The sequence below is a fragment of the Microcaecilia unicolor genome, chromosome 13 (assembly GCF_901765095.1).
Source record: "Microcaecilia unicolor chromosome 13, aMicUni1.1, whole genome shotgun sequence".
Classification (NCBI taxonomy): Eukaryota; Metazoa; Chordata; class Amphibia; order Gymnophiona; family Siphonopidae; genus Microcaecilia; species Microcaecilia unicolor.
The window spans coordinates 49,850,175-50,078,553 of record NC_044043.1 but is presented as its reverse complement, the minus strand read 5'-3'; the positions used below and the strand labels follow the sequence as shown (position 1 = coordinate 50,078,553).

The following is a 228,379-nucleotide window of genomic DNA, read 5'->3' as shown; positions in this document are numbered from 1 at the left end:
TCCAAATTATGCACTCCTGGGCGGATGCATTTCAGCTAAAACTCAACGCAGAAAAAACACGTCTTGTACTCACCTCACAACATAACACAAACAACTTCTCCATCGTATCCACACCATATTGCTCGCTTCCCGTCTCACAAAACTTGAAAATTCTTGGAGTTACCATTGATCGAAGCCTCACTCTTGATGCCCACGTGAAGAACACGACGAAAAAGATATTCCACTCCATGTGGAAACTCAAAAGAGTAAAATCTTTCTTCCCGATGGTAATAAGTCATCTGGATTACTGCAATGCACTGTACGCTGGCTGCAAAGAACAGACTATCAAAAAGCTCCAAACAGCCCAGAATACTGCTGCAAGACTCATATTTGGAAAAACTAAATATGAAAGTGCAAAACCCCTAAGAGAGAAACTTCACTGGCTCCCACTTAAGGAATGCATTGCGTTCACGATCTGCACGATTGTGCACAAATTCATTCACGCAGGCGCCCCAATCTACATGCTAAACCTCGTGGACCTACCTCCCAGAAATGCCATAAGATCATCCCGCAAATTTCTCAATCTGCACTTCCCCAGCTGTAAAAGACTAAAATACAAACTGATGCATGCCACTACCTTCTCTTACATGAGCACGCAGTTGTGGAATGCACTACCTACAGACCTGAAAACAATAGACGAAACAACTAACTTTCGCAAATCTCTGAAGACATATCTCTTCAACAAGGCCTACAAAGAGAACCCATAGCCTTACTACATTACCTCGCCAACCTACACAGTTATGAAAGTCCACCATCTATACTTACCCGCCTAACACTGTCCTTTTTTCCTCACATACCTAAACTCTGTTCATTACTAATTTTATCTGATATTCTGGAATGACAATGTCATAATAAAACTCTGTAAGCCACATTGAGCCTGCAAAGAGGTGGGAAAATGTGGGATACAAATGCAATAACTAAATAAATAAATAAACTTTAGAAACACTTGAGAGATGCTGAATTCAGATGCAAAGCACCAACAAAATATTATTTCAATGTTTCTCTAGCAGAAATCAAAGAACAAAAAAGGAAAACTAAGATATTTTACATAGAGGGGCATAATCAAACGGGGTGCCCAAGTTTTCATGACAGCCCTGCGAAGGGGCGGGGAAACCTATATTATAGAAACAAGATGAGCATCCATCTTTTGTTTCGATAATACGGTCAGGGACGCCCAAATCTCAACATTTAGGTTGACCTTAGAGATGATTGACCTAAATGTTGAGATGGTCATCCCCAGTTTTCGGCCATAATGGAAACCGAGGATGCCCATCTCAAAAACGACCAAATCCAAGCCCTTTGGTCGTGGGAGGAGCCAGAATTCATAGTGCACTGGTTCCCCTGACATGCCAGGACACCAACCGGGCACCCTAGGACTTCACAAATTGCTCCCAGGTGCATAGCTCTCTTACCTTGGGTGCTGAGCGCCCCCCCCCCCCCCACAACTGTACACCATTACCATAACCCTAAGGGGTGAAGGGGGGCACCTACATGTGGGTACAGTGGGTTTCGGAGGGCTCAAGTGTAACAGGTAGGGGGGGATGGGCCTGGGTCTGCCTGGCTGAAGTGCACTGCATCCACTAAAACTGCTTCAGGGACCTGCATACTGCTGTCATGGAGCTGGGTATGACATTTGAGGCTGGCAAAAAAAAAAAATTTAACATTTTTTTTTTTTTTTAGGGTGGGAGTGAGTTGGTGACCACTGGGGGAGTAAGGAGAGATCATCCCCTCCAGTGGTCATCTGGTCAGTTCGGGCACCTTTTTGAGTATTGGTCGCAAGAAAAAATGGACCAAGTAAAGTTGGCCAAGTGCTCATCAGGGACACCGTTCTTTTTACCATTATCAGCCGAGGACGCCCATCTCTTAATCAAGCCCCAGTCCCGCCTTTGCTACGGTGCCGACACGCCCGCAGGAGCTTTGGTCATCCCCGCGACAGGAAGCAGTTGAGGATGCCCAAAATCGGCTTTCGATTATGGCAGTTTGGGCGACTCTGAGAGGACGCCCATCTCCTGATTTGTGTCGGAAGATGGGCGCCCTTCTCTTTCAAAAATAAGCCTGAGACTAACAGTTCATTCAGTCTGCCCAACAAGATAAACTCATAGCATAAGGGGTATAATGTGATACTACATATGCATACTTGATTTTGATTTGTCCTTGCCATTTTCAGGGCACAGACCATAGAAGTCTGATGCTAGGGCTGAGAGAAAGGTCTGATGTTGGGGTTGGGAAAAGGAGGCTCAGAGGGACTGTGGATTGCGGTTGGAGAAGGGATCTAATACTCAGCCTGGGAGGAGGAGGCTAATGCAGGGATTGTGGTGGTAAAAGAAAAAGAAGGACAGATACCAGGAGCTGTGGGGTGGCAGAAGCATAGGCGCCCTGTATAAGAGGTTTGGGGAGGCTAAGCCTCCCCAACCTGAACCACAACCTTCTGTACCTGCCGGACCCACGTCCTCTCTCCTCCCATGCATCCCTGTTCTTCAAGTTTGCCTCCCGTCCCTCTCGTTGCACTGCTGCTACCGGACCTGCGCTCATAAACAATGATAGAATAGAGCAGGACCTGGCTCTCTGCAGCGCCGCTAGCACTTCTTATGCCGGTCCAGGAGTTTACATCGGAAGAGGCAGAACCATCACAGGAAGCGCTAGCGACGCTGTAGAGTCGGGTCCCGCACTCTTCTATCATTGCTTATTAGCGCGGGACAGGTGGCAGAGGTACAAGAAGAATGAAACTGTGCTGCAGGGTGGCAGTGAATAGGTGGGGAGGGAAAAAGAAAAGAAGCATGACTGGATGGGTGAGTGTGGAGGAGATAGAGAAAGTGTGGTGCAATACTGGATAAAAGTGGGGGAGAAATAGAGTCTATGGGCTAGAGAGTATCTGAGACAGTGGATAGAGAAAATTCTGCATAAGAGGGAGTGAGATAGAAATAGGGGCAATGCTGGATGATGGGAAGAGAGATAGGCTGGGACAATGATGAATAGTGTGGAGAGGAGAGAGAGAGAGACAGACAATGGGCATTGCTGCATGCTGGGGGAGAGAGACAGACAGGCACTGCTGGATGATAGGGGTATGGAGTATGTGGAGAAACATAGAGGAGATGTTGGTTGCAGGGAGAGAGAGAGAGGAGGTGAGAGAGGCAGAAGCAATACTGCATGGGGGGAGAGAAAGGGCAATGCTGGATGGTAGGGGTAAGAAAAAGAGACAGACGAGATACTTTATGGTGGTAGGGGCAGAGAGGCAAGAAGGGATGCTAGCTGGCGGGGGGAGGGAGTGAGAAAGAGAGAGACAAGAGAGGGGATGCAGGATGGCAGGTGGGAGAGAAAGATGAGAGGTAATGCTGGATGGTGGTGGGAGATAGAAGATACTGGATTGCAGGTGAGAGGAGATGCAATGCTTGGATGGTGGTGGGAGAGAGACAGAGAAGATGCTGGATGGCAGGTGATAGAAACAGAAAAGGAGGAGATGCTGGATGGCATAGGTAGAGAGAAAGGAGATGCTGAATGGCAGTGGGAGAGAGGAAAAAGCTAGTGAAAGACTGAGGAATAAGAGAAAGGAGAATGGGAGAGCCAGAGTGAGGAAAAGAGATGAAAAGCTTGTAGGTAGGTGCAGTAAAAAGAGGGAGATGGAAGACAGGATAATATGAATGAAATCTGAATGGCTAGGTAACAAAAAATGGAAGAAAGCTGAAAGGAACAGATTACTGTTGATGTTAGTTTTATGGAAGAGGTGAAGAAGACAAAAGATGAGAAAAAAATGACACTTGAACAGGAGACCCATGGAAAGAGAGTTAAAAGAAAACAGGGAAGCAGTAACCAGAGACCAGGACCAAAGCAATTAGAAAAATTAAATGGGCAGACAGCAAAGGTAGGAAAAATAATTTTATTTTTAATTTAGGATGAAATAATGTGGCAGCCATGTTAGTCCACTTTAAAAGTGAATAAATAGTTATAAAATAAATAAATGTGACACCTTTATATTGGATTAAATACATTGTTGTGGCTAGCTTTCGGAGACCAAAACCTAATTCTCCAGGTCAGGACAGTATGCTCGTTCTGACTTAAAGAAGGAGTTTTTGGCCTCTGAAAACTAGCCAAAAATGTCATGTTAGTTGAATAAGAAGATATCACCTTATTTTTTGGTTTTGTTTTATTTGCTAATTTTTCATGTAGCAATTGAAATATGTTAATTTTTTAAATTTACATCTGCGCTCTAGAGTTTCCACGGTACAAAGGGATGTGTCGCTGTTTATATTTCTTGGTTTTGCATTGTATGCAGAGTATGGCTTCTTGGGGTCCAGTCTAATTTTTGTCTACATATTTCTATTTTAGTTTGTGGTTACTTATTCTATACTTGATGCGGGTCTACTTGTGTTCATGTATGAAAAAGTCTGTGTATTCTGTTAGCATTGAGTGTCTGTTTAGGACTGATCTGTACTAATCCAGCTTGCTTAGTTTTCCAATAGGTATATTGATGATATTCTGCCCACTGCAATTTACAGTGACTCTTCAGGAGAATTGCTTTATAGGTCCTAAGTGATTTTTGTTGGGTTTTGTATTACTTCACAGTATGCCTGGTACTGGATTTTGGATTTGGATTTAGTTCATGCCTTTTTCAATTGTAGCTCAGTGAGAGTTATATTAAGATACAGTAGGTATTTTCCTATCTCTGGAGGACTTACAAATCAGTGCTAAATAATTGTATATATTTCCAGAATACTGCAAATATTGTCCTGTTTTAATATGTTGTATTATTTTGGTTCACAATATTCATTTTTTTGGCACATAATTCCTGGAATGTATTCAGTGTGCATATTACAGAGGTACTGGGGAGGCAGCTGATAGAGCTGCACCAGATCCACACAGTGAAGGATTCATTCTTAGCAGTGTTCAAAAGTTCTCCACTGTCCTTTTACTGCTGACATAGGTGTTTCCCCCCACTGCAAGAATTTTAACGTACTCTGTTCTGTTCCATCTGTCCCATACCCTGATCTTGGCCTCACCCTATAACTTCATCTAGCCCCAACCACTTTAGCCTCCCCAAACAGCTGAGTCACCGACCGCCTATGGGCAGAAGCAAGGGTATATAGAGGGACAGGTTAAGATGAAGGAGCAGAGGGGAGAGGTTGGTGACGGAGCTCCCCCTCCCCCTCCAGAAAATAAATACACAAAGGCATTCCATTGTCCCTGGAGGGAATATAAAAAATTGACAAGCCATCTGTGAGTGGTGGCGAGATGCAAAAATTCTAGATCATGAAAGCAACCTGAAGTTCCTGGCCTAGCACACAGAATCACATTCAGAATTCTTGTTAGTTGATAAGGTACATAACCCAGGACAACCACTCTATTTATTACATTTGTTAATCCCCTATGCCCTTTCTAGGATACTTCGGTTCTTGCAGCACAACTGCCTTACAGTTTCCTCGTTTTGTTATATATGTCTGGATTCCATTTGGACGCATATGTGGAGCAGAATTTTATTTCATAAATGTATTTATTTTGTAATTTTATATTCTGCCTAAACATTAGGTGGACTACAATAAAAACATCCATAAACATTTCCAAATGTCAATAACAACAACATAAAAAACACAAATAAAACAATGGGAAAGATGCCCAACTCAGAATACAACTGCTTGTATACACAAACCAGGACTCAAAAGCCACCTACTTCAAAAAAGTGCTTTGACAAACAGTTGTTTCACCAGTATTTCACCAATATTCCACCAATATAATATATAATTTTTGTGTGTAGAGTACCCTCAGATATAAACCACTGTAACTGCAGTCAATAATGCTGCTAAAACGTGGCATAGCACCTCTTTCATTAGGTAACTCTCACTCTGTTTTTTGGGAGAGAGCAACCTCTGCTCACATTTTTTTATGCTTCCCAATCACCACAGTGCTATAAAATCATTTGTTACTTTTTAAAATATATACTAGGTGAAAAAACTGTGCACTTATCTCGTGAGTTCTTGCCTCCCTGGCAGAACTATGTTGCCTTGCTGACACATTAAGCAATAGCCTTCCCCTGGAACCGGTTCCAGGGGAAGGCTATTGCTTAATGTGTCAGCAAGGCAACATAGTTCTGCCAGGGAGGCAAGAACTCACGAGATAAGTGCACAGTTTTTTCACCTAGTATATATTTTAAAAAGTAACAAATGATTTTATAGCACTGTGGTGATTGGGAAGCATAAAAAAATGTGAGCAGAGGTTGCTCTCTCCCAAAAAACAGAGTGAGAGTTACCTAATGAAAGAGGTGCTATGCCACGTTTTAGCAGCATTATTGACTGCAGTTACAGTGGTTTATATCTGAGGGTACTCTACACACAAAAATTATATATTATATTGGTGGAATATTGGTGAAATACTGGTGAAACAACTGTTTGTCAAAGCACTTTTTTGAAGTAGGTGGCTTTTGAGTCCTGGTTTGTGTATACAAGCAGTTGAATGTTACCAGAGACATTGATATTGTGAATTCGTTTTCTGTTGGACAACTCAGAATACAGACATCCATGTTTCATGCATTTTAAAACAGGATCTGCTGATTTACAATCTGAGCTGGACATCCATCTTTTGGGCTCTCCCCAGTCCTACTCAGAACCTGCTCAGACCACGCCTCCTTGCCGTACGGACATACAGCAGTTTTAGACATCCATATTCTGACTTTATATTGGTATCTGGATGTCCGTATGCCAGTTTTTGGACATCAACACAAATAGAGCTTATAAAATAAGCACTTTATTGTAATAGGTCCCTCTTTGTGGAATACTCTTCCCTTTCACTTGTGTTTGAAGTGTTCATTACAGAAGTTTAAATCAGATTTAAAACCTTTTTTGCTTAAGGATGCATTCACATAAGATTGACCAGTCTGTATAGATCCCTGCCACGCCGTGCATGGGAGTTCCAGTCGTGGAAGCAAAGCCACTAGATCTATGACTGACTTTCCTATCTGCTGCACTATTTGAAATTGTAATTTATTTTAATTTTCCCCTAATACACTGCTCGTAGAGTTTCTAATGGGTGGTATAAGCAACATTAAATGAACTTGAAACTGCAAAAAATTTGACATGGTGAGGATTATGGAAAAAGCTAACAGTGACTGACAAACAGAAATGTACAAAAAACATGAAGAGGAATGGTGTCCCTTGATACAGTGGAGGAAGAAAGAGAATTTAAGAGAGAATAACAACTGAATGCTGAATACAGCTTGACTCCACAAGAATTAGGGGTTGAAGAAAAGTGGGGGAGTTTTGAGAGCAAAAGGGCAAAATACAGGATATAGTTAAAGAGAAACAACAGTTGCATTTTATACATTTACCGCCAGATTCTATATATCGTGCCATGCGTTCCACACCGAAATCCATGCTTATTCTATAACAACATGCATAACTTAATAGGTTTAACAAGCCAATCAGCATTTTAACAGCACTTAAGCAATAATGAGCACTATTTGGCAATAATTAGAATTTAAGCGCACAGCTCGCTAAGCGTATTCTATAATGCACATCGCCTAAATTCTAATCTGCAGAGCCAAAAAGGTGTGTGGTTATGGGTGGGGAAATGGGCATTTCATGGGTGTTCCAAAATTTACGCACATTTATAGAATATGGCCTTCTGTGCCTAAATCTATGCGCCAGTATTTACGCCACATTTTTCTTGGTGTAAATTAATGCATGTAGTTCTAGGCGTTGGGATATCAACTAAGCTTCAAAAAGGCGGTAAATAAATCCTAATAAATAATAAGTGTATTCTATATACTGCGCTGAAATCTAGGTGCCGCTTATAGAATACGCTTAGGGGGGAAATTTATTTTGCATGGATTTTTCAGGCACCATATATAGAATCTCTAGCCCTTAGGGTAGAATTCTATAAATAGTGGCCAAAGTTAAGTGCCGGAACGATCCACGCTAAACTAGTATTTTTAATAAAGGGAAATACTAGCTTACCACTGATCTCATGCCTAACTTTGGGGACGGCACTTAAGCCTGCTGAAACCCGGTGTAAATGAAGCGCAACTAATGGCAGTTGGGAGTTGCTATAACATCGCATCTAATTTCTGGGAACATCCCTGACTCGTCCATGCCCCCTTTTGAATTGCACAGTATATCATTTATTCACACATAGTAGGGCAGATCTACATGTAAACCCAAATGAGTGCCAATTAACTCCAATTAACAGCTCATTAACAAAATAGTTTACGTGCAGATCTGAGCCCACATTTGGGTGAACTATATAGAATCCGATTATTGTTATAATGGAGAAAGCAAGAACAATATGAAAGAAGAATGTTAACATGTACAACTTTGTCTAAGCAAAAAAAAACAATTGTAATGAGGTTTTATGCTCTGTGCATTTATCTTTTCAGGTCATGTCTGAAAAAAATTGTACAAGTGAAAAACAGAAAATCAAACCAGTGGGATGTAGGAGGGGCCAGCATTTTTAGTAGACTGGTCCCCAGACATCCCAGGAGAGCAATGGGACACTGAAGGGGCCACTGCTGTGGACTTCATATAAATACTCCCAGGTACATATCTCACCGTTGCTCACTTATCCTGTTTGCTGAGCCCTCCAAAACCCACTACCCCAAACTGTACACCATTATAATAGCAGATATGGATGAAGGGGTCACCTATATGTGGGTACAGTGGATTTTGGGTGAGTTTTTGAGGGCTTGCAGTTTCCACCACAAGTGTAACAGGTAGGGGGAGGTACATTGCAATGCACCCACCACTACCCTACTTTGGGGTCCTGCATGCTGCTCTAATGGACCCGGCTGTAACATCCGAGGCTGGTGAGTGCATATTTGGGGGTGGGAGGGGCTCAGAGACCACTGGGGGAATAAGGGGGGGGGTCACCCCTGTTTCCCTCCAGTGGTCATCTTGTCATTTAGGGCACCTATTTGTGCCTTATTCATACTGAAAGCAGGTCTAGATCAGAACATTGAAGTTTCTGTTCTAGATGTTTTTGTTTTAGCACAACAACAAAAATTTTTTTCGTGTGCTACTGGGCAAAAACCATTTGGCCTATACTAAATTCAGTGTGCATATTCCAAATCCAAAGTCAGAATTGTTGTAACATGTCAGGAAATTTTGTTATGCATAAGTTTGCCCAAATGAATTAAGCACTTGGAAAGCATTGAATAATTTTTTACAGAACGAGTTTTACTCCAACAGTTACCTGATCTACATCAAAGTTTTCGTAGTAAACAGTATATGAAAATAATGGAATAACAAAATTGTAAAAAAAAGTCTCGTATTCCAGTTTAAAAGTCTTACGTCAGCAAGGCCCAGTACTGTTAAATGTGCTTCAGGCATCTGCTTTTGCGTTTGTGACTGGTCATATTTTCCCGCTGCAAAAACCAGCAGTGCTCCCCCATCATGTTGGGATTCCAGCGGCCTTGATATCTGTTCTCCATTGTAGAAATGTCTTTATGGAACCTCTCTCCATGTTCGCCACTTATGTGTCCCAAATTGGGTGGGAAAAAGTCAAGATGGGAATGTAAGAAATGCATTTTCAATGACATTCAGCAGCCAAGTTGTTCATATGCTTTAAGCATGTTGTCTACTAGTTCAGCATAGTTTTCAGCTCCTCTGTTCCCAAGGAAGTTCTGCACTACTTGCACAAATGCATCCCAAGCTGCAAGTTCCAGAAGGTTGAGTTTTGTTCTGAATGTGTCATCATGCATTAGTTTGTTGATTTCGGGGCCAATAAAAATTCCAGCCTTTATTTTAGCCTCAGTTTTTAGTGTGCTAAACATCTCCTTCAAATACTGGAAACCATTTCCATCACGATCAAGTGCAATTACAACATTTTTTATTAAACCAAGTTTAATGTGAAGTGGTGGAAGATAAACTTGGATCGATGATTTGTGTTGTACTGTGTGCTCGACTCTGAGAGGCCACTGTCTCATTTTGTAATGATTTTTGTCATCACGACTGTTCCATAGGCACAAGAAACACATATGCTTCGTGTACCCTAACTGTAGGCCAAGCGCAGTGCTACCACTTTCAGGTCAGCACAAATATTCCATTTATGTTCAGAGTATTTGATCATTTTCAAAATTAACTCCATAGAAGCATGGGTCTCTTTCATTCCAACCCCATGAGCCAATGAAACAGATGGTTTTTCGTTACCATTGTGCAACAAGACAACTTCCAAACTTGTTTTGCTAGAGTCTATGAATAGCCTCCATTCATCGGAAACATGTGTACCATCTAACTCCATCATAAGACCATTTACATCAGTACAGAAACAGACATCGCTTTCCATTGCATAGTATGCAGCTAACTTGGTGTGTCGATGATGAAAGTGTGAAGTGTGGTGCTTCGTTGTAGCAAATTCCATTCCCGAAGTCTAGAAGCTAGCAGTTCTGACTTTTCTTTAGATAATGACAGATCTTTTATCAGATCAAGTAAATCTGATTGGCTCAGCAAGTGCGGCTGACCCTCCAGTTTTGGATCAGGAAATACATCATGTCAATCAACATTTTCTTCTTCATCAGGATCAGAAGCATCAGTTTCAATTGCCATTCCTGCTGCAGGAGGGGCAGGCACTGGATTCTCTACATTGTGTGGTACTGGTTTAAGAGCAGACTCACAGTCAGGATACACAATTTGGGACTTGTTTCTCTTTGAATATCCGGCGATTTTAGTCATGCAAAAATAACAGTCTCAATGGTGATTTTTCTGCTCACGCCAAACCATCGGCACTGCAAAAGCCATTCCTTTCCTTTTACCATTCAACCACTGCGTTAGCCCAGAGTAACACACAGTGCAACAAACATGAGGTGCCCAGCTTTTATCTTGATCTCCAATTTGACAAAGTAATACTTGTAAGCAAGGCGCACTCACTTTGTCAGATTCTTGCTGTGATCAGTGTATTTGCCACATATGTAGCAGAAATTGTCCGGATCATTAACACATTTGCGTCTATCCATCTTGCCTTATATGCTTACTGCTGACATCAGCGAATAGACCTGTCTGAGCGCGTCTGGACAGGTCCGGGCATGTCCGTTGGAATATTTCCAATATATAATGCATTAATATTATAAGTGAATATGCTTTGCAGGTATAACTTAAAATGTAGACGTGTCAGGCAAATTCGGAGTTCATATTTGGGAATCGGCGGGTTCAATTTAGTATAAAATCACGTTTTTCTCTCAGTAGCAAAATCATTGTTGCGTTGTGTAAATGTCCAAGTGTTAGGCATGCCCTAAGCCCACCCTTCAAAACACCCCCGACATGCCCCCTTCTGATTTGGGCACACTGTAGACAAAGTGCATCTGCAAAACAGGTTTTGAAAATGCTGATTTGGGCATTTAGAAAAGAAATCCGTCCAAGTCGTGCTTTATGACACTTTTTGGATGTTTTTCTCTTTTGAAAATGAGCCCCTATGCAATTTTGTAAGTCTATGTCCTTTGAAAATGAGCTTCAATAAGTACTAGCCTTAAAAGAGAAGAAATGAGATAAATGTCACAAAATATTTAAAGAAAAGACATAATAAAATCAGTTTGTCATTAAAACTAATGTAAAACTATGCTAATTTGCAGATGTGTGCACGATATAAACATCTAAAAAAAAAAAAAGGGGGGGGGGGGGAATAAACAAGCCTGTCTTTTACCGAACTTTTGAATGAAACCACAGACTTCTAAACCTCCAGTATCTCCCTGATTGGCTAACACCTTCCATTTCCTAGCCGTGCTAGCACACGTTAGGTTGCGTTGCTAAAAAAAAAAAAAAAAATAGTCGTTCCTCCAATCCTTCATGGGGCTATTTATTTCAAGTTGATACCTTTAATGTAGATCCTTTGGTTATACTACTGCACTTTACTATATGTTTCACCATGGAGTTTAGGTATAGAAATAGTAATATATCTATGTATGCTGTTGTACCTTGCTTTCCATAAATTTTCGTATACTAAAACGTGAGCAATACATCCTAATAATGAGGTCTGTTAAACAGTCTGAAGCTGCTGATTTCCTTGAAGAAAATATTTCATATTAGACATGTAATTTAGAGTAGGTAGAATGAAGATATTTACCAGGAGCAAAAGCTTTAAAAGACCCCATATTGTATAAACAATTTTCAAAAATGTCATTAGTACTCCTAGGTAGTTGTTATAGAATAGTAGTGAAGACACGGAAGTAGTTAACAAATCAATCACGGCATTTAGGGATATTGAAAAATACAAAGGTTAGTAACATAAACAAACTGTTACTATGAAACTAGTAATTATTAAAATCCTCTAAGTCTCCAATGATATATACATGCTTGTTCTGTGTATGTGAGCGCGAGGGCGTGGGGGGCAGGGGGGTATCTTTCTCTACTTTTTATGTAGAATCTAAATTTTAGGAAGACAGAGGTTAGTGGTTTGGCTCATTATTAGTCCACCTTATTGATTTTCCCACGTATCCATTTGATTAAACTAACGTAAAAACAGCGGTCACTGTTTGACAGCATATGCAGAACAGTTGTGCCTATGTCTTCTATCTTTAAAAAAAAACAAAACGAATCACTACAGTACCGATATTAACTGATTATGTTAAATCTCCCCAATTTACAGATCTTTATTCTTACAGCGCCACAAAAAGACAATATACACGTCAATATTCAAGTACAGCGAGGCACACCTCGAACTCCACAAAAGTTCAATTAAAGTTAAACGACGAGGAGGACAAATCAACCTTCTCAGGGTAACCTCACTCTCCACGTGACACACCCAGGAAACTGGAGGAGGAAGGCGGAATCCAGCGAAAACGGAAGTGACGTTATTTACCTAGTCGCATGATGTGGCAAAAAAACCCCCCGTGAAAATCGACCTGAAAAATAATCCCCGTTGGTTCTTTTAACCTGTCTCTGCTTGCCTACCACTTCCGAGCCTACACAGCTTCGTTTGCTCTTCTGTGTTTCTCAAGTTCGGCCTTTCTTAAGGGCAAATAAAACCGAATAAATAGAAAGTTCCCTATAGGTAGTAGAACCGGGGCTGGGTGCCGCGATTGTGTGAGAGACGATATCCATCCGCTACCGTTTCCGGATTGCTGAGCTCACAGTTCCGCCATTGCGGCTTTTCCTGGAGTCCGTTTGCGCTCCTTTTTCCGTCTCTTCAGCGCGACAGGCGGAGACGAGGGAATAGTGGGAAGGACACCCGAGTCCTGCTGTCTTGTGAACTGTAGAAGTATTGAACCGCCAGTTGCTGCTGCCTTAGGGAGTTGGTGACGCTACCTGGCCTGGAGTGCGAGTGACAGGGAACTAGAGAGGAACTGCTGCCGCCATGGCTCAAATTCTTCCTATCCGCTTCCAGGAGCACTTACAGGTAGGGAACCGTTTGGGCAGTCATGTTTAACCTTGTGTCCTTTAGCTCTTCTTCACGGCTGCCCACAGCTCTCTCCTTCTCCTGAGGAGTTAGTCCCTGCTTGTGTCCTTAACTCCCAGTTCCAAAGCCCATTGACTTTAGAGGCGATTTCAACATAGGGGAACAGCCTAGGTCGTTATAGAACTGGAGAAGAGAGGATTTAACCACTGAAGTTCCTTCAAATCTAGGAGCTGCATGGGAAGAGAGGAGGGTGGTGGGGAGAATGAATGAACGAACTCTGCGCCGCCCTTCAGGACTAGAAACCACTCGAAGGCTTCTCTCTGCAGGACGTAGCAGAGATTTATAGCCTGTGTAAAAATAGAAAAGGAGAGAGGATGAAAAAAATGGGCTTCGTTGGGCACAGCAGTAGAATTTAAAGGAACATTATCTATTCAACACGGCTTCATAGTGAGATGCTTGAATGTAGAGGAAGTGAAAGCTGCTTTGCTTTTCTGTTGCTCCTTTATTGAAGGCATGTATTAGACCGTAGCAACAATTTCACAATCTTCTGAGGCTTTAGTCGTTATTTGTTGTCATCGCCTATAAACCGTAATTCTTTCTCTCGGGGGCAATTTCTCCAAATGGGTTCCAGTGCGTGGGCGATGCAGAAGCGTTCCTTGCCCGCACTAACACCTGATGGGAGGTGCAGAATTGGAGAATGGGTTGGAGCTGGGCGGTCTCTACCAACCTCTGACACTTTGTCATCACGAATGAATAAGCCCCCCTTGAATCAACTGTGCAAAACTATTACACTACTTTTTAAAAAATATTTTAATGAAGTTAGTGTGACCTAGTTCCATGCGGTTGTTTTAACAATATTTTATTTGCTAGGTCATATGGGTTTAGTGCAATAGACTGTACAGCATCTGCCTTGCAATATCGTTTTCTGCTAGATAGAGAGGAGGATAGTGCTGGTAAATTCTGTACCTTGTTATAATAGTATTTTAAAAACTTTTCCCATAATTTTGTTGTACTCAGCTTTGCTTTCCTTTCCAAGCTGATACCTTTTTTTTTATTGGACTAAATACATTTTTTGATTAGCTTTCAAAGGTAACCCTTCTTCAGATCAGAAATAAGCAAATGTCGATAAGTAATAGTATATAAATAAAACACCAAAGCATTCCAATGACAGTCTCACAGGAAGAGGGTGGGGTGGATGAGAAGACAGGGAGAGAGGCATGTTAGGTAAGAGGGTGACAAAGCAGTAGAATTTTATGGTTTATAATGGGCTAGAAAACCCAGATCTTTAAGTCTTGTCTTGTGGGTGTCAAAATATGTAATGTAATTTTTTTTTACTTTAAAAGTCTTACATTTCTGGCTATATACAAACATCTATATACAGGAAACCCATGGACAAATGCAGTTACCTCCACAACTCCAGCTTCCATCCTTCACCACATACAAAAAAAATCCATTACTCCAGGAAGATGAACTGCCGAAAGAGAGATTCCCATCCCCACCAGTGCTGGCCTTCTGACAGACACCCAACTTAAAACACAAACCAGTGAAAAGCAAACTCTCAATAGAAACTCAAAAAGAAGAGTGGTACACATACTTGCAATATATCCAGCTGCAAATTGTGCCCACACATTTCACAGGATCCCACAGTCTTTCACAAAGGAAAAATATTCAACATAAAGGAAGCCTTCACATGCTCATCTTCCAATGTGGTATATATCATTCAATCTAAAAAGTGTGAAGAAGGGTGCTATATTGGAGAAACAAGCCAGATGCTAAAGATTAGATTTAATTTACATAGACATCATATGAAAAATGCCAGTACCAACCAGGATGTCACCTCTGTGGGACAGCACTTTACAAAACCAGAACACTATCCAATGATTTTAATACTAAAATAAAACTTTAAGACAATCCAGGAATGTAAGACCTTTGAAGTCAAAATGGTCAAATATTTTGACACCCACCAGCAAGGACTTAACAAAGATTTGGATTTTCTAGCCCATTATAAACCATAAAATTCTACTGCTTTGTCACCCTTATCAAACATGCATCTTTCCCTGTCTCTCATCCACCCCCCTGTTTCTCACCTTACCCACCTCACCCTCTTCCTGTGAGACTGTCATTGGAATGCTTTGGTGTTTCAATTATATATATACTATTATTTATCAACATTGCTTATTTCTGATCTGAAGAAGGGTTACCTTTGAAAGCTAATCAAAAAATGTATTAAGTTAATCCAGGTATCATCTTATTTTCTTTTCTATGTTTTGTTTTATTGTTATTTATTAATTATTAAAGTGGACTAACATGGCTACCATATCACTCTACTTAAATCCAAATAAATAAAGAAGATAAGCAAACTGCAGTGCCACATGGGAGAGGCTGCAGATACCTGCATTACTCTTCATACTACTGCTGCAACAGATATGGCATATTGTTTTCTCTTCTGTTTGGTTTCTTTTTGTTCAAAAATATTTTTGAAAGGGTAAATCCCTTACATTAGCTATAAATCGCATGCATTATTCAAAATGGTTGGCAATGCACTAACTGGGTAGATACCTACAAACATTAATATTATCTTTCATTATTGCCTCTCGTAACCCAGATAAGTACATAAAGTTCACATTACAGTTATTTTTAGCTTTGTACTCAGCTTTTGGGTATAATAAAATATATAAAACAAGACTTTGAAATTTACACAGTATACAGTTAAATTTCTGAAAGTAACTAGATGATCATACTGGCTAGATGATGGTACTGGGAATATTTCTGAACATTCATTTAGTTTTGACTTGGTATCTATAAGAATTGATATTTATTGGGATTTATTAACAGCCTTTAGGAAGAGACGTCGCCCAAGGATTTGTAATTATTCTGGGTTTTTCCTAATTGAACCTTATGCAAGTACAACTCTTGCATATGTAACAATATAGGGAAAGGGGTGTGTGTGTGTTTTTTTTTTTTTTTAATTTATTTGTAGTCAACATATATTGGAACATTGACTTTTATTATTTTGCTATTCTCTGTTTTATACCTTTCCCCCCCAATCCATATACTCTACACTGTCAATTAAAATGTTCTGTTACGTATTATGTTGACATTGCAAGTAGTATACTACACCATACTTTGTATTGTTGTTTGCATATTTTTACTGCTGTAATTGTTTATTTCTCATGTTTTATTTTTATTGTACACTGCCTTGAGTGAATTCCTTCAAAAAGGCGGTAAATAAATCTAATGTTAAAAAATCTTAGTTCCAGTCAGTAGACATTGGCATCTTTTTAAGCTCTCCCTTGTTCAGAGGACCTGTGTTGTAAAACGGGCAACATAGGCACCTCAGCTATCAATGACACAGCTTGAGAAGCAATTATCAATACTTCCTGAAAACTGTAGTTTAGTCATTATATATAACTAGTAAAAAAGGCCTGTTTCTGGAACGAATGAAACGGGCGCTAGCAAGGTTTTCCTGGGAGTGTGTATGTTTGAGAGAGAGAGCCAGAGTGAATGTGTGGGTGTGTGACAGAGTGAGTCTGTCTGTGTGACGGTGTGTGTGTGAGAATGAGTGTGTGACAGGGCCCTCTCCCCTGTTCCTAATGCCCCTCACCCCGTTTCCTCCCCTCCTTTTCCTCCTCCTTCCCACACTTTGGGTTCCTTAAGGCTTTCAAAAGTCTATGTGGCCCTAATGCCCAGTATCCGGATACCCCACCGCTTTCCTCCTCACCCCTCCCCCAAGATGTAATACTTCCTTAATTTTTTAAAAAAAGTGTCCTATCTACCCTGTGTACAAATGCCCTGCATTCAGATTGTGTTCCTCTCGTAAATTTTAATTTCTTTCATTCATTCAGTAGAGGAGTGTGGTAACCGTGTTAGTCCACTCTTAAGGTTATCAATAGAAATCAAACAAAATAAAACATGGAAAAGAAAATAAGATGATACCTTTTTTTATTGGACATAACTTAATACATTTCTTGATTAGCTTTCATTTCATTCATTCAGAACTTGCCCCCCCCCCCCCCCCCCGAACACTTTTGGTTCCTTCAGTCTTTTAAAACTCTCCTATCAACCCTGTGTCCTAATGGCCAGCACTCAGATTGTTTTGCTTTGCCAAATTGTCACTGAGGTCAGTGAGTGCCTGCCTAGCAGACCACTTCCTGCAGGCACGGTCCCAGGCACATCCTGTTGGAGGTGAGAATTATTATATAGGATATATAAGTGAAAATACTGGAGATTTAGGAAAGTACAGAATCCTTAGTCTTGGTTATTGGAATAGTATAATTCTGCAAACCAATATTATCTTTTGTGATGGTTTTATCAGTCGGTTGCAGGGAGGGAACACTGGTAAGAAGTCTCACTGGTAGTGTGGAAGATCCAGTGTGCTATCTGCTCAAACTTGGCTATCAACAACCAAAGAAAAAATGCAAAGCTGGACAAAGTGGCCAATAGAATTCATTCAACCTGCACGAGACTCATCCAGGGCATTAAGGAAAGATTTTGCTGTCTTCATTCTGCCAGTCTTCATAGTAATTTTCCTGTTAGCCTAATCGAACTCTAGTATGTTCGGGATAATGTGGGTTATAAATGTCAAAAATAAATAGTCTGATGTGACATGACTTAACTTCAGAGTTTTCCTGCAGCCTTTCCTCAACATCCTCACCATCTCCGAGTATGGCCAGGTATGATGCAAGATTTATTTTTATTTTTTTTATTTTTGTTACATTTGTACCCTGCGCTTTCCCACTCATGGCAGGCTCAATGCGGCTTACATGGGGCAATGGAGGGTTAAGTGACTTGCCCAGGGTCACAAGGAGGTCTCTGAAGTGGGAATCGAACTCAGTTCCTCAGTTCCCCAAGACCAGAGTCCACCACCCTAACCACTAGGCCACTCCTCCACTCACTGAAGATATGTCCTGGGACTGTTGAGTGAAGGACCTCTCCTGGTGTACAAGAGATGGCATTTGCCTCAAGCCACAAAAACTCTGAGGAGGGCTGATGTGGGATCTGATCTTCGGAACTGAGTTGTATACACACTTAGAGGGATTTCCATGTCCACCATTTCCTGCACTTCTAGAGCCATCCTGGGTGATAACAGCAGCCCAAGAAATAACTGGCCCTACCATGGGGTTCTGTGACTCTCTCTAGGATAAAGTTTTCACTTTACAATTAGGTAAAATAAAATAAAAAAGAAAATAGAAAACTTTCAGGTAGTTCAACAGATCCACTAATTGGCTGCTACCTCTGCTCTTCCTTTGCTATATCTTGCTGAAAAGATAGTCTTATTTTTTCAAGGTAAAATGTGTGTTAAAAAAAAGTTACCATAATCCTTTGTGTTACAAAGAAATGTTTCTGGCAAAATGGATATGTTTACAAGTATATAAGTATTGCAATACTGGAAAAGACCAAAGGTCCATCAAGCCCAGCATCCTGTTTCCAACAGTGGCCAATCCAGGTCACAAATACCTGGCAAGATCCCAAAAAAATACACAACATTTTATACTGCTTATCCCAGAACTAGTGCATTTTTCCCAAGTCCATTTAATAATGGTCTATGGACTTTTCCTTTAGGAAGCTGTCCAAACCTTTTTTAAACTCCACTAAGCTAACCGCCTTTACCACATTCTCCGGCAACAAATTCCAGAGTTTAATTACATGTTGAGTGAAGAAACATTTTCTCCGATTTGTTTTAAATTTATTACATTGTAGCTTCATCACATGCCCCCTAGTCCTAGTATTTTTGGAAAGCGTAAACAGACGCTTCACATCTACCCATTCAACTCCACTCATTATTTTATAGACCTCTATCATATCTCCCCTCAGCTGTCTTTTCTCCAAGCTGAAGAGCCCTAGCCGCTACAGCCTTTCCTCATAGGGAAGTCGTCCCATCCCCTTTACCATTTTCATCTCCCTTCTCTGCACCTTTTCTAATGCCACTATATCTTTTTTGAGATGCGGCGACCAGAATTGAACACAATAGTCTAGGTGCGGTCGCACCATGGAGCGATACAAAGCCATTATAACATCCTCGTTTTTGTTTTCCATTTCTTTCCTAATAATACCTAACATTCTATTTGCTTTCTTAGCCGCAGCAGCACACTGAGTAGAAGGTTTCAACGTATCATCGAGACACCTAGATCCCTTACTTGGTCCGTGACAGAAAGGAAACAGGCACTTGCAAGGTTCTAGGGCCCCCTCCCTACCTCCCTCCATCCTCAGATATCCAGGTGCCTCTCCCCCCTCACCCTCCCTCCTCCTCCTCACCTCCCCCCCTCCCCCACCTCCCCTATTTTGCATAATAAGATACTTCCGTCCACAGCACACCCAAAATTTCTTACTAAGGTGGTGTCTGTATTTCTTTTAAATCAATCCATCATACTTCCAGTATTGTCCACCTGCTCATACTGATACTAACCAACATCAACTGCATACTTTAGATTGTGCGCGAGCACTTAACATTTATTTAACTCCCGCGGGCACAATATCCCCAGGCACTCAAGATAGCGGTTTGTATCTTTTTCTACTGAAAATACACAGAATCCTCATGACACTGCTCATCGCCATCGGATTACGACTAGTTAGTACAAAAGCTCACCTTCACAGAGCTCCCCCCCCCCCCCCCAAATAATTATCTGTAAAGCAGCTAACATGGACATGGGTATCCTTGCATACTTTTGCGGAGCACTACTGCATCAACATTGGACGTTACTTAGTTAACCGACTCCAGTTTTGATTTTGGACATGCTGCGCTCCCCTCTGACGCAATTTCCTGGTTCCGGCAAGGTGGATACAGAGGCCAGAGGGAGAGAAGTAGGGAAGTTGTGTATCATAGGGGAAGGGGCACCAGAGAAGGAAATCTGTCGGCTTGTTAGTAGGCGACTTCAGGTATGAGTTTGACGGAGGTGGGTGTGTGAGGACGAAGAGGGAGGGCCTTCTTCCCGGCGTGCCTTGTTGGGCCTCCTTCCCGGCATGCCTTGTTGTGCCTCCTTTTGCTGCTGCTCCCTCCTGCTCATTTGCAGCAGCGCACATGCATCTTTTTCATGTTTTCTTTTCAGTTCTTTTTAGGGTTCTAAATGGAATTACAAAACGCGTCGCGGTTAGGCAACACGGTGACGTCACTGGAAGGCTTCAGACATTACAAACAGGGCTTCAACTTCCTGGCAGTCAGCTTCAGAATGTTGGTGGTGCAAATGATTATATTAGATATGGTATAATAATTCTATTTTTTAAAAGTTGAATTTAGCCTGAAAATATTTTTAGTTGTAGTTTAGGGAAAGTAACTACACTATCGGATTGTAATTTGCAAGGCATATGCAGTAGGGAATGTTAAGTTTGTACCTGAGGCAAAGGAGGATGAAGTGACTTGCTTAAGATCACAAGAAACATTGGTGAGATTTGAACACTGGCTTCTCTGTCTTTAGCCTGTTGCTTTAATTACTAGGTGGTTACTCCTCTCCATCAGGAGATATTACCATACTAAAAGTATGAAATATAAAGGGTATTGTTCTTGACCATGTATTCTTCTTGCAAAAGTAGGCCCTCTGTATCGGAGGGGCCAACCTTAAACTTTATTTTATAGTACAAACTTTTGTGTATTTAATTCTAATTTAGGAGTGATTCCCATATTTCTCCATTTTTATTTCTCAGATTTAAGCATTTTTACCCTTCATGAAAGGTATTAACCATTCCAGAAGAATTGGACAAGGTGTTAGATTTGATCCTTCTTTTAGAAAGGCTTAAAATAGGATGGAATCAAATGTTCTCATGTTCTGCTGTAATTTGTGCTGTAGTTAATGGGGGTATAATAGACAGCTAAGACTTCTCTTGCTTGTTACTTGTAATTATTGAGCGAGATCTCAAGAGACAAGAATCAACCACTGTTGCTTCCAGTGAAGTTATTGTAGAAAGTGTGTGTTTGGTTGCCAGGATTTTGTATGAACTACTAGAAAGCTTACAAATAGTGAATGTAAAACAAGTTGTATGTCTGGCCATTCCCACACGTGCTGGTTTTAATCACAAATTGTGAAATATCAAAGGGAACAAAATTGACACTTGCTGGTATCCTAGACTTTCAAGTTTGATAAAGTATTGGGAAGGGCAGGATAGGAAAAAAGGAGAGACCATGGCTGCGTAACTCAGTTAACTGACAGCTGTGGTGGATGAGAGAACTATGTTCTCACAAGCAAGGGTAATATAGAAAGATTTTCAGAGGGAAAATTTAGTCACTAGTGCAGCTGGGGGTTCTCTGTTTCATTGTGATGAATGTAGGGTACACGTCTACTGGACAGACATGATTAGTGTCAATCGGTTTCTCAAGCAGCTCAATGGCTGGGAGTCCAAATGTCACTGAGAGGTGGGGTGTGTCTTTTTATTTTTTTGGTCAAAATCCTATATTCCATACTATTGGCATAGATTATATATTGATTTGTGGCCTCATTTATTTTCATTAGTCTTTTGTCAAATGAAATTTCTGTAGTTTGTCAAAAGGATTCAAATTGGTGTTAATCTAAGCTATAGCTGGAAGAGGAAGCACTAGAAAGCTAATCTATCACCTCTTTTGACTTGATTTTTATAACATGAAAAATCATGAACTTTAAGGATAACTACTGTAATTGCAGAATGAACTGATAGTTTACAACTTAACTAATCAAACAAAATAAAACATGGAAAAGAAAATAAGATGATACCTTTTTTTATTGGACATAACTTAATACATTTCTTGATTAGTTTTTGAAGGTTGCCCTTCTTCGTCAGATCGGAAATAAGCAAATGTGCTAGCTGACAGTGTATAAGTGAAAACATTCAAGCATTACTATGACAGTCTGACAGGGTGGGAGGATGGGGGTGGGTCGGAGGTATGCATGGGGACATCAAAGCATATCATTGATATTCTAACAGGATGGGTGTGGATAATTGAGGGGTGGGGTGATCAACAGAGAAATACAGCTTTATGGTTTATAATGGGCTAGGAACCCCAGATCCTTGTTAAGTCCTTTCTGTTGGGTGTTAAAATATTCAATCATTCTGACTTCAAAGGTCTTACGTTCTTGTATGGTTTTAAAGTTACCTTTCAGGATTCTCACTGTGAAATCACTGGTACAGTGTCCTGGTCCTGTAAAATGTTGACCAAGGCGTGGGAACCCTACTGGCACCAGTATTATTCATGTGATGTCTATGTAAATTGAATCTTGTCTTAAGCATCTGGCCTGTTTCTCCAATATAGCATCCTTAGTTACATTTTTTACACAATGATATATACCACATTGGAAGATGAGCAAGTGAAAGATCCCTTTATGTTGAATATCTTTCCTTTGTGGGTAACTGTGGGGTCCTGTGAAATATTTTGGCATAGTTTGCAACTGGATAAATTACAGAAGGGCACACTTCCCTGTAATTTATCCAGTTGCAAACTATGCCAAAATTTACCACATGGCGCGACCTCCTCTGAGACGGAGAGTCCTGAGCCCGGGAGGAGGCCTCGGAGTGAGGCTGATATAGGAGCTACTAGCCCTGGCAGAGATCCGGGTGCCCAGGTTGAGTTTTTCTCCCCTGATTTTCTTATTAATGCATAAAGCATACATGCTTAAAAGAGCTCTCCCACAAAGCCCGGCACGGGCCTCTTCTAATGCCCCCCCCGGTGGATTCTAGCCTGGGTATGCCCTCTGAGGCGTTATTCCGTGATAATTGGCAGAATATGAAGCGCAGAAGGGCTCATTCCCCTTCAGAGAGTGCTGCACCTCCTTTCTCCCCTTGTGGTCGGGCTGTGAGGATTCGGAGGACTCTGGCAGGCCTTCATGGTCTGAGGAGCCAGAGTCTGGTGCAGAAGTGACTCAGGATCTGGACGATCCCTCTGCGGTGAGGATTTTCCACTGTGATGAGCTGCCAGCGCTTATTTCTGATGCTGTGCAGGCTCTCTCTATTGAGGACCCTGCCAGTGGTACAGCCTCCTCTGTGAATCCTAGGATGGCTAGTACCAAAAAGCCTGCTCGAGCCTTTCCTTTGCATGACTCCATCCAAGAGCTTATTTCGGCTCAATGGGCTGACCCAGAGGGACCTTTGAAAGTTTCCAGGGCTATAAGGCAATTATACCCTCTGAGTGAGGAGCATAGGCTCGCTTTGCTATGCTAAAGTGGATGCCCTAGGCACAGCTGTGACGAAGAGAACTACCCTCCCTGTTGAAGGAGGTGTTGCCCTGAAGGATATTCAAGACTGTAGACTGGAATCAGCACTTAAACGGTCATTTGAAATTGCAGGTCTCACTATTCGGGCGTCTGCATGCAGTTGTTATGCTGCTAGAGCCTGCCTGGCTTGGTTGCAACAGGCAGTGGAACAGCCCGGTGATAGAGCGGAGCCCTTTTCAGATGTGGCTCCGCGGATGGAGTCGGCCTTGTCCTTTCTTGCTGACGCCCTTTATGATATTGTCAGAGCTTCGGCTAAACACATGGCAGTAGCAGTGGCGGCTCGCCGTCTCTTTGGCTACGGCATCGGGCGGCGGACATGGTCTCTAAGCAAAAGTTGGTGAAGTTGCCCTTTCAAGGCCTTCTCCTGTTTGATGAGGAATTGGAGAAAATTGTGAAGGGCCTGGGTGAGGCTAAACCCCAGCGCTTGCCTGAAGATAGGCCTCGGCCTTCCTCTAAGGGTGCGGCGGTCCACTCCTCCTCTTACAGACCTCGCTTCCGTGAAGCTCGAAGGTACCGCCCGGGGCGTTCTGCTGGGTTCACTTCTCGTGCCCGTTTTCAGCAGAGGAACTCCTTTCGCTTGGACAAACGTTCCACAGCCACTGGCTCAAGGCCTGGATTTCAGGGGCGACCCTCTCAATGATGGTGCGCCGGCCCTCTCCTCGAGTCCTGTCATCGGAGGACGTCTTTCCCTCTTTGCCGAGGAGTGGGCCAACATTTCCTCAGATCAGTGGGTCTTGGACCTGATCAGAGACGGTTACAGAATAGAATTAGACACCCCTGTAAGAGACGCGTTTGTGGAGTTCTGATGCGGTTCTGCCGCCAAACGGGCGGCGGTAGAGGAGACTTTACAAGGTCTGATTCAGATAGGGGCCGTGTCCCCGGTACCTCCGGCCAAACACAGCTGCGGCCGCTACTCCATCTACTTTGTGGTGCCGCGAAAAGGAGGGTCTTTTCGCCCTATTCTGGACTTAAAAGAATTAAACAAGTCCCTGAGAGTGTGGCATTTTCACATGGAAACCCTGCGCTCCGTCATTGCGGCGGTACAGCCAGGAGAGTTTCTCACATCTCTGGACCTGAAAGAATCTTACTTGCACATTCCAATTTGGCCCCCGCACCAGAAGTTTCTGAGGTTTGCGGTGATGGGAAAGCATTTCCAGTTCCGGGCCTTGCCTTTTGGCCTCGCCACAGCTCCCCGCACCTTTTCAAAGGTTATGGTGGTAGTAGCTGCCTTTCTAAGGCGAGAGGGTATTTGGGTTCACCTGTACCTGGACGACTGGCTCATTTGAGCAAACTCTGCTGCAGAGTCAGCATGTAACAGCCAGAGTGGTCTCAGTACTTCAGTCTCTGGGCTGGGTCGTCAATTTGGCCAAAAGTCACCTGACCCCCTCGCAGTCTCTAGAATATTTGGGGGCCAGGTTCGACACAGCCTTGGGGTATGTGTACCTACCCGAGCAAAGGCGGTGCAAACTTCAGAATCAGGTCTGTCTGCTCCTGAGGATGCCCCGCCTGCGAGCGTGGGACATTGTCCAGCTGCTTGGATCGATGACGGCCACCATGGAACTGGTGCCCTGGGCGAGAGCGCACCTGAGACCTCTACAGTATTCTCTACTCCAAAGATGGTCTCCAGTATCTCAGGATTACCAATGCAGACTCTCTTGGCTCCCTGCGGCCCGACTCAGCATGGAGTGGTGGCTCTCAGACAGCATGCTGCGGCGAGGAATGCCGCTGGCGCTCCCCGATTGGTGCCTAGTGGTGACAGATGCCAGTCTGAAAGGCTGGGGCGCACATTGCAAGGGGAAGCATGCCCAGGGTCTATGGACACCCGAGGAGTCGGAGTGGTCCATCAACCACCTAGAGTTGAAAGCGGTGTTTCAGGCGCTTCTGGCCTTTCGAGTGACCCTGGAAGGATTGGCTGTCAGAGTGATGTCGGACAACATGACAGCAGTGGCCTACATAAATCGACAAGGCGGCACTCGGTGCAGAGCTCTAGCCGCGCAGGCCGAACAAATTTGCCACTGGGCCGAGCTGCATCTACAGTTTCTGTCAGCAGCTGACATTGCAGGTCAGAGCAACGTGCAAGCCGATTATCTAAGCAGGCATCAGATCGATCCAGCGGAGTGGGAACTTGCAGACGAAATGTTCCTGCAGATATGTGCCAAGTGGGGCAAGCCTGTGATGGATCTAATGGCGACAAGCTCCAATGCCAAAGTCCCGTGCTTCTTCAGCAGACGGAGAGATCCTCGCGTGGCGGGGTTGGATGCCTTGGCTCAACCCTGGCCTCCGGGCCTACTGTATGTGTTCCCTCCGTGGCCCTTGATAGGGCGAGTGCTCCGGATTCGGCTGCATCCAGGAGAAGTGGTTCTCGTCGCCCCGGATTGGCCCAGGAGGCCTTGGTATGCGGACCTCCGACAGATGCTTGTGGAGGATCCCCTTCAGTTACCTCTGGTTCCCAACCTGTTGTCACAGGGTCCGGTGACCATGGAGGTCGCCGGCCGATTTGGTCTTATGGCCTGGCGATTGAGAGGGCACAATTGAGAGGCAGAGGCTATTCCAATAAAGTAATTACCACTCTCCTGCAAGCCCGCAAGCGCTCCACTTCTGTGGTTTATGCCAGGATTTGGCGCCAGTTTGAAGTCTGGTGTGCTTCCAGAGAGATCACACTCCTGCGGGCTCCTGTCTCGCCGATTCTGGACTTTTTGCAGGATGGTGTACACAAAGGCTTGGCCTATAATTCCCTGCGGGTGCAAGTGGCAGCATTGGCCTCCCTGCGTGGCAAGGTTGAAGGCGTGTCCTTAGCTGCTCATCCAGATGTGGCACGGTTTCTTAGAGGGGTGCTTCGGCTCCGTCCTCCCGTGCGTGCACCTTGTCCAGCTTGGAACCTGGGGCTACTGCTGAAGGCCCTTCAGGGTGCTCCCTTTGAATGCTTCGGCGTGCTTCAGAGAGAGATTTGACACTGAAGGCTGTCTTGTTAGTGGCCATTACTTCGGCGAGACGGGTTTCAGAGCTCCAGGCGTTGTCCTGTAGAGACCCTTTTCTGCAGTTTTCAGAGTCCGGGGTCACGGTTCGGACCGTGCCTTCCTTCGTGCCAAGGTGGTTTCAGTGTTTCACCTAAACCAACCTATTTTCTTGCCCTCCTTTGTCGAGGAGGAGTTTCCAGAATCTTTTGGGCAATTGCACCTGTTGGACGTGCGCAGGACTCTGCTGCAGTATCTGCGAGTTACTATCTCTTTCAGGACCTCTGATCTTCTGTTTGTTTTGCTATCAGGTCCTCGCAGAGGGTCTCCAGCGTCTAAAGCCACTATTGCCCGCTGGCTTAAAGAATATCTTTTCAGCTTATTTGCTTGCCGGCCGGCCTCCGCCTGATGCCTTTAAGGCGCATTCCACTAGAGGAATTTCCTCCTCTTGGGCTGAAACTGGAGCACTCTCTCTTGAAGAGATTTGTAGTGCAGCAACATGGGCTTCTAAGCTCTCTTTTGCCCGACATTACAGGCTGGATGTGGCTGCCAGGAGGGACGCACATTTTGGAGCGCAAGTGCTGACGCGTGGTGTGGCTTGTTCCCACCCTATCTAGGGATTGCTTTGATACATCCCATCTGTAATGGCTGCATCTGCTCGATGACAAGGAAGGGAAAATTAGGTTCTTACCGTGATAATTTTCTTTCCTTTAGTCATAGATACAGCCATGATCCCTCCCTGTTTGATGCTATCTGCTGTAAATCTATTTCAGGTTCTGTTCGTGTTTCCTGGAGATTCCGTCCTTGGGAGTAAGTCGGAAAACAGTCTTCAGGATTCTTGTTCAATTAAAGGAGGATGACTTAATTCCCTCCAGTTTCATAATTTGGAGGATGAGTTTATTCCCTCCAGTTATGTCTCAGTGGAGGATGAGTTTATGCCCTCCGGGAGGATGTTTCATTCCCTCCATTCTGAGTTAATGCCCTTTGTTGTAGGGCCATCGTTCGCTGTGAGGAAAGCTTATGTTCCCATTGCGGTTTGCCATACTGCTTTGGAATCTTGAAATACTGAAGAGAGGCAGTGGAGCAAGCTGGTATGAGGCACTGGAAAAAGTGTGCTATCTCCCTCTGCTGGTTGATGGACATAACCCATCTGTAATGGCTGCATCTGCTATGACTAAAGGAAAGAAAATTATCACGGTAAGAACCTAATTTTCCCATTTGTACCACATATCAACGTATGACACACACATGCAGAGGAGAAATGCAAAGGACAGGGACACTGAGGGGAGATGTTAGGATGGGTAAGGATGTAGGAGGAGGATGGTGGGCATGGAGTGAGAAGAAATGTCAGATGGACAGACAACAGCAAAGACAAGAAAACACAAGCAAAAAAGAAACATTAGGACCAAAAGGAACAGAAAAATAAAATGCTCAGATGACAAAGGTAGAACAAAGTGTTTTACTTTGAATTTATCAATTGGAATATGTCATCTTTTTGAGGTTTCCAGTTCAGTTTTTTTTTACCTTCATGTTGATTTGTAGTATTTGTTTTTTCAGGTGTGACCATAGTGTGGTATTCTGCTAGTATGTAGTATCTGTGTAGAGATCTTGGTTTTTGAAATTTTTTTTTTCTTCACTAGGTAGTGTATTGGTGTTTTAGGGCCATACCGTGTTTCCCCGAAAATAAGACACTGTCTTATATTAATTTTTGCCCCCCAAAATGTGCTAGGTCTTATTTTCAGGGGCTGTCTTATTTTTCGGGGAAACATCGGGGTTGGATCGGGATTGGCCCGCCCGCCCTCCGTCGTTCCCGGAACTAACCTTAAACGCCTCCTTTCACCTTTGCAGCAAGCAGCAGCAGGGCAGGCCACTCCTTCCTTCCTTGTCCCGTCCTCGCCTGATGTAATGTCCGCGAGGGCGGGGCACGGAAGGAAGGAGAGGTCTGCCCTGCTGCTGCTTGCTGCGAAGGTGAAAGGAGGCGTTTAAGGTTAGTTCCGGGAGCGACGGAGGGCGGGTGGAGGGGGGGCCCGGCGACCTCGGGTGGGGGGGCGGCCCGGGGGCGGCCTTGTCTGGCTCTCGGCGGCCCTGCTTTCAAACAAAAATTTACTAGGTCTTACTTTCGGGGGAGGCCTTATATCTAGCAATTCAGGAAAACCTCTACTAGGTCTTATTTTCGGGGGATGTCTTACTTTCGGGGAAACAGGGTAGTATTTACAGTGCAGTCTTTTCACACATGAGGTTGTAGCTCTTCGTGTCCTGGAAGTTAGTGCTATTATAGTATGGCAAGGTTCTGAGTGTTTGTGCTCAAGTTTATGTATACTATAAAGATGTCTTAAGGTGTGGTTTGGATTTTAAAACATGCAGGAGACAGTGCTTTGGTATAGTAATGTCTCAGGAATGGTGTGTAAGCTAAGTTCAGTAAATGGAGCCTCATATTATCTTTGAATGTAATCTAAGACTATTTCATTTTTGGTGATGGCAGGCGGAGGGAGAATATTGAGTTGTTTTCAGCACCCCAGTCATAAAGTTGGCTCCTAGCACCTGTGCTAGTAGCTTATGGCAGCTTGGTAAACATCATCCATAATGAATTGAACAATATAGGCATATAATAGTTCAGTTTTACAAGTGGAGGTTTTCAGTGTACTTCATGGCTTATCTGGAGGGAGAAATTGAAATGTTGGCTACTGCTAATGGGATTAATCCACTTTTAAATTTGTCTCATTTTCATCCATATAATAGTTTTCAGATTTTTCATTTGACCTTGCATTTTTAAATGTTTAGTATATGGATAGAAATACCTAAGCGACAAATAGCCTTGATTTGGCTTAAACATTAACATTCTTGCAGTGTTGACTCGACTCCTTTTGATAAGCAATTACCAATGGCAGTTTTTGGTTTTAAGGGTAGAGAACATAAATTCTGTATGGTAAAATGTGAATTGGTGCAAACCTCACATGCTTTAGAATTGTTTTTATAAATGAGAAATGTTTTAACAGCGAAGACCTTTGGACATATTGGTAGTATCCAGATTCTGAAGTAGTTCGTGTTCAGGTAGAAGGTTTTGAATATATATCACCTCCCATACCCAGTTTACTTTTACAGTTAACATAATTTAAGCATGCAGATAGGAGCCAAATTGGTATGCAATTTCACATTAGACTGAGACATGGATTGTGAGATGCTCTGTCATGCTACATGAGGTGGTCTTTTGAGGGGGGGGGGGGGGGAAGGAGGACAGGAATTTGTTTTGAACCACACAGAACATACACTCAATAACCAAACACTATTGTGCCCTTCCCAGAGATACATAAACTGGTAATTACCCCATTAGTTAATCTCCAAGTGACCAAGAAAACTATCCTCATGTCAGAACATCAACTGTGAGGCCTACTATGCTTATCCCCCATCCTTGATTTTGATGACTAGGTTGGTGTAATTTAAGACAAAATGAGTGGTTTGCGACCCACCAATGAGTAAAAAATCAAGTAGCGGTGAGAGAGGGTTGCTGACAGTGATTATTGCTATACAAAAAATTAAAAAATATTCAGAGACAAAACCTTTGCCCATTGCTTGTATATTTCTGCTTTCCTTCATGATACACACCTGGGGCCTTGTTTACTAAGGTATGCTAGCATTAGCATGCTCTAATTTTTAGTGTGTGCTAAAAATGCTAGCGCATGTATAGCACAGCTTGGTAAACAGGAGTGGGAAAGCGGGGGGTACAAATGTAAGAAAAAAAATAAATGCCTGATTTTAAAGTCCTAGCCTTCTACAGCTGAGCCTTTTTTAAACATCTTCCTCATTTTAGCATAGTTACCCTTTCAAAAATTAACTGCTACTACAGTAGATTTCCTTAGTGACCACTCCAGTTAAGTCAAATTTGATTATGATAGTACTGTTTTCCCAGTGGACCCAACACTGTTACCTCTTACACTAAGTCCTGCATTTCACTAAGGACTAGATCTAAAATAGCTCCCTCTCTTGTCAGTTCCTGGACCATTTGCGCCAAGAAGCATTAACTTTATTACATCCAGGAATTTTACCTCCCTAGCATACTCTTACCGTCGGTCAGTATTGGGGTATTTGAAATCGACCATTATTATACTGGTGCCAAATTTGCTAGCTTTTCTAATCTTTCAACATCTTTATCTGTCCATTTTGGCCTGGCTGATGGTAGCATAGCCCTATGCATATATTTGCCTTCACACATGGCATTTCTAACTATAAAGATACCTCATTGCTGGGAAGGGTGAAGGTGGGCACCTCTCTGGCCTTGCATATGGAGGTATCCTGTTTCCTGAGAGATGTGGTGTATGTGCGCCCCTTCCTGTAATACGTTCCTCTTTTCCCTCATGTGACCTTTTAATTTGATTCTCTGAGAGGTTGTTGAGACTGTTTGAGCCTCTGCATGTCACCTCTGTTAAAGACCCCTGTCACATGACAGTCTTGTTTGTCACAAGCTCCTTGGCCCGAAGAATTTCTGAGCTACTGCCTCTGTCTTGTTGGGACCCATATGTCTCCATTGTGGAGGATTGTTTTCTCTTGCCATGATCCCTTCCTTACTGTCTAAGGTGGTTTCTCTGTTCCATGTGAATCGGGAAGTTTGCATGCCCTCTTGTGGAAGACTATGTTCTTGTTGGCCACTGGCTCCACAAATTTGATGTCCAGACAATTCTGCTATGGTACTTGGAGACTTAACAAATTTTACCTCTCCAATGACTTTTGTTCTTTTTCATGGCCCTAGGGAGGGGTCAGGTGGCCTCAAGGCCTCTGTTTAGAGGTGGATCAAAGTGGTTATTGAGATCATCCAGGTCTGAGGTCCCATTCCACATGGACTCGGACCACATTCTGGGCAGAGGATCAGGCAGTAGCTCCTGAAGAGTTGTCTTTTTATAGAGCGGCAACTTGTTCGTTGCGCCATTCATTTGTCAGACACTACAGATTTGTATATGTCGGCCAGGGTCTGTTCCGAGTTTGGCAGACCTGTCTTGCCCCTCCCAGTAGATAAGTACATAAGTAATGCCACACTGGGAAAAGACCAAAGGTCCATCGAGCCCAGCATCCTGTCCACGACAGGATATCCCACTTGTGCAGAACAGTGTAGCTAGACACTAAGGAAGGAGAGAGACAGTCTTATCTGATTCTTTCCTTTTGTCAACTACTGTTCTGCAATCTTCTCTTGGAAGACTTAGGACTGGCACTCTGGGTGTTTAAAAATAATACCATATGAAGTGACATCACATCAGAATTTACAGCAATACACGTTTTCTTCAAATTGCTATTTCCAGGAGTATGCAGAACAACAAGTGCCACTCTGGAGTTATGTCCGTCTGCTATTTATTTTTAGCTGCAGTGGTGGTTGGGGCATGGGTACATTTACAGAAAAAGGACCTTCTGCTACTTTGGCATATGAATACTGGATCTTTCCAGGGAGTACCAAATAATACTGGTGAGTTCAGTAGTAGAACTGTTTTTTATTTTTCTCTACCTCAGTCTGCTGGTGGGAGGGGATAACTCATTTGTGTAGAACAGTGTAGCTGATTAAAGGAAAGAGAATTATCAGGTAAAACACAATTTCTCCTTTTCCCCACTATTCACTTGTCAGCTACTAATACCGTCAAGGATCCTAGTGGTTTTTGCCCTTGTCTTGATTCACATGGCTTCCCTTCAATATTTGGCACTGTAAATACAACCCTCCCCATCTTCTACAGGACTGCAGTTGACCTTTTTACCAAGGCTTTTCTTCCCCCTACTTTTTTCATCATTTTATTTGTTTTTCAGTGTAAATAGAAAAACGCGTACATGCATGGTTCAGGCTTTTTTTTTTAATTTTTACTTTGACTATAGAAATGATATCTTGTGTTTATTTAAGTAGACAATGCTTCGTGTGGGTCTGTGGAGTCTGGGTTGGAAGCAGTTTTGAGTGAAATTTGAGTGTGTACTGATCTGACTCTAGATTTAAAAAAAAAAAAAAACAGGACAAAAATTTTAAAGCCTAATATTGATGTTCACTGTTTTTTTTTTTTTTGGTTTTTTTTTTAGGGTTGTTAACTAATAGGAATTCATCCACTAGCTTGATGTGTCATGCTGTCTGCTTGATGGCTGGCATTTAAGACCATCACCTAAATCAGTTGATCATTAGCTTCTTTAGCTTGTAAATGAGTAGAAGGAAACACATTTGGAATATTGCCAAATTTATAATGTCAAAGAAGCTTCCTAGCTGTGTTTGATCCCGTCACCATAACTCAAGAAAAATATTTTGTCAAATGTATGATGCAGGACCTAGATGAAGACAAAATGCTGTGATGCCAAGATCAGTGCGTATTCAGGCAGTGAGAAAAATGCTATTACGAGAGCTTCCAGTCTAAAAAGATATTCAAAGCTGTGAATGAGAAAGATGACAGCAAAAGAAAGGAACCAATGCCCGGGTACGTTCAGCCAGACACAGGATCAGAGAACTTCAGGCATAAGTTATAGTAACTTTTATCACTGATGACAATCTTGTAACAGTGTCGGATACATTCAAAAACGGTATCCTACAACTTGTTGCAAAAGATAGTGTGCCTCTTTCATTTTTACTACCAACTTTTATAGGTCTGAAGGGAGACATGGCCTGCAAACTTGGAGTTTCTCTGACAGTATTAGAAAAATGGGTGTCTGAGGAAGTCTAAACAAAAAACAAACAAACCAAAACTTAGTCTCAAGGGAGACTTCTGTTGCCTATGCAGGCATCTATTGTAAGAAATACATAGTGAACTACCTTGCTGACAATTTACCAACAATGACGACTGACACAGTTTTACTGCATTTGTCTTGGTAAGACACAAGGTCGTCACACCAGTAAGTTTCTCCAGTTCTTGGTGGAAAAGGTTCTTCAGGATTTTGAACTTAAAAGAACAAGTTTTCTATTGTAACTGACAATGCTTCAAACATGCTAAGTACTATTATAAACTAATGAAGGTGACATCTAGAACATGCTCCTGCAACTAAGGAACATTTTTGTTCTGTAGGAATTTTAGCTTCATCTTTTAGATCTTGTAGCTGCCTCAAAACTCTCCCAAACTTGTCACATGTACTGTGTTGTGCACATACTGCAGTTGGCAATAAGTTGGTCTGATTTGTCAAGATGAGGAAAGTAGTTATTGCTGCCAGGCATTAATCAAATGACTCAAGGGCTGCCCTCCATACGAGACCCTTCCTTCAAATAAATGGAATGCCAGTATTTAACTGTTCTCCACTTAAAACCAACTCTCGCTGTATTTAGGCCCCTTTTAGAATCCACCACTCCAGACATTACCTGTATAGCAGCAAGTAAACTTGGAATAAAGAACCTATAAGATCATATTCCTTCCCTCCTCCTCACCCAGTACTTCCCTCACCCGTAACTGTCTTGTCTGTCTGTATTACTTAGATTGTAAGCTCTATTGAGCAGGGACTGTCTCTTTGTGTCAGGTGTTCAGCGCTGCGTGCGTCTGGTAGCGCTATACAAATGCTAATAATATTCCTTCATTGGGTCTCTCTAAAAGGCATGGGGGGAATTCTATATATCACGCTCAAAAATGGGCACCAGGCGTTTACCCTATAGTAGTTAATGCTGGTTCTCTCGCCCAACTTGGCATCAGACTCAGGTGCTAGAATTTCCACCAGGTTTCAGCAGGCATAAGTTGGGTGCGGAAGCCTAATTCTATAATGTTGTGTGGAACTTCTTGGAATTCGCATACCTCTCCCATGGCCATGCCCCCTTTTGGGTTGCACACTATGAAATTTAGGTGCCCAGCATTACTGCATGTAGCCAGATGTGCACGAATCCTAATTGATGCTAATTAACATTGTTTGGTTAGCATCCAGTTAACAGCTCTTTAGCCAATTGTTATGTGCGCATCTCAGGGGTAATATTCCTCCTTTGCCCATGCAGAGTTTCCTCAACTGATATGGGGCAAGTACAGTGCAAAAAAGTACAAACTTCCATGGCTAGGTTGCTCCTCCAGTAGGGTCACATAAGAGAGAGGCCCATTGGACACCTTGACATTTCAAGCCATGTTAACATTTAATGTTAACTTGGAGGTTTGCATGATTATTTCTGGGCATTTATTAAGGATTTTTCCTCCATTATATTAGAAATAACTTTCCTTAATTTGAAATGCACTAGGTTTGCTTTTCACGTTTCTCCTTATCCATGCCACAAAACCTGGGTGTTGCCACTTTGTATTAGAATTTGACAGTCTCTCTTCTAAAATGTCTTTTAATCTCTGATACCAGGTTTATCACAGTAAGCCACATCTCTCCTGTTAGCAGTGCTAGTGTTTTTTTATTGACCCTTTTGCAAATGCTGTCGGCATCAAGGTCATTCATCTGGACTTCCTCCTCTCATGGGAAACTGTCAGAATTACCAGCACATAATTAAGTGGCTACTCAGATAAGTAAAATTTGCTTATGCATGGTTTTTCATAGAATATTTATAACTGAAGTACCACAGAGCTACTTTCCTAAAAACAGTTTTGTTTTGTTTTTTAACAACTCTGCTGGACCTGAGGATTTCTATCTTGCTTTATACTACTTGACATAAGGATATCTTTCTCTTTAATGTTCTAGGAAAGTGAAGAAGAGATGACCAACAATTGGTGTGGGTCAATGGTGAAAGCATATGTAGGCAATATGGGGTACTATCAAGTGTGGGAGAGAAACATGTTTGGGAACCACCCATAATTAGGAACCAAGACAACAGAGTGTGTTCCTTAACTCCCTCCCGCCCCCCCCCCCCCCGCATCTTTTCCAAGGTTATGGTGGTGGTTGCTGCTTCTTGTGCCACCAGGGAATTGGGGTGGATCCATATCTGAATAACTGGCTAGTTTAAGTGGACAACAGCAGACAAGTCATCTCTTAGTTGAAGACCCTAAGCCAGTGTTTAGTGCAAGGGCATTTTTTTTCTCTAAACTGCTCTCTGCCTGTTTTCCCAAGCTCGATGAACAAAGCAGGAAATGGATGAGGGGAAGGGCTACATGCTTTAAGAACAAGGCATTTTTTAGTAGAAGTGCCTACCTCCTTGAGGATACCCCAGTGGGCTTGAAGCAGTGGATGATATTGGCGCTTGTTTGTAAGCAATGTCGCAGCCCCACGTGGGAAGATAATTTTTGCAGCTCTCCTTCAATTCCTTTGGATTCAAAATGACCTGAACTTAAAAGTTAGGGACAACCACTGCCTTAGGCTGTGGCATGAATCAGAGCAAGTCACCTGGTTCCCCCCCCCCCCCCCCCCCCCCCAGGCCCTGGAGTACCTTGGAGTCTGCTTCAACACTACCCAGGGGACAGTGTTCCTCCTGGAGAACCAGGCAGAGAAGCATCAAGTGCAGATGGGCAGATTGTGCAAGCTTATGATTCCCACAGTATGGGACGACTTGTAGCTCCTAGACTTTGTGACAGCAATGCTGGAGATGGTGCCCTGGGCGAGGGCTCACATGTGGACTGTGCAGTGGACCCTGTTGTCTGTGAGCTCCAGTCTTTCAGGGTGAAACACTTGTTGTCGGGATTCCCTTTTTCCCGGACTGCGGTGCTGATAGCACCATCGGATGAGGCAATGATTTTTACCTTGCTTCAGGCTCTGAAGGAGTCTACTTTGGCTGCCTATGCTATGGGTTGGAAGGCCTTTGAGTCCTGGTGTGTTTATAGAATACTTGTTAAATCCGAGTCTTCGGTGGTGGATCTTGCCTTCCTTCAGAAGGGTCTGAAGAAGGTTTTGGCCATGAATTCTCTGAAGGTGCTTTAACAGGTGGATTCGAGGGATCTCCCTGGCGGCGCACCCTGATGTGGTACGGTTCCTGCGTGGCGTCACTCATTAATGCCTGCCTCGGAGGTCCCTTTGTCCAGAGTGGCAGCTTAATGTGGTGTTGTAGGCTTTCCAGCGGGTGCCCTTTAAGCCTTTGGATTGGCTGTCCTTTGAAGGATTTGACCTTGAAAACGGTGCTTTTAGTAACAATGGCGTCTTCACTTAAAATCTTGGAGTTGCAGGCGCTTTCATGCAGGGACCTGTTTCTTTCCTTCACAGAGGCTGGGTGCATCATTGGAAGTCCCAGAATCCATTTTCTGAGCTGGGCATACACAGGAGCAGGTCTGCCCACCAATAAAAAGGTAGACCTGGGGGGGAAGGGGCTCGAGAGGAGAGCTGCTGTCAGGCTGAGAGTGATTACGTGGGGGAAGGAAGAGTTTGTTTTAGCCAAAACTGGCACTAGCAATTTTGGCCAGAACCTGAATTTCAGGCAGGTTTCAGTGTTGAAGCTGAAACCAAAATTTAGTTGGCCTCTAATGTCTAGGCACAGTAGCCAGTACCACCTCCTCTTATGGAGTGTCATGGTTTAATTTCACAAGTTTAAGTTCAGTTGATTTTCTAGTACTAAGCAGCCTACCAGACTGCCAACAAAAATTTTCTGTGGAAGCATGTTAAAATAAAACCCAACAAATTGATAGTGGTACATTACCTCTTTCCTTCATTGCTCTGGTTGTACATTCTTTCTTTTTTGCTGGTTCTAATCTCCAGATAGGTGTCCAAGACATCCAGTCTGAGAAGCCTATGAGTTATCAAGCTGTTCAGTTTTGGAATTCGTTACCTGCAGAATTGAGATCTTTGAACTTCTTATTTTATATTTTTTGTAAAGGTTTAAAAACATTTGTTCAGAAAATATTTAATGTATCACTAGTACCTTTTTGCTTTATTTTGTTCTTTTGTGATCTGTTTTGAACCATTGTTGGGAGCTGGTGGAATATAAGTACTTCAAAACATTTTCTGAGCAGGGCATGCGCAGGAGTGAGTGGGGATGCTTCTGTAGTATCCATTTTCGATTTTGTTTTCTGCCTAAACTGAGCAGTTGGTTTCGGTCACAGATCTGGTTTTGGCAAACACCAAATATCCTGGTTTCAGTCTGGTTCTGAGATGCCACATCTAGTTAGGTGCAATTGGTATGGTGGCCATGCACACCCTACTGTGAGTCTACAGAAGCAGGCAGCAGGGTGGGAAAGAGACAGAGTGTGAATCTAGGAAGGGTAGTAGGGTTCGACACTGAAAGTTGGGGCAAAGGGTATTGAACTTTAAGCCTAAGGGGGAGGGGTTGAATGAGGGGCACAACCGGAGGAAAAGAACTTGGAGGGATTGATACCTAGTTTGAGGTGGGAGAGAGCAAGCTAAGAATGGAGCCTGGTGGGGAAGGTAAAAAGTGAGATGAGTCTAGCAAGGAGGAAGAGTGAGGGGGAAGTGTGGAGTAGAAGAGTGGGCTGTCAAGAGTGTGAGGTGGGAATGTGAAGGACTGAGCTGCTGGGATCATGCTGAGGTATGTGAAATGTGAGAAGCCTTCAGAGAATTTCATTGGGTGTTAGGTATGTTTTTTTTTTTTTTTTTTTAATGTAGAGAACTTCTGTGTTTCAGAGAGATCAGTACAAGTTCAGTTGACGTTTTGTGAAGTGTATGAAGCATTGGAGCATTAGAAAAATTGTAAAGTGAAAAATAAAATATGAAACGGTTGTTATGAGACGATTTCAAGTAAAAGTAAACCATTGTGATTAAAATGTAAAGGACTGGTGGAAAGGAGGTTTTTCAGACCAGTGATTGATTTATCGCTAAAAGCAGTTATTTGTGTACCATGCTTTGGTTGCTGAAAACTCTGGTAGTAGATCTGAGGTCTTTTTCTACCACCATATTCATGTATACTTATTGCTGCCAATTTTTTTTTTTTTTAGTGAACTTTCTTCCACTGTTCGGAGTTACTGTTTTAGGCAATAGCCATGATAGTGTTGTGGCTGTTAATTATCAGTAGTTCTTAATTCCCATCCCAGAGGAACATCTTGGGCCGATTTTAGGCTATCTGCAATGAATGTACGTGAAATGAGTTTGTGTATAATTAGTCTACAAATGGATTCATATATACATATTATGGGTATCCTGTCAATGAGTGATTTAAATGCACCTTCAAGTCAGGGATGAACAATTTACATTACAAAGATTTGTGGTTAGACATGGGAGGTGTGTTCTGGGCAAGTAAAAATATGGGATCCTCTCTATTTGAGATGTTTCATTAAGTGTTCTTGCTGTATGGCTGTCACCTGCGAGATATTAAGCAGAATGTCTGGATCATTTTAAAGGAAAAAAAATTATTTCATTTTGCCTTAGAGAGAATCCTCTAGTCTTTACTATTTTTGTTAACCAGGTGGTTTACATCTCTCCAGTGAGATTGGGTGAGAACTAGCAACCTGCCATAGGAAAACATACATCAAACCCAAGGACTCACTATGATTGAACCAATTAACAACATATGGCCAAGTTAAAGTAGATTTAGTATGAAGGGTCCATTAACTTCCTAATGGTATCTGGGTATACAAACTGAGGAATGTAGCCTATTTGATTTTCCCTCACCTTTTTTCCTGTAGTGGCAGCAGTGGGCAGTGATTCAGACAGCCTGCTTGTACCAGCCAGAGCCCTCTGATGCTTCCTGCCTATGAGAAAGTGGGAAGTTACATTGGAGAGAAGATTTGGGGGTTGGCACTAGTAGGCTATCTGAATCGCTGCCTGATGCTGCTACGGAAGAAATCTGGAGACAGGAAAGGATTGACAAAACTCCAGCGGCACACCTGGGGCAGCAGCCCATGCCATACAAGTTGAAAAACACTGCATTAGATGGTGCAAGTGGATGGGCTTGGGTGTAATTGAAATAAAATAATTTAAGCAATATGAACATTTTTTAAGACAAATTAATCAGTCAGTTGGAAGAGAAACTGACTTTGAAAGTTGAAAAGTCTGATTTCCTAATTCCCATTTTTTTGGTATATCTGAACTAGAAAATAGTACTGAGAAAATATTTTATGTGCTCAATATATTTTGAGAAAAGTGGGAAAATAGCTATAAAACTCTAGGACTCACCTAACACTTATGTAAGCTAGATATTTTATTCTTTGGAATAGAATTTAATGTAGGTATAAGCCCTAGTTACCTAATTCTAAAAATCATAAACCTGTCAGAATATTCAGTTGAAAGCAGGGTTCTCAATTTGCTTTTAAAATTACAAATTTACAGTGAATGGCTTTTTAAGTGCAGAGGAAACTGTCAAGGCAATCCATATATTTAATATGAAGAAAAATGACTTGTATCCTGTTTTTGAATGCTATAGTTCGGGGAAAATTACATTCTCAGCACTTTAATGTCCCTCCGCTTGAAAAGAGCACAGTACCATGCTTGTGATAGCCTTGACTTATTCTAGGAAAGTGATAGTGCAGTGGTTGCTGTCAGCATATTTTTTACCAGTCATGTGTTTTTGGTTGGGGGGAGGTTAATGGTTTTCTTCAGTATGTTCTACCAACTTAACTATTGGAAAATATCAATATTAATCTGGCAAGAGAATTTTTTTTTTTTGTTTGTTTTTTTTGTTTGATGAGGGGTGGGGGTGTGGAATGGAGGTCAGACATTTTTTTCCTTCTATTGTGGGCTTCTGTTTCTAGTCAGATTCAGGGCTTGAATCTGGTGGTATGAATTTTCTAAGCTGCGTGGGAGTCTGCCTATATTACTGTTGAGGATGGTGCTGGTACAAATTCATGCTTTCAGTTGCACCAGTCAGGCAGGTGTTCTGCTGGACTCTCAGGAACCTGCCTGACCCACAAGATTGCACAACAGCAGCAGCACCCCTGATGGTAGGAACACATGTAGTGGAGTTCCACACAGCTTAAAATATTTGACAAAAGAGTAAGCGGGAGAAATGACAAGTTGTAGAGCAAACTGTTTAAAGGTAGTCTTAGCCCCCCTCTCCCCCCCCCCAATCTGTTATTTTGGGCCCCTTTAAGCTTTTGGGGGACACAGCGTTTTGATCCCATCAAGGAGCTTGACAACATTCTAAGATCCTTTCCTTATTTCAGCTGATGTGCAGAAAAATAGCTCACAATCAGTGGAAGCTCAGTGGCTATCTCATTGAATTTTTCTGCTTGATAGCCTCATATGACTTCAAACTGTTTTGGGCCATAGATTGTTCTCTTCTGAGTTGTCTCAAATGTTTTGTGAACAGAGTAGAACAAGCAAACTTTTTGTATTTGTATAATACGTTTGAAGGCCTTGTATGTGAGACATTATACTAATTCCCCCACCAGACCACTCTTGAACCTGTGGGTTATACCCTGCAGCCAGCAGTTGTTTCCAAGCTGTGAGCTCTGACCTACAAGAGGCATTGTGCAATATTGGCTCACAGGTATTTCTGTCTCTAGTGAATGGTGGTGTGCATACTGTATAGTAGCTGACTGGTCTGTTGGAAAGCTCCTGGGCCTAGCTGAGCTAGACTGGTGTTCTGCCAGGATGTACCACTCTTTGAGGAATACCTGGAAGAGTCCAGGTTTTCTCCCTCCCTGCTTACCTCCCCTTGCAGATGGTCCACACTGGATTTGTTAGGGGCTTCTCCCCTCTGCTGCCCACTTTGGCCTGTTAGTTAAAAAAAAAAAATCACCTTTTCTTCAGATCGGAGGGGGTTTGTTGGCCTATATTAGCAAACTACTGCAGTGGAAGGAGGGAGCTCCTGACCACCAACCTCTTATTGCAGTACAAGGCAGGCTGCTTGTGATTAGGGCTGGACAAATCAAGGGAGCATTGGGAGCAGTGTGCATGGGAAGGGGGTATTAACACACGGGTCTTCCACCACTTGTTGGGCTACCCCCCCCCCCCCCCCACACACACAGTTTTTATTTTATTTTTCTTAATGCTAGCAGCCTATTTCTTACTGCTCCTGGCATACAAACAGGACGGGAGGCCTAGCAGTGAACCCTTTTCACAGTGACCCTTTCATAGTGATCAGTGTTGTGTGGGCCCACAAGAGCAAGTGTGATGCATCTTAATGGAGATGCTTTCCAGGAGGCATTGCTCTTTTGAAAGGGGGGAGGTGGTGGTGTATGTTTGAACTGACCCTCCGTAGTAATATTGGTGGTGGCTATCTTGCCTCTTCAGGACCCTGAGACCTCTTCTACTGCTCAGTCCACAATGTGGCTTATAGAATCTGCCAGGTGTTCCTCAAGGAATTAAGCTCTCTAAATAAAGCAGTTATTTCACCATGAATTTATACTTGGGGTTGTAGGGGATCCCATTTTGGAGAGGATCTGTTAACCTACCAAAGCTGTTTTAGTCTGTGAGGCTATTCAGACTGCTGTTTCAGTGGAGTGGGATGCTCCAGAAGCTGGTTTTAGTCAGAATGGCAAAGGGTGAAGTCTACACATTTGGTCCCAGAGAGGAAGAGAAGAAGCTGAAATTAAGAAAACCACTGTTCCATTGAGGATGATGTGGCCCTCAAGGACAGGAAAGATCATAAGTTTGAGTCTTTGGCTGAAGTAAGGTTTTGAGGTGTTGGTGTTGGCTCTTTAGGCAGCTGTTTATAGTCCCTTTGTTGCTGAACATACTTTTTTTTTATATCCTGTATCTATGAAATCTAAGTGGGTTACAGAAAATGAGCGCCTATGTCTCATAACAGCCTAAGTTTGAAAAAATTAAACTGTTTTTAATGATTTGAGATTTGAAAGATTACGGAGTATCAAACATTATACCAAGGCTTTTAATGGTTGACAAAATTGGGGTAGTTACACCCTCAAAACAAAAATTTGATGGCTGAGTTGTAAACACCTAACAAAGCCGGAGAATGAATTTTGGAAACATTTTAAGGATAGACAGCTGTGATTCAGGTCTATATTTTTATATAAAGCTCCTTGAATTTTCTCAGGTACTTAAAAACAAAAAAAATATTTGATCTGCATTTCTATAGCTGACTCCTAAGTTTGCCAGTAGTTTGCATACTAGAAACTTCTCTATATATAATTGTCAATCTGTGTCCCTGGATGGCTGGCTGTCTGGATTCGTAACAGTATGCAAATGAGCTACTACGTAATCGACTCACCTCCAGCTTTCCCTTCCCTCTGTGTCCCGCCCTCGTGGAAAGAGGAAATTACATCAGAGGAGAGGGGGACACAGAGGGAAGGGAAGGCTAGATGCAAGCCGAGCCTGCCACCGCTGCAACGAGGTAAAATAAAAGTTTGGAAAGCAGGGCAGCAGGAAAGAAAGGAGGGCTGTTGTGGGAGTAGAGGGCGGGCAGGTGATGGCTGAGGTTGAACTGGAACTTGGGTGCTTACAAGGGGGGCAGGTGGGACCTAGGGCGAGTCAGTGGACATGGATGGAAGGGAAGGGCGGAGGAGAATCGCTGGACATGGATGCGATGGGAGGGGAGAATCATTGGGCAGGGGAGAGGAGAAATCTCTGAACATGGAGGGGAGGGGAGAAAGGAGAAATTGCTGGATATGGAGGGGAGGGCAAGGGAGAGATGAGAATTGCTGGATATGGATGGAGGAGAAGGCAGGGAAGAGAGAAGAGTTGCTGGACATGGTTGGAGGAGAGGGAAGAGCAGGGGAGCAAAGAGGAAACAATAGAACAAGAAATGCTGATTTGGAAAGGGAGAGAATTTAAAACATAATGGCGATTAGACGATAGCCTTCCTAGGGCCAGTTTCATTTTTCGTGAAACGAGCTTTTTTGCTTGTAAATTGAATAATGCGGACCTTTGTGGGACTCCTGAGGACATAGTCTTCCAATTAATTTTGTTTGTATCATGAATAACCTGGAAATTATCCTTTTAAGAAAAGATTCAAACTGTAGTTGGACAGTACCTAATATTCCAGGTGATTTCAAGCGACTAATCAATATGAAATGATTCATAGTATCAAAAGCTTCAGCCACAGGTGGGCTGGGTTCAGGGAATTCTGATCAGAGGATAGATAGAGGCCTTCAGGCCTAGCTTATGTAGCAGATGACCTCTCTGACCTTTATTAGGACTTGCCAGGTCTTTGGCTATGTGTGTCTCTCTGTAGGGGGCTTCTTTGGGTACAAAATTGGTTGGCAGATTCATCCTCAAATGTGGCTTGACTAAGGCTTCTCTTTAGAGAACTTGGAGAACATAGTAAAGGACCTGGGTAAAAAAAAAAAACAGAAGTTACCAGAGGACAAGCTAAGGACTTCTTATTTTTCATTTGGAAGATCCAGGTTTCTGGGAAGCCAGGCATTACCACCCAGGCAAAGGAGCCCCTTCTCGGCACTCTCTCCTAAAGTTGATTGTCCTTTTTTATTTTGACCGCAAAACAGGTTCCCAAAGTCATAATGTGGTGAGAGCCTCCAGAGCTGTGCAGTGAGATTTAGGAGGTCAGCTCTTCACACTTGTTCAAGGAGCATACTTGTATAATGTACGGCCAGTGGGTTCTGGAGGATATGAGGAGAGATCACATGCTAGTTCCAGTCCCTCAGATACATTTTGGCTGGCACACAAAAGACTCCCTGTCCATTCCCAAGAAAGAATAAGGCTAGGGAGGCAACTCCATTCAGTTTGTTGTCCCAAAGATAGAAGGCTTCTTTTGGCCCATTCTGGTTCTGAAAGCACTAAACGGGCATTGTGGGTAAAAAAAAATGTATTCTGCAGCACTGGATACAGAATGAGTCGGCCACTTTTTAGTATTTGCATAATAAGTCATATCTTAACGATCAAGCGCCCAAATATATTAAGCAATTTTTATTAATCTGGGAAGATTAAATACAAACTCTGGCTCTATGTTCACAGAGCTTGGTCTTAAACACACTGTAGCTGTAATGAGGTAGAGGTTTGAGACTTGTGTGAGATTGTTGGGATTGGGATTGTTAGATGAGGGGGTGGGGGGGGGGACTAGGCGGATTTATAAGGAAAGGGAGGGAGAGAGGATTTGGTTTTGTATAATTAAGGAGGGGGTTGGATGCGTTGTGGAGGTATTTAAAAACACACACACAAAAAAAAAAACCTGCTTGAATCCAATCTAAGGACTGGCTATGGGGTAGGGACATAGGATGAGGAGGGTATAACACTGGAAACTATATATAATAAGAATTTTAATATTGTTTGAATTAGGACAATGCTCAGACCATGAGAAATCTCTCTATATAAAAGGCACCACCAACGTTCTATGAAGCCTCCAGCCGGAAGTGTGAAGGGGGAGAGATATCCGGTTTCCCCATGAGTGTCTGCCCCGCCCTCTCTGTAACACAGTCAGTGAAGGAAAACACAGCAAAGCACGAAATCAAATCGCTCTCTCTGTAACAGTGAAGGACTCAGAGGGGGGAGGGGAGAGAGGGCAGAGGGCAGGGACACACACACTCCCACATGCACACAGAAGAAAACCTTGCTAGCCCCCGTTTCATTTGCATCAGAAACGGGGCTTTTTTACTAGTGTTCAATAAAATAGATTTCAACTAAAAAGAGTAAACTGGACTATCTGGATTCCTCATTTTGGGATGGAAACCCTGCATTGCATCATTTCCTGTGAGCACATAGACTAATTTCCTTACAGCTCTGGACCTCGATAAAAGACTTATTTGCACATGATGGTTTAGGGACCTCAGATTTCTGACATTCACCATCCTAGGCAGTTGCAACCAGTTCAGGCTCTTCCTTTTGGCTTGCTACAGATCTTCTCCAAAATTATGGTAGTGTTGGTGGCACTGTACAGAGGAGGAGTTCAGTTCCACTTGTGGCACTAGTTTTTTATCGCCTAAGCAGTTCACATATAAACACACAAAAACAGTCAAACTACAAGTACAACTCACAACAACTTGTTTCCAATCTTCATCCAGAATAACGTTGACATAGGCCTGTATAAATTGTTTTCAACATTTTTCTAAATTCAGGATTGATAACATCCGAATTGTGCCAGGCAATTTATAGGACCATCAAAGGACAAAGCAGTATCTGAAGTACCTGCATAATGCACCCTTGCTAAAGGTGGTTGAATCAACAGATGAGATTGATGACCTTGAGGAGCGAGCTGGTTCATAAAGTATCAAAATATGTTAGATAAGCAGGAGCAATATCAGATAATGTCTTAAAAATCAACATTAATATTTTATATTGCACTCGATATCTTACAGGAAGTCTGTGTAGTTCTTCATCAAAAGAGAAGCATATCAGTTCATTGTAACCCAGTTATCAACCACCACTGCTGCTCCTTGTGATCTTGGGCAAGTCACTTAACTCTCAATTGCCTCAGGTACAAACTTAGATTGTGAGCCCCCCTGGGACACAGAAATATCCAGAGTACCTGAATGTAACTCACCTTGAGCTACTACTGAAAAAGGTGTGAGCAAAATCTAAATAAATAAATGTTGTATTTCCTAAAAGGCTTTACAACCTGCATGTGACGGGCCTAAATACAGACTATTACTAATCTCACTAATATAAGATACTGCACAACAATCCTAAAATCCGTGTTTGGTATCATAGGCTTAATTTTACTCAAAACATGTAAATGATTGGCGGGGGGTGGGTGGGGGGGGAGGTCTGAACCACTTTTGCTACCTGCAACTTAAAATTCAACTGTGCATCTAAAATTATACTGACTGGTAATTGATTCTTTACAGACATAGTATGGCCCTGCAGTTACACAGGTTTTTTTTTTCTAGGTTTAATGTTAATCTATTTTCATCCATCTATGTTTAAATAACTTCTGTACAGTGTTGTAATTTCAACCTGCCAGAAACAAAATCATTAGGAAAGAAAAATTGTACATCCTCAGCATAAATTCTACATCACTCCCTCAGTACTTCTCATAATGGTTTCATATACAAATTAAACATGACTGATGAGGCCGACCATTGAGGAACTCCCATTTCTAAATAACAAACCTTAGATACAGTCTCATTGCATCTCACCATCACGTTCTGGTTTTGTAAATAATAAACAAATCAAACACTTTTGCCTTCACCCCAAACTTCCAAAGCTGATTTAAAAGAATATTATAATTTACTGTATCAAAGGTGGATGATGCATCAAGAACCATAAAACAAAACTTGGTATTTGTCTTTTTTTTTCATTTTTTTCTAAAGCACATCAATAGTTGAAAGTTTCAGTATTGTCCTTTTTGAAAACTAAATTGACCAACAATTCAGCACTATTAACTATAGGCATTAATCCCCTGTTTACTAAGCCGCATGCTAAAGCCTACATAGCCCCATTCACTTTGAATGGGCTGTGTCGGCATTTCCACGTGGTAGTTGCTAGCACAGCTTAGTAAACGGAGGGGAGGGGGGGGGAACAGATTTTAACACCTTCTTAATCTTTGCCAATGCAGGTAATGCTGAAATAGGCCGATAATTTAGAACACTCAAAAGAATCTAAGGATTCTTTTTTTCAAAAGAGGCTTAATAGTTTTTAATAGTCTTCCCCCCCCCCCCCCCCCCCCAAAATGAAAAGAGCCAATTGTGTGTCATTTGAGGTAAGTTATAGTAAGTCAAGCAAATTATGTTCTGGAAGGTAGTCTGGAGGGGTTTTGTAATTGTAGGAACAGATGTGGCTTTGCAGATGTCAGTCATTGGGAAAGACTGGATAGGCTTACTAGGCTTTTGTGAGCTCTAGAAGAGCTGATTTGTCCATTGTGCTATCTGTTGTGCGTAACTGACTCATCCTGCTTGTCCATGGAGAACCAATCTAACCCCCATACAAGTGGAAAAATAGTCTTCATTCTAAATTCTTTGGCTTCCTGTTTGCTGATTACTTCTGTAGTTAACTCCTTGAATAGTGCTGTAAATCATTGTTTAGGGATGAAAGGTGGAAAGAGTTCAACATATCACTTTTATCAGAATGTACATGCCTGCATTGGAAAACAGAATTGGTTAACTATAAAAAGAGCAGCAGATGGGAGGGGGAAAATTCAGGTTAAATGTGGCTTCCTCAGCGACCCTCCAGACCGGTCAAGACGCGTGGGTTATGTACTCCTACCAGCAGAGGGAGACTGAGAAAACACTGAGCTTTGAACACTGACTATATAACCTGTGCAGTCCCTACAGTAGCCAGTATTTTCTCAGTCTCAGCAGAGGTAGAAGGACAGCCTGTGCAGTCTTCAATAGTCTGGTGAGGTAGTTTTGATTTTAGGGATAAAGGATTTTGGGTTATCTTCAGGAGATTTCTATCCTTTAAGTACCCTGTACGTGGTTTGCCAAAAAAAAAAAAAAAAAAGTGCTTCGGGGCCCTGGGTCCCTTCCCCTGTGCTGCTCTCCAGTACTGTGTTACTGGCAGCTTTGTGCCTCGGCTGCTTTCTGTGTACTGCAGCCTTGAGAGCCTTTCAATTTTCAGCTGCCAGAATTGTCTTCTGTCTCTTTAAGGGAGATATATTTATTTATTTGGTACGGAACGAACGGGAGTTCTTTTCCGTCCTAGGAGCGAGAGAGCAGTGCTTTTGGGGCTTGCCTGACCTTGGGGCCGGTACGGGGAAGTGCTGCCTTTACTTTTACAGTTATGGCGGCCAAACTACTCCGTTGTCGCGCGTGCTCGCGCTGGGGCATCGAATCGCCGGGCGGTCAGTGTCGGCTGTGCGGTGAGCCCAAACGTTTGGAGGCAGTTCCCCCGCAGTTAACCGCGGAAGTCCCGGCGGTATCGGCGGCCCCTTTAGCAGCGGCAACTCAGGCGGGTCCGGCAGCGGCGCTTTCAGTTTCGGCGGGAACGGCCGCCATTTTGAATTTAGCGCGTTCTGCAGAGGCTTCTGTGGTTGAGCCAGTTGCCCCCGTGGACACACACAAAGTACCTAATGAGGGTCCAGGAGGGGTTAGCTTTCCTCCAGAGTTTGTATGGACTCTTTTCCAGGCTTGGAAATCGGGCCCCCCCCAGGGAGTGGAGGGGGTTAGTCCCATGCTGCCTAAAAGACCCCGGATAGAGTGGACAGAGGATGAGGAATATCTGTCTCAGGTGGGCACGGAAGGCCCATTTAGTGATGGGGGAGAGTCTGAGGGGTTTGAGGGTCCGGTAGATCCGGTGGACTCCCTTCCTGGGGAAGATCCCTCAGTAGTTAGGATTTTTCATAGGGATGAGCTTTCGGAGCTCATTGATCAGGTCACAGCTACCCTTAAATTTAATCCTGAGGTGGCTTCAGGTGAATCTGGGCAGGATCCCTTGGTGAAGGGAATTCAGCGTAGAGCACGGACCTTCCCTATGAACAAGGATCTCAGGGAGATGATTAACCAGGAATGGGATTCACCAGATTCACCGTGTAAGGTTTCTAAGGCAATGGCGAGGCTTTATCCCCTGCCGCAGGAGGATAGGGATTCCCTTAAGGCTCCTACGGTAGATGCAGTGGTTACAGCGGTTACTAAAGCGACGGCTATTCCAGTAGATGGTGGGGCCGCACTCCGTGAACCCCAGGATAGGAGATTGGAAGCATTTCTTAAGCGAAGCTTCGACTTGTCGGCGCTAGCTCTCCAGGCCTCGGTGTGTGGGGGCCTGGTGGCGCGGGCGTGTTTTCGCTGGGCCGAGAAGCTCCTGGATGATCCCGGGGAGGTTGGGACCTCGGGGTTACAGGATTTAGCCAAGTTGGAGATGGGTTCGTCTTTTTTGTCTGACGCGCTGTATGATTTGTTGCGTGCGTCGGCTAAAAATATGGCTATGATAGTGGGAGCGCGTAGGGCTCTCTGGTTAAGAGGTTGGGTTGCGGATGCGGCCTCTAAGGCTAAGTTGTGTTCTCTCCCCTTCAAGGGTTCTAGGCTTTTTGGCGAAGAGTTGGATAAGTTAGTGAAAGGCCTTAGTGAGGCCAAGGTGCCTCGACTCCCGGATTTTCGTCCCAAGCTGGGAGTTAGGGGTAATTCCTCTCGAGGTCGACTTAGTGAGGCTCGACGGTATAGGCCTGGTAGGTTTAGTGGGGCCTCTAGAGGTAGGTTCTTCCAGCGCACCCAGTCCTTTCGCGGGAGTCGTCGCGGAGGCCGGGGTTCGTTCGGGGGAGGTCAGACCTCGGGGCGGCTTGCCCAATGAAGGTGTGCGGACCCAGGTTCTGGTGCGTGTAGGGGCTCGGCTGAGTCAGTTTTACCAGAACTGGGTCCACGTCACATCAGATCAGTGGGTTCTCGAAGTGGTTCGAGATGGTTATGCCCTGGAGTTTGAGACCTCTCCGCCCGAACGGTTTCTGGAGTCCCCTTGTCACTCGAGGCTCAAGAGAGCAGCAGTACGAGACACGTTGCGTCGTCTTCTCAGTCTGGGAGCAGTAGTTTCTGTTCCGCCCGCTCAGCAACGCTTGGGGTGTTACTCAATTTACTTTGTGGTGCCAAAGAAGGAGGATGCCTTTCGTCCTATTTTAGATCTAAAGAGAGTCAATGCAGCGCTCAAAGTTCCCTCTTTTCACATGGAGACGTTGCGGTCGGTAATTGTTGCAGTCCGGCAGGGAGAGTTTCTAACTTCTCTGGACTTGACAGAGGCTTATCTTCACATTCCCATTCGAGCGGCGCACCAGCGTTTTCTTCGCTTTGCAGTTTTGGGGAAGCACTTTCAGTTTTGTGCCCTGCCCTTCGGTCTGGCAACAGCTCCCCGCACCTTTTCCAAGGTCATGGTGGTGGTGGCGGCAGCTTTGCGCCGGCAGGGCATTTTGGTGCACCCGTATCTAGACGATTGGTTGATTTGGGCCAAGTCCCGGGCGGAGAGCGAGGGGGGCGACGTCGCGTGTGGTACAGTTTCTCCAGTCGCTGGGCTGGGTGGTGAATTTCAGCAAGAGTCAGTTGGTACCGTCGCAGGCTCTGGAGTATCTGGGCGTTCTCTTCGATACCAGGTCGGGTCGAGTGTTTTTGCCTCCCCCGAGAATCAGCAAGTTGCAGGACCTGATTCGGCGGTTTCTTGCACTGTCGTCACCGACGGCCCGGGCTTACCTGCAAGTTCTGGGGATGATGGCGGCAACCATAGAGGTAGTTCCTTGGGCCCGGGCGCACATGCGTCAGCTTCAGTCCTCTCTCCTCAGTCGGTGGGCTCCCCTGTCGCAGGAGTTGGAGGTACGTCTGCCGATGTCGCCGGTTGTCCGCCGCAGCCTCCGCTGGTGGCTCAGCACTTGCAATCTGGAGAAGGGAATGCCGTTGGAGTCCCCTCAGTGGGTGGTTCTTGTCACAGACGCAAGCCTGCTAGGATGGGGAGCGCATTGTCTCGGTCAGGTAGCGCAGGGGCGGTGGTCCCAGGCGGAAGCAAGGTGGTCCATCAACCGGTTGGAGACTCGGGCCATTCGGCTGGCACTTCAGAGTTTTCAGTCAATGCTTCTCCACAAGGCAGTCAGAGTGCTCTGCGACAACGCCACAGCCGTGGCCTATGTCAATCGTCAAGGGGGCACAAAGAGTCAGGCGGTCGCGGAGGAGACGACACTGTTATGCCAATGGGCGGAAGGTCATCTTCAGGCGCTCTCGGCGGTTCATGTGGCCGGGGTGGACAACGTGGACGCAGATTTTTTGAGCCGGCATACTCTGGATCCCGGAGAGTGGTCTCTGCATCAGGCGGTGTTCGGCCGAATTGTGTCGGTCTGGGGGATGCCAGTTATAGATCTGATGGCCACAGCGCGCAATGCCCAAGTCCCAAGGTTTTTCAGTCGTTGGAGAGATCCGCGTGCGGAGGGTCTCGACGCTCTGCTGTTACCCTGGCCGCAGGGATTGCTGTATGTGTTTCCTCCGTGGCCGTTAGTAGGTCGAGTAATTCAGCGCATCGAGCGGCACGCAGGCCGGGTGATTTTGATAGCTCCAAACTGGCCGCGTCGACCGTGGTACGGAGATCTGGTGCGGTTGGCGGTCGCGAAGCCCCTTCAGTTGTCGGAAACTGTACTCTTGTGTCAAGGCCCGATAGTTATGCCAGACCCGGCTCGGTTCTCGCTTATGGCTTGGCTCTTGAGAGGCACAGGTTGAGGAAGAAAGGGTTTTCTGCCAGAGTCATTGATACAATGTTGAAGTCCCGCAGAACCTCCACTTCATTGGCGTATGTTCGAGTTTGGAGATTGTTTGAGCACTGGTGTGCAGAGCGGACGGTGATGCCTTTTCGTTCCTCGGTGGCAGAGGTGTTGGAATTTTTGCAGGATGGTTTGGACAAGGGTCTGGCCTTGGCTACCTTGAAGGTTCAGGTGGCAGCGTTGTCATGTTTTCGGGGGAAGGTTCAGGGGAAGTCCATTGCTTCTATTCCGGAGGTTGTTCGTTTTTTGAAGGGTGTGAAGTTGTTGAGGCCGCCTCGTCGGCAGTTGGTTCCCCCGTGGGATTTGAATCTCGTTTTAGATGCCTTAGTCAGACCTCCATTTGAACCTTTGTTTGCGGCTTCCTGCAAAGATCTTTCTTTGAAGGCGGTCTTTCTGGTAGCTATTACCTCAGCTCGGAGAGTCTCGGAATTGCAGGCTTTGTCGTGTAGAGAGCCCTTTCTGTCTTTTTCCAAGGAAAAGGTGTCTTTGAGGCCGGTGCCCTCCTTTTTGCCAAAGGTGGTGTCAGACTTTCATGTTAATCAGGTCATTTCGTTGCCTGTTTTAGGTAACTTGGCGGGAGATTCGGAACAGCGTCGGCTGGCGAAGTTAGATGTTCGACGCATCTTGCGGTGTTATCTGTCTAGAACTCAGGAATTCAGAGTGTCGGATCGTTTGTTCGTGCTTCATGGTGGCCCTAAAAAGGGCGCAACGGCATCCAAGGCGACTATAGCTAGATGGTTGAAGGAGGCGATTGCGTCGGCCTATTTGGTGAAGGGCCGTGAGGTTCCTAAGGTGTTTTCTGCTCATTCTACCAGAGCGGTTGCGGCCTCTTGGGCGGAGAATAGTATGATTCCTCCGTCAGATATTTGTCGGGCGGCGGTTTGGTCTTCGTTGCATTCGTTTTTGAAGCATTATAGGATTGATGTGCATGCGAAGGAAGAGGCAAGTTTTGGAGCAGCAGTGTTGACCTCTGGCCTTCGTAGATCCCGCCCATAAGGTATTTACTGCTTTGGTACGTCCCACGCGTCTTGACCGGTCTGGAGGGTCGCTGAGGAAGGTGAAATTAGATCTTACCTGCTAATTTTCTTTCCTCTAGACCCTCCAGACCGGTCAAGGACCCGCCCAGGTATACTGTAGGCCAGGAGGTAGTTTTTCGGTGGGCATCTCTTGGCAGCTGATGATTGTCATAATTTCAGACTCTTATTACCAGTTTTTGGTTGGTGTGGGTCTGGTGCAGGTGTGGCGTGGCAGACAGTCCACCTGTGGAAGCACGAATTAACAGTCTCTACAATGCAAATAAAAGAAACAGTGAATGTTCTTACAGTTGGCGGAAGCCATGTACAGGGTTGCTGGTTAAAGTTATAGTTGTGTTTTTGTTACTCTGCTTTGTGAGTGTTATACTGGCTACTGTAGGGACTGCACAGGTTATATAGTCAGTGTTCAAAGCTCAGTGTTTTCTCAGTCTCCCTCTGCTGGTAGGAGTACATAACCCACGCGTCTTGACCGGTCTGGAGGGTCTAGAGGAAAGAAAATTAGCAGGTAAGATCTAATTTCACCTTATCCTATATAATAATTTGCACCTCCAACGTTCTATGTCTGGATGCCTGGGTTCATAGCACACTTCCCATTGGTCTGCCCTGGCGATGATGTCAGAGGGCGGATCAGTGAAAGGGAAGGGAAGCCAGCACCAGCCAGCCACAGAACGTTGGAGGTGAGTAGAGAATCGCCCCCCTACCTCCCTCGCCCCTTCGAGTTGCAGGAAGCCTCCCTCCCTCTCTCTCCCCTCAGAGTTCAAGCATGACCTGTCCTCCGCCTGGTCCTCGCCTTCCTAAGTGCCGGCTGTAATTTAAAAATTCTAACCTCAGCATCTAGCGTCAGCAGTGAAGGCAAGCGGCACTTCAGACTGCCTTCCCTTCTGTCTCAGCTCTGCCTCTGGTTCCGTCCTTCTGGAAACAGGAAATGAGGACAGGACCAGAGGCAGAGCTGAGACAGAAGGGAAGGCAGTCTGAAGCGCCGCTTGCCTTCACTGCTGACGCCGGACCCCGAAGTAAGAATTTTAAAATTACAGCTGACACTTAGGAAGGCGAGGGCCAGGTGGAGGACAGGTCGTGCTTGCACTCGAAGGGGGGAGGGAGGGAGGGAGGTGGGGGGCATGGAACCCAGAGGGGAGGGAGGAGGGGGTGGTCCTGGAACTCAAAGGAGAGGGAGGGAGGTAGGGGGGCATGGAACTCGGAGGAGAGAGAGGTAGGGAGGGGGACGTGGAACCTTGCTAGCGCCGTTTCATTTCTGTCAGAAACGGGCCTCTTTTACTAGTGTTTAGGTTATTCTCGATGATATACTGCCTTTCTGTGGTACAGCCAAAGTGGTTTTAAATATTATATACAGGTAAAATAGGTCTCTTTCCTTTGTACCTGTCAACCTTAAACCATAGTCTATAAGGTTTGGAAAGCAGTTTTCCATGAAGAAAATTTGAAGTATGGCATTAGCATTAATAGATTAACACAAGTAGCATCCCAACATGGCTTGAATGGCAGTATCCTTGGAACAGGTAGTAGAATTGCTTTTTTTTTTTTTTTAATCACTTGTCATCAAGCAGATGAAGCCATTATGTATAGGTTGTGTCCATCAACCAGCAGGGGGAGATAGCACTCAACTTTTCACAGTGCCTCATGGCCAGCTAGCTCCACTGCCTCTTCAGTATTCTCTATCTCCCCAAGCAGGGTGGCTGCAGCTTCTTCGAGCTCCATCAAAAATCTGCCTGGGGGTGGCTCCTGGCTTGCCAGTTGTTAGCCGGGGTGTTAGAGGCTATAGCAGCTTCACTTTGAAGGCACATAGGTTAGCCCTTTCCCTGCCTTACCCATGCCCCCGTGGATGTGGACATATTAGCTTGCTTTTCCCTGTCCTTTCCCACTCAGTGGAATCAGGCACATTGGTTCGCCTTTCCCTGCCTTTCCCACTTATCTGAGCCTCCGGAGTGATTTTATTTACCTCTTTTGCCTCTGCTTTCCTCACAGCGTTAAAAAAATAAATAAATAATTTAAGTCTCGTTGCGCTTTAGTGCAGCGATCTTGGAAAAGAGGTTTTTCTTGAGATTCTTCTGCAGGACCGGAGCTGTGATACTCGGTCTAGTGAGGTAAGAGTGTTTTCTGACTCCTCCGGGGTGGGCCCGCGATCGGGATGTTTTTGGCACGGACCGCCATTTTTGAATTTTACCACCATTTTCGGCGATGACTGCGGAGACTGTAAAGCGCTGTTCTAAATGTGGCAAGTGCAAATCAGCAGCGGGGCTCTGTAAGTCGTGCTGTACAGACGGTAGAGCCGGCCCGAGCATGGCGAGCGGCGATCTTTCCCGCTCTGAGCTGGCAGCGGACGCCATTTTGGATTTTCCACATGGCGCGGCCTCCGTTGCAACGGAGAGCCCTGAATCTGGGGGGGGGGGGGGGGGGTCCTCTGAGTGAGGCTAATAATAGAACTGATAGCCCTGGGCAGGATCCGGGCGGTCAGGGAGCGGTTTTCTCCTCTGATTTTGTTTTAATGCTGCATAGGGCATACATGCTTAAAAGAGCTCTTCCTCAGGGATCTTCGGACCCTCTGCCTGCCCCCCCCCCCCCCCCGGTGGTTCCTGGCCTTTTGGAGTTGGCTTTGCCTGTTTTTTTTTTATCCTCCTGATAAACGCAGAAGGGCTAATTCCCCTTCTGAGTGTGCCCCCCCCCCCCCCCCCCCCCCCCCGTGATCAGGCTATGAGGATTCTGAGGGGTCTGGCAGAACTTCTTGGGTTGAGGAGCCAGAGTTGGGTGCAGAATTGCCACAGGAGCTTGATGATCCGTCTGCGGTGAGTATTTCAGATGCCTTACAATCCCTCTCAATTGAAGATCCTGGGAGTGGCACAGCCTCCTCTTTTAATCCAAGGATGGCTAGTACCAGAAAGCCTGCTCGAGCCTTTCCTTTTGCATGACTCCATCCAAGAGCTTATTTCGGCTCAATGGGCTGACCCCGAGGGACCTTTGAAGGTTGCCAGGGCTATGGGACAATTATACCCTCTGAGTGAGGCACATTTGGCTCGCTTTGCAATTCCTAAAGTGGATGCCCCGGTCACGGCTGTGACAAAGAGAACTACCCTCCCTGTTGAAGGAGGTGTTGCCCTGAAGGATATTCAAGACCGCAGGCTTGATTCAGCTCTGAAGCGGTCCTTTGATTTGGCAGGTCTCACTGTTCGGGCGTCAGCATGCAGTTGTTATGCTGCTAAAGCCTGCCTGGCTTGGTTACAGCAGGTAGTGGAATAGCCCGGTGATAGAGCGGAGACCTTATCTGAAGTAGCTCCGCGGATGGAGTCGGCCTTGTCCTTTTTGGCTGACGCCCTTTATGATATGGTCAGAGCTTCGGCTAAACAAATGGCTGTAGCAGTGGCGGCTCGCCGCACTCTTTGGCTACGACATTGGGCGGCGGACATGGCCTCTAAGCAAAGGTTGGTGAAGTTGCCCTTTCAAGGCCTTCTGTTTAGTGAGGAGCTGGAAAACATTGTTAAAGGCCTGGGGAATTCCAAACCTCAGTGCTTGCCCAAAGATAGGCCGAAGCCTTCCTCTAAGGGTCAGGAGGTCCGCTCCTCTTATAGACCTCGCTTCCGTGAAGCTAGAAGGTACCACCCGGGGTGTGCTGCTGGGTTCACTTCTCGTGCCCACTTCCAGCAGAGAAACTCCTTTCGCTCGGACAAACGTTCTGCAGCTGCCGGTTCAGGGGCGACCCTCTCAATGATGGTGCGCCGGTCCCCTCCTCGTTTCCTGTCATCGGAGGAAGACTTGTCCTCTTTTTCGAGGAGTGGGCCAAAATCTCCGCAGATCAGTGGGTCTTGGACCTGATCAGAGATGGATACCGAATAGAATTCGATGCCCCGGTGAGAGACGTGTTTGTGGAGTCCCGATGCGGTTCTGCTGTCAAACGGGCGGCGATAGAGGAGACTTTGCACAGTCTGTGCCAGATAGGGGCTGTGACCCCGGTGCCTCCCGCCGAACAAGGTCTAGGCCGCTACTCCATTTACTTTGTGGTGCCACGAAAAGGCGGGTCTTTTCACCCGATCCTGGACTTAAAAGAGCTAAACAAGTCCTTAAGAGTGCGGCATTTTCACATGGAAACCCTGCGCTCCGTCATTGCGGCGGTACAGCCAGGAGAGTTTCTCACGTCTCTGGACCTGACAGAAGCTTACTTGCACATACCAATTTGGCCCCCGCACCAGAGGTTTCTGCGGTTTGTGGTGTTGGGAAAACATTTCCAGTTTCGGGCCTTGCCTTTTGGCCTCGCCACAGCTCCCTGAACCTTCTCCAAGGTAATGGTGGTAGTAGCTGCCTTTCTTAGATGAGAGGGTATCCGGGTTCACCCGTACCTAGACGACTGGCTCATCAGAGCAGACTCAGAAAAAGAGAGTCATCTAACTACAGCCAGAGTGGTTTCAGTCCTTCAATCTCTGGGCTGGGTCGTCAATATGGCCAAAAGTTACCTGACCCTCTCGCAATCTCTAGAATATTTGGGGGCCAGGTTCGACACAGCCTCGGGCTATGTGTTTCTTTCCGAGCAAAGGCGGTGCAAGCTTCAGAATCAGGTCCGTCTGCTCCTGAGGATGCCCCGCCCACGAGCTTGGGACATTGTCCAGCTGTTGGGATCAATGACGGCCACCTTGGAAGTGGTGCCATGGGCGAGAGCGCACCTGAGACCTCTACAGTATTCTCTACTTCAACGATGGTCTCCAGTATCTCAGGATTATCAGTGCAGACTTTCCTGGCTCCCTGCGGCCCGCCTCAGTATGGAGTGGTGGCTCTCAGACAGCATGTTGTGGCGGGGAATGCCGCTGGCGCTCCCTGATTGGTGCCTAGTGGTGACAGATGCCAGCCTGAAGGGCTGGGACGCACATTGCCAGGGGAAGCATGCCCAGGGTCTGTGGCCGCCCGACGAGTCAGAGAGGTCTATCAACCGCCTGGAGTTGAAAGCGGTGTTTCTGGCTCTTCTGGCCTTTCAAGTGACCCTGGAAGGATTGGCTGTCCGAGTGATGTTGGACACCATGACAGCAGTGGCCTACATAAATTGACAAGGTGGCACTCAGTGCAGAGCTCTAGCCGCGCAGGCCGAACAAATTTGCCACTGGGCCGAGCTGCATCTACAGTCCCTGTCAGCTCACATTGCAGGTCAGAGCAACGTGCAAGCAGACTATCTAAGCAGGCATCAGATCGATCCAACGGAGTGGGAACTAGCAGACGATGTATTCCTGCAGATATGTGCCAAATGGGGCAAGCCAGTGATGGATCTTATGGCGACCAGTTCCAATGCCAAAGTCCCGTGCTTCTTCAGCAGACGGGAGGGATCCTCGCTCTGCCGGGTTGGATGCCTTGGCTCAACCCTGGCCCCTGGGCTTGCTGTATGTCTTCCCTCCGTGGCCCTTGATAGGGCGAGTGCTCCTGCGGATTCGGCTGCATCCAGGAGAAGTGGTGCTCAACGCCCCGGATTGGCCCAGGAGGCCTTGGTATGCGGACCCCTAACAGATGCTGTTGGAGGCTCCTTTTCCGTTACCTCTGGTTCCGCACCTGTTGTCACAGGGTCCGGTGGCCATGGAGGACGCCTGCCGCTTTGGTCTTATGGCATGGCGATTGAGAGGGCGCAATTGAGAGACAAAGGCTACTGAAATAAGGTAATTTCCACTCTCCTGCAGGCCCGTAAGTGCTCCACTTCAGTGGCTTATGCAAGGATTTGGCGCCAGTTTGAAGTCTGGTGTGTTTCAAGAGCGCTTTCTCCGTTGCGGGCTCCTGTCTCGCCGATTCTGGTCTTTTTGCAGGATGGTGTACACAAAGGCTTGGCCTATAATTCCCTGCGGGTGCAAGTGGCAGCATTGGCCTCCCTGCGTGGCAAGGTTGAAGGCGTGTCCTTAGCTGCTCATCCAGATGTGGCACGGTTTCTTAGAGGGGTGCTTCGGCTCCGTCCTCCCTTGCGGGCACCTTGTCCAGCTTGGAACCTGGGGTTAGTATTGAAGGCCCTTCAGGGGGCTCCCTTTGAACCGCTTCGGTGTGCTTCAGAGAAAGATTTGACACTGAAGGCCGTCTTTTTAGTGGCCATTACTTCGGCGAGACGGGTGTCAGAGGTCCAGGCGCTGTCCTGTAGAGACCCTTTTCTGCAATTCTCAGAGTCAGGGGTCACGGTTCGGACCGTGCCTTCCTTCTTGCCTAAGGTGGTTTCAGCGTTTCACCTAAACCAGCCTGTTTTTCTTCCCTCCTTTGTTGAGGAGGAGTTTCCAGATTCATTTGGGCAGTTGCACCTTTTGGATGTGCGCAGGACTCTGTTGCAGTATCTGCGAATTACAAATTCTTTCAGGATCTCTGATCATCTTTTTGTGCTGTTTGCAGGTCCTCGCAGAGGGTCTTCAGCGTCTAAAGCCACTATTGCCCGTTGGCTCAAAGAAGCTATCTTTTCAGCATATCTGCTGTCTAGCCGGGCTCTGCCTGAAGCCTTTAAGGCACATTCCACAAGAGCGATTTCCTCCTCCTGGATGGAAACTGGAGCACTATCTCTTCATGAGATTTGCAGTGCTGCAACATGGGCTTCTAAGCTCTCTTTCGCCCAACATTACAGGCTGGATGTGGCTGCCAGGAGGGATGCGCGTTTTGGAGCACAGGTGCTAGCGCGTGATGTGGCTTGTTCCCACCCTATTTAGGGATTGCTTTGTTGCATCCCATACGTAATGGCTTCATCTGTTTGATGGCAAGGAAGGGAAAATTAGTTTCTTACCATGATAATTTTCTTTCCTTTAGTCATAGCAGATGAAGCCATGAGCCCTCCCTGTATGATTGTCTGTATTGCAGTGATTCTGATTTTAGGTGCTGTTCTTGTTTCCTGAAGTTATATTCCTTCCTTGGGGAGTCGGAATAACAGTCTTCAGGATTCTTGTTACAGTTATAGGAGGATGAGTTCATTCCCTCCAGTTCATGTTTTGGGAGGATGAGTTTATTCCCTCCAGTAGGATGCAAGTATTCCCTCCGTTTATACAAAGTGGAGGACGAGTTTGTTCCCTCCTTTTTTGAGTTCATGCCCTTGTTAAGGGGCCATCGTTCGCTGTGAGGAAAGTTCATGTTATTCCCATTGCGGTTTGCCATACTGCTTTGGAAGCTTCAAATACTGAAGTGGTAGTGGAGCTGTAGCTGGCCATGAGGCACTGTGAAAAGTTGAGTGCTCTCTATCTCCCCCTGCTGGTTGATGGACACAACCCATATGTAATGGCTTCATCTGCTATTGCTAAAGGAAAGAAAATTATCATGGTAAGAACCTAATTTTCCCATCCCTGACAACCCCTCTCCCCCCCCCCCCCCCCCCCCCACACACACACACAATTGACAGGAGATCCAAAATTGCAGGGAAGAAAATTTGGAGATAAGCCGGGTGCCTCCAGCACAGCAGCAGGAAGGACCTATGTACAGATCAAATTGGCCTTACCCTCTTTATCTGCTGTCATTCTCTGTGTTTGAGAAAGATTACATTACATTGTTTAAAGGCAAATTCCAGTCTGCAAATGACTGGTCTGGTCTCAACAAGAAAAAGTGGTTTGATCAGTTTGAATTCTTGTTAAAAGTTGTGCATTCTGTGTTCCACCCTTGCTTGACTTGCTGTGACGTGTTTTTCTTTCCATTTCATTGTGCTTATATTTAATGTAAAGTTAATTACAATTTCAACCGACTTGTAATAGGCAAATACCTGTATTCAGAGTGCAGTCTAGTTTTGCCCAACATAACAGTAGTATCTGTCCTGTCTTATCTAGATTGTAAGCTCTTTGAGCAAGGACTGTCTTTTTGTGTATGGTGTACAGCGCTGCGTATGCCTTGTAGCGCTATAGAAATAAGTAGTAGTAGTATATGGAATGCCAATGATTATTCTAGCTACAGAAATTCATTTTAAATGAAGTGGCAATATATTTTACAAACTTTTTAGATAGTTATACTGGTACCATGTGTTGCATGAGAATTTTTCTTTTTAAAATATTGGCACAAAATCCTTGTAAGCCCAGTCTTCCAACATTCTCATAGCTACCAGAATAGAGTAGCATTTGTCCAGTGTTTTTTGTTCAGTGTTTTTCCATGAAATATTCACATTTTTGATTCATAAGTATTAATGTTAAATCTACAGTTATGTCAAGTTGACACATAGGTGAACAATAATATACTCTTATTAGAAGATTGAAGCCATATTGTAAAGCTGTGTGATATGTTGGTTGCCTTCTGATTATCAATAGTCATGTGAGATCTGCATAGGAATCTCTTAGATGGTTGCATTCAAAATGTTGTTTTACTGGACATGGCCATTAGTGTGATGTTCTAATCTAGACTAAAGAACCTTTATACTGGATTTTTTTAAAAAGCATTTATTAGAGTTCACTACTTTCCCAGAATAACAGTGCTCTTGGTTGAGATTTCACATAAATTCTTTAGATGGAATGTGGTTAGATTGTGTATGGGTTTTTTTTTAATTCGGGTACAAACAAAAACCTTTTTGGAAGGTTGGAGAACCTTTGCGATTAAGACCATCTGATTATGAAATGTAGGTTCCGTAAACAATGGTTTATTGTAGTCTGTTTTTTTTTCTCTCTCCAGATTTTTGAGCTACCTGCAAATTTTCCTCAGCTAAGTGCAGCAGAACATTTTAATGCAAATGGATATATTCTTTTTAGGATAAAATATTACCAGGCTGCTAATTTTTAACTGAAAAAATTGCAGAAGATGTACTTTCAAAATAGTTACATGGAGGTTCATTTTCAAAGCACTTACTTACAAAATTCTATAGGTTACTATGTAAGTCTGTGCTTTAAAAATGAGCCCTATAGTAACCTATGGAACTTTGTAAGTCTAAGTGTTTTGAAAATGAGCTCCATGATCTACCTAGTCATGACACAACTGTTATATGTTCAGGTTCCATATGATCTGTATTTGTTATAGTTTCCTTCAATTAATTTTGCCTTTCTGGTTTTTGTTTCAATAGCTCCAAAATCTGGGTATTAACCCAGCTAACATCGGCTTCAGCACTCTGACCATGGAGTCTGACAAGTTCATCTGTATAAGAGAGAAAGTTGGTGAACAGGCTCAAGTAGTAATCATTGACATGAATGATCCCACAAACCCCATTCGCCGTCCAATTTCAGCTGACAGTGCCATCATGAATCCTGCTAGCAAAGTCATTGCTCTGAAAGGTTTGAACTTTTTTTCTTTAAATTCTGCAAATATTGGGGTATAGTTATATTATTTTTTATTTGGAGAGGGAGGAGAGTAAAGAGTGGTGTACATGCATTGTTAAAGAAAAAATTTTTTCATGTTCTGAAATATTCAGAAAATGTCCTAATTAGGGAGGTACATTCAACGCATTAATAACGTGATTAACACATTAAATGTTTCTCATGTTAAAAATTGTAATTATTATTATTTGTTACATTTGTAATCCCACATTTTCCCACCTATTTGCAGGCTCAGTGGCTTACAAAGTTCGCTAAGTCCGGTAAGAACAAATACAAAGTCATGTTGTGGCAGAATAAGGTTCATGTGTTACAGACACATTTGGGAATTGTAGAGAGGGGGAGTTGTGTTATGTCCAATTACAAGCTTTAGTTTCCTTGTGTAGCAGGGTTCAGGCATTTAGGTTGGGTCCATAGGGTATACCTTATTGGTTGGTTTTTAGTGATTTCTGGAAGTTTAGGTGGTCTTATGGTGTTTTCACGGCTTTTGGTAGTGCGTTCTACAGTTGTGTGCTTATGTAACCCTAGTAGCGCTCTAGAAATGTTAAGTAGTAGTAGTATGTAGGAAAAGCTGGTTGCATAAGTTGATTTGTATTTGAGTCCTTTGCAGCTTGGGTAGTGGAGATTTAAGTATGATTTTGTTGATCCGATTGTGTTTCTGGTTGGTAAGTCTATGAGATCTGTCATGTGTCCCGGGGCTTCACCATAGATAATTTTATGAACCATGGTGCAGATTTTGAAGGTAATACGTTCTTTGATTGGGAGCCAGTGCAGTTTTTCTCCGAGGAGTTTGCCACTTTCGAAACGCGTTTTTCCAAATATAAGCCTGGCTGCTGTGTTTTGGGCGGTCTGTAGTTTCTTTATGATTTGTTCTTTACATCCTGCATAAATAACCATTGCAGTAGTCTACATGGCTTAGTACCATTGATTGTATCAGATTGCGAAATGTTTCTCTTGGGAAGAATGGTTTCACGCGTTTGAGTTTCCACATTGAGTGAAACATTTTCTTTGTTGTAGATTTCACTTGGCTCTCTAGTGTGAGTTTTCGGTCGATTGTAACGCAGAGGATTTTCAGGCTGTCTGAGATAGGGAGGATGTAATCTGGGGTGTTTATATTTGTGGGTTTGTTCGTATTGTGTTGGGATGAGAGGATGAGACAGTGTGTTTTTTATGTATTGAGTTTTAGTTGAAATGCATTTGCCCATGAGTTCATGATGTTCAAGCTTAGATTGATTTCGTTGGTGATTTCTATCGGATCGAGTTTGTAAGGAATGTATATTGTGACATCGTCTGCATAGATGAAGGAGTTAAGGCCTTGGTTGGATAAGGACTTGGCTAGTGGGGTCATCATTAAGTCATCATTTTCAAAACACTTAGACTTTATAACACGAGTTAAGTTAGCACTTTGCCAAGTTTCTCCCTTTTTATTTTTCCTGCCGTAACCTTACCTCTCCAAAGCTCTGGCAGCCCCCTCTTTTGCGCATTCCAAGCCTCTCTCTGTAACAGGAAGTTCTGTCAAAGGGGTGGAACTTCTGTTAGAGTCTTCGGGCAGGTGAGACGGAGAAGGAGCTGCTGGGCCAAGAAGCTGCAGCATGTGAAAAGCTTCTGAACCAAGAAGCTGCTATGCCACAAGAACCTGCCGTGATCAGAGGAGCTGCCTAGTTAGACCCACAGGTCTGTGGGGGAGTAGTAGAACTAGAAGAGGTGCCAGGAACTTCCTTGTCATCAAGCAGATGAATCCATTACAAATGGGTTGTGTCCACCTACCAGCAGGGGGAGATACAGCACTGAAAAACCATGGTGCCTCTTGGCCAGCTAGCTCCATCTGCCTCTCAGTATTCTTTATCTCCCCAGCAGGGTTGGACGCAGCTTATTCAGCTCCTTCAAAAATCTGCCTGGTGTGGCTCCTGGGCTTTTGCCAGTTGGAGCAGGGATGTTGTGGCTATTGCAGCTTCACTTTAAAGGCACATAGGTTAGCCCTTTCCCTGCCTTACCCTTCCCCCTATGGGGATGCAGGCACATAGGTTAGCCCTTTCCCTGCCTTACCCTTCCCCCTACGGGGATTCAGGCACATCGGTATGTCCTTTTCCCTGCCTTTCCCACACTCTTCTATGGGGATGCAGGCACATTGGTTCGTCCTTTCCCTGCCTTTCCCACTCTCCTGGACCTCCGGAGTGCCTCTGTAGCTGTTGCCTCTAACTTTCCTCACAGCGTTAAAAAAAATAAAAATAAAAGCGATGCGCTTGTTAGCGCTGCGATTCTGAGGCTTCCTTCTGTCTGTGCAGCGTGACCGGAGCTCTGTCTCGGTCTGGTGAGGTGAGAGAGTCTTGTAGCTCCTCCGGGGAGGGCCTGCGATCGGGACGTTTTGGTGCGAATCCGCCATTTTGAAATATTCCGCCGTTTTCGGCAATGGCTGCGGGTTATTAAGCGCTGTTCACGGTGTGGCAAGCGCAGACCCACAGCGGGGCTCTGTAAATCGTGCTCTTCAGACGTCAGGGCTGGCCCGAGCATGGCGAGCGAGGTTTCTTCCCGCTCAGTGGAGCTGGCAGCGGGCGCCATCTTGGATGCGCCGCATGGCTCGACCTCCGCAGGAGCGGAGGGGTCTGAGGCTGGAGGGGAGCCTCAGATGGAGGCTACCAGAGCTGCTTACCCCGGATTGGAACTGGGAGGCCAGAGTGAGCCTTTCTCCCCTGAGTTTGTGTTGCTTTTACATAAAGCGTTCATGTTAAAAAGAGCTCTGCCGCAGATGTCTGACTCTGCGTTGCTACCTGGTTCCTCTCCGGTGGAGACCGGCCCGGGATTGCCGTCAGGGTTTTTTCCCCAGACAGTTGGCCGCAAGACAAGCGCAGAAGGGTAAATTCCCCTTCAGAGAGTGGCGCCCCCCCCCTGTGGTCGGGCTGTGGGGATTCTGAGGGGTCTGGCAGGCCTTCGTGGTCCGTAGAGCCAGAGGAAGGTGTAGGATTGCCACTGGGTCCGGATGATCCCACTGTGGTTAGGATTTTCCACCACGAGGAGCTGCCAGTGCTTATTTCTGATGCCTTACAGGCTCTCTCTATTGAAGATCCTGTGATCGACGAAGCCTCCTCTGGTAATCCGAGGATGGCAAGTACTAAGAAGCCTGCTCGAGCCTTTCCTTAGCATGACTCCATCCAAGAGCTTATTTCGGCTCAATGGGCTGATCCTGAGGGGCCTTTGAAAGCTGCCAGGGCAATGGGGCACTTGTACCCTCTCAGTGAGGAGCACTTGGCACGCTTGGCCGTTCCTAAAGTGGATGCCCTAGTCACGGCTGTGACGAAAAAGACTACCCTCCCAGTAGAGGGAGGGGTCGTCCTGAAGGACATGCAGGACCGACGTCTGGAATCAGCAATCAAATGGTCCTTTGAGATTTCAGGCCTTGCCTTATGGGCATCTGTGTGCAGTTGTTATGCTGCTCGAGCCTGCCTCGATTTGGTTGATACAGGGGATGGAGCGGAGCCTCTTGCGGAGGTGGCATCGCAGATGGAGTCGGCCTTGTCATTGTTGTCTGACGCCCTCTATGATCTGGTCAGAGCTTCGGCTAAACAGATGGCTGTGGCGGTGGCCGCTCGCCGACTTCTATGGCTACGGCATTGGGCGGCTGACATGGCTTCTAAACAAAGGTTGGTGGAGTTGCCCTTCCAGGGCCTTCTCCTATTTGGTGAGGAGTTGGAGAAAATTGTTAAAGGCCTGGGGGAAACTAAACCCCAGCGCTTACCCGAGGATAGGCCGCGGTCTTCTGCCAAGGGTCAGGCAGTTCCCTCTTCCAGACCTCGCTTCCGTGAAGCTAGAAGGTACCGCCCGGGGCGTTCTGCTGGTTTTACTTCACGTGCCCGCTTTCAGCAGAGGAACTCCTTTCGCTCGAACAAACGTTCCGCAGCGGCCGGCTCAAGGCCTGGAGTTCATGGGCGACCCTCTCAATGATGGTGCGCCGGCCCACTCCTCGATTCCTGCAGTTGGAGGACGTCTTTCCCTCTTTCTCGAGGAATGGGTCAAGATTACATCCACCTCCCGTCCCACAAGGCGTACTAATCCCCAGCCCTGGCTGACCCCTTGCATCCGTTACCTTCGCTCCTGCGCCCGATCTGCTGAACGCCTCTGGAGGAAATCTCGCACCCATTCAGATTTCCTTCACTACAAATTCATGCTATCCTCCTTCCAGTCCTCACTATTCCTTGCCAAACAGGACTATTACACCCAATTGACTAATTCTCTCAGCTCTAACCCTCGTCATCTCTTCGCCACCCTTAACTGCCCTCCTCAAAGTGCCCTCCGCTCCCACCCCCCCCCCCCTCACTCTCTCCTCAATCACTGGCTGACTACTTCCGCGACAAGGTGCAAAAGATCAACCTTGAGTTCACTACCAAGCCACCTCCTCCTCTTCACCCTTCAACCCTCTCCCTCAACCAACCAACCCAGACCTCCTTCTCCTCCTTTCCTGATATCTCTGAGGAGGAAACCGCCCGCCTTCTTTCCTCCTCAAAATGCACCACTTGTTCCTCTGATCCCATCCCCACCAACTTACTTAACACCATCTCTCCTACTATCACCCCTTCCATCTGTCATATCCTCAACCTCTCTCTCTCCACTGCAACTGTCCCCGACACCTTCAAGCATGCCGTAGTCACGCCACTCCTCAAAAAACCATCACTAGACCCTACCTGTCCCTCCAACTACCGCCCCATCTCCCTCCTACCCTTCCTCTCCAAGATACTTGAGTGCGCAGTCCACAGCCGCTGCCTTGATTTTCTCTCCTCTCATGCCATTCTCGATCCGCTTCAATCCGGTTTTCGCCCTCTTCACTCGACAGAAACAGCACTCTCTAAAGTCTGTAATGACCTGTTCTTTGCCAAATCCAGAGGCCACTACTCCATCCTCATCCTCCTGGATCTATCCGCCACTTTTGACACTGTCAATCATGACTTACTTCTTGGCACACTGTCCTCATTTGGGTTCCAGGGCTCTGTCCTCTCCTGGTTCTCCTCCTATCTCTCCCACCGCACCTTCAAAGTTCACTCTCATGGATCTTCCTCCACCCCCATCCCCTTATCTGTTGGTGTTCCCCAGGGATCGGTCCTTGGATCCCTTCTCTTCTCAATCTACACCTCTTCCCTGGGCTCCCTGATCTCATCTCATGGTTTCCAGTATCATCTCTAGGCTGATGACACCCAACTGTATCTATCCACACCAGACATCACCGTGGAGACCCAGGCAAAGGTATCGGCCTGCTTATCCGACATTGCTGCCTGGATGTCCAACCACCACCTGAAACTGAACATGTCCAAGACCGAGCTTATCGTCTTTCCACCAAAACCCACTTCTCCTCCTCTTCCTCCACTTTCTATGTCAGTTGATAACACCCTCATCCTCCCCGTCTCATCTGCCCGCAACCTCGGAGTCATCTTTGACTCCTCTCTCTCCTTCTCTGCGCATATCCAGCAGATAGCCAAGACCTGTCGCTTCTTCCTCTTTAACATCAGCAAAATTCGCCCTTTCCTCTCTGAACACACCACCCGAACTCTCGTCCACGCTCTCATTACCTCTCGCCTGGACTACTGCAACTTACTCCTCACCGGCCTCCCACTTAGCCATCTATCCCCCCTTCAATCTGTTCAGAACTCTGCTGCACGTCTCATATTCCGCCAGAACCGATATACTCATATCACCCCTCTCCTCAGGTCACTTCACTGGCTTCCGATCAGATACCGCATTCAATTCAAGCTTCTCCTTCTTACCTACAAATGCACTCGGTCTGCTGCCCTCACTGTCTTTCTACCCTCATCTCCCCTTACGTTCCCGCCCGTAACCTCCGTTCACAGGATAAATACCTCCTCTCAGTACCCTTCTCCACCACCGCCAACTCCAGGCTCCGCTCATTCTGCCTCGCCTCACCCTATGCTTGGAACAACCTTCCTGAACCCTTACGCCAAGCCCCCTCCCTGCCCGTCTTCAAGTCTTTGCTTAAAACCCACCTCTTCAATGCTGCGTTCGGCACCTAACCCTTACCGTTCAGTGAATCCAGACTGCCCCAATTTGACTGCCCCTATCGGACCGACCGTTCACTTGTCTATTAGATTGTAAGCTCTTTGAGCAGGGACTGTCTCTCTTTGTTAAATTGTACAGCGCTGCGTAACCCTAGTAGCGCTCTAGAAATGTTTAGTAGTAGTAGTAGATTAGAATTCAATGCCCCGGTGAGAGACATGTTTGTGGAGTCCTGATGCGGCTCTGCCGTCAAACGGGCGGGGGCAGATGAGACCTTGCAAGGCTTGTTGCACCTCGGGGCAGTGGTCCCTGTGCCTCCTGCCAAGATTGGCTACGGTCGTTACTCCATTTACTTTGTGGTGCTGCAAAAAGGAGGGTCTTTTCGGCCCATACTCGACTTAAAGGAAGTCAACGAGTCACTAAGAGTGCAGCATTTTTGCATGGAAACCCTGCGTTCCGTCATAGCGGCGGTACAGCCAGGAGAGATTCTCACGTCTCTGGACCTGAAAGAAGCTTACTTGCACATTCCTATTTGGTCCCCGCACCACCAGTTTCTCCGGTTTGCGATGTTGGGGAAACATTTCCAGTTTCGGGCCTTGCCTTTTAGCCTCGCCACAGCTCCCCGAACCTTTTCCAAGGTAGCAGTGGTAGTAGCTGCCTTTCTTAGGCGAGAGGGTATCCGGGTTCACCCGTACCTCGACGACTGGCTCATCAGAGCGGACTTTGCAGAAGAGAGTCGTTATGTAACAGCCAGAGTGGTTGGGTCATCAATATACCCAAAAGTCACCTGACCCCCCCTCCCCTCAATTTCTAGAATGTTTGGGGGTCCAGTTCGACACAGCCTCGGGGTTTGTCTTTCTACCCGAGCAAAGGCGGTGCAAGCTTCAGAACCAGGTCCATCTGCTCCTGAGGATACCTCGCCCGCGAGCTTGGGACATAGTCCAGCTGTTGGGGTCGATGACAGCCACCTTGGAAGTGGTGCCATGGGTGAGAGCACACCTGAGACCTCTACAGTATTCTCTACTTCAACGATGGTCTCCAGTATCTCAGGATTATCAGTGCAGACTTTCTTGGCTCCCTGCGGCCTGGCTCAGTATGGAGTGATGGCTTTCAGACAGCATGCTGTGGCGAGGAATGCCGCTAGTGCTGGTGCCTGGTGGTAACAGATGCCAGCCTGCAGGGCTGGGGGCACATTGCCAGGGAAGGCATGCCCAGGGTCTGTGGATACCCGAGGAGTTGGAGTGGTCCATCAATCGCTTGGAGTTGAAAGCGATATTCCAGGCGCTTCTGGCCTTTCATACGACCCTGGAGGGACTGGCTGTCAGAGTTCTGTCGGACAATACGACAGCAGTGGCCTACATAAATCGACAAGGCGGCACTCATTGCAGGGCGCAGGCCGCGCAGATTTGCCACTGGGCCGAGCTACATCTGCAGTTTCTGTCAGCAGCTCACATTGCAGGTCAGAGCAACGTGCAAGCCGATTATCTAAGCAGGCATCAAATCGACCCAGCGGAGTGGGAACTGGTAGACGAAGTGTTCCTTCAGATCTGTGCCAAATGGGGGACACCCGTAGCGGATCTTTTGGCGTCAATAGCAAATGCCAAAGTCCCGTGCTTTACAGCAGATGGAGAGATCCTCGCTCGGCGGGGTTGAATGCCTTGGCTCAACCCTGGCCTCAGGTCCTCCTGTGTTTGTTCCCTTCTGGGCCCTTGATAGGGCGAGTACTCCTGCGGATTCGGCTACATCAAGGAGAGGTGGTTCTCATTGCCCCGGATTGGCCCAGGCGGCCGTGGTATGCGGACCTCCTGCAGATGCTGGTGGAGGCTCCCCTGCCTTTGCCTCTGGTACCGAATCTGTTGTCACAGGGACCGGTGACCATGGAGGACGCCTGCTGCTTTGGTTTACGGCATGACTCTTGAGAGGGCGCAATTGAGAGAAGGGCTATTCCAACAAGGTCATCTCCACTCTCCTTCAGGCCCGCAAGCGTTCCACTTCTGTTGCCTATGCTCGGATTTGGCGCTAGTTTGAGGCTTGGTGTGCTGCTAAAGCGATTACACCCATGCGGGTTTCTGTCTCGCCGATACTATACTTTTTGCAGGATGGTTTACAAAAAGGCTTGGCCTATAATTCCCTGCGTGTTCAAGTTGCAGCTTTAGCATGTTTCGGGGGAAGGTGGCTGGTCTCTCCCTGGCTGCTTATCCGGAGGTGGCACGGTTTCTTAGAGGGGTGCTTCGGCTCCGTCCTCCGGTGTGGGCTCCGTGTCTGGCCTGGAACCTGGGGTTAGTTTTAAAGGCCCTTCAGTGTTCGTCCTTCAAGCCGCTTAGGCGAGCTTCAGAGAAGGAGGTGACCCTAAAGACGGTCTTTTTGGTGGCCATTACTTCGGCGAGACAGGTGTCTGAGCTCCAGGCGCTGTCCTGTCGAGACCCATTTCTGCATTTGCACCTTCTAGATTTGCGAAGGGCTCTGTTGCAGTATCTGCGCATGTCAAATGCTTTCAGGACCTTTTTGTTTTGTTGTTAGGTCCTCGCAGAGGGTCTCCAGCATCTAAAGCTACTCTGGCTCGTTGGCTCAAAGAAGCTATTTTTTTCAGCATATCTGCTGTCTGGCTGGCCTCCGACTGAAGCCTTTAAGGCATATTCCACAAGAGCGATTTCCTCTTCTTGGGCTGAAACGGGAGCGCACTCTCTTCAAGAGATATGTAGTGCAGCGACATGGGCTTCTAAGCTCTCATTTGCCTGACACTACAGGCTGGATGTGGCTGCCAGGAGGGATGCGCATTTTGGAGCACAAGTGCATGGTGTGGCCTGTTCCCACCCTATCTAGGGATTGCTTTGATACATCCCATTCGTAATGGATTCATATGCTTGATGACAAGGAAGGGAAAATTAGGTTCTTACCTTGGTAATTTTCTTTCCTTTAGTCATAGCAGATGAATCCATGAGCCTGCCCTGATTGATTGATTTGATGGTGTTTTGGGTTCAGTTTTTCCTGTAGATATGTTCCCACATTGGGGTAAGTTGGAAAACAGTCTTCAGGATTTCTGTTCTGTTACAGGATTTTGAGTTCGTCCTTCCTTTGAATTACTGCTCCTGTTCTGGGGCGTTCGTTCACTGTGAGGAAAGTTCATGTTATTCTACTTTGTGGTGTAACACTGCTTTGGAAGCTTCAAAGAGGCAGATGGAGCTAGCTGGCCAAGAGGCACTATGGTTTTTCAGTGCTCTGTCTCCCCCTGCTGGTAGGTGGACACAACCCATTTGTAATGGGATTCATCTGCTATGACTAAAGGAAAGAAAATTACCAAGGTAAGAACCTAATTTTCCCTTCTTTGTCCGAGATGGGGGGGGGGGGGGGAGAAAGAGATGAACGTGGGGGGAGAGGGTCTGCTGTAGAAGAGGGGAAAAAGAGATGGGGAGGGGACCATGGCAGGAGAAGGAGGAAAAGATATTGGGGGAGGGGTTGTTAGAGGGCAGATACTGGAAATAGGGGATAGAAATAGAGGATAGAAGACTTAAAGAAGGGAGATGATGGCTATAGAAAAGAGGGGAGGAAAAGGGAAAAAATGGTGCCCATGGAGAGGAGAGAGATGGGAGGGATGGGGCCAGGAGATGGGAAGAGATGGTGCCCAATGGATCATGCAATCAAATGCTCGATTTTAATTGCACTTACCTTTGGGTGATGTGTGGTAGGGGAGCAGGATCTGGGCATTTCGCTGTGTGGTTGAGAGATTCTCTCTGTTGCATAGTGCTCCTCAGATGTTTGCTATTGCCACATTGCAGGAAAAACACTATATAATCTTGCATAGGGTCTAGTTATACCAATTACAACTGTTCCATGCATGTAGTGCCTTTGGCTCTTTGCATGACGTGTAAGGCTGGGGAGGGTTTCATTTTCCAATTTTCCATTCTCTAGGGAGCTGCTCCAAGATTCTACTGTTCTGGACGCTTTGGTGCAGTTCTTTACTCCTTATTATTATTATCATTATTTTTTTTGTGTGTGTGTCAATGCCTGTTCTGTAGTGGCCATCTGTGTGGGTTTTGGGAATGCTGGGGGCAAGAGGGCAGTTGCTCCTGTTCCGGAAAGTGAGGCTTGTTTGGCTTGAATGAATTATGGGGACCTAGGTTTCTGTGGACCCCCCCCCCCCCCCCCCCCCCCGCAATGTCCTTTCGGAGTTAGAGAAACCAATTATACCAGCTGGCTCTTTGGGAGGCTAGAGATGCTCTCCTGTCTTCCATAGTACTTCCCGCAATAGAAAATGTCTTCTCGTAAGACATGCTGGTAGCAGGAATGCACAGGATTCTCCCTCTTCGTCCTGTGCAAGTTAAGTTTTGCCAGTTTTGGCCAGCACTCTTGTTTTGTTTGGTTCTTTTTTTCTAAAAAATCAAAATGGTGTTATGCATCACTCGAACATTAACTGTCCAGTTCATTAACAGCAGCCTTCAAAGGAGGCATTGTTCCATAAGTAGCTCATTAAAGTAACATCCATTTTCATTCTTTTGGAGGAGTGGGGGGCTCTTCCACAGATGTGATGCTTTCTGGGAATGTGGATTATGGCAGATCCTGAGTTGTTGATTGGACTCGAGCCTTCCATTTTGATCTAGTTTTGGTACAACTTTCTCAGATTTGGTTGTTTGTTTTTATGTCATATCTGGGAAGATAATTGGATTGTCTTTCAGACATGGATGTAGAAGAGAACCAGAACTGTAATGGATGAAACAGGAAAATAACTGTTAATCAAAGTGTTGGAAATGCTCCTTGATGCTATCAACAATGGATGAATCTGTTGCAGTAACAGTAAAATGCTTGAGCAACTGGGCACGTGATGGAAGGATGTTGCAGATGGTAGGAATCTGGTCAGCAGTCAAGATTCTTGTTGCCACATCAAAGGCAGACAAGATACAATTATGTTATAGAGGATTTATAACTCGCCAACTCCCTCATATGAGAATCAAGGTGAGAAACAAACTAAAAAACTGATAGACATCAAGAATAACAAAAGTGTTAAAATTATAAAAAGACAAACACAAAACAATATCACCGAACACATCGAGGAAACAAATGAGTCTTCAAAGACTTTCGAAAGGTAAAATAATCCCTCAAAGGGCAAATCTCAACTGGAAGACTGTGCCAAAGGCAAACATCTAAAAAATAGAATGCGAAAAAAACGCCTTGAATCTAACATTCTTTATAGATGTAAGTCTGAGAAGTCTAATTGATGTTTAGAACCTTGATTAGTTTTAATAAATCCTCAGAACAAACACCATATAGTAATTTAAATAACCAAACACAGCAACCAGTTCAGATCGCCCTGCAAAGGAGAAACATGATCAAACCTTGACCTAAGAAAAATTAATCTAGCTGCAGAGTTCTGAATCAACTGGAGTTTAGAAATATATTTTGCTGCCACCCCAAGGTACAGAGAGTTACCATAGGCCAGTAAAGCTAAAATAGACAGTTGGACAAGGGCTCTAAAATGAACTCGCAAAAAATAAGAGCACAACTGCTGGTTTGTTAAAATAGGCCTTCTGAATTACATTATTAACCTGTGATTCCATTGACCAAGAAGAGTCAAACATGCCTAAAACTCTAGATTCCCTCTTTATCTTTAAATTCAAACGCATCTTCTGCAGTTATTGAATTCAGTTGCAAGTTGTCTAAGATGTTGGGTTTTTTTTTTGACATATTGATACTAGCATTTTATAGATGCTGTTCCATCTAGTTATCTAGTTTCAAGCTTTTAGAGAATGACGGGGACAAAGTTTGTGTCTGTCCCCGTGGTTATCCATGTGTCTCCATCCCCGTGTCATTCTCTGCTACATTCCCCCAGGGAGGGAGGCTTAGATATTGAGTCCCTCTTTTGAGGAGGAAAAATATCTTTAAGAATTCTGCTCACCTCCCGCATAGCGTCCTACCAGCTGTTAATGAGTAAGCACTTGTGGAACATCGTGTGCAGCGTGATGCAGTTTGTAGACATTCTCTCCATCAGGAAAGGCTGAGGAACTTGGTCTGCTAATAGAGAGAGTGTAGAAACGCATGATTCAGGTAGCCTATGGTATTTTCAAAATGGTGTCCAGGGCCTCTGCCATGGTTACTGGGATGTACTGACTCACCTGGCTGCATGCCTCACACTTGGAAGCTGGCAGGCAGTATGTGCTGGGAGGACAATCCATATTTTTGGTGACAGAGGAGGAAGTAGATGACTTCATTAAAAAAACACTCTGAGAGCCATCAAATCATTGTCCTGGCTCAGCAATGGAGGACCTACTACTCTAAGGCATAGGTTCCCTTCACCCCCTTCCAGAACAGCCAGGGTTCTTGCTCTAATCAGAGGTAGCGGAAGCCCCAGAAGACCCAACTGTCTCCTCAGTCAAAGCAAGGGATGAGTTTTTTGATTGGTTCCAGGAGAGCATAGCTGCAATAAGTGCCTCTTCAGATTTGTCTTCCAGTAGAAGGAAGGCTGAATTTGTTTTTCCAAGCAAGGTGGCCCCTTGTAACCTCAGACCAGTGGGTTCTCAAAATAGTCCAGATTACAAGTTGCAATTAGACCGTACCCCTCCAAATTGTAAAAGCAACTCTTGGTGCAGAGAGCTTACAAAGGAACTCTTCTGTTGTACAGGTCAAAGCAGTTGAGCCTGTGCCACTAAGGGAAAAAGGGATGAGATTTTATTTCAAGCATTTTCTATTAAAAAAAAAAAAAAAAGACAGGAGGATATTATCCCATTCTAGGCCAAAGGTCCCTGATTCCTTGTCATCAGCAGCAGATGAATCCATTACGAATGGGTTGTGTCCACCTACCAGCAGGGGGCGATAGAGAACACTGAAACCCATAGTGCCTCTAGGACGGCTAGCTCCATCTGCCTCTCAGTATTTCTCTATCTCCCAGCAGGGTTGGACGCAGCTTGTTCAGCTCCAAGTTTCTGCCTGGGGTGGGTCCTGTGCTTTTGCCAGTTGTAGCAGGGGTGTTGTGGCTAAGTGGAGCCCACTTTAAAGGCACATAGGTTCGCCCTTTCCCTGCCTTACCCTCCCCCCCGGGGTGGATGCAGGCATATAGGTTCGCCCTTTCCCTGCCTTTCCCACCCCCCCCCTGTGTTGATGCAGGCATATAGGTTCGCCTTTCCCACCCTCTTCTGCCTCTAGAGTGCCTCTGTAGCTGTTTGCCTCCAACTTTCCTCACAGCGTTAAAAAAAAAAAAAAAAAAAAACAACGCCCTTTTCAGCGCTGCTATTTCTGAGGCTTTTCCTGACTGTGCAGCGTGACCGGAGCTCGTGGACTTGGTCGTTTGAGGTAAGAGCAGTACTCAGCTCCTCCGGGGAGGGCCCACGGATGGCGTTCCAATTGGGGTGATTTTGGCGCGAAGCCGCCATTTTCAATTTTATTCTGCTGTTTTTCGGCGATGGCTGCTGAGGGAGTTAAGCGCTGTTCCTGTTGTGGCAAGCGCAGGTCAGCAGCGGGGCTCTGTAAAACATGCTGTTTAGACGGTAGAGCCAGTATGAGCATGGCGAGCAATGATTCTTCCCGCTCAATGGAGCTGGCAGCGGGCGCCATCTTGGAAGTGCTGCATGGCTCAACCCCCACGGTTGCAGAGGAGTCTGAGAGCAGAGGGGCGCCTCGGGCCGAGGCTACCAGAGGAGCTCCGTTTCCCGTGGCTCCTAATTCGGAGACTGGAGGTCAGGGCAAGTTTTTCTCCTCCGGGTTTGTGCTTATTTTACATAAAGCCTTCATGCTGAAAAGAGCTCTGCCGCAGGTGTCTGACACTGCGTTGCTACCTGGTCCCCCTCTGACTGATGATGGCCTGGGGCTGATAACAGACGTGGATGCCCCTGAGCGTTGAATGCACGCTAAGCATAGATGGGTAAATTCCCCGTTGGAGAGTGGCACCACGCATGGAGTCGGCCTTGTCATTTTTAGCTGACGCCCTCTATGATCTGGTCAGAGCTTCGGCTAAACAGATGTCTGTGGCGGTGTCTGCCCGCCGCATTCTATGACTACGGCATTGGGTGGCTGACATGGCCTCTAAGCAAAGGCTGGCGAAGTTGCCCTTTCGGGGCCTTCTGTTATGGAGAGGAGTTGGAGAAGATTGTTATAGACCTGGGGGATGCTAAACCCCAGCGGTTACCTGAGGATAGGCCGCGGCCTTCTTCCAAGGGTCAGTTGGTTCCCTCCTCCTCCAGACCTCGCTTCCGTGAAGCTAGAAGGTATCGTCCGGGGCACTCTGCTGGGTTTACGCAACGTGCCCACTTTCAGCAGAGGAACTCCTTTCGCTCAGACAAACGCTCCGCAGCGGCAGGCTCAAGGCGCCAGGAGATCAGGGCCGTCCTCCATAATGATGGGACACCGGTCCACTCCTCCTTTGCAGCTGTATGAGGACGCCTTTCCCTCTTTCTCGAGGAGTGGACCAGATTACCTCAGATCAGTGGGTCCTGGACCTGATCAGAGAAGGTTACTGATTGGATTTCGGTGCCCCGGTGAGAGATGTGTTTGTGGAGTCCCAATGCGTGCCGTCAAACGGGCAGCGGTAGAGGAGACCTTACAAGTCTTGTTGCACCTTGGAGCGGTGATCCCTGTGCCTCCCGCCGAACACGGCTGCGGTCATTACTCCATTTATTGTGTAGTGCCGCGAAAAGGCGGGTCTTTTGGCCCATTTGCAACTTAAAGAAAGTCAACGAGTCACTAAGAGTGTGGCATGTTCACATGGAAACCCTGCGCTCTGTCATTGTGGCGGTACAGCCAGGAGAGTTCCTCACGTCTCTGGACCTAAAAGAAGCTTACTTGCACATTCCTATATGGCCCCCGCACCAACGGTTCCTCCGTTTTGTGGTGTTGGGTAAACATTTCCAGTTTCGGGCCTTGCCTTTTGGTCTCGCCACAGCTCCCCGAACCTTTTCCAAGGTAATGGTGGTAGTAGCTACCTTTCTCAGGCGAGAGGGTATCCGGGTTCACCCGTACCTCGACGACTGGCTCATCAGAGTGGACTCTGCAGAAGAGAGTCGTTATGTAACAGCCAGATTGGTCTCAGTACTGCAATCTCTGGGCTGGGTCGTCAATATTCCCGACCTAAGGCGGTGCAAACTTCAGAATCAGGTCCGTCTGCTCCTGAGGATGCCTCGCCCTCGAGCTTGGGACTTTGTCCAGCTGTTGGGGTCGATGTCGGCCACCTTGGAAGTGGTGCCATGGGCGAGAGCGCACATGAGACCTCTGCAGATTGCCCTGCTTCAACGATGGTCTCCTATGTCCCAGGATTAGCAACGCAGACTCGCGTGGCTCCCTGCGACCCGACTCAGTATGGAGTGGTGGCTCTCAGACAGCATGCTGCGGCGAGGAATTCTGCTAGCGCTTCCCGATTGGTGCCTGGTGGTAACGGATGCCAGCCTGAAGGGCTGGGGAGCACCTAGCCAGAGAAGCTATGCCCATGGTCTGTGGACACCCAAGGAAACGGAGTGGTCCATCAGTCTCTTGGAACTGAGAGCGAGATTCCAGGCTCTTCTGGCCTTTCACAAGACTCTGGAGGGACTGGCTGTCAGAGTTCTGATGGACAACACGACAGCAGTGGCCTACATAAATCGACAAGATGGCACTCAGTGTCAAGCACTGGCCGCAGAGGCCGCTCAGATATGCCACTGGGCTGAGCTACATCTGCAGCTTCTGTCAGCAGCTCACATAGCAGGTCAGAGCAACGTGCAAGCCGATTTTCTAAGTAGGTATCAAATCGACCCTGCGGAGTGGGAACTGGCAGGCGAAGTGTTTCTTCAGATCTGTGCCAAATGGGGAACGCCCGTAGCGGATCTTATGGCCTCAAGTATAAATGCCAAAGTCCCATCATTTTTCAGCAGACGGAGAGATCCTCGCTTGGCGAGGTTAGATGCCTTGGCTCAACCCTGGCCCCCGGGCCTCCTGTATGTGTTCCCTTAATAGGGAGACGCCTGTGAATTCGGCTGCATCAAGGAGTGGTGATCCTCATTGCCCCGGATTGGCCCAGGCAGCTGTGGTATGCGGACCTCTGGCGGATGCTGGTGGAGGCTCCCCTTTCTTTGCCTCTGGTACCGAACCTGTTGACACAGGGCCCGGTGACCATGGAGGATCCATGCCACTTTGGCCTTACGGCATGGCTATTGAGAGGGAGCAATGGAGAGACAAGGGCTATTCTAACAAGGTCATCTCCACTCTTTTGCAGGTCTGCAAGCGTTCCACTTCCGTTGCCTATGCTCGGATCTGGCGCCAGTTTGAGGCTTGGTGTGTTTCTAAAGCGATCACACCCATGCGGGCTTCTGTCTCGCCGATTCTTGACTTTTTGGAGGATGGTATACAAAAAGGCTTGGCCTATAATTCCCTGCGTGTTCAAGTGGCAGCCTTGGCATATTTTCGGGGGAAGGTCGCTGGCCTCTCCCTGGCTGCGCACCTGGACATTGCACGGTTTCTTAGAGGGGTGCTTCGGTTTCGCCCTTCAAGCCGCTGAGGCGCGCTTCGGAGAAGGATGTGACTCTAAAGACAGTCTTTTTGGTGGCCATTACATCAGCGAGACGGGTGTCTGAGCTCCAGGCGCTGTCCTGTTGAGACCCATTTCTGCAATTCTCAGAGTCCGGAATAACGGTACGTACAGTGCCTTCCTTCCTGTCTAAGGTGGTTTCAGCGTTTCACCTAAACCAGCCTATTTATCTCCCCTCCTTTTCTAGGGAGGAGTTTCCGGAATCATTTGGGGCAGTTGCACCTTCTGGATGTGCGCAGGGCTCTGTTGCAGTATCTGCAGATGTCTAATGCTTTCAGGACCTCTGATCACCTTTTTGTATTGTCAGGTCCTCGCAGAGGGTCTCCAGCATCTAAAGCCACTATAGCCCGTTGGCTTAAGGAAGCCATTTTTTCTGCATATCTGCTATCTGGCCGGCCTCCGCCTGACGCCTTTAAGGCACATTCCACAAGAGCGATTTCTTCCTCTTGGGCTGAGACGGGAGCACTCTCTCTTCAAGAGATATGTAGTGCAGCTGCTTGGACTTCTAAGCTCTCTTTTGCCCGTCGTTACAGGCTGGATGTGGCTGCCAGGAGGGACGCGCATTTTGGAGCACAAGTGCTGGTGCATGGTGTGACTTGTTTCCGCCCTATCTAGGGATTGCTTTGATATATCCCATTTGTAATGGATTCATCTGCTGCTGATGACAAGGAAGGGAAAATTAGGTTCTTACCTTGGTAATTTTCTTTCCTTTAGTCACAGCAGATGAATCCATGATCCCTCCCTGATTGATTCTGTTTTGTGTTCAGTTTTTTCTGCAGACATGTTCCCTCATGGGGAGAAGTTGGAAAACAGTCTTCAGGAGTTCTGTTCTACTACAGGAGGTTGAGTTCGTTCCTCCTTTGTGTTATTGCTCCTGGTCTGGGGCATACTTCGCTGTGAGGAAAGTTCATGTTATGCTACTTTGCGGTTTAACACTGCTTTGGAAGCTTCAAAATACTGAGAGGCAGATGGAGCTAGCCGTCCTAGAGGCACTATGGTTTTCAGTGTTCTCTATCTCCCCCTGCTGGTAGGTGGACACAAGCCATTCGTAATGGATTCATCTGCTGTGACTAAAGGAAAGAAAATTACCAAGGTAAGAACCTAATTTTCCCTTAAGTATGACTAAACAAAAGTTTAGGATGGTTTCGCTGGGCACCCTGTTTCCCATGATTGAGGCACAAGATTGGCTATGCTCTCTTGATCCCAAAGATGACTGTACCCATATAGATACTTCCTATGGTTGGGATCTCAGATTTCTATTAAGGAAATGGTGCCGAGTTTACAATGTCTGATAGTCGCAGCATCACTGTGCAGACTAGGGGTACATGTGTTTCCCTACCTAGATTATTGGCTGATCAAGAACACATTACTGGATGGTGCTCAATCAATCACAGAACCATTTGGGTGTTGGGAGCTGCTAGGGTTCACCATCAATTATCCCAAGTCCCACCCATTCCTGTCCCAATAATTGGAATTCATAGGAGCCCTGCTAGACATGAATGAGGCCAGGACTTTCCTCCAAGTCTAAAAACTAGATGTTCTTTCCTCCATAATACGGGAGGTCCAAAAGTCAGTAGGTATCAGCTCAGCAGATGTTGAGCTTGGCAAGGCCAAATGGTCTGCACTGTGCATGTCACATCCAAGGCATGCCTCAATTTGAGGGGCACTCAGTGGACACTCTTCCCATTGGTCTCGGGCTATGGGGAACCTGCAGGAAGTCATTACTGTCACAACATGTCTCCATCTTGGTGGATGATCAATGACAATTTGACCAATGGACTTCCATGCCAAATAGAGGCCAAAACTGAAACCTCAAGTTTGGTTGTATGAATGTGAACCAGTGAGGGCTGCTGGGGATTGTCAGAACTTGCAGTCTGCATCCCTTTGTAAGCCCACGGTATCCAAGCCAGAAAATAATTTAAATAACAAAAGACAAAATGTTAACCTCCAAGCAAAATAGCCTCCACACATATGGACCACAGCTAATGAAAAGAAGCTAAAAGCCATGATGCTTTTACAGTGGCTGACTTTTTGTGCCACCCTCAGTGGCAGCTGATGACATAATTCCACAGAGGCCAATTCATAAGGATCTTATCCTAAAGTTAGACTTAATTCCTGCAAAATGTTTTGTAAAAGAAACATTTGTTTGGAGCACTTTTTACCATAGTGCAAGATCATAACTGCATTTACAATCACAGTACAAAAAAAAGCCCCCCCCCCCCCCCCATCCACCCACCTAGACTAATTTACAATCCCTGGTGGTCTAGTGGTATAGTAATAAGAACATAAGAATAGCCATACTGGGTCAGACCAGTGGTCCATCTAGCCCAGTATCCTGTTTCCAACAGTGGCTAATCCAGGTCATAAGTACCTGGCAGAAACCCAGTTAGTAGCAGCATTCCATGCTACCAGTCCTGGGGCAAGCAGTGGCTTTACCAATGTCCATTTTATATAGCAGATAGGCCCACGGCAGCCATTTTGATTACAGAGCTAGAAAAGGCAGGAGTAACTGGGGATCACTCTTGCCCCAGCTACACCACCAGGGATTGTAAGATAGGCCCAGGGGGCAGGAAGAAAGGATAAATGGGCCAAAGCATTTTTTGACTTCCTTCGAAAATACATGATCATTTTTGGCCGAAACATGGCTGAAGATGGAAAATAAGTCTTGTTGTATCTGAAACCAGACTGAAAACGTTTTGGCTAGTTTCAGTGCTGTAACTGAAACTAAATGTTGGTCAGGCTCTAATTCCAAATTTCCCCATATCGCATTGACAGATGCATCCAACCTTGGGTGGGGCGCTCATATAGGTGAACTTTACACCCATGGTGAGTAGTCTGCTCAGCATCAAATCAGTCTTCTTGAGCTAAGCCATTTGAAATGCTCTAAAGGCCCTCAGAGATTGACTAGCAAACCAAATCATTTTGATTCAGGTAGTTCATTGCCACTTGATTCTGTCGACAAGCAAGGAGGTACAGGTTCGTACTTCCTGTGTTGGTAAGTGGTCAGGATGTTGATAGGCCATCTCCCAGGGGATGTTTCTCAGTGCTGTGTACCTGCCAAGGAAGACCAACTGTTTGGCAGACAGGCTGAGCTGTCTCATGCATCTACACGAGCGGGGTCTCAACATGCCCTTGGTTGGAAGATCTGTTGAGAGCGGGGCACCCCATTGTTGGATTTTTTTCCCACTCTCCTCAATAACAAAGCCCCTCATTTCTGTTCTAGACTAGGATTACGTGGCAGCCTAGCCGCTGATGTCTTTCTCCTCAGTTTGGGGGAAGGGGACTTCTGTACATATCCTCAGTGCCTTTTATAGGAAGAACTCTCCTGAAACTCAAACAGGATTGAAGGACTATGGTTCTGATTGTGTGTGTTTTATTGGCCGAGACAGATCTGGTTCCATCTACTACTGGAGCTTGCCTATGAAAACCCATAGAAACTGGATTGTTTTTGTTTTCTGACCATCATCACTCAGATAAGGGGCTCCTAGACCCTCTTAGCTTGGATTCTTAGAGGCTAGAAGTTCACTCCTTGAATCTGCCTGAAGGTGTTTCCCAGTTCCTTCCTGCTTCCAGGAGAGATTCCACTAAGAGGCCATACAGTTTTAAGTAGAGGTTTACCATCTGGTGTGAGGGCAAGGCCCTAGATCCTTTTTTCTGTCCTACACAAAAACTGAGTACCTCTTTAACTTGTCTGAATTGGGTCTCAAGACCAGCTCTGTATGGGTTCACATTGGTGCAGTTGGAGCTTATCACCATGTAGAGGGTAATCCCATCTCTGCTCAGCATTTATTTTGCTTCATAAAGGATTTACTTTTGCTTGAACACCCCATCTAGCCCACCTCTGTGTCATGGGATCTCAATTGTCCTCCAGTTGATGAAAGCTCCTTTTGAGCCACTCAGTTCCTGCCCTTTGAAGTTTCTCACATGGAAAGTTCTGTTTTTGGTGTCAGGCAGTTTATCTCACAGGGTCTGTGGATCCATCTGTGCACACATGCCGAGTTCTATCTTAACCAGTCAGTTGCACTACCAGAATTTTTCCTGAGATTCCATGCCCATATTGGTGAAAGTGCATTTCACACTGGACTTCAAGAGAGCCTTGGCCTTCTGTATGGAGCAGACTGAAACCTGTAGAAAGTCTATCCAGCTTTTCTTTTGACTTCAACAGGTTGGGGCTACCATTGGTAAATGCACACTTTTTTGAACTGGATCTGAGTGCATCTTTACCTAGGCTGGGCTGATCCTAGAGTCGTGTCATGGCTGACAATGTCAGACCCATGGCTACCTGCATCAGTGGCTCACCTTGGATCAGCCTCCATAGAGGAGAATTACCACGTTGTTTTCTGTCCAAGACAGTAATGAGATGTGAATTTGGGAACAAAATTCTCAATGCGACTGCTGGTTTGATTAGACAGGCCTTCAGAATTTATTTGGGGTCTGGAATCCAACTCTATATCTCTAGGCTCATTATTTCAGTCCCAGGCTGTTGTGGTTTTTTCAAGACTAAAAATGGTATACAATTATAGTTTGTGTATTCTTCTGCCTGTTGCAGGCCATTTCTTCTCGTTCTTTTTCGGACAGCCTGGTAGGGATTTCCATCAGTCAGATTATTTATTCTGACTACTCCACCACCTCCCCTTGGAGTTGCTTTCTGTCAACTGTGATGTTAGACTTGATATGGTCCTGTGCAATGCTGACAAGTGGGAAGACACCCATTTGTGCAGCAGGCAGCTTCTCACACCTTCTTAAAAAAAAAAAAAAAAGTGACAGGGAGCATCTCTGCACCAGGGCTCCATTGGTAACGTTGCCTGTCTGTCAGAATAAGCATCTTACTGTCCTCTAAGAACACCACCTGCAGATGAGTAACTTTGCTTTCCATAGTATTGTGCTAGGTAAGAGCTGCACAATTGAACTGAAGCATAATAGAACTGCTCACTTTTGTATAAAAATATTCCTACAAAGCACAAAAATGTTGTGTAAAATAGACCCTTGTTTCCATCATATGATATTGCTAAAGTTCTTTGGTAGCCTGTTTTATATCAGTCTTAAAGCACGTGGAATAACTAACAAAATAACCTTTTAGGTGTTTTGGGAATATATAGTAACATAGTAAATGACAGCAGATAAAGACCTGTACGGTCCATTTAGTCGGCCCAACAAGATAAACTCATTTTACATGGTATGCGATACTTTATATGTATACCCAAGTTTGGTTTGTCCTTGCCATTCTACAGTGGTTTTTGTGCAGAGCCAGGGTCAGAGGAGTGCAAACAAAATTGATTTGCTTGGGGGGCCCCCATACTACAAAATGCCTCAAACCTGCTGGTATACTTTTGGGGCCAACTTTCTACATTTCTGCCCTAGGTACCAGTGTGTTTTTAATACAGCTCCATTTTTGTGTCAGAATTTTGAGTCTGCTCTGAGTAGAGATTGTGGGACAAGATTTTTATTTTTTTATTTATAAGTAGTTGTACAAAATAACCAATTCATGTTTCTTCTTCTAAATTATGAACATGTGGGTTAGATCTTAAATATGTTAATTTTTGTGTCCCAGGTGCTAGCGTTTTTAGCGCACGCTAAACGCTAAGTTGCCCATAGCATTTAGCGCGCACCAAAAATGCTAGTGTGGCTTAAAAACAGAGTACGGTTGAAATTCATATGTAATAGAATTTACCAAATGGTCATGTTCCACAGTAAGAAAAATTCAGCTATTTAAAATATAAACTGTTTCCTACATTAGTTCAATGGTTAATTTGTGGCAGTATCCAATTTTCCATCTTAATATCGCATGAGATAATAGATATAGAAACACTTTGATAATAAAGGGGTCCTTCTACTAAGTTGTAGTAAAAAGTAGCCTTAGTGCACCCTTAAGTGGGGTTTTCCCCGTGCGCCAAATACATTTTTTACAGTAGCTGTAAAATGGCCAATTTTTCTGTTTTTTATTTTTTTTTTTATTATTAATGGCCATGCACTAATGTTGCTAGTAGCACACAGCCATTAAAAAAAATTACTGCATAAGACTTCTCACTACCCATTTTAAAGGCAGTAAGAGCTCATATGGTAATCCTGTGCTAACCAGCACATTCTAATGTGGCTGTGCTGTTAGCACAGGAACATCTACTCTGTACCCCAACATATCCTCTCCCCAAAAAATAAATTTTTTTTAGCACTCAGATTAGCGCATGCTAATTTGGCAGTTAAGATTCCTGAGCACAAGTTGCAGTACATCATTTTAAGCTGTTAGGCATTTGTTAGTGCCTAATGCAGCTTAGTAAAGGCCTCAGAATCAGGAAACCACTTCTTGCTAGTCAAACTAGAATATACTTTCATAGCAGAGCAATCCATTTTTGTGTGCTGAAATGTCTTTTGCTTGTGCAACCATGTCTTGTGTGCTAACTAACTTGTGGCATTGAAAGGTTTTGATCCTTAGTTGAATTTTGATTTTCAGCTGGAAAAACACTACAGATCTTTAACATCGAGATGAAAAGCAAAATGAAGGCGCATACCATGACAGACGATGTCACCTTTTGGAAGTGGATTTCTCTGAACACTGTTGCCCTGGTTACAGATAATGCTGTATATCACTGGAGTATGGAGGGGGAGTCTCAGCCAGTAAAAATGTTTGACAGACATTCCAGCCTGGCGGGCTGTCAGATTATCAATTATCGTACAGATGCCAAGCAGAAATGGTTGCTTCTGACGGGTATTTCTGCACAGGTATTTGTTTTTCTTAATAGTTGTGAAATAAGTCTGACTTGAGGGCATTGGAGCTGAAATGAGAAGTATGGATTTTACTATTGACAACCTAGTCTGGTTCAGGTGAAAAGATCTGCAGTAAAGTCACCCCTCCCCCCCCCCCCACCCTTTTGCTATCATCATTGTTCAGTTTTGCCATTGTTTACTTATGATGGTGGATTGTGAAAGTATTAGAGGCAGTTATCTCTCTGAAAGAGAGAGGTGCGCTCTTAGAGGTCCAGTGATTAAAATTGCGCTGCCAAATGAGAATACTATTTTGGAATTTATTTCTAGACCTTTGGAACTTGTTAAAATTGTACGTATATAAAAACAGATGTTGGCAGGTAAGGACTACTTTTGAAAATGGACAGAGGTGGTATGGTTTTTCAAGGAAGAAATGTAGGAAGGTAGTAGCTAGATTCTTAGGTGGGCAGTCATTGTAATGCATGGAACAGCTTATAATATGTATATGTCTGTTGAAAGCTGGCTAATGCAAACTGTGCAAGATCTGCCTTCACTTGGAGGGTGCGATTGCTATTAAAATACTAAACTCAATGCTAGTTCAAAGTATACCTGAAACTGAGAGCATGAGCCTTTTTAAAAAGGGAAATGGCTTGAATCAGTGTTTGAAGTATTTCTGAATCTTGCCAAAATACTGCAACAGATTAGAATTTCTAGGGATCAGTTTGGTAGAAGCATGACAGTGAATCCTGAATGTGCTTCCAAATCTATACTTCTGACCAGACAAGTGCTACTATTCCTAAAATGACAGGGTCAAGACTGACGCATCATTAATGTGCTTCCAGTCCAAAATGTGTGCGATTATTTTTTTCTATTTGTTAGTGAATGCTTAAAACAACAAAACAAAGTGGGGGTGGGGGTAGGACTTGCTGTATTTATTTATTTTTTTAAATATACACCTCTCTTTCTGATGTCTCCTACCTGAATGTCAACACACATATGTGTCCCTGGCTTGGTTGAGAGTCAGGAAAGGATTAATGAATCCATAAAGAAAAAAAAAAAAAGTAGGAGAAGACAGTAATGTAGATTTATTGAACTAATGATGCTGAATGTCTCAGGATGAGAAGACATCTTTTGGGCTAAATTTTGGAGGTTTGGTAGTTTGAGTAGAAATTTGCTTATTCACTTATATATCTGAAATACAAGATTTTTGCTTATTTTGGCTGCTTAAACAACATCTCTGCCTCTTAACTTTTTTCCTCACACTTTTTCAGAAAACCTAGGTTGGTAGTGTGACCCTAAATAACAGCATAGGTCAAGATATAACTATATTCCCATAAAGCAACATAATTGTAAAATTAAGTGTGCTAAATTTTTTATAAATAATCCTTATCCTTTTACTCATTTTGATTTTAAATAATTTAAACAAAATTAAACTGAAAAATCATTAAAACTGCATAGCCTTTTATTTAAACTATATTTTTTGTTTAGCAAAATCGTGTGGTCGGTGCAATGCAGCTTTATTCTGTGGATAGAAAGGTGTCTCAGCCCATTGAGGGTCATGCAGCAAGCTTTGCTCAGTTCAAGATGGAGGGAAATGCTGAAGAATCAACATTGTTCTGCTTTGCTGTGAGAGGGCAGAGCGGGAGGCAAGGTAAGCGGGTGGGTAAGCACTGAGAACACAGTACTGAATATATCCGCATTTTTAAACCACTTCTCAAGCACCAGGCTCTCAAGCCAATATTCCTTTTCTGGAATCTGGATCATCTTGTGGCACTGGGAATCTGGCTTCGGCTTTTGTTTTGACAGTATAATAGAACTATACATCATCTAGCAAGATCTAAATCCTTTGAAGAACATGTTAATGCCAAAGTAGTAATCTTTAAACCCATATTTGGCTTCAAATTGAATGTTTTATGGAAAATTGTCACAAAATGATCCAGTTGGTTTAATATGAACAAAATAATTGACTAGAGAAGAAAATGTGCTGAAAGCCTTCTATGTTTAAAATGTATATATAGCTTCTCAAGCCATTTTGCCTGTTGCTTTTTGTGTGAGTGTGAAGCATATAAGAGAAGACAGGTAAGTTCTACTGACCTTCGCTTTTATTTATTTATTTTTCTTCCATGTGCATAAAGCTGTTGCACTCCTTTCATTTAATTTCTTGCAAGGGCAGTTATAACTGTTTGTTATAACAGGTATTCTTGGGTTGGTATGTTCTAAGTTCACCTAACTGAATAGAGCAAAGGAAAAATGACAGTACCAAAGGTTAGATTTAAAAAATATTTAAAGGTTGGGAAAATGGGTGTTTCATTACCAGCAGCAGATGAATCCATACTTCTGGGTTATGACTGTCTTCCAGCAGGTGGAGATAGAGAATACTGACTGGCCAAGGAACATACCATCCTTTATCAGAGTTCAGTTCAGTGCTCTTATCTCCAACAGGTAACATAGTAAATGATGGCAGATAAAGACCTGTATGGCCCATCCAGTCTGCCCAACAAGATACTTTATATGTATATCCGAGTTTGATTTGTCCTTGCCTTTCTCAGGGCACAGACCGTAGAAGTCTGCTCAGTTCCCGTTTTGTTTCCCAATTACCAGTGTCGCCACCCAATCTCCACTAAGATTCCGCGGAACCATTCCTTCTAAACAGGATTCCTTTGTGTTTATCCCACGCATGTTTGAATTCCATTACCGTTTTCATCTCCACCACCTCCCACAAGAGGGCATTCCACATATCCACCAACCTCTCTGTGAAAAAATACTTCCTGACATTAGTCCTGAGTCTGCTCCCCTTCAACCTCAATTCATGTCCTCTAGTTCTACCCGCCTTCTCGTCTTCGAAAAAGGTTTGTTTACGGATTAATACCTTTCAAATATTTGAACCTCTGTATCATGTCACCCCTGTTTCTCCTTTCCTCCAAGGTATACATGTTCAGATCAGCAAGTCTCTCCTCGTACGGTTTGCAATGCAAATCCCATACCATTTTGTAGCTTTTCTTTGCACCGCTTCCAGTCTTTTTACATCTTTAGCAAGATATGGCCTCCAAAACTGAACACAATACTCCAAGTGGGGCCAACGACTTGTAGAGGGGCATTAACATCTCCTTTCTTCTGCTGGTTATGCCCTTCTCTATGCAGCCTAGCATCCCTCTGGCCTTTCTTCACCTTCAGATCCTCAGACACCAACACCCCAAGGTCTCTGTCCTGAGTCCAGCTTACTAATCTCTCCCCTCCTATTTGGTATCTCTCTTTTGGGTTTCTGCACCCCAAGTGCATCACTCTACACTTCTTGGCATTAAATTTTAACTCACAATGTAACCAGGAAAACACTTACATAAATACCTGTGTGATATTGATTCCCTATAATCCACAGGTGCTATTATATATATCTTTTATATTTCACTATAACTGTTCTTTCATCATATCAACGTCTATAAGGTGGATAAATTGACCCCTATGAAGATTTCATGTTAAAAACCACATTCATTGGAAAATTAATTTTTTGTATATATAACAATGCTAAACGTAAATACAATTGTACTCACATTGCATGCAGATAACCCCAATATACATACCTGTAGCCCCAACGTGACTTTGCCCATATCTATTAGGGAGTCATTCACTCACACCTGTTACCCATCAACCCAACATTCTACTAATGATTAATCAAGTACTCTATATTTCAATGACATACTATCCACGAAGAACACAAACAAAACAAAATCACACTGGAATTGCTCTGATGTTTCTGAAAGCGGTGCCCTGAGCACTCAGTTATCATTTATCTATGGTTATTGAGATCAAACATCACCAGCTGATTAACCAGTCCACTGTGTTGTTCCTTCGCGTAATCAAGCACATTTAGTTCACTTACAGGCTTATTTTCAAAAGAGAAGTTCACCCATCTTTGTTCACTTTTAGATTCTCGAGCTGTTTATAAACTTCCTTCCGTAAACGGTGCAGTATCCACTCCATTCCCAGACGTTCCCTCGGCAGCCGACCGCGGTCCTCCTCCAGGATTTTCCTCCATGAACACCGAAGAGAAATAATTGTTTAGCATGTTCGCTTTATCTTCATCACTCTCCACGTAGCCATTCTCATTATCTTTCAGTCTCGCAATTCCATTCCTATCTCTTCTCCTTTCTCCAATATATCTGAAAAAGGTCTTGTCACCTCTCTTTACATCTTTAGCCATTTTTTCTTCCGCTTGCGCTTTCGCTAGCCGTATTTCCCTCTTCGCTTCTTTGAGTTTAATCCGATAATCTTTTCCGTAATCCTCTTGTTGCGTTCTTTTGTATTTCTTGAACAAAGCCTCTTTTGCTCTTATTTTTTCAGCTACTTGTTTGGAGAACCATATAGGCTTCCTGCTTCTCTTGTCTTTGTTTACTTCCTCACAAAAAGATCAGTTTACATATTTAGAGCAGCCTTTATCTTGGACCACTGTTTTTCCACATCTCCTGCACCTTCCCACGCCAACAGCTCCTTCAGGTATTCCCCCATTTTATCAAAATCAGTACGTCTGAAATCCAGTACTGTGAGTTTTGTGCGTCTGCACTCCGCCTTCGCTCTTATATCAAACCATATGGTGTGATGATCACTATTACATAGGTGGGCACTCACCCAGATATTGGAAGCGCTAAATCCAGCAACGACCCTTCCCTCGTGGGTTCGGTCACCATTTGTCTGAGCAAGGCACATTGACAGGCATTCACAATCTCCCTACTTCTTTCCGATTCTGCAGACGGGACGTTCCAATCCATGTCAGACAAATTGAAATCTCCCAACAGTAGCACCTCCCCTTTCACACCAATCTTTTGAATATCTTCTATCAGATCCTTGTCTAACTTCTCCGTTTGCGCAGGAGGTCTGTAGATAACTCCCGTGTGGACACAGGTTCCATCTTCTCTTTCCAGGACGATCCATAAAGCTTCTTCCTTTCCCTAGGTTCCCCTCATTTCAGCCGCTCTGATATTGTCTCTCACATACAGAGCCACTCCTCCACTTCTTTGGCCCTCTCTATCCATCCTAAAAAGATTATAGCCCGGTATGGTCACATCCCATTCATGGGAATAGTTGAACCACGTCTCCGTAATAGCAACAATATCCAAGTTTTCTTCAAATAGGGCTTGCAAGTCTCGAACCTTTTTACTTAGACTACGAGCATTTGTGCACATAGTTTTCCATGTGCTTAGTGAGTTTAGGTGGTTTACTATATTTACGTGACCTTTCCCTATGCCATCATGTTTATTCTGGGGGTGACTTTCTGAAATCCCTTGTTTCCTATTGTCTCCCTGACCCTCTAGTTTAAATGTCTAGAAACATATTGTCTGAATTTCTCCCCAAGGATCCTTTTTTTCCTATCGCAGAAAGATGTAGCCTATCATTACAGTACAGCCTGTTATTTTTCCATGAATTACCCCATGCTCCTATGTATCTAAAAACCTAGTGAGGTAATTAAACTATCTAAAACTAGTGAGGTAATTAAATTTACTGACGACACAAAGTTATTCAAAGTTGTTAAATCGCAAGAGGATTGTGGAAAAATTGCAAGAGGACCTTACTAAACTGGGAGACTGAGCGTCTAAATGGCAGATGGCGTTTAATGTGAGCAAGTGCAAAGTGATGCATATGGGAAAGAGGAACCTGAACTACAGCTATGTAATGCAAGGTTCCACGTTAGGAGTCACCGACCAAGAAAGGGATCTCGGCGTCATTAATATGTTGAAATCCTCTGCTCAGTGTGCTGCGGCAGCTGAGAAAGCAAATAGAATGTTAGGTATTATTAGGAAAGGAATGGAAAACAAAAGTGAGGACGTTATAATGCTTTTGTATTGGTCCATGGTGCGACCGCACCTCGAATATTGTGTTCAATTCTGGTCGCTATGCATCTCAAAAAAGGTATAGTGGACTTAGAGAAGGTACTGAGAAGGGCGACTAAATGATAAGGGGATGGGACGACTTCCCTATGAGGAAAGGCTGAAGAATCTAGGACACTTCAGCTTGGAGAAGAGACGGCTGAGGGGAGATATGATAGAGGTCTATAAAATAATGAGTGGACTGGAATGGGTAGACATGAATCGTTTGTTTTACTCTTTCCAAAAATACTAGGACTAGGGAGCATGGGATGAAGCTACAAAGTAGTAAATTTAATACGAATCAAAGAAAATATTTCTTCACTCAACGTGTAATTAAACTCTGGAATTCGTTGCCAGAGAATGTGATAAAGGCGGTTAGCTTAGCAGAGTTTAAAAAGGGTCTGGGCAGCTTCCTAAAGGAAAAGTCCATAAACCATTATTAAATTGACTTTGGGAAAATCCACTGCTTATTTCTGAGATCTTGCCAGGTATTTGTGACCTGGATTGGCCACTGTTGGAAACAGGATGCTGGGCTTGATGGACCTTTGGTCTGTCCCATTGTGGCAATACTTATGTACTAACCTGTGAAACATGCTCAGTAGGCAGCAATGATGCCAGCCTCAAAAATCTCCTTCAGGCTGGGGCCTCCCGAACAAGGAACTCCCAAAAATTCACTTAAAAAAAAAAAAGATGATTTTTGAATGATATCCCAATTGCCTTTTTAATATGGACCTTTGTGGATCATTTTATAACACCTTATGTTTTTACAGCTCCATCTTTCATAAAGGACACCACACACTTCTTACAAATCTTACAGGAGACGGCTTTAAATCCAGAAGTAACCATCACTATGGTGACAATGGACATTAAATCGTTGTACACTTCACTCCCTCAATCTCATGCACTGGAGGTTTTTTGGCTAACATTGGAAAAGCGTACAAGACCTCTTGAAATTCCCTCCTTATTTTTGTTTGAATTAACAAAATTAGCTTTGAACAAAAATTATTTTTTGTTTCAAGATGAATTTCATTTACATTGTTGGAGTGGCTGTGGGAGCTACATTTGCTCCAACCATTGCCAATCTTTACATGACAAATTTTGAGAATAAGTGGTTATCAGGTTTTCCATTCAGAGATATTTTTGTATGGAAACGATACATTGACGACGTTTTCTTACTCTGGTCAGGGGAAGCCTGTCGACTTGAAGATTTTGTTACATGGATTCAATTTGCCATACAATCATCTGGATCTACCGTTCATTTTTTTAGATGTCTCCGTGTCCCTACAAGACGGCAAATTCCATACAAATGTGTATCACAAACCTACAGACAAAAAGAGTTTTCTGCAATATGGTAGTTATCCCAGACGCTTAAAAAAGAGTCTACCATATTCACAATTCTTACGTGAACGTAGAATTTTGCAGTGAAATTGCTGATTGTAATTTTAGGTATACTTCACTAACTTATTTCAGGTATACTGCACTATTTCCCATCCCCCAAAACTCTTTTTTCCTATCAGCCACATGAAGGAATTTCTGGCTGGTCACATGCTCTGATGGGGTCTCATGTTGCTAAGGCAATTCAGATACCTGATATATCCTCTTTATCAAAAGTGAGTTAGCGGTGTGGCAAGGACACAAATTGCAAGCTTCCAGCACATATGAAAGCCCCAATTACAAGTCTCCAGCCCTATGATTGGTCCAGGGTAGAGGAGAGGTGGATGCTCACAACAACCTATAAAACCCTGCTGCAGACAAAGGAACTCTGAAAAACTAAGCATGGAGAGAGTGTTTCAGATCCGTCCAATGGCCTATGGTTTTTCCCAAGGGGGTTTTACGTTCCCCCCCCCCCCCCCCCTTGATAGAAGCTAATTCTCTATAGCTATGAATCTTTCATTCATTTTTTCTGTCTCTGCCTTTTCTCTGCTTTTTCTCTGTTCTGTGACCTTTGTATGAGGAACAAACTTTTTTTTCCTTTATCTAAATAGTCTAATTACTTATAATTACCAGAGGTACTGATGTTAGATTGTTGTAAGTTTGTTATAACTTGAAACTGATGTCTGATGCTGTGCTGGTGGGTGAGTAATTAAGAGACTTAATTCTCTCTAATTCCTGTATAATTTTTTCTGTGATATTTAATAGAATTCGTGTTTTAGCGAATTGCAAACCAAATGCAGCCTAGTTAAGTACATTATAAAAAACAAGCAAAACAACTTGCTAGCAACCTATTCAAGAGGGGTTATATTAAACGTGTGTTGAAGACTTCATATACCCGAGCAAAATACAATAACAGAGATTTATTACTTTCAAAGCATTCTTCTGACATTCAAGATCAGTCATTTGAAACATTTGTATTACGATATAAGCAGGGAGGGGAAGAGGTGGCTGCAATATTAAAAAGGAATTGGAATATCATTCAAAATCATCCTGTTTTTTCCAATAAATTTTTGAGAATTGCTCACTCAAGAGACCCCAACCCAAAGTAGACTCCGAGTCCAGCATCATCACCGCCCACTGATCATGTTTAACAAGTTCCAATTTTAGGGCATAAAAAAATGCCTTCGCTGCTCTTTTCACGCCATCACCGTGGAATGTACTCAGCTCACCAATCCCAATGATGGAAAAGTGTACCAACCACGCAGTACAACGAAATGCAACACAGTGCATGTGATCCATGCTCCACAATGTCCCTGCAACAAATTGCACACCGGCAAGACCACTGGATGGTCTCACAAACTCTTGGTGTGATCTGCTGCTTCAATCCTGTCTTACTACTACTACTACTTATCATTTCTATAGCGCTACTAGACGTACGCAGCGCTGTACACTTGAACATGAAGAGACAGTCCCTGCTCGACAGAGCTTACAATCTAATTAGGACAGACAAACAGGACAAATAAGAGATAAGGGAATATTAAAGTGAGGATGATAAAATAAGGGTTCTGAACAAGTGAATAAGGGTTAGGAGTTAAAAGCAGCATCGAAAAGGTGGGCTTTTAGCTTAGATTTGAAGACGTTCAGAGATGGAGCGTGGCGTACCGGCTCAGGAAGTCTATTCCAGGCATATGGTGCAGCAAGATAAAAGGAACGGAGTCTGGAGTTAGCAGTGGAGGAGAAGGGTGCAGATAAGAGAGATTTTGGGTTTCCTAATTCAGTTGAGCTTGGGGGGTATAGGCTGAGTTGGTGCCTATTTCTGGGTTACACCTGGTGGTGCCAGGTCTCTACCCTCCCCCGTCCCCTTCTGCTGCTGGCCCAATCCCACTCCTTTCTCACACACACAAAAAAAAGCTTGAACATAAGGTAGAGGGCAATTTGAGGGGTAAGAAGCAGTTTTTCTGCTGCTGCGACTAAAATTAGAGGGGGAGGCTTTCCTGCTCTGCTCCCAGCTGAGCTTACAGGGTAATGTCAGGCTTCACTTCTAAAATACCGATGTGTGGTGAGTATCGCTTTAAATTGATTTTTATTTTCTTGCTGGGCTGCACTCATGGCTTAAATCCCTGATGGTTGCAGAATTAGTGAAGTGCTGCTCCCGCTGTGGGAAGTGGAGACAGTGTGATTGCTGTGTGGTGGGCTCCGAATTGGCAGTTGATCAGGCAGAGGTAGCAGGGCCTTCATTTTCCCTCTCATGGGTGCGGTGACTTCTATGGCCATCTTGGGAAGCCATGATTATGCTCTCACATGGGCAGGCAGGGAATATCTCAATTGACAGCTACCTCACAGATTTCTCCCTTGGGGCAAGGTTCTGCCGATTTTTGGCTGGTTTTCCAAGGGTTCTGCTGTGCAGGAGCCTTTGTCTCCTGAATTTGTTTTACTTCTTCATCAGACATAATCTCCTTAAATGGGCTTATCAGTCACTGGGGTCCAAGGCAGTTTTTCTGGTGGGGCAGGGGGACTCTGTCTCCCTCAGACAAGACCTCCATTTTTCTCTTGAAGGAAATGGCTCCCCTCCTTTTCCTGGGCCATCAGAGAGTGGTGATTCAACTGTCTGTCTTCTCCATTCCTGGATTTTCTGGAAGGAGGAGGGTTAGTGGCGGATGAGGCCAATAACCCCACAGCGATTCAGATTTTTCAGAAGGAAGAATTGCCCTCCTTTATCACAAGGGCTCTGGTGATACTTAATATTGAGTCCTCAGATGTCCCAGCTCTGGCGCCGGCTAATCCAAAAATGGCTAGCATTAAGTGGCCAGTTAGGTCCTTTCTGGTTCATGAGGCCATTCAAGGCATTGATTACAGCTCAGTGGGCCATTCCGGATGCCAGAGTGAAGGTGGTGTGGGCTATGTCCTGTCTTTATTCCATTTCTCCTGATGAACTGAAGAAAATTACTCAAGGTAGACTCCTGGCGGCTTCCGTGACAAAAAATTACTCTTCCAGTTAAAGGTGGCATTGCACTAAAGGATGTACAAGAGCACAAGCTAGAATCATCTCTGAAGTTCTCCTTTAAGGTAACTGCTCTGTCCCTACAGGCAGCTGGGTTCAGTAGGCGGCAGATGCCTTGTTGGAACATTAGTCAAGGGGGCCTCCAAGCAGCATCTGCCAAAGCTACTATTTAGGGGTAAGCTTCTCTTTGGGATGACTTGGAAAAGTTGGTTAAGGACTTAGAGACTTCAAAACTTAATGCTTAACAGAGGATAAGCCTAAGAGTTCCTCCTGGATGGCTCAGGCTTGCACAGGCGGTTCTTTGGCTCAGACAAACACTCCGGTCAGCTTGCCCATCCTTCCCTTCCCCACATCCTTCCCAGTGATGGGTTGCTGATCCACTGTCCACCTTGTCTGGTAGGGGGATGGCTGTCCCTGTTTTATGGGGAGTGGACCAAGGTTCTTACAGATCAGTGGTCTATGACATTATTCAAGATGGCTACAAATTTAGTTTGCCTCCCCAATTGTAGATTCCTTCTTGGAGTCCCCCTGCAATGCCCCCCCACAAAAAGGGAAGTCATTCTGTTCCTCCTTTGCTCTTTGCAGGACTTGGGAGCGGTGGTGCTGGTGCCAGAGCAGGGCTGAGGACACTCTGATCAGTCGGCCATCTAGATTAAGGATGTACCTTGATCCTCTCTTTTCGCATGAAACAAACCCCAAATAATCCCGAACCTGAGTGGGAGCTAAATGACACTTCAGTAGATAGCTCTTTCTATAGTCCCAGGGACTATAGAAAGAGCTATCTACTCAAGTGTCATTTAGCTCCCACTCAGGTTCGGGATTATTTGGGGGTTTGTTTCAATACAGTTTAGGGAAGTCATCTTCCTGCCTCTCTAGAGAGACTAGCTTCCATCGCAGATCCATTGCTTGTTGCAGGATCAGCTGTGTGCCTGGGATTATGGCCAGGTACTCGGATCTGTGGCTGCGACTCTCGGGTGGTGCCATGGGCCAGAGCACATATTCAGCTTCTTCAGCAGTCTGTTTTGTCCAGTTTGTCTTTGGTGTCCCAGGGTTGCAGTTTGCATCTCCTTTGGACGCCTTCAGCCAGGAGCAGCATGTCTTGGTGGCTTCAATCTGCCAGCCCTTTCAGGGAATGCTGCTGGTTTTGCCACCTTGTATGGTGGTGGCCATCGATGCCAGCCTGACGGGCTGGGGGGCTCATTGTGTCTACCGCAAAGCCCTGGGCATATGGAACAGGTCAGTCTCATTGTGGCCAATAAATTGCTTAGAGCTCAGGCTGTTCGCAAGGCTCTCTTGATCTTTTGGCCTCTTCTCAAGGATAAGCCAGTCTGGGTATTGTCGGAAGGTATTACTGCAATGGCCTATATCAAGATAGGGCGGCACCTGCAGAGCCCAGATGGAAGAAGAGGCTTGCCACCTTTGGTGGGCAGAGTGGAATTTGCTGCTCATCTCTGCAGCTCACATCGCTGGCATGTTGAATGTCAGACGGCCTTTTGGGTGGTAACTTAGAAATGGGGCATCTCAATTCTGGATCTTGTGGTGTCAAGTCACTACACCAAAGCTCCCTGGTTCTTCTATAGGAAAAAAGGAACACTATTCAGGACTGGGTGCTCTGCTTCAGCTGTAGCCATCGACAGGAGTCTTCTACAGCTTCCCACCATGGCCAATAATAGGCAGGATGCACCACAAAATCATGCTTCATCTGGGTCTGGTGGTCTTGATCGCCCTGGATTGGCCAAGGAGACCGTGGTAAGTGGATCTCATACGATAGTGGCTGAGCCTCTGCACTTGCCTCCTTCTCTGGACCATCTTTGTCAGGTGCAGTTCAAATGGATGATCCGCAGGGGTCTGTGCTGGGTCCGTTGCTTTTTAATGTATTTATAAATGACCTAGAGATGGGAATAACTAGTGAGGTAATTAAATTCGCCGATGACACAAAATTATTCAGGGTCGTCAAGTCGCAGGAGGAATGTGAACGATTACAGGAGGACCTTGCGAGACTGGGAGAATGGGCGTGCAAGTGGCAGATGAAGTTCAATGTTGACAAGTGCAAAGTGATGCATGTGGGTAAGAGGAACCCGAATTATAGCTATGTCTTGCAAGGTTCCGCGTTAGGAGTTACGGATCAAGAAAGAGATCTGGGTGTCGTCGATGATACGCTGAAACCTTCTGCTCAGTGTGCTGCTGCGGCTAGGAAAGCGAATAGAATGTTGGGTGTTATTAGGAAGGGTATGGAGTCCAGGTGTGCGGGATGTTATAATGCCGTTGTATCGCTCCATGGTGCGACCGCACCTGGAGTATTGGGTTCAGTACTGGTCTCCGTATCTCAAAAAAGATATAGTAGAATTGGAAAAGGTACAGCGAAGGGCGACGAAAATGATAGTGGGGATGGGACGACTTTCCTACGAAGAGAGGCTGAGAAGGCTAGGGCTTTTCAGCTTGGAGAAGAGACGGCTGAGGGGAGATATGATAGAAGTGTATAAAATAATGAGTGGAATGGATCGGGTGGATGTGAAGCGACTGTTCACGCTATCCAAAAATACTAGGACTAGAGGGCATGAGTTGAAGCTACAGTGTGGTAAATTTAAAACGAATCGGAGAAAATTTTCTTCACCCAACGTGTAATTAGACTCTGGAATTCGTTGCCGGAGAACGTGGTACGGGCGGTTAGCTTGACGGAGTTTAAAAAGGGGTTAGATAGATTCCTAAAGGACAGTCCATAGACCGCTATTAATGGACTTGGAAAAATTCCGCATTTTTAGGTATAACTTGTCTGGAATGTTTTTACGTTTGGGGAGCGTGCCAGGTGCCCTTGACCTGGATTGGCCACTGTCGGTGACAGGATGCTGGGCTAGATGGACCTTTGGTCTTTCCCAGTATGGCACTACTTATGTACTTATGTACTTATGTTTTGGTCTTATGATCTTGCTGTTTTGAGGTTGAGGAAGAAAGCATAATCTGATTCGGTTAGTACTAACTTTTTGCAATCACAGAAGCATTCCACCTTGTCTGCCTATGTCAGGATTTGGAGGATGTTAGAGTTCTGGTGCTCGCAGTGGACGATTTCACCCCTTCAGTCTTCCTTGACACAGATCTTGGGCTTCTTGCAGTAGGGCCTTTCGAGAGGTCTGGTTTACAGTTTTCTGAGAGTTTGGGTAGTGGCCTTGGCTTATTTTTGGGTTGGCTGCAAAATTCTTCATCTGCACATCCAGACATGGTGCATTTTTTTGAAGGGGGTCATTCACTTAAAGCCTCCTCTGCAGTATCCCTGTCCAGAATGGAACCTTAATACAGTTCTTCAGGCCCTGCAACAGGCTCTCTTTGAGCCTCTTTAGAAAACTACTTGCAAGATCTCACACTGAAGTCTGTTTCTGGTGGCAATCTCTTTGACAGTGTGCATTTCTGAGCTCCAAGCTTTGTCCTGCAGGGACCCCTCCCTCCTGCTTTTCAGAATCCAGGGTCACAATCTGCATGGTGCCTTCCTCTCTGCCCAAGGTAGCGTCCTTCTTTCATTTGAATTGTCCAGTTTTTCTCCCATTGTTTCAAGAGGTGGATTATCCCCAGGAGTTCCCCTTTCTTTATCTTTATGTTCACTGAGCACTTGTTCAGTATCTTCAGGCCACAAATGAGTTTCGGTGCTCAGATCATCTTTTTGCTCTCTTGGAGGGGTCCCAGTTGGGGTGTGGTAGTCTATAAGGTAACCATTGCTTCAGCGTATGTGATGGCAGGGAGGTACACTCTACTAGAGTTCAGTCTACGTCTTGGGCAGAGTTGTGTGCTTTTTTTCTGGAAGAAATCTAGATTGGCTACCTGGTCTTCATTGCAAATGTTTGATTAAACCATTATCACTTGGATGTTTCGGTGTGAGCGAAGTCTTCCTTTGGGGCGTCTGTGCTTGCTGCATTCCACAAGTCTGGCTTTGCTGTTGCTATGGAAGGAAAACTTGTCTTACCTGATACTTTAGTCACAGCAGACAAATTCAGGACTGTCCCCCCCCCCCCCCCCCCCCAGTGGTGAGATTCTGTCTCTTTTATTGCTCTGTGTAGCTGTTCCTGTTCATTGTTTAGTATGTTATGATATGTATGTGGGGGAGTTGTTTTCTTTGAGGAGAGAGTCATGCTTACTTAATTATTCCTTCAGCTTTATGAGAAATATTGACTGACCAAGTAGTATACCATTCTATATTTGAGTTCAGTTCAATGCTCTCTATCTCCACCTGCTGGTAGATGATCATAAATCACAAGTCTGGATTCATCTGCTGTGACTAAAAGAAAGAAAATGATCAGGTAAGACACAATTTTCCTTTGCCATTTGGCTAGCTTGTAGTAGTAATCTCTGCTGTTCTTATGGTTTCATAGCATTTCACTCTTTGTGATGGAACTGCCTAGCTTCATATGAACAATTTTTATCTATTAAATAACAGATGTTAAAATGTCTGAAGCTTTTTTTTTTTTTTGTAATTTTATTTTTATTGCTATTGACTCTCTTAATAGCAACATTATGCATTTAGGGGACCTTGTACTAAATTGCAATAAAGTTTTTTTTTTTTTTTTTTTTTGCACTTGCTCTTAGTTGCCAAATTAGTGCACAGTAAGTACACTCTATAGTAAATGCAGGGGGCGTGCCCAGCATCTGCCCTGCGATTACTGCACAGGACAGCACTTAATCACAGGCAGGAGGATGTGTGCTATCGGCCACTGTATTTAACTTGATGTTGGCCAAATATTTTAAAGCAATAAAGAACTATAGTTGCCCCCCCCCCCCACCCACAAGATGGGATTGGAAGGCTGTTTGGTTGGGGGGGGGGGGGGGAGAAAGGATGCAGCCATAGTTCTCCCTTTAGTGACTGTGCTACCAGACTGCTGATAGTGCAGCTGTGGTGGTGGCTGTCAGGACAGCATATGGTAATGATCCATATACTAGCTGTCACAGCAGGTTACACCCACATATCTCCTGTTCCTGTATTAAGCAGCATGTTTGTTTTTTGTTTTTTTAAATCATACTGGTTGTTCTAACATGTTAGACAACCCATGTTAGCTGCTTGATGCAACTTATTAAAAGGGTCCCTTAGTCTCTAAATAAGCACAGCATACATTCTTACATAAACTCAGCCATAGAACGAAGGTAAGTTACATTCCCTATTCCTCCTCCAACCTATGCTATTGATAAAGATCCTTCCAGACTTGTAGAGAAGTGATAAGGCTGTGCTATCCCATAATTTAGAAAGGGGGAGGCCTAAGACCTTGCCACACTCAAGTAGCTATTAGGTTACTACCCACAAGGAATTCACATTTAAGATAATTAATCTTCGCTTATAAATCAATTCATGGGGGTTTACCACAATATCTACCAATGTTAACCATTCTTTATTCTCCCTGCCCCCCTCTTTTGCACTTAAATGTCTGTTTGTCCTCCCAGGCACATCTGTAATTGACTAGAGCGCTTTTTTTTTCTTGCACCCGTACTGCAGTATAGAGAAGATAGTCCAAAATACACAAGAGAAATTGCCTGATGTAGGAAAGACTCTACACAGTTACGTCGCAGAATGTGTGCCTGCATCAGGAGTCGTAATACCTTACAATTTTAAGATAAGAATGGACCCTACATGTATATAAAAACAAAACAATTGTAAATATGCAAACATTTTTAAAACTATAAAAGCATGCATAATTGAAAAATGTAGAACCATGCATAATTGAAAAATTAAAGCTTTAAAAAAAGGTGCTAAATTAATCACATACAGATAAGAAAACCATATGTAAAAAGAGCCCCAAACAGAAGCATAAATAGTAACTGTCTAACTCATACAGTTTTCATACCTTCATGTTTGGCGATTCAGTTATGATTAGTACATATACAGGAGGAATGGGGTAAGATCTATAAATATAAATAATTACAATGAGACTTAAAAGATAAAAATTATATAAGCAATAATGAATGATAACTAAAAGCCATAGTCTATAAGTACCCATGGTTATCTGCATAAAGGGATGTGTATAAAAAAATGTTAAATGTGTATTAAAAAAAATATAAAACCAATGAAATGATTTGACTATACACCATATTGGCCTTGAAGAAGCCAAGCAGATGATCAATGTGGAATAATGAATTAGACGAGTAATATCTGGGGATAATCAGGTTAATACCACTTTTTTTTTCTGTTTACTGTTTAATTGATCTTGTCTTTATTTATTTATTTTATTACATTTGTACCCCGCGCTTTCCCACTCATGGCAGGCTCAATGCGGCTTACATGGGGCAATGGAGGGTTAAGTGACTTGACCAGAGTCACAAGGAGCTGCCTGTGCCGGGAATCGAACTCAGTTCCTCAGTTCCCCAGGACCAAAGTCCACCACCCTAGCCACTCCTCCACTCCACTCTTGTTTCACTCTCCCTATTTAGTGATCTAAGGAAGAGAATAGAATTACCTGACTGAAATAATTCCTATTTATTACTTTCTCTGTATTTCCGGCAAGTTGTTTTATCGCTTGTAAAAATGTAAATGGTTATAAATAAAAAAAATTAAAACAAAAATATAAAACTATGTATGTGATCAATTTGGCACCGTTTAAAAAAAAAAAATCTTTATGCATGTTTCTACATTTTTCAATCCATGCTTTTATGGTTTTAATAATTTTGCTTGTTTTTTGTTTCTACATTTTTCAGTTATGCATGCTTTTTGTTTTTAATAGTTTTGCATATTGATTTATTTTGATTTGTATACATGTGGAATCCATTCTTATTTTATGTAAGGTGGTATGACAAAGGCACACGTGCCAAAACAAGTCCGGAGCCTTTCATGCATTAGGCAATTAGATCTGACAGAATAAAAGTTTTTGTACTACATACTGGGAATACTCGTCCTTCATTGCCTCACTTTCTCATTTTGCTGTGGCACTCGCACTGTGGAACAGTCTTCCCTTGACTTTCTGAGCAGAGTTGTTTTAACGAAAGTTCTGATCTGGGTGTTAGAATTTTTTTTTTTTTTTTTAATTTTTTCCCCACTGGCATATGGGATATGCTGAATCCAGTTGAGGCAAAATTCCATATCCAGTGACAGTTTTTGCTTTTTATTTTTTACTGTCCTTTTATTATTTGATGGCTTGTATGATTGGACTTGCTTTTCTATTCAAATTCAAACATGCGTGGGATAAACATAAAGGAATCCTCCTCAGAAGGAAGGGATCCCCAGAAGCTTAGCCGGTGGTGGGAGGCAGGGCTGGTGGTTGGGAGGTGGGGATAGTGCTGGGCAGACTTATACGGTCTGTGCCCTGAAAAAGACAGGTACAAATCAAGGTAAGGTATACACAAAAAAATGGCACATGTGAGTTTTATCTTGTTGGGCAGACTGGGTGGACTGTGCAGGTCTTTTTCTGCTGTCATCTACTTTGTTACTATGATTTATGGAGTTTTTCTTCTCATAATTTTAGATTAATAGCTTTGAGCTGTGTGCTAGACAAAAGAGTACAGGACGTACAAATAAGTGAAAGGAAATAAAAAAAAAACCATGACTTAAATCGCTCACTGTTTCAAAACATTTTGAACTGTGCAAAATGAGTATTTTGATGTAAGAGTAGCAGCAGATAGTATGATTATACTTTCTAAGACTTTTAAATGTGCAGGCACTCCTGATTAGTTTATGTAAGATTACAGAAATGACTAAAACTTGGCTTGCATAAGAAACCACCCAGAGTTGCTAAGACTTCTACCTAACTGCAAAAGTTATAATACTCCAACTGGAAACCTATATTGGATGATAGCTGAATTAATAAAACCAGTTTTAAAACTGAACTTTTTTTTTTTTTTTTTTCATGAGGGACTGCTTGCTTTTGGTTTGCTTCCTGGATACCAGCAAGGGGGCTCCAAATACAGACCATGCTAAACTGTTTTACCAGGCACCTCCTGTTACTGCAGGAAAAGATAAGACTCATTGGGGGGTTTAGGAGGGGTGAGGTTAAGAGGAAATTCTTTTAGCCTCCCTTCAGTACCAAGCAGAAAATCTGGATTGTACAGATAAGGTGGTCTTTCATGGGAACAATTGGGACTGTCTGCTTTAAATAAAACATGTGAGAGGGTAGATGCCTTACTATTAATGATATACATACAGAATATAGGCTCCACCCAGGGAACTTTTAAAGCTGGACTTGGAGCACTCATTTAAAGAACAATTACCCTCTCACTTTAACCAAGCTTTAAGCATATATTTGGGTAGAGAGGGGTTAGTTCAATTTTTAAATATAGGTAGGAATAGGAGAAGCTTGTATGAGAGAAGAAATTTTGTGGAGTGATGAATTTTAATTGATATTTTGGGTTTTTTTTTAAATAGTTTTGGATAACAAACTCATAATGTGTGTGATTTATAAGCAGAAGATAGAGGGGGATGCATAAGGAATTATTAAAGGTCGCAGATGTGCTTGAGGTGATACATAGCAATTTATTACACTAGCAAGGAAGGAGTGGATAAAAGGCTACTGCTTTGCCTATCGCCCACCACCTACATCCTGTCAGGTGATGGAGAGAGGCTGTAAGCTGTGGTTTTTGTGACAGGGGGGGAGAAGCTAAAGCTGCATCTGCTAAAGGGGGATGCAAAGCCATCTACCCCCCCCCCCCCAAAAAAAAAAAAAAAAAGCTGAAGCCTTAGCCTTCTGTGCATTACCCACCTGTCCCCAGTAGCTACAGCTGTTCACCCACTCCCAGCAACCAGTCTAAAGTCATCACTTATTTGACCACCCCAGCGCATCCTGGACCCAACAGTAATCTCTCTAAATCCCTCTTCTCACCATTCCCCCCTCACTCAAGGTATTACAAAGTGTCTCAGCCCACCTTCATTAAAAAGGTCTCTTTGTTTATCCTTACCTAGACAACTGACTATTGTCAGCACTGACTTACACTGACTTCATTGATGGTAACCACCTCCTTCCAAGAAACCATGTAAAATACTATGAAATTTAGGGTTTCTCCTATACATGGAAAAAATCTATTGTGCAGACCTAGACACTAACAGCCAGAGCATTTTTTTTCTCAAGACTATCATTTCGGGACCAGCAGCAAAGATTCTGTCATCCCTTTGTAGCAAGATACGCAAATTCAGATCAACCATGGCTCACAACGTCCTCAAATTATTGGATCACATGGCAGTCTGTCTTTGTGGTTCCCATCACAGGATGGTACATTAGTCCACTACAGTAACATCTCAGAGTCACTTGAATAGAAGTCTGTGACCTTTGTCAAGATTAAGTCCTCTCTGCCTGTCCAGTGCATCCTTTGCTGGTTGCAGTGTGAACACAAATCTGCAACAGGGTCCTTAAAAGGAGGGGGGGGGGGGGGTCTCTGAGATAGATGAGAGCACTGCACTTGGATCTGTTTAGAGGCCTCCAGAACTGAGTTGGTGTCAGATTACTCAAAATAGAGCGGAAAGTGTGGCTGCATTCCTATAAGAACCCAGTCACTGGTAAGCAACTAAACTTTTGTTGACTCCCAGTTAAGGAACAGCCTCCAACATATTTTCCCTGCAATCACTGTATGCAGAGTTGCATGGGTGCATGTCCAAACACTTTAACATCACCAGTATCCAATTCCATCAACTTCCAGCAAGTTCCTATTCATCAGTAGGAGGTCAGTTCTTGAATGTCTTGTAGTGGAAGAAGAGGGTATAATCTCCTGCTTTGGGTTTTGGACCCTCGTCAAAGTTGAAACAAGTGGAATTTAATTCTGTGCCTTCTATAAGTATCCTGACCACCACTTAACATCTCTACCACTGGGTCGGTGACCACATTGAAATATCCCTCCCATGAGCAACTTGTCCTGGGTGAAGCTGGTCTGTTCTATCATTAGTTCTGTTTAAAATACATTTTGCTCCACAATGTGCATATAAACCAACTATCATTCTACCAAATCATTTCTCCTTCAGAAAAATGTATCTTCCTTTTAGATCTTCTTTATATCTCCTCCACCTGGAAAGGGATATCCCTTAATCAAGCTAGCCACCCCAATTATCTTACTCCCTCTCCCACAATGAGTGCAATAAACCTGATTATATATTTTTTATTTTGTTTATCTTGATCTCTCAGATATTTCTTATACTATAACAATGATCAATCACATCTCTCAAATTCTTGCCCATGAAAAGTTAACTTTGGTGTTCCATGGTCCAACTAATTATAGTGTATCTAGATTTTCAGAAAGCTTTTGATAACGTTCTTCATGAGAGACTCCTGAGTAAATTTTAAAAAGCAATGGGATAGGAGGCAATGCTGTGTTGTAGCTTTGGAACTTTTTAAGATGGAAAAAAAAAAGAGTAGGGTTAAATAGACAATTTGTCAGTGGAGGAAGGTGAATAGTGGAGTGTACCACAGGGATTCAGTGCTTTTTAACATTATCTGGAAATAGGAGTCAAAATTATTCAAAGCTGTTCAATCATACATAGATTGTGAGAAATTGCTGTTAGTTTTCCTTTCAAACAATTTTTATTGAACAAAAAATGCAGAATAATACAAACACCACATTGCAAATAGTTCAACAATTATCAAATAAACTTTAATAACCCACTTCCCTTCATCTCCCAGCAGATTACACGTGTGATGTTGGAAACCTGGAGAAAAATGTTTCTCTCCCATTTTTTAATTTTTTTTTTTTTTTTTAATTATACAGCTACATATCATTGAAGTTGGCACGCCTCCCACTGGAAACCAACCATTTCCAAAGAAAGCAGTTGATGTCTTTTTTCCACCAGAGGCACAGAATGATTTCCCAGTTGCAATGCAGGTATGGTGTAACAATAAGCTGGAAGGCCTTAGGTGACAATACTAATGGCAAAAGGAATCATGCTCCCAGGCTCTGAAGACTGTTTTAGTGTCTTGGCAAATTTGGGGAATAAATAAATATTTTTACTGAGCAGATCTTCATGTGTTTCAGCATTTGAGTTTTTATATCCAGTTTGTCTTCCCTCGATGCCTGCTTCGAATGGGGGAGAAGATGCAAATTGGGCAGCTAGGTTGGTGTAAGAGCACATGAAAGATTCATGAGATGAAATGAGATCACCTGGGAGTAGCACACAAAGTATGCAGAATTTTATCTCTGTTCTCATGCCATGTGCTATTTGGAAGGGATGAATCTTGTTCTTTGCCTGTTCACCCAGTAATGTGAAGCTTTGTTAGAGGGATGTAGTGTAGCAAAGATACTGTTTCATTAACAAGAATTGTCCTCTGAATCACTATGCTTTCTGAAGGCTACTTTTTTTTTTTTTTTTTATTTCCTTATCATGCAGATTAGTGAAAAGCATGATGTGGTGTTCCTAATAACCAAATATGGTTACATACATCTATATGACCTAGAAACTGGAACCTGCATTTACATGAACAGAATTAGTGGAGAAACTATCTTTGTCACCGCACCCCATGAAGCTACTGCTGGAATTATTGGTGTAAACCGAAAGGGACAAGTAAGGAAATTCTCCTCACTTCAACAAACCTAATGTAATTAGTTGTAGAAGTAATGAATTTGTGTATTGAGCATAGTATTAAAATTCACCACCTTCATTTTTGCATAAAAAAATAACCAAAAGATGTTAATCTGAGTTTCCTCCTCTTCCTTTTGGATTCCCAGCTCATTTGGAACTGTTACTAGTGGGGACCCAGCCACTAGATATCTCCCCATAGCATGATGACTAACTCTTCTCTCCCCCGCCCCCCCCCCCCCCCCAAGCCAAAGGGGGCTGCGAGTACCGCCTCTGGAGTGTGTAATGGCTTGGGCTGGGATTGAAATTCTATGGTCGCAGATTTCCTCTCTTTCCCCCAAATCCTTTTCCTTATTCATAATCTCTTCTCTTCTGTGAATTAAAAGAAAAATGCTGACATGTTTACCATCTAATTAAGAAAAAAAAAATCAAATATATGAAAATGCTATATTTATTGCAGAAATAACAAAGGTCTGTGCTTATAAGCCAATAGTATTCAATTCTAGTCCTTAGAGCTTTAAAAATTGGTCCTGCTGTGTTAACAAATTAACTTGAATTGTTTAAATTTGGTCTGTTGGAAAGTATGTCTTATTCATGTACCGAGTTCAACTTATACCCATTCATGGCCTTTTGAAAGCTTGAATGTTTTCATATTCTAGGGTCAGATGCCTCAGATTTTACTGTTTAATTTTCTCTCCTTTAGTCTCACCAGACCAGTCCAGAAACTGTTACATCTGTCAACCAGTGAATGGAGACGGAAATAAAATAGTTGTGTGATTTTTCTCCATAAGGGCACCATACAAGCTCAGATATCCAGTAGTTTGACAAAGCAATGGGCCATTGTTACTATTTTGCTTTTAAATGATTTTGCACAGTAAACTGGAGAAGCAATAAGAAACCAGAAAGGTAATTTGAAAAATACACCTAATCAAATTACAATATGATGGGATGTGCTTCTGGACTGGTCTGGTGGGACTGAAAGAGAAGATTAGTAGGTAAGATCTGATTTCTCCTTTAGCATCCTCTCCAGACCAGTTCAGAGCCTGTGGGATATAGCAAAGTAGCCCTTAAATTGGGAGGGCCTTGGAATTACTGTTAGTAAATGAATTGCCGCTAATGGAAGAATTTGAATGGTTAAAGAAACAACTCTCATCCCATTTAGAACTAGTGAAGCCCTTGCTCGCAACTTCCTGTATTGAGAACTTGTCAGCAAACTGTTTCAATTCATAATTGAGCAGCAAAATAGGCCTAAAGGATTCTGGGTTTTTTTTTTTTCCCAGGTTGAGTCCTGCCTTTGGTAAAACCAACTATCTGAGCTAGCTGCAGTGACTCTGGTAGTTGTCCCTCTCCTACTATGGAGTTAAACCTAGAAGTCAGTGGGGGAACAACCTCCTCCCTCAAAATCTTATAAAATTCCCCTCTATAATCGGCGGGCCCCTCTGTATAGTCTAAGATACCTCCTCCTTTCCAAAAGGGGCATTTAGCATAGTTAAGCTTTCCAGGTTCAGTCACGAAAGATCCAAACCAGATAGGTACATAGAACTTTCCAATGGTGGAAGATCAAGAGGTGAGTACAATTGAGCATAATAATCTCACATAATATGGTTAATTTGGATATCTGTATTCTCCAGAGCCCCGCTGCAGGGGAGTATAAAGCATCTATCTTAAAAGGGACCCTGACAAGGATAGGCCAAGTGGACCAACAATCTACTAGCTGATATTTAAAAAAATGTGATTTTTGGGTATTCTGCTGGATCAATTCATATAAGGTTTGTTGCAATTGTAAAAAATACGTTTTGACTCGAACGTTGTGGTTTAACCCATAGAGGTGCCACAGTCGTGCAACTTCCTTTTTCCAAGTGGAGTAGCTCCCTCTCCCCATCTTTCTTTTGGTGACTAGCATAAACTATGTTTTTCCTTGCAGCACTGCTTTAGCAATATCCTAATATAAGATAGGAGTGGCCACATGAGCAGCATTTGCCTCTTTAAACGTCTACCGTTTTCTTTGAGAGAAAGTCTAGAAATCTCCCATCCCCATAAAAACGGACCGGAAACTTCCACTGATAATATAAGAACATAAGTGTTGCCATACTGGGACAGACCAAAAGGTCCATCAAGCTCAGCATCCTGTTTCCAACAGTGGCCAATCCAGGTTACAAGTACCTGGCAAAATCCCAAAACAGTACAATACATTTTATGCTGCTTGTCCTAGAAATAAGCAGTGAATTTAGGAAGTTATCCAAACCTTTTTTAAATCCCGCTAAGCTAACTGCTTTTACCACATCTGCAGCGAATTCCAGAGTTTAATTATATGGGGACACCCTGGGGAACTCCAGATGAGTGGACACCATAGCATGGTTGATATTTTGATGGGTCTAATCTCCACCCCTTGTATTGCTGTAAACAAGCAGCGAGAGATGAAAATGTAATTGATCCTGGACATGGTGGAGTGTGCTCAGGACAAGTAAGTATAATCTCGATCTACTGGATGGAAAGTGCGCCATATATCCACCAAATCAAGAAAGTCACTCATCAGTGGAATAACCTGGGATGTATGGTAGGATCTCCCCATTTTCCCATTTGCCTAACCGCGGATCCCCCACCTCATTAAAGTCCCCCTCCCTCCAGAACGGGACCCCCATCAAAGCTCTGAAGGTGTTATAGTATCTGCCTATGAAAGGCTTTACTATAAATATTCAGGTATGTTTCCTGGAGGAGGGAAACAGACACGTTCTGCTGATTCAATGCTTGCAATATTTATTTTGTCATTTAACTGGTGATGAAATACCTCCCACTTTCCAGGTCACTACTTTAAAGGGCATTATGTGACAGCACTGAGCAGGTGAAGCATGAAGCTTAAAACCATTCTTCCCCCCACCCCAGACAAATGCAACCCCTCCCCTCATGGGCCCCACTAGGTGCTTGACTTCCGTGCCCCCTCCTACAAAGCCCCTCCTCCCCTTACAGAAATAGAAAAGAAAGATATATAGGCACCCAATCCCACCCCTTTCAGCCAAATCCCGAAACCATCCAACTAATGCCTCTCTGAAACTTAGACCAGTAACAACCTACTATGGCACAAATAAGTGGGCAAGCTTGTACATTCAAAGATCTGCAAACCTGAAAATTACTAACAACAAAATGGGGCACACTATTCCCCCTCTGCAACAGCATCACAGGTTCCCCTATCCCAGGCCCATGTGCTCAGGAATGTCATTTAGATCTCATTCAAGATGTTCCACCCAGTCTTGTGCATCCGCTATGGTATCATAATATTACAGAGCTCCATTGAAAGAGACTCGCAGTTCAGCTGGGTAAAGCATATTTGTAGTTTGTGTAAGTGGCCACACAGTGGAGCAAACTGCGTTGAAGTGAGACTTTAGTGGAGTAGTCCTGGAAACACAAGATCCTATTTCCGTCATAGTCTAGCGTCTTACCATTTCTGAGAGCAGACAGAGTCTGCACCTTATGATAATGGAGTAGTCTGAGAATGACCACCCTGGGACACTCTGTGGTCAGTCTTTTTGGACCCAAGCGATGTGCACATTCTATTCGTAGAGGTCCAGAAGTACTTGGGAAACCATGCCTCCAGAAATCCACTGAGTTTTCCTTCTTGTTCTGACTCGAGCAGCCCTACCAGTTTCAAGTTGCTCCTCCAAGAGCGATTTTCTATATCTACGTTCTCCAGGGAGGCAACCTTGTCTTGTAGATGATTTCCAGTGAAGCTTCCCAAGTCAGTCTCAACCTCACCCACTCTCTGTTGAACCGCCTGAAGATCTTGTGTTAAAGTAGTAAAATGATGCTCCATGCCATCCAGTTTATCAATAATTTGCTGAAATTGTGCGCCCATTGCCAAGCAGACCTCTGTAATGATTTCAGGAGCCCACTGTGGGTGAAGGGAGGGCACTTCTTTCTGCCATTTTTAGGCCTCCACATGATTCTTCTCTGCGTCCCCCTCATAAGTACATAAGAATTGCCATACTGGGACAGACCAAAGGTCCTTCAAGCCCAGCATTATAACGGCCTCATTTTTGTTTTCCATTCCTTTCCTAATAATACCTAACATTCTATTTGCTTTCTTAGCTGCCGCAGCACACTGAACAAAAGGCTTCAACGTATCATCAACACCTAGATCCCTTTCTTGGTCGGTGACTTCCTAACATGGAACCTTGCATTACGTATATATAATTCGGGTTCCTCTTTCCTACATGCATCACATTGCCCTTGAGATGCCATGTGGAATTATACAGCCCTCTTGCAGCAGCAGCAACAAGCCCAGGCTGCAAGAGTCACCAAAGGGGTCTCAAAAGCTCCGTAGAAAATAAAAAGGAGTAGGGAATGATAAAGTACTATCTGAGAAGCTGAGCCCTGGCCACGGAGATGAGTTCTGGGTCTGCCAAAGAAAATGTCCAGTATGTGATCAGCTGTTGGGGATTACCTCTAGCACTGGGCAATGAAGATAGAGGCCAAGCAAAAAATTGTTCCGTTTTGCCCAGACCTCCAATCATTAAACTGCCATAGATGCGTCTAGATAAAATCCATGTTGTCCACGCAATGAGCAAGAGGCCCCAGAGGGTAACATCCCACACAGCTCACACCACCGTCGTTTGACGAGAAGTACACTCCCACATCTGCTAGTAGTTCAGTCTAAGATGGAGAACCAGCAAGGAAAAGGCCTGCTATCTTAAGGGATCCTCCTGTTTCGCACCCCTTCAGCTGCAGCTCCACATGGGACCCAGTGGTGGTGTGCTCCAGCCGCCGCTGCTGCCGCTTACCCTGGAGCCTTAGCACTGTCGCTCTCTGCGCCATCGGAAGTCTCAATTGCACTTTGCTCTTCCCCTGCCGCCCTCTGGGTTGGTCATCTCACTGCGGGTCACCGCACCAGAGTGCCACTCCAACCACGAGGGGAGGGATGCGAACACTTGTCAGCTCCAGAGAATTGTGCTGCTCACCAAACCAAGAGAACCGCACAGCAGAACTACAAGGGGAGCCCCAAAAGGATTAGGCTGTGTGCCGAGTTAAAGGCTGCTGCCGTTTTATTTAAATGGAGCTCCTGGGTAACTGGAATCGAGAGTCTGCAGTACAGGAGGAGGGGGCTACAGGAGCTTAACATTGGCCATCTTGGCTGGCAGCTCCACTGGAAGTCCTTTCGCTGTTGATGCTGTTTTAAGTCGTGTCTCTTCACCTATCTTGTTGGACCCAAGAGGAGGATGGTCTGTGCTCTCCAGGGGCTTCCCACTAATGTTAATCTGGCCCTAGATCTCTCAGGAGCATCAATTGACTTCCCCCTTCCACTTCTGCCATCATTCTTATGGCTTTCCCTTTTGAGCATTATTCAATCAGATTACATTGTAAGCTGTGTGGATAAGGATCTCTTTGCCTGCAGTCCTGTGTATGCCTGTTAGCACTTTAGAAATTTGTAGATGACAGGCAAAGGCAGGCAGCCTATCCTTCTTGGATTATTTTTTTTCTCTGTGACTTAAGTATGAGCTAATTGGGCAGTCTGGACCCACGGAGCGTAAGAAGTTTTAATTTTGGCTCTCTCTGATGCTGACAGAGCACTAGCTTGCCTGTTTCTCTTTTGCTCTGCTTTCTGTGTGTTTTTGTTCTGCCCTTACCGTGCAGTATATTACTAGCTACTCAGTATGCATCTGTAGAATAGCTGCTTCCTATCTTGAGCCGCCTTCTGTATTATTACTAGGCTTTCTCTCCCCCCCCCTCAATATTTGGACTTTACTAAAATCATCATTTTATTTGTAACCTGTCATTTTCTGTCTGAATGCAGAACAGAAAATGGTGTGCTAGAACTCTGATTTTTAGTCAAGTGCTGACATCCATGGGATTTGAGGGAAAGGTGGCAGCAATAGACTAGTTTGCTTGTCAGAAATGTATTGGAGGCTTCAGCACTATGCCCTCTGTCACTAATGAGGAACATTCTGGAGTCCCTGTTCCTTGTTTAGTGTGATGCATAGGAGATTACCCTCCTCTGTCAGTCATAGGACAGGAGTCATTCACATTTTGGAAGGACTATAAAGGGCCTTGGAAAGCCATTGTCCAGAGGTCTTCCTTCACAGGAGTACAGTGTCAAGAAGAGGTTCCTTAAGCCCCATAGCCTGGATGCTACTTCCTAAAGTGGCCCAGTGTACAGCACTTTTCTTTGGGGGAGGGGGGTGAGGGGGTTGGCCACCTTGCCTTAAGTCTTTTTATTTTTCTGTTTAGGCCCCAAGCTTAGGATCCCTCTATCCACAAAGACCCTTTATTTGTTTCAGGTGCCGTTTTGGGGGATTTGGCTCAAACCAGTCCCTTGGTCATTTGATTAATTTAAAGGTAAATGAACTGAAAATCTCTTTCTAGCATGTGTCCAAAAACAAATGCATATTGTAACTGGTGAAATTTCAACATAACATAGGCTGAAAAATCATTTGAAGACTACAGGTATGAGATGGAAGTATTAGTTGGAATCGTCTCAAAATCTAATTTGGTGCAGGGAAGAAGCAACACTAGTGTGGCTGAACTCGTGGAAAGAAATATAAGCTCTTATTGGTTGGATTGTGCCATTGGTTTAACTATTTAGATTTTTTTCTTTTCTTTCTCATCCTCTCTGAGCAGGTAAGAGAAGGGGTGGTGAGTAGGTTGGGGGAAATCCAGGTCCCACAAGTTGAAAGCCACAGCTTCATTTAAGTTGCTTGACATTTTGTTGCCATACAACAATCCTAGAATGAGACACAGGATTTGAGACTGCCATGTCTCCTAAAGGAGTAGATCTTTTAATGAAGGCTTTCATTTGTGTGGTGATGCAGAGGTATTACAGTCTCTATTGAAGCTCCTGTTTGCCTGTTTAAAAGGCTGTACAAGTCTATTCCATAACAGTTTGCCTAGTAATCTTTCTGGGCAAGCTGCCACCGATAAGCATGTGAGGCACTGCTGAACAAAAGCATGCAGTAATCTTAGGAAAACTCTTCTAATCACACATACACCCTCTTGCTGGCAGCATCACAGTCTGACTTATTGGATAATGCCACAAAGCTGTCTGAAACTGCAGTGGCAATTTCATTTGTTCCCCCTCTGCTTGTTGTGATTGTTAATGGTTACCTGTGTACCTTTCTTGAGCATAGTCATCTTGGGGATGTGATGCCCCTTCTTTTCCAGTATTCCTATTTGAAACATTCGCAATTTCTACAAATACATTTCCCTTTTATTCTTTCCAACTAAACACTTAACAGAAAGGAACTAGATTGGAGGGGAGGGGGAAGGAGCTGGTGAAGGCACATAGTTTAAAAAATAAAAAATGACATAGTGGATGTTCGAGAAATTGTTCTCCCCCCCCCCCCCCCCCCCCAAAAAAAAAAAATGGCCCCATGTATTTCTATGGGAAAAGTTCTAGCTGCTACAGCATACCAACATTGATCTATAACAGGGAATTACTTCTTTGCACTTCTCCTCTCCTCATCAAACAAGCACATATGGAATTTACAACCTGCCTAGGTGCATGAAACATGCATGGTTTCCCATCCAGGATTCCCAGTCCCATATCCCATTTTTCCTGGGTGGCTGTTAGTGATTTTAGGTATGTCGTCTTTATTTTTTTTGTTCTTGTATGTCTACTGTGAAACCTAGTCACATAACTGTATAGTTCTCATAATGGTTGCTGTGAAAAATGACACTTAGTAACTGAACAGTAGAGTTTGCTACTGGTTGCTATGTATTCAACCTCTTTATTATGAAGCCAAAACTTTTGTGGAACTATTCCATTCAAACCACCTCTGCCTTCCAGGTTAAATGTGTAGAGGGGTTGAAAAGAATTCCACGAGCCATGCTTTGCATACTTTTCCCCTTGTTTAAATGAGTCTTGGTTCAGGCACTATACTCTATAATGTACTGCCACCAAACTGAAATATTTCAGTTAAGACTGTAAGAAGCAATCATGATATAGTACTAGTGTGTTTTATGCAATGAGAGCTGCATATTTTCCTCATCAGACTCTGGTTTGAAATATGTAAAACAGGTCTGTTTATATTTAACACTTTAAATGCTGATTAAAATTTTTTGTGTGTAATTTTGTTCATCTTCTAATTCTTATCTCAACTAATGCCTAATGGTTGCTGGTAAAATCTCTTGATTACTAGCAAACTATAGCTGTACTTGGAAACTTTTTCTTGACACTGTTGTCTTTACATCGTGGTGCAGCTGTTTCTGTGGTTCCCCTCTCATCAGTAGGCATCACTTGACTGATGACCAGGCTTCAAGTCCTGAGCCCAAGGGGGTCTTTAAACTTTTACTAGAAGCTATTATGACAATTTTTGTCCTTTCCATCCACCTGCTTCCCATTAACTAAAATCTTTGCCAGCATATTAGTTTGTGAGGAAACTGAAGAACAAATCTTCCTCTGGGCAGATTTTAGTCTTGGTGCAGGATACAGGTTTGAGAGAGACCTTAAGTTCCCAAATAGCAACAATGGTATGCAGCTTCTGGGTTATTGAGCCAGCATCCTATGATGCATTTGCATTTTTTCCATGTCTCTGGAACACAATATTAAGTAATGTAACGCAGTGAACTAAACATTCTTATTTAATTTGATCACTACCTGCAGCTTTTATTCAAAGGTAAAGTGTACTAAAAAGAACATTTCCTTTGCATTTTCATGAATTTTAGGTGTTATCTGTGTGCGTGGAGGAGGAGAACATCATTCCATATATCACCAATGTTCTGCAGAATCCTGACCTGGCTTTGCGGATGGCTGTACGGAACAATCTAGCTGGAGCTGAGGAGCTTTTTGCCCGAAAATTCAATGCCCTCTTTGCTCAGGGAAATTATTCGGAGGCAGCAAAAGTGGCAGCAAATGCACCAAAGGTTGGAAGTAAACTTTGTAGTAAGCTTTTGGTAAAATCTTATAGTAGTTTGAAGAGCATAACCAGGATTTCTATTCATGTGTATTATATTTACTAAACTTGATATACCTGTAATTGAAACCTATAGTGAGCAAAGCAGTTTACAATAAATCATTCAGAAAACATAACAGTATTGTTAATATATTTGTATTGTAAAGTATTTTTGTCACTAGTTTGAATAAACTGATTGCTGTAAGGAAGCCTGGCATAAGTCGTCATGAGTTAGGAATCCAGTCGTTTATCAGCATATGTAGCAAGGACCTGAAACATTGGTGTGACTATGAACCAGCCCCCATGGGGTTAAAATTCACGATAATTCATTTTGCTGATGGAGTTAAATATTCTGCTTATTCCATCTCGTTCCTTGATTTTGTGGTTGACTTGTGACTGCAACTGGATTTTATTTTAGCCCTCTCTATGCCTCAGATGGGCCATGACCTTCTCTCATAGAAGTCTTGTGTTTCAGGCTAGTATTGTGTTAAGGTATAGTAATGGTCAAACAGCTTATTGGAGATATAAAGATAAACCAAACATTCCCACAGCAATATAGGCTGCAAGGTAATTTTGTTTCACTCTTGCTTTCTCCCCAACATATAATATTATGTAACAGGCCTCGATGACTCTTCTTGCTCTGATTATACAATTATTTTGCCTTTTTTTTTTTTTTTTAAGGGGATCCTACGTACTCCAGACACTATTCGTCGGTTCCAGAGTGTTCCTGCACAACCTGGTCAGACTTCCCCATTGCTCCAGTACTTTGGAATCTTGCTAGATCAGGGCCAACTGAATAAATATGAATCATTGGAGCTCTGTAGGCCTGTCCTTCAACAGGGACGCAAACAACTTCTAGAGAAGTGGCTGAAAGAAGACAAGGTAAAACAGAGATCAGAATACTGGTTTTTGTGAATTTTTAGAATACTGCTGTTTTCTATGTGTTACTGATTAAAATCTTCTTTTTTTCCAAAGCTTTCTGAATTTATAAAGAATTTAAGATGCAGATCTGTTTTGGATAATTGTTCTTGTCATTTTAATAGCTGGAATGCTCAGAGGAGTTGGGTGATTTAGTGAAGTCTGTGGATCCCACCTTGGCGTTGAGTGTTTACCTGAGGGCCAATGTTCCTAATAAAGTTATTCAGTGCTTTGCAGAAACAGGACAGGTCCAGAAGATTGTGCTGTATGCTAAGAAAGTGAGTTCATTGATTTCAAGCTCTTTCTATTTTTGGTTTTGTTTCCAAAAGACATCCAGAGTATTTGAAACTAGACTCTATATATTGGTTAACTTTCCTACACATTTTAAAATCTTTTCTCCCCCCCCCCCCCCCCCCCAACTCTTCTGTTTTCTTAAAACACCACACACAAATCTAGCATTCATTGCCTTAACCACCCCTTCCTTGGCCACCTTCGTGAAATTGTCTGTGTTGGATGTGTTTCCATGTCTTTTCAAATCTTCACTTAATATAAGCTTTCCAGCTTAGTTTTTCTGTTGCTGATATCCTATAGGTTGGATATACTCCTGACTGGATCTTCCTTCTGAGGAATGTCATGAGAATCAGTCCTGACCAAGGCCAGCAGTTTGCTCAGATGTTGGTTCAGGATGAAGAACCCCTTGCAGATATTACACAGGTAAAACTGAAATATTTATATGATACTGGGATCAATGTTTAATTTTACAAGGCACAAAACGTTTGCTTTGCTTTTCAGGGAGGAGGAAGTAGGCCAAATACTTAAGAGTAATGGTTTAACAGCCAGGCAGCCAGGATTGAAATCCAAGTTCTACCACTGATGTCCCTTGTGCTGTTGGGAAAATCTCCTTATCTCCCATTGCTTTGGGTACCCATCTAAACTGTAAACTATTTGAAGAATCAATATAGTATGTAAATGTTTATCTCTACTGTACATAGTTGCATATGTCCAGTAGCACTATAAAAATAAAATGGAGTCAGATAACTAATGCTTTCCTGATTTAACATCAGTCTGACAGTCACATAACCAACAGGTGGTCAGTCTGAGTTAATCTAAATGTGCAGCACAGGACGTACCCTTCTACATGGAGGTTTACTTCCAGGGCTCTTTTGCGCAGAATATTGTGCAGACAGAAGCAGCAACTTGCTTGGATTACCCCTGCAACAATCTTGTGGTAAGGAGAGATGACTAATTGCACATTGAGCCGTGCCATTGTCCTCTGCCATGCTGGCCCCAACTGATTTGAACCACTCAACTCTGTGTAGTCCTGCATGGTTCAGACAAACAGTCTGGGAGGACAGCAGAGGATGAAGGCCCAGTGTATAGCCATTTGCTGGCGCAAGATGGGGAACACAGCGATCTGAATGTTGCCTGGGAGCAGGGCAAGAAAGAGGTGGGGGTATATGTTGGGTGGGAAATCTTTGGAGCACACAGAACAGGAGGTCTTTCTGGGAGTTGAGGAGAAAACGGAGAGCTAAGGAGAGTAGAGCATACTGGAAGGTAGGGAGAGAGAACCCATGGGGGAGGGGAAGAGGCAGAAAGCTAGGAGATGTCCATCCCAAAGAAAGTGCAGAGAAAGCTGGGGGTAAAACACAGAGGAGGTGGGAGGGGTTCAGATAAAGGTTGGAGTGAGAACTGACAGAATTGGAACTTTGGATTTTAGTATTGCTGGGAGAGATGTCGGGCCTTGATGGGGTAATTGTGTACCAAGGAATTAAAAATAGATGTATGTAAACTGTTAATGTGTTTAGAATTTTTGCTTACAATTCCTTGGGAATAGAGATTGTATTGAGATTTCTTGAGATTGATTTTGAACTGCTGATGTCCTTCCCCAGAGTGCAGAAGCAACCCTTCTACCTCTATCATGACATCTACAGACTAACATGGTAATTTGATATCTACAGAACAAGGGTATTGAATATTCTCTGTCCATACATTCTGGAGAGCATATCAGGCTTGAATACCATCCCTTTCTGAACTTGAAGTCGTAATTGATTCTGAACCCATTTTTCTTGCATAGGCCAGTTTTGATATAGTATTTTCCTCTAACCTTAAGCAAAGTTGGTGTGTTTTTTTTTGTTTTTTTTAAATATTAGCACCATCCCAACCTGTAGAATATCTGGTTCTCTTGCATCTGATTTGAGGTGGGGTGGGGTGGGGGGAGAAATAATGAAACCACCTGTCCCTTACTATTTAACTGAGATGTCCTTTTCATGTTTTCTAGATTGTTGATGTCTTTATGGAATATAACCTGATTCAGCAGTGTACTGCTTTTCTGTTGGATGCATTGAAGAACAATCGGCCATCAGAGGGTCCCCTGCAAACACGTCTACTTGAGATGAACCTCATGCATGCTCCTCAGGTATGTCCCAGCTGTGAAACTAAGCAACCCGTGCCCATCTACACACGAGTGAATATTTTACTGAGGTAACTCGGTCGCACAGAATTTCATTTTATTTAGCTTATTCTAAGAATTGTATGAAATGGCACTTTATTTTTAGTGCATTTGATAATAACATTAATGGTATGGCAGCAGAGGGAGTATGACATATCTCCTGCTCTGTCTTTTTTCTATGTGAAGAGATCCTTATATCATCTGTATTTCTTCTGTTTGACTTTCATTTGCCCCCCCTTTCTTCTAATTACTTTAAACTATAGTGTATATTGAGTGTTGGCAGTTCCATTTGGCGGTGTATCAAATATTGAATAGAAGATAAGGGTACTCTTAAGATAGCTAATATTTGGACTAAAATCAGTTACATTCAACTTCAATCCTCAGTCCGCAGACTGGTCTGATTTTCAGGATATCCCTAATGGATATGCATGAGAGATTACATGCACATTGGTTCAGTTGTAAGTAAGTCTGTCTAGTGCATATTTGTCAAGGGTATCTTGAAAACTTGACCAGTTTGTAGCCATGAAGAACCAGAGTTAGGGATCCTATAACATTTTATATGGAGTCTGTAGTGCAAATTCTTTTTTGCATACATTTCTTGGACTAATAGTGGTGTGGGATTTTGTCCCTAGCAAATTATTTTTATGTTAATTTCAGATGCCAAACAATGTGGTTACTCTGACCTTGCTGACCACAGACACAGAATGGAACCTGCTAATGGAACCTGCTAGATAGTTATTTTAGAATTTGTTGGTTTTTATAACAAGGTATGCAGTTAACTTGTCAAATTTCAACCTGTTGCTAACAATTATTTCAGAGGGATTCAATTATATAACAAGACAACTTTCATCTGAACATTTCAATCACATATTCTGATAACTGTTACATCCTGGGAGTAAGACTTTTTACCAAAAATTGCAAGCTGGCTGGGGAAAGATACCTGCTACAGGCAAATGTTGAATCTGTGAGCTCACATCTGGTTTTGATTTTCTACTGTATGGAAATGTTGGGTGTGTTTGTTTTTTGTTTGTTTTTTGCCTCTGTATCTTCTTGTAAGATTCCATGTGTTAGGACTGAGATTTGCTGGTGGTCTTGTATATTGCAGTCCTGGAGAATGTTATATTTCTCAATATTGTCATTGATCCTGTGGAGCAGAGTTGGTGTTCAGGGTAAATGATTTTGAAGGGGGTCTTTGGCATGTTGATTAGTGAGGAGGCAGGTCACTGGGTGAAAGATTGCCACCTAAGCATGAGGACAGCAAGAGTTGACTAATTCAGGTGGCTTTACTATTCTTGGATACAGCTACTGGCATACATACAACCTGGATATTCTTCCTTGGTAGTGGGACGTGCCAAGCAGAAACTTTGATTCCTAGCACTAGAGAGTCTCATTGATGAATATTTGGACGGTTATAAACCTGACCTGAAAACTTATTACTTGACTCTGTTTTCTTCAGTTATGTGTATTTTCTAAGGATATGGTTGCTAAGATGAAAGATAAAGATAAGGAGCTTTGTGAGATGGAAATTCAAATGTTGACCTTGCAGTGTTTTGAAGTGACCTCCTAAGGGCAGACTGATTCTTTACAATAAATTGGAGTAATTGGAAAATTTGGCTAGATTGAGATTATATATATCTATCTATCTATCTATCTATCTATCTATCTATCTATCTATATATATATATATATATATATATATATATATATATTTTTTTTTTTTAAACAAGTTATGAAATGTGAAAGACAGGGACCTTTGGACTCTTCACAGATCAGCCCTATCAGTATTTTTAGAAGGCATTCATATCCTGTGTAGAATCACATTACTAGTCTTAGTTTCAGATGAATAAGGACTTGTAGTCACTTTGACCACAAAAACGTTTGTGTTTGAAAGGGAGAGTATTTAAGGAAAGATCAGCATAATGCATGCTGCACAGTTAACTTTCTTCAGATGACTCTGGGTTATTGACATTTGTGGTGCCTTTTTAAAACTTTTCACATAAATGCTTTCTAACTTATTAGGGGACAGATTCATTTTTATGTATCTATTTGTAATCCTTTTGCTTTCATACAAGTGTGGTATAGTTTTGTTTCCTGTGCACAGGATGAGTTGCCTGGGGTGTATGGGAGTGGGTTTTGAGTTAATTTCAAATATAGCTGTGGCTTTTGTTCCCCTCTCATCTGGACTGGTAACTTTCTTTGTTTGATTGCTATATAATTTGCATTTACTGAATTCTTTTTCTGTAAAGGCAAAACTTCAATTAAAACAAATGCAGGTTGGAGTCATGTGATGCCAAGCTAGAGAGCAGGTGTCAGAATATCTCTTAGGCTCCAAGGGAAACATCAACCTCCATCGGCACTTTTTCACCTGGGGTGTGTACAACTCTTTAGGAGGGTGTCTAGTCATCTATGGCATCTGAATTTGACACCTACCTGCAAGGATGACATTAAAGATTCCGTAGAAAGAGAGACCACGCGAAGACCAACAATGCCGAGACGGCTGGGCCTACGTATATCAGCTATTTCATGGGTTGCCAAAATTGCGACAGAGGTTAAGGCAGTCCTGGTCTCTTCTATTGAATCACAACTTTGACAGAGATCCACCAAATTGGGCTCTGTAGATTTAAGGATGGAGCAACTGCAAAATGAATTTGTACATTACCAGCAGCACCTATCAGATGTTGAAGATAAGCTCCAACAGCAAGAGACCCAACAAATAAGCTTACAGTCTAAATTGGACAAGTTAGAAGAAAAAGTGGATGATGTAGAAAACCACTCTCAGTGGTGTAACCTCCTATTAATTGTCATTCCCAAATCTATTAAAGACTCTGAGCTAAGAGGGTTATTTGAAAAATGGTTGTTGCAGGAACTAAAGCTGCCCACTATGACGGGTACATAGTTTGAACTCTGCTACACCATTGGATAGATGTCCACTCACAGTTATCTTGAAATCACTTATTCCTTAGCATCCCTCCGGACTGGCCCAGGATTGGACTGATGGGTTGTGCACGCCTACCAGCAGATTGGAGACTGAGAAAAAAACTCTGACTGTAGCGAGCCAATAGGAGCCCTAGCCTCAGTATTTTCTCAGTCTCCTAGTAGGTAGGAGTGAGCCCATTAGTCTCTCTTTGTTGTCTTTCAGCTTTTTCTTTATTGTTGGCTTTATTCTGCTTCTATTCTGTGCCACAGGAATTCTTTGAGGCTTGTTAGGATTTGTTTTCAGCTTGGTTGGCTTTCAGCCTCAGGGGTGCAAACTCGGGTGCCCTGGGTCCCTCCCCCCTTTTTCCTCCCCACCTCCCTTATTATTTAATTCAATTTCTAAGGGAAGGGTTGCCCTTTGAGTAGCAAAGGGATTTTACCTTTGGGAGAGGCAGCCAGATGTGAAAAGAATTTAAATTTGCTTTAATGCCACAGACCTGTTGAGTCCCCGTTGATTAAACGAGCAGGCAGCTCTGTGACTGTCAAGTGTGTGTGGTGTGGCTGGTTAGCGTTTCCATCAGCAGGGGAACATAAAGAGTTCAGTTCTTATTACCTGGTCTGGCTCCCATTGCTATTTGTCTTCGGGGGTGATTTCTGTTTTATTTTAGCGCTATTTAAAAAAAAGGGGGGGAAAAAAGTTTTGGCGCGAATTGGGTACGCGCGCGTCGGAAAACCTTAAGCGCTGCTCCGTTTGTCAGCGTCGGGGTGTTTCATCTTCAGGCGCTTGTAAGTACTGTACAGTGCTAGCGGGAGCTTCGGGTCCGGTTTGCCTGCAGCGGTTCAGTCAGCTGGTTCGGTCTCTTCACCGGTGCTCTCCGATCCCGTGGTTGCTGAGGGGTCAGGCGCGCCCCTGGACTCCGGAACGGCGGTTTTGGTGCGAATGGTGGCCATTTTGAATCCGTCCTCCCAATCTCCGTCGCAGCCTGCAGGCCTTTCTGTACCTACTTCAGAGGTTTTTTCTTCAGGAGCACTGATGCAGGCTGGGCCTACTCAGGCAGGGGGTTTTCCTCCTGAGTTTGTGCTCCAGATGTATCGGGCTTTTTTGCTGCAGAAGGGTGATTCTTCAGCTGAGCCAGGTTCTTTGAGTATGTCTGCTCCCCCTCCCCCTAAGAGATCTAGGGAGGGAGATTGGCGGGAGCATTTGGAGTCAGTTCATGATCAGGAAATGCCCTTCTTAGAAGAAGAGGAAGATCTGGCGGAACATATCTGGGAGGATTCTTCTTCTCCAGATCCTGAGGCTAGTTCTTTTGCTCAAGGAGAGGATCCTTCTGTAGCCAGAGTTTTCCATAAGGATGATTTGCAGGAGCTGATTTCTATGGTGTCTTCTACTTTGAACTTTGAAGATTTACAGCCAGCTTCGGAAGTCCGTAAGGTTGATTTCTTGATTAAAGGCTCTAGGTCTGCTTCCAAGACTTTTCCAATGCACCAGGATATTTGGGATGTTATTAAAGCGCAACGGGAGTCCCCAGATGCGGCTTTTCGGCAGTCCAGATCTATGTCTCGTCTCTATCCGGCTCCTGAAGTGGATAAATCTTTGCTTAAGGTGCCGGTCGTGGATGCCGTGGTGTCGGCGGTGACTAAGCGTAATACGGTCCCCGTAGATGGCGGAACAGCTTTTCGTGATGTTCAGGACAGACGTCTGGATTCTCTGCTCAAGAATAGTTTTGATGTTTCTTCCTTGGCAGTGCAGGCTGCCATTTGTGGTTCCTTAGTGGCTAGGGCCTGTTTTAGGTGGGCAGAGAGAGTTCTGGACAGGACTTCGGATGATCTTCAAGCTATTGATCTAGAGGTGGCTAGGATTGAAACGGGGGCGGCGTTTCTGGCTGATGCCTTGTATGATTTGTTGCGAGCATCTTCTAAGTCTTTGGCTTTGGGAGTCGCTGCTCGCCGATCGCTGTGGTTGAAAGGTTGGTCGGCGGATGCGGCCTCCAAATCCAAGTTGAGCAAGTTTCCATTTAAAGGTTCCTTCCTGTTTGGGGAAGAGTTGGATAAGTTGGTTAATTCCTTAGGAGATGCTAAAGTTCCTCGTTTGCCGCAAGGTAGACCTCGCCTGTCCGGTCGAGGTTCCTTCTCTGGTAGAGGTTCAGGTAGAGGTTTCCGTAGGTTTCAGGCTGGTCGGGGTTTTCAATCTCACAAATCTCGGTTCTACAATAGGACTCTGTCCTTTTGGGGTGCTCGCAGAGGAGCGAGTTTCTCCACTCCAGGTTTTAGATCCCAGACCCATCCTTCCCAATGGAAGGGGCAGGGGCCTCTCCTCTGGTGCCTGTCGGAGCTCGTCTTTCTCAGTTCTATCAGAGGTGGGCCCACATAACTTCAGATCAGTGGGTCTTGGAAGTTATTCGAGACGGTTATGCCTTAGAGTTCGCAAGGCCTATTGCAGACGCCTTTCTGTAGTCTCCCTGTCGCTCTCCTCTCAAGGCGAAGGCGGTTCGGGATACTCTACAGAGGCTGGTAGATCTTCAAGCTATCTGTCCAGTCCCTCCTTCCGAGTACAGGCAAGGCTGGTATTCCATTTATTTTGTAGTTCCCAAGAAGGAAGACTCTTTTCGTCCTATTTTGGACCTCAAGCCTGTCAATCGCGCTCTGTCACAAGTTTTCGTATGGAGACCCTGCAATCAGTCATAGTCGCAGTGCGCCAGGGAGAGTATTTGACAGCCTTGGATCTCACAGAGGCTTATTTGCATAATCCCATTCGTCCGGCTCACCACAAGTTCTTGCGCTTTGCAATTCTAGGTCGGCATTACCAGTTTCACGCGCTGCCCTTCGGTCTTGCGACGGCTCTCCGCACTTTCACCAAAGTTATGGTCATGGTGGCTGTGGCCCTCAGGAAAGAAGGGATCCTTGTTCATCCATATCTGGACGACTGGTTAATCAGAGCAAAGTCTTATCAAGAGAGTTGTCGAGTCACAGAACGAGTGATGCAGTTCTTGCAGTCTCTAGGTTGGGTAGTAAATGTGACCAAGAGTCGGTTGGTTCCTTCTCAATCTCTGGAGTATTTAGGCGTCACGTTCGACACGACACGCAGCCGGGTCTTTCTACCACAGGCCAGGATTCTAAAACTCCAGTCTCAGATTCGGGCCTTTCTTCAACAGCAGCGTCCGTGTGCTCGAGATTATCTTCAGATTCTCGGATCCATGGCAGCCACCATAGAAGTAGTACGCTGGGCCAGACTCCATATGAGGCCTCTTCAGTGGTCTCTTCTATCTCGTTGGTCCGCTCAGAGGGATTCACTATGGAGGCGTCTGCCTCTCCGCAACAGAGAGCGCAGCTCGCTGTTTTGGTGACTGCGGATGAAGAATCTCACAGTAGGCATGCCTTTGGAATCTCCTCGCTGGATACTGTTAACGATAGATGCCAGTCTCCGAGGCTGGGGAGCACATTGCCTGGGGCAGTGGGCCCAGGGTCTTTGGTCTCAAATGGAAGCAGTTCAATCAATCAATTTATTGGAGACCAGAGCGATCCGGTTAGCTCTGCAGCACTTCAGTGCTCTACTAATAGGCAAAGCGGTCAGAGTTCTTTCGGACAATGCCTCGGCAGTGGCCTATGTCAACCGTCAGGGGGGAACGAAATGTCGTCTATTGTGTCGGGAGGCAGAGAGTCTCCTCGCCTGGGCGGAGATTCACCTGTCGGCCATTTCAGCATCGCATGTGGCCGGAGTGGAAAATGTTCAAGTCGACTTTCTCAGTCGCCACACTCTCGATCCCGGAGAATGGTCTCTCAGCGATCAAGCGTTTCAGTTGATAGTGGAGCGCTGGGGCACTCCAGTTCTAGATCTGTTTGCCTCCAGTCTCAACTCGAAAGTCCCTTGATTCTTCAGTCGTCGAAAGGATGTAAGAGCGGTAGGGGTAGACGCTCTCTTGCAACAGTGGCCCTCCGATCTTCTTTACGCGTTCCCTCCGTGGCCGATAATAGGCCGTCTCCTACAGATGATCGAGGATCACGGAAGACCGGTAATTTTGGTGGCACCGGATTGGCCGCGGCGTCCTTGGTACGCGGATCTACAGTGTCTATTGGTGGCACCTCCTCTTCGGCTACCAGTTCATAGGACTTTGCTGGTTCAAGGGCCAGTTCCACATCCAGATCCGGGTCGATTTTGTCTTACGGCTTGGCTCTTGAACGAGACCGTTTAGCTAAACGGGGTTTTTCAGGACCAGTGATTTCCACCATGCTTAAGTCTCGTCGGCGTTCCACTTCGCTAAACTATATTTACACTTGGAGAATTTTTGAGGCCTGGTGTGCAGAGGCTGACATTCTTCCGTTTCGGGCATCTGTGCCTCAGATGTTGGATTTTCTACAGCGAGGGTTGGATAAAGGGCTGTCTCTTTCTTCTCTTAAGGTGCAAGCGGCAGCTCTTTCCTGCTTTAGAGGTCGGATTTGGGGTAAATCTTTCACCTGTCTTCCTGAGGTGGCCCGTTTTTTGAAGGGAGTCAGCCTCCTTCGTCCTCCGGTAAGATCAGTCTTTCCATCTTGGGATCTTAATCTGGTTCTTTCGACTCTCACGAAACCACCTTTTAAGCCTTTGCAAGCATGTTCTTTGAAGGATCTGACGCTTAAGACAGTGTTTTTGGTGGCTATTGCGTCTGCTCGGAGAGTTTGAGTTGCAAGCTTTTTCATGTAGATCTCCATTTCTGCAGTTTTCCAAGGAGCGAGTGGTTATTTGTCCGGTTCCCTCTTTTTTGCCTAAGGTGGTGTCTCGTTTTCATCTGTCCCAGTCAGTTTTTCTTCCTGTTCTGGGATCGGCCTCAGGGACGCAGGAGCAGCGACAGCTACATACTCTGGATGTTAAGAGTGCTTAAACGGTATCTCGCAGTTACTGAGGATTTTCGGTGCACGGACCATCTTTTTCTACTGTTGGCCGGTCACCGTAAGGGATTGGCGGCTTCTAAGCCCACACTGTCTAGGTGGATCAAAGAGATGATAGGGTCAGCCTACCTTTTGGCAGGTAAAGCTGTCCTGGACTCTGTTAAAGCTCATTCAACTAGAGGGCAAGCTGCGTCCTGGGCCGAGTGTTCATTGGTTCCACCAGCGGAGATTTGTAAGGCAGCGACTTGGTCCTCTCTCCATTCGTTTTCTAAACATTACAGGCTTGATGTGCAGTGTCGGCAGGAGGCGATTTTTGCGGCGCGAGTAATTTCAGCGGGGCTGTTGGGGTCTCTCCCGTAGGACTACTGCTTTGTTACGTCCCATCAGTCCAATCCTGGGCCGGTCCGGAGGGATGCTAAAGAAGGAGAAATTAGACCTTACCTGCTAATTTGCTTTCCTTTAATCCCTCCGGACTGGCCCAGGTCCCTCCCTTGTTCTATCTTTGTCTCATTTTCTATGTTCAATTGTTCGTTGCAGAGCTGTTTTGTTTGCAAGTTTAAAAAAAAAAAAAAAGGATTTTCTAATCAGGCCATACCGCTGCTCTGGTTAGAGTACGTGGTGCGCCTCAATAGTTGGGCCATACCGATGCTCTGGTTATGGTATTCGGTGAGCCACTGTGATAAGGCCATACCGATTCTCTGGTTAGGGTTTTCGGTGAGCCATTGTGATAAGGCCATACCGCTGCTCTGGTTAGAGTACGTGGTGAGCCAGGATAATCTGGCCATACCGGTGCTCTGGTTAGGGTACTCGGTGAGCCATTATAATAAGGCCATACCGTTTCTCTGGGAAGAGTTGTCGGTGAGCCTTTGTTAGAGCACGTCCTTTCTAGTGCTCTCTGGCTGCTTGAATTCCTTGGGGCACAGACTGTTTTTTCTTTCTGCTTTGTTATTCAAATACTGAGGCTAGGGTCACATGACCAGGGCTCCTATTGGCTCGCTAGAGTCAGAGTTTTTTTTTCTCAGTCTCCAACCTGCTGGTAGGCGTGCATAACCCATCAGTCCAATCCTGGGCCGGTCCGGAGGGATTAAAGGAAAGCAAATTAGCAGGTAAGGTCTAATTTCTCCGTTATGTCCGTAAACAGGAGATTCTCAGTGCCATGAGAACGAGCCTGCTGACCATGAAAACAATAGTGTTGTGCTTTCAAGATTTCTCTGTGGCAGTAGCAGCCCGCTAAAAGGAGTTGGTTACCTGCATGTTCCCTGCTGCATTGAAAGGGTGCCTTCTACCTTAATGTACCCGGCCAAATTTTTTTCCCCCAGGCTACTGAGGCTCTACAGTTTGCTGAACAGCTTCTGGAGTCAAGCGAGAAACCCTGACGCCTCTAACTACATCAATTTCTCTACATACTGAGTAATACCTCTTTCGTGCTGCTTCTCGGAGGAAAGCCAAGGTTCTTATATTGTTTAAAATGTCTTTAAATGTTCAAATCCATTAGTTGTTCATGGTCCGGAAGGTCGCTTTGTTTTAGCAAAAGTGACTATTAATGAACATCCTATGGTTTTATGCAGTGTATATGCACCTAATACCTATGATAAAGAATCTTTCACTAGACTACTCAATGTTTTGTTACTTTATGTTAATGATTGGTGGTGATTTTAACATGGCTTATGACCCCCAACCTTGGATAGATCTCACCCAAAGGGGAACTTGCGAGTCCTTTCGTCTAGAGGCCTATCCTTGCTCTGCAATACTAGGGATCTAGAATATTCTTGGTAATTTGTTTCAAATGGGGGAATAGATTATACCCACCTTTCTCTGGCTCACTCTACTTAGTCAATAATCGATTACATCTTGATTTCAGGGTTTTGTTTTTATTTTTATTTTTTAACATTTGTTGAGTCGGAGATTGGTCCATATGGTATTTCTGATCATGCATTGATTTGGATATCATTGAACCTTTCTCCTCTGGACCGCCCTACATTTCAGTGGAAGTTCCCTATTGAATTATACTGGGACCAACCATTCTGGTCTTTTCTCTTTAAGAAATGGACTAGTTATAAAAGTTGTTATGCAGAATATATAAATTAGCCAATTCTTTTTTGGGACACTGCTAAGGCTGTGGTTAGAGGTGAGAGAATAGCATATGCTGCTCATAAGAAAATGAAAGAGAAATTTTACCATTTGAAAAACAAGTGATACAGGGTAGGATCGCTTATTCAGAAATCAGAGCATGCCAAGGCAACCCTGTTGGCATACCAAGCAGCATTAAACTCGTTACACCAATGAGCTATGAAATTTTTAACCTTTTTGAATATGGCAGTAAATGTGGCAAATTGCTATCTTATTTGATTAGAACTAAACATAGCCCTAAAAGGAGTCTACAGTTGGCGGATGGCACAGTATGGAAAACAATTCAGATTTAGAGATTAGCAATATTTTAAAGCATTGTTACGAAACTTTTTGTATGCATTGCCGGTTAAGGACACCTAGGGTGGCTCTTTATATCTGGATAATGTTCGTTTGCTGCAAATTTCTCCCATGCAGGAAACTCTTTTGAATGCTCATATCACAGAGGGTGAACTGACTCTGGCTATTTGGGATAGGGCACCTGGCCCAAACAGGTTCAGGGCTGGATTTTACAAGAGCAGATTGGTCTCCCATTGAATTTATTTACTCATTTGGTTACTCATAACACCTTAACCGGAATCTTTGAAAACAGCAGAGGTAGTGTTATTGAATCCAGATAGAGATCCTTGCTCACTAAACTCTTATAGGCCCATATCTTTTTATTGAATTTTGAAAGTTATTCGCCAAAGTATTGGCCAATTGGACATTGCAGAGATAATGTTTAAAACAGAATTTAAAATTTCAGCATTTGAAGATGATTTAGTACATCTTACTAATCCTCAACAGCCACTTGGAGCATTAATGGAATAGGGTGACTTTTCCATTTTTTTTTTTGGTTAAATTTGCAGAAATCCTTGGTGGTGGCCTCTTCAGATATGGTTCAGTTGGGGTGGGGGTTTGTTCCCATTACGTTGGGCTCAAAATTCTTTTTGATATTTGGGAATTCAAATAGCCATGGAAACCAGATCTATAGCAATCTCAATGTTTCCCGTTTGCTAGATTCTACCGTGGAACCCCTGTCAGGATGGCAACATTTGTCCCTTGGGTTACATGTTAGGATACATCTTTTTAATATGGTGGAATTCCGTAGATGTTATATACTTTGCAGATGCTTCCCATTAATCTTTTGAGAAAGGATATCTGACATCTCTCTCGTTTTGTTTGGGTTGGTACAAAACAAGTCCCCTATACAAATGTTGGGTAATCGGCAGAGAGGTGGTCTAGGTCTACCAAATCTATATAAATCGAGCTTGCTTTACTCGACATCAGGGGGATTGGTTTTTGGAAAGGAAGATCTATACCCCAGTACGGATTGAGTGGAGCTGTTTACGTCTTGAGCATTGGGAAGGCACTTCCCTCCAGATTGTGGGGAAACATTTTGCTAAGTCCATTAAGGAAATTATGGCATGATCTTACAAGATATTGGGGCTTATCTCCTCATATTTCAGCTCTTTTACCTGTTCAGAGGAATGCAGAGTTTTTGCCTGGAGTAAGAGAATGGAACCTTTTGGAGGTGGGAAGGCTTGTATGTTGCATGTTTGGAGCATGTGCTACATCTGAATTGCACATTGGTGCAATTAGACCTTGGGGGAGAGGTTCTCCCTTGGGGGGGGGGGGGTTCTCTAGTTCAGTTGGTAGATGTATTTGCTTATCACCAATTATGCCATTGTGTTTCTGCTCTAGATCGTTATCAATAGAAATCAAACAAAATAAAACATGGAAAAGAAAATAAGGTGATACCTTTTTTATTGGACATAACTTAATACATTTTTTGATTAGCTTTCAAAGGTTGCCCTTCTTCGTCAGATCGGAAATAAGCAAATGTGCTAGCTGACAGTGTATATAAGTGAAAACATTCAAGCATTACTATGACAGTCTGACAGGGTGGGAGGATGGGGGTGGGGTAGGAGGTATGCATGGGGACATCAAAGCATATCATTGATATTCTAACAGGATGGGTGTGGATAGGTGAGGGGTGGGGTGATCAACAGAGAAATACAGCTTTATGGTTTATAATGGGCTAGGAATCCCAGATCCTTGTTAAGTCCTTTCTGTTGGGTGTTAAAATATTCAATCATTCTGACTTCAAAGGTCTTACGTTCTTGTATGGTTTTAAAGTTACCTTTCAGGATTCTCACTGTGAAATCACTGGTACAGTGTCCTGGTTCTGTGAAGGGGTGGGGGCCCTACTGGCTGTATTGTTCATGTGATGTCTATGTAAATTGAATCTTGTCTGTTTCTCCAACATAGCATCCTTCGTTACATTTTTTACACTGAATGATATATACCACATTGGAAGATGAGCAAGTGAAAGATCCCTTTATGTTGAATATCTGTTCCTTTTCAGTCTGTGATGGAAGTTTACTTCTGATTAGCTTGTGTTTTAAGTTGGGTGGCTGTTGGAAGGCCAGTACTGGTGGGGATGGGAATATCTCTTTCAGGGGGATTCTGTCTGTGGATTTTTTCTCCTTGTACTGTAGCAGATTCTCCCTGGGTGTTTTGAGGGAGGAGGCAATATTCTTGGAGATTCCCCCTTGTAGTGACATACAATCCAGAGCTGGAAAAACTGAGGAAAATCATAAGAGATCTACAACCTATACTCCAGGAGGATGAATTACTGAAAGAGATATTCCCATCCCCACCAGTACTGGCCTTCCGACAGCCACCCAACTTAAAACACAAGCTAATCAGAAGTAAACTTCCATCACAGACTGAAAAGGAACAGAAGGGCACACGTCCCTGTAATTTATCCAGTTGCAAACTATGCCAAAATATTTCACAGGACCCCACAGTTATCCACAAAGGAAAGATATTCAACATAAAGGGATCTTTCACTTGCTCATCTTCCAATGTGGTATATATCATTCAGTGTAAAAAATGTAACGAAGGATGCTATGTTGGAGAAACAGACAAGATTCAATTTACATAGACATCACATGAACAATACAGCCAGTAGGGCCCCCACCCCTTCACAGAACCAGGACACTGTACCAGTGATTTCACAGTGAGAATCCTGAAAGGTAACTTTAAAACCATACAAGAACGTAAGACCTTTGAAGTCAGAATGATTGAATATTTTAACACCCAACAGAAAGGACTTAACAAGGATCTGGGGTTCCTAGCCCATTATAAACCATAAAGCTGTATTTCTCTGTTGATCACCCCACCCCTCACCTATCCACACCCATCCTGTTAGAATATCAATGATATGCTTTGATGTCCCCATGCATACCTCCTACCCACCCCCATCCTCCTACCCTGTCAGACTGTCATAGTAATGCTTGAATGTTTTCACTTATATACACTGTCAGCTAGCACATTTGCTTATTTCCGATCTGACGAAGAAGGGCAACCTTCGAAAGCTAATCAAGAAATGTATTAAGTTATGTCCAATAAAAAAGGTATCATCTTATTTTCTTTTCCATGTTTTATTTTGTTTGATTTCTATTGATAACCTTAAGAATGGACTAACACGGCTACCACACTCCTCTGCTCTAGATCGGAATGCATAGAGCTAAACTGAACTTTCTCTTGGCTTTACCTGATAGATCGCTTGTCTCTGTCATTGCTCCATAAGGTAATTCTGGAATTCTTCCCTCTCAGGGATGCCTCCATATTGTCAGATAAATGGGCAGATTTGTATAGATCACCTGGTTCTCTAAATTTTAGTAGATTGCTTAAATTCCACATTTGATAATGGTGTCGGAGTTAAGAGAATGTCAATTTAGGGTGCTACATCGTGCATATATTATTCAAACAGAGCTATTTAATATGGGGGGAGTTGACTCTTTTCTTTGTTAGAAATGCACTCAACAGCCTAATTTATTTTTTCATGCCTTCTGGGAAGTCTTTTTTTTTTTTTTTTTTTTGGACACAGGTTGTTTGCTATTTAGAACACCTTTTAGGGTCGGCTGCACCACTCAGCTGTCTGCCTTTTGTTAGACAAACATGAGTACTGTGTTTGTTGCAGAGCGGGAGTGGCCATATGCTTATACGCAAAGTGGCCCTAATGAGTAAAAAGTCTATCTTTGGTCTGGACTGTTTCTGATTCACCTTATTTTTGGGGATGGCATAGTATGCTCCACCATATTATGTTGCTGGATAACCAAAGGTGGGATTTGTCTCTTAAACATAAAACAACTTTTGTCCATTTGGGATCTTTATATACATTCACATTTACCTAAAGCCCAGAGCCTGATACTGAATACTTTTTTTGATCTTTTGGGCAAGGTATGGATGGCGACATCCACTCACTCTGTGTTTTGTTTGGGGAGGGTTGGCTGGGTGGAGGGTTGGGGTGGATACTGAGTGGTGCTCCTTGTTTTCGGAGGGGGGGGCTATAAGAAACAAAGCCTTTCTGTTTTTTGCTTAGGTGCTGATTGTTGTGCCTCGATCTGAGTTATGAGTGGAGGAGTAGCCTAGTGGTTAGTGCAGTGGACTTTGATCCTGGGGAACTGAGTTCAATTCCCACTGTAGCTCCTTGTGACTCTGGGCAAGTCACTTAACCTTCCATTGCCCCTGGTACAAAATAAGTACCTGAATATATGTAAACCGCTTTGAATGTAGTTGCAAAAACCTCAGAAAGGTAGTATATCAAGTCCCATTTTTCTTTCCATTTCCCCTTTAATGTTGTTTTAACTTGTAAAATTAATAAACAAATTTAAACATAGAACAAATGCAGGTTAGCCAGAGATGATATGTATTTACATGCTAACAGGATTATATAATTTTCAGGTGGCGGATGCTATTTTGGGAAACCAGATGTTCACTCATTATGACCGTGCACACATTGCTCAGTTGTGTGAGAAGGCAGGACTGCTGCAGCGTGCTCTGGAACATTTTACCGATCTCTATGATATTAAGCGGGCTGTGGTTCACACACACCTCCTAAACCCTGAGGTATATAAGGAGAATGCTGTACAGCAACTATGTTCATGCATCATTTCTGACATTTTTTTTTTAGTAGTTAATTTAAGTGTGAAGCAGTTGAGTTGCTTAATATCTTACCATGACACCTGATTTCTTAAATACTTCAGTAGTAATTTTGAACTCAAACAGTATTTACTGTAAAATACTTCTCATAATAGCATTTATTTCCAGAATGTTGGGTAAATTAGGTATATGGATGTATTGCTCTTTGACTTTGGATATATGACTTAACTGAGATGTGTTAAATATAGATGTTTTTCCAAATCCTGGTCCAAAGTAGCTTCTATATCACTTGGAGCCAAAGCCACCTTCACATGTCTGCCATACAAAACTTGCTTTATTATGAAAGCTGATGATCTGGTCTTCCAAATGATGTCGAGCACTAATAGAAATTATACATTATTATTCAAACTAACATACTAATTTTGTTTCCTGGTTCTGGCAGTTTGGAACAAGGCTGGAATGTGGTATCACAAGTCATTTGCAGTTATCTGGGGATTATCCCCTTTTCTAACTTCAACCTAGTTATGGTATCAGTCCTTACCATGTTCCAGGACTCCTCCTGGAATCAGTTATAAGTTCTACATTCAACTACTAAGTGTCAGTGCATGACTGGCACTCTCTTCAGACTCTTCCCATCCCTCTGTTTAGGTAGTGAACACTGCTTTCACAGCATCCCCATCCCTAGTTAACTTGGGCAGACTTGATCTGAGAGCTGAACCAAGCTCTCAGTATGCAATGAAAACTATAATTTTTTTAAATATGTAAAACAAGGGCATTATTAAAATTGTAATGCATTTTAGTGGGTCTCTTTAGAATTAAGTGTAAAATTTATTTCTTCCTTTCCCAGTGGCTAGTGAATTACTTTGGCTCGCTGTCAGTCGAAGATTCTCTGGAGTGTTTGCGTGCTATGCTTTCAGCAAACATCCGCCAGAATCTGCAAATTTGTGTTCAAGTGGCTTCAAAATACCATGAGCAGCTGTCGACAGTATCGCTTATTGAGCTCTTTGAATCTTTCAAGAGTTTTGAAGGTAAGATTGCCCATTTATATTTATAGAAAGTGGTAGACTGACTTATCTAGACTTTGGTGCCAACTTGGGCACATTAGGCAGCAAGCGTTCTCCAGTTTATGCAGTCGGCCCCAACAGTCATGCCATTCAAACTGGTGCCAAGGTGCTGAGGATCCTTTTGAATGTGCTATGCCATCTCTTCTTTGGCTCCTTCTTTCTTGTACCACCTGTTGACCATTGCTTTGCAATTTTGGAGTTTAATAATTATGCAGCCTTAAATATGACCGTGGCAGATTTTATAGTTTTTTTTAATGTTGATATTTAGTAATTGAAAGCTAATAAAGTAATTCATCATAACAGAAGCAGATTGTATTAAGAATTTCGTTCAGCTTTAGATGTCTATTAAAAAAAAAGTGAATAAAAATTAATCTTGCCACTGGCTGGACATATTCCAAAACTGCATAATTGACTCCAAATTCACAAAGCAGTGGACACCAACAAGTGGGAAGAGAGACGGACATGGCATAGCACATTTGAGAATATTCAGCACCTTGATACTAATTGGGAAGAAGTGCTGCTCAGTCAGCCACAACAGTTTTCAAGTGTGCACAGGTTGACCCTATTTTATACAAATTATTTCATTTGTACTAGCAAGGGATAATTTAGGTACTCTGCTGAAGCTCTGATGCTTTAAGAAAAATAGCACAAAAGGGCCTCCAGAACTGGAACAATGGTACCGTTCGAGTTCTGGAGGCCCATTTGTGCTTTTTTGTGCTGCTTTATTCTGTGTACTTTTGGACTCTCTCTCGTTCACTGTCTGGCTTTAAGAAAAATAACATAAAATTATATTTTGGATGATAAATACTGCAAAATTGTAAAATTTGAAGGGTTCCAGGGAATTTTCTTTTTTTTTTTTATTGTCCCTTCCAGACCAGTCCAGAACCAATGGCTTAATTCTTCCAACCAGCAGATGAGACTGCAAATCAGATTTGAGCTGCACCCTACAAAGGGCACCATGCAGTTTCAGCCCATCCGTAATATGTTCCCCGGTAGATGGTTGAACATACCATGCAGGACTTTTGGACTGCTCTGGAAAGTTCTGCTCCTAGCTAGTTGCCTGTTGAATAACACAGCTTGGGGGGAAATTTTTTTCAGCTGAAAGTTTGGGTGTTTTTCTCCCTTCCCTTTGAACCTCAAGGGTTTGTCTTCCTGTCTTCTCCCCCCACCACCCCCACCCCTTTCATCCTGGAATCTTGTTTAATAAAAAAAAAAAAATGTAAAATAAAGGCAGCAGAGGTGGTAGAGCACTGAGGACATTTGGTCTAGGAGCAGTATTTCTCTGTGGAGGGTGATGCGATTGTATTCCATTATCAATCGTGACTAGGAGTAGTTCCTCAGGCTGCTGGTGATTTTTGCTGATGAAAGCTGCTGACGTATACACCACTGACTTAACACAGTCCTCTGGAGCGCATTGGAGCAATCCACCTCTTTCTGTACTGTTGGTATCTCAGCCTGAGAGAGAGAAGATACATCGGTAGGGAGTTGACAGCTTCAGACTCTTGGTTTTCAGCAGTGGCCACTGCGACACCATTTTCTCTCTTAGTTGCATTTCTTTGCCCAAAGACATGGGAACAGCCACTTCTGATGCAGTTGCTTCTCTGTCAGGTTGAGTTTTAGGCAGAAATGGGAGGGGAACCTTTACTCAGCCCGTATAAGGCACTGGGAGGTGCTCTGGAAGTCTGGGAAATCAGATTCCTGGAGGGGGATCCATTTTCTACTGAATTTGTTCTGATCCACTTTTTTTTTTTTTTTTTTTTTTTGCTCAAAAGTCAGCAACTGCTGCAGCAGCATTCAAAGGGTAGTGGTTTAGAGGAGCTTAGTGACCCCAGAAGACTGTGACTTGAAATGCTAGTCATCTGGGATTCTGTTGATTTTTGTATCGGAAGGGCCCTAATATCCCTGGTGTGGTGTCTAGAGAATCTTCAGGAATTGATCATCTGGAGGATGTAGAGGTCCCTGTGGCAGGAGGAGGAGATCTTTTGTTGTAAATCTCTTTCAGAAGGAGGAACTCACTAATATATTTCTGTCCTTTATAAACTCTTGTGTATCTCAGACACCACAGATCAGCAGTTTGGGTCTCCTGTGGAACCCTCTCTTGGAGAGGATTTGTAAGTCTCAAGTTTTTTTTATCAAATGGTTCAAGCCATAACTTATGTGAAGTCGGAGGCTCTAGAAGCTGGTATTAATATTGAAAGTGCTTGGTGTTTTGAAGACCACCATCCAGTCAAAGAAGGGATAGGAAACTGGAATCTGTGTTGAAACAGGCCTTTGAAGTAGTGGCTTTTGGTCTTTGGGCAGCATTCTGCAGTTCCTGTTCCCAGAGCTTGCCTTTGGGTTCAGAAGGGTTTAAGTGATCCTCTAGATGCAGCTCATCTGAAAGCAGGGCTTTGTTTGAAACTTAAGAAAAAATGTATTGGTAAGCCAACAAACATATATAATACACTATACAGGTCAAATAACTACACATGGAAAACACGAGACACAAGCAAGATGAATGGCAACCTACAATTGAAACAGACTTCACAAGATTTTAGCATGCCTTCTCCCCATCCCCATTGCAAAGCAAAAATTCAATCACTGAGAGCCTTGGTTCTTATGGCCGTTGGTAACTCAGAGTGACAGAGCTAACATAGCTGTAAAACTATATACCAGTGCTTCTCATATGATTAAACTCTAGGGTATTCAAAAGAAGATTTCTGACCCTTGGTATCATACCAATAACGACTCATTGTAAGCCACATTGAGCCTGCAAATAGGTGGGAAAATGTGGGATACAAATGCAATAAATAAATATGTTAGATATAGCTATCCCAAGCCAGCCAAAAAATGTTGCTTACGCTTGAAGGAGCCGTTTGCTTCCCACACCTCCTACACAGCTAGTTGTTGAACCTGATTCCGCCGCTTCCAAAACTGGCAGCTGACCTGGTCTTATCAGAGTTTGTAAACAAGACATAGAAGCTAAAGAAATATTAAATCAAGTATCAAATGTCTAATATTTAATCAGGAGGAAAAACACCAACAGTCCTGATGTGGTAGTAATGAGCAATCTATCTGCACACTGTTTGTCGGACTTCGTTTTTATCATGGGTCGTAAACCACCTTGATTTAAGACTGGAAAAATTTGTCTGAAAGATATGTCGACAGTTATTGAAGATTGGCACTTAGTTCCCTGATGAAGCTTTATTATAAGTGAAACAGAGCTCTTCTGCTGGGGTTTGTTTTTTTAAGTTCTTGTTATTTTCAAAGATTATATTCTGAAAAATTCGAGATGGTTTTTGATGTTTGAAGTGCACATACATGATTAAAAAATCAGAGGTTTTTATGACCTATGATGAGCCTGACAAACGTGCAGATTGTTCATTACTTCCACGGTCAGAACTGAGGACTCTTTCCTCCTGATTAAATACTATGAGACATTTGATACTTAGTATTTCTTTAGCTTCTATGTTTATGTTTTTGACAATTTTTTTTAGCAAAGTTTCCTTATCAGAGATTAACCAGGTTCATGGTGGTCTATGTTTCTGTAAGGAGGTTACTGTAGCTTCGCAGATGGTCTGATTTGGCTTGAGTCTCATCTCAGCTTTTGGGAAAGCTTCTCTTTGGAGAGGACCTGTAAAAGCTTGTAAAGTATCTAGGTGATCCTAGGCCTCGGTGCTTGCTGTAGGACAAACGTAGGTCTTCATGCTCAGTTCCCAGACAGATGAAATTTCAGAACTGTAGAACAGTACAGGCTGGGTAGATCGAGCTCCATTCACCATTCCAGATTTCAGTCAAGGTGGTATTCCTTTTGTATCGACAAAAGTTCAGGTTTACTTCTAAGGGGTTCAGCTACCTTTAGGACTGCACAATGATGCAAGGTGGGCCTGCTCCTCACCGGAAAGCCTGGGTGTCACCTGTCCAAACCTTTCAGAGAGTTTAGTTCAAATTACGTCCGACCAGTTGGTCCTGGATTTTATATCTGGTTTGGTTACAAGCTAGCATTCTCCTAACTTTTTTTTTTTTTTTGCTGCTGCATATTAGGCTTTTGCCAAGATTCTGGTGATTCAAAATACCCTTTTCTCCTTATTAGAGCTCGAAGCAGTGGTGCCTGTTCTCAGATATCAATGGGGCACAGGCTGATATTTGATTTACTTAATGGCGCCAAGGAAGGATCCTTGTTTTTCCCCAACATTACTACTACTACTACTTAACATTTCTAGAGCGCTACTAGGGTTACGCAGCGCTGTACATTTATTTATTTATTTATTTTTTTTTTTTATTTGAATTTAACATTTTATTACAAGTTAAACACTTGTGAAAGAAAACACAGCTTAAGGTAAAGAAAGACAAAATGATATTTGACATATACAAGGAAAAAAGATCAGCTTCCTTAGACAACTAATGTTGAGGGGACGCAGCAGGATTAAAAGGAGTCATTTAGGTATAGTCTAAACAATTCAACAAAAGGCTTACATGTGATTACCCTCCCCAATATTATCAATCTTTAACCCAACAAAATTACAACTTTTTCAAATCCAAAAATGCCCTTAACTGTTCAGGTGAATAAAATATGTACTTTACATCCAAATATCTTATCAAACATTTACACGGATAGGCTAAGAAGAAAGTGCCCCCCAAGTCCAGAACCTCCTTTTTCATAATCAAAAAATTTTTCCTCCTCTCTTGAGTGGACTGTGTGACATCTGGATATATCCAGATCCTATTTCCTCCAAAAGGAATTTTTGATTGTTTAAAGTATAGTCTTAAAATTGTATTGAGGTCCTGTTCAAAAACAAATATCACCAAAAGAGTAGCGCCCTCTAAACAATTTTCTAGTGATTGTTCTAAAATGTCTGAGATATTATTCACATCAATATTCAAGTCTGGACCTCCTCCATTACCTCCCGCAGTCACTGGGCTTTTAGGCAAATAGTAAATCTTGGATATAGGGGGAAATGCTTCTTGGGGAATTTTCAAGTTTTCCAGAAGATACCTTTTAAACATATCAATCGGTGAGATCCCAGGATGAGGATTTGGCGAGGAACAGGTCATTGCAGACCTTAGTGCCGTTTCTGTCGAGTGTAGGGGGCGAAAGCCGGATTGGAGCGGATCGAGGATGGCATGAGTGGAGAGAAAATCAATGCAGCGGCTGTGAATGGCGCGTTCAAGTATCTTGGAGAGGAAGGGTAGGAGGGAAATGGGACGGTAGTTGGAGGGACAGGTAGGGTCAAGTGATGGTTTTTTGAGGAGTGGTGTGACCACAGCATGCTTGAAGGTGTCCGGGACAGTTGCAGTGGAGAGAGAGAGAGGTTGAGGATATGACAGATTTGAATAGTGTAAAATAGGGCTCTAAAAGTGCCCCACTTTTGAATGGAATCACTGCAGTTAATCATAGCTGCAGTTTGCTATGGTAGTTATTCTCAAATTTCAGAGAAGCTTACCTTGATTCCAATATGACAACCTCATCAAAGGTTTCTATACTTCACAGATTTGGGCCACCATTATCAATTTCAAGTTCTTCCTTTCAGTTTGGCTACAGACCCAAGAACATTTTCCAAAGTCATGGCAATGGTAGCTTTGAAACTTCAAGAAGTGGAATTATGAGTCCAGATAGTGGTGGATTAAGTCAGATCAGTAGTTTACTGCCTGGGTGGCACAGCTATTGTGTCAGTTGAGTGCTAAATTTCCAGAAAAGCTATCTTTCTCCCTTGCAAAATCTGATGTATTTAGTAGCCTGGTTTGACTCAGTTTGGGTAATATTTTCATTCCCCTTTAAAGGATTCAGAAGATTCAACAGCAGTTCAAGGCCTGCAGATTAACTCTTAAACTTTCTTCAGGCCCACTTCTGATCCAGCTTCTTCTAAGGTTTTACAGCAAAACGCAAGTAAGATCCTACTACTTCAAAGGCATAGGCATCCTCCACCCTCCTGTTCCTCCCAGTCAAGATAGCAGTCTAATTCAGAGTTGAGAGACCTCTGGGGACCCAATAATTCCAGCCAGCATCAGTCAAAACCAGGCATGAGATTTTGATTGTCTCCAGCTGAGCATAATTCAAACCTTTGCAACCGCCCCAGATGACCTTACAGTATGAGGGAGGCTGAAGCCTTTGCAGGAAGCTGGCCTCTTATTACCTCATACCAGTGGGTTCTCAGAATAGTCTGGGAGACCATTCTTCCAAATTGCACACTGAGCATCCAAATATTAAACTTTGCATCAGGAATTCCTTGCAAAGGAACTCTTCTCTCTTGCAAGCCAGTGTAGTGTGGTACAGTCCACTCCACCATGGGAAAGAGAGCTACAGATTATGATCACTGGACTAAAAAGATGCTTATAGCCACATAGACACGTCCTGTGAGTTGGATGTGTAAGATTCATCATAGGCTTTATATATACAGAGTAGGAGTATATATGTTTTCCTACTTGGATGATTTGCTGGTTAAGAGCACATCAGAGGAAGGAGCACAGAAATCTGTGTGACTATTCAGATGCCCGAGCCACTAGGGTTTGTTGAACTATCCCAACTCAGAAGCTCACAAAGATTCCAATTCATAGGAGCCCTGCTAGACGCTATTCTGGTGTCCATACTTCTCCCACAGAAACATGTTTTTATTACAGATGAGTCTGAGGTGTACAAATCAGGTGTCAGCTAGTCAAATGATATTAGGCCACATGAACTGCGGAGTCCTTTCACATACCTCAGTTTGAGGCAAGCTCGGTGGACCCTGTTGACCCAGTGGACTCAGGCCATGAGTTGTGTTCAAGGAGTCGTTTGTCACACCTCTTTGACTTTGAAGGTGTTCAGAGACTTGTGGATGGTTCAGTTAAATCTGGTGAATTTTTCCAAATTCCTCAGATTTAAAAGGTTCTCAAAATAGATGTATCTAATTGAAGCTGGGGAATTTGTGTACTGTAAATGGGCTCCATTCTCATGGTCTCTGGTCTGCTCAGAAAAAGCTTCAGATATACCTCCTAGAGCTAAGAACAACCTGGAATGTTCTAAAGCGTTTGGAGATTGGTTATCCAGCCAGATCAGAATAATTCAGACAGGCAACTAGGTGGCAATGTATTACAAAATCGAGCAGAAAGGGGGCAGGGTCTCCTACCTCATGTCTCAGGAATTGGGTCAGAATGTAGAAATAAACATTTCTCAGGAAGTGTCCCTAAGAGCCACATATCTGGTAGGAAAAAACTGGTGGACAGACATTCTCAACCTCACAAGTGATCTTTAGAAGAGGGTGTAGCTCAAGAATTTTTAAGGGTGTTGCACCCCCCTTGATAAGACCCTTTTCCCACTCAGTTTGACAAAGTTCCTCAGTTTGAATGCACTGCAGGGCCCAAGGCAGCATGGCTTCACTAGAGGCAGGTCACGTCTGTATAGGGCACTCCCTTCTTTCCTCTTAAAAAAAAAAAGGGGGGGGGGGAGCTGAACAGAAGAGACTGAAAGAAAGTAGGCCCTTCTGGCAAAGGAAAACCACTTTAGAGTTCAGGTTTTCTATTTTATAATACTAAAATTTATTAGAGTAAATGGTTACAATAAAAATTCTTTATCCCAGTGTTACAGAAAATGGAATTCTTTATATCAGTCCAAATTTCAGTATAAGGAAAATAAAATCTCTCTCTCAAAGCTATCAGAATCAGACTTAGTACAAGATGTGCTTAGGCAGAATACTGACGCTTAATTTTCTCCATTCACTTAATGCCTTATATTTTCTCTCTTATCTGGTATTCTTGAATTCTGACCTCTAAGGTCACCTTCACATAATTCTGTTTCTTTGGTATTTTTTTTGCCGTTTGTAACCTCTTTCCCTCGAATTCTTATCACTCCTACTTGTCCTTCACTGAAAATGTCCCTGTGTTATGTTTAGAGCCTGCTTGAAGCAAACAGGCACTTGTTAAAGTTTATGGCCCATTACTAGGGCTAAGCAAACCTGTCTATGGTCTGTGAGAAGACCAAGAAGACACAAGCTAGCTAATTGCCCTACTAGATCATAAATAAGGGAATAAATTATATATATAAAGCTGACTGATCTGTAAAACCAGACAGCTTTATATTAAACATGTCAGACAAATCTGATTAATTTCTTTGACTGGGTGACCAAACAGATGTGGGAGGAATACTAGACATGGTGTACTTGGATTTTAGCAAAGCCTTTGACACTGTTCCGCACAGGCGACTGATGAATAAACTGAGTGCCTTGATATGTGACCTAAAGTGACTGGGTTAAAAACTGGTTAAATGGAAGGAGATAGAGGGTAGTGGTAAATGGAGCTTGCAATTGGTGTTCAATTCTGGAAACCGCACCTACAGAAAGATATAAACAGAATGGAGTCGGTCCAGAGGGCGGTTACAAAATCAGTAAGCTGTCTTGGTTATAAAACAAATTGAAACAGGCTTATGAACCTCAACATGTATACACTGGAAGAGACAGGAGAGAAGGGAATATGATAGACATTTAAATACCTCGGTGCGTAAATGTACAGGGGGTGAGCCGTTTTCAAATGAAGGAAAACTCTGGAATGAAAGGGCATAGGATGAAGTTAAGAGGAAATAGGCTTAGGAGGAATCTGAGAAAATACTCTTTCACAGAAAGGGTGGTGGATGCATGGTATGGCCTCCTGGTGGAGGTCGTGGAGACAAGGACTGTGTCCTAATTTAAGAAAGTGTGGGACAGGCATGTGGGATCCCTTAGGAAAAGGAGGCGTTAGTGCTTACTGAGGAAGGGCAGACTGGATGGGCCATTTGGCCTTTATCTGCTGTTATGTTTCTATGTTTATTTTTTAAATATATTTTTATAGAAAGTTTTTTTGAACTGTACCAACAATCAAAGATAGCTAGAAAACATGCTAATAACAATTACAGTATAGCCAACCTCGACCCTCCCTCCCCGTACCCCTCCCTTTCTCAATCTCATAACCTTTACTCTATTAGATGGTCGATCTACTGTAGATGTAAAGCTTACAGCGTCTTTAAACAATCAACTAGGTGGTACAATCAATCTTGGGGCATCAAAGTCTATCCCTGAACAGGATCTCCATGCAACATATTTATCCCATTGTTTATAGAATTGTATAATTTGTCCTGCTCAAATTGCTGTCAATTTAGACATGAAAGTCCATTTTTTGAACTACCTTCAGCACTGGAGGCGGTAGTGGGTTTTTCCAGGCTGCCGCCAAAGTAATTTTTCCTGCTACAAACAGTACAGATGCTAGGGTGCACCGCCAACTGGATCCCCAGCGGGCGAAAATGTAGAAGACACGATTCCACTGACAATGGATATTGCAGTCCCGTAATTTGAGTGAGCAAGTGAAGTACTGCAGTCCAATAAGGCTTTATCTTGGGGAAAGACCACCAAATATCTCCCTTCTCAGAGCACCCCCTCCAGCAATGACCCGTTCCTTTTTTTATACATTTTTGCTATTCTATGTGGGGTGAAGTACCAACAATAAAGCATTTTATATCCATTTTCTATCAGTGAGCTAGAAACAGAGACCTTCAGCTTATAACCAAAAGCCTTCTCTCAGCTTTGTAATTCATAATTAGTACATAGATCTTGCTCCCATCTCTTGAGTGTACCTCAATATAGGGGCATGACGGGCTAACAAAGCAGCATATAGCCGTGAAGTACAACCCTTGGAGTTCCCACCCTGAAGCGCAACTTCCATTATTGTTTCATCCAGGGCTAATTTCTCTTTAGTTCTACGGTATACATAGTCCCGTATCTGTCTATAGCAAAACATATGATGGACTGGTAAATCGTAATCTTCCTCGAGATCAGCAAATGATACCACTTTCCCCTCTTCCCAAATCTGCCCCAACTGCGAGTCCCTTCCGTTCCCAGATTTTATAAATTGCTTCCTCTGTCCCAAGGGGAAAACCCGGGGCAACCCGCATGGCCGTCTGTCTGAAGTATGTCCTATTAGGGAAAAGTCCCTGGCGCACGTTATACCAGGTTTGTAGAGGAAATCGTACAGCAAGAGGGACCTTCTTGATATATGTAAGGATTTGGTGGCGGGGCAACCACAATGTAGATCCCAGCTGATGTTTGCCTAACCAGTGTCTTTCAATTTGGACCCACGATTTGGTGCATCTAGAGACCCATTCTGCCAGCAAACATAACTGCGCTGTTGGAAATATAAAAGAATATTGGGGACCCCCATACCTCCCCGTTGCTTGAGCTGATGTAAAACCTCCGCTTGCACTCGTGGCAGTCTATGCCTCCAAATATATATGCAAAAACCTTATGATTAAGTTGGCGAAAAAAATGTTTGGGTAGTGACAGTGGCAACACTAAAATTATAACAGCTTCGGCAGAACCATCACCGACACTGCCCAACCATGAAAGTTCTAAACCTTCTCATTTATCTAATTCCAGAAACAATTCTTTTATCTTTGGGGGAAAATTAGCTTTATAAAGGGTGTGCAGAGAGGGTGTAAGATTAATACCGAGATAGCAAAGTGACTTAGTTCTCCATTGAAAAGGGTATAATTGTTGCAAAGAATTTATCTTGGCTGTTGGCACATGAAGGCCCAGGGCCTCAGATTTAGCCATAGTAATCTGGAAACCTGGAACTCTCCCATAACCTTGAAGGGACTGCACCGCTGACTTCAGCGAGCACATAGGCTCTGTCAAAGTTAATAGAATATCATCAGCGAATAACATTTTGTGTACCCTTGCACCCATTGTTAGACCATGTATATCTGGGTGTGTTTGAAGTGTCTTGAGCCAAGGGCTCAATGGTTAATGCAAACAGTAAAGGGGACAGCGCACATCCCTGCCACGTTCCTCGGTCTGTACACAATGGAGCAGAATAAGAGCCATTAATCTGTAGAGAGGCCATCGGGAAAGTATAGAGTAGTCTGAGCCAGGAGACAATGCGCCCAGCAAAACCCATATGCTGCAGTACAGAAAACATGAAAGGCCAATGCACTCGATCAAACTCTTCCTCAGTGTCTAGGGAAAGAATCAATGTAGGTTGTTTCGTTTCATTCACCTCTTGAAAAATTATCAAATGTTTGGCGTCCTGTAAGAAAACCAGCCTGGTCGGTATGGACCAAATGTGGCATCACCCTCTGGAGCCTTTTAGCCAGGATTTTCATAATTTGTAGTCTGAGCTCAACAGTGAGATCGGACAATAGGAGCTACAGTTCTGAGGATCTTTTCCTGGTTTCAACAAGGTTGTAATGTATGCCAAACGCCAAACATATGGCAACTCTGGATGGCATTCCAATTCGTTGAAGGTACAAACTATCAAAGGGGCAAGAAGTTTACGATAACACTTGTAAAACTTATTTGAACTCATCTGGCCCTAATGCCTTCCCAGTAGGTAAATCCTGTATAGCCCATAGGACCTCATCTAAAGTTATTGGAGCCGACAAAGCCTCCCCCTGAGAGGCAGATATTTTTGGGAGCATTATCTCCTCCAGATATTTTTGAATCTCTAAGATTGTGGGGGAGATGTCAGGGCAATATAGTGTTTTATAAAAATCTAGAAAAGCTAGCTGGATCTCTTCCAACTGTGTGCATCTCTTCCCAGCATTATCCAATACCGTGTAAATATACCTGCTGGTGTGGTATTTTTTTTTAATTTATATGCCAGGAGACAGGATGGTTTAAAGCTCAAAATGAGTTTGCCTAACCCGCTGCAGGTGTTCTGCTATTTCTGCTAGCTGAAACTCTCGGAGCTTCAATTGAATGGCGTGAATGCGATCCCCAGTATGAAGAATGTCAGAGTGTCGCTGACCCGGAGTGGTCAGAACAGAAAGCTCTGTGCAATTCTTGGGATCGGGCTTTTGCCTGTCGCCTTATATGGGTCCACAACGCTATAACCCTCCCACAAATTACTGCTTTTAGACCCTCCCATAATATCACAGAATTGTTCTCTCCATTGTCATTGAACTCGATGTACTCCTTAAGCTTGGTTTCCAAGCGGGAAATAACTAAAGGGTTGGCTAAAAGTCTATCATCGAACCGCCATTGGGGCCTTGTGGGGGGGGGGGGGGGGATAATACACTGAGCTCTACCTCTAAAGTAAGGGGAGCATGATCAGACCAAGTTTTAGGGTGAATTTGTATGTCCCTCGTACTTAACAACAAATTAGGAGGGCCCAACCACAGATCAATGCGAGAGTAGGAATGATGGACCGCTGAGTAATATGTATAATTGCGAGTGTGGGGACGCAACCGACGCCAAATATCCAGCAATTGCCATATGCCTATAAAGCTATGCAGTTTAGTACAGTCCAAGTGAGAGTACCATACTCCCACTGTGGAGTTATCTAAGTGTGGTTGTAGGGTAAGATTGAAATCACTTCCCACCAATCAAGTACCCTCCACGTGCTTAGGAGCGCTGATATCTTGTCAAAAAAGACCCCTTGACGCTCATTAGGGGCGTATAAATTTAAAAGACAGCACCTCTGTTCTCACCTGTAAGACCAAAAGAAATATAACGTCTCCTCCACCCCCCCCCCCCCCAATCTCGGGCTATGTGCCTCACCTGCCAGGGATACTTTCTGGAAAGAGGTATCAACACTCCCCCCCCCCCCTTTTTTTTATCTGTGTGACTAGAGGCAAAATAGAGGTGGCAATAACTATTGCGTGCACACAGATGTTCATGTGCTGAGAGTAAATGTCTCCTGCGCAAAAGTCACATCCTGCACGCAAGTGACAAATCTCTCTAACGCTTCACTGGTGAGTTTAACCCCTTAACATTAAGCATAAGAAAGATGATAGCACTCTTTCTATCTTATACATTATGCTACTGTGTACATTTAGAACTTGCAACATTATAGTAGAAATCTGGAGATCAACCACCAACTTAAGGCAGAATAACCCCTCCCCCCCTCCACTTCAAAACAATCCCCCCCTCCTTTCCCCTCTTCAATAGCCAGGCACACCTCCCTCCCAAACATGAGGGTGCCTCAGAAGGAAGTGACTCCAACCTTTCTGCCAGTCATAACTTCAAGCTTATAATCCACCTGCAGCAGAGAAGGGGCTGTGATCCATGACCCACTGGACTAATTATTAATGCCTCCTTTAATCTGAATCAAGAGGCCCCTGCCAATGGTGAAATTGAGTCTTGGGCATTTCATGCCCAGCATAAAGGTAGTTTTCATGTTTTCGCACTAGGGCCTGCAGATTTTAACTGATGCTGGCATTGTAGGCGGCCCTTGCCTGACATGACTCTGCCAGCGTGGCCGAGCCTCCTTTGGCAAGGCTGAAGGACGGTTTGAGTTATTCTCTTCAGTAGTAGCTGCTTCTGGAAAAATTTCCGCCGCATCCGCAACCGTCTGGATCTGATGCATCTTGTCTTGTTCAGAGCAAATGGGTAGCCCCATCTATAACGAATTCCTTGAGAGCGCAGAAACTGTGTAAAATGCTTGAGCTCTGCCTACCTTTTCAGCTTAGCTGCCGCTAGATCTTGATATATTTCTATATGGTAGCTGTCCCATTTGAATTCTGATATCTTTCGGGAAGCCTGCATAATTTTTTTCTTTTAGCTTAAAATCTGAAAAACAGGCTATCTGGTCTCGGTGTTTATTGGATCTCGGGTCCCCCAGGGACCGGTGTGCTCATTCTACACGAATTTCTGCAGGGTCCGTCACTATCTGCGTTTCTGCTAGTAATGCACTTGCCATTTTCTGCACCACAGCCTTGCAATCAGAATATAGCGGTGAATCTGGAAGATCCCAGAAGCGAACATTACATCGCCAACTCGGTTCTCTAACTCTTTAGTCTTATCCCATAAGTACATAAGTAATGCCATACTGGGAAAAGACCAAGGGTCCATCGAGCCCAGCATCTTGTCCACGACAGCGGCCAATCCAGGCTAAGGGCACCTGGCAAGCTTCCCAAATGTACAAACATTCTATACATGTTGTTCCTGGGATTTTGGATTTTTCCAAGTCCGTTTAGTAGCAGTTTATGGACTTGTCCTTTAGGAAACCGTCCAACCCCTTTTTAAACTCTGCTAAACTAACCGCCTTCACCACATTTTCTGGCAATGAATTTCAGAGTTTAATTACACGTTGGGTGAAGAAACATTTTCTCCGATTTGTTTTAAATTTACTACACTGTAGTTTAATCGCATGCCCCCTAGTCCTAGTATTTTTGGAAAGTGTGAACAGACGCTTCACATCCACCTGTTCCACTCCACTCATTATTTTATATACCTCTATCATGTCTCCCCTCAGCCGTCTCTTCTCCAAGCTGAATAGCCCTAGCCTCCTTAGTCTTTCTTCATAGGGAAGTCGTCCCATCCCCGCTATCATTTTAGTCGCCCTTCGCTGCACCTTTTCCAATTCTACTATATCTTTCTTGAGATGCGGCGACCAGAATTGAACACAATACTCAAGGTGCGGTCGCACCATGGAGCGATACAACGGCATTATAACATCCTCACACCTGTTTTCCATACCTTTCCTAATAATACCCAACATTCTATTCGCTTTCCTAGCGTTGCTTTGTTGTGCAGTACTAGTGTATTAAGACTCTCCACTTGTTCTTCTAAGCGCTCCTCCACTACTCGGTGACCTAGTGTCCCGATCTCTCCTCTCAAATCTGCCCCCAACATGGCCAGGTCATTAAGTGCCGCTTTTAAGTCTGTCTTTATTTCCTGCAGCCATTGTCTTATCTCTTTTAAGGACTCTTTACTCGCTCCAAAGAATCGCCACAAATAAATAGCGGTGGCGAACACTGGGTTGCTCGTTGCGCTTGATGGCTGGACGTTCACGCTTCTCCGTCCACGCAGGCTGACGCTGCAGGCCCCGCATATTCAAATCCGGTTAAATCCAACATCGATTCCAAGGAACTCATCGGGAGACATTTAAGGTATGGCTATAACAAGCTCCAATGGCTATCCTGATACTTTCTAAGTGCAAATGATGAGGTGATGCTTGTTTTTGCTCAAAGGCTGGCCGGAGCTCTCAGCTTAGGCAGCCATCGCGTTTGATGACGTCACTTCCTCCCCGTTTCAATGTTTCTAAGTTGTGTTCCAGACCACGATCACATGAAACTAACCCTCAAGATAAGTTCTCATCAAAAAAGCTATTTATATTGATGGCTAAATGATGATTTAAAGAAGATATATATTCTGGTGCTAGTCTATAAATCTAAAAATAAAATCTCTTAAATCAAAAGCGAGCTGTTATGGGCAGCCTATTTGGGTGGGGGGCTAACCATCATACCTTTTTGCCCTGAAAATCATCTGGGGGGGCACTATTTTCCAGTGTTGGTAATTCTAATACCCTAATGAAAAAAATTATAAACACATATAAGATTACACTAATTCAGTTGATATAACAAAAGAGAGGGAACGAAGTACAAACTGAAGTCCAAACAAAAAAAAAAAAGCACCACGGGCCTGTTAAAAATGGAACACAGTTCTTTAATGAATGAGCCTTGACAAAAAGACCCGACACGGGCCATGTTTCAGTGACTAGCACTTTAGATTGTAAGCTCTTTGAGCAGGGATTGTCCTATGTTAAATTGTACAGCGCTGCGTAACCCTAGTAGCACTTTAGAAATGTTAAATAGTAGTAGTCAGGGGTCACAGTCATGACATGGAAAACTTGGGGAATAACTCGAATATATTCCTCTACAATATATTACTCCTTACCCCATGTCTCATATAGTAAAAGCTACAAAGCAACAAGGCACTTCCACGTTCTGTATCCAAACGGATGAAGAAAAAAAAAATTCCTCATCAGAGTCAAGATCCTCAATTTATTATTTATTTATTTTATGTTTGTATCCCCTTATGGAAAGTTCTCTTCACCACTGAATTTGATTCTCTGATGTCAGATGAGAATTAAGGGTTACACCAAGAATTTTCAAAGATGATTCTAAAGGGTAATCCAGAGAGATATACCAGTAGCTGGTAAGTTATTTGTTGGACTTCACATAGCATATTTTTTTCTCTTTATTTAACTTCAATTTAATGTTTGCCCAATGCTCCAAGTAGGATATACAAATACGTATTAGTGAATCTAAATGTTCTATATCCCTTGACGTGAACAATTGAGTAGATGAGAAAACAAATTTTACCTAGTGTACTCATAAGTATATTTAAAAGAATTGGAGACAACAGTGACTCCTATGGGTATATCACAAGGGGAACACTAAGAATCAGACTTGTATCAAAACCATATGACCTAGAGATACATGATTTCTAAGCTCTGATAATAGTGTTCCCATTAAACTTATTTTTTAAAGTTTATCTTTAATTTTGAAACAATTTAACACTTCTGGTAATATACAGAAAATACATTTTACATAGAACAAAAGAAATATTTTTTAACTTCATTAGACCACAATCAAATAAAAACTAGGCTAATAAAAAAAAATTGCCCCCAAGCTTCTAGTTTCTTCCCTCATGTCCAAAAAACAGTATCGTATTTTATGTAAGCTTGGCGACATCTGGATATAACCTCAACACCATATTTTAAGACCTGCTCAAAAACGAAGGAGTTCAACAACTTGGCTCTTTCAGTCACTTCTGATAATGAATCCTCCAAAAAAGCAGACATTGTTTACATTGCTTCTTCCTTCTTGAACTTGATTTCTTGTAGTCACCCCTGTTGTATCCCTAGAAGTAATTGGTATGTAGTAAACTTTATTTAAAGGAAGACTAACCTTGCAAGGAAACTTTTTTTTTTTTTTTTTTTTTTTTTAATTTTTCTTTAACAAATTCAAAAGTGAATATTCCCATGGATTTAGGGAAGTTCAAAAAGCGAAGATTGAGCAAATTGGAAACTTTAATATGAGACAATCTTTTGGTGCATTAACATTTTCTTTCACAATAGTGGCTGTTGCCTTCTTAAGTTCTTAACACTTACTGTACTTATTTAACTTGATTTGAACAATCCTGTCTAACCGTTTCTAAATTTTGAGACTTACCCATCTTACATAACTTCTTGGGTAGATCTAGCAATGCTGGAATCCATCCTCTTAAGAGCCTTCCAAATAGTCTCCAGAGTTACCACCATGGGAGCTTCCAAATTCATTGCAGCTCCACTGGTTTCTTTCTCATCGGGCAGTTCACTAGGTGTGACCCCTTGCCACGGGCCTTCTGAGGGGCGCTTTCTGCTGCAGGGATACCCTCATAGCACATGTGTGTACTGGACATGGTGGACAGTTGGGCTGCCGGAAGAGACAATAAAATAGACAATAAAAAAAGACATCTCCGGTACTATGTAAGCCACATTGAACCTGAAAATAGGTGGGAAAATATGGGATACAAATGTAACACATAAACATTGTATTGAGCCCCAGAGAGACGGATGTTCCTTCATCTGAGCTTAAAACAAGGCTGGCTTCTCCAGGCCAAATCTTTGGGGGTATGATAGCATATTGGTCCAGTTTCTGTTGGACTGGATAAGTTCTGGCCAGCAAGGATGCAGCCTTTTACAATCCCCTTTCTTTTTGTATGAGGCATGGGTAGGGAAAATCAGAGGAAACATGAGCAGATTACTGGATAAGGTAAAAGCTGCCAGCGCTCACGCTGCCACCTTGACCACTTCTGTTCTTCCCACTTACCAGATTTTCCATTATTTTGATAGGATTACTGATGCAACAAAGTGAATTCGGCCAGACAGTCTTCAGAATCTTTTCAGAATTTAAAATCCAGCTCCAGCCTCTAGGCCTGATTTTATTTTCTTTTGCAGGCTGCCTTCCACAAAAAATGAAAAAGGAAGATGTACTTTCATGTAAAAGATTGAAATTGTTAAAACATATTGCACATGTTCTGTGCCGTCCCCACAAGTAGTGAGCCACATGTTCTATTTTCCCCTTTGTTGAAGGCAGCCTGTAGTTAGGAGTCCGTATACGAGGATGAATTTATCAGGCTTATCCTTGGAGAAAACTAAGTTACCTGTAGCAGATGTTTTCTGAGGATAGCGTGATATATATCCTCATATACCCTTCTTCTTCTCCTTGGAGTGTGTCTACAAGCTACACACTCGATTGGTGAGATCCCATTGATAGATGCAGATAGGAAAGCATTCACATGCACAGTAGAAGACTCTGGAGAGCTGTTCCCATGCTGGGCTCCACCCACATGTGAGGATATTGTCTACTGAGAGCATCTGCTACAAGTAACTAGCTTATTTTTCTATTTTATTTATTGCCTTTTTGAAGAAATTCACAAGGCAGTGTACAGCAAGAATAAGCTGGACATAAGTAATAGATAAATTACAGCAGTAAAAATAGTCAAACATTACATATTATGGCATAGTATGTTAAAATATTAAACAATATGCCCTCTGCTGTCTATTAAGATGTTTTATGTGTAAGTGGAGATCAAACGTGTAGTAAGAGTTAATTAGAAAATAAGAGTAATTAACTTAAGGAAAAATTGCACATGGAGTCAGACAAGGTGTATGGAAACGATCTCTGCTAGAGTACTACTACTACTTATCATTTCTATAGTGCTACAAGGCATACGCAGTGCTGTACACCATACACAAGACAGTCCCTGTAGGAGTGGATAAGCAATTCCAGCTATAGTATTTGCAGTTGGTGTTTAGCCTTTGTGTATATGACTGACTAGCAACCTAGTTTCTTCCATTAAAGGCTTAGGGAAGACTGCAGTTCTTTCTGTTCTGTATTCCCCCCTATCTGAACATTAATAATGTAGCAAGCTTCCATGATTTTTTTTTTAGATTGTTTAAAATGCAAAATATTACTAGTGTTGCTACCTTTTGAATTGGAAACATGATTCAGATAGGATTTCTCTTTCCCAAGATACTAATCAGTCTCTGTTGCAGGTCTGCTATTATCTGCTGTGTTTGAATTGCTAATATTGTGGTCTTTTCTCCCTTTATTGTAGCCTTTTTAACTGTGGCAACTCAATCTGTGTGGTTTTCTTTTTTGGGGGAGGGGGGCGGGGGATTATATTAGAAAATGTAAGAGTTAATGTGATAAGTTTCTTTCCTCTTCCCATGTAGTTTGTTCTACTTTGAATGTGAACAATAAATAATGCATCCAGCAGGAGTCTCAACTTACAACATAAACTGACAGCAAGAAGCTAAATAGTTAGAGTATTCAATATGGTCTTGCAGAGCTGATTCAAACTCAACTAAAATGTTCCCTATAACTGTCAGGGTGGGGTTTTAACAGTGTTCTATGTGGATATATATTTTTTGATTTTTATGGCTTGGTCCCATTTTCATTTTTGCATCATAACATGATTGTTTTCTAGCTTGTGCCTAGTTTCAGATGTGTTGTCAGCTGTCTAAAGTCCTTATTTTGATTTCTCCTTTAAGGTCTCTTTTACTTCCTGGGTTCTATTGTAAACTTCAGCCAGGATCCTGATGTGCACTTCAAATACATTCAGGCTGCCTGCAAAACTGGCCAAATTAAGGAGGTGGAAAGAATATGTCGAGAAAGTAACTGCTATGACCCTGAGCGTGTGAAAAATTTCCTGAAGGTAAATGAGATAAGCAAAGTTCTAGGGAAAGAAGCAGATAGAAAAGGAATTGTATGCCAGTAAATCAAGATTTATCCTATATTTTAATGGTTGTGCCTGTTGAGGTTTGAAGGCACATAACTTAAATTCTTGTACATTTGTACCCTTTGAAATGTATGACTTAATGTCTCATTACTGAAGTGTAAAATTATGCACGTTTATCAACTCAGGTTTTCCCTGTTTGAGATGAAAAGGGTTTGTGAACAGTAGAATGAAATTTACCGCCCAGGCCACGTAGTAGCTGGGTGGTAACTTGGAATTGATGCACGTTGGGTGTGCGTAAGCTCTTACGTGGCTTATTTTTATTTTCTGGCACGCGGGCACTAATTGGCATTTGAATGCGTGTTGACCATTACCGCCAAGTCAACGGCTGGCGGTAAGGTTTCAGATCCAAAATGGATGGTGCCAATTTTCATTTTGCTGCACGTCCTTTTTTGGCCCCCTCCCCCAAAAAGGCATTTTTTTACAGGTGCGCTGAAAAACGATCCTGCGCGCGGCCAAAACATGCACCTACACTACCGCAGGCCATTTTTCAGCGCACCTTAGTAAAAGACCCCTGAGTCGCCTAAATGGGCCAAGAAGGGGATTCTTGTTTCCAAGATGTAAATTTAACCTAGCAACTGCTGCCTGCATTTCTCTGCCCATTGTTGCTTCTGCAGAAGACCTGGTCTTAGGAAATAAAAATTAAATGTTTTGCACTACAATCTGAGCCAGAGGACAAGGCCAGTTTGTCTCTTCTTAATATTTTAACTTGTTTCTAGAGAACAATTTTTGACCACATAAGTAGCATTTTGATAAAATTCAAAGGCTTGTCTGCTGCTGTAACAAAATTTTATTTTATTTCCCTCCTATTGCAGGAAGCTAAGCTCACAGACCAGCTGCCCTTAATTATTGTATGTGATCGCTTTGACTTCGTCCATGATCTGGTGCTTTACCTGTACAGAAACAACCTTCAAAAATACATTGAGATTTATGTTCAGAAGGTAAGTGTAAACTGGCATCATGAAATAGTGAGCAGACGCTTTTCCATATGAAAATTTCTATTCCATATGAAGGTTAACCTATATTGTTAAAAAACCTGTTTAATGTTACAATAGTCCACACGAGTATCGAAATATCCTATATAATAATTTGCACCTCCAATGTTCTACGTCTGGATGCCTGGGTTCGTAACATCCATAACCACTCATTGCCCCGCCCTCACGTCAAAACGTAATGACGTCAGAGGGCGGAACAGTGAGAGGGAAGGGAAGGGAAGCCAGTGCCAGCCAGCCAGAGAGCGTTCAGGTATAAATTGAGGGGAGGAGAGAATCGCGAGGGGAGGAAGTGGAGGGCAGGGCAGAATCGCGGGACATGGATGGCAGGGCAGGGAAGAGGAGAATCGCTGGACATGGAGGGGAGGGAAGAATTGCTGGACATGGAGGCATAGGCGCCGACTCCGTGGGTGCTGTGGGTGCTCGAACACCCCCAATATTTGACCCGAAGTCCCGGAACGGAAGTTATCAGCCAGCCCGACCTGCGCTGCCAGCCCTGTTCTCCCAGTCCTTTGCCTGCTTCTCTCCTTCCTGCGTGCCGCCCAGAATTTAAAAGTTCTTACCTCGGGGTCTGGCAGCAGCAGTGAAAGGCGAGCAGGCTCGGCGCTTCAGCCTGCCTTCCCTTCTCTCTCAGCTCTGCCTATGGTCCCGCCCTTGCGGAAACAGGAAATGAGAGCGGGACCAGAGGCAGAGCTGAGAGAGAAAGGAAGGTAGTAGGCTGAAGCGCCGAGCCTGCTCGCCTTTCACTGCTGCTGCCGGACCCAGAGGTAAGAACTTTTAAATTCTGGGCTGCACGCAGGAAGGCGAGGGCCAGGCGGAGGACTGGGAGAAAAGGGCGGGCAACGCATGTCGGGCTGCCACTCGGAGGAGAGAGAGAGGGAGGGAGGCAGGGGGCTGGAACTCGGAGGAGAGGGAGGGAGGGGGGCATGGAACTCGGAATCTGTACGCCGTACGCATTAATGAACGCCGTGTCAAATTCAGAATGGCCGCAAGGCAGGAACTCGCACCACAACTGGCCGTTGACGTCCAGACTCCTGTGCCGCTCAAACTCCATTGTAACCAGTAGGGTGGCGGGAAGCAGACTAGCGCGGAACTCGCACCACAACTTGTCTCCTAGCAGCTCCCTTAAAAATATAATCACCATTACATGATAGCCTTACTAGCGCCCGTTTCATTTGTGTGAGAAGCGGGCCTTTTTTACTAGTGAAATATATGTTGTCAACTGCAGGTCTGGAGTTGTGGTGCCATACCCTATATTTCAGAAGTACTTAGGTGTTCTCCCAACTCTCCTTTTGTGTTTTGGGGGGTTTTAACCCCTCATTTATCCAATGTAAATTACTCATCATGATGATGGTTCTCAGCCAGAGGGGTATGTCATGTCCGAGTTCCAGAAAGTCATCTTTATTCTTAATGTGGCCAGTAGATTTCACTGTTGAGCAATTACCATGGTAGTCACAGTGATTCCTCTTTGTCTCACAGGCCCAAAGAGCAAAGTACAGGCTCAGAAATTTCACCCAGGTGTTACATAATGTCAGGTGATCCCAAGAGGTGACTTAAGGACAGCCACCCTAGGCACCAAGTTGGGAGGGGGTGAGATGGGGGGGCCATTCCACTTTTTGAATTTGTTTAGAACATGCAGATATGAAATGGAGGGTGTGCCAAAAGTAACCCTTCTAGGAGTACCACCCTGTCTGGCCCTGGGCTGTGTGCATAGCTACCACTGGGTCATAGGGCTGGCCATCTTTTTAAACAAGTGTATTCTGGTTTTGTAGCTTAGAACTACTTTTTTTATCTTAACTTTTAGATAATGGCAACAATTTTAGGATTCAGAGCTAAGAATATGTTTTGTCCTTTGATTCTAAAGGTAAATCCCAGCCGTCTGCCAGTGGTGATTGGAGGATTACTGGATGTTGATTGTTCTGAAGATGTAATAAAAAGCCTAATCCTTGTTGTGAGGGGTCAGTTTTCTACTGATGAACTTGTGGCTGAAGTAGAAAAGAGGAATAGGTAGGTCTGTGTGTGGTTTTTTTTTTTAATTCTATTAAAACATCAATAATTTCTTTGTTTATGGAAATCCTTTTTTCTTTCTGATTTTTAACTCCCAAGGAGAGATTTCAGTTGAGTGATGCTCTTTCTCCATGGACAGGCACGACAAAATCAGCCTCTTATGGGTGATGTCATCCTGATGGCACGAGGTCAGATTTGTTCAGTCCGGAAGAGTCTCAAGGTCCCTTGGCATGCATGTGTGCTTCTTCCTTTGTGACCATTGTTCCTCCCCCTCGGCTACATCATCTGCTTGTTAAAGCAGTAATGGATTTGAGTATGCAGACTTTTTAATTAAAAAAAAAGTAGAAAGGAAAATAGATGGACCTTAAAGGCAATTGAGCCCTCAAAAGGCCCCAATCCAAAGGATCCTGAATCAGTTCTGTCAGATATTATATCTAGGTACTACACTTGGCCCCAACCCAGAGGATCCTGAATCAGTTTTGACAGATATATCTAGGTACTACACTTGGTTTAAAACAAAAAAACAACTCATCAGTCAAAAAAAAAAAAAGTGGTACTCGGCATGTTGCAAGAGGAGGCTGTTCTTAGCCTCAGGATGCCTTCCATCTGGAAAGCTGTCTTCTGTATGCCCACCTCCCTTTTATATTGTGGATTAAGAGCCTCTTTAAAATAGTAATGTCTTATGGAACCCTTGAACACAGCTCAGGTGGATAAATGTTTTCTGTGGGATCATGGAGGCATGCCTGTAGTTTTCAGGCCAAATGACTTGCCTTAAATTTCTCTCTGAGCTTGTCAAATCCTACACAGATCAGCACTCTGAGCCCGGTGCATGTGTTTAGGGACCCATCTTCTGATCTGACAATCTGGATGCACCACCAATGGCAGAACCATATTGGTTATATGCTTACCTCTGGAGCCTAAAATCCACCATTAGGGGACTAGGTATGAGCTTAGCATTCTTCATAGCATGTGTCTTCTTATATAGCCACCAATGCAGTGACTGAGTAAAATATTGTGTAGTGCATTGTCACGCAAAGCAATCATTCCTCAACCACATGGCTTCTGATGTGACTCCAGATGAACTTTCATGATCCTAGTTACAATCCTCTTGTGCTACCACCAGGAAATTCACCAGCATAATTGCTCTGCCTCACTGGAGAGGCATATTTTCAAAGCACTTAGCCTTCCAAAGTTCCATAGGTTTCTATGGAACTTTGGAAGGCTAAGTGCTTTGAAAATATGCCTATTGGTATTCTATTCCAGCTCGATGCAATCATGCTGTGACTGTAATGGGTGCTTATAGTGATATTTTCTTTAATTTTACCTGGAGAGATGCTATTCCTGAGGCAAGAATTATCTCGCATTTAAAAAAAAAAATGACTAAGCTTCTCCCTCTTCTCAAATTGGATGAACGGGTCTCTGGTAATCTGCAGCTTTAGGATGCAGGGCAACTGATATTTTGTCCTGTCCTTCAGGATCAAAGTTACCTGAACAATCCTGTCCAACTTCTCACACCAGGAGAAAAAGATCTCCAAAGATCCTGTGACAGAACAGTGTAAATCTTGAAGTGCATTTCTCTACTTTTGCCAGCAGGTGGTGCATGTTTTAAGCTGTTACAAAGAACTGATCTTTCTTTCCTTAGTTAACACATATAATGAAATGCCTGAGTGATGTAACCAGGGTTTTTTATTTTTATTTTTTCATTTCGATTGTACTGGCTTTTGCTTCAGTTTCAGCCCGGGAAGAGAGAGAGAGCTCTTTGCTGAAGCCCTGTAAAAAAAAAAAAAAAACCAGTTATATTTGATAACTGGTGAACAACTATATATGTCCTGATGTCCCTAGGTACTTTTTAGGAATTAACCAAATGTTTAGTTAGTGTTATAATTGAACCATATTTCAGTTACCTGTTATTGTTTGCTGATTGCACATTTATTTCGTTCATTGTTCAAGTGTGACAATAAACCTGTTTAGTTTGTTGACCCTGTCTGGATTGATAAAGAATCCTGGTGGTTTGTGTGTTGGGTCTGTGAGTGCTTTCTGGGAATTGGGGGACCACTGGGAGTGACCCAGTTGGTGGGAGGAGGGTGCTAGTGTAGAGCACAAGCAGCAGGTGCAGGTAGACCTGAGCTGTGCTGGGGATAGACCCTCTTAAGTAGCCGCGGGGTAACCCTAGCCAGGTGGCTAGGCGTTTTGTGACAGATCCCATTTAATTTCTCACCAATCTAGGGTACACCTTCCACATTGGATACCTCCAGAGTGGCCAGATAGACCCTCTAACTCCGTTACAAGCTTTTCCACATTCTTTTCCTGGGTATCACTATAGACAGGTTCCTTAAGGTAATTGGACTGGAAAACCTTGATTAGCACTTGCCTTGTAATCCGTAGAATCAGTCAATTTCTTTATTAATTGCTCCAGCAAGGTTTGAAAGAGCAATAAACCAGGTGCACAAAGGTCCCTGTAAATAATCTGTCTGTATTTCCACCTTGGTAAAAATTACTGATTTGGAAAAAGAGGGATTCCTAAAGCAAATCACATGCAAATGAGTTGTTTGCTGCTTTTGCAAACAAGCTCATTTGCATGCTATAGGGGGGAAGCCAGTTGTCCAGCTGAGCATGTGGAGAGCAGCCAGTCGCTAAGTGTGGCTGCTCTGTGTATGCCATTTCATATACGCAGATAAGCGGCATGTATGAAAGCATGTAGCCTTGTTTTTTGAGGGGGGTTCCACTCTTTCTCCTGGTGCCCCAGTGCTGGTCTCTCCTGGACCACTGACTTCTTTTGTCGTCTTGCTCCTCTGGGCAGAGCCTCCCAGTGCCCCCATCTCTAAAGCTAATATTAGTTCCTGGGGATCTGAATCGCACTGCAGCTTCCTTCTTGAGAATTTACAGGAAGGAGGGGAGAGAAGGGAAAGAGGCCCGGAACAGGGCTGGCTGACCTTCCCTTCAATCTCGTTGTTCGTTCGTCCTCCCCCCCCCCCCCCCCCATCCTGTCCGGGAGCCCTGCAATTTTATGTTTAAACTGTTTTATTAACGATTCTCACAATACAAAGTAATGTAGAATATGCATATAGCATTGCTTGATATACAAAACAGCATTCTTACAACATATTCAACTTCGCCAAACACTTTTCGTCCCCATTTTTCTCCCCCCTCCCCTCTTAACAATTCCTTGGCCCATGCTAACATTAGGTTTTAAGTGACTCTTGCTCCGAATATCATACACTTGAATACTTCATTAGGTAAAATAGTGCTTATCACAAAATATCAGTAAACTAAACATCAAAGCTCTAGATCACTGCCAAGCTTTAGCCATTTACATCTCACTCAACCCCTCTAACCCCCCACCCAATACCTCCCCCCCTTGCAAGCAGAATTCCACTCTAGACTAAATTTACTACTCCAGGCTACCCATACTCTCCATTATTCCACCATTTATCAGGCATTAACAAACAGACTACGTCCCCTTGGACTAAGCATTTGCAGGTATGGTGTCCAAATCTGCAGAAAGCGCACTCTACGTTTAGGCGATTGTTTTGAATCCCTAGCCTCCCAAGAGGCCAGGAGATGCACCTGATTGCGCCAATGCCAGTAAGCTGGCCCTTCCGATGAGACCCAGTATTGCATAATGCATTTCCGCGCTACCAAGCTCAGCTTCCTGCATAACATTATAGCGGGGGCGCCTAATGGGGCAAACGCTCTTGGTTGATCCAACAGAAACTGCCGCTCCGTTCCTTGAACTCTGTTCCCCAATCGAATCAAAAACCCTTTTACCCTCTGCCAAAACATGCGCACCTTGGGGCATTGCCATAATGCATGATATAACGAGCTGGGACCCCCTCCGCATTTAGAACACCCCGAGTTGTCCGGCCCCAACATATGAGCCAGTTGTGTTCTAGACATATACCCCCGTAGGACCACTCTATAACCACACTCCCTCAGCCTCTCATCTGTTACCAACGCCCATATGCCCTTCAAGGTAGCTGACACATCCCATGTTGCCAGGGAGGTCCCCAGATCCTGTTCCCATTTTCGCTTAAGATCAACATATTGCCTCTGGGGCCTACGCCTAGCCAGTGCCCCATACAGTGCTGATACAGATTGTTTCTCTATCTGCAACTCCTCAAAGAAAACCCTTAGCAGCTCCCCCATCCGCCCTCTCAGGGGTACTTGGCTCAGGGATTTCACATAGTGTCGGACCTGTGCATAGGCAAATCTATTGCCCCAAGCTGATCCCACTTTATCTTGAAGAGCGTCAAATGTTATCATTTCCCCATTGTCCAATAATAGGTGTTCCAATCTTGTGATGCCCAGCCCTTGCCATCTGCCAAATGTCGGGTTATCTATCCCTGCTTCAAAAACAGGATTGCCTACGATTGGGATTTGATCTGTAACGTGTGGTTGGCCCCCCATTTGCCGCATCCACCACTGCCACGCCTCCCGAAGGGGCTGTAGTATTATACTTTTTTTAAACTTAGAAGGGAGCTGACTACGAGGTAAATGGAGCAATGCTAATATATCATAGAGAGCAAAAAAAGCTTCCTCCAAGCCCATAGATGTGTAATACTGCGTGGCATTCACCACATCTCCTAAGTGGCGCAGCAAACACGCCTGATTATATAGGAACACATCCGGGATACCCATTCCCCCCTGTCTCCAGCTCCCTATTAACAGGTTTTGGCTAACTTTAGGCTTTTTGCCTGCCCAACAAAATCTACTAAAAAGGCGCATCATCCGCTTCAAATCAGACCGCGATAGGCGTATGGGTAAAGTTTGAAGAACGTACAACCAGCGCGGAAACAACACCATTTGTACTACATGTATCCGTCCCATTAATGACAGTGGCAGACTCATCCAAGAGTCCAATTTAGTTTTAGTATATTCCAGTAAGATTTTAACATTCAACTGATATAAATCTAATGTATTCATTGTGAGTCGGATTCCTAAATATTTAAGACTCTCTGGCCCATCTCAACGGAAATTCAGGAATCCAGTCCCTCTGGTTCACCTCTGGCGAAGCCAGCGCTTCTGACTTGTCTAGATTAATACGGAAACCTGAGTAGTCGCCATATTCACGAAAGGTTTCCAATAACGTGTCTAAGGATTCCCTTGGATTTGTGAGATGTACCAAAATGTCATCCGCAAATGCTGCAATCTTAAACATGTGGGTCCCTAAGCCAACTCCCCGGATCAAAGGGTTTGCCATGATTTCTCTGATAAGGGGATCTAATACTAAAACAAAGAGAAGAGGGGACAATGGGCACCCCTGCCTCGTGCCCCTCCTAATACAAAAACTTTCCGATTCTATCCCGTTTACTCTCAGAGTGGCACATGGGTTGGCATATAAAGCATGAATTGCCTCAACAAATCTCCCTGAAAATCCATAATGTTCCAGCGTATCAAAAAGAAACTTCCAGTGAACCTTATCAAAGGCCTTTTCCGCATCAAAGCTGATCAGCAATGATGCTACCTTCGCCTGCGAGCTGTGTTCTAGTGATGTCAATATTGCTCTCAAGTTTTTGCTCACTGCTCTACCTCCCACAAATCCCACTTGACTTTCATGAATCAACCTTGGGAGCAGCCTCGCCAGTCTATTAGCCAAGATTTTTGCCAACAACTTGGTATCATAATTTAACAGGGAGATAGGCCGGTACGATGTCAGCTCTAGAGGGTCCCTCCCCGGTTTCAACAAAACTATTATTTGAGCCCTATTCAAGTCTGGGGGTAACCTCTGTCTTTCTATCAATTGGTTCAAAAATCTAGTAATTGCAGGTATAACTCCTCCTTCCATTAATTTATAGAATTCACCCCTTAAACCATCAGGTCCCGGGGCTTTCAGTCGCGGGCTGCGGGCAATAACTAGACTGACCTCATCCTCAGTAATGAATTGATTGAGACTGTCCAATTCTTGTATTGTAAGCTTTGGTAAAGCCAGATTTTCTAAATACATCTGATTTAACAGACCGTCTTCCTCTGGGGAAGCGTACAGCTCTTGATAAAAGGCCCGAAAGGTTTCACATATTGCTTTGTCTGATGTGTGGAGCCCTCCCCCCCTTTGTCTCAGTGCCAAAATGTTCTTAGTCCCTCCCCGGGGGTTAATTATTTTTGACATCAACTTGCCTGTTTTATTACCATGTTTATAAAGCATATATCTATAGTAGAGCTGTGACTTGTGTGCCCTTTCTTGCAAAAGTACATTTAAGGCGGTTTGAAGCTCTAACACTTGTTGTTTATCACCTATCGCGTGTGTCTCCCCATATCTCTTCCGTGTCTTACAAAGTTGGTTACTTAAACGCAAGATCTTTCTATCTCGTGTCTTCCTCACAAAGTGCGTGTGACTTATCACTTCGCCTCTAAGAACCGCCTTAGCCGCTTCCCAAAACAAAACTGGGTCTTCTATGTGTTCCTGATTATGAGTACTATATTCCGCCCAGCGAGCTTGTAATCTGCCTTTAAGCATTGGATCTGAGCTGAACTCCAGGGGAAATTGCCATTTATATTCTTGTGGGGTTGTACCGCTTGGTATCCATTCTATCTTAACCCAGGCATGGTCCGACACCATGTACGGTCCTATCTCCGCTGTTGTCACTTCCCCAAACATCTGACGTGATGTCAGAATATAGTCAATTCTCGACTGAGTGGAGTGGGCCCGCGACAGGTGTGTATAGTCTTTCTCACCTGGGTGTAGCACCCGCCACACATCAACCAGGCCCAACATCTGGCTCAATTGTAAAAGGCCTCTATTATTATAACATGAAGAGGCCGTCTCCGGGGCTGATCTGTCCAGAGAGGGGTCCCAAGTTGCATTTAAATCACCCCCCAGCACTATAGCTGCGTGCGGTTGCCTAAGCAAAAAATTAATCAAAGTTTGATAAAACTTCCGATCGTATCTATTTGGAGCATAAATATTACAGATTAGCAGTTTCTGTCTCCCAACTACCACTTCCAATATAACATAGCGGCCTTCAGTATCAATCAGAAGTGGATTAATTACAGAGGCTATGCCTTTTCTAATTAGTATCGCTACTCCTCCCTTTTTACCTTGTGCATTTGCTGCTATACAATCCCCAACCCACCAGGTGCTGAGCTTGGCATGTTCAATCTGGTTCAGATGCGTCTCCTGCAAGAGTGCTATGTCTGCTTTCTGCCTATTCAATTGTTGTAGAATCTTAGAACGTTTGATTGGCGAATTAACTCCGCCTACATTCCACGTTAGTATTCTTACTATTCTTGGATTTGAAAGTGTGTGTCTATATCCATAGATGTCCTCTGTTGTAATCGAGGGGGACATCCCAGCCTCTGCCCCCCCCCCCCCCCCCACTTGCACCTCCACTATGTCAGCTGCCTTATTATGTTCTACTTCTTTTCTAGTTAAGACTTGTGCCCTGCTTGCATCCCTCTTCCCTCCCCCCACCCCCTCCTCCCCCCCCCCAATTCCTGTATCCCTTATTCTCAGGTCCACCAATTAGGACCTTGACTTCCTTACGTCTCTCCCTCCCCCCTCCGCATTATACAATGTTACATTAAACATAACTTTCATTGTCAAGCTGATCAGACACTTACAGGGTCTCCCCCCTCTTACCAGGGGTTCAAACCGGTTCACCCACTGGCCATGTCTGCCATATAGTGTCTTAATCAACAGCAAAAGATTAAAAAAAAAACAAACAAAAAAAACTCAACACTCAAGTCTAACTCACAAACCATAGAACCTTAACTTTCCAACTGCAGCCATCTTGCCAAGCCTTCTGCTACTATAAGTGGTCCATCTTTGTTCTTGGCTGGGAGATTACTGTATTGTCATGTATTGACCAGTCAGGTCTCTGCTGACCTCTCCGTATAACATTACTCAGTGTTCTCAGAGTGTTCTCTTTTCTATGCTGTTCAACTTGCATCTGAAGATGTTGTTCCCAGCTGTTGTAGAAATTCTTTAGCCGCCCCTGCCGTCTCATATGTCTTAGTAATACCATTATACGTGACCCGCAGTTTGGCAGGGTATTGTAGTGCAAATCTTATTTTCTTTTGGAATAGCGTTGAGCAAACCTCCGAAAACTGTCTCCTCCGTGTGGCTACTCCTGCTGAATAATCTTGGAAACATCTTACTGGGATTCCTTCATACTCCAATGCTTTTCCAGCTCTCAGCAGCTTCATCACTTCTTGTTTTTGCGCATAGTTCAAAAATCTTAAAATTACCACTCTTGGTTTATTGGTGCCAGTCATTTTCATCCCGATGCGGTGAGCCCGTTCTATCTGTATTGGCCCCGAGGCTTCTGGGAATTGTAGTTCACTGGCAAACCATCGTGCCAAAAAAACCTCCAAGCCCCGTTCGGGTAACGCTTCTGGCAGGCCCACCACTCGGATATTATTTCTCCTGGACCTGTTTTCTAAGTCCTCAATCTTTTCCTCCATCGCCTGCAACTTTTTTTGAGTTATATCTTGTATTGTCTCCACCTCCGTTACTCTGTCCTCAATTTCACTCACACGTGCTTGAAAGCCTGCACAATCCCGAGAAAGATCCGTGAGCTGTTCTTTTACCTTTTCCAGGTTAGTATTTATGGGGGAGAGCCGGCGATCCAACATATCTTCTAACACTGAGGACATTTCTGAAGTTATTTCGGCGATCCAGGCCGATGACACTGTCGGGCCCGGCGGGCTTGCGGGCGGCGCCATCTTGTCTTCTGCTCCTCTACCACGGAGCTTATCTTTATGTATATTTTTCGCTGCCATCACGCCGCCAATTAATTTAAAATGTACGTTGCCGGCCTCTCTAACGTTTCAGGCTGCGGCGAATTTTGTTTTTAGATCGCGGTTTGTGAGCTGGTCATGCGGAGGGGGGATTGAAGCCGGAGAGATCTTTTTCCTTCAACCCCTCGCGGTCATGACGTCACCGGAAGTCTGGGAGCCCTGCAATTTTAAAGACCTGCAAGCTGTCGACAGCTACTGAAAAGTCCTGTCCATTGGAGGAGCGAGAACCAGCAGATCAGCTTCCTTTCACCAGCACTAGCAACAGCTTGGTCCGCAGCTTTCAACAGCTCCAGACTTCCTGTTAAATTTTTCCACAGTAAAAGTAGGGGCTGCTTCTGGGCATTGTTCAGAAAATGGCTGTGTATTGCTTTGCATGCACATTTGTATAATAATTAGCTCATTATAATAACTTTGCATACAGTTTTCGTTAGCTGCTATCGTGACGGGAAAAGTACGTGGAGAACCCTTTTGTGCATGTCTCTCTATACTTGTTGCTCGCTAAACCGGCTAGAACCAGTGTAAAAGCTACATTGCTGGCTCGTAGGTTTTGTGCATCTGGGCCCAAATCTCCAGCATCTTAGTTTTGTCAAAATACCTCCAGGGCCACAGTCCATCTTCCTTTAAGTGTTGGTACCCAATTTCACACCACTTTGAGCGTATAAAATATCCATTCGGATATAAGCTTTGTTAAAGTGGAGTCTAATGTACACTTCCAGAAGTGATATTCCATATTTCTACAAAGAGGGAACCTACAACCTCCCCATGTAGGACAGTGTCCCATAAATCCAGTAGTGTCTTGAGTCTTCAAGTGTATGTCACACATTGAATAAGACTTGGTATCTCTGGGTATGGTGTTTTGGTTCATTTTCTTAATGAAGTTATGTTGAATATTTACCTTAACAGTAAGAAGGAAATAATGGGAGTGGTTTGTGTCTTAGGTTGAAACTGTTGCTACCCTGGCTGGAATCTAGGATTCATGAGGGCTGTGAGGAACCAGCTACCCATAATGCACTGGCCAAAATCTACATTGATAGCAACAACAACCCAGAAAGATTTCTCCGTGAGAACCCTTATTATGACAGCCGTGTGGTTGGGAAGTACTGTGAGAAGAGAGACCCACATCTGGCATGTGTGGCTTATGAGCGTGGCCAGTGTGATATGGAACTTATCAATGTAGGTATATTCTGTATTAAAAATAATAAAATGGTTCAGATCTGAAGAGCAACACAGTTGGCTGGGAGCTTAGTGGGTGATGGGAGCAACCTTACAAAATTTGCTCAAAGATACGATTAAAGGGGAGAGGAACTTCTTTTTTTCTTTCTCTCTCTATCTTGGAATAACTATTGCAGTTTAAAACAATAACAACTTTTTATGAAATTAGTCGTACCTTTGGCATTACAAGGTATATCTTCTATAGCTCAGTAGGCAAGCCAAGGGATTTGCCTTACCACAGAGACTGTATATCGAGAAAACAGACATTAAAAGAATTCAATTTGTGGGCAAATCTGAAAATGGACTTAAGTTAAAACAACTTTATAGTAACATCTTATGGCTAGGAATGTTTACTTTCATGACGTAGTAGTTATGTTAATCATTTTATGTTCCAGGTATGCAATGAAAATTCTCTCTTCAAAAGCTTGTCGCGGTATTTAGTGCGTCGTAAGGACCCTGAGCTCTGGGCTAGTGTCTTGCTGGAAAGCAACCCCTATAGGAGACCTCTAATTGATCAAGTAGGTATCTTTTCTGTGGGCTAAATTGTGTGCTGAACTATAAATCCATGGTCTGGTATCATCTCTTGACCAACCCAGACTATATCCCTTTTTCCTTTGTATTTGCAGTTCAGTTCTAGTTGTTTTTTTTGTTTCTTTAATATATATAGGTTGTGCAGACAGCGCTGTCTGAAACTCAGGACCCTGAAGAGGTGTCGGTTACAGTAAAAGCTTTCATGACCGCAGATCTTCCCAATGAACTCATTGAACTACTGGAGAAAATTGTCCTAGATAACTCTGTTTTCAGTGAGCACAGGTACAGTTTTGGAGGGTATTTCATCTTTTACAAAAATGTATGAATGAAACCCATGTTCTGTCTGCATAGGATGGTACTTGCCAAAATACTTGCAGTCCAGCTTCATTTGCTAATGAGACGAGCTTCTACCAGCATCTTTTGCCAAAGATAAGAGCAAACTGTCCCATAAGTTCAGGTGCTTGAATAGTCTTACTTTGCAGCAAGTCTTCTCATCTTTGCTTTATGCTATGATATTGAAATGATGTTGGATTTCCTGAATATCATCAAAAATAACCTTAATGTGGAATCCTAATGTAAGCATACAGGACTGCCTTTAAGACACTTAGAAATCTATGGCTCCTGAATAAATGCAGCTTTTTTTCCTCCTAATGCAGAAATCTACAGAATCTCCTCATTCTCACTGCCATTAAGGCTGACCGTACCCGTGTTATGGAATACATCAATCGTTTGGACAATTATGATGCCCCAGATATTGCTAATATTGCCATCAGTAATGAACTTTTTGAGGAAGCTTTTGCTATATTCAGGAAATTTGATGTAAACACCTCCGCTGTGCAGGTATGATTTTACATTCAAGGAAATTTTGTGTGTTTGACATGAGTATTTTCTTATCATTAAGAATTGCTTATATCAATTCTAGCCTATTAAGGTTTGTGGCTGTGCGCGAAAGATGTGTTTCTGGTCAAGCATTCACTGCAAAAGCTTTTAAAAGCAGGAGAACTGCAGACTTGATATTTCCATGATTTGACACACATCTGACTTTATTGGCAGGTGTTGATTGAACACATTGGAAATCTGGACCGTGCTTATGAGTTTGCTGAACGATGCAATGAACCAGCTGTATGGAGCCAGCTGGCAAAGGCACAACTGCAGAAGGGAATGGTCAAAGAAGCTATTGACTCGTATATCAAGGCAGATGATCCCTCTTCCTACATGGAAGTTGTTCAGGCTGCTAATGCCAGTGGTAGGAGATATGTCTACATTTTAAACTGTAATTTAAAAACTAAGATCTTTTTTCCAGGCAGTTTTATGCAGGGCAACTAATCTTCTTGCATTTACTTGATATGATTTTTTTGATGCTGCCATTTACGTCTGAAAGACTATGGTGGATTTTTTTCAAAATGTGACAGGGTAGACAGGCAATCAAACATATGTGGTAAGCTTTAATTGTATGTACCCTTAGAGAGAAGATAGGACAGACATTGGTCCCTTCCTGTAAGTCACTAGAATGTGGTTTTATCAGAATCTCAGCTGCACACAAAATGGGGTTTCTAAATTGTATATGCACAATTGATCAAGGGAACAAAAGACCTTTTGTTGCCCCTTTTACCCGTTACTTCAATTTGTTTACCTACAAACAGCAGATGTGAAATTTACTTATTACCAAATAGTCTTCTTTAATTTAGGTGCAAGTCATCTTTACTCACTGAACAAGTGTTTGTTTACAGTTTATTTGGAAGAACAGGTCTTGCCCCCTCCCCCCCCAAGTTGGGGTTATATATTGAACATGGTACAGATTACAATATTGAATATGGTAGCTTATGTGGAGATCTGGATGTAGGACTTTATTTAGTGTAGATTTTTCAGTGGCCTTTGACAGTGAATCATGACTTAACTATATTGTTAGACCACAGTATTGAAGGTATGGACCCATGATTTTTATTTATTTTTTTTTTTTTAAGGGCAGGATGCAGCAGGTGTGATGCAGAACAGATGATTTGTTTTTTGATGATGTAAAGGGGCAAGTTGAAAAATTAAAGGGTAGCAAATCACCTGGATCACATGATATACATCCCAGAGTACTGATAGAACAGAAAAATGAACTTGCAGATTTGTTAGTAATATATAATTTAGCTTTAAAATCGAGCATGGTACCGGACGATTGTAGGGTGGCCAATGTAAAGCCAGTTTTAAAAAGTGTTCTAGAGGTGATCTGGGAAATTATAGACCAGTGAGCCTGACATCAGTGCCAGGCAAAATGGTAGAAACTATTATAAAGAACAATTACTGAGCATGTACATAGGCATGGATTAAGACAAAACCAACATGGATTTAGTCAAGGGAAATCAATCTGCTACATTTCTTTAAAGAAGGTAAATAAACATGTGGGTAAAGGTGAGCCGGTCAATATTGGGTATCTGGATTTTCAAAAGGTGTTTTGACAAAGTACCTCATGAAGGAATCCCAAGGAAATTAAAAAGTCATGGAATAACTGCGCTGTCGAAACATTGGGAGACTCAGTACCGGGTGGTACTTCGAACCCACATCCCCCGAGATGGGGCGTTCCCCGGATGGGGCGTGCCTAAAGTGTGGTGCAGAAGGAGCTAACTTAGGACATATGTTCTGGAATTGCCCAGTATCACACACCTTCTGGACACGGCTTTTTACAATGGGCATCTGGCAGACTGACTGGCGCCCCGAACCAGACATGTTGTTCGGGAAGTTGAAGGTGTGAGGCCCTAACCCGCTGGATTTGAGAGAATTTGCACTCCAAGCTATAATTATGGCTAAGCGAGCTATTCTGTCTGCTTGGCTGTCTATTGAACCCCCCCCCCCTCGGATCAATATTGGCGAGGGAGGGGAGATGTTGCAGTTTCTGAGATTTGAAAGACTGGAAACAAATCAGCTGACCCCCCCCCCCCCCCCCCCCCCCCAGCCAGAGGATATTTATTAAATATGTGAATAAACAGGGGCATAGGTTTGGTAACAAAATGAAGGCAGTTTGACAGTTATCTTTAGGGGTAGGAGGGATGGGGTGACATCTGGGAAAAGGGGGGTTAGGGGGAGGATCGGGCGGGAAGGGGGTTTATAAGGTAGGTTTAGCTGGGGGGGGGGAGGAAGTTTGAGGATTAAAAGTTTATATGTACAAGTTTTGAATGCATATTGATGATTAGTCTGTGAATATATTATGTAGTGACCATCGAGCATAATATTAATAAAAATCATTTAAACATAAAAAAGTCATGGAATAGGAGTTCTCTGAGGACAAGCAAGCCATAATTCTCACAATTGCACAATGTGTGTTGCTTGGTCCACCCGCCATGAGAATGCAGTTACCATAGTTGTTTTTCTACCACAGTGAAGGGTGGTCGACTATTTATCCCGCTCTTCACAGCGCTCTATCTCAAGAGCTTCTGGAGTGCCTTTCGGCAATTTTTTTGCAATATTTTTTGTCTACCCGTGTCCGGGTTTCCCCTCCCGTTTTGGAGTGAAGGTTGAGTAGGTCGCTGACCAAATCAAAAAGAATACTGATACCATCTCTTCTCTCTCCCACTGGACCCCTTCTGCATCAGCCTTCTTATCCTCTTGTGGGGAAGACTTGAAACTCAAGCAAGACCACGGGACCATGATTCTGATTGCACCTTACTGGCATCGGCAGATCTGGTTCCCTCTTCTTCTTGAGTTATCCTCCAGAAAACAGTGGAAACTGGAGTGTTTTCCAACCCACATCACAGAGAACAAGGGATCTCTTCTGTATCCCAACCATCAGTTTCTGGCCCTTACAGCCTGGATGTTGAGAGCCTGGAATTTGTTTCCTTGGGTCTTTCAGAGGGTGTTTCCTGGAGCTTGCTGACTTCCAGGAAAGATTCCACTAACAGGTGTTACTACTTTAAATGGAGGAGGTTTGCCGTCTGGTGTAAGAGCAAGGCCGTAGATCTTCCTTGCTTGCCCTACACAGACCATGCTTGAATACCTTCTACACCTTTCCGAGTCTGGTCTTAAGACCAACTCCGTAAGGGTTCACCTCGGTGCAGTTAGTGCTTACCTAACTGTAAAGGGTAAGCCCATCTCTGGATAGCCTCTAGTTGTTAGCTTCATGAGAGTTTTGCTTTTGTCAAAGCCCCCTGTCAAACCTCTGCTTGTGTCATGGGACCTCAGTGTCATTCTCACTCAGCTGATGAAAGCGCCTTTTGAGCCACTGGATTCCTGCTATCTGAAGTACTATTTCTTGGTGGCTCTTGGGAAGTACTGGGACAAGCTTTGTAGAGTCTGTGACCTTCAGGCCTTAGTGGTGCATGCACCTTGCACTAAGTTTCATTACAACAGAGTAATCTTCTACAAGCACTCTAAGGTCCTGCCGAAGGTGGTGTCTTGAGTTCCATCTGAACCAGTCGATTGTCTTGCCTAACTCTTGCCCATCCTTGCACACTTTGGACTGCAAGCAAGCATTGGCCTACTACATGGAGTGGACTAAACCCCACAATGTTAGTCATGGCTGCATCAGTAGCCCACTTAAGTCAGCCTTCATTGAAGAAATTTGCAAGGCTGCGATGTAGTTTTCAGTCCACCCACTCACATCTCATTACTGCTTTGAGCAGGATACCTGACGCGACGGTTGGGGCAGACAGTTTTGCAGAATCCTTTTGGGGTCTAGAATTCAACTCCCCTCCCCCCCAGCCCTGTTTTATTCTGTTCCAGGATGCACGTGTACTCAGTTTGTATATAGTTTCAGGTTAATTTGAGTACTGTCCTCGCCATTGCGAGGCCCAATTGACCAATGTTTGTTGTTTTTCTGTGAGCCTGGATGCTAGGGTACCCAGTTGTGAGATTTATGGCCTGCTGGTCCTCGCAGAAAGCAAAGATACTTATCTGTAGCAGGTATTCTGTGAGGACAGTAGGCCTTATATTCTCACAAATCCTCCCAGTTCCAATGGATTTTTTTTTTTTTTCTTTTATGCTGTAGTATTTAACTGCGGTAACCAAGCTTTCATGGCGGGCAGGAAATGATTAGTGCATGCGCAGAGGAGTGTGCCTCATGCTCCAAGAAAAGCTTTTTGAAGCTTGTTAAAAGCTCTGGACCGACAACGCAGGATCGCGTTACCCAGTTGTGAGAATATAAGGCCTGCTGTCCACAGAATACCTTCTAAAGGAAAGTATATTCACTGTAGTGTCTTTTTTCATAATTACAAAGAGCAGCTGGTGAACTAGGCCAGAGTGCAGGGAGTTGTGTAATGAAATTAATAGGAAACAGCATAAAAAATGGCAAATTAAATGCAAAGCGCTGATAAGGAAGGCAAAGAGACTTTGAAAGGAAGATTGCGTTGGCGGCAAAAACACAAAATAATTGCCTTTATATAGGTATATTAGAAGCAAGAAGCTGCAAAAGAATCTGTTGGACTACTAGATGACTGAGAGATAAAAGGAGAATCGGGGAAGACAAGGCCATAGCAGGGCGATTAAATAAATTCTTTGATTAGGTTTTCACTGAGGAAGATGTGGGAGAGATACTGGTGCCAGAAATGGTATTCAATGCTGACGACTCAGAGAAACTGAAACAGATCTCTGTAAACATGGAAGATATAAGAGAACAATTTGACTAATTGAAGAGTAGCAAATCGCCAGGACTGGATGGTATACATCCCAGAGTGCTGATAGAATTGAAAAATGAACTAGCAGAGCTTTTGTTAGTAATATGTAATTGTTAAAATCAAACATGATACCGGAAGATTGGAAGGTAGCCAGCGTAGCACCAATTTTTATTTTTATTTTTTTAAAGGGTTCCAGAGGTGATCTGGGACATCATAGACCAGTGAGCCTGACGTAGGTGCTAGGCAAGTGGCAGAGACTGTAAAGATCAAAATTAGAGTGTATGTATGCATATGTGTATTTACGTATATACATATAAAAGCATGGATTAATGAGACAAAGCCAACATGGGTTTAGTAAAGGGAAATCTACTACATTTCTTTGAAGGGGTGAATAAGCATGTGGATAAAGGTGGGGTGAAAACGTCAGCAGTGGCAGTGATCCTCATCTCTATACACTGCCCTACGGCCGGCACCGGCATCTCCTCTATGTTGCAGCCTGCCTCTCCTCTATGTTGCAGCCTGCCTCCAAGAAAACAGGCAGTTACATCAGAGAGGTGGCCCGCAGGGTAGGCTATGGGGAATGGAGATCACTGCCAAATTTTGAAAAACAAAAAAAAGTTAGGCTGGAGAAGGGGGGAAGATGCAGCTTCATAAAGAGTATTGTTCGAGGCCCCTGCTTTAGTTGGCCTAGTGGTAGGGCTGCTACTGGATTATATAGATATATAGATGGAATGGACTCCCATTGAAAGTAGTGAAAAAAAATAAAATTGTCAAATTTCAAAAAGGCTTCAGATAAGCAAAAAGGCTACTGGCAAAGAACTGGAAGAGCTAGAATCCTTACTTGTCAATGTTTCCTCTAAGGAGTGGGCTGCAAGTTTTAAAAACCAACAATTTTTGAGCACCAGTATTAGCAATGCATTTCTCTATATAGCACAAGACATTTTTGTGAGCAACCATGTAAAATCTGTGAGCAACGCTCCTAAAATGTACGAGTAGTTTTTCATATGCTGTGCTTAGAGGGAACATTGTTACTGGTATGCCACATCTTGAAGTCAGGCAGACTAAATGAGCTTTATAATTTTGTCTGTCGTATGACAGTGGTAGGAAAAAATTTAGATTTATTTAATGTATTTACAAAAATGTATAGTCCATTCATCCAAAAATCAGGAAGGAGTACATTAGGTTACACTATTTTAAACAACCGACCCCACAGTAGGAGCAAGGGGAAAAATAAGGACAAAATTAAAGTAAGCATGATACTGATACAGTAAGTTTTAAGTAGTGTGCAGCAGGCTGCAACTGATAAGCCAACTGGCTTATTGACAGCAGGTTTATAGCTGGGTACTGTCCAGCAAGACCACAGGGACCCAAAAAGCTATATGTTCTAGTTTACTAATTTTGTAGCTGGCTGTAAAGCTTGATTACAAGACATGAGGATGGAGACTGGTTTTGGATTAACTATAGGATTACCTATACTTGTCTACCCAGGATGGTAGAGAAAGCAGTGAGACAGAACAAAAACTGAGTTGTTTAAGAAGCGATATCCTAGAAGTGGGCAAACTTCTATAGCTAGCAGCTACATTATATCCATAGAATCTAGTTAGTGGATTTTTCAGTTGGTCTTTCTGCTGTCATTATCTTCAAGTAGACAAGTTCTGCTGATCCAGTTCATTGCTAGATCCATTGATAAGTTTAAGGAAACAAAGTGACATTAAGGAAGAATTGATTTTACATATTTCACTTTAACCTATTATCTGGTGACTATGAAAGTATACTGAAAATAACTTCTGTTCAGGAAATTGGGAAGAGCTGGTGAAATACTTGCAGATGGCACGCAAGAAGGCCCGGGAGTCTTATGTTGAGACAGAACTCATCTTTGCTCTGGCTAAAACAAACCGCTTGGCTGAATTAGAAGAGTTTATCAATGGACCTAACAATGCCCACATTCAACAAGTAAGTGTTGCTATTTTACCATGATATTTAGTAAAACTTCTTTTACTTAATTTTTGGATACAGTATAATACTCCACGCTTTCTTTTCTAGGTTGGTGATCGCTGCTATGATGAAAAAATGTATGATGCTGCTAAGCTGTTGTATAACAATGTCTCAAACTTTGGTCGGTTAGCATCAACACTGGTTCACCTAGGAGAATATCAAGCAGCTGTTGATGGTGCCAGGAAAGCAAATAGTACTCGCACATGGAAAGAGGTAACAACAATTGCATTTTAAGCATGTTGTTTTTGTAATCACCGGGAGTAATCTAGTTTGGATTGGTAGGCTAAAAATGTTACCAAATGTAAATGTAGGAAATACTAAAATGTTAATTGAGGTTATATTTTGGATTGAGTTTTATTACATGTATGAGGAGATTATGGTATAAATAAGCCAAAGGCCAATTTTGAGTTACTTGTCTTGTTTGACTTAACTTTCTGTAAACTTAATTCATAACTGTTAAATTTTAGGTTTGCTTTGCTTGTGTTGATGGGAAAGAGTTCCGGCTGGCCCAGATGTGTGGCCTTCATATTGTGGTGCATGCAGATGAACTGGAGGAACTCATCAACTACTATCAGGTAATGGGAGTGGGAAAATTAGATGGAAGTGCAGGAACTAAGTTTGAGGTAGCACCAAATCTTCCTGCCCCAGGAGGCTTGCCAGTCTTTGGTGTATGGTTTTTTTTTGTGTGTGTGTGTAGCTTCTTGGTTTCATTCATAGACACTATCCAGACACTAACATGTCACTTTCCTTCTGCATGGCAGAAGAGCTTGTAACAGTTCTTATACTCGGCCTGACACCATTTAATAACCTGAGTTGAGCATATTACAAACAGATGCTATTTTCTGCTTGTTAGCCATGGAATATGGAATTTTGTTCATACTGTTGCAAGAGTTGAGTCTTTTTTTTTTTTTTGACTCTCTAGGACCGAGGCTACTTTGAGGAACTAATAACCATGTTGGAAGCAGCACTTGGCCTAGAACGTGCGCATATGGGAATGTTTACAGAACTAGCAATCTTATATTCCAAATTCAAACCACAGAAGATGAGGGAACACTTGGAGCTTTTCTGGTCTCGTGTGAACATACCTAAGGTAAATGTCTAATGACAAGTTTAATGGTGTGAACCCAGTTGCACTAAAAAAAAATTTGATTCATGTAAGGCATGTTGGTGGTGGTCTGGCAGATGTGTGTTTTTGTTTAAGAAAAACATGTCTAGAATATTTGTAAGTGACGATTAACAAAATCATCAGTTATAGATGAGCTAGAAATAGAGACTAATGTATGTATTTGGAATATTAGGTACTGTAATTGTGAGTTTTACACCAATTGCTTAAGAAAATGGGCAAATCTGGTGGCTTAGAGAGTGTTTCTTGCACAATACATTAGTCGAGTATTGCATGGCAAATATCTGTTGGCTTGTGTATTAAAACATTGCCTTGTGCACAGGTGCTAAGAGCAGCAGAACAAGCTCACCTCTGGGCAGAGTTGGTATTTCTGTATGACAAATATGAAGAGTATGATAATGCTATCATCACAATGATGAATCATCCAACAGATGCTTGGAAAGAAGGGCAATTTAAAGACATCATCACTAAGGTACAGTTTGCTTTGGGGAATCATACAGCTTCTTGGGATGGAAAACTGGTTTTGAAAATGCAGTGATAGTGTTGATCTTTTTGCAGATGAGATTTCTGATCAAATTTAGACCCTCTTATTAATACATGGTTTAGAGCCTCTACAGACTGCCCCAAGTGGACTCTACAACCCTGGTAAAATGTTTGGTGCTGTATCTTCCCAGAAAATTGGTATCTAGCATTTTCCAAAGTGCTACCCTTTCCATGCTCAGAGCCCAAGAGACAGGCAGAGCACTGGAGTCTCAATGCGTGGATGAGGCGATGGTGCAGGAAGGGAAGGTTTTAGATTTCTAAGGAGCTGTGCAACATTCTGGGGAAGAGGGAGCCTATTCCAGAAGGATGGACTCCACCTTAACCAGGGTGGGACCAGGCTGCTGGCATAGGCATTTAAAAGGAGGTAGAGCAGCTTTTAAACTAGAACCTGGAGGAAGGCCGACAGTCATTCAAAAACACATGGTTCGGAACAAGATATCTCTGAAAGATATCAGCAAAACAGGGAAGATGGGGTGTTGCGATAGCAAGGTTGCAAAAGAGACCATAGTAGATCAGGTGTCCTTTAAAAATCAGACAAAAGATTGCAAATTGGAGGAAGTGACGTCACCAGATAATATGGACGTCTGAGAGTGGAGCTCCCACTACCCCGCAAGACTTTTGCTAATAAAACTGAGCGAGCAGCTGCAAACGGAGCTCAGTGGGACTGGATATCCTCCCCATCAACTAGCGATCTTGCTACTATGAGTCAGAAAACGACAGGGTTGGATCTATCTCGCTTTGCTTACCCGAGCGGAGACGGAGCGCCAGGTTACAAGATGGCGACGGCCCGTGGAGAACAAGAGAAATGGGAGGAGAAGCACCAGCGCCGAGGCGGGGGATCGCCCGAGCGCCCCGTTTTGGAGGAGGCAGACGGAGAGATTGCTCCAGCGCTAAAAAACTGGCTGCAAGAAATCAGCTCAAACTTGAAAGCGCTACGAACAGAAGTGGCCACACTTGGAGCTGACCTCAGAGGTGAAATTTGGGAGCTGGGGGCGCGCCTGGAGGAAGCAGAAAACCAGGTGGAGGGCCACAGTGAAGCCCTAGGTCAGATGAAACAACAAATTGCGGGCCTGCACAAAGAGCAGCAGCAACTGTGGTCCAAAGGCCGACGGAACAACTTGCATTTTCGTGGGCTACCGGAGATGCCCACATATCAGGACAGCATAGCGGTGATCCAAAAGATGGTGGGCGAACTGCTGGCAGCGAACGGTACGGCTATTGAGGCAGAGGCAGTCCAGATAGAAAGGGCCCATAGAGCGCTGGGCCCGAGCCGCAATAACGCATCAAAAGATATAATAGCCTGCTTCACGAGCTTTAAGTTTAAAGAACAAGTCCTAAAAGCAGCACGTCAAGTTTCAGATTTCAAATGGGACTCATAGATTCGAAATCTACCAAGACGTGGCCGCAGCGACGTTAAAGAGAAGATGTGAAAAGATTGCAAATTAACACTGTCAGCTACTGAGCAAGATGTAAATAGGAACAGAAGCCTAAGAAATAAGATGGGAGAGTTAAAAATTAGATATAATAGGCATCTTTGAGACCTAGTGGAAGGAGGATAGCCAGTGGGACACTGTCATACCTGGGTACAAGTTATATCATAGTGATAATGTATCGAATTGGTGGTGGGGTAGCATTGTATGTTACGGAGGGCCTTGAATCAAATAGATTGAAAATTCTGCAGGAAACAAAACTTATCTTGGAGTCCCTATGAACTAAAATTCCATGTGTAAAGGGGAAAAGGATAGTGATACGAGTGTACTACCGTCCACCTGGCCAGGATGAACAGACGGATGTAGAAAGGTTATCAGAAATTAGGGAGGTTAAACTGGGCAGTAATGGGTGATTTCAATTACCCCCGATATTGACTGGGTAAATGTAACAGGGCATGCTAGGGAGGTAAAATTTCTTGATGAAATCAAAGACTGCTTTATGGAGCAGCTGGTACAGGAGCCGACGCGAGAGAGAAAATTTCTAGACCAAGTCCTTAGTGGAGCGCATGATCTGGTGCGTGAGGTAATGGTGTTGGGGCCACTTGATAACAGTGATCATAATATGATCGGATTTGATATTAGCTTTGAAGTAAGTATACATTAGCATTTAATTTTCAAAATCGAGGTTATGATAAAATGAGAAGAATGGGGGAAAGAAATATTAGAGGAGTACCTGTGATGGTCAAAAATTTACATTAGGTGTGGATGCTGTTCAAAAATACCATCCTGGAATCCCAGGCCAAATATATTCTGTCTTTTGAAAGAGGAGGAAGGAAGACCAAATGACAGCCAGCATGGTTAAAAAGTGAGGTGAAGGAAGCTGCTGCAGCTGAAAGAAAACCCTTCAGAAAATAGAAGAAGGATCCAACTGAAAATAATAAGAAACAACATAAGGAATGCCAAGTCAAATGCAAAGCGCTGATAAGGAAGTCAAAGAGGGACTATGAAAAAAAGATTGCGTTGGAGGCAAAAACACATAGTGTAAATTTTTTTAGATATATTAAAAGCAAGAAGCTGGCAAAAGAATCGGACCACTAGATGACCGAGGGGTAAAAGGGGACACTAAGGGAAGACAAAGCCATAGCAGAGAGATTAAATTAATTCTTTGCTTCGGCCTTCACCGAGGAAGATTTGGGAGCGATACCGGTTCCAGAAATGGTATTCAAAACTGACAAGTCAGAGAAACTGAATGAAATCTCTGTAATCCTGGAGGATATACTAGTGCAATTTAACATATTGAAGAGTAGCAAATCTCCTGGACTGGATGGTATTCATCCCAAAGTACTGATAGAATTGAAAAATGAACTTGCGGAACTGTTGTTAGTAATATGCAATTTATCTTTAAAATCAAGCATGGTACCAGAAGATTAGAGGGTGGCTAATGTTTTAAAAAAGGTTCCAGAGAAGATCCAGGAAATTATAGGCCAGTGAGCCTGATGTCGGTGCCGGGTAAAATGGTAGAGACTATTATAAAGAACAAAATTATAGAGCATATTCAAAAGCATGGGTTTTAGTGAAAGGAAATCTTGCCTCACCAATCTATTACATTTCTTTGAAGGGGTGAACAAATGTGGATAAAGGTGAGCCGGTTGATATTGTATATCTGATTTTCAAAAGGCGTTTGACAAAGTATCTCATGAAAGACTCCAGAGGAAATTGGAGAGTCATGGGATAGGAGGTAGTATTCTATAGTGGATTAAAAACTGGTTTAAAGATAGAAAACAGAGTAGGGTTACATGGTAGGCATTCTCAATGGAGAATTGTAGATAGTGGGGTTCCCCAGGAGTCTGTACTGGGACCACTGCTTTCAAGTCACTTAATCCTCCATTGCCCAAGGTACAAATAAGTACCTGTATATGTAAGCCGCATTGAGCCTGCCCTGAGTGGGAAAGCGCGGGGTACAAATGTAACTAAAATAAAATAAATGATCTAGAGATGGGAGTAACTAGTGAGGTAATTAAATTTGCTGATGACAGTTATTCAAAATTGTTAAATCGCAAGAGGATTGTGAAAAATTACAAGAGGACCTTGGGAGACTGGGCATCTAAATGGCAGATGATGTTTAATGTGAGCAAGTGCAAAGTGATCCATGTGGGAAAGAGGAACCCAAATTACAGCTATGTAATGCAAGGTTCCACATCAGGAGTTGCCAACGAGGAAAGGGATCTAGGTGTCATCACTGATACATTGAAACTTCCTGCTCAGTGTGCGGCGGCGGCTAGGAATGTAAATAGAATGTTAAGTATTATTAGGAAAGGGAAAGAAAACAAAAATGAGGACATTATAATGCCTTTGTATCACTCCATGATGCAACCTTACCTTGAACATTGTGTTCAATTCTGGTCACCACATCTGAAAGAAGATATAGTGGAATTAAGAAAGGTACAGAGAAGGGTGACGAAAATGATAAAGGGGATGGGACGACTTTCCTAGGAGGGAAGGCTGAAGCGGCTAGGGCTCTTCAGCTTGGAGAAAAGACGCTGAGGGGAGATATGATAGAGGTCTATGAAATGAGGAGTTGAACGGGTAGATGTAAATCGCTTGTTTACGCTTTCCAAAAATACTAGGACTAGGGGGCATGCAATGAAGCTACAAAGTAGTAAATTTAAAACGAATCAGAGAAAATATTTCTTCACTCAGTATGTAATTAAACTCTGAAATTCGTTGCCAGAGAATGTAGTAAAAGCAGTTAGCTTAGTGGGGTTTTAAAAAGTTTTGGATGGCTTCCTAAAGGAAAAGTCCATCAACTGTTATTAAAATGGACTTGGAGAAGATCTACTGCTTATTCTAGGATAAGTAGCATTTACTGTTTTGGGATCTTATCAGGTACTTGTGACCTGAATTGGCCACTGTTGGAAACAGGATGCTGGGCTTGATGGACCTTCAGTCTGTCCCAGTATGGTAATACTTATGTACTTATGTAGGACTCTAGCATCCATACTTGGCAAATGCTCTTCCACTGAAATAGTGGTGAATGAAAAAACTGAATTTTTGATTGAGCCAGGATTTGAAGACACACTTCGGTCTTACTGCTAATGTCATCATATGGAAAAGGAGGGATGTTGGAGGAGTGGTCTAATGCTTAGATCAGCAGGTTGTGAACCAGAGAGACCAGGGTTGAAGTCCCACTGATAACTTCTTGTACTCATAAGCAAGGCACATAAATACTCCATTGCTCAAGTACAAAATTAGATTTTAAGCCTTCTGAGGACAGGGAAATACCTCCTATACCTGAAAGTAATTCGTCTTGAAGTACTACTGGAAAGGTGTGAGCTAAATACTAAATTTAAAATTGGAAACTGGAAAACAGTACGTTCTATTGCTGAGCCATAGTGCTTAGAAAACTAATTCTGACTATTGTGGAGTGACACTTCTAATTTGCACAGCAGACCAGAGGCTGTATGAATGGCTTAATAGTGGGTTTTTTTTTTTTTTTTTTTTTTTGGGGGGGGGGGGGGAGGTTACAATAGAAAATATACTTTAATTACCAAGGAAAACATTTTGTTTTCATAACTTGAACAGTAGCTGTTCAAATATTTGTTAGGTGTATTCAGTTATTTCAGTATCCTTAAGCTTCTATTGTGCTTTTTTTTTTTTATAGGTGGCCAACGTTGAACTGTATTATAGAGCAATCCAGTTTTATTTGGAATTCAAACCGCTGTTACTTAATGATCTTCTAATGGTGCTGTCACCTCGGCTCGATCACACCCGTGCTGTCAACTACTTTAGTAAGGTATGTAGGTTCTGGATCTACAGAAAGTGGGTCATACGTAAAGGAGAACAGAAAATTAGTTCTGTTAACTGATTCTGCAGAATTCAGAATTCAAACCGCTGTTACTTAATGATCTTCTAATGGTGCTGTCACCTCGGCTCGATCACACCCGTGCTGTCAACTACTTTAGTAAGGTATGTAGGTTCTGGATCTACAGAAAGTGGGTCATACGTAAAGGAGAACAGAAAATTAGTTCTGTTAACTGATTCTGCAGAATTCAGAATTGTGCACACAATGTCACCAAGATAGGGCTGCATGGTCACAGGCATGGGAGAGGAATTCTCATGAACTGAGTTTCTCCAGACACCCTTGTTCGGCTCAGATATTTTGTAGAATTTAAGGTCCCTTCATGCTACTTAGAACAACCAAATTCTCATTGATCATGGAAAAACTGTTGCTGCATGGTAGTTTTTTAAATTTAAAATTAGCAGTAAACTGTTTCTTTTGTTTAGGTTAAACAGCTTCCATTGGTTAAACCATACTTGCGTTCTGTTCAAAACCATAACAACAAATCTGTGAATGAGTCTTTGAACAACCTCTTCATTACAGAAGAAGATTACCAGGTAGGAGAAGGTATTGCTACATTAAGAGAGTGTGCAAAACCCATGAACCTTTCAGTTCCATTGGGATTAGTATATGATATATGCATGCAAATGACAGGTGACATACCCCACTAACTACAGAGATTTCAAGATCCTCCAGTGTTAAGCAAAGTTTTATAGCAATTTTCTGTGCATTTGATAGGGCTATGTTTCTCACCAAAAAGGGTTTTTTTTTTTTTTTTGGGGGGGGGGGGGGGGAGAATCTTGTAAGATGCACAAAATAGGTTAAGCTCTTTGTGGCTTATGGTCTTGTCTTCAATATTGTTTGCATTTGACTGGCTGCTTTTGCTTCTTCTCGTAGGCACTACGCACATCCATAGATGCCTATGACAACTTTGATAACATTTCTCTGGCTCAGCGTTTGGAGAAACATGAGTTGATTGAATTCAGAAGAATTGCTGCCTACCTTTTCAAAGGCAACAACCGTTGGAAACAGAGTGTGGAACTGTGCAAGAAGGATCGACTCTACAAGGTTTGACTCATGAGAAGTAACTTTTAAACAGTGTGCCAGATTAGAGAGCTCATAGAAGCCTTAAACGTAAAAGTGGGAAGTAGAAAATGATTTTACCCAAACAGCCATTTTTTAAGTTGGTTTTACTGTGGTTTTTTTTTAATTTGAATTTTTGAGCTAGTACCCATCCTTGTACACAAAAACCATCTTGTGTAAATACTGCAAGTAAGTTTTCCCAATACACATTCACTTCACAGTGTATTTATTTCTGCTTTGGAGGAAAGTGTCTGGATATACATCCTATATCAATAGAAATCATTTCTTCTTTTAAGGGTAAGCCTAGCTTTTCTGTAAGTATCAATAGAGACTAGATGTTGACATACAGCCTAGGGAAACCTTATCAGAAAAACTCCATAGCTTACTACCAAATTTAGACTGTAATCCAGTTTTATTTAGGGAATTGATTATAAGGCATTAGTTGCTGATAGGCATAATAGTGTCCCCGACAAACTGGGAGACTCTGGTGCAGTTCTTCAAATCCCATGAAGTCACTATTCTCTATGTATTCCACTAATAAAACTTCCCCTTTGGCCCAACTAGCAAATACCTCATTCTCTGTTCCAGGCAGGACAGTTGCATTTCCCCTGGGGGCACTTCATTTATGCTGTAATACTTTAAACTTCAATATCTCACAAGATCCTCCGGACTTCTTATTGGTCTTAACAGTGTACTCTCTTAATACTTGTTACGTCCTTGCTCCATACCTGTAAAAGGAACTTGAAATGCCAGAGGGACACACATTCTTTTTCAACAAGTGTATAATCCTGTTGCAGCATAACACAATCTATACAACTGTTAAGCAACATGGGAAGAGTAGCCCAGCTGGTCATCTGCTGCCTTGTGACATTTAACAAAGTAGCAACATTTAAAGTGTATAGGTTTTATGTATCCATTGCTGCTTCGTTTTGGAATTGGCAGATATAATTATCTGCCTGCCTTAAAGGAAAGGGACCCACCCATCCTTCCTTCAAAGTTTTATCTGAGACCTATGCTTCCAATTTAGAGAGATTCAGTTTAAACCCTAAAAAAGTCTCCAAACTCCTGAGCCTGGAGTGAACCATGCAGGTCTGTAATATGTAAAAGCAGGTCATTGGTAAACACTGCTATTTTGAACTCTAGTCGTTTTAAACATACTCCTTTAATTTCAGGGTTAGCTAAAATACCTTGAACAAATGGGTGTAAGGTCAAAATAAAAAATAAGGGAGATGGGGGCATCCCTTTCTGATTCCCCCTTTGAGTAGAGAACTGCTCTGACCCAGTACCATTGAACCCACACGGTCACCTTTGGGCCATGATAAATTACAGAAATCGCAGGTTTAAATGAGCCATACATAAAGTCCTAGACCATACAGTCAAATGCCTTCTCTGCATTGAAACTAATCAGAAGAGAAGGCTCCTCTGGCTTTTGTACTAACACTAAGGAGGTCAAGATGGTCTGCACATTGTTAGCCACATTCCTATTTCTAACGAACCCTACCTGTGGCTCTGTAATTGTTGGGGGAATTGTGCCAGCCAATTTGCCAAAAGTTTAACAATTTAGCTTCATTATTCAACAAAGATAATGGGGTAATAACAATGGCATTAAAGGATCTTGTACCTGGCTTTAATAGATCTTCAGTTTGAGCTAGTTACAAAGAAAAAGGCAAAGCTTTACTCACTATAATGCGATTAAACATAGTGGTCATAGAATAGACTCTTTTCTCCTTCACAGGATTTTATAAAATTCAGCTCTGTACCCATCAGGTCCAGCAGTCTTGTATAAAAGGATCTGTTGAATTGCTTAATTCACCACCTCATTGATTACTGCTGCATTTGGAAATGCTCTATCTTTCTCATCTATTTTAGGGAATTCCAAACTTGATAAATAAGTCTCATTGAAGTCCATCTCCCTGCAGCGTAGTATATAAGGCTTTGTAAAATGCATTAATGACATTACCAATGTCTTTCTCAGCCCTCACCACTATACGTAGGTTATTCTTTATTGCCAATATAACCATGAACCAGGTAGGAGTATGTCCTATTGTGGATTAAAAACTGGTTGAAGGATAGGAAACAGAGAGTGGGGTTAAATGGGCAGTATTCACAATGGAGAAGGGCAGTTAGTGGGGTTCCTCAGGGGTCTGTGCTAGGACCACTGCTTTTTAATCTCTCTATATAAAAGGCACCACCAACGTTCTAAATGAAGCCTCCAGCCGGAAGTGTGAAGGGGGAGAGATATCCGGTTTCCCCATGAGTGTCTGCCCCGCCCTCGCTCTCTCTGTAACACAAACAGTGAAGGAAAACACAGCAAAGCACGAAATCAAATCGCTCTCTGTAACAGTGAAGGACTCAGAGGGGGGAGGGGAGAGAGGGCAGAAGCCCTCACTATCTCTGTAACACAAACACAGCACAGCAGGAAACTTAACACTGAAGGACTAGACTCGGAGGGGGAGGGGACAGAGAGGACAGACAGCACAGGGGAAGGGAGAGAGGGCAGGGACACACACACTCCCACTTGCACACAGAAGAAAACCTTGCTAGCCCCCATTACATTTGCATCAGAAACAAGACTTTTTTACTAGTATATTTATAAATGATTTAGAGATGGGAGTAACTAGCGAGGTAATTAAATTTGCTGGTGACACAAAGTTATTCAAAGTCGGGGCCTCGATTCCAAGATGGCGTTTTGCACACACGCACCTGACTGAGCTCCCTGAGGACGCTGTGGACTGTTGCCTCTTGCGGTTCCCTCGTCTCGTCATTGTCGATGGGAAAGCGGAGGGGGAAGGTGAGGGAGCTTCCCTCGGCTCCTGGGCCTTCGTCGGCATTGAGGCAATCGATTTTGCAGTTCCCCAGGACGCCGCCGGGACCTCTATGTACGTCGACTCCTTCTGCAACTGTCGACGTGCCGACGTCAATGGGAAGCGGAGACGGGGTTTCTTTGAGCCCCGAAGACCGCAGGGATCCTCCACAGCCAGGAAGTGAATTACTCACCGCAGCCCAGTCAGTATCCGAAATCGAAGGGGTAAACTCGGAGCTGACAAGAGAGGAGGACAGCGGCGAATTTGAGTGGGACCTCGGACCCTGCATTTTCGGCCAATTTGGCCTTAAAGGTACTGCCGCAAGGTATTGTTAATAGACTCTCTCGTACCGAGACCCCACCACACTCCCTTTTGCCATCAGGTGGAATAAGCAAGCCCTCTATTGTGACACTTGAGTCACTGTGGGATATGGTATATAACACTCACTCCTCTATGCAAAGTATGCTAAAAGAAAATACTAATGATATTAAAATTCTCTCAGAAGCAGTTCTGATTCAGGCACAGGTGACAGCACAGCAGTCCTCTAAGATTGAAAAAGTGGATACCAAAATTCAAGAAATGGGGTCTTTGGAATCCGCTTTGGTTAAGGACAATAATTTTTTACATAAACGTTTGGAATACCTTGAAAACCAGTCTCGGAGACTTAACCTTCGGTTTCTCAATTTCTCCAAGTCTCCCTTAATTTCTTCAATAGAGATGGTGAAAAAATATATGATTGACATTCTGGGAATGGACAAAGATTCATTGCCTCCCATAACTTGGGCCCATTACATCTGGAATACTAGGGGGACATTGGGAGACCCCCCTAGACGAGAAATGGGTGACGAAATGAACCTTACTTCTTTTCTGGAAAGTTCACTGGATGTGATTACCCATAGGACTACAATGTTAGTCACTTTTGTGCTGGAGCCGGATCGGAATGCAGTGTTAAGACTTTCCCTGAGGCATTTAGATGAACTGTTTATGGGCTCCAAGGTTAGGATTTTTCCTGATCTTTCTAGGCCGACACAAGCGAGACGGAGGGCCTTTTTGGAACTCCGTCCCAGAGTAGAAGCCTTGAAAGCTAATTTTGTTTTACGTTTTCCTTGTATATGTACTGTTTTGCTTGAGGGCAAACAATTTCAATTTGTAGACCCTAAACAGCTTTAAGATTTTCTAGATGCTAGAGTTGAAGTGACTGTTACATGCCCTCCTACACAGCAGGCTGGAGTCTGAATTTAGAGGTAGCAAGTGTATAATAATAATCTAATATTTTTCCTTTTTTCCTTTTCTTGGAATCGTTTTCCTTTAGTTGTGGATGGAAAAAAAAGTGTTTATTGTTTCCTTATATTACTTTGTGTAAAGAATTTCTTTTGTTAATTGAATGTGAATTGCATAATCACATTGTTGTGTGAACTATTAAATATTAATAAAGGATAATAATTAAAAAAAAAAGTTATTCAAAGTCGTGAACTCGCGACAGGATTTTGAAAAATTACAGAAGGACCTTACGAGACTGGGCGGCTAAATGTCAGATGACGTTTAATGTGAGCAAGTGCAAGGTGATGCATGTGGGGAAAAAAGAACCCGAATTATAGCTACGTCATGCAAGGTTCTACGTTACGAGTTACGGACCAAGAAAGGAATCTGCGTGTCATCGTCGATAATACACTAAAACCTTCTGCTCAGTGTGCTGCTGCGGCTAGGAAAGCGAATAGAATGTTGGGTATTATTAAGAAAGGTATGGAAAACAGGTGTGAGGATGTTATAATGCCGTTGTATCACTCCATGGTGCGACCGCACCTTGAGTATTGTGTTCAATTCTGGTCGCCGCATCTCAAGAAAGATATAGTAGAATTGGAAAAGGTGCAGCAAAGGGCGACTAAAATGATAGTGGGGATGGGACGACTTCCCTATGAAGAAAGACTAAGGAAGCTAGGGCTTTTCAGCTTGGAGAAGAGACGGCTGGGGGGAAACATGATAGAGGTATATAAAATGAGTGGAGTGGAACAGGTGGATGTGAAGCGTCTGTTCACGCTTTCCAAAAATACTAGGACTAGGGGGCATGCAATGAAAACTACAGTGTAGTAAATTTAAAACAAATTAGAGAAAAGTGTTCTTCACCCAACGCATAATTAAACTCTGGAATTCGTTGCCGGAGAACGTGGTGAAGGCGGTTAGCTTAGCAGAGTTTAAAAAGGGGTTAGACGGTTTCCTAAAGGACAAGTCCATAAACCACTACTAAATGGACTTGAGAAAAATCCACAATTCCAGGAACAACATGTATAGAATGTTTGTACGTTTAGGAAGCTTGCCAGGTGTCCTTGGCCTGGATTGGCCGCTGTCGTGGACAGGATGCTGGGCTCGATGGACCCTTGGTCTTTTCCCAGTGTGGCATTATTTATGTACTTATGATAGCACTCTGGGCCATTGTTCTAGTTCCCCAGGCCGAACAGGAACAAAGTGCATAGTCCGTCTACTATATTATCCCAAAGAAGGAAGGCACCCTTAGTCTGGCCTTAAATCTCAAAGGTCTAAACCACTTACTCAAAATGTCCTGCTTTTGCATGGAGACACTACGAGCTGTCATAATCTCTGTTCAAGTTGGAGAATTTCTCACAGCCCTTGCTCTCAAGAAGGCATACTTGCATATACCCATATGGTCGTCGCATCAGAGGTTTCTACATTTTGCGGTGCTGAGCCATCACTTTCAGTTCAGGGCTTTGCCCTTCAGTTTCACCATGGCTCCAAGAATGTTTAGAAAGGTTATGGTGGTGGTGACAGCGGATTTCCTTCAGCACCAGTGAATCATGCGTTCACCTGTATCTCAACGACTGGGTCATTCATGTGTCGTCATATTCAGACAGCATGGTGGTGATGAACAAAGATCTGTCTTCTGTAGTTGTTGGGTTGGGTGATCAATTTCAAGAAGAGCATATTAACTCCGTTGCAGATGCTGGAGTATCTGGGCGTTCTATTAGACACAGCATGGGGGAGGGTCTTCCTCATGGAACATAGATGAATCTGTTGAACCAGCTTTATCCTTTTGCTTGGTCAAGGTAGGCCCAGGGTCTGGGACTGCATCCAGGTTCTGTGGGTCAATGACGGTAGCAAGGTCTCAATGACGGTAGCAAGGTCTCAGCTGCTGGTCTCCGGTGTCTCAGAAGTATAACCTTCATCTTCCTTGGATGTTGGTTGTCAGGCAGCGTATGCAGTGGAGATTGTCGCCCAGGAATTTGACTGTTGGAGCTCCCTTTCTGATAACACAGTGAGAGGTGTTGACGACAGATGCCAACAAGTCAGGTTGGAAAGCTCATTACAAGTTCCATCTGACACACAGGGTACCTGGATGGATTAGGAGTCTTGGTGGTCAGTAAATTGCTTTGAGCTCAAGGCAGTGTGGAATGCCATATGTGAATTTGCTCCCTTTCTGGCTGTGACCCCAGTCTGAGTTTTCTCTGACAATGCAATGGTGGTGGCTTATCAACAAGCAAGGCGGGATCTGCAGCCGTCCGATGGCAGTGGAGGTGGCCTCCCTCATCCGTTGGACAAAGCAAAATCTTCTCTGCTTGTTGGCAGCTCACATTGCTGGGTCCTTGAATGTGGAAACAGACTTTTTCTCAGCAGACACTCCTTGGACCTTGGAGAGTGGGAACTATCCAGCCAGAGTTTTCAGCTGATAGTGGACCGATGGGGTTCTCCACTTTGGATTTGATGGCGCCAAAAAGGATTGCCCAAGTTCTTAAGCCATCGGAAAGAACCAGGCTTGATGGGGATTGATTCCCTACTGCAGCCCTGGCCAGAGGCCGGAGACACATCTACTATACGTCTTCCCTCATTGGCCCATGGTAGGCCATTTGTCTAAAAAGATCGCATTACATTAGGGTTGAATCATTCTTGTAGTCCTGGGTTGGTTGTGGTATACGAACCTGATTCTGCTGCTGGATGGGGGTGCTCACTGTCTTCAACAGATACAGGCCTACTGAAGCAAGGTCCAGTGCTTATGGAGGATCCGTACCCCTTTGGTCTTACGGTTTGGCCCATTGAAAGGGCTCGGTTGAGACAAAAAGGTTATTCTGATTTGATAATTGCTACTTTGTTTCAGGCTCTGGAATGCTCTACATCTATGGCATATTTGAGGGTGTGGAGGGCTTTCCAGGGCTGGTGTTCTGAGTGCTAACTTTCTCCCTTCTCTGTTCAGATTGCACACATCCTAGAGTTTCTCCATGCAGGTCTTCAGAAAGGATTGGCGTTGTGTTTTCTAAATGTTCAAATTGTGGCTTTTGCCTGTTTTTGTGGCAGACTATGGAAGACATCTCTTGCAGCTCACCCGGATGTTTGATTCTTGTGGAGGAACAGGCCACTTGCAGCTTCCCTTTTTTGCAATTTCTCAGAGTTCCAGAGTGGACCCTTAATTATCTTTTGGGCTCTTAAGAATTCTCCTTTTTGAGCCACTCTGGAAGGCCGCCTTGAAAGGTCTTGCGCTAAAGACAGCATTCTTAGTGGCTGTTGTGTTGGACACGTAGTAGGGTTTTGGAGCTTCAGACTTTTGTCGGGATCTCTTCGCTTTTTGGAAGCAGGGGTATCCCTGTGCACAGTTCCTTCCTTTCTTCCAAAAGTATCAGCATTTCATCTCAACCAATCTATGTAGTTTTCACAAAGAGGACAAAGAGGCTTAGCATCTCTAACTTCTGAACTGCTGCAGACGTTACGACATATTGAATTCCTTTACTGTTACTTGCTTCTTTTACTTCATTGATTTTGATTGTTAGCTACATTGATGTATGTTTTTTGCAGACTGATGTAAGCCACATTGAGCTTGCCCATGGGTGGGAAAATGTAGGATGTGAGTAGAGTCCTCATTAGATATCTGAAAGTCACAAATGAGTTTCACAAATTAGACACTGTGCTTTTTGGTAAACAAGAGGCTTGGCTTTATGGCTTCCAAGCCCGCAATTGCTAGATGGCTGAAGAAGACTATTATGTCAGCTTATTTGCTTGCAGGGAAGCAGGCTCCTCGGGCCTTGGGGGCTTGTTCTGCAAGGCATACATTGACTTCCAAGTGGAGACTGCCTTACTGTCTCTGGTGGATATTTATTTACAACACTTGTATACTGCAGTATCTACAATTCTATGCAAGACAGCGACATGGTCAACCTTTGCCAAACACCACAGGGAGGATGTTGCAGCATGCTCAGAAGCCAGTTTTGAGGCTTTGGTCCTCAAAGCGGCAGCACCAGGATCCCACCCATTTTAAGGATTGCTCTTGAACATCCCACAGGTTCTGAAATAGTGGTAAGCTACATAATGGAAGAAGAAATCTGTTAATTCTTTCCTTAGTCCTTCCCACTATTGTAGGGGCCCGCCCAAGGTTTCTGAATATGTTTAGTCAGTGCGATGTAATGGGTCAAGTAATGGCTGTCACCATACATGGTGCTTCCTGCATATTTCTTGATCTTCAAGTTGCTGAGAGATGAGGTCTGCATGTTTGCTCGTCTGGTTAGTGTTAGGATAGCAAATTGCTTAAGGTTATATTGTGCGTGCTGAGTTTTTTTTTTTCCCCCTTACTGCTTGTCTGTGTGAAATACTGATGAGCTGGACTGAATGCCAAAAGATGTCTCAGTTCAGTTTTTTTCAGTTCTTTATCTTCACCTGCTGGTTGATGGGGACACACCTATCCCACAGGTTCTGGAATAGTGGGAAGGACCTGATGGAAAAACAGTTATCAGGTAAGACCTAATTTCGCCTTCTACTTAAAAAAAAAAAAAAAAAAGCAGTACTTTACCGAAATTGCAAAAATATTTTGAAATCTGTTTGGAACTATGCTGGGTTGTTTTGTTGTAGCAATGTTCCTTTAGCACAGCACTAGCCAAATCTAACTTTTATACTCTGAAGTACACTAGTTACTATAGTTGAGCATTTGCTATAATATCCTGAAAAGCTCTCTTGTCTGCTTTCGACTGATCCTGTTTTTCTGGTTGTGCCCTTTTTAGGATGCTATGCAGTATGCCTCAGAATCAAAGGACACAGAACTGGCAGAAGAACTGCTGCAGTGGTTCCTTCTTGAAGAGAAGAGAGAATGTTTTGCTGCTTGTCTTTTCACCTGTTATGACCTTCTCAGGCCAGATGTGGTCTTAGAAACTGCTTGGAGGCACAATATCATGGACTTTGCCATGCCCTATTTCATTCAGGTCATGAGGGAATACTTGTCAAAGGTATTAGTTTAGCATTTCTATCTTGGAACCATTAGATTCTTGGAGCAGTACCATTGACTGGGGCATGAATTCAGTGATTGTCTGTAGTGAAGCAATTACCCTTTTTTTGCAAGTTTTTATTTTTCATATATAAATGAAAATGAACACTTTTCCCCCTCCTGCACGCACACACATGGTAGGTTAGGTCAGAATTTATCAACATGCCTTTCATATTTTAACTTCTTCATTTTCCCTACTCTTGTCCTGGGATACTTGGACTCCACGTTGCGTGACCTGTGCTGGAATGTGTGGAACTGAATTTGGGACATTTGGAAGTTGTCTTGCTATTTGGGGCAAGCTTAAACATTAGGCAGACTAGATGGTTGCGTAGTGTGACATCTTCTGTAGGATGGGAAAGAGCAGCTAAAGTCCAAGCAAAACAATATATGTAATTCTGCCCATGCAGGAGGATCAACAGTTTTCAAATAGTCTATTTACCTGGGTAAATAACTTTTGTGAAATTGCTTAGTGTGTGTGTGTGTGTGTGTAGAGAGAGAGAGAGAGAATGAATGAGAATGAGCTTTAAGCACCCTTTTCACTAAATCCTAAGTGCAGAAAAATGTTTTTAAATTTTTAATGCATAGTTGCTATTTGATTTTAATAGATTTGCTATAATGAAGCGTCTAAGACAGATGCAATAGTTTGGACACCCTTTCATTCAGTATTTTGTAATATCTTTTGTGATAGTGGCTTACAAAGATTTCCTGTAACTAGTTAGGAATCTTTCTATTCTGTTGGAATTTTTTCCCACTCTTCTTTCAGAAATATTCTTAGGTTTCAGTTTTCAACAAGTATAGGGACTGTAAAGGACATTCCAAAAGCTTCATATTTTTTTTTTTCCTTTAAGAAGTCTTGGGTTTTTGTTTTGCATTTTGAGGTATCTTTGGAAATCTCAGCAAAATGACAACTCTCAGCTTCAGTTTCTACACTGGTTGTGGACATTATCTTCTAGGGTATTTATTTAGTTGAATCCATTCGTCCACCCACGCTCTCTTGGTAGTACCCCAAAATATAATAAATCCACCTGGGTGCTTAATGGATAGCATGGTATTCTCTTCCAATGCTTCACTGTACTCATATGGTTGTGGCCAAGCAATTCAGTGTACATTCCCTCAGTTCAAAGCACATCATTCCAAAAAGATTCAGGTTAATAAAGGTTGTTTTTTGCATACTTAGTGACTTGTGATATCATAGAAAAGATTTCCTTCTGACAAGTTCTCCCATGCAGGTCATTGTTTAAGCAATGTTGTAGACTTGTGCAACTACTACATTTGTCAGCTAAAGTTCAGTAGGGTTCTGTTTTTACAGACCTGTCCAGTTTTTGGACCATGTCAGATTTTTCTTAGTTTCTCAGATTTTGCCATAACTTAAGTTCCATATTGTTAACAGTTGAATTTGCAAGCTGGAAGCATTTAGAGATTTTAAAAATATATATTTTATCTCTAATCCTTCCTTTGCTTGTAAATGTGGATTTTCATTTTAAAAAGCTTAGGCAGCAGCTTAGAGAAGCCCGTGGCTGTAGAAGTCGAATAACAGTTGTAAGTTGAGAGAAGTGTCAGTAGATGTTCCTGTGGAATTGTCTTCACCTGACTAACTTAAGGCTCAATAACTTTTTATTTTTTTAAATGTACTGGAAAGGGGTCCAAACTTTTGCACCTGCCATACTCTCTATTTTTAGTTTAAAATCAGCAAAAAGTAATTATGCACTAAAACATGCAGATTAATTTTCTATCATATAGAGGCAGTTGGCTTCTTTTCACTTAAGGATTCACTGAAAAATAAAATTTTATTAGAGGTACCTAATCTTATGTTCACAACTGTATATATGGCAAAGTTTATTTAAAAGTATGATCTTTGTAAATAATTGGAGTATTTGAGGATGGGGGGGGGGGAACATTGGTATCATGATTGAATTTAATTAACCCCCCCCCCCCCAAAAAAAAAAAAAAAATTAAGGGCATGAAAGCTAACTGAGGGGGGGGGGAGAGAAGGGAGTACAAGGCTAAAAGGTTCTTATAGGACACCTAATACTTTATAATCCCTGCTACTGTTATAGGTCGGTGCCTGCGTGAATGTGGGTAATATGCACTTAACCGAAGGCTTGTTTGAGACCACCTCTATTCTTAAGAGATCATGGTAGAGCTTTGAAAAATCATAGTGTTGGGGCAGGACCTGAGAACTAGGATACTAGTAATATAAAACTATTATGCTGTATTCATAGACTAGACAGAGAGGTGGTTTCTAATTCAAAGCATACAATATGTAAACCATCACTGTAATACTATCACGTTTAATAGAGGTTATATATAGCTTTTTCTTGTGGATATTGGCTTGAATGCATAGGGTCTGATCTGTTAGACTTTTCTCTAAACGTTTGATAAGTGAGCCCACAGTTTATTATCAGAAGAATCAAAAGAAAAGGGTACGCTTAGATGACATTGCATAGAAATGATTAGGCAAGATTTATACAGCCTGCATCTTAGTCCTTAAGATGTGACTTTGTAGTTGCAAACCTTAATACTGTTACCTTAATACTGTTGCTTTGTTCTGATCTGCTTGTGGTCATTTAAGACTAAATTTATTTACGTATAAACATGTCACACTTTTTTCCATTGTTTTGCATTGCCAGTTTTCTATTGCAGTCATGTATCTTTGCCTCTTTCATTTAATTTTCTTGATCCCTCTTGTGTTTGTATGGACACTGTAACTCTTTTGAACCTCATTTCAGTTGATATGCTTTTATTCACCTATGTATGTAACTGCTACTTTAGGTTGAAAGTAGAACAGCTAGCTTTAAGGGAAAAATGTCTTGTTATGGCTTAGACGATGATGAAGTTCCATAACATCTTAATTTACTTCTCACATTGGGTTTCTGGCTTTCATTTGGGCCACAATTTAAATAGTTTTAAATTGCCAAAGGTAAGATAACTGATTAATTTAACAATTTTTGCAGCACACTGAAACAATTGGCACCAAAAAGATGAATTAGGCTTGCTAGGGTTTCAGTCAGGTGGACATTAGAACAACTGATAGGCAATGCATGCAGCTGTCACATTGCAGCTGAAGTGAAAGGACCAAATCCTCGCTTATTCCTTATTGAGACCTGGACCACGGCTCCAGTCATTCTTAAAGAATCTTAAGACCAACTTGGGAATGTTACTGAGGTAAATGCTAAAATTCTTTGTAAACTCTTTTTCTTCCTTGCCTGCAACACAGATAAAGATGGCTTTCCCCACTGATATTTCCCTGAGTGGATGCTGCAACTGACAATTCAGTATCAGAAAAGGAAGTGGAGTGCTGTAGCTTGATTTTTTTTTTTTTTTACAAAAGGCGTTTTCTAAATATTGTCCAGATGTCCTAATGGCTGTGTGCTGGCTTTTTTTTTTGTCCTTGGACTAGTTGACTGGTTTTCTGCCCTTTAGGTCAGCAGGGATGCTGCAGAGACAGTGCTTGCAGCCACTGCTCAAGAATGGCACCTACTGACTGTCCTAAGAAATACTGGGTCTGAAGGGAATTGAGGTCTGCATTTCAGCCAGAGGCTTGTTGCAGCATGGGCTGGGCATAGATTGGAGAAGGAATATAAATGGATAGGAAAACGTGGTTGGCTGAATGAAGGCTCATTGTGCCATAGCCCCAGCTGAAGAAGGTTCAGCTTCAGCTGGCAGCCCAAAGGAGTGATGACTATGCCAAGCAAAGAACTACCAAAACCTTTTAACACCCCTTATACACATTGCTGCAGGATTTTACTTGATTGATGAAAGAAGAAAATTGTGCTTCATTTATAGTGACCATCTTTTAATCTGTGCATCTCGGTCTTAATACATGGACTTCTACCAGAATTTTAAGTTAAAATGAAAGGCTTTTTCTAATTTAAATGGCTTTTGGAAGTTTATACACCTCGGGGTGTCCTTGGTTTTTCTTTACGTTCTTTCAGCTTGTATATTGCCAATGAATTTTCTTCCCTAACTCTTATGTTGCTGATTCTGCCTTTTATGCTGGATATGGATTTTAATTTTCTAAGCTGCACCCTCTGAATTCCTTTGCAGGTTGATGCAATAAAGGAAAAGGTGAAAGTTGATTCTTGTTTTCCATCTTTAAATCTGGAGGACTAAGTCTAAGGAATCTGCATGAATTATTTTTCCTTCTACCTTCACACTACTGCTGCTGCTGCTTTTCTTCCCCTCCAACCAAATCTCACTGAAAGCCTCTGCTAGTCCTTTAAAACATAGCTACTTGTTAGAACTGTAGGATGTTAGTAGAAACACTTGCTACTAATCGGCTAATCTAGTTTGAGGAAGGGCAGAAGGCTGATCAGATGGTGAATCACAGTCTATGTGTGAGCATGCCTCTGAGCCATATCTGAAGGATTCATATATCTACATTATTTTAGTAAACTTTAAGGTTGTCGGTTCATAGAAACCTTTTTATATCTGCAACCATAATTAAAATGGCTAGCTTTCAAGTTACTGACGGAACTTAACTAATAATTTTAAGTGTATGTGCTTCCTTTAATTCTGATCCCAAGGAACACCACAGTTAATAAGGAATTATAATATAGATACTGCCAGCATAGAGGATCTAGCAGTATAAACCTATAAAAGCTTCCAGAGTGAGAAGTTAATGCAGTTGCACAATTAGTGGTTAAATTAAGGCATGGGGAAGTAAGATGACATGCCACAGGTGTGCTGAATTCGAAATTAGTGTTCACCTGGCTTGTAACCAATTTATCTTACTGCCTAAATTTCAGATGCTGTGTTGATAAATCCTTAAGATATGAAAAAGGCCTTTTTGGCCATGCATTTAAGGACTGTAATCCACCTTCTGACCTCTCCTTGATTCTTACTAATGTGTTTTGCTGATTCAGGACAGAGTAGATACTAGCTGCTCCAGGAGACACTTTTTGCATTGCTTCAGGTGTCTAGTTCTGATGGTGGAAGCTTCATCTCTAATTTTCAGCTGAAGCTGTTTTTTTTTTTTTTTTTTTTTGAACCCTTGTTACATACAGCTGATAGGTTGTGTGGCACTTTCTGGTAATATCCAAAGCAAGAGTTTGTCACACTATTTTTGATCAAGGCAGAGTACTTTCTAACATATTAAATATGTAATGCTCCATTTTCTTGATCTAATTAATAGGGTCAATTGGCAAAATTAAGAAAAGCGAATAAGCTTACAAGGGAATTCTCATAGATTTTAAAAATTTGTGGCAGAAGTGTTTTGTCTATATATTCACTTGGACAGCTACAATACTGATGTTTTCAGTCAGCTTCAAAATCCTTGAATTTCAGTGTCCAGAATTTGAGGCTGTGCTGTAAAAATGTTCTCACTTCATCCCCATACTTCTGTTCCTAATGCTGAATGAGTGTTTCATCTGTTTCTGCCATCCTCTTAGTCCAGCCTTTCTCCCTCTCCTTGTTTCTGAATCGGGCACCAAGGATATTGCCACAGATAATATAGTCCTGGAGGACTCCTTCCAGCATAATATAAAGAGTGAAGAAGGTTAAGGAGCTGCATTTGCAAAATATGGTTTGGAAAAGGCAAGCATAAAAAAAAAAAAGTATTGAAAGTAGCCTAGGTAAATGACTCCTTGTGGTTAAATGTATTTCCATTTGTGAATGCACACAATGTGCCCGGTCACCATCAGAACATTAAACCAACCTGACTACATGCAAGGTCTGCAGCAGCTAGGAAGGCAGGTAGTAAGAAGGCGTGTGTGTGAAAAAAAAGAGGTAATTGAACTGCAGTGTTTGTGTTAAACTTTAAGCATGTGTTATGATCATTGCAATGACATCACACTTCCTGAAGCTATAAAAAGCATTGCTCTGGGCTGTGTCTGTCTTTGTTTTCTTTTTATATTTTGGAAGCCTGAATGGCAACAACCATCTTCAGATTTCACTTCTTGCTTCAGTACTTTTGCCTTTTTTTTCATGCACACATAACACCAAAATTAACATTAAACGCATGTTTTCCTTTTCCTCTGCAGCTTATTGCAGTCTTTGTGGAAAAGCCTTTTAAAGCAGTTTAACTACTTTTACTAATTCTGATTAGCAAGCAAGTGTGTAGGGAACTGAATCCAGTTGTCTGTTATGCTGATGCACCAAAACTGATTTAGGAGGCAAAGTGGGGGAGGAATGATTTTCTTTTCATCTATATCAACAGAACTAAGGAAAACTTGGTTGACTCAGATTTTAGTGAATTGGTGAAAAAATAAGGCATTGATACTTTTGAAAGGTATTATATTGTGCCTTGAACTACTGCAAATGTACAGGAATTTGTAGCCAGTTTTACATCTTTTGCTTAACATTTGCTACTTGCAAAATTCCCACCTCTTCAGCAGTCTGTGCTTGGGTTTCTCCTCTTCCCTTTTCTGTGTTCTTACAGCAGACTAATAGGCTTAAAACCAGAGGAAGTGTGTGGTTATTACTGTAGTCACCACCTATAAAGCTTAGGACATCTGAGTTCCCATGATAGTTCCTAGCTCTTATGTAGTCCAGACTGAATCTTGGTATTAGTTTTTGGGTCGATGTTCAAAGGTTCAAGGGTATCAGTGTGTTCTTCCAAAATCCCTCTTCCCTTCTCACAAGACTGAAGTTATCAGTGTGGCTTCAGAAATTCATGGGCCCAGTAACAAGTATAAAAACACTTTTCTAAACTGTGGTAAACTTCCTTATTTTATTTTGACATGCCTCACCAAAATTGTTTAAAATATGAATTATTACAATAGTAGTCTTCACCATTGGCAGAGAGAGGCACACATCTTTGAGACATTTTTGTTGCTTTGATTTTTGGACGTATGCTAGCTGTGGAATCCATCTAAGCAGGGTATTTTAATTGCATATGTGTTTTAACACTATTAAATATTAAAGGAATTAGGATTGTTGGAACTAAAGTTGAATTCATTCACTTTTTTTTTTTTAAAGAGAGAAAAACAGACATTTTGAAGAAAGGGCAGGAAATTTAAAAAGAGCACACACAATCTGCATGTACAGTAACCTGAGCATTAAAATATTATTTTGAGAAATTTAAATGTGGAAGTGGGTTTGGTTTTCCACATCTCTTTACTGTAGCTTAAGATAACCAGATGGAATTAGTTTTCTGTATTGCTATCGTGTAGACATCTAATATAGCTGTATTGGTTCTGGTGATACGAAAGATTGAGGTTTTAGGCCTGGAAAATTCATGTACTAAAACATCTTTTTGGTGGTCCTTTTTAAATGGTATCGCCACCTGTGAAGATACCCTAGTTGATGTAAAAATTCACTTATTGTTTAAAACTTCAACATTCAGCAGCTGTTTTAAATTGTTCTAGTGGTAAAATTACTATTGCTTTTAGTGGTCACACAACTAAGGATTTCTTTATATATATATATATATATATATATATATATATATATATATATATATATATATATATTGGCGGTAACCATGCACCCTTTCATTGGATACTTGTGGATCTTGTTTAGAATGTATATCTTAAGAGCACGTACAGAATGAATAAATTGGATGGTCCTTTTTTTTTTTTTTAAGCGAGAATTCTGAGTATTCCCTGAACTAGTTTGAATTAAGGCTTTTCCACTTCTGCCACCGGTATAAACCTTTATAAAAGCTGATGAATGTTGATCTTTTTTTGTGTGTGTTTTGTTTTCAGGTGGATAAATTAGATGCTTCTGAGTCCTTGAGGAAAGAGGAGGAACAGGCTACAGAAACACAGCCCATTGTATATGGTATGGTTCCTTATTGGCTTATTCTGATGTAGGGTACCCTGGTTATCTTGGTGGGCAGAAACATAGAGCCTCCTTTAATTTTAAGGCTTTTTGTTAGCTTTGTATTTAACTTGTACCTTTTCAGTAGTAGCTTAAGGCAAGTTAAATTTAGGTATGCTAGGTATTTCTTTCTCCAGAAGGTTCACAGTCTGTATCTCAGGCAATAGTGGGTTCAGTGACATGTCCAGGGTCACAAGAAGCGTCCATAGGATTTGAAGCTTAATTTCCATAATTAACCACTAGGCTACTCTATTTTCCACATAATAGGAGGTTGGGAAACTATTTGAATATTATAATATTGTACTTTTCACTTTCCCTCTTGTAGCAGTAAACATTTTCAGACAGAGCAAAGAGTTGCAGCAAAATGTTTACTGTTTTGCATCTTTCCTGTTGCATGGCATTTGTGAACAAATGCTGGTGGTTCCCATTTTTCCCTTTTTGCTTAATTGTTGGTGTGATGTAACAGTATTTTAAGCCTGTAAATTTTTTTTAGATATTTTCCTGCATCGATTATATGTTCTGAACTCTATTTCTCCTATTTGGCCAGCAGGTGGTGTTTCTTTGCAGTAAAGGTGTTACAGAGAACTGAATGTTTTTTCCCTTAGTTTGACAAACAGGAAACAAGATAAAATCTTGTTGACTGGGCTCTGATTGGCCTGGAGTTTGAAGTTACCCAGCAGTTGTTGCTGACTGTTGCTTCAGTCTTAGCCCGGGAGGAAGAGAGACAGATCTCTTTGCTGAAGCTCGGTGAATTATATGTCCTGACCTTCCCAGGTACTGTTTAGACAGTATACAGATAGTGTTATAATTGATCCGTATTTCAGTTACCTGTTATTGTTTATTTACACTATTTTGTTCCACTGTTCAATATTTTTTTAAGAGAATAAACATGCGTTCACCATGTTTGGACTGATAAAGAATCCTGGTAGTTTGAGTGTTGTGTCTGTGAGTGCTTTCTGGGAACTGTGGGATCACAGAGTGTGGCTTCAGTAACCTAGAAATTACTGGGTATAATTGGAGTGTGGGAAACTCAGCCAGAGGTGGTTGCGACCCAGTCGGGAGGAGGAGGGTACTAGTGTAGAGCACGAGTGGCAGGTGCAGGCGGACCTTTTGCTGGAGATAAACCCTTTAAGTGGCCGTGGGATAACAGTAGGTGTTTTGTGACAGTTGGTGTCCTTTTTAAAAATTACTTAATTTTGAGCCAGTAGTTTGAGTAGCCTTGTGTACAGTTTTAGTTTTTTTGGCTGAGCAGTTTCCTTCTCCTTTTGTGTCCCCCAACTCATTTGGAACTAGGCCTGAAATCTAATGCCATGAGCAGCTGCCCCTAGGGTTTCCCTCTTCTTATCTGTCCCAGCATCCCTAGTCTGGTCATGACAGTCATAGCTGTCAGCCAAGAGCCAGAATCTTCCATCTTGCTGCATCATATGCCTAGAATAGACATCTGAGCCAGTAGTCATGCTCTGTCTCTGATCCTATTCAAACCCAGGCTAAAATCACACCTTTTAGAGGCTGCTTTTAACTCTTAACCTCTTATTCACCTGTTCAGTACCGCTGTTTAAATCATTCCTGTAATAAATAACTCCCGGGGGGTCACGTGATGCTCTGAAGAGAGGAAGACGTGGTCCCACGATCTCCTGGGCCCTGGCTCTCTAAACTGCTTTAAAATAGGACCTTCAGCTTACATCTCTCCCCAAAAGACGATATAAGAAATAGTTTAGCCCCTCATGGACAAATATTTAAGTTCGCCAACGCAAGCCATGGCGAACCGAGGGAGCAAAAAGGAAAAAGAAAAAACAAAGGCGCCAACCGCGATAGCAGAAGAACGCCCTGCAAACGGGGGAACCCGGTTCACCACGGAGCAATTACAACAGATCGTGGAAGCGATGGACACCGCACTAGATCCGAAGCTAGAAAAACTATATACTAAAGTGTCCAACCTGGAAATGCTCATTGCAGACACGGCCCAACGAACTGGAGAGCTGGAAAGAAGAGTCTCCGCTGCAGAAGACGCAGCAGGCCCCGCGACGCAGAGGGAAAAAAAATGGCCGCCACACTAGAAACCCTGTCAGCAAAAGTAGAGGACCTAGAAAACAGGTCACGGCGGGGAAACCTTCGCATAGTGGGGCTGCCAGAATCAGTAAATGACCGTCTGTTATCCGATCTACTAGAAAAATGGTTAGCAGAGGAGTTCGCGTTATCGGACCATGCAGGGAAACTATGCCTGGAAAGGGCTCATCGCATAGGTCGGAGGCAAGAGGGCAAGCAGACCCCACGAACAGTGATCGTAAAAGTACACAATTATGTGCACAAAGAAGAAATATTAAGAGGGTTTCGCCAAAAAAGGAATACGCTGCAGTATGAGGGACAGCAGATACGTATTTTTCAGGATTATTCAGCAGCACTGCAGGAAAAAAGGAAAAAATTCACCCCACTGTGCCAGAAATTACATGAAAAGCAACAGATATTTATGCTGATTTACCCAGCAATATTGAAAATCAAGCATGAGGGCCGGTGGAAGCAATTTGAGGATATTCAAGAAGCTCAGAGATTTGTGATGGAGCTGGAGACAAGAGACCAGCAAGGAAACACTGAGCAGACAAACGGCTGAGGCGCACTAAGGAAGGGAGACCTGCAGTGCAAAAGGTTTGTTTTTGGGGACCGATACTGAGTAATAAAAGAATCCTAAAACGGATGTAGAGCTAATGTGGAGGGGAGGGAGAGCTGGGGCCCGGGGACACGGGGAACCCCAAAACCCATTAAGGATAATGGGAGTAGATAACAAGGGGTGGGGAGAAGGGAAGATGGGGGACGAGGGGAGTCTGAAAAGAGGAGAGGGGAGGGAAGGGAAAGAGGGGGGGGGTAGGGACTGAAGGTCACAATCAGGAGGGACCACTAGAAAGCTGGGTATCTCTAAAGAGGGGAAGGACTGAACTGAGGGGGAGACTGGTGGACTTAAAGATCGGGTGTAACTGGAGATGGATATTCCAAGGGGGGAGGCTGGGACCCCTGAGGAAGGGCATAGAATGTAAACTGAAGTTATTTGTTGTACACAGAGGAGATGGCTAATCTGCAAGGAGGGGGGACTAGACTGATCTCCTGGAATGTAGGTGGGATCACATCACCGGTTAAAAGGGCAAAGATTTTAAGCGCTTTAAAGCGGCATAAGGTGGGAGTGGCATGCTTACAAGAAACTAGGTTATCTCAGATAGAACACCAGAAACTACAAAGGCACTGGGTAGGAGAGGTTTTTTGCTCCTCAGCAGTGGGAAGAAGAGGGGGGGGTGGCGATTCTAGTACATAAAGCGGCAGCAATAAAAGCTAAATTTTTATTTGCGGACAGTGGGGGACATTACGTAGGGGTGCAATTAAATTGGCAGGGACAGACGAGGCTCCTTGTAGCGGTCTATGCACCCCAGACAGGAGAAAAGAACTTCTTTGCAGACCTTTTTGCAAAATGCCAGGAATATGGCTCCGACCCATTAATTATTGCTGGAGACATGAACCAGGTTATGGAGCCGGGATTAGACAGGACAGGCAGACAACCGAGAGGGGAGACGTTGGGACCTGGTGTGCTTGAGACCTTTTGTGGTGGGCTGGGGATGGTGGACCCGTGGAGGCTACTTCATGACACAGAACGAGATTACACACACACCTTGCGGGCCCACGGAACCCAATCCCGCATAGACTACATTCTCGTCTCGCAACAACTGTTTTACCAGGTTTCGAATGCGACTATTGGCCCAGATGAAATATCAGACCATGCTTTGATTTGGATAGATATAGAGGCCCAACCATATTACCGAGCGTCTGGAGGTTGGCGTTTTCCAGCATATCTATATTCTTCCGCTGAGTTTGCTGCATATCTTGCTGATAAGTGGGCAGATTTTAAATTGAACAATGAACAGCACGTAGATAATGCTGGCCTTTTCTGGTCCACTGCAAAAGCGGTAATGCGGGGGGAGGTGATGGCATACATTGGAAGGAGGAATAGGCAAATTGCACAGCGGGTGGTACAGGCAGAGAGGAGGGTGAAACAGGCCAGACGGAAGTACACGGCTCATCCCACACAGGACTTGTTCGAGTCCTTAATTGCAACACGGACAGAGTTAAATAGCCTGCTCCAGGAGAGGTTTATGAGAGCCACAGTGGTCCGCAAATATCATCTCCATAGATTTGGAGACCGCCCGGGAGGCATGATGGCTAGGCTGATTAAAGGAGCTCGCAGAAGGCTAGTAGTGACCAGCATACGTAGTGGCCCTAATTCATGCACCACAAGCCCAGAGGAAATTGCGGAGATTTTTAGAACACATTTTGAGGAGGTGTACTCAGGGGAGCAGACAGGGGACAAGCTACGGGGAAAGATTCAAGAATATCTAACTCAGTCTAAACTACCACATTTGACGGGAGACCAGATGGAGTCTCTGGACTCCCCACTAGATGCAAAGGAAGTGATGAAGGCAATACAGGCCCTGAAAATGCACTCAGCACCCGGCCCTGATGGGTTTTCGGGTGAGTTTTATAAATTGCTTAAACAACAAGTAGTGGGGCCCCTGATAGGCCTGTTTGAAGAGGCGATAGAAACAGGAAGGCTCCCCAGATACGCAAATGAAGCGCTGATCACTTTAATCCCCAAACCAGGACGAGACTCCACGGACCCAGCTGCCTATAGGCCTATATCACTAATTAACGTGGATGTCAAAATCCTTTCCCGGTTATTAGCAGAACGCCTAGCAAGTGTACTTCCAACGTTAGTAGGAGAGGAACAAGTGGGATTCGTCCGTGGTAGACATTCAGTGTTAAATGTCCGAAAGCTGCTGGCAGCCGTGATAGCGGCACCTGGGGGAACTGCAACAAGCCTAGTGATTAGTTTGGATGCGGAACGCGCTTTTGATAGGGTAATCTGGTCATTTATGTTTGAGACGCTGCAATGGGTGGGAATAAAGGGCTGGTTTCTACAAGCGATTAGGATGCTTTATGTGGATCCACGGGCTAAATTATTGGTAAATGGGGTTAGAACTCAAGAATTCTTAATAAGACGGGGAACAAGACAGGGATGTCCTCTGTCCCCATTACTATTTTTGATATCATTGGAGCCCCTATTATGTAAAATTCGCACAGAGCCTGGAATCCGGGGTATGAAGGTGGGCAAAGGGGAGGTGAAGCTATTAGCTTATGCAGATGACTTATTGCTTCTGGTGGAAGACCCGCAGACATCAGTGGCGCAGCTACTTGAGAGGATAGGGGAATATGGAAAGTTATCGGGGTTTAGATTAAATCTGGGAAAGTCCTTGGCGCTGCCGATGTCCCCCACTGTTCGGTCCAGCTGGAGTGGCCCCTTTCCTTTTAAATGGGCGGAGGAGAAGCTTAAATATTTGGGGGTGGATATCCCGGTAGATTTGTCCACATTGTATAGAAGGAATGTACAGCCCCTGCTGGAGGAAACTAAACGCCTCTTAGGGATCTGGGGCTCTTGTCCACTTTCCCTAACGGGGCGCATTGCCTTATTTAACATGATGATAGCACCAAAATGGCTGTACAGATTCCAGATGCTGCCACTGTATTTACGGGGAAGGGAGGAGAAAACATTACATGAAGTCTTAAGGAAGTTCTTGTGGAATAACAAACGCCCCAGAATAGCGTTAAATGTACTATGTAAACCTAAAACACATGGAGGTATGGGATTACTCAGTATCAGGTACCTCACAATTGCCTGCACCATGAGACATGTTCGTGATTGGCTAGTAGGAAGCCAACAGTTTACAAATACCCAGCTGGAAGCATCATTGACTCCGGAGGTGCATCTCAGCTGCTTAGTGCATACCTCAAAAACAAGACCCGCTGGGCAGCAACCTTTGAACTGTTTTGTGCGATCAGCAAGAGCAATGTGGCGGTGGTTGTGTCGTAGACAAGGCTTCGCGGCAGAGGCTACTCCTTTTCTATCATTAAATCTTAACCCAGATTTCCCAGATGGATCATCAGCGCAACATTTTAAATCATGGAGGACGAAGGGGATTCGGTACCTATTTCAATTGCTGGATGAGGAAGGGCAGGTAAAGCCACTGGCAGAATTACAAAGAGAATTTGGTTTGACTGCATCAGATTTTTATGCCTATGCACAAGTGAAGCACTATGCCCAATCATTGGGAGCAATGAATCTGGCAGAGGACGTACAGGAAACGATATCAACAGCACTCACTCTGGGATCGGAAAATTTTGTGCCGCTGCGATTTCACCATAGACACCTTTTAGATACAACAGAAGATATAGACTATCGCAAAGTGGCACGGGATTGGAAGAGGGATCTAAAAGTTGAGATCACAGCTGATATGTTACAAGGCTACCTGCTATCCATTCTGCATAGGGCGGCATTCATGAGGCAATGGGAACAGCAATATAAGTTTGCCACGCGGGCTTACATCGCACCAGCCAGAGCACGAAAGGCAGGTTTTGGAACAGGAAATTGCCCCAAATGTGGAGAAGAAAAGGCAACTTTGAGCCATATGTTCTGGCAATGTACACAGATTAGAACTTTTTGGAAGCGGGTTTTGGCAGAGGTCAATCAGTACTGGAAGCGGACAGTGGGAGATACCCCTCTGTTATTATTCGACGTTTATATCATCGCCAAACCGATCCCTGTGGGATGCACAGGCTTTCTTAGAAGGACAGTGTTAATAGGGAAAAAGGTGATTTTGCTCAGCTGGAGAGAGACTCAGGCGCCTACAAAAGAGCTGTGGAGAACAAAAATGACCGAACAGTTACACCTGGAACTCTGTGGACTCACTAAGGCTGCTTACTCAGAGCAGGAGAGGAACGCATTCTGTAGGGTGTGGGAACATTATTGGACTACCCTTCAGCCTAACATCAGGAAGAGGATTATACACAGATTGAAAGGGAGTGTGGAGACACCAGCGACACCTTTTGATACATCACAGAAGTGACATCAGACTTTAAATCAGATCTCAGAGGGGGGAGGGTGGGAAGGGAGGAGAAGGGGGGAGGGAGGGGGGATGGAGGGATTAATATAGGTAATGGACCACTGATAATGTATGCTTACCGTTATAGTAGCTGTCAGGTCAGTTAATAGTTGTTCGGTAACATAGGAGAGGAAATTTATAAAGTATTGCTTTCTAATAGAGGCTGGATAGCTAATTGATGTTTAAGTACCTTTGTTTGAGCTATGTTGCAAATGTTCGATGTGATAACTTATCTGAATAAAACAGACTCCAGCATAAGGGGAGGGGGGAGGTGGGATATAAAATGAAAAAGTTGATAATAATGTCTGGGGAAACAAATGTGGAAGAATTCATTGTTTTTGTGATTTTATATTCTTTCTCTGAAAATGATTGTTCCATTCACATTTGTATTGGTTAAGTCTTCAATAAAAATCATTGAAAGATAAATAACTCCCTAATCCCGTATTTGTTCTGTTAATCAGTCTTGAATAGAGTGTAAGCTCCGTGTTATATGTTTGTACAGTAGTACACAAACATACTTCCTTCACTCAGTAGTAGCTGAAAGAAATTAGCTATCCGCATAACATGCTTTCATCTTTTCCTTTATCTGTGCAGCAGGGCTGGGCACAAGTTTGTGGGCTGGTAGGATGCATGAGACTTCACTTAAGAGCAAAGGGACCAAGCACTGACTGGTTCCCTTGAGGAGGGCCAGGGCCTTATTCCCAACTCTGCTGTAGAGGAGTACTGGGAGTTGGGGAATGTCTTGCCCCTTTGTGAGTTTCTGTGGAGGAAGGAGGGTTGTGCCCTTTAGACCAGGATGAATCATCTGGTTGTTTCCTCAAGAGAAATTAGTGTCATTTATAGCACAGTTGATCTCCTCCTTGCAGACTGTAGAGGTGGCAACTGAGGACTAACCAGACAGGAACCCTTACCTAGGTGCTAGGTAAGCTTTATTGGCTCCCATAGGAGGACCTTATCAGCTTTTCAAGATCCCTAGGGTAGATGTCCTGTGGATGGCAGTGACCAGAAAGATGACCATTCTGGTGGCCGGTGTTTTGACTCTGAAAGACTCACAGGACCGAAAGGTGAAAGTTCTCTTTGAAGTAAGCTTTTGCCCCATCCACTCTAGGGGATCAGGCAGCATTTTGTGAAAATTATGTGGTTGGTCTCTTCTCCACTGAACCCTAGCAGCAGCTCCTGGAGAACCCAGAAATGTCTCGCTCAAATCTCGTACACTTTATCAGGGATGCTGTATGACCTAATCCAGATATTATCTGTTAGAGACATAGTAGTTATGGGAATTGGTCAAGGACTTAAGGTAGGTCAAGCCACAATGTCTTCCCAAGGATCTGGTAAGGTCATCATTGAAGATCTCTGCCAGTTAGTTTCAGCAGGAGGTGTGGGGCACTTCAGATCAGTAAGTAATTCTCCGCTACCATCTCCAACTCGGGTCTTGTCAAAATGTTTCTGCCTTTTGGAGGGGAGGAACAGTAATAAGGTCTGAGACGGTGGAGGCTTTTCTTCCTTGGGGAGGAAGGGGAAGCAGTGAGTTGTGGCTGACTATTCTGAAGGGGTGCAGGTGGTGGTGGTGGGGGGGGTGCCGCCATCTCTCTACTCAGTTGGTCAAGATAGCCTTGGATCAATGGGTGCTTAAGTTGATCAAGCAGGGATATGCCCTTGAACTTTGCAGAACTTAGTTCAGACACCTGTGGGCCTTCATCCAAGAGGGGGGCAGTGCCTTCTTTGGGGGCAACTGTGCCTGTTCCTGCACAAGAGCACAGCCAGGAATAGTATTTTTCTTTGTTCCCGAGAAAAAGGGTTCATTCAAGCCTATCCTGGATCTGAAGTGGGTGAGTGCATCACTTCATGCACCCTGGTTTCACATGGGGACATTAAGAGCAGTGATTGTGGCAGTCAGAGCACATTCCTCTTGTCCCTGTACCTGATGTGAAGTTCATACATAACCACAATGAAAAAAAACTGAATGGGAATGGTGTTCACGGGAGGGAAACTAGAAGAAACATTTCTTTCTAAAAATAACATTGCTGCCGATCACAGATTGATTTAGATATTTTGAGTCCATTAAGCTAGTACAATCAGTTCTTAACAGACTTGTCAAAGGTCATCTAGATGATCCAAAACACTTATAGGATTGGGTTTTTTGGCAGGAGTCAAAAATTGAACATTTTTGGTCATTATCCGTTGCTTGATAAGTGCAAAACACTTCTAAAAGTAAGAACCTTATGTTAGCTGTCACATGGTGTGGGGTGCTTGGCTGTATCAGGACCTGGATGGCTTGTCATTGATGGAATATGGAGTCTACATTTGTATTAGAAAATTCTAGAGGAGGGAGTTTGGAGTTGGCTAAAGCCTTTCAGTTGTAGCGCAGTGAGTTATGTTTAGGTGCATCGCAGTTTTCTATCCCTACAAGGTTCACTATTTTGTGCCTCAGGCAGTGGAGGCTTAAATGAATTGCCTAATAACATAAGAAGAAGAGAATACCAGGCTATCTATCCATGAACTAAAGCTGAGCTGAAAGTGGGTCATGCAGGAAGACAATGGTCTAAACATCCAAGTAAATCTACTACAGAATGAAGAAGTTATATTTGAATTGGCCAAGTCAAAGAACTGACCTAAACCATATTGAAACTTTATGGTAGTACCTGAAGCAAACTTTTCATGCAAGAAGACTAGGATATCAAGAGTTGAAATAGTTCTTTCTGTGTGGAAGAGTGGGTCAGAAATTCTCAATGTGAGACTGATAAAACAGTTAAAGGAAACATTTAGTTGGAGTTGCACCTCAGCGTCAAGCAACCCAAAGACAACATCCACAAGAATGCAAGCAGCAGATTACCAGCCCCATCACTTTCACCCCTATTCCAAGGTTCTCTGCTTAAATTGTTCAGAGTTTAAATATTTGGGTGGCATCCTTGATCGGGAACTATCGTTCGCCCTACAGGTTGCAGTTCTGATCAGGTTTTGTTTTATCGTTTGAGTTTTTTTCCAGGTAAGGATGGATAGTATGGAATTCTCAAATGACTCTTTGTAATACTACTGTCTCATTTGGACTATTGTAATGCCATCTATTGTAGTACTACTTCAGTACTAAATAGGTTACTATCTGTACTGTCATGAAACGCCTAGCCACCCGCCTGGGATTACCCATTGGCCAATTAGAAGGTCTATCCCCAGCACAGCTCAGGTCTGCCTGCACCTTCCACTTGTGCTCTACACTAGCACTTTCCTCCCACCGCCTGGGTCACAACCACCTCTGGGCGAGTCTCCCACTCTCAAATTATCCCTAGTGATTTCTAGGTTACTGGAGGCCATGCTCTCAGTGGTCCCACAGTTCCCAGAAAGCACTTGTGGACCCAATACACAACCACCAGGATTCTTTACCAGTCCGAACAGGCAGAGTCAACAAACTGAAAATTGTTATTGTTACAACTTGAACAGTGAACAGAAAATGTGCAATCAGCAAACAATAACAGGTAACTGAAATTGGATCAATTATAAGTATCTAAAAACTGGTTTACTTTCTAAAAAGTACCTGGGAGGATCAGGACATATAATTGTTCAGTGAGCCTCAACAAAGAGATCCTGTGCTTTTTCTTCCAGGCTAAAACTGGAGCAAAAGCCAGTACTCCTGGGTAATTTCAAACTCCAGGCCAATCAGAGCCAGAACATCATCATTTGGTAGCTGGTTACTATTATCTGTGTGGTAGCTAAAAGAAGCATGGGTCATTCCTCTGTAATAGTTTTAAACATAAATATGCACCACCTGCTGGCCAAACTAGAAAAATACACGTCAAGAAATACCCAATACATTTTAAAGGCTTAAAACAGTGTTCTATCACAGGTACAAAATACTGCTTTGAGAATATTCACTTGCCACCAGAAAATACACCATGTCACTCCTCTCTTTATTCAGAACCATGGCTCCCAGTACCCTATTATATTCAACACAAGGTTCTGACACTTACCCATAGAACTCTTTCCACAGGAGTTCCTCCTTATCTACTGTAATAGTTCAGTATGCTTCCCTCTAAACTTCTTGTCAACTACACATCCCTTCAGTATCATCCACAAGATTGGATTGTACAAGGCAGTCTGCCTTCTACCATATAGCCCCAGCTCTATGGAACTCGCTTCCATCTACACTCCTTGAGCTCTTGTTTTCTATATTCAAGGCGGCCCTTAATGCCCATTTATTTAGATCTGTGTTTGGAAATATTTGTTGAGTGGTGCTTGCCCTGGAAACCTGCAGACTGTGTTTTGTTCTGACTTGAATGTAGGTAAATGCTTGCCTTTAACTTGGTTTTCTTTGGTATGAGTGGTACTGTCCTTATTTCTCTATCCTGTCTGTTATTTGAGTTCATTCCCACCTAATTTTAAATTGTAAGCTCACTGGTGCTGTATTTTATGAATAGCAATATATCAAATTTAAACCATAAACCTGTCACTGTCATGGTCAAGACAAACCCTAGTTTGCCAAACAGAGGAGGGGGAAGGCTCCAATATTTCAAAACAGCATGATAGTTGTGTTTGCAGTATAATCTCCCAGTATTACAGGTTGAAAGTCACCCAAAATACCACCACAATGTAAGAAAATAAGCCAAACATCCCCTTCCGTGCATCACAATACTGGAGGAAAAGATCTCCGCATTTTTCCATGCCAGAGCTATAAATGAGATACCGTTTCACCACAAGGGACAAGGGTTCTATACAAGATTCATCATTCCAAATAAATCGGAAGGCTTGTGACTTGTCTTCAACGTATTCAACCTCAATCTGTATGTAACTCTGGTCTCAATACATACACAGTCTGGGCACCAGCTAGCTCATCACGGGTCAGCACCTGAGACCAGGGCCATAAAACCAATACATGAGAGAAGGAGTTTCTCTTCTTTTTTTTTTTTTTTTTTCTGCTTAGTCACTTCTGATTTACTGAGCTGGGCATGGGCCAGATAAAAATCTAGAAGGCCGTAGGATGTTAAAGCTGGAGCCTTTTTGTCTGTACACTCTCTTTCTAGGGTAGTTCAGGAGTAAGAACATTCCACTCATGCAAAGAAAAGACCCTAGTCCAGGTTTTATATGAAATCGTGAACTTGACTGAAAAGGCTGTAACAGGCAGTTCAAATCTTTCCAGAATAAACAAGTTAATTTGTAATCCAAATAGCTTGTAACAATAAATGCAGAGTCAAACTCTGGTGTAAATCCTAAGTTGTAAATACAGTATGTGCATATTTACAGCATCTCCTGTCCCATTACTCATCCTTTTCTGGTTGAAACAACCTAAAGCTATGCCCACAGCACTGGGGCAACAAGCGATCTTCTTTTGTGTACCAGACCTTCCTGTCCCACCCATACTCTTCCAAAGGAGTACTTCTCCGGGCTACCACCTTTTGGCTCCAAACAGAGGCTGTTCTTGCTCCCAGGCTAGGTTCCTGTGCTTCCCACCTGGAGCACTCCTCCACTTAACAGTTAATGCTGTTACTGGCCCAAACCACTTTAGTCAGCCTTAGTTTCTTGAACCCATCCAGGTCATCCCCCCCCCCCCCCCCCTCTTCATAAGGGTCACGGTGAGGGTAGAGGCAACCAAAGCCCTCATGCTTTCCCTAACAATATTAACTCTAAACTTCAACACTACTGTCATTCAACAACTAGAAACATCTCCCTCAGCAGTTTCCCATAAACACTCCCCTTAGGGCTGGACTTCTCACTTTCTATTACCAATCAATTCTCTCCCCCCAATGACCCTAGAAAAGGGCTCCAATCAGATCAGTAATCCCCATTATGATGGGGGATTATTTTTATATAAAAAGGAACATTTCAAGATGAATTCTGTAGCCATAGTACTTCCTTTGTTGAAGGATTGGCTCCCCTCCTTAGATTTGAAGGATGCCTATACCCACATTCCAATTTTATCTAAGGAACGGGAAAGTCCTATGTTTGAACTTCCTACATTAGCATTTCCAGTATAGAGTTCTCCCATTTGATTTTTCCTTGACACCCAGAATATTCACCTTGTAGTAGTTGCTGCCTCCCTTACCTACAACTGGTTAGTATATGCCCTGTCACTGCAAAAAGGGTACAGTAGACCTTGGCAGACACTGGGATTCTAAATGAAATCTAGTTCCCTTGCAGATACTGCACTTCGTAAGGGAATGTATTGACAGCAGAGCAGAAAGTGCCTTTTTTTTTACCAGAGCCTCCACACTCATACATCTGGCTATATACATGAGTCTTCCACAGTCAGCACCTGCTCATGATCTCAGCTTTATAGGGCATGTGGCAGCTGCTGTTTCTGTAGTAGCACCTTGATAGCCAACATAAAGCAGAAAAGTTTCTTCTGGGCTCTTTCACATAGTCCTGCAGTGGTGGCTAAACCTGGAAAATTCTAATCAAGGATGCCTATTCTAAATGGCAGTTTCGCACATCCTTACTACAGATGTTTCCATGCATGGTTGGGGAGCCCATTTTCATCTCTGCATGGAGGGAATTTAGAATGTACAGGCGCAAATTCTGCTTATCAGTGTACCGGAGCACAGAGCAATTTGCAAGCGCAGTGAGCCCTTGCACCCTGGATCCAGAACAGGCTTATAAGAGAATGGCATGGGGACAAAGTTTCTTTGTCCCCATGGGCTCTGTCCTCATCCGCACAAGCCTTGAACACTTACGATTTTTTTTTAATTAAAGTATAAAAAGGAACAATATTCTGTACAACTGTTTATAAAGCACAAATAGAAAACCAGAATAACGAGCAACTATAATACCCCCGCCACACTCTACCCTTCCAATGCCAACAATAGCTGACTTCTACTACCCCAAGGAACCCTAATCTACCCTGTTAAAATGTCCAGGGTAGAAATTCAGCCCACTCTGTATGCCCTAGTGGGGTAGAAATATGCCCTCTGAAGTACTTTTATGATTTTTTACATCTGTGGATGAATGTCATAAAGAATCTCAGGATTCAATCTAGGTCTCCTGTCTTCCAGTCCTTCTCACAATAGAAAATGGCTTCTTAAAAAATGTGCTGTTAGCAGGAATGCACAGGATCACTCTTGCAAGTTTGGCCAGTACTTTTGCTGGTTTTTCCAAAAAATCAAAACATCGTCTGTATCACTTGAACATGAGTAACTGTCTAATTCATTAACGATAGCCTTCAAAGTAGGCATTTTTCCATAAGTCGCACATACAACTGCTTAACATCTGTTTTCATTCTTTTGGAGGGATTGTGGAGAACTCTGAGTTGATGTTGATGGACTCGAGCCTTCCATTTTGATCTGGTTTTGGTACAGCCTTCTTAAAGAATTGATTGCCTGTGTTTTTTTTTTACATCTGGGAAGATAATTGGATTGTCTATCAGATGTGGGTGTAGAACATAACCAACACTATGTAGTGGATGAACAGGAAAGTAAGGGTCAATTAAGTGTTGGACATGCTCTTTGATGCTGGCAACAATGGATGAATTTGAGGCTGTAACAGTAAGATGCTTGAGCAACTAGGCATGTGATAGAAGGATGTTGTAGATTATCAGCAGACAAGATTTGTTGCCACAAAGGCAAATTAATATGGAAACACTATCGTTTAACAGTGCTTCATTTAAATCTTAAAGCAGCTTTTGTAGTTCATCATTAAATTCAGTTGCCAGCTGTCTAAGATGTTAAGATGTTAAGTTTTTACATATTCATACTAGCACTTTGATAGATGCCAGTCCATCTAGTTGGGACATCACTTTTCACAAGTAGAAGCCTTTCTCCATAATACTTGATTGCAAGCGATTGCTTTTATGCTAGTTCCAAGCACCAAAGACTGCAAAAAAGACTTTGCAGACCTACAGCCCTAACAATCTGGGTAGACAGTTTCCAAATGCATCTTTCTGCTACACTCAAGCAGATCTTCAACTACTGGATTGGATAGACACCTATCAGCTCTGAGACAAAGCAGCTTCTGTCACAAACCTCAGAACAACCTCCCTAGAGACATCTGTAAAGCTGCTACATTTTCTTTCATGCATTAGATATTCCTACTTGGACCAATCAGTGTTGTGCAGTCTCTTCACTTATTAGATTTTCTGACTTTCAATGTACATTGTTCACCTGTTTCATTTACAGGCCCACCTACATCATCAAACAGCAAAGTAGCCTTAGCTCTGAAATCACCAAAGAGTGTGCTTGCAGACTCCTATTGTCTGAGGAAGCAGCATCACCATGGAACGTGGCTGCACAAATCTGCTGTCTACAAGAGAACCCCTGTTAACAGATAAAGCAGCTCCACTTGTTTAGTAGTAATTCTAGATGTCGAGGAAGTTGGCAACCCTGAAACACCCCCAGAAACCGAACCCACTGTGGGAGATAAGTGACTAGAAGGGTGGTGTGTGTGGCACACTCCCTCCCCCCCCCCCCCTTCCACTTGCTTTTTCTTCACTGTCACCTGGGTGTCGTCGTTGATAATACACTGAAATCTTCTGCTCAGTGTGCTGCTGTGGCTAGGAAAGCGAATAGAATGTTGGGTATTATTAGGAAAGGTATAGAAAACAGGTGTGAGGATGTTATAATGCCGTTGTATCGTTCCATGGTGCGACCGCACCTTGAGTATTGTGTCCAATTCTGGTCACTGTATCTCAAGAAAGATATAGTGGAATTGGAAAAGGTGCAGCGAAGGGCGACGAAAATGATAGCGGGGATGGGACGACTTCCCTTTGAAGAAAGACTAAGGAGGCTAGGGCTTTTCAGCTTGGAGAAGAGACGGCTGAGGGGAGACATGATAGAGGTATATAAAATATTGAGTGGAGTGGAACAGGTGGATGTGAAGCGTCTGTTCACGCTTTCCAAAAATACTAGGACTAGGGGGCATGCGATGAAACTACAGTGTAGTACATTTAAAACAAATAGGAGAAACTTTTTCTTCACCCAACGCTTAATTAAACTCTGGAATTCGTTGCCGGAGAACGTGGTGAAGGCGGTTAGCTTGGCAGAGTTTTAAAAGGGTTTGGATGGTTTCCTAAAGGACAAGTCCATAGACCGCTACTAAATGGACTTGGCAAAATCCAGAATTTCGGGAATAACATGTATAGAATGTTTGTACGTTTGGGACTGCCAGGTGCCCTTGACCTGGATTTCGGGGACAGGATGCTGGGCTTGATGGGCCTTTGGTCTTTTCCCAGTATGGCATTACTTATGTACTTTTGTCTCATCCTCCGCCCCCCATTTATTAATCTGTCAAACTTTGTACTGCCTTGTCTTCTGTTGGCAAGGATTGGGACACCATTAGCACTGCAGATGACACACAACTATTTAAAGTTGTTAAAACGCATTCAGATTGTAAAACATTGCAGGAAGACCTTAGGAAGTTGGAAGACTGGGCATCCAAATGGTAGATGAGATTTAATGTAGAGAAGTACAAAGTGATGCACATTGGGAAGAATAATCCAAATCATAGTTATTTGATGCTAGGTTCCATCTAGGAGTAGGCATCCAAGAAAGATCTAGCTATCATCGTGGACAATACGCTGAAGTCTGCTCAGTGGGTGATGGCAGCCAAAAAAAAAGCAAATCATACTAGGAATTATTAGGAAAGAGATCATAATGCATCTGTTGCTCCATGGTGCGACCACACCTTGAGTGTTGTGTGCATTTCTGATAACCGTATCTTAAAGATATAGCAAACTTAGAAAAGGTCCAAAGAAGAGTGACCAAAATGATTAAGGGGATGGAACTTCTCTCATGAGGAAAAGCTTTAAGAGGTTAGGCCTCTTCAGCTTGGAAAAGACATCTGATGGGAGGGGGAGGGATATGATAGAGGTCTGCAAGATACTGAATGGTGTAGAAGGGTAAATGTAAATTGATTTTACTCTTTCAAAAGGTACAGAGGACTAGGGGACACTAAATGATGTTACATGGTAATAGTTTTTAAACAAATAAGAGAAAATAAGAACATCAAGCCCAGTATCCTTTTTTTTTTTTTCCTGCCACAAATAGTTAACCCCTAGAACTCGTCACCAGAGGATGTGGTAACAGCAGTTAGCGTATGGATATAAAAAAGGTTTGGACTAGTTCCTGGAGAAAAAGTCCATAGTCTATTGAGGTAGACATGGGGAAAGACACTGTTTGTCGCTGGGATCAGCAGCGTGAATCTTGCTGTTTGGGATTCTGTCAGGTACTTGTGACCTGAATTGGCCACTGTTGAAAGCTGCATACTGGACTAGATGGACCATTCATCTGACCCAGTATGGTGGTGGTTATGATGTTGTTCAACAATGGCTGCCACTTCCATGCATGAGCCCAAAAGATAAATCTTTCTCAGCTGTCTATTTTGGCTATAGATAGAAGAAGGTGTTTTTGGTGGGCTGTAGTTTGGGGATTCCTGCTGTTATGGTATGCTTAACTCATGGCTTTGACTTAAATGTGATGGTAAACTTGTTTAAGGGGTGGAATTCATAAAGGTTCAGTGAAACTTTGCAGAACATCCATTGCACAGAGAACATTTACATGCTAATGATCTTTCTTTGAGCTTTGTAATATGAAATTTCCTCTCTGCAGGGATACATATTAGCTGGTTTATATTATCTACTTCTGAAATAAACCTGATTTTCTATGTACACAACAATGTTTAGCTTAAAACTTTTCATTGGTGGTTCAAGGCAAATTAACTATTGAATCTGAATGTATTTCCCTACTTCCAGTGGGCTTATGTTCCTGAGGCAGTGAAGTATTAAATGACTTGCCAAAGGTCATAAGGAGCATGGGATTTGAACCTCAGGTGCTTGGTTCTTTAGCCCACTGCTCGTAACAGCTAGGCGGCTACTCCACTCACTTAAAAGGTCTAATTATGGAAAAAACTAGTGGAACCAAGCCCATTTCGTCAACAATGAAACGGGCCCTAGCAAGGCTCTCATGTAAGCGTTTTTTTCTCTCTCCCCTGCCCTCCCATCCGTGTCCCGCGATTCTCACCTCCCATCCCATCCATTGGTATGTTCTGTTTGTGTGAGAGGCAGTTTCTGGGGAGAGAGGCATGGTATTAGAAAGGCTGTATTTGAATATGAGAGGATGGGGGGGGGGGGGTTGTGTATTGTGCTATCCCTGTGAGCAAAGGTGATCACTCTAGTCCCTCTACTTTGGGAGCTGCATATGAAAAACTGACAGTGTGCTTGCATTATGTACTACAGCAGCTCTGATTGGAGATATGTATCACAGCAGGCCTGTGATAAAGATCATATAGAAAAAAGGCTATAGCTGAAAGTTTTCTAAAACTGTGTCATGGAAATTCCAAGTGAAGAGAGAATTGTACAGCAGTCAGATGAGAGGGAAGTGATATTCATTTAGGTCTCAAAATGCATAAACACAGCCTGACAGCATCACTAGTATTACTGAAAGTGAAAGATGATGTTCGCGGTGCTGCTCCCCTCGCCTTGATGTTCCGCGATTCTCTCCTCCCCTCCATGTCCAGCGATTTGTACCTGAAAGTTCTCTGGCTGGCTTGCTTCTGTAACGTTCCGTTCTTAACATCTCCTGATGTCAGCCAGCCTCCAGCGTTCTCTTCCCTCTCACTGTTCTGCCCTCCTCTGACGTCATTACGTTTTGATGTGAGGGCGGAATAGTGAGAGTGAACAGAACACTGGAGGCTGGCTGACATCAGGAGATGTTACGAACCGAGCCAGCCAGCCAGCCATGGAACGTTGGAGGTACAAATTATTATATAGGAAGTTTAGTATTTTGTTTTAACTTAATTTATTTCATTTTCATTTAAAGTGGATGTGTGTGGTATTTTTTTAATTTTAAGTATCGGTAAAATAGAAGCATAGTTAATTTTATTTAGTGCCCTCTTAGGACCATAAGCACCAACAGACTTGCCAACAAGAGTTTTTTTTTTTTTCATCATAACATGCGTATTTTAATGTGAAATAACTATTCTCAATTCTTTCCTTTTAGGCCAACCACAGCTGATGTTGACAGCAGGACCCAGTGTGCCAGTTCCCCCACAGGCACCTTTTGGCTATGGTTATGCTGCCCCTCCTTATGGGCAGCCACAGCCTGGATTTGGATACAGCATGTAAGGTGGAAAGACCAGAGACACCACACTGGCAGATTCTTACTAAAACTCCTGTCCCTCCCTGCTTTATAATGGAAATGGAACCACCATTTCTGCTTTGTGTTCTTGTACCCTTTGTTTCATGAAGGACTTTTTTTTTTCTACTGCACATTTGGATCACACTTTTTTCCACATTCCATGTTAAATTGTTTATTTCTAAAGGGGAATAGTTTTTGTTTGTGGGATTTTTTTTCCCTCCTGTCAGGACTGATTCTTAACATTTAAAACCGTCTGTTGTGAAGAATCTGATTTGCACTCTATAGTGTTAAACTCTAATATTAACACTCTTAAAATTCAGTATGTGAGCAGCTTACGTGCAGTCTATCTCAATGCATTTAAGTCTCATTGTATATTCAGGAAAACAAAAACAAGAATGTTTCTATTTCCACGTGCAAAAAAACTGCCAACACAAACAGAACACTAATCTGCATATATTTACACTGTTTGCATCGTGTGGCTCTTAAACATAAAGGAAAATTATATATTTTAAATGCGTACAGCTTGCCTGATTGAAGGTGGATTCCAAACTGATGCAGGTTCTGCAGTTACACAAACAGAATGCTAGTATGTTTTTTTTCAATCCACATGTAACAGATGACCTTATGTTGTGCTGTACCCTGTGCTTTTTTGTGGGACCATTCCATCCAGGAACAAAGAAAGCACCATGATTCCAATCTATGTATTTACTAACCCTGTCCCAAGGTTTGTGTATGTTGGATATTGTGGTGTTTTTAGGTCACTGTTTTGAGTGTACAGAAAAAAAAAATTTGAACATAAAATTGCTGTTCAGTTTTGTTTGTGCAATTTGAAATTACTCAAATTTAAAATAAAATTACCAGACTGTGGACATACATAATACAGTAGTTGAAGTTTAATGATGTACTTTTCTTGTGACAATTGACGGACTATAGGATGAGTAGGATAAACTATTATACTTTTGTTTCAGGGCATTTCAGCTTTTAAAAGAAATCATTGTAGTATTTTCATTGTCTTGCAACAGTTGCATAGTACTTAAAACAAATGTTCTGTCAGCTGTTCAGATATGTGATTTGTGGTCTTTGATGACAGAAGCTAGCCATGTTCTACGCAATATCAAGTTTGATTTTGTATTTATAAAAATACAAAATATTGCCATGAACTTGTCTGTCATCTTTCTGCTGCCAGCAGTGTGATTAAATTATTGCAGAGATGGGCTAACTTTGTGGCCCTGCCTAAAAAGATTGGCCACTGTTGAGGGCAAGCAAGGTACCCTAGGAAGCAGAAAATTAAATGCAGATCCAGCATGCAGAAATGAGGTTTCGTCTTCTGCTGCAGACCAGCAAAAATGTTGGTATTTGCAGACTGGGACACTCATTGTGCTGCAGGTTGTAGTTTGCATATTTATGGTTTAATGCTTGCCTTGCATATAATAAAAGCTATGCTTTGGGTATGTTGTTTTTTAAATTTTAATGTCTGGTGAAAATTTTTTAAATGGTAAAATTACACATAGCATTTAAGTTAGAATATGCTAAAATCTATAATGGTATGGGCTCATGAAAACAGCCTCTAGCTGGAATCCTAGCATACTCTTAATGTCTAGTTGGCATTCTCATTCAGAATTTCAACAATGTAAAGTTTTCTTCAGAAAGTAATTTGAGAAACTTACTGATAACCTTTTCAGGTTCTATTTGCAAAATCTCAACCATTAAACAAAATCTGTATATTTTAATGATTTTAAGTAATAAATGTGGGCAGTGGGTCAAAACTTTCTAGTTCCTCAGTTCCATTTTTGGTGCTGATTAAAAAAAAAAACCCCACAAACCTTCAGTGATGGACCCTCCCTATTATATGTAAGTTGACAATGTATATAAGCTTTGTGCTCTTCATTTGCATAAATCAGAAATACATTGCCATTTATGAACAAATGAATACCTATAAAGGAGAGATGTTTTAAGTGATTTGCCAGTAATTATGTAAACTTAGTTCTCAGACCAAAGTTGTTTGTTTTTTTTTATATATATATAAGCTTAATCATTTAAATGTGATGAATTAATGATCTTGGAAATTCAAACTGAATTTGCACAGTTTTTATATTCTATAAGTTAGCCATAGAAAGGATATTGATCTATAAAATGCTTATTCTGTTGTCACACTTTCCATTATTCTCTCAACTACCTTACAGCTTCACTAAAAGGATGGATAGCTTGTACCTGAATTCTTTGGGTCATGTTATGGATTTATGAAAATGAATGGTATATAAATTGCATGCTAAATAAGTTTGTGACATCTTTGACTAGTGTAAAGAGTGACATAGGGGAAAGAGGACGATAGTTTGACATTTAACCTGCAGACGCATTTAACAGATCACACAACCATTTATTATTAGTGTATCGTTTCTTTCAAGAGGAATATGCATCTTCAAGTATAGATCTTAGGCAAGTGTTTGGAACTGGACCAATTTAAAGTATAATTCAGAATGTATTTTTTGTACTGTTTCTCTACTTTATTTTTGTTCACCCCAAAATAAAATTCATTACCAACTCAGTAAGGTAAGTGTGTGCGCCTCCTGTTTAAAAAAAACAAAAAAAAAAAAAACAGCCAGTCTGATGATTGATTTAGGCCCATGACAATGGTGTAAGGTGAACATAAAGGACCTCAATATTCACCAAAACTTTTATTCTGTTACTACTGGTAAATGTTGAAACAATCTAGTTGAAGGATAACAATTAACAGCCCATTAAAGTGGAGTTGCTTACCTTTTACGGCATTCTCTGTGGACAGTGGGATATGCAGCCACACTTTCTAATAACATCAACCTGACAACTTCAGGCTCAGACATTTGCTGTCCTATAACCTATAAAACCCCAGAAGTTTTTTTGTGGTCTTTTGTGGTAGTTCTTGTACTTGCACAGCTTCCCCTTGTTCCTTAGTTAATAAGCTGTCAGGCCTTGAAAAGAGTGAGGAAATTAAGGCTGCTTCCTTATCGTCCACAACAGATCAGTCTAGAAATTGTGGCCCAGTGGATGGAGACACAGGAAGTAGTTCCTTATGATCACCCCTTATTTCTCTGTCTCCAGCAGAAGGATGACAGAATAGCCATGCAGTTCCTGACCTAGTGTTTAGTTTTCGGTTGAGCCATAATCGACCAGGGTTTATTCTCCTGAGCCACACTTATTCTGTGCTTTAGTTGAGTTGGGGGTGCCTTGCTGGCTTTTCTTCTGAACTAGTATAATATCTGGGCTTCAGTTGGATTGGGGGTACCTTTCATGGTTCAAGCTCCTGTTGTTATTATTTTTTTTAATTCAGTGGAGCTGAGGTACATTTCAGTTCATTGCCAATCCTCACTGAGATATAGAAAGAGAGAATTTTTTTTATACAGGAATTGCTTCCTCTTATCCTAGCTTTTCTGACTTTTCAGTCAGTAATGTTTCCAGAACATGTTAATTAAGAGCTTTGTCTGACCATTAAAAGAATGTCTGCTGTCTAAAGCAGTTTCTTGCCAAAAGTATATATATTTTTAGACATCTCACGTGAAGGTAATGAGTTTCTTTCCCTCAGAACAAGCAAACATCCAGATTCTTTAAATCCATGTTGGCTCACTTAACATTACAGAATCAAACACACTAAATCATTCAGGAAATCCTATTCACATTTTCCCTTTCAACACTTTTCAGTTCATCTAATTTTGAAAATTCTACAGGTATATTGTGTCAAACTGTCTTCCCTAACTGCACACATCTAAACATCCTTTTTCTTCAGTCATTCCCTCCCAACTGCCAGCTCTTGTCCATGTAGAATTTTTCAGCTTTCCTGTTTCTACCTTGCAGCAGCCACAGCTGCAAGTTCACAGTATCACTATTCCACTTTACTCCCCCCTCCTTCGAGCCTTTACCTTTTCAGGGTCCTCAGTGCATAAAAGCTCCTTTAGCCAAGACCTTTGTCTCCTTAGACCCCCCTGCACCAAGTCACACTATTATCCTGATTCTTTCCTAGTAGGACTGCACCCGCTGCTCCATGCATGTACACATAGTGGTGTGCCATCTTCTGGATTTGTGAATTATTTAAGGCCGCTGCTGCCCCTCATAAGTTGTAGGGGTCTGGACTGCAGCACTTGGCTTCCCCAGCATCTCCAGAGTTCCTTCCAGCCTTCTAATACCTGGCCAGGGCCTCTTATGATTTCCTCCACTTACCTCTGTCATTATATAAGGCCAGTTTACCTTTCCTTGATCTCTCATTCTTTAGTGTTTGACAGTCTCTTCTTCATGCTAAGGTGGTGATATCTGCTTATCTGGAGTGACATTTCTTCCATGTTTTTTATGAGTCAGGGTTATCCTGCCAACTCAACAATAAAGGACTCTTTCCAAAAATACTAGGACTAAGGGGAACGGAATGAAGCTACAAAATAGTAAACTTAAAACAAATTGGAGAAAATATTTCTTCATTCAATGTGTAATTAAACTCTGGAATTCATTGCCAGAGAATGTAGTAAAAGCAGTTAGCAGGGTTTAAAAAAAAGTTTGGACAGCTTCCCTAAAAGAAAAGTCCATAGACCACTATTAAAATGGATGGGGAAAATTCACTGCTTGTTTCTAGGATAAGCAGCATAAAGTATACTGTTTTGGGATATTGCCAGGTTCCTCTAACCTGGATTGGCCACTGTTGGAAACAGGATGCTGGGCTTAATGGACCTTCAGTCTGTCCCCAGTATGGCAATACTTGTGTACTTACCTTTTTCAACTCTTGGGTTATGCTTGGTCCTTGAGCTCTTAATTCAATTCAGTTCTTGTATACCATTAATATCGCCTTTCCAGGATTTAGTGCAGTTACATTCTAGATTCTAGGTGAGACAAAAGCAGATAGTGCTAATGTGAGGTATGAAAAACAGAGACCAATGGTGTAATGCATGAGAATAAAAACATTAAAGGAAAGGATAATGGATGATACTAGGAAGTAGAAGTCATGATGGATTATTATGAAGCAGTCTTTGGGAAGAGAAAGGTTTAGCCTCTTCCTGAAGTTGAGGTAGCTGTTTTCTGTTTTGATGGGAATAGGTAGTTTCCTTATTTTGACTCAATCTGTATATTAGTCTTGCAGCTGAATTCTGTATGACTTGCAGTTTTTTCTGCTATTCCCACTGCAGGCACAGGCAGCTCCTTGTGACTCTGGGCAAGTCACTTAACCCTCCGTTGCCCCAGGTATAAATAAGTACCTGTATATAATATGTAAGCCGCATTGAACCTGCTATGAGTGGGAAAGCGCGGGGTACAAATGTAAGAAAAAAAATATCAAGAAACAGAATGTTACAATAATCCAAGTGAAGTAGGACTAACATTTGGAGTAGTAATGCGAAGAAGCTCTGGTTGAAGAATGGTCTGACTAGACGTAGCTGTCTCTTTTTTTTTTTTTTTTTTTTTTTTTTTTTTTTTTCCATTTTAGAATTTTTTACAAGCCATTTATAAACTTGAGTAGGCAATACAGATACATATTTTGAAATCATAACATGCAAATAATAAGGAAAAATTTTTCACTCCTCCTCCTTAGACCACAAGAATGGGGGATCACATGAAGGGAAAATAACAGGAGAAGTCTTAAGAAGAGAAAAAAAAAAAACATTATAGCAGATATATAGCTTAACACACACCTATCCGTCTAAACATTATTCTCAACAAGAAGCTGGTATTAACCAGTAGCCAATTTCTTAACTTTAACAAATTCACTAAGATGTTCAGGTTGAAAGAATATGTACTTTATCCCTAGGTACTTTACCACACACTTACAGGGGTAATTAAGATAAAATGATGCCCCCAGAGCTAATGTTTCAGCTCTAAGAGCTAAGAAAGCTTTCCGTCGCTCTTGAGTAGGTTTAGTCACATCTGGGAACATCCATACCTTTTTGCCCAAAAAAAGGGCTTTTGCATTTCTAAAGTATAAACGTTTAACCGATTCTAAGTCCTGCTCAAATACAAATGTCACTAATATACATCTTTCAGAATCCTCGGTCATAGAAGTCTCTAGAAGCTCAGACAAATTCAAACTGTCCTTATTTTGATTTAAAGATTCAATAGTTTGTAATCCTGATTGAATATCAGACACTTTTTTTGATTGAATATAGTAGATCTTACTTATCGGGGGAAACATTTCAGGAGAATAATGTAAAGTTTCTTGTAGATATTTCTTAAATGCTTCTAATGGGCTAACCCCTAAGGACTTTGGAAAGTTCAAAAAATGTAATGTTAGTCTGCGGTGAAAATTTTCAATCTGTTCTATTTTCCGATGAATAAAAGTCTTATCTTTAACAGTTGTTGAATTAAATTCCTGTAGAATCTTCATTTCTTGTTTAACTTCCACCAATTGAGAAGCAAATTCTTGTTTTGTATTTTCCATAGTGTTATAAAGTGAATCTACTTTACTCACAAGAGACGAGATTGCCTTTGTAGAATTGGCTACTGAAATGTCCAAACGCTGGAGAGCTTCCCAAATACTCTCCAGCGTCACCGCCCCAGGTTTAGCAACTAGAGCTCTCAGCTCAGGAGTAGGGATTCCTCCCTTCTTCCCTCCATCGGGTTTCGCCGTCTCCATTCCTCGATCCGCGGGCCCTTGTGCACCCGATCCCGGTCGCAAGAACCCCGTCTGGAGAAGGCGCCCTTCGGGTTGGGGCGGTGGCTCGAGTTCCGGGGGAGAGAGAGTGACGTTGAGTCCCATACCCTCATGGTCTCCTTCCAGAGAGGTTGCAGGACTATCCCCGGAAACCTGGGTAGGTGCCGTTGTGGCGTATCTCTCCATTGTTTGCTGCCCTATGGAAGGCCTGGGCGTCGAGGTTCGTGCCCTAACCGTTCCCTTACGCTTTGTATGGGGCATTCTTAAAAAAGGTAAGAGTTTTCGGCAAGCTAAACTCCGGAGCTCACACAAGCCACAAACTAACGTGCCGCCATCTTGTCACGTGGTCCCACCGCTGTCTCATTTTGAATAGTGTTTTGTTCCATAGCTGATTAATATGGAAAGAGAAGGTGAGTGAAGGATCAAGCAATCTGGGTTCAGATTCAACTGTAAAGCTTTGACCATTGGGACCTCAACTCCCTGATTTCAGAACCACAGGACCTTGGATTTTTGTGCATTCAGTTTCAGTTTATTGGTCAGGGCCCAGGTGCTAACAGCAATCATACCATTCACTACAGACTGAGTTGGATCTTTGCTTGATGCTGTTAGTGGTAAGAGAAGCAGGATGTCATCTGCGTAGGATAATAGTAGTTCATTAAGTCCCAGGAGTATCGAGGCAAGGCATGACACAAAGAGGTTGAACAGGATCAGTGAGAGGGGAGATCCCTGCGGGAACCCTGCAGTTAGTAGACCAGTAATTGGAAAGTTGGTGGTTTTGCTTGACAGAATAGCTTCAAATTTGAAAGAAATTCACTGAACCATTTGAGCACAGTCCCTATTATTCCTGTCTGATCCAGGTGTTCGAGTAGCAATGTGTGGTCAACCACATCGAACACCACCGATATATCAAATTGGAGAAGAATTACTTGGTTACCTTTGCATAGATGGTGTTTGACATATGTAGTTAGAACTAGCAGCAATATTTCAATACTATGTAACGATCTGAAGCCAAATTGGGACCAGTGTAAAACAGAACATTTTTCCAGATAAAGAAAGTTGTTAGGTTTCTAATGCTTTAGTAAAAAGGAGTATTCTTGCCACTGGACGGTAGTTTGCAGTCGATGTTACGTCTAGCCCAGATCCCTTCAGTAGTGGAGTGAGAACAATTTTACCCATATCAGGAGGAAGAGAGCCAGTTTTTAACAGCTCATTGATATCGAGTAACCACTTTACAGCTTCTGTAGGGATGGATTTGAGTAGGTGTTTTGCATTGATCCAGAGAGCAGTTGGCTCAGGAGCATTTCAACAGTATTAATCTTACATCCTCAGCTGTTAGTGGTTGAATAGATTCTCAGTTTTGAGTCCTTGGGCTGTAGGATCTCCAGCAATTAAGGCTGAACTACGGGTTGGTTTATTTTCCTCTGAGTAGAATTAGATAGTTTGGACCTAATTTGGAGGATCTTATTGGCAAAATGATCAGCGAGGTCTTGGGTGGTGGGACATGTATTATGTAAATGTTCATCCTTATTAGTGGAAGCTAGTATTTTAACTAAGGAGAAAAGTTTTTTTGTTGTCAAGATCATCTTGACCTATTAGGCTGCTATAGTATTGGCATTTTGAGTCAGCTACCTTCTTTTTGTAGCGTCGGAAGGCTTTCCGTTTGGATTTATCAATAATATCTTCTTCATTGCTTTTCAAGGTGTCGACATTTCTTTTTTAGGATGGATAGTTCCTCTGTAAACCATGGCAAATTTCTGGATGTCTTGACCTTTTTATTGGTAAATGTGCAATTTTGTCTAGTATGGCTTTCACCTTGGTGTCCCAGCAGGATTTGATCAAACCATGTGTAGAAGATGCGGCCTTGTTGATTTTTACCTCTGGTGGAGATGAGTTTGGATGACTTTTGTCTGGTTAAGCTTGACATATAGATATCAATGGTGAAATCCAGTTGGAAATGGTCAGACCATGGTACTGGCTTCCATTTGAATGAACTAATCAAGCAATTAGGATAGGACGTCATGAAGTCCAACATATGTCCTTTTTCATTAGTTGCACTCTCGGAGAATGTAGTTAGTTCGCAGCCCTTCAGGAATGATTTGAAGTTGTGGACTGTTGTGAATTGAGGGGTCCCGAGCCCCCCAAGAAGGCTGGAGTGACCTTAAATCTGACTCCATCTCTAAATAGCACTAGTACTGGGGTAATCAAGGAGTTATGAAGTTCTAAAAGGAATTGCCACTAAGAGAGATGTTAGGTCTAAGGAAAAGATACCAGCCTTATGACAAACTGGATTTAGATTACAAGTCATACAATGCAGTGAAAGATAGCCTGATACAGCAAAAGCATTTATACTTACAGCCTTTGATCATTAAGTGAAGCCCACAGAACATCATTTGGGATGAGGAGTTTATTTGCCAAGATACAAGTCAAATCAGTGATTGACAACAGGCACGTACAATCAATTAATTATAGGAATATAATAATCCAGCTGCAAACAGTTGTTAATTCCTAATCTTTTATAATTTCTTTTACCAATTAGTTTTACAAGGGAAAGCAATTAGGTAATTTGTCAATTCTGCTGGACACATTGGTTTCCCTTGGAGAGAGAGAGTGGCAACCCTTTTCTCTCTCACTTAAACCAGGAAATACTCTGATTTTTATAGGTGCCCTCAGGATATGGATAATATGACAGTAGATATACCTGATTGGATCTATGCTAATGTCACGGTTGTCACTGATTGGCTCATGCTAATGAGTAGCTTCTATCTTGCTAACATGGTTTTGTCTTTAGCTCAGCTTGACCACAAATCTTAAGCAAGACCCTGCATCCAGCTACACCTGGCATGACTCACTCATTTCTCAACTTGTTTTTCTAACTTACATTAGAGAAAATTCCACTTTGTAACA

At 43.2% G+C, this 228,379-nt stretch overlaps 1 protein-coding gene across 1 annotated transcript; it reads left to right on the top strand.

The window, feature by feature from the left end:
• The first annotated feature begins 13,022 nt into the window (after positions 1–13,022).
• On the top strand, positions 13,023–221,422 carry CLTC (clathrin heavy chain). The gene is made up of 33 exons (XM_030186302.1): positions 13,023–13,344; positions 61,209–61,416; positions 84,381–84,649; positions 86,120–86,290; positions 105,515–105,628; positions 106,131–106,304; positions 114,972–115,169; positions 115,880–116,080; positions 116,242–116,394; positions 116,708–116,830; positions 118,395–118,532; positions 133,206–133,370; positions 134,251–134,431; positions 153,710–153,873; positions 154,770–154,895; positions 156,811–156,953; positions 166,628–166,862; positions 167,297–167,419; positions 167,569–167,714; positions 168,089–168,272; positions 168,486–168,678; positions 174,819–174,976; positions 175,067–175,231; positions 175,486–175,593; positions 175,941–176,108; positions 176,464–176,613; positions 181,776–181,907; positions 182,399–182,509; positions 182,850–183,020; positions 191,833–192,054; positions 196,140–196,160; positions 199,739–199,814; positions 218,740–221,422. The coding sequence occupies exons 1-33, from the start codon at positions 13,303–13,305 to the stop codon at positions 218,862–218,864; spliced, it is 5,058 nt and encodes a 1,685-aa protein (XP_030042162.1). The 5' UTR covers positions 13,023–13,302; the 3' UTR covers positions 218,865–221,422.
• The last annotated feature ends 6,957 nt before the right edge of the window (positions 221,423–228,379 follow it).

Excerpts from the sequence above, each read along its gene's own strand:
- CLTC (XM_030186302.1), top strand. The coding sequence starts at position 13,303 with ATGGCTCAAATTCTTCCTATCCGCTTCCAGGAGCACTTACAG. Across the intron at positions 175,594-175,940 it reads AACTCATCAACTACTATCAG|GACCGAGGCTACTTTGAGGA; the intron begins GTAATGGGAGTG and ends TTGACTCTCTAG. Across the intron at positions 192,055-196,139 it reads TGAGGGAATACTTGTCAAAG|GTTGATGCAATAAAGGAAAA; the intron begins GTATTAGTTTAG and ends ATTCCTTTGCAG.